At 34.1% G+C, this 288,358-nt stretch overlaps 22 protein-coding genes and 1 non-coding gene across 38 annotated transcripts in view; 18 read left to right on the top strand and 5 right to left on the bottom strand.

The window, feature by feature from the left end:
* Positions 1 to 37,507: 37,507 nt before the first annotated feature.
* LOC115443558 (DNA translocase FtsK) lies at positions 37,508 to 38,718 on the top strand. Its single transcript, XM_030169011.2, has one exon. The coding sequence runs from the start codon at positions 37,571 to 37,573 to the stop codon at positions 38,387 to 38,389; it is 819 nt and encodes a 272-aa protein (XP_030024871.1). The 5' UTR covers positions 37,508 to 37,570; the 3' UTR covers positions 38,390 to 38,718.
* Positions 38,719 to 72,580: 33,862 nt separating this feature from the next.
* On the top strand, positions 72,581 to 75,299 carry LOC119189017 (brachyurin-like). Its single transcript, XM_037437605.1, has 5 exons — positions 72,581 to 72,815; positions 73,262 to 73,529; positions 73,639 to 73,737; positions 73,951 to 74,144; positions 75,141 to 75,299. The coding sequence occupies exons 1-5, from the start codon at positions 72,600 to 72,602 to the stop codon at positions 75,240 to 75,242; spliced, it is 879 nt and encodes a 292-aa protein (XP_037293502.1). The 5' UTR covers positions 72,581 to 72,599; the 3' UTR covers positions 75,243 to 75,299.
* Positions 75,300 to 78,972: 3,673 nt separating this feature from the next.
* On the top strand, positions 78,973 to 83,847 carry LOC115443544 (collagenase). The gene is made up of 5 exons (XM_030168997.2): positions 78,973 to 79,217; positions 81,316 to 81,583; positions 81,822 to 81,920; positions 82,565 to 82,761; positions 83,625 to 83,847. The coding sequence occupies exons 1-5, from the start codon at positions 79,005 to 79,007 to the stop codon at positions 83,724 to 83,726; spliced, it is 879 nt and encodes a 292-aa protein (XP_030024857.2). The 5' UTR covers positions 78,973 to 79,004; the 3' UTR covers positions 83,727 to 83,847.
* Positions 83,848 to 87,827: 3,980 nt separating this feature from the next.
* LOC115443539 (brachyurin) lies at positions 87,828 to 91,280 on the top strand. Its single transcript, XM_030168987.2, has 5 exons — positions 87,828 to 88,561; positions 88,928 to 89,195; positions 89,744 to 89,842; positions 90,253 to 90,446; positions 91,111 to 91,280. The coding sequence occupies exons 1-5, from the start codon at positions 88,349 to 88,351 to the stop codon at positions 91,210 to 91,212; spliced, it is 876 nt and encodes a 291-aa protein (XP_030024847.2). The 5' UTR covers positions 87,828 to 88,348; the 3' UTR covers positions 91,213 to 91,280.
* A 2,288-nt stretch (positions 91,281 to 93,568) lies between these two features.
* LOC115443538 (UDP-glycosyltransferase UGT5) lies at positions 93,569 to 99,268 on the top strand. Its single transcript, XM_030168985.2, has 4 exons — positions 93,569 to 95,007; positions 96,651 to 96,873; positions 97,344 to 97,560; positions 98,577 to 99,268. The coding sequence occupies exons 1-4, from the start codon at positions 94,186 to 94,188 to the stop codon at positions 98,893 to 98,895; spliced, it is 1,581 nt and encodes a 526-aa protein (XP_030024845.2). The 5' UTR covers positions 93,569 to 94,185; the 3' UTR covers positions 98,896 to 99,268.
* Positions 99,269 to 104,537: 5,269 nt separating this feature from the next.
* Positions 104,538 to 108,716, top strand: LOC119189016 (UDP-glucosyltransferase 2-like). Its single transcript, XM_037437604.1, has 4 exons — positions 104,538 to 105,450; positions 106,018 to 106,240; positions 107,463 to 107,679; positions 108,380 to 108,716. Exons 1-4 carry the CDS (start codon positions 104,629 to 104,631, stop codon positions 108,666 to 108,668), a joined length of 1,551 nt encoding a protein of 516 aa, XP_037293501.1. The 5' UTR covers positions 104,538 to 104,628; the 3' UTR covers positions 108,669 to 108,716.
* Positions 108,717 to 111,282: 2,566 nt separating this feature from the next.
* On the top strand, positions 111,283 to 117,137 carry LOC115442088 (UDP-glycosyltransferase UGT5). Its single transcript, XM_030167061.2, has 4 exons — positions 111,283 to 112,135; positions 112,732 to 112,954; positions 114,527 to 114,743; positions 115,839 to 117,137. The coding sequence occupies exons 1-4, from the start codon at positions 111,323 to 111,325 to the stop codon at positions 116,110 to 116,112; spliced, it is 1,527 nt and encodes a 508-aa protein (XP_030022921.2). The 5' UTR covers positions 111,283 to 111,322; the 3' UTR covers positions 116,113 to 117,137.
* A 624-nt stretch (positions 117,138 to 117,761) lies between these two features.
* LOC115442511 (UDP-glucosyltransferase 2) lies at positions 117,762 to 123,503 on the top strand. Its single transcript, XM_030167558.2, has 4 exons — positions 117,762 to 118,652; positions 118,732 to 118,954; positions 120,766 to 120,982; positions 122,956 to 123,503. The coding sequence occupies exons 1-4, from the start codon at positions 117,840 to 117,842 to the stop codon at positions 123,236 to 123,238; spliced, it is 1,536 nt and encodes a 511-aa protein (XP_030023418.2). The 5' UTR covers positions 117,762 to 117,839; the 3' UTR covers positions 123,239 to 123,503.
* Positions 123,504 to 124,098: 595 nt separating this feature from the next.
* Positions 124,099 to 125,384, top strand: LOC115441840. The gene is made up of 4 exons (XM_030166757.2): positions 124,099 to 124,307; positions 124,373 to 124,412; positions 124,485 to 124,624; positions 124,713 to 125,384. The coding sequence occupies exons 2-4, from the start codon at positions 124,385 to 124,387 to the stop codon at positions 125,229 to 125,231; spliced, it is 687 nt and encodes a 228-aa protein (XP_030022617.1). The 5' UTR covers positions 124,099 to 124,307; positions 124,373 to 124,384; the 3' UTR covers positions 125,232 to 125,384.
* Positions 125,385 to 128,593: 3,209 nt separating this feature from the next.
* On the bottom strand, positions 128,594 to 130,622 carry LOC115441851 (mitochondrial import inner membrane translocase subunit Tim9). Its single transcript, XM_030166768.2, has 3 exons — positions 130,383 to 130,622; positions 129,187 to 129,282; positions 128,594 to 128,823 (listed from the first exon to the last, which is right to left on the bottom strand). The coding sequence occupies exons 1-3, from the start codon at positions 130,425 to 130,427 to the stop codon at positions 128,689 to 128,691; spliced, it is 276 nt and encodes a 91-aa protein (XP_030022628.1). The 5' UTR covers positions 130,428 to 130,622; the 3' UTR covers positions 128,594 to 128,688.
* A 503-nt stretch (positions 130,623 to 131,125) lies between these two features.
* Positions 131,126 to 134,493, top strand: LOC115441830 (26S proteasome regulatory subunit 6B-like). Its single transcript, XM_030166745.2, has 10 exons — positions 131,126 to 131,263; positions 131,339 to 131,431; positions 131,885 to 132,056; positions 132,153 to 132,314; positions 132,523 to 132,726; positions 133,131 to 133,278; positions 133,391 to 133,487; positions 133,564 to 133,658; positions 133,940 to 134,098; positions 134,341 to 134,493. Exons 1-10 carry the CDS (start codon positions 131,231 to 131,233, stop codon positions 134,423 to 134,425), a joined length of 1,248 nt encoding a protein of 415 aa, XP_030022605.1. The 5' UTR covers positions 131,126 to 131,230; the 3' UTR covers positions 134,426 to 134,493.
* An 804-nt stretch (positions 134,494 to 135,297) lies between these two features.
* On the bottom strand, positions 135,298 to 145,364 carry LOC115441819 (serine/threonine-protein kinase PAK mbt). 2 transcript variants are annotated; one of them, XR_005112191.1, is made up of 10 exons: positions 144,875 to 145,364; positions 144,617 to 144,763; positions 143,729 to 144,305; positions 141,173 to 141,276; positions 140,699 to 140,890; positions 140,242 to 140,418; positions 139,839 to 139,961; positions 139,284 to 139,448; positions 138,644 to 139,070; positions 135,298 to 138,209 (listed from the first exon to the last, which is right to left on the bottom strand). XR_005112191.1 is itself a non-coding variant. In XM_030166737.2 (9 exons), the coding sequence occupies exons 2-9, from the start codon at positions 144,755 to 144,757 to the stop codon at positions 138,807 to 138,809; spliced, it is 1,743 nt and encodes a 580-aa protein (XP_030022597.1). In that variant the 5' UTR covers positions 144,758 to 144,763; positions 144,875 to 145,364; the 3' UTR covers positions 135,298 to 138,806. The 2 variants fall into 2 exon arrangements, 1 of the variants encoding a protein (XP_030022597.1); XM_030166737.2 differs by having other exon boundaries at positions 135,298 to 139,070.
* Positions 145,365 to 147,422: 2,058 nt separating this feature from the next.
* Positions 147,423 to 152,645, top strand: LOC115442149 (CWF19-like protein 2 homolog). The gene is made up of 6 exons (XM_030167136.2): positions 147,423 to 148,113; positions 148,547 to 149,107; positions 150,017 to 150,382; positions 150,458 to 150,841; positions 152,061 to 152,399; positions 152,469 to 152,645. Exons 1-6 carry the CDS (start codon positions 148,030 to 148,032, stop codon positions 152,604 to 152,606), a joined length of 1,872 nt encoding a protein of 623 aa, XP_030022996.2. The 5' UTR covers positions 147,423 to 148,029; the 3' UTR covers positions 152,607 to 152,645.
* Positions 152,623 to 154,343, bottom strand: LOC115442157 (dnaJ homolog subfamily C member 17). The gene is made up of 3 exons (XM_030167145.2): positions 153,938 to 154,343; positions 153,007 to 153,613; positions 152,623 to 152,838 (listed from the first exon to the last, which is right to left on the bottom strand). Exons 1-3 carry the CDS (start codon positions 154,010 to 154,012, stop codon positions 152,663 to 152,665), a joined length of 858 nt encoding a protein of 285 aa, XP_030023005.1. The 5' UTR covers positions 154,013 to 154,343; the 3' UTR covers positions 152,623 to 152,662.
* A 186-nt stretch (positions 154,344 to 154,529) lies between these two features.
* Positions 154,530 to 157,266, top strand: LOC115442126 (28S ribosomal protein S2, mitochondrial). The gene is made up of 3 exons (XM_030167106.2): positions 154,530 to 154,744; positions 154,865 to 154,951; positions 156,584 to 157,266. Exons 1-3 carry the CDS (start codon positions 154,726 to 154,728, stop codon positions 157,228 to 157,230), a joined length of 753 nt encoding a protein of 250 aa, XP_030022966.2. The 5' UTR covers positions 154,530 to 154,725; the 3' UTR covers positions 157,231 to 157,266.
* On the bottom strand, positions 157,259 to 162,675 carry LOC115442118 (leucine-rich repeat-containing protein 58). The gene is made up of 4 exons (XM_030167094.2): positions 162,008 to 162,675; positions 158,758 to 158,974; positions 157,977 to 158,166; positions 157,259 to 157,673 (listed from the first exon to the last, which is right to left on the bottom strand). Exons 1-4 carry the CDS (start codon positions 162,496 to 162,498, stop codon positions 157,498 to 157,500), a joined length of 1,074 nt encoding a protein of 357 aa, XP_030022954.2. The 5' UTR covers positions 162,499 to 162,675; the 3' UTR covers positions 157,259 to 157,497.
* A 4,638-nt stretch (positions 162,676 to 167,313) lies between these two features.
* On the top strand, positions 167,314 to 197,976 carry LOC115442364 (glycogen synthase kinase-3 beta). Of its 8 annotated transcripts, XM_030167438.2 has the most exons (10): positions 182,501 to 182,720; positions 182,903 to 182,965; positions 188,304 to 188,494; positions 189,033 to 189,116; positions 190,142 to 190,201; positions 191,456 to 191,566; positions 192,361 to 192,598; positions 193,270 to 193,367; positions 193,671 to 193,766; positions 195,541 to 197,976. In XM_030167438.2, exons 3-10 carry the CDS (start codon positions 188,387 to 188,389, stop codon positions 195,910 to 195,912), a joined length of 1,167 nt encoding a protein of 388 aa, XP_030023298.2. In that variant the 5' UTR covers positions 182,501 to 182,720; positions 182,903 to 182,965; positions 188,304 to 188,386; the 3' UTR covers positions 195,913 to 197,976. The 8 variants fall into 8 exon arrangements, with proteins under 8 accessions (XP_030023268.2, XP_037293282.1, XP_030023284.2 ...); XM_030167408.2 differs by lacking the exons at positions 182,501 to 182,720; positions 182,903 to 182,965 and adding an exon at positions 167,314 to 167,731; XM_030167415.2 differs by lacking the exons at positions 182,501 to 182,720; positions 182,903 to 182,965 and adding an exon at positions 175,513 to 176,006.
* A 2,595-nt stretch (positions 197,977 to 200,571) lies between these two features.
* LOC115442350 (vam6/Vps39-like protein) lies at positions 200,572 to 214,146 on the top strand. The gene is made up of 13 exons (XM_030167364.2): positions 200,572 to 201,039; positions 201,831 to 201,980; positions 202,983 to 203,110; positions 203,680 to 203,880; positions 204,738 to 204,924; positions 205,309 to 205,426; positions 206,015 to 206,141; positions 209,418 to 209,804; positions 210,026 to 210,248; positions 210,999 to 211,451; positions 212,127 to 212,356; positions 212,928 to 213,062; positions 213,511 to 214,146. Exons 1-13 carry the CDS (start codon positions 200,970 to 200,972, stop codon positions 213,664 to 213,666), a joined length of 2,565 nt encoding a protein of 854 aa, XP_030023224.2. The 5' UTR covers positions 200,572 to 200,969; the 3' UTR covers positions 213,667 to 214,146.
* Positions 214,147 to 216,954: 2,808 nt separating this feature from the next.
* Trnar-ccu lies at positions 216,955 to 217,027 on the top strand. The gene has a single exon. It is a non-coding gene; the product is annotated as a tRNA-Arg (tRNA).
* A 991-nt stretch (positions 217,028 to 218,018) lies between these two features.
* LOC115442339 (homeobox protein vnd) lies at positions 218,019 to 233,070 on the top strand. 2 transcript variants are annotated; one of them, XM_030167352.2, is made up of 3 exons: positions 218,019 to 218,170; positions 227,406 to 227,629; positions 231,668 to 233,070. In XM_030167352.2, exons 1-3 carry the CDS (start codon positions 218,019 to 218,021, stop codon positions 232,267 to 232,269), a joined length of 978 nt encoding a protein of 325 aa, XP_030023212.1. In that variant the 3' UTR covers positions 232,270 to 233,070. The 2 variants fall into 2 exon arrangements, with proteins under 2 accessions (XP_030023212.1, XP_037293509.1); XM_037437612.1 differs by lacking the exon at positions 218,019 to 218,170 and adding an exon at positions 225,448 to 225,690.
* Positions 233,071 to 272,164: 39,094 nt separating this feature from the next.
* On the top strand, positions 272,165 to 281,964 carry LOC115441862. 7 transcript variants are annotated; one of them, XM_030166778.2, is made up of 8 exons: positions 272,165 to 272,321; positions 274,726 to 274,843; positions 275,017 to 275,253; positions 277,131 to 277,373; positions 278,477 to 278,641; positions 279,446 to 279,676; positions 279,840 to 279,928; positions 281,643 to 281,964. In XM_030166778.2, exons 2-7 carry the CDS (start codon positions 274,753 to 274,755, stop codon positions 279,908 to 279,910), a joined length of 1,038 nt encoding a protein of 345 aa, XP_030022638.1. In that variant the 5' UTR covers positions 272,165 to 272,321; positions 274,726 to 274,752; the 3' UTR covers positions 279,911 to 279,928; positions 281,643 to 281,964. The 7 variants fall into 7 exon arrangements, with proteins under 7 accessions (XP_030022638.1, XP_030022645.1, XP_037293376.1 ...); XM_030166785.2 differs by having other exon boundaries at positions 279,840 to 279,935; XM_037437478.1 differs by lacking the exon at positions 272,165 to 272,321 and adding an exon at positions 272,401 to 272,545 and having other exon boundaries at positions 279,840 to 279,935.
* Positions 281,965 to 284,098: 2,134 nt separating this feature from the next.
* Positions 284,099 to 286,310, top strand: LOC115442108. The gene is made up of 3 exons (XM_030167082.2): positions 284,099 to 284,486; positions 284,939 to 285,148; positions 285,759 to 286,310. The coding sequence occupies exons 1-3, from the start codon at positions 284,365 to 284,367 to the stop codon at positions 286,084 to 286,086; spliced, it is 660 nt and encodes a 219-aa protein (XP_030022942.2). The 5' UTR covers positions 284,099 to 284,364; the 3' UTR covers positions 286,087 to 286,310.
* A 195-nt stretch (positions 286,311 to 286,505) lies between these two features.
* Positions 286,506 to 288,358, bottom strand: part of LOC115442098 (serine/threonine-protein phosphatase PP1-beta catalytic subunit) — a 7,949-nt gene continuing 6,096 nt past the window's right edge. The window contains exons 5-7 of the mRNA XM_030167072.2: positions 288,294 to 288,358; positions 287,915 to 288,049; positions 286,506 to 287,711 (exon numbers count right to left, since the gene is read on the bottom strand). The exon at positions 288,294 to 288,358 is cut by the window's right edge and continues 87 nt beyond it. Of these exons, the coding sequence (XP_030022932.1) occupies positions 287,613 to 287,711; positions 287,915 to 288,049; positions 288,294 to 288,358 (299 nt within the window). The 3' untranslated portion in view covers positions 286,506 to 287,612. The remainder of the gene's footprint in view (positions 287,712 to 287,914; positions 288,050 to 288,293) is intronic.

Raw genomic sequence — 288,358 nt, 5'->3', positions numbered from 1 at the left:
TAGGTCACGCTATAATTGGAGCAATTAAACAGCGATATAATATGCTCATGAATCTTGGTTGTATAGTAATACAAACTGAAACATAGCGGAACAAATTCACTCGTTCCATATATCCTGTTCAATTTTACACGTCTGTATTTATTTGCTGAACTTTACCGATTGTAGATTTACTGACCTACATTTTGAGCGTTTTCAATACATTTTCAATGAATGAAGTTTGTTTTGTTATGTTGGCAAGCGCGGATATGTGGAACGGTGAATTATTTGTGTATTAATTTGTAGATGACGCGCATTCGCGATACAAATGTGATTGTTTCATTTAAGTGACATATTGTACGATTCAAATTTTGAATCAAATGGAAATATCAACGTAAACAGAATGTGTCAGTAATGTGATTATACAGAATTCGAATTTGGAATCAAATGTAATTATTTATTAACAGCATGTCTCGTTTTTGATCACGGATTAGACAAAGCGTCTTTATTATTGGTATTGAAGATCGTGAAGTGTAAATTAACGCATCAGTTGATACAGAATCGAATCATAAGCAAGAATATAAATGGATCTCGTTATTGTTATCTACACGGCCTGCAAGATATGCAAAAGAATGGAATACTGCTTCTATTTATTGCATTTTCTATTTCTTCCGTCTCAAGTCACATGCATGTCGCATCAGTTTCAATGGCTTTTATACTTCCATCCTAAGACTTTTTATGTTATCTTGATGAGTTTGACGTTCTTTTAAGTGCCATATTTTAAAAATGTTACTAATGAAACAAACTTAATTTACCAAAAAAATACAAAAAAATCCTTGTATACAAATTTTAGAATGTTATTCATGTATAAAAATGTATGTAATTAAGCAATCGCTTATTTATAAAATGTTGTGAAATCCCATAGACCAAAAAATATAATTAATTGAAACATATATCTTTAAAAGTAGGTACGCCATCAGTAATTTTTTCGTACCTATAAAGCACTTATCAAGCATTAAAATGATCCTTCTTCATCAATATTCCCAGTTATGCACTCATCTTATCATAGGATGGAAATTAGTTGCGGTAAAAAATCGGCAGTGTACTAATGCCACTGTTTGTTGTCTCAATAATCTACTCTTTTAAGAGATAAATAAATGAAAACCCTATCATATACCTAGCAGTACTTTTCATAATTTGTTATACATATATTAATATATTTATCTGCGATCTAAATAATTTTATAATACAATTTCCCTACATATGTATTTTCATTTTCAATTATTACATTTTCGTCAGTCGATTAACCTAGTTCAGTATGCATTTCAAAAACAATATCCTTTGTTTAACGAGGACAGCAGTCAGTGAGTTTACTTGCGTGTTGCTAATTGCCGGCCGGCGCTGCCCGACTCCCAACTGAAAATAGATTGGCCTTTTGCACAATGTCCTAGCAAGTATGTAAACGTGCCATATCAATTAACGCATGAGAAAATACTTTACATTTTAGTGATATTGATATTTGTTTTTGTTTCATTTCAATGAACAAAGGCTTGTTTGTTGCAGGTAAATGTGTGTTAATCAGTATAATTGGATGCATAGACGAGATGGCAAGTTATGATTATCTTAATTATGATAATGTAGAACTTTATTTTAACTAACTTTAGCTGTTCAAAATATAGTTCTTCAGAAGCAATAAAAATCCAAGTAATGTCCGCAGCGTCGTATTAAATATGTTCTTTCTGTTCAACGTGTTACTCAATGTTACAGAACCTAACTTAAATTATACTAAAGTCCTTTTCAGATGTGTTCGTTTAACTTCTTTTAAATACAGCGGAAATCATGTTAGTATCATTTTACTTTATCGTTTCCTACATTCAAGAGCTTAAGCACTGTGTTCCAATTTAAAGGATATTATGAACGTCTAATTTCTGGTCATTATGGAATCAAATGTTCGATATCTTAAACAGCTGAATGTTATAAATGCTGAGTAACTTCTATATGAACCGGCTTAGCAAGTAGACGAGGGCACTGCTCGTCGCGTTATTCAATTGCATACAGAAACGGCGACATTGATAGTCCTTTCTGAGACTGAAACAGTGACTCGTGTGGTCTAGTATACACGTATATCTGTCATGGCAATTATACTTGAATTTAAAAGGACTTTGCTGAACCACAGTTTATCAATTAAGTTTTTGACAAAGCATCTTATGATACAATACTCAAAAAAAATCATATCCCCAGCCTGGCCCCAATATATTTGCGGTTGTTATATCATTTTCTTCCCTTCATACCGATTAATCGTCAACTCATCATCCACTCCCCTTTCTTTCATATCTTCCTTCATACAATTTGCACTCTTTTTTTTTGCTTTTCCTCTTCCCTTCCGACAGTCATATTCAATACCCTTTTTAATATTATCTATCCGTACAAAACCTTACCCAGTCGAATTTCTTAATTTTTTATGGTTTCATCAAATTCAAATTCTCAATTTATCCATTCTCACACAACAAAAGATTCAAATACCTTACCAGTACACAAACCAGCACCATTTTAATTTAAATACCCATTTGCGTCAAGTGCTTTGGCGCATACGTCTTCCAGTTAAAGTAAACGAGTGCCTGAAGCTGTAATACATGGAGCAGCTACGTCTTAACTCCTATTAGATCTAATCTTGTTCTAGCCCACTAAAGCATGGCCATTAATGAACGAATAAACTAGGTGTAACCACGCTACTTGGGCTCAAATGTAACAGACTCATACTTTGCGCGCGAAAATCGCTCTTGACGGATCGTGATTTTAGTGATTTGAGGATTATAATTGTAAATCGATGTATTCACAAGTCTAGTTACAAAAATTTAATCAAATATTTACCCATCTTTTACGGCGTGTGAATTTTGCCTTCTTATCATCTATAACTCCTAGCGAAGTGCTCTAACTTCGCACAAGTAGCATTAATTATCCATAGACTTCTGGTTGTCCGATTACTACCAAGCTTCATAGGAACCTAAATCATTAAAATATATATAAATATACATACACATGTTTATTTTATATACATAGATAGATTATAAAATATACAATTACATAGTTTACGGGATCACAATTGCAATAGAAGGAAGTAGATAAATATTTGTTTGCATTTCGGAAACGTTTGTCAACTGTTTATTAATTAGGCGATATCTTGTGGAAGATGTTTATACTTTTATGCATTGCGTTAAGTCAGGCGTTTAGCTAAAACAGACTGAGTTTTCCATATATACCGTTAGACAAATTTCCCGGTAATCAAGCCGAAAGATTCTGGAAATTTGTTTTATTATACGGATTCCCGAGAAATCCGAAACCGTTTCGTTCATTAAACAATGTTGTCGCCAAAATTTAATGAAATAAAATACGTGCGTTATTTAAACAATATAATAATCTAGGTTATCAGTATGTTGAATCGGAAAATTATAAAAACATTTGGATTCAATCATATCGATGGTTAAAATATTTTTCTCGTACTTGATGTGATTCAAATTAATTATACTACTTACATTCGATGCATAAACATTACAATAAAAATAAAAGTGCTTTTCCGATAATATGATTATGATCTTTATTATATGTGATATACATATATTGTTTAATGTGTATTTATAATTCAAATTTCTTGATATGGCGCGTTCTCGAATACCTTGAAATATGTTTTAATTACCTTGAATTCTGCAATATGAAATTTTGATTTAAAGTTAAACTAAAATGTTTATATTTGGAAACCTAGTTTCAAATTAAAGCCGATTCATCGAGAGTAATGGTAAAATAACTTTGCTCTAATTTTCTGTTTGACAGCCCATATGCGCTATAGATACATTGGACCGAATATTCGATACACTAGTGAAAGTGAATTCAATCAAATCTATATTTCATTAAGGGCCTCGTGACTGACAGTAATAGTCAAAGTTGCCGTTACTTTTGTCAAAATAACGCTTGTTTGTGACACATTTCTGACTTCTACTTTAGCTGTTACTTGTACTTTTACAGTTTATAAAAATTGACATATTATGGCTTGTACTTCTAATGGTAATAAATATTCGTATACATCACCTATGATTTATATTACATAAACATGTAATCGTATTTTTTAAATAAAAAGTAACCTCTTAGTCGTCCTTTGTACACGCCAATGCAGTTCAAACATAAAACTTATCCGAGCCGCAACGGAGGTCTTTATACTAAAGAACACACTTGGAGAATTTATTTCCACCGACTTTCTCGGAAGATAAAAGTAAGAAAACGTGAAATAAATGCTCCACTATTGGAAGCTTATACCGATTTTTTGCGTTGTTTTATATGAAACAAATTGGTAAGAAATAGCAAGCATTCATGGAAATCCAAAATTACAGAATTGTTCCTATAAGAGACGAAACACGGGTTGAAAGGACATACTGGTGGTAGGTCTCTCATATGTGAGAGGCGGCTTAAGTATATTTACCGCAAACCGAAATAGATATATTTCTGGCGGCAAACAGCAGTGTGTAGTCACTGTTGTGTTCCGGTTTGAAGAACATTGTAGCCAGTTTAACCACTGGACAAATAAGACCTATCATCTTATGTCTCAGGATAACAACCACATTGAAATACCAAACAACACTTTGTAATTTAAGGTGTTGGATGGTATTTCTACTGTTTATAGGCGGTCGTAGGGCTTAGTCTCCGGCGAACGGCAAGCTCGTCTCGTCATTCAAAGCAATAAAAAAATTCAAGATATAGACGTCTGAATTACCAGAGCAGCTAAACTAGCATTATTTTAATGTCGACTTATATAATCTGTAAACATTTTTTTGTGCTTAAGCCAGTAAGCAAGTTGGTTATCTGGCGTTAAATATATTAAAGAAGGTAATATTTCCCCAAGAATGAGATGCGGTACCCATTAAGAAAATATAAAAATAATAAATAATCTAAATATGCCATGATTCTTGAAAAATATGCTTTCTGGTAGAATTATAATCGGAAAAACTAGGTAACCTTGACACGCTTTTAATGTACCGACAAACGAATTAAAATTAAAAATGTAAACAGTTATAATATGACGATTACACAAAAATAAATTTTTAATCAAGTTAATCTTCCTCAGTAGAAGTGTGAGTGCTTTAAGTGGGTCGGCCCGGAAGGGGTTTGCATAGAAATATTTATAAGGCTTAAATACAAAAAGTGGTCTTTGCTTACACGAAGTAAGTAAAATTACATTCTGTCTCTACCTTCACAGATGCAAAAGAAAGGGACAGACACATCTTTGTCATGTAAATATGAGTAATTAAAAGGGATAAACCTCGTTTACCGGAAAGTTTTAAAGCCTTCGCCTCTGAATGAAGTTTTAATCCTTATTGAGTTGGTAATGTGTGCGTAGAGCGAATCCTTTTTGAATTTATCTTGCGGTAGAGACACGATGGCCTACATCCCGGGACGGGCGTGTTTTCATTTCGGATTTACTTCAAGTTGGCGCCAAATCCGACCAGCTGCGCTATTCCAACAGGATATTTTCTTTTCCTCCATCGACATACGATCTTGACGGCTGGCTTTTGTGATTTAAAAAGATTTGCACGCGTAAAACCGCTTATAGTTACGTCAAAGTGCGCCCTACGGTATGCGAACGATAACTTACAACTTACATTAGGTCGTATTTACTATTCAGGAAACATGTATTAGTTGTATATTACAGATATTATTGTACACGTTGTTGTGGGGGATTTAAAATATCACCTGTAATGCAAAATAGAGTTTTTGTAGACGTGTACACAATGTAAAGATGCAATTTAAATGGCCACTGATTGAAATCATATATAACAGTAAAAAACATTTTCTTCCAATTCATACATAATAAAAAATATATCAAACAAAAAGATAACGATGTCAATTCTGACAAAGCTGTAAAATTGGCATCATTATTTTTAAATTCCAAAACGGAGTTGCCGACGATATTTCTGGGTCTTTGAAATGCTCACTTACATTGTCAGCAGTGACTGTTTTAATTGACTTTTCTAAAAAGAGACAATCGTCGTGTTATGGCACTTATTTAAATAATAATAATAATATTCATTTCTTACTTTGTATAAAATAAAAAATGACGGTAGCTGAAAATAAATTATAAATTTATTGTATTAAGACTGTAGAATATAATAAAAAATATAAAATGACAATAATACGCATCATCGCACATGGGAAGAACACAAATGTAAATAGAAATCTGGAAAGACATCGGTTTAAGTATTTCTAAATTCCCATAAAAAATTGGCAAGTGTTTATGTGTGAAACTATCTAAAAATTGCTACACCGAATAATATAAACGAATAAAATCATATTGTCATCTAGTAAACATTACATTCAATTTAAAATTGCGGGCATACGTTGCAGGAACATGATAAAAATGAAGCTTGTTAGGTTAAATGCACCACAGAGCACTTATATGCAATAGAGGAAGTTCGTGTGTTGCAGGTCTACATAAAAATTGTTTTTCTTTAACAACTGTACACATAATTATAAACAAAAATATAAGGTAACATAAAAGGGTTACAACAGGTTTTTCTAAAAATATAATAAGGTTACCTTTAAAAACACAGACCCCCATGATGACCAATGATGAATCCACGTTACAACACTATATAATCACAATTACACATCGCGAAACACCGTAATGTTTACTTATAAACCGATGTATTTACTGCACGCGATATTCCGCGACACGTCACTAATGTCGCGCGCGATTTCACACGTCACTGAACGAGAGGAGTGCAAAATATGTTGATGTGTCGTATTGTTGCGGTTTTAATGAAGCCAGGTGGGATGTGGCAAGCGGAGAGATGTGACGCGGTGCGGCATCGGCGGCGCGGCAACGACTGACCGGGGCGGGGGTGCCTCAAGCCGCCCGTAGACTGCGCGCCGCCCGCCTAGTACGCGGAGTACCGACCACCGATACAAAATTAATACTTGTTTTGCTAAAAGCGATTTCGATTTGTCGACCCCCGAATTGGTAAAGTTAGACGGATCTTGTTAGCGATAAAGGGTTCGCTAATCAACAGAAACGGGCGACATTTGTTATTTAATGTAAATGTTTTTAAATTATAATCGGAAACATATTGCCTTTTGAACTTGTAAATAATATTATTTGCTGCAATTTATAATTCTACCTGAAAAGAGAAAAAACGTAATGCTATTTGCAACTATACAGATGCAAATCATAAATTGTCCAACTATCAAACAAACTAATTTGAATAAGACATTATTTTTTAAATACTCAATACTCGTACTAACCATTGCAAAACAGTATTACTATTGAAACCTCTATATAGAGAAACAAATATTTAGACACGATTATAGCTTATATACGTGAAAACTGTTCTAATGTAACTTTACCAGGGCCTAGACCGCAGAAATACAATAACAGTACACATTGCTACAATTAAAATGTTGCCCTCGACAACACTACACGAAATTTAAACATTTTCAAAGGTAAAAGGGGATTACAGCGGGTAAGGGTTCGGTCGAACTGTTCGCTAACGAAATCCTCAGCGTGGACTCCATGAAAGACAAATATTGTGACAAAAGCCTAGAGACGGACAAGTTTTGGAAGCGTACAGCGAACTACTAACATGCGGAGAGCGGACTCATTCTCTTTACCTTGGTATTGGTTCACAATTAATTGTATGTTACAAGTAACGATATTACCATTAAACTTTTTGTAATTTAAAACTTAATTACTAATGGTGAAATTATATATAACATTAAATGATGGCAGTTAAAGACAGAAAATATAATAGAATTAAGTTTTAATACATTCCACAGTTTCTAGATTAACCCCAACAAACATAAAAACCGTAAGTATCTTTTTATTATAATGTGGATACATAAGCTATTCATAGGTATAACGGCAATCAAAACATTTTAAGTATAAACTGTCAAATGCTGGGTTTATTCTCCCGATCAATCGGCTCGACGGCAATTTATTATCCCAAGAGAGACTAAACAAGTCAAATTCTTCGATTTTCATTATCCCTTTAAAGTTATGGAATACATCTGTAACATTTTAAGTTACATCCTCATACCTTTTTGACAGTTCTGCCTGAACTTGATGAAGTCTTTCTTTAACAATAAATTTGATTTTATCATCGTGTTCTGAGAAATTCTCACACAAATATTTAAATGGACAAATTCAAATTTCGCACACAACTGTACATCCAGTATTTAATGCCTGGCTGAACCTTATTATGTACTTATCTAACTGTATAACATTAGTTTTGGCTTTAATTCTCTTTGGTGTATAACAATGTATACCTAAATATCTTGATAATTACTCTACAAACACATTTAATTTAATTGGAACTTTAGCCGTTCCAGTCTAAAATTTGCTTTAGTACAAAATTGTTTTACCTTTAGTATGTGTGAGTCTACTTATTAATATGACCATCGCGTTAAAATTACCTCGTTAGTTTTGTTTAAAACAATTTGTAGTGTATGTAGTCTGTTTTATGGTTAATTATTTTACTGGTGTCTCATACGTGAGAATCCGCGTGGGTAGGTACCACCGCAATGTCTATTTCTGCCAAGGAGCAGTGTGTAATCATTGTTGTGTTCCAGTTTGAAGAACATTGTAGCCAGTGTAACTACTGGAAATAATAAGACTTAACATCTCATGTCATACCAAACAATAGCTTATAATTCAAGGTGTTGGATGGTGTTTCTATTATTTATGGGCAGTCGTATCTCTTACCATCAGGCGAACGACAAGCTCGTCTCGCCGTTCAATGAAATAAAAACATATATATTTTGGTGAAAATCACGTTCTTGTGAAAGGGCGTTCAAGTTTATTTTATTATTCTTCGATACTTATACTTTCTTACTTTCATAGTCGCACTGTCTATATTGTCGTCACGCACCATTGTGCATTTTTGTGTTTCAGTGTATAGAATTGTACTGAAGACTACAATACATTATAGAATGTTTCTGTGAAGAAACAGAATAGTAAGTATGACAAGCGCTATTCAATCTCAAGCAGAGCTTTTGAAATTCCAAGTTTAGGATACTGCCAAAAGCTAAGTCACATGTAAAAAGCTCATTCTCTATGGATATTAACTAGGTATTCTATGAATTTTCTATGAAAATGTTTTTAATTGCCAACACGCGTTTTGTACTCAACGAATTTGGACAACTGAAGCTTAACGCGCTTTGAAGATCTTGCTATCTCGTGAACTGGACGGTTGATAACCGAGAACCAACCAATGTTTTCCGACCCAACGTAAACAGTTCGAATTCATTTACATGGCAGATAATCAGTCAAATTTTAAATATTATACCATGTATTTATCATACAAAGTATTTTTGTATCGTGTAAATATGTATTAATTTCAACAAGACCAATTTATTTACAGTTTTATGTTACACAACACGTCGAACATAAATAGACATAAACACCACAACGAATATAATTAGCCCAATTTCAATCGGCTTAAATTAAATCTTCATATTAGTGGATAAAGGGCTTCGAAATTTTGATATTAAATAGCCAAAATACGCCATCGCTAACATGCTTCTAATAATATTATTTCAATAACAATACGACATGAACAAAGCGCTAAATTTGCCGTTGTAAATGAGTAGAGCGTAGGCATTTCATCAAACATCCAGTTGACCCTATTTCGCACAGGCCGTCCGGCCAATACGACCGCGGTCCGATATAATGCGGTCACAGCTGGGACCCGATCTCGCAGCCCGCATGCAATTGGATTTTTAACCGACCAGCCTGTCGGACTGTGTGAAATTGCCTTTTTTGACTTAACTATATGAAATGCAATTAAGTAAATACAATCAGCGCAGGCGGATAACGGATAAGTTCTTTATTTCCTCATAGCCGATTGTTTGCCGGATGCGGTATGGATTATTCATTTTGGATTCCAAGCTTTGGATTTAATGGTAAATATCATTAATCTTTACAAATGCGTTCTAAGGAAAATAACATCAACAATAACGGCTTACCTATTGGAAATAAACAAGTTTAAACAAGGAGTATTTTTAATAATACTACTACTGATATTCCTTAAGTGTACAGTAAATTCAACCTGAAACTATCGATTTAAAGTGATTTGACTTTTTCGGCCACATCCGAATCTTCACAAGAATAGAAAACAGTACATTGAATTAACACCAAGGCCTGAAGACTTAAACTTCAAGTGCAAGATTAAATATTTTCTTCGTATTTCATATTTTTTTTTATTTCGAAACACCATTAGGTAATACATAATACAAGTATCTTTAATAAAGTATTGGGGTATAGATGACAGTGTGTTTACCTCTTGAAGGTATTTACAGCTTACTGCTTTTATTATGAATTTTATTAGGTTTTCTAATACCTAATTGGATTATTTGTTGTATCGCAGCCAGTATTTCTATCTTCTGATATCACATTATCGTATTCGTATATAAGTGAAGGGATAGGCGCGCAGGAGGGCGATACAGAGTTTATCGACCCCTTATCTTAGTTACAGGGAAGAATAAGGGCCCGACTCACCCTACTAGAATAGATAGAAAACTGTCCTTAAGTTAAGCCACTCATATATACCGATGAAGTATTTTCGTCTAGTGAAAACTCATTGAATTGCACAAGTCAGGGATCCTGTTCTACGTTTAATTAAATTACAACGCAAAAGACTGGCTGCCTGACTTCAAGACACTGAGCTCATTCTGCGAAGATCGGACCGTCAACACCTAAAAAAAAGTAACTAGATATTGTAACTTTGACTTTTCGTACCACAGTCCCCCCGTGACCATGAAGGCATCAGTCTTCGAAACATCAGGAGAAAAATATAATATAAAAACCGTGATAAAATCTGAAAAATAGTTTTATTTGAATGTTCTAACATTCGCGTAAACTCTTTACAATTTAATCTAGTCACTTGTAGAATAATATGTACTAGCTAAATATAGTACAGCACCTGTCCAAATAGGTCCTAGGCCTGTATACTAATCCAGCATCTTATTTATATATATCCCAAAATTCAACCATATTCGTTAATACCAAATACGTATTCTCTTAAAATTTGGACGTAGCCTCGTACGTATGTATATATTTAGTTTAATTACAAACAAAACGACAATGATATAATATATAAGTCGTTCCATATGCGGAGGATTGTCGCATCAACGCAATATGACAATAATGCGGTCGAGCGACACGATTAAATTTCTAACATAACCTCACGAACTATAAAGAATCTACAAGGTCTCAGGGACTTTTTCTAAACGCCGATCTTCCTATATCGTGGTCACATACGCACGTGACAATATTTAGATTTTGATGGACTCCAGGAATTTTAATATTTCGTACGTGTGGTAGTATGCATGTATTTTTATCAATACCTGCATACATCCTTTACGTGAACGTTCGTACATCGGAACCATATAATAAATGTTTTTGTTGGTGCCTATTCAATATATTAGGGGTATTTTTTTAATTAAAAATCAATTTGCACGTACCACCACCACACCGCATCGAAGTAAAATTTCATTTCGAAAGAATGGATGTGTCGAACTAGGCCTTCCAAGTCAGATGTCATTACCAATTTTATGCCGTCATACCGACTAAAACCAACGGTGGCCTGCGTCTGCGCACGTGTGACTTATCCAATGCAAGTGACATATTATCATTGAATTGTACATAAAATCTTTCGTAACTATTAAAGCACTGAGAAGTTTAAGAACGCTACATTTTTATATACAAGTTCTCGTTTTTACATTCGCGCTATTTATATGCCACCATTTACACTGGAATTTCAGTAAAGTCCCCTCATTAAACTTATCACATTAAAAATCGAGCTATAACTTTACTTTATACGACAAAAATCTGATTAGAATACGGCGAGAATTTTTAGTACTTGAATAACTTTAGATTCCACTGATATGGATTAAATAGCCAACAATGGAATAAAAATAAAATAAATATATTTTATTATTGAATTTCTTCAATGATCCAAATATTTTTACAGTTCGCTATTTAAAACTGCTATCACCATAATGTTGTTAAAAAACGACAATATTAGAATATTAAAACAAACACTATCCTAAACGAAGGTAGACAGCGTATAAATTTTAAATTATAACGACACTTAAACAACTCTGATGTATCATAAATAAATAGTTACACAATAAATACTAGTTATTTTCAATGCCGATACTAAATAATATTATTTAAGCAATATTTTAAGAGTTGTTTGACAGTTGAAACGCGGATGTGGCCTGCAGAAGCATGATATTACCTTTTATGGTCGTTACATTTGTAACAAAAGTGAATTTCATCACGCAACGTCTGTCACAGCCGTGTTTATTGCTAAATGTTTGTTTTACTCCATATTTAACAAGGTTGGAGCACGAAATTGTAAAGTCTTTTATGATGTCATTAAATGAATAGTAGTTCTATTTTAAATTTAAATTTGGAATTTTGTCTCGCAATAGACTGTTGCGAGTGTGTGACAAAAGGAGTTATGTCAATATTCAAAAGGATTCCTATGTTGGAATCTTTTATAAGTCCACATGGACTTATAAGATCTGCTGTTACTAATGTATTTTGAGATTCATAACATAGCAAGGAATTGTCTTTCATAAAAGATTTTAAACGACTTAAAAAGGTTCCGTACTCGACCGATGTCTGTAAATCCCCGATTTTCTCAATGAAAAGTGATCCGTTTTGAATGAGGTGTTCTTTATTTAAATGTATATTTTTCAGGAAAGGTTTTACTGTACTCCAAATAAAAATATACATATTAAAAGTTAAATTACTTTATGGTTTTTGGTGGTTTTTGAAGTCGATTTCTTATTATAAAGTTTTACTTGATATTCTTCCATTTGTATAATACTTAATTTCAATTATTACACAACATAGAAAAACATGAATACAAAATAATGCGTAGATATTATAAAATATTCCATAGGCTTAAGAAGAAATTAGTTTCGAATTAATCAAGATGGTCTTAAATTACTATTCAGTGAATAATTATTAATCAGTAAATATGTAATGAGAATTCACAGAACTACGAATAATAAAGACGCGTGCACACCAGACGGAGATTTGTGATAGAAGCATCACTTAGATATAATATGATGAGATCAGAACCACACTCAGACGCGGCACAATTGGTAGTGTATTAGCATAACGAACGACGTCCCGGGCCGTCTCTAATGAATGGTCTTGCAATTGAAACAATAGTGGATTAGCGCCGACTCCCTTACCTGCTTATGTAAATGGGACCCGTTGCGGTCGATTCGTTTACATTCGACATGCTACTTCCAATACCAACCCGTAGTTACTAGCCGTTCGTTTTAATTATAACAAAAGTGTTTTTTGGTCCGTTTGTCAATCTAGACTATTCCCCGATGCAGCTAATTTACTGTTTCTGGCTGTATCGTATAGCTAGTATCCGTAAGCTTTGAAACGGTGTCATTAAAACATAGGAGCGTCTTTCTCGTTTGTTTATGGTAATCGAGTGGGCAAGTTGCGTCGCTTTGATTTTGCCCGGGCTGACCCAAGCCGACCCCGCCTCCAGTTTACTTTGGCACATTAACGATGCGACCTTTCGCAAAATTCAACAGTTCCTTAGTTTTAACTAACTCCAGTTTTGCCTTTTAACGTTAAAGTACACACGGTAAGCTTCAATTTTGTAGGAAAATTGCATGCATCGCACGTCAAAGCTGCTTATGCACGCGGCAGGGGCAAATATCACGTTACGTCAACCGTCTGATTATCCTCGAATTTTCTAATGTCTTACTTTGCTGTGCAGATGAGAAACTCTTTTAAATATGGGTTAATTTTGTGCGACACATTGCTTTAGAGAAATTCTCAAACCAAAGACGCTATCGAATATAGATATAACTGCGCTGCTGTCTATAGCGAACAAATAGGGATAACATTTTGCTATAACGCTAACAATGATTAAAATCGCGCAGACCCCGCGCCGGGCTTGAATCTTCTCCAAGTTTTAAACGAATTTCATTGCGCGAAATAAAAGCACACGGCACGGCGGGTATGCTATATTTCTGATGTCACGAGACCCGATAATGCGGGCCGTATTTTATGCCGGCAACATTTTTCTGTTTGGAACGTTCACACTGGAATTTATGACAGTTGCCAAATTTTTAGGAAGTAATCCATTAGCTTTTTAGTCGTGAACAACATGTGGCTGTCAGTTTTGCGGAAAGCCGTTGTTTGCCGAGAGCACTCCCGCACCGCTGATAGGCAAAGTATGAAGTTTTCCAATCTATAGGCGCGCGAAACTTTCCGTAGGTCAATCCCCGATGGATACTTAGAGGAAACATTATTCGCCAGGTAATATACATCTTATCAAAGGGAGGCTCGGCCGGAATGCCCGTGAGCGTAAATCTTGCCTTTACGGCCTCACCTGTCGATGGAATAATTTACTGCCGGCTTAAAACTTCCTCCCAAAAGGAAATCCCAAACACTTCTCAAGAAATAACTGAATAAGAAATTCTCAATTGTACGCAGGACGACTACTCCCCACTTGACAGCGGGGAATTTCAAACTTAAACCTTTTCTATCACAATAAATAAAATTCCGTTACCTTACCAGTTACCGTTAGATAAGACTTTAAGTATTGAATAAGATTTATGTGCGGGAATATTTTTGGTGCATTTTTATTTCATTTTAATTATATGTGAATGTAAATCTCTGAGCTAGACTTGATGATTTCTAGATTAAAAAAATGTGGGATTCGTATTATATATTATTCGTTGTATTGACGTAAAAAAATACATGAAGAAGTCACCATGACAAGGTGTTTCACATGAAAACTATATGTATATTGATCGCTGTTCAGATGATAATAATAAATAATAATATCAGCCCTGTATTATATACTGTATAGGCACGAGCCTCCTCTACTACTGAGAGGGTTTAGACCTTAGTCCACCACGCTGGCCCAGTGCGGATTGGTAGAGTTCACACATCCTCAAAATTCCTATAGAGAACTTTTAAGGTTTGCAGGTTTCCTCACGATATTTACATTCACCGAATACACATAATTTTTAGAAAAGTCAACAGTATGTGCCTTTTGGTTCTGAATCTTCGAACATTCGTCTCGGCAGTCCGCTCAACAACCAACTAGGCTATCGCCGCTTTTTTATATGAACATGAAGTATATTTAATGCCACAAAGGAACAAAAAATAGTTATATAACGATAATTGCACACACTCATGCCTTTTATCCCAAAGGGATAGGCTGAAGCGCAACTAGTTCACCATCTTTTCACAATGCCTTCTATCCCATGATATATGGGCGTGACTGTTGCCATAGGGCACAAATTCCAAACTCACACTTTACTCGACCCGAGATTCGAACCCAAGATAGCGGTAGTCGTACTCCACACGTAATACAACCACGCCACTAAGGTAGTTTAGTAATAGTAGGTTTAGATGCGAGAATGGTAATTACATTATCAAATTGTTATGCTTAAAGATACAATTTACTTCTCTCTTATTGTTCTCAATCAGTAAATAGGAATCCAGTTCAAAGGTTACTTGTCACTATGTAATAGTAGATGTAGGTCATATCACCAAACGGCTTCGGCGCCCGATTGATGGTAGTGTAACGTTCGGAGCAAGAAATTCCAGTGCGTTGCACATGACACGAACTGACGACCTTTGCAGAAAATGCACTTCCATTTGCTTCATAATGATTGATGAGTGCTGCATCTATTTAATCTCTTAACGAACTGTTGCATACTACCGACCCAGTAACGGGGACCAGTTAGTGTCGCCTTGTGTTGTGGAAGGAAAAGTTTAATATCGATCATAGTTAATCAATATTTGAAATTTTTCTCATTGACGCTGTTTGTATTCGGCTGGTCGGACTTTTTGAATAGTAAATCCATTTTATTTATAGGATATATTATTATCCGGTTCCAAAATAAATTAGTTACACTGGTGGTAGGTCTCTCATACGTGAGAGTCCGCCTGGGTTACCACCGCAATGTCTATTTCTGCCGCCAAGCAGCAGTGTGTAGTCACTGTTGTGTTCCAGTTTGAAGGACATTGTAGCCAGTGTAATTACTGAACATAATAAGACTTAACATCCCATGTCTCAGTGTGGCAAGCGCAGTGGAATACCAAACAATACTTTGTAATTCAAGGTGTTGGATGGGGTTTCCACTGTTTCTGGGCGGTCGTATCGCTTACCATCAGGCGAATGGCAAGCTCGTCTCGTCAATAAAAATAATAAAAAAAAAATACGAAAATTATAATACATTTTTTACTTGAACACAAAAAGGAAATCCACAATTACTCTCACGCTATGACTTTCAACAGATCGGTAAAACAAAGCGACTCGAACGAAATACCTTTTATCACAATACATCGCCAATAAAACTCCAATAGAGCACGTCAGGAGATACTTATATCACACATCTTCGGAATAAATATCACATAATATCTAACTGTCGCGTTGTGTAGTATTTATTGTCCGTAGCGGTGAGGAGCGCCGGCATGCCGATATCGATGGATATAAGCAATTTGCAAGTAAAATGCGAATGTCGGATGCACGGGCGTCGACGGCGCATCTATTTTTTATTATTTTCATAGAATTTCATACGTGAATATTGTACGTACGAGCTGGCTATTGTGATTCGCAAACTAAACGAGACACAACTTTTGCACTTCGCTATTGCAGTGATTTGGTTCTAATGTGTTGTTGGACAAATATTGAACACGGCAACCGATAATTCTTTTATTTGGCACAGCCTAATTTAATTTTGCAATGCTATCATAATATTTTAATTACAAATTATATATTTATTCATTACTAATTCCCGTGTTTAACTAAACGAGACTTTAGAAACCATAACACACGGTTTAAATTAAATAATTAGTAATCCCACTAAACTAATGTTAGGTTGAAAGTTGTAAGTTTAGATGCAACATTAATGTTTTTTTTATGGATACTATTCGTCAATTGTTCTAGTCAGATTGTGAAATTATTCAAATATTCTGATAGATTTTAATTAAATAGTATAGATCACGAAGTTACATTAATTTCTTTAAAACAAACAATAAAAACCAATTTCAGCTCAGTAAAAATTCAATGTATGAAAATAAATTTTAAATCTAAACAATTTTCAGTTAGTTCGAATTTACTGTCATTTTTTATAATATAACGCGAACTTCACAACAAGTATCAATAACAACCCCAAATTAATAAAATAACTAGGCACAACATCTGAGATCGTCTGGTTTAGAAGTTTATAACTTTTTATAAGTCTGAACAATCATCCACAATCATACGATACTAAACATTGATTTAATTTAACTAGTGTCTAAGGTCTGGCATGGTTTATTAGTTTATGACTGTACAAACCCGAAAAACCATACAAAATTATACAATACTAAATGTTGATTCAATTTAACTAGTGTCAATAACAAGCCAAATTGATAATATAAAGAGGCGCAACATCTAAGGTCTGGCATGGTTTATTAGTTTATGACTGTACAAACCCGAAAAACCATACAAAATTATACAATACTAAATGTTGATTCAATTTAACTAGTGTCAATAACAAGCCAAATTGATAATATAAAGAGGCGCAACATCTAAGGTCTGGCATGGTTTATTAGTTTATGACTGTACAAACCCGAAAAACCATACAAAAATTATACAATACTAAATGTTGATTCAATTTAACTAGTGTCAATAACAAGCCAAATTGATAATATAAAGAGGCGCAACATCTAAGGTCTGGCATGGTTTATTAGTTTATGACTGTACAAACCCGAAAAATCATACAAAATTATACAATACTAAATGTTGATTCAATTTAACTAGTGTCAATAACAAGCCAAATTGATAATATAAAGAGGCGCAACATCTAAGGTCTGGCATGGTTTATTAGTTTATGACTGTACAAACCCGAAAAACCATACAAAATTATACAATACTAAATATTGATTCAATTTAACTAGTGTCAATAACAAGCCAAATTGATAATATAAAGAGGCGCAACATCTAAGGTCTGGCATGGTTTATTAGTTTATGACTGTACAAACCCGAAAAACCATACAAAATTATACAATACTAAATGTTGATTCAATTTAACTAGTGTCAATAACAAGCCAAATTGATAATATAACGAGGCGCAACATCTAAGATCTGGCCTGGTTCGGTAGATTATCTACACCGCACAGGCACCTTTCCAACTGGCACTCTCCACACTGAGCTGGCGAACAATCCATTAGTATGTTGGATTTTCCACCGCGGAGATTTATATTCTTACACTAAAAACTTATCTAAGGACCTTTCTATCCGGACTGAATGAGGCGGAATTGGGTTTTCTTTAGTAGTTGCTTATTTTAAAAATGAAGTTAGATTTTATTTAATACTTCGGTTATTTGCACTTAGATCAAAATTATTTTAATACGATAGATTAAAGACAATTGAAAGCATATTCCTTAATATTTAATTTGGCGAAAAAACATAAAATATAGACTTCATGAATACTAATTCAGTTTATAATAAGCGTGAGGCATATACTATTAACTATTAACTAACTTAATTATCAAATTTTAATCTTTTGTAGAATGATTTAAGGCAGGTAGTTTAGTTGAACTTAATCATAACATTTGATTTAGTTTTTAATTTTTACATGTGATAACTATACAGTAATCATGATTTGGGCGCAAGTATAAGTGCAATACAGATTATAATTACGAACTTAACTATTGTTATATTATGTTGCTTGTATTTGTCTTAAATAAACAACAAAATGAAATAAACTGATGTCGACTATTCCGTTCATAGGAACGTACGTACGTGCGTTTTACGTACCACCAAGATAGCTTGTTGGTGGTACGTACTTTGAAATAATATAGATACTTTTTTTTATTGCTTTGAATGACTAGACGAGCTTGCCATTCGCCTAATGGTAAGCGATACGACCGCACATAAACAGTAGAAACATCATCCAACACTTTGAATTACATAGTATCGTTTGGTATTCCACTGCGCTCACCATCCTGAGACATGAGATGTTTAGTCTTATTATGTCCACTAATAGTACGTAATACAAGTATAGAGAAAATTATTTGGTGTGAAAACTGGTGTATAAGAAATCTCAATTTTAGATTGGCAGTGTTCGGCAATCATTATATTAGTCCTAACGTAGCCTCTTGATCTACATTGTGTGGTTACTGGATTAATCTTACCTCCTGGTATGAGGTTGTTCTATAAACCCTCATATATATTGCTGTAGGCAAAGGTTAATAAATTATGAATCAAAGAGGTTCATTCGTGCATTTTATAAAATAATAGTCCACCCACATATCCTCGTTCTTCGCCCAACACATTTTAATTTATAAAAATTGCAAAACATATTAGATTATACAGGTCATGTAAACTGAAATTCTTCGGTATTTTAATCGTTATTCAACAACATACAACAAAAATAATTATATTTATTTTCCGAAAGATTAATCTCACCTGCTACGTATGTGAATCATTTAACAGGAGCATTTTTCAATATCGCCATAAAAATGTAAATGCTTCAACGCTGAGTTATTGGAGAAAGAAATTCATAACAATATTCAGGGAAGCCTCGCTCCCAGCTGCATTTGGTACGCAAGCCTTGAATGTGTAAACACGTTTCTACTTAATACGAAGTAACCAAGGGCTTTCATTTGGATAATTTGCTTTCGATAGAAATTAATAAATTACTGAATGTCGGTGACGTGAGTCGTAAGTCTTTGCTCGTTTCGTTTCATAGTTTTTGTTTTAATAAAGATTTTAATGATCATAGGATAAGAAATCGTTTGTATATTTTTTAAAAGGAGTTTGTTTGCTTCAAATCAATTCGATAGGCTTTCATAAATACCGCGAAAGACACGACATACCAGTTTCGATTAAAATTGCAAATATCATGTAAATTGTAACAAGTCAAATTTATGCAAATATCCAATCACAAACAAATATAATACTTGCATGTTTTTCTTTAATTCTATTTATTTATTAACAGAATATTATATTAAAATATAAATTTATTCATCTAATCTTTCAACAATTTCTTATTTCAATTTAACAAAAGCTTATCACGAAAATTCTGTTCCACGCGGGAGCTTTGACGCCTAATTAACTTGGTGAAACGGATTTAGATTACATGCATTGCGTTAAACACACGATTAGATACCCCCTGGCAATTCTATATTTTTTATTTATTAATAAACACTAGCGTGTAAACTTCGATGTTAAAAAGTAATTACGAAACAAAAATAATACATTTTCTATGACTATATTATATTTGTACACTAAGTCTACGCGTGATAGTCCAATATACACAACGATAAAACACTTGATTTACATACCTGTTAATTTATGCTCATAGGTAAAATATATTAAATCGCACGAACATTTTAAATAATTAATAAGAAAACATTTTAATTATAATCAAAGCCGTCCACAAATGAATAGCAGAATTTAATAAGTCGCAAACGTAAGCAATTGAGGGCTCATGAATAGCACAACAATGCACAACACGAAATGACATCAATTAAAATAAATCAACTAATATAAATAAATGGGAAATACGGCGGAATCTGCGGAAGACATCTGGCACACTTTAATTTGTTTGGTGCCATTGTTATGGCAAATTAATATTCCAATTTATTCCATTTGTGTATCGAGGGCCGTGGAGGCGTAGATCAATATTTGGTGGCATCTCTTTCGCGTCAAAATCTCGTCTTGGGCGTCGGGTGTTAGTCGCAAGCTCGGCAGATGTCTGATTTTACCGAACGAATATTGCACGCATAATGTACTGAATTAATATTATATCTATTTACTTTACTGAATTCTGAATTCTAACGTTTTACTGTTTATTTATGTTTAGGTATATAACTAGGTACGAAGAATAAAATAATTTCACGACAAAATGTTATAACATTATTACATAGAAGAATGTACATAGTCATGAATCCACAACAGCAATTACACTCTAATAAAAATCTGCCAAAACACACATAGATGCATGAAGTTATGAAACTACAAACACTGCCACACGCTATAGACAAAAACTGTTAATCACGTTAATACACAAGCGCCGCCATATTTACAATAAAAACACACGTATCACGTAACACCATTTTTAACTAGAACAAATTGTAACACGTAACCGCTCGTTCGCGTGCGGCGCGCGATTTACACGAACTTTATCAAAATATGAGAATTTTAATGTACATCGCTATGTTTTTTATCGATAAGTCAACATTATCGATCGTTTCATAATACTGAATTTTACTACAAGGTTTTTTCTCATTTTAATCCAACATGGTTAATTCCGAGTAGTTTAAGGAAAAGTCAATGTACCAGCATGAGGACGTCATAATTCTGGCGACCGTAGAGACAATGAATGTTTCGTTGATTGACATTATGGATTGCAACAATATGTATTGACAAAATAGTGATTGGATTTTTTTATTAAAATCGCCGGTCAGAGACCGTGAATCAGGTACACCATGTAGATTTTGGTACAAATTAGACATTTTATAATATCTTCAATAATGAGGCAAGCTTTTCCTCTTCAAATATGGGACATTCAAATTAGTATACCATATATACTAAGGATACACGGTATTTACCATGAAAAATAAAAATTAAGCATCACGAGTTTTATTCATTGATGCAAATGAAGTTTCTCAACTTTTGAAAAACATTACAATCTATAATTTCGTTTTAAATCTGTTCATGTATGGGTAGGAAACATCTCCGTTGTAAGAGTGAACACATACCTATTACACTGGGCAGCGTCAGAGCTTTTAAAAACTGTCTTTTTAACTCAATGATTTTATACATCGCAAATACCCAAAATACTTTAGAACTGTTTCTAATACGAGCCAGTACTTTCAATACAGTGACATACGACTTGAATTTAGACGAATTTTACACTAGCATTGCCGAACTTAAAAGGAAAATGAGCAACACTTTTTTAATCCATAATGTATGAAGCAAGTGAGTAGCTCAAGATATCTGATTTTGTGCCCTTACTTTCCGCTGTTATACTATTTGTATCAATACTTGTATATGCAAAGTTGTCATTAGACATCAGTGGTGACGGGTACTTATAACCCGACTCCTGCTGGCGTCCCTTTATGTAGAATTAATCTAGAATCTAATTATCATCAAAACAAATTGCAGGCCGCATTTATGGGTACTAGTACCTATATGTTGTGTCGCGCTCTCTTTCGGAAAATTTCACCTTTACCTTTAGACATATATAATTAACTTCTTACATCTATAAGTATTATTTTAGCTGTAAGTTTTTCTTAATAATAAATAAATAATAGCAATGAAACATTACTGATTATATACTTGTCGACCTATGCGTGGGTGAAAAGATTGCGAATAAATAATTGTAATTATTAAGGTCTTATGTTAGTTGTTCATCGATGTGTTCTATGCATACCTATCATAGTAAGTAGGTTTTCATCAAATTATATAATTGTCCCTTACTATAGTTGTGTTCGAATACTATACGTCAAACACAAAGTAGCACCAAATTATTCGTCAACCGTATGTATTTCAAATTCAAAAGCAAGCATTTTCATTATAACGATGGGTTATCGTGTTACAAGTGGTGCGCCTGAATCCTAGCTGTCACGTTATACTCACGCACCCGCCCGCCGAGTACTTTAATGTCATCGAAAATTTACGTACAAACAAAAATTTACAAGTATTTTGTTAGCGGTGATCGTATTTTTAATTGAAATTACATATTTTATATATAGTAAATGTAATTCATTGGTTTTTTAAAACACACGAACCAGTTATGACAGAATGTAAGTGCGTTAGTAAAGTTACTTTAAAAATGTACCGTGAATCAAAACTTACCTCATTCCCTCTCTGACACTTCGAAAATACGGCAACCAAAGCCCAAAGTAGCTCCGTTTAATTTTGCTACAGATAAAATCTACACATTACTTATTCCAATAACTTCTTTTAAGTCTAAAAACCTAAAGAGAACGGATAGAAATGTATCTGTTCAAACAAGCTATACAGGTAGATAATAAAGTAAGCTTTGACCTTTCCCAACGACATTCTCGAGTAAGATAGTTAATTAAATAAATGGTCCGAGAGGATGGTGGTCATCAGTCTTGCCCGCGCCCCACATACGCTGGCCTGGTCATTACACCCACTTCTATTTTTATTTTACTTCGCAAAGTAAGACGACTTAAAACTGCACTCCCTTTACGACTTTCACACTTTCTGTTTGCAGCTTCCTTGTAAGATGAAGGTAGTTATTAAGCTATACAATATGAGATATGCGTTGATGTTGTTTTAGCTCAATATATAGTATATATATATTATGTGTGTATATAGTTTTTATATAATATGAATATCCCATTGTTGGGTAAGAAACGCTCGTTTTATTATTGAAGACATTCTAAAATGTCTAGTTCGTACCAAAATAAAACCTACACGGTGTCCACGCTTGATAGGCTCTTACCAATGTTTTTAGTTAACGAACTCAATCACTTAATTTGAAGCTTTACATGCTTACAAATGACTTATGTTGATTGATTTATTCTTGAAATCGGATCAAAGATAGAATTGGGATTATTTACTGAAAACGACCGTAAAACCTATTATGTAATTCCGTAACAACCTTTAAAAACCTAAATTATCCAACCATTATAATGTTAAAGCTAAATCAACTCACAAAATAGTATCACAATCGAACTATAATCTACATACAGCCTCAGGAAGTACAATTAATTACATTTAATCACAGATAAAACTATAAGTCGAAAATATTTGTCTAACTTCATCCCTCGCAGCGAAACCGACATAAAGCTAATTAAGCTGACAAAAAATAAAAGTTATAATTAATTTAAATAATCCAGATGAAGAAAACTCCCTAATAGATATTAATTGAGATCTTAAAGCAACACCACACTGAATAGATAGGCAATTAAGCAGCATTAATCTTGAGGTTCCACGCAATAAGAAAAAGTAATTCTCAGAAATGTGATGATGCCTTGCGGACAGCTGTAGAAATATGAGGCCGAATTAGGCATCACAAAGGCAATTATTTCTTTTATCTTCATTGCTATTGTGAGAAAGAATAGCGTTAGTTAAGATCATATTTAAAGTAAGCGTTTTCAATCAATGAAGCGAGGTAAAAGATAAAATAACTGAGAGGTTAACAAGATTAATTAGGTTGTCAATTTCATTAAAGAACGTAATTGCCTATTACCACAATTAATTATACTAAACAGGACTAACGGGCGGTAATGGACATAACTGACAAATTAATCGGTGACGTTGAAAATACATTATTAGATATATTTTTCACAAAATCGAAATGTTTTTTTTTTAAATTGACAATGAATGCGTTAGGCAACTTTAGGCGCAATAAAAAGATTGGTCGAGTGATTATTATATTAAATCGTATTGCATATTACTAATGCATAACTAGACATGTTTAGTTGAGAGATTATAGAAGTTTTAAACATTAGGTACAATGAAAGCAAATTATAATTAATAGTTTTATTAATATTATTTTAATCAGCTTGCCTGTATTCATAGCAAAATCATTTGCACGCATCTGTAAATAACCATTACTCCTATAACAATAAACGATTCATTAATGAACGTTAACAAAAGTTTGAATCAATGGCAATAGCGACGACTATTGCTTATACGCAAGAAGCCCGACGTCCACGGACGTTAAAAGAAATCATAATTAATCGTGCTATTCCCGCCCGCCCGCCTTAATAGAGAGCTTTTCACCGCTTTCCATGTTTTCTCAGCGACGTAATAAATTAATCTCCATTCGCTTTCTCTGAAAGAAAGAAGGCAAAGGAAGAAACAAAGGTTCATTGCTACCTATAATAGTGTCTTGTTGACTTGGGTTAAGTGCTTGGAAAAAAATATTTACCCTTGAAATAAATTCTATGATAAGTCGCAAAATGTCATTGTATGAAACTGTGTTTAAAAACAGTATAGACTAATATACGTGGCAAGTGGGAGGAATTATACTGAAGTCGTTTCCCAGTATTTCAATAGCCAATTCAGTTCTGAGTGGACCTCCACAAATATTCGTGGAATTCACATAAATTTTGTGATTTCTCCATCATTTTATTGCCCCGATAAAATATATAAGAAATATTTTCGTACAATATACCACTATACAAAAAAGAATCGTATGTTAAGTAAAGTGTTCCTATAATCATTAGAAATATACAAGGCCAGACGTAAAACAAGCGAGTTTGAAATAACAACAGTACTAGGTTTATTTCTGACACGAAAATAAATGGAGTGGTCGTGAAGTGGCCTCACACGAAACCTCTATTTTTACTTACGTAAGTACAACATATATGTTTTAGTATATGTCTAAGGAATTCCTGAATGTAGTCACGACATATGGTACCGATCGTGAACTCGTACCGCTGAGATTTTATAATAATAATTTAAATAATAACAAAGATTTCTCTTTAAATTCCTAACTACTAATGGTTTAAGTCTTGAACCTTCTATCGCTGATATTTTTAAGATATATATAAAATATGTAACAAATATTCTTTCAAAATATAGAGAACTGTAAACTAAAATTATTGCTAGACACGACACGCATTGAGAGGAGATTCCTCGCTGTGAATCCCTAACCACCGGTGGCTTAGGTCAGCTGGCTTAAATAATGTTGGGGCAACACTAATGGCTAATAGTATTAATTATCGCATTAATGGCCTCAAAGCCTAGGTAACCTCGACTTATAATTATTGGATAACGCCCTCAGATCTTTGGCATTTAACATTTGATTTAAAATTAATTGATTTTGATTTAACAGTTAATAAATCAAAATCAAATAATATTAGTAAATTATAATATATACTGGTACGGTTATAAATAAAATGTTTTTTGTATGTTTGTCATCCATGCAGTCCTAGAAACTATTCATCTGCTTACTATAATTAAGCTTTCATTGGTGTTCTGTATACGCTCATGATGGTTTCTAGTCCAAAAAAGATTATTTCGTTGTATGTTCGTCCGTTTAATATTCCTAAACAATAAATTCTGTAATGAAACTTCGATGAGGTTCTACAACTCCTTTATTTTTGTACTTTAAGGCGAACGATGTCACGGGTAACAACTAGTATAAATCTAAGTTATTTTCATTGAAACGATAACGATTTTGACATCGTCGCCCCAAGCGTAATTAATCAAAGAAACTACTGCAGTCGTCGAGCACCACATCGCCTGTTACAACCAAACGTAGAACTGTTACAAAGAGTCCTTTCTCACTTTGAGTCATTTTTCCTACACTATCTAATTGGATGTTTTCTACTGAACCGGTTTAAGATTTGACGAATCATTTAACCTAGATTTTAAATACTTAGCTGTTTTTAATGACGTTCAGCAGCGTATAGTGGCTTTGCAGTAGCGAAGGATGAAGTTTTTCTAAAGGTAACCCAGCAACATCTATATTTAGTCGGGTTGCTAAGATATATGTAGTATAATGTAATATGTCGGGTACTAATATGTATATATGTGGTCTGTAAATCGTTCTAACGATAAATAGATTTTACATAAAGTATGAAAGGAATGATGATAGGAATCAGTTGATACGTACCCTTTGCCACCAAAATGCTTTGTGATTTAAAACATAATTTATATAAAAAAAAGAAATTAAAATATACTCTCATATTATAGTTGGTTGATAACATCACTATAACCACGATCACATGTTATTCTGTTTAGTGACAACCCTAAATAATATAATATTGTAATCATAACGTACAATTAAATTTTAATGCTGTGGTTTGAATGTAATTGTGGCAAAAATTAATATCCGTTTCGGGGCGTTACAGAATTACAGTCGGTATTAACCGAGTGTCATGTCATGTCAGGAATCCCACGAGTGGCTTAAAAATTCTGGCACTAGACCGGCCACTAATCTAATTTCGTCCAACAAGCCATATAGCGCTTGCATTACGCCCAATTAAGACTAGCTATTGTTACCTGCTTCGCCTGTGAGAAAGTTATTTACGTGAATTTAAATTTTCTCTTCAATACTTGTTTATTTACCCAGATTAAGGATGAAGCAAAATGTATGGAAAATGGAGGTTGAGTTTTGACCTTAATTAGTTTCATAGTTTTTATACTATGAGGCTGTGGTTGTGTGATACTAAACTTTATAAAACGTTGTCTTTCCGTATATATTATAATTCGCTAGGTAAAAATGTGGCCTGGAATGATCGCTACTACGCCATCTATCTACCAACAACACTCGTTAAAGACGGTTCAGTAGTATCTAATTGAAGTTACTCAAAGAAACAGGACCAAGTGGTTAATTTTCGATAAAGTTCGACCAGTTTACGAAAAATTTCAATTTCAAAACACACATTTTATTTATTTATATGTAGAATATCATTACTATATTCTATTATAGTTATGTCCATCGCATATATAGCATGAGAAAACAAACTAAATATTACACTAAGTATTTACGAAACAAGAACTAAAAGCCTGAAAGCCCGAAATTGGGCGAGTAATTTCCTTACAGAATATAGGCATGCGCTAAGAAAGATTTTACGAAAATTCTTCCCTAGAAAGGTAAAATGGGGCGCTCACATTATTATCCAGTCGGTACATTCCCACGGGCAGAGCTGTGGGTAAAAACTAGTCATTTAGTTAGACATTCACTTGTAATCATGTTTTTAGAACGAATCTTAGTTAATACTCAAATGAACCTACATTATACAATATAGTGTCAGTGGACTGTGACATTAAGGGCTAAGCAGGAGTCGAACAGTAGATCGTTTGAAATATATTAGTAATACTTAAAGATCGGATTATATGTTTTATCAAAATCCACTAAAAAGGATGAAATTTTTACAGTCAAAATATTATTTATTATTATATTTTACGTTATTTTAAAATTAAATAATTGTTATTCTTAAGACAATGTATAATTAAACATTTTAGAGAACAAATATGAAATTTGTCACTTGATATTAATTGTGAGAAATTGACCTCACTACATGAACTGACTGGACAGGTCTTAATTTTTAGTGCCACTTCTACAAAAACTCAGACCGAGTTTGATAGAGAACTTAACTCTTTCTAATATTATATTATATATATTTTTAACAATACGTATAACTACTAACATTTAACTACTGAAATATGCTCTATCAATGAAAAACACTGAACTATCCAATAACGTTTTAAAAATAGAGTATATTTGCATATGGAAATGCATATAATCCGATGTCTAGTAGCAATACGACACACAGGGATGATTTATATATTCTGTTCTATTGATTATAACTAATGTACACAAAAATGTACGATAAAAATTATCGGACTTCAAAAATGAGGTTTAACTCTTTGTATTTTCTTGTCAAGCCAAGCTAATTTTGCTTCTGCTCGACGGCATCTGTACCAAGACAGAACAACAAGATTGAAACTTTACGTACATTTTTAATCCTCATTCCTGTCTCTTAAGATCCAAAAATCTTCCACCTAATTTGATTGAAAGATCAGAAATGACTAATGGCCATTAAAATCTAGAGGAAGACTACCTCATTAACTGGCATTTCCAATTGTTTTTACCAAGTTCATTGATATTTTCTTATTCTTTTGCAGTAAGGTTAGGGATTCAGGCCGCTTTCGACAGGTCCGTGTGGCAATCTTTAATTATGCAGGGATGGCCTATGTTCAACAATGGACTTTATGTGGCTGATGATAATGATGACAAAGGTTAGGGTTATATGGTCTGTTCTTGTATGTTCAATAACAGTAAAGGACTGGGATTACCACAAGCGGAAACGATTATAAAACTTTACTCAAACTTGAATATGGCGAGGAAATAGTTTTCTCCAAATACAGAGCAGAAAGATAATCTTCAATTCGACTCGTCAATTTTATACCAACTTTCGCATTGGTGTAATTGTTTCATTTTTATAAGTACAAAACTGGAACTAAATAATTGAATACTTACTTAAAAATATGCTGGAAAAATAGTTTAGAGCTGTAATAACAAACATATTATGTAGAAACAAAACGTAGATATTTTCGGTACAGTTGTCGACGTTATGATATCAAAGATATACATTATTCACGAAATTATCTTCATTCAACTTGTATTTTTTCAGAATATAACGAACGAATAACACACAAATAAAGAAGCCCAAAAATAATAAACTATGCTTACAATGAAAACCGGGTCAATGTCTTCAAAATACTCAATCGATTGAGAACATATAACGGGAAGTAAAATGTTCGGAAAAGCCGGTGCGAGCAGGAAACTAGAGATGTATACAATAAGGAAGTTATATCAGCTCATGATGTATTGAGGGTAATGGTTTATGACGTCATGATATAAAAAGTTAATTATCCAACTGATTTATATGCCAAGACAAGTTTCATATAAATTCATTTTGTCGATCAATCTTAAAAACAACGACTAATTTAACTGCTATATTTAATATACCTGCCTTGGTGGCGATGTTTTAGGTGCGGTAGTCGTACAGGGTACGAGTACGACTACCGCACTGAGGTCCTGGGTTCCAATCCCGGGTTAGGCCAAAATAATTATGACTGGATTTTTCCAACAACAATTACTCAGTCGCAGCTCGAAGTCAAATTGGCAGTTTGATACCCCCGGGCTTTGGAAAGCACGTAAAGCTGTTACTCATGCATCTGATCTCTATCCAGTCATGTCGGATTGCCGTCTCATTGGACTATGGAAGTAAAAGAATACAGAGTGAACCTGTGTATTGCGCGTACATTTATGCACTATAATATCTCCTGCATACGTGGCTGATCTCCATTGACATTCACCGCCGTGGTCGGAATTCAGTTAGGAAAGAATCAATATTTAATTTAGCCAACATCACTACAGTAAATTCAATTGATTAGAGATGGGTGTTATTAACTTCATGGTAAAAGATAAGAAACAATCCAAGTTTATCTACTAAAACACTATCCAATAAGATAGATTGAGTCTCGGTTTGCATGATTTTGGGTTGATATATACAAATAGCTAATCCAATCACCAGGGTTTAACCTCACATGAGGGACTATTAACTTGTCTAGACTGTGCACATTTAGTTGATAAGACTTGTATTAACATAGATTGGATATATCTTAAGTCAGGATTAACAGTTTTCAATTCAATCAGTTTAATTTATGATTCACTGCATACTAATCAAATACTGTGGAGGAGTAAATTCTGTTGATTTAATTTTAAAAATCGTGCACAAATTGTTTTAAACGCATATATAAAATTACAAAATGTATTTCTGAATAAATTCGAACTGAACAGTCTTATAAAATGTATTATTTAAAAAACGTATTGATATATACTTAAAGTAATGTTAGTCGTATAGGCGAATTTTAGCGCAATTCTGTAAAATTTTCTAAGCTAGAAAATTAATATACCTGCCTCGATATACCAAAAGACAAACATAAATAATTTATTCCTTATAATAATTCATTTCAATCTAAAAATATCCCATTGTTTTACCTACGGATAAATTACGATCAGTATTATATATTAATAAATAAGTTACTTTTAAGTCCGCCTTCTTTCTTGTAGCACGTAAACTCTGTAGTTCCCCAAACTAATAAATGCGTCAGAAATTAATCATTTTTACTAACGCTTAAGGTTCAGATGTTGTCCATTTATTGTAGAGAAACACAGTACTATGAAACTGTCAGTCTTATCAGTTTTAATACTATCAGTTTCGGCAAATTCAGTAACCGGCAATTTCATAATAGTGTGATGTTTGTCAGGAACAATTTAATGACGTCTGCGCGGCGCCATATTTGAGTAATCTTAATTCCCGTATCTATAATTTAAGTCAGTTTACGTATTACGTTAATTGTACAACAACTTGAATATCGACTTTGTCAGAATATGTACTCAGTTGAATTCGGTAGGGAGACCTTGACGCCGGGCGACCAGTGACCTTTCGTGGAATACTTTAAATAAATGTAGGTAATTTATCTGTCACTTACTGAGAATTTTATTAATTAGAGCACCGTTTATTAGTCCCTCGAGTTACTTTTTGATAAAATACGTTGCCAGACAACGGAAACAATATCTTAGAAAGATTTTTACTTAAGATATATTGCTGTACACAGAATTAGCTTTATGTATTTAGTCAGACGTCGCAGTTTTACGTGGAATTTGCCCTTTTTTAAAGTTTTTATATACATCACCGATTCATATTGCCGTTGGGGCGAACAATCTATTCTCATAATTAGCTTTTAAATTAATTCAGCTGCGCCAATAATGTAAGGACAAAAACAATTCATTTGTTATAGACGCTTGATAAAAACTATTTTCTGATATGTCAATGCTTTCCAAGAACTTCTTAGTTAACTACATCAAACTCATTATTTCGAAATGAAATAACTTTAGTATAAGCGGCTATGGGTAGTGTCACATCTATACATCGCGGGCTCATTATTGCAAGGTCTTATGTTAATTTATGTTGGTAAAATTAAATTTATAATTTTCATATCGGTAAAAATTAGACATAACAATTTATGGTTACCCATTTATTCATCTTTCGGTATTGGGTATTTTTACTGAAGAACTCAGAATCATATTATACATAATATAACTTAATTTGTGCAAATAACATAGAACATTATAAAAATAAGCCGACGATAGGTTTTTTTACTGCTTTGAATGACGAGACGAGCTTGCCGTTCGCCTGTTGGTAAGCGATACGACCGCTCATAAACATTATACACACCATACAACACCATCCAACACCTCTAAATACAAAGTATTGTTTGGTATTCCACTTCGCTCGCCATCCTGAGACACGAGATTTAAAGTCTTACCATGCCCAGCAGTTACACTGGCTACAATGTTCTTCAACCGGAACACACGCAGAAATAGATATTGCGGTGGTACCTACCCAGGCGGACACATATGAGAGACCTACAATCAGTATATGTAAACTATTTCAAATAGTGCTTCGGAAGTGACCAAGAAAAGAACCAAACAGCCGTAGGTTTAAAACCTAGCAGTAATAGTCAATAAATATCCTTACCCTTTTTTATATTCGTGAAGAAAGTCCAATTACTGCTAGTTTTAAGAGTAAACGAACGGTTATGTTAGGAACTTGAGGTTTAGATACTCTGGCAACAATCGTAGAATGCTAGCAAAGCACCTCAGTGCCTGCCTTGGTAGTGTAGGCATACTGCTATATGACTGACATCTTGGATATCGGGTTTGAAGGTAGAGTCCGGTAAAATCGAGTTTTTCTACATAGTATCAGTAGTGGTTTCGGTAAATGTCAATAGCGTCATCCCTAGTGCATCAGTTCCTACATGATAAAATTTGGATGTGATGATATCTCTACCTACCCCTCGAAAGGGAAAAACGCGTGATGTTACGTATAAATTACAAGCGAGGACAGATTCGTCATGTCTAGGGATAAGTCAAACGCAGTTGCTTTATAGACTGGAACGGCGGGTTGAGTTACGACAGCTAATACAGCATGTTTAATCACTTTTAAATCGTTCTATCTGCGAATCTATTTCTTATAATGCATAATTATTTTGTACATAAGCACGGGATTAGCATAACGAGTGTAATTTCGAAACTTACATGCTCTCTGTACGTGATAAATACTGCGTCAAAAATAGCTTTATTTTACCTTTAGCCAACTACAAATGAAGTTTTGGAAGTCGTAAAACCGGTTTTACCAAGTTTAGGGTTAAGATGTTTGCGTTAAGTTATTACCGAGTGCAGAAACCATTGCGCTAGTTACATAAGAAAACAGTCAACCGTAAAACGCTATGCACTAACAACCGGAGCAAGGTCAAATGCGATGTTTATTATACAATCATGTCGGTGCTTGAGACAAGATTGGTACCAGGGTTTGATTATCAGATAGTAAGTTTTTTGGGATGGTAGTCAGGAATGTATTTTTTTCTGTATAGCAGTCGATTGAGTTTTCATGTAAATATGAAAGTAACTAGTCGACATTTTATTTAACAGCATGTTCTTGAAAGTAAAAAATAACATTGAGTAATCCAGATAAGTAAAATTTAATAATTCGAAATATTTAAATATTTTTAAATGTGCTTTAATTTAATAAGGCATGGGTCCGGCCTCGAATGGAATACTGGCCTTTAACAGCCAGTACCAGAACCTTCCACTAAACCCTATCCAACGAAAGGCGACTCACATTATAGATACTTGTACTTTGTCAAAGCAGCTAGTCTTCTAATACTGCTCTCACCTCTGAGCAGAAGTATCTCAATATCGGACTACTAGCTTTAACTCTTCCCAGAAAAGACGTTTCAAATTGTCGATGTGCAGAGATGTTGTACCTCCTCTCTACGGCATGTTTCAACGAAAATCTTCGATGATTGGATTAATACCACACATTATTTGACATCATTCGACCATTACTATGATTAGTTTTTAGTTTTTTAGTTTTTAGTTTTTGCTTTATTTTTAATTCTTTTTCAATTGTTTATAATAACATACATATAGCAAGACCAAAAAAGCTTAATTGCGTGTTGTGTTCACTATTTTTAGAAATTACACCAAAATGTTTGTTTGTATTTTAATTGTTTTTAAGAGTAAGATAATATTATGTGTATATTTCAAGTTGTGAACCAAATAAATAAAAAATATATATATTACCGTGCAATACGTTATAAAATAGGTTCACCACCATCTGGATGGTTGTCATCCTAAGATTCGCTTTACAAGCAATTTTTTTCAACGAGAAATGATCGACATTGATTGGATTAACACCATCGTTGTTCGACTTTTATCGCACAACCATTATATTGCAATTCGTTATAAGATAGGTACGCCTCTATCTGGATGGTTGTTCTTCAAAAATATGCTTTACAAACAATCTTCTTCCTCGTCCAACTTATGAAATTATCTTTAATTTGCTATATTTTTTTACCACTATAATAGAGAAGCTTCAAGGGGTATACATATTAATCTCTAAAGCCGGCAATGCATCCATGATTCTATGGTGTTATAGATATTTTTGCGCCGCGACAATCGCATAACATCAGATGACCCACTTGTTCAAATAATAAATTCGAGCTTGGAATTGAAATAATATTATTTACTTCGTTCATTCACTCTCATTGTCCAGTGAGACGGCAATCCGACATGACTGGAAAAAAATCAGGAACGATAGATAATTTTACACTATTAATATTTTTAATGTTATACTTAATACGTTGCGCATTTTTTTCAGCTTAGGAACTGTCTGAATACTTGCAATGTAGTCGATTGCAGGGCTTAATTTTATCCGATTTTAGAGCTCTCATTATTATTCCTTTTTTGAATGCCAAGTTCTCACGATTCAAAATGAACCATAAACAAACCGCCGTAGTACATACATTTTAAGATTAATACGAATAGACTCGCCCACTCAGTGCGACTACGCACGAACTACTAATACTCTCATTAGCTACATTTAATAATAAAGGCAGGATAATCCAAAGGAGACAAACAACTATTGTTCCAGTAACCAACATACAAACAATACGCCATAAAGAAATTCTCGTCAATGTGACGCTACGAATTTCTCACGTACTCGTAAAATTCTATGAGAACTTGTTAGGAATTAGGTTTCTCTGGTGAAATCTTTAATGTAGAAGTGGAAGTTTCAATGTCTGTTTGTTTCTCTAAGTTAGATTTCCTACATTTTGATGTCATGGATTTGTCGAAATTCTTCGAATTATGCAATGAATGCATCAAATTATACTGAAGGTTGGACTGAGGTACATATCAATTACAATGACGTGGGAGGCAAGGTAAGTAAGATTATGCGAAAGGGCAGATGGGAGACTCGGTGACTTGAAGTACGCGTGACAGCACACCGATTCTCACTTCTCTTCCATTAATTTCGACCATTCCTACTACTTTTTTCTGGGTTGATTATAATTTACTTATAACAAAAACAATATTCCTATCCAAACATATTAAAATAGCGACAGTGGAACCGCGAGTAAACACTAGCTATCTAATTTACCTAACAAAAGAATTCACAGTATACGTTTTGATGTTTGATATAAAAATGACCCGGGCACTCAATTACGTAACCATCATTGCATAAAAGTTATCGGCGTAACATTTGATTGTAATGCACAACCAGCACCTTCCCAGTTTATCAGTGACGGTTTGTGCCTGTAATTACACTTTCATAACTCATATTCTCACGGTTATATAATTTGTATGTAAAATTTTAAACAACCGTCCCTAAAGGTTTTGTATTGCGTTGTCAACGCACATCATTGCGTGCAAATACATTGCGCGCACGTCAAACGTCGCGAAATAATTTGCACAACAAATTAATTGGAAAGTTCTTGACATAAACTGACAGGGCTGAGATGCAACGAGTGCGCGTTCTGTTATTTCTCACCCGGATATATCTATATATATAAAAATGAATCCCTATTTCCCTTGGTCACACCATCACGCGTGAACGGCTGGACCGATTTCACTAATTTTTTTTTGTTGTGTTTGTTATTGTCAGTACTAGGTTCTTATGAAAGAAAAATTCCAAAAATTGCGCGGAAAATTATAAAATTTAAGAAAACTTAACGACAGTATTAATTTTACATAACGGTCACTGGTTTGAAATAACTGTCAGCGATCGACAGAATGCGCGCGTGCATACATAGTTAAGACGGGACAACGTCTGTCGGGTCAGCTAGTATATATCTAGCCTATGACAGTTCATATATTATATATCCAACTGGATTCCTAATGAACTTGTAATCCTATAACACCATTACCGTTCTTAACCCATACAGGCTTTCCAAACATCACATAACAGCATATCACATAGGTACGCTCCTTAAATCAACACATTATTGTTTCTATTTAATTCTTCGCTATAAATAAAAGACCATTAAAATTCAACAGAATGGACATCAAATTATTCGTCTCCCAATCAAATCAAGATCTGGTTGCAACTCATCTAGATAATTTTATTTTTAATGTAAAAGAAACCCTATAAATATTTTATAAACGCTAGTTATCTATTCTGGTTTAAGCATGTTTGGAATATTAAAACTTAATTCAGCGACTAAAGAATGCGGTAGTATTTTTACCGATTCAAAGGCACGACCTTAAGTGAGTTCATAGTACTGCAAAATGAAAGTATAATCTATTGAAATGAAATCATATTTTTAACCTCTGACATTTAATAATTCTTTGAACCAGGTAATACATACAATATTTTTTTCCCATTGTTACTCAACAAAATATGTAGGTTTATCATTGGTATTAAACAATTGGTTTCAACTATGAATTTACCACTCAATATAATTTTATTAATCTTAACTTTACTTCGTAATGTGTTGGTAACTCTTTTATGTAAATCATTTTTAGTGAATCATTTTAAAGATTCTTGTATACCATTCCAGTGTTGGAATGGTATACAAGAAAAATTTTATCATTCAAAATATTATGATTGTCTCGGTGGCGCAGATGTATAACAGTACGACTGAAGTACTGAGGTATCAAGTTCGAACCCTGGACCGGCCAGTTATATTGCGTTTTTCTACTCACTATCAGGCCGAAGTCCGGAATTTATGCGTAATATAGCCATAGACTTACTCTTATGCGGACAGAACACGCATGCCAAAAAGCGGGTGGACCAGTTGCGCCTCTGCCTACCCGTGTGAGTGTGTGTATTCCATATTATAACAATAATTACAAACTAAGAACGCTACGTCAATGTTGTACGTGACGCATCCCCAGAGTTATCCATGTCTTACTGAATTTACATCGGCTTACACGGAGCGCGACTCCAATCAAACCAACATGCCAGATTTATGTTACTATAACCACTGTGTAAACTATCTAGGCGGGTACATATATATTATTAATTATTACTTAATCCCTAGGTTATGATATGTATCTTCTATCCTATGCGTATTAGAATTTAACGCAAAATACAAAGTTATAATTTACGTCATATCAAAATTTCATCGCAGATTGTATAATTAATTAAAATTTAGTTAGCAATCGCTATGTAGTAGATTATATAAAAAGAACACATTGCTTAATAATGAACATGTGACTTAGTTTTTACTTGGCAACTTTGAGAACCTAGTTACGCGCAAGTAACGTAATAACACTTATTATTACAAGTCTGTCAAGCGGCTAGACATAAATACGTTCCATACAATCAAAGCCACAAATCACTCTAATACTTTTGCTTGACACAAAAATTGCCTACATTCAATACAACACTAAAGCAATAACGGAAACCAGTCCGTTGAAAATTTATCAAAGTCAGTCGAATCCGATCAGCCGCTCGTTGACATTTACGCAGGGCCGACGATCTCGTTCCATCGGACGACACACAATCTTCACCTTATTGCCACTTCCCTGATGCGTGTTTTGCATCCGATCGGGCGGGAGCCTGTTCAGGTATAATTTTCGCGGTCGAACCCGCGGGCCCTTCCAATACGCGTCAAGGCCTTCACTAGCCGTATATAATAAGTTCACCCGCCCGCAACGACACACTTTGTTACTTTCACGCGAGCAGTGCACATTTTGATCGTTCAAAATGTACAGGCTCTTTGTTTTAGCGTTAGTGATCGCGGCCGTGACGTGCCAGCAGCATGAGGGAGCGAGACGCGTGCCCAAGTACGCGGGTGATCCCAAGACAGCCGCCATTGTGCAGGAGGCGCGCTATCTCAGCGGCAATGGAGCCTTCGGTGCCGCTTACCAGCAGGAGGACGGCATCAACTTCAAGGAGGAGACTGACGCAGACGGCAACAGGAGAGGCAGCTACTCTTACATCGATCCCAGTGGGCAGAGGAAAACAGTGAACTATGTAGCAGGCAAGAACGGATTCCAGGCTGTTGGTGACCACATCCCGACGGCGCCGCAAGCCGCCGCACCCACTCCTGGATACCAGCCCGACCCACGTTACAACCCACCAGACTACAAGGCGCCCCAGTACAGCGCTCCTCAACAGTACACCGCGCCCGCACCTTCCCGCAACTACGGTGGTAAACCCAGTGTAGATGACGGCCAATACCACCCAGAGCTGTACGAGGAGAACTATGTAGCACCCCAGCAACAATACCAGCCTGCACCTCAACCACAGTACCAACCTCAACCTCAACCGCAGTACCAGCCTCAACCTCAGTACCAACCCCAGCCTCAGAAGCAATATCAACCCAACAACGTTTATACCGGAGTACAGCAAGCGCAGTACAGCGGCCTGCAAACCCAGGACAACTACTACTCGGCACCTGACAACAACCAACAATACTACGAGCCCACGACTCCACCCCCGGCGCGCTTCTTCCCGCCCGGCAAATTCAGCCTGAACAGAGCGCCCGATGGCTACTCTTATTCTTTCCACAAAGTCAAGTAAAAACCTAATTTATTATAATGGCGCCGGCGATTTGTAAAGCTAGAAACACGTAAAAAGCACACCTCAATTAGCAACTCGCCGAGTCATCGAGGGGACGAGCGGAACGGGAGCACACCCGGCCTCTTCGGAAGCATTTCTTTATTGTTGTTTGCTGTGATATTGTGAGTTAATGGACAGGTATACATATGTTGGTGGTTTTTGTTAGTTGCCGAGGAGGGTTATGAGGACTGAAAGCGTAACAGAAACTAAACTATTGTAAATAAATTTAGAATTACATGTCAAATATCTGATTTTCACTGCCCCTAAATATACAAGCTTTTCACTGTGTACATGTTATTTATTGAAATTATATTATACTAATAAAAAGGATACCGAGATCATTTATAAAAAATAAAAAGTTGTCACCATCAACTTCCTCATACGTAAGTGGTTCAGGCAGGGTGTGGGCCGCGTCCGCATTCTGTAGCACTTGCAAACTTCAAGTGGCAACCAACTAGATCACCTTACGGCTAACACAAGGATATATAACGGCAAACCGGTCCGACCCTACCACGCCTTGCTTTCCATTTGCCAGTGTTATTATTGGGTCAGACACCATTGCAATGAAATTACAAAACACAATTATCAATGCGTGTGATCGGAACTTTATTTGCGGCTCTAACGCCGAGTGGAAATGTTTTTGTTACATTTTTACGCTAAATTTACTTCGGTTTAAATAATGGTGTTTATAGCACCTTATTCACGGTTTATTCGCTCAAACAGTTCTTCAATGGTAATGTTTATCAACAAGCTGTAAATAGACCGAATAGCCCTGGTATTGATTTAGTAGATCAAAGTTATTCAAAGAAGCCACTGATTCATAGCTTTATTGGTCCATGAACACCCATTATTAAAACACAATTAACTTAATTTTGTGGCATTATCTTGTAGGCAATGGAACAATAGTTTGCACTGCAATAATGATAATTCGATTGTTTTTCATCGAACACAACCATGAAGGTAATGTTGCAATCGCGTCGTTGGAAACAATTTCATTGGTATTTTATCGACTAACACACAGCTCGATCGATTTGTAAAATTGACCACATCGGATACGCTCACATTGTCTCGAATCACGACATTGTTGGATGTAAGGTAATGTGCTTACAATTGCCTTCCATTTGCTAGACACGCAAGATTAACGAGTTTGCACGTTGGTATGTGACCTTCAAACTTCACATTTTTTAATATTAGTGAAACGTATTGGTTGTTAATTTGTTGAAACATTGCATACGATAAAAACATAGGAATAATTACCACAATTTAGTAGTGCTATTGCAAATTCTATATTTTCGCTAGAATTATTAATTTTCAATCCACAGATAACAAGACTCTAAATAATACTTACGTCTCGTATTGAGAATTTCTTTCTCCTTTTCGAAGTCGATTAATGAAATGCTTCTTTAAGATGTCAAAATATGAGATACTAAAAGTAAAATTAGCTTTTGTCTTCATTCCTATTATGGAATATGTAAGTATTAAATATATTATGCGTTTTTACTATTAACAAAATCATTAAAATGAGTCAAAACAAATTCACAAATAGGTGCCTTCTGATATTATGACACAAAGTTCTTAAATTCAAAGAAATTAATAAATACTCAATATTTTTAAATAGTATGGATAATTTCTTTAAACCGAAAATTAAATTACGCTGTTGTGGTAAAAATATGCTGAATGCAATCTGAATTATATAAATCACATCATGATAGCAAACAACCATCACTTAATTAACGAAATTATTCAGCGTTAATGAGCTTATAAATATTTACACATACAGAACAAACATTTTGCAGCAGATGTGTGAATCTTTTTAACATCTCACATGGCTTTCATTAGCGATATTAGATTTCGATATTATTATCGATTAATATCGATTGCCGTGATCGATTGCTTTCATTTGAGATCGTTCACCTTACGCTATAATTGACGATCTATCGTGATTACATACATGTCCACTCAATACTTTAGGTAACATTCTCGCTGACCTATTCGATATATAGATTTCGTTACCCGTGTTCAATCTAATGTTAAGATTTTAAAGTTTATGAACTTAAGAAACTAAATTCCGCGCCATAATCACAGAACTATTGGCATAACGGATTATACATCCCGCCTTTATCTCCAAAGGGGTAGTCAGAGATGCAACCAGGGCACCTACTTTTCGCCATACATTTTCCATCCCATCATGTGATAGGGAGTGAGCCTATCGCTATATCGGGCACACATTCCGGACTCAAAAGTGATATTGAGCAGGAACACAAAATATAATTTTGCGTAACCTGGGATTTGAACCTGAGGCATTAGAGCGGTGTCGTCCCTCGCACGCAATGCGCCACCGAGGCAGGCTCTTCACGAATCTTACATCTTAGTAATAATATAAAAAGAGTTTAGTTAAGTCTTAAATAATCCTGATACATAAATATTTATAATGATTTCTTGCTAAACCTATCACCATTCCAGTCACTCCTTTTTATTCACATTATCAAGCCGTTCTAAAATTTTAAAGGGCGCTGGACTGTTGCTGGCCGACAATCGACACGATTAAGGTTCGCTAACTAACTAAAGGTCTACATCCATCATTAACGACCACATGCTGTTATGTTCGCTTTAATAATTATAGTTTTAGAACCGAAAATATAAGAAACTCTACTAATAATATATTTTTGGTATTTAAAAGCCCTTTTACACTGTATAATCTGTGGTATATTTAATGCATATTTATTTCTACCGAACAGACATTTGGCTCGTTCGCCTCTTAGACTTTAGGTAATTCCTGCATCTCTAGTTTTAAGAAAGTCTCGTTTATTTGATGCTGGCGTTAAAATGTATTTACAAGCATATCTGAACCACCTAGCGGTTATACTGTCTCAGGTTTAACAGCTGACTTTAGTAATTTCTCAAGAAGCGTTTTATTGCAACTTTTGTCTTTTATTGCTTTCATAATATTTCCCTCAACATTTACTCTTTTCTCGACATCTCTTGGGAACAACTCAGATAAAGTTCCTTGTACATTTACGGTCGGTTTTATCTCTATAAAATACAAATAAATGTAAAGCAAACTAAAATAGACATTCTGCATCTTACGCGTACACAAGATTCTCAGATCAGATGAGTGATCTTGTTTTTCTTTCATAACTATTTATTTTGATGTTTTTGATTAATAGAAGTAATTTTTTATAAGTGACTTTGTCTTGTATTACAGTACACGAAAAGTGTCAGATTTAGGCAATCAATATTTCTTACAACCACTTTAGGTTTGGTAGTCGTTCAAAAAAACACTTTCTAAATCACGTTAAATTTACAATTAAATTATTTTTATTTCAAAGGTATAAAGTAATACACAGGTATATAAAATATTTGAATATATTATTAACACTAACATATAAAAAGCATACTCCAATGAAACTCACTATTTTTCTAGTAAAACCTTGTTTAAAATTTGTATTCGCATTCAATAAGATTTTCTCTCTCGAATGTTTGTTATCATTTGCCAAAAATGTGCCTGATACTCATTTTATGGTTTGTAGTTCATTAAATATAACAAGCAAGTAAACAAAAAGTAAATGTGGCTAATCAAAAACATAATTAAAGCAGTCTAAAGGTTTAAGTTGTTGGATATAATCTTATTTAATCCTGATTTAATTTTACCGGCTCAAGAAAAATATAGTAACGGAAGCTCGGAGATTGTGCAGCCAAGCTTAGTGCTCTCGGCAACTTCAACAAACTTCTCTATTTAATTACAATGGGAAATGGAAATCTAAATGGACCTGGTAAGGAATAAAATCCAATACGAATCTAAAGTAAAGATGGAAAAAACCGTCAAAGTGGGCCAATTTATAAACTAATTTATATCATCCGTAAATGGCATAAACGGAATATCAAATGCAGATGCTCTTCAATCGGAGACAACGTTGCGAAATATGAAAATAATTTGTTTGCCAACGGTAAATCGTGCGATTCATACCGTGTGCCTGAATATTTTAGAATACTTTCTTGGCTGTAAACAAGATGTATTCTTGGAACGTTCACGTTTTTGCATAAGTAATATCGATATGTATTTTACTATTGCTAGGAATTTTATCATCTGTAAACAACTTACGATTTGCGCGTGTCTTCAATATCACTGTGCATTTTATAGAAATAACTTTTATATTCAAAACAAAAGAAGTAAAAAATTTGTTATCAACATAAAGAAACCCACAATTTCATAAGATATAAAAGTACAAATTCGGTCAAAATACTTGACCGGAGGAAGTTTCCATTTAAGCTAAAATGAACTATGCATTTTTACTCGGAACTTAGCAAAAACATTTTAATTGAAACTAGTTTTATCCGTGCTAAGTGAACCGTCGAAGAAAAGTTTAATCTTAGAGCGCCGTAGTTATCCGGGTCGAGTTATCCTTACTTTACCGACGATCCAAATTATACATCTTAAATCTGTACAAGGCGAAACACGAAAAAATGCAAATACACGTTAAAAATAGAGTGCAACGCAAATGGAATTGAATCACGTTTACGTTTATTCAAATGTTCGAATGAATCAGTCTTTGTCACATCCGTTCTGTTGGCGTAACAATCTGAAGGCAGGATATACCGGAGGAAGGAAAAATCACGGGTGAGTGGATCTGCAGTTCACTTTGTATGCATTGTGCATCTCTTTCGATGCATTGGAGTGCGGATCACGGCGGCCGAGCGCACATACTCTGCTTCAATACGACAAACACTCGCCAATTGGCAACTCTCGACTCCTGATTTTGTTTTACCCCTTTCGTATTGAATTTAGAACTGAAATAAAGGCAAAAACACCAACGCTCATTGGAACCACGTTCGTTGCTACAGCATCTGAGCATTTCTCGATACTACAGCTAATTGCTAGTTAACTTTTATTTTCTATCAGGCTAATTGGTATCTCATTAGTAGATGCTTCGTTATTTTTTATGTTTTTAATTAATTGTAAATAGATATTGAGCAGCAAGTAAAATACTTTTATGTTGCAACAATTATTTAAGCAAAATGTATTTATTCATCGTTGCCAAACGAGATGAATTTGTCTAATAACCGAGATAATTTTTATCTGATCCCTATCATTAGTTTCGAATACGACTATCAAACGAAATTGAAAATCCTCTTCAAGTTCCACTTTTCTTTTGACAGAATAATTAAAGAATTATATAGATGAATAATTTAATTATCTGTAAGTAACTTAAAATTCTGGGTCCATAAGAAATCAAAAGAGATACACTTTTTTGTTTCTAGAAATAACCTGCAACTAATATAGAAACTAATAAAAGTTATATATCGTTTACGTGTAACTTAACGTGTATATTTTATACTGTACTTTCCTTTCTTAGATGTAAATGTCTCATATCTCATTCTTCACCCAATAAAAATCTATATGTAAAATATAGTCTTGGTAGCATAATCGTATTGTTTGCAGTCCGACCACCACTCGGAGATCTCGGATTTGAATCCCAAGTCGGGTAAAGTAATTCTGATTTTCTGCTAAATATCAGCCCTGACTAAAAATAGTGCCAAATATCGCGATAGAAGTGTTTGCCCTGCAAGCACCTCTACCTACCCCTTTGAGGATAAAGGTGTGATGTATGTGTCTATATTTAAGATACATTTTACTATAAACATCATGCTTGACTAAGAAGGTTAACAAAAGCTTTCCCAATAAAAATACGTTAACGGTGTACGACGATAAGTTAGTATCGCGTATCCACATCCAGGGCCCAGAGTCCGACACCGGCTCCCAAGGGGCTGCATGCAACGACCGGTTTTCTACGAGAATAACCGAACAGCCATTTATGACCTCTTGTTGGAGTAACTATATAGAAATAAACACAACAATAACTATAACTGGTAATTCCAGTAAGTTCTACAATTACATAAGAGATACAGTTAGATTATAAGAGAAACCTACCACCTACAGGTAGTAGATACTGGGTATAAACCTCAGTATTACTTTACTCGACCCGGGGATTGAAACCGACACTTCAGCACTGCAGTCGTACCGTAATACAACTACGCCACCGAGGCATATTTTTATAGTAAGACTAGATGACCCGGTGAACTTCGTATCACCTACATACATTTATTATTATTATTTATTGTGAAAAACAATTTTGCCATACAATACGTATGTTATCATTATCTGTCTCTCGCTAGTCGAGAGTACGGTTTACGCGTGCGGTAGCTTGTCGCACATTTGATTAACTTCGACGATCTAAGTCATCTTCTCCGTGGCATTTTGCGACAATAACAATAAATAAAGTTCTTACGCACTGACAAATTGATGATAGATTTTAATAATAGTCTTGAAATTTATTTATTTATTTTCTATTTTTAAGAACCCACTGACACTTTTACACTTTATTTATTTCTGAAATGTTTTGTATTTGAACAAAATAAACCAAAGAAATCGGACCTCATATTACAACTATGAAACAGACTTATTTCTGAATACATCTATATATATGTTACAGTTCTTTATTTCTAAAAGAGAAAAGACATGAAATGTTTGACAGGTAGGAACATTTTGTATTGAAAACTTATATTGTCATTTTTAGTATTTTCCGTTATTTATTATTTATGTTCGTCACCGTTTAATCCATCCCTGGACTTCCACAAATAATTCAAAACCAAAATTAGCCAAATCGGTTCAGTCGTTCTCGAGTTTTAGCGAGACTAACGAACAGCAATTGATTTTTATATATATAGATTTGTAACAATTATTTATTATTAGCTTTATCTTTGTGCACAAAACTAAGACTTAGACTGAAGTAAATAAAGACCAACATAAAACCTTATGTTTATCCCTATAAGAACAATTTAAATGAGTGTTAAATTTTGGCTATATGTACATTGTTTTCTATATATAAGCATGTTTTGAAATGTTTCGTGTCAAAATAAGGCAACTCACAGTTTACTAGCTATAATAGCATTAAAATTAAATGTTAGATCACTATCTATTTAGTTTCACGGTTCATTGCCGCTAGGAATTATTTAAAAAAAAAAACCGAGTTTGACGTTCGTACTGAATTTGATAATAGCAAATAAAAATTGCAAATTTTATTGTTATGTCAAAGGAATTATACCGCAGTACATTTTTTCTGTTATGTAGCCATACAATTAGTTAATTATATGGCTACTGACTAATACACGACAGAATACCGTATGAAACACTACCAAGTAATCAAAACAACAAGCTACACGACTTAATTTTACCGCTGAAATTATAAAAGAATAATTTCCAAAAACCCATTAAAAAAAAAATGCAACCCCATATTATGATTACAGATAACCTAACAACACCAAGAAGGTATAAACTAGAAACAAAAACGATCCAAAAGTTATATGTAAATTAATTTAAAAGTTTGCACAATATTGTGAATACATTTCCGAGTGTAAGAATTGAGTGGGTTTGGTATCGTTTAGCAACCGTTAAGTGGGAGTCAAGTTTAGTGGCCGTAAACGCGTCGGCCATAAAAGGGAGCGTTCCTTTAGGGCATAACTGTCTAACTTCATTACAAACGGACTACACCGTGCCACGAGATATATTTTCCCCTCGTTTAAATTGTTCGGAAGATATGTGGAAGCTATTCATCTTGCTACACATTGCTTCCTCGGACTCTTTAGAGATAATAGTGGTATAATTTCAAGAGCTGCTTTGGCGTTTAATAGACATAAATTTCGACGTGTATATTTTATAGAATTGTGATGATAATAAAATCAACCTTATTCCTAGCTGATTATAGTTCTACATACAAAAGGCCTAATTCAACGCATTAATATAAGAAACACGTCCGAAATTTATCTAATATTATATTCTAATATAATATAAGGTAATTTTGGGTATTTGTAAGTATTAGGTACTGTTAACAGTTTTATAATTAACTAGCTTTTGCTGGCGGCTCCACACGCGTAAGAAAGTTTTTCTGATATAAATATTTTCCCAGGCTATAGCACTCAAGAGTAATGTGGATTCCTATTACTGTAAAAAATCCAAAATCAGTTTAGTAGTTCCTCAAATTAGCGCGTTCTAATAAATAAACTCTTCAGCTTTATATATTACATCGTATATATTCAATCGATATTACAATTTACAATATTATTAAAACAAATACTGATCCAAATTTTGAATTTGTACCTTATTTGATTTCATTTTCATTAGTTTGTGATTAATTTCTGTAAAATCACGGAACCCTCATTTCTCTATCTTCAATACACAATTATTTTATTACAACAAAATCAAACCGTAACTCATATCAACATCGATAAACGCAATTTTATGTTAATGAGCGCCCAAATACCCCATAAAATGTTCCTAAAATCAGCATTCGTACAGATTGTCGCTTTAAAGTTCCACGTAACGGTCAACGGGTCGTTTTTATTGCAGGCCCTGTACACGAGCTAAACATAAATCCGGATGGTGCGTGCCTTACCGCGAAAAATTAACTTCTGGCTATGTGTCGTTTTTATGGCAAGGCAATAATGCCGTTTAGTGATCATTTCTTTTGAACGTGCGGACGCTTGGCGAGTGCTGACGTGACCCAAAACCCTTACTTTCTTGAAGAAATCACCGTTTGTGGTATGCGACCCGGTGATTATGGTTTATATCCGTTTTTTTTTGCATGGTCGGCTCTATAACGTTTTTTTGTGTTAAGTTTTTGTCGCACTGTCTTACATATTTGAATAAATTACTTTTTGTTAATAAATACAAACTGAACCATTTATAATTAATGCACTAAGCTAATAAAACATACATATTCGCAATATCCACAACACATGCTAGAGAAATAGAGCGCAATTTTTCCTCCGCAGTTTTTATCTAGCACCATCTGATATTAAAAATAAAATAAGCGTTTATTTACGGCGACTTACACAATACATTTTTATTGTAGCATGAATGTAGCCTGTAGCCTGCAGGTAGGGATGTGGTCACGATCCCGGGCATATATCCGGCGCCCGCTCGTAATTCCGGATAACAGGGAAATTAGCACGCCCGCCCGACTTACGTGCACCACCCGTACCTCATGTTATTGCTTGCTTAATTTATCTATGGGTTTGTAAGATTTGGGAAATGTTCGAATAATACTTAATGAAGACTAAATTATTTTTGTGGTTGAGCCTGTACCTCACAATGTACAGGATAAAGACTATTTTGGTGTATTGTGCCAAGTTTTGTGAGATTAGCTGTTGAAATATTTTATTATATGGGCCCTGCTAAGTGATTCCACTACACCTGATAGTAAGTAGAGTACGGTCCAATAGAATGTCGACTTACGACAGATGATTACCCTTCGACAGTCGACACAATTGTGATATACACAGGCTGATCTTGAAACGCGGCATACTTACGTGGGCCACTATGGCTTGTTTTAACATTTTATGTACGGCGGTCGCTATGCAGTCGGATATAAAATATATCCTACCACTTGAAAAATAAAATGATTATGATACCCCTATGTCTACCTCTGAAAAATAAAATAAGCGTAATGCTATGTCATAATGTGTTATGATAATAAAATACATATAAACATTGACGACATAAAACTAAATAGTGTAAGATTCGAGATCGCAAATTAAAATGAATTTAATTGTGGAAATGAGTATAAAGCCGCTTCTTAAAGATTAATTTAAAAACGGCTGTGTACGAAGCTCGCTGCAAATGCAGTCAGGGTACGTAAACATCGGTTCAAATAAAGTGCAATGCTTGTTTACTTTAAGAGATTATTTCCTTGAACAAACACTATCGCGTTACACCCCGCTGTGTGTATAGTTCGAAAACCCTGCGGAATTACCCCGACTTGTTCCGTTTACATTTACTTTCTTATGGGTAGTTATGACACACGGTCACCTAGACTGTCAAACTTAGCAGTATTTGCATTGAGACAAACATGACAGTAGATATTTTATAGACCCTTTAAAATGGAACACTTGAAGACCGATAAATTGTGTTATTAATTTAGCAGGTATAAATAAATACTTAATGAAAAATAAATGACGCATTTTTTATATTTAATATATAATTTTCATATAGGACTAGCTTTTGCACGTATCTGCGCCTGCGTCTGTCAAGTTTTATCCAAATCTATTCAATGGTTAAGGTGTTATTCACAGATACACCTTCAGAACCTTCATTTTTAATATTTTTACGAGTATTTAAAATATTTTAATTCCTATATGAAAATAAAACTAACATTATTAATCCGCTAGGTCACAACTATCAGCCCTTTCAACCCCTCAGCATTACCGCTAACCGATTGCCTATGTCCCCATAAGCCTATTAGCATGCTTGCTAACCAATCACACAGTATGTGTTATCATTTAGAGTGTGAGCAAGCGCGGTTGGTTTCCCACACTATTTTGTTTGTTCCAGAGGGCGCCACCGCGAGCGTCTCACAGCACCTGCTGTTTACTACTTTAATTGCTTTAGCCATTAATCCCCGTCGTTTGGGGCCAGACTCAGGCTTGGGATTGCTAATATTGGATGCTCGTGAGTCGTCACAACACGCGTGGGTACAATAAATTCGGTGTAAGAAGTTTACAGATAAGTTGGGACATGTTTTAAAAATATATATTAAAATTAAAAAAGGAATTATAAACTCGCAACTTTTATTTAATAAAGTATTAAAGAAAAAGTTTTTATGTGTGAAAAGGCAATTTAAAACCACAATAACAAATTATACATACTTATAAGTTACCTACTCATTTACAGCCAATATTGAACCTAATAATTCCCTCAGAAAGTCATTTCAAAAGTCATCTATAAATTAAGATCGAGAAATACCATTTCTAGATAGAATTAGTTAAAGGATTTGCGGGCCCATTATTTCATAGCCAATTTGGCAATTTCAATACCCCAATTACACAAACAAAAACGTTATTGAAATAACAAAGTAAGGGCAACTATTAACGACCTATTTGTGCTATTCATTTGGTAGTCTAGATTTGATTTATTACTTCACTAGTTTTGCTTACGACTCCACCTACGTCAAAATATTGTCTAGGAATATTGGATTGTGCAATTATCCGTGAATAATTTAGCTTTTTAATATGTTTATATATCTGTGCTTATTTCAAACAATAATATTAATAGAACATAGCATTTTACTTTATACTTTGTATGTATTATTTAAAGAAGTGTATGGTCACGACATCGCTTAAGTAATACGTTTACTATAATTATAAAGAAATGAACTACGTGTTAAAAATTAATGCAAATTTATAATTTAGATTTATATATTTTTATACTCTAATTCATCGGTTTATTGATTAACAAAACTCCTTACATCACAAAGTTATACATTTATGTTGGTAGAATAAGTAATTTATCGCATTAGTTACTGTGGATGACTTATATAACGTCATAAATAATATATTGAATAAAACGTAAACATGAAAATTCAGAGCAACAATAAAATATGAAACGAAAATAGAGATTTCATATTGGTGCCCACTATCTTAAAATATTAACGAAAGTAATTAAAAAAGTATTTACATTTTCATCATGCTATAAATCGCCTAAGTACGCCCTACTGGTCAGCTTGTAGGGTCAGCTGTTTCATTCACAGGCTGTTTTTGCACCTCGGACACGGCCCCCGCGTCCCTGCGTCGCTAAATTGTTTTCTTGTGGCATTTCGGTATTGCTCCATTTGCGCCCGCTAACGACCGATGCGCTCAAATCTAAATATCCTAGTACATGTAAAGAACACCCTGTGTTTGGCTGCATAGAGTCGATTTTAATTTGAAAACTGTTTTTTTCTGCTTTATCAATTACTACCAGATAATTATAGATTATATATTAAACAAATTCGAAACAAGTAATTAAAGAAAATTAAATAAATTTTGAAGCGGCGATAGCTCAGATGGGAGAGGGGCGGACTGTGGAGACGAATCTCTTGCTTTGACGTTAAGAAAAACGTCGTGAGGAAACCTGCATACCTGAAAAATTGTATGTTATAATATTAAAGGTATGTAAGTTATTATAATCTATACTAGGCCAGCGTGATGACTAAGGCTTAATCCCTCTCAGTAATGGAGGAGGCCTGTGCCCAGCTGTGAGAATATATAATACAGAGCTGATATTATATATAATGTTTATATAAGTAAATTGTTGTCTCCATTTGATAAAAATATGTAGTAGTGTACTCATATTGTGTTCAATTTCGGTAAACCACAACATCCATCATAATCAATCGTCTTATTTTCCTTATTATTCTTTATTCTCCGTGGTTACCAAATGATAAACTTTTTCGATTAGCCATCCATTTAATAATTTCAAATAAGCCTGACAGTAACTACACCATTCTTATCTAAAATGGTATGTATTTAAGTAAAATATTTCCTTATTTAATCTCATGCTACGGTATTTGTAGGCATTATGTGATAACTTTTATACTAGATTTCCAGCATTTCAGCATAAAGATGCGAGCAGATATAGAACCAGTACACACACCATTCGCAAAGCTTATTTCCGTCCCATAATGAGGTAGGATGCGAACTAGCCGCCATATCGGACACAAATTCCATCCCTGGCTAATTAAGTAACCACTTGGAACGATGCGAAGTGATGAACATTTAGTCGGATTTATATCGACGAACTACTCTTCGAATTTATAAAAAAAAAATGTAATTTTTTTTTGATACAACTTATATGAAAACCCGATTCTATTAAGTAATTACAGAACTCAACAACACATTACTATGGCTTTATATTATAGTTATACTACACTGAAATATCAGCATCCTCTTTTACAAACATAAATAATTAAACACAATAATAAATAAACGCGAAAATTAAATTAAAAATATCATCGTGGTAAAACAAGCCCAATTATATTTTGAAAGCCACTTATTAATTCTCATCATACGCAGAGGACACGTTGCATCAAGCTCTGGTAAAATTAAACTTTTTGCGTTTGTACCGTGTGCCGCTCGCAAATTATGAGACAATCGTGACTGCGAACCGCAACGTTTTACTGCTATATCTTACTGACTTACCAAAACTTTTAATTACACTTAACTGCAATTAAATTTGTCATAAGGGCGTTTGAACTGTTACAAGAATTTAGCTGAATGTGGAAAAGTTGGGGCACTTTCTGACGTTAATTATATGTGCTGTAGGAGTATTACGGCCACTACGATAATAAAAGTATATAGAACACACATTTATATTTCCAGGGGTAGGCAAAGATGTAGTTATAACACCCACTTAAAATAATATAAATACATACAATCATTGAAAGAAAACTGGATGAATAAAAAGAACTATAAACGAAGTAATTCCCCAGTTTAAAATGAAAATACTGAATGGATAAACGGATCTTTTTAGTTAATACCTATAGGAATAGAATCTATCCATCCTCAAACGTAAGTTGGCTGATACATTATTCAATTGTTTTTACATGTTTTTTAAATAATAATAATAATAATAATATAATATTAGCCTTGTAATATATACTGTCCCATTGCTGGGCACGAGCCTCCTCTACTACTGAGAGGGATTAGGCCTTAGCCCGTCACGCTAGCCTAGTGCGGCTTGGTAGACTAATAAACCCTTAAAATTATAACACACCACATAATTTTAGAAAAGTCAGAGGCATGTGAGTTTCGAACCTGTCCTTGAGTTTTGAACCTGCGGACATTCGTCTCAAAAGTCCATTCCACACCCAACTTGGCTAACGCCGCGTCTTCTTATTTACTTATTAACTATGATGTAACCTGATTATTTAATGTTTATTTTTACTAAAAGTTTATTTGTTATAATATTGGACAGATGACCTCATAAAAGTCACAGGAAGTCGCTAGATGTGGGCCGCTTCCGATAGGGCGATCTAGAAATCCTTGGGGGAGGCCCGTGTTCAGCAGTCGACATCCTGCGGCTGTTGATGATGATGATGATGATGATGATGATGATGATATAATATTTATTATTCATACAACCTTGAAAAACAAATATTAAATTACTCCAACCAGAAATAATTGGGGATTGTAGTGACAAATAATACGACCTCTGAGAAATAAATCAGCATTAACGAGTACAATGAAGTGATCTCTCAATAAATACCCCACCCCTTAGATAGTTATAATGCAAACTTTTAATGTTAATTTTAAAAACTGAGTGAAGCGAAGAATATAGAAATAATTTAAGTATTTCAACAATAGCCCCCAAAAGTTTCTGAAAAGCAACATTTTCAAATTATACGCTCCACTTAAATACATCTTACAGAGTAAAACTTTATACCTTAAAACGATTTTTATGTCCATAATCCCAGACACTTTTCTAGGTATTTTATGGCGCTAATAAACGTCAATTTATATACTGTTTGGCACTCAAGTCGACTCAAGACTCGAAAGTTAAAATAGGATTTATCGGGAAAGTCAAAGCGCAGACATCTGGCCATTCGTCCCGTTTTTTGGCAAACATTTAAGTCAAGACGTTAAAAAAATTCTCATAAGTGTCTAGCTAATTAGTGTCGGCACAAATCTTCAAACTGGAAACTTTTAATGACGCCGAATGAAAGTTTACACGCTCCTTAAGTTCTAGTACCCGACGCGCACGAATTTTCTTGGCCTCATTAAGAACTTGCCGTTCAATTTTAAGCGAAGTTGTTGCCATTATTGATAACGATATGTTTTATGTTCGTTAAAAATTATATCTGCCTATTACCGGATGATTTACGAAAATTTATTACCGAAATTGGTTACGTGTATGGTTTCCGGAAAACATGTCTTAAAGCAAAGGTACTGGTTAATTCTTTCCGGAAAAAAATTAAACGTAAATACTTTTATGTAAAAACAATGTAGAAATTAAGTGTTTGCACAGATACTTTCATCAAATTAGAATAGTGAGTAACTTGTATTTATTAGTTTTTTACGTATTACAAATTAAATGCACTGGAGTTATACTTTACAAAGTGGTTAATCGCTGTATTAAAATCAGTGATCTATTACATCTGACCATAACTGAACGTGAAAATTACCAGATTTCCATGAAATATATCCAGCGGATAAATTTTTTCATTAATACATTAAGCTTAACCGCATCCCAACTTAATTACCAAATAATATTATAAAATATATGGGGACAACATAATATATCAGCGAAGCCAGGGGGCCTAACCCCCTGGCTTACCCCCCTGGTTAACCTGGTTAACCCCCTCCCCAAATAAAGTTTGTTGAACTAACATTTCATTGCGTTTATGCTTTTTAAGCCTGACAATCTTCTGTTATTTCTTAAATTAATATAAATGTCATTTAATGCACATTTTTGCTATTTTTTTTTTACCAACTCCGGCTCTTCCCGGGCCCGAAAATTGTCAATGCCTGTGCCTGTATACATATTAATTTATCTGACAGCTTGCTGTTTGTTCAGCTTTGTTTATCTGACAGTCAACTAGATTAAAGTTGTATCTCAATATTAGCCAATCACAACGTCTATGTCTTAGCACTGCAAAGGTTGCCATGCCGTCAACACTGAGAAACAGACTTGTTATCACAGCCATTTTCCGTCTTTATTATTCCGTTATCTTAGATAAATAACATCTATGAATAAGGGTGTAAGACTATTTTATTGAGATAATCCCATAATAATAATTTAAAGGGCTACTGCCACTCTTAGCTCCTTAATTAAACACCAAATTACAGTCCTAATATATTTCCTTTATTTTTTATAGCTCAACTAATTTTCATATGAAATATTCGCGATGACAACGCCATACGTAAGCGATAAAAAATGAATAAAGTTTTTCACGTTTTGCGTCACAAGTCGTAAAGTGACGACAATGTGTTTACGGCCCATAAATTTTCTAATAAACCGTAAAATTTTCATTGTTTCTCGCAGACACTGTTATTTCCCAAATATGAGGTCTTTTAATCAATTTTACCCGATATGTCCTGTTTTTGTTTCGTAATAAGATTCCCGCGTTTTTATGTAAACCAGTTATAGTGTACTTTTAAAAAATATCTAAATTTAATATAAGAATTTCATATCAATTACTAACTAATTGAACTAAATTTTTTATCAATACACGAATGAGCTTAATAATTTTAATGCATTGAAAAATCAAAAATTCTAAATTGCTCTGATATACCAATAACGTACACAATAATGACTAATACAAGTTAAAATATAAACGCTAATGTCTGAACACGGTCGCCGAGACGACGCAATAAGATCGTAAATGACACGCAAATTCAACGTTAAAGTTTCTGCGGTGCGGCAATAGAAAACGTCGGGCAACTCGTAGAAAGGCTATTAATTATGAGAAAGGAAATTGAAACCCCAGTGGAAATGGAAAAGTAATAAAATGCAACAGCGATTGCAAGATGAGTACCGGTGCCGAGCCCATTTCGAACTGGGGCAAGCTCGATGCCCCGTCTATACATTTTGTAAATACATATTTATTTTGTTTCGTGAACTAGATTCATCTTGTACATTTTAATATTTTTGGCAACGTTCCTCCTTCGATAAACATTACCAATCAGACCAATCAGACTGTAGTATATGTATTTAAATACAAAATTTATTACGGCATATACCGAATAGAGTCAGCACTTCTAATAATGATCGTCTAGATTGTAATGACAGATCATATTTTTTCAGAAGACACTGATATGACATTTTACTATGATAACATCTGTAATGCATAGCACGTAGATATTTACGCATGAGCAACTCTAAGATTTCAGTGTAATTTTTGTAATAAGGGTTCCAAATAGACACAGCATACTCTAATTGGGGCCTGACAATGGATTTATATAAATGTAAATATGTGATTGGAGGGCGAAATTCACTGGATGCTCTCATTACAAAACCAAACATTTGATGCGGTTTATTGAGAATGTTATCAATGTGGGTATTCAGGTGGAGAGTCGAGTCCAGCTCTACACCTAGATCACGAACACTTGCTACGTTGCTAATTGTTGTATTTCCTAAACAGTAACGTCATGAATTTAATTTTTTTAATTTTAATAAGTTAAATTAAATACAAATTAGTTATTATTAAAAATAAAAATACATTTTTTTCTGCGTATAAAGTGTTATATAGAAACATTAGTTTTCTAATAATACATAATTTATACGTCTATAGCCATAAATGTATTTACAGGCAAATCCCAAGAGTATATATTTCACAATTTTAGAAACTTCTCCTACACAATTAACACAAATACTTAAGTTAAATAACATGATTAATACAAGTTAAAAGCCATATAAAATAACATCACGTTTTATATCAAATAACAAAGATACAAAGAGAGGAATCGCGTTGTAAGCGACAAGGGCTTGCTCCCAGCGGATAAACGCAGAATACTTTCTGGGTCAACATTGCATTACGTTATTTGCTTATTTTCTTAAAATCTTTGCGGAGCTGGCAATAATTCACGATTCTCGTAACCTTATATAAATTAAGTACCTAATTTGCTATCCTTGATGTATTTTGTACGAAGGACATCAAAGATTACTGCGAAAGTTATTTTTGTAGTGTTTTGGGTAATGGATTTAGGTGAGTCTAGCTACTCTGGATTGGGTGCTAGTCGAGTAATACGTTTGGAATCGAAATATGTTTGTTCAACGTCCCCAAACTATCCAGCAATGTATTAAAATAAAACTTACATATCGGTGAGAAAGACATTTATTTCCTTGAATTTGATAACTTATGTATATTGGTAAGCGAATCTTGACATCGCCATTCAATTATTTATAGTTTTTATACAACACCATCTATTGGCATATCTATGACAATACAAATTTATAATTTAAATTAATACATCATTGAACAATGTTTAACCCAACATGGTAATGGGCCCAGCCTCTTTGATATGAAATATCATTTAATTAAATAGGGACCCGTGACCCACTGCTAGACTTCAAGACACTGTGAGCTCATTGCATAGATTGAACGACATCAGCAAAATCTAAAATTGTATTAGATACTTTCGCTTACCATGCTCAGTCTTAACTCAAGTTATATATATATATATATATATATATATATATATAAAACCCCGATAAAATCCAATAACTGATTTTGTTTTATTGTCTAACATTCGCGTACACATAAGAAATCAAGATTCGTTTCATTTAAAATGTGAAGGTACTTAATGTACTTTTGCATTCGTCGTGGCAAGATAATGCCGATTGCTGACCAAGCACTAAGGCCTTTGGTCTACAACTGGCGTAAAACGTAATTCGCTTTCAGAATTTTATGTCGACGAAATTGTGTCATAATAAAAATAATTATGTATGTCATTGCCTAATAAGATTACCCTTAGATACATCATAAAATTCGCATGGTTCAAATAGTCTCTCTAATTAGATTCAATTGCAACAATAATTATTGCATAAAATAATGCAGCTCTATAAAATATCACCGCACTGCGCCGTGCAACTTTAAAAGATCTCTGACGTCGAGATCTCAACAAATTTATAAGAAAAACCTAGACAAAATTAGCTTAAGATTAAAATGAATGGTCTCAAACTGAGGAGGCTTATACTCTATAGTGAATGAAATAAGCTTTTATGAATGAACTGTATTCAAAACTAATCTTAGTTCATACTTTTATATACCATTCATTCATTTAACATTTTGCGCTTTTGATCATGTTCCTTTGTGAATTCTGCTCTTAAACACCTAACTTCGTACAAATACTGACAACTTGTAGCTGAAGAACACTATAGTTCTATGTAACTGTAATTTTCGTAGAACATGCCAGCAAATTTTAATATCAAGACATTTTTTGTCAAATATTAGACTTAACTCCGAGGCCATTCGTGAGGTAGCAGGGCAACTGTCTACTTAGGGAGCCAATGACGATACCTCCATTATCATCCCCACAAATTTAGCTAATCTAATTATAATTCTAGTAAATCATCTAAATTATAATTGTATATCCACTAAACCCATAAATATAGGTAGATAACAGTGAAAAAACACTTAACAGCAAATAAAAATGCAAGCTTAAATATGATGCCGACCAAAAACTACGAGGGAATTTGGATGAAGAAAACATTAAAGGATACCCAAGTTTCCCGGCCCTTTGGCCAATGCACTACATTTGCTGGCCTATGTAAATACCTCATCACACAAATGGCCAATTAGTTGACAGCTGCTCCATACCTATTTACGACTCAGATGAATCAACTAATCTAGGTACATGTTAACCGTCGTTTTGGACATAACATTAATGTTCAATTAAATGGTGATTTTAATATAAATTAGATGTCGTTTAACTAAAACATTCAAACTAAATCAGGTGGGCCGTTAGCCCGTCTGCCTTTAACAGCAATGAGGTGGAAAATAAAAATATTTTCCTATTCTTGAAGTCCCAATTTCAATATTTGTTTGACTATTGATGTTTAAAAGAAACGGTTAGCGCTTGATAATGTAGGAACTGAGACGACTAGTACACTGTATCAGAAAACAAAAAATGTGATTTTATGTTTAATATTTTTGTGTCTAAACCAAATTTAACGAGCTTTTGGATGGTTTCCCTTTTGTTAAACAGCGTCCAATTGTTCCTCTAAATTGAATATTTTTTGACAATAAACTCGTTTCTATTTGATAGATAAAAATTGTATCGATGTTTTGTGCATCACAGTCGTCGCTATATGTTTTGAAATTTATTCCGACACCCCGTATGAAGGTTCAATTAGAGCACAGAAGCGTTTAATCCGGATTTGCTTACCAGCCAAAACGACATTTTGGTTTTTTTCGGATTTACGACGCTTCAGTATTACATTTTATTTTTGTACGAAACAGGATACGATGCTTTTGTTAAAAATTAAACGAAAACATAGACATGTAAAACTGTCATCTATCCTTATTTGCACATGTCTAGCATTTACTGTTCTAACAATTAGTAGACTCAATATTTATATTCTTAAAATTAAATTCATAACATGTATATTATAAAATTTGTTCTAAATCATATAACACAAAACGGTGCAAATCTTTACAAAACAAAACCTTCGTTTATTTAAAATGGATTTTATAGAAGCCTCCAGCATAAGATAGATTTAGCTGATAAATATGTGTTCAAACTAAAACCCAATTTTATCTACTGCATACAGATGCCACAATTTGTGATGGAACAGGCGTATGTAAGCATGTTGAACTGAAATGCGTGCCATTCATAAATGGTGCCTAAATATCTCTTTATCTTTCTTTATCCAAATAAAGAATCTAACACGCGTCCCTCGTTAGAACAATTATAATTACAGACCAACAAGTATCGTAAATTCAAAGCTTTCACATATTACATAATGAAATTATGTAAGCAACCAGCTTGTGCCCAGTCGTAAATTTATCCAAAATACGGCAACTTAATTGACTAGCAACGTATTACTTTGATTTACAACCCTTTAAATAAGTTTTACCCCGGGAGGGGCTCTCGCCACAGCCTAATTTAAAACTTAACTTTTGGTTAAACTTTGCCATATCTTCGCGACTTGAGATTTAGATTATGAGATAATTGGAGTTGCTTACGCAAGCATGTTCGCTGTGTATAATACGTAGCTTAATATATTCGACGTAGCATATACTGATGTTCATTATCATGTTAAACACCAATAATTGGCACATTTTCCATAGTTTTAACATAACCAGATAGTTATATAAATGCCTCAAATTACAATTTTATAGCAAAATACGATCTTCTGTTCATTGCAGCGTGACCGCTGAAGCTGTTGATGTATGTCACTATTCAAGCAGTCAAAAGCTCACTGATAGTTCATCTGCACGGAGTTGACAAAATGCCTCAAGTATGATACTGTCTAGTCAGTTGCTTATTTAGTACTATGAACTCACGCCATTTGGACAAAAGTAGGTCTTCAAAATTGCAATATCGATAACCATTCACGCAATATCGATCATCAAGCAATAAAATTCCTTCTAAAGTTTAATAACTTGAGACATTTAGCGCACGAGGTACATTAATTTAGTCTAAAATATTTCAAACAAAGGATGGATTAGAATAGCTTTAAATAGACTCCGATTAGTTGTATCAAATTTTGCTCGTGTGGGGCTAGCCTAGACCTTGTGTAATATGACAATCTACCTCAACTTTAACAAAGTTATTATTTCTTAGACCAACCGACGGTTATAAACCTTAAGTAGCCTATGATTAAAATACAACAGGATCGAGAAATGTAGCCCTAACGACCAAAGACCATGTCAAATATAATTTTACTTTATGATTAGATTTTTATCATGTTTTCATTATCATTTATTTTATTTTTATTTTAACATAAAGAACTTTTTTACTATTCAAAGTTTACTTTTAACAGATTTATTCTATTCTTACGTATATTTTTTCCGTTTCTTTTGTCCGGTAACTTCTATACGTTATTTTCGTTTGCATTTATACCCGTCTGTTATTTTTGTTTTGTTTACATTGATCGGCCGCCCTATTTACTCCACTGTGAATTTCTTCCAAAGTAAATAGTACCTATGAGTAATAATGAGCTTAGTGTCCTCGATATATCAGCCTTAAAACTATCACTTCACATTTGACAATAATTAATATATTAATAAAGAGTAGGATTTACACTCATGAAGCTAATAAGCCAATCGGAATGATAACAATATAGCGTATCAATTTATCGTCATCGGTATTAAATATGCCAAAGATAACGAGCCATTGTAATCTCAAATCTCACAACCAATCATTATCCCTATTGGGAAAACCAGTTTTATGTTATTAATAAATAACAATCCTAAATCCGACAAAGATGAATGTTATTTAATGGTTTACGTCTTTAATTGAAATACTTTCAAATAAAACAATTCGATTTCCATTACAACTGTTGACAATGGAAATCTGAACGAATATAACTTCAAATTAAAGAGTCGCTAGGTTCTCTTCAGCGCGTTCGAGTGAACGTTTAATACCAACTTCAAATCTTTTGCTTCAATTATTTTTGCTTCGTTTTTAACGTTATATACAATCGTTTTATAACATTTTATGTATTTTGATGTTAAAATAAAATTAAAATGCGTGTTAATATTATAATTCGATACAATGTTGAGAAGCGACCGAACATTTTAGTTTCTCAAAATTTTATATAAAAGTCTATATTATAGTAGTAGGATAATAAATAAATACAGGAATAAAATCACAACAAGCCAAAATGTCTATATAACGTCAGTAAACACAGCCATGTGGATCAACATAACAATTGTATAATTACTAATAATTCCAAAAGAAAAGTGTACTGCAAATCTAAACAAAACTCCAAACAAAGACAATAAGGAGCTAGGTAAAGGCAACATCAAAACTGACAAACTTCCAAACTATAAAAATCAGTAATATTGAGAGATATAAACGCTACATCTTGCAAGCACTTATCTGATGAGAGCTCTTCGGTCCAAACCTGACCCAAATAAAACACGTCGCTATCTGGCGTCAGCGACGCGGATTTGTTGGCGGAGTAAAGAATTTAGTGGTGAACCCTGTCGGCCGCGACCCCACGTGTACCACTGCCTTTATTTTCCTATTTATTAAATGCACACTAGTATTGTGTTTCATTCCTGTTGATGTTCCTTTGTATTTAATGTACAGTATGCTATTGATCTTGCTACGTATTTGACTATGAATCGTGAGAGTGGTGTGCGATTCCCTGTTCAGACGACTTAGTTTTAGGTATGTATCGATTCCAAAAAGCACGATTACATGGAACTGTAATTTGTGTCTAACATAGCGGGTAATCGATCCTCGTTAGATTTCATACTTACTCGAATTACTTAAAGTTATGAAGGTGGACAGCAAATTTAGATCTTGCACTGTCTCTGATGTAGCTTTATCTGCGTTACCCTACCCTCTTAAACTAACTCAGAATAGTAACATCAAACAGTTAAAACCTCCACAATTTTTTAAATAATTTGAATATGGAATATGCGTAACAGAATAATCACAATTGACAATCAAATAAAACAACAACTACAGATAACGAAATTTATTTTCGGCAACAATATACAATTCATAATGGGTTTTATAGTCGACTTATCATGCAAATGGAGTTTGGGCAACATGTGACCGCGAGTTTGCCGTCACGTCGTGTTTACAACGTCCGAGTGCGAACATTTAACAGCGTCGTTTGCCCGCACAACGCGACAACCAACTTTTGTTTGCCCTGTTGGAGCACACCTGAAAAACGCGAAAAAAATAACGTAGAGTGTCTATACATAGCCAAGGGAGATACAGAAGGGTTAAACTGCGTGCGTTGGAGCATTTGACATTTGGTTTAGACCGCGGCGTATCAAACTACCTGTAAAAGTATTAAATAGATTATATATAATAGGTATAATCAATGATAACAAATTTTATAATTGCCGTCGATGCATATTCTTGGTACGCGCGCTCTCGGTGCTTTTAAAGCGAATACTTGTAGGTAAAAATTCTATAATTTCTGTCTACATAGAGTTTACTACGCTATATACCTGCGTTTGAAACGCTTTCAACGCTCGATTAAAAAACGTGTACAGAAGGTCTAACAACATATTTTAATCAGTAAAGTTTCAATGATAAGAACCTGCGAAATACGATTGTATTATGTTAAACTCGTGTTATGTTACATCGCCTTAATAGGCAAACAAAGCCCACACAGCAACCTAAAAAACCCGAAACCACAGACTAGCCGAAACAAAGACTATAGAGCTCTTTACTTCTGTAGGCACAACACAAAATAGAAGGCAGAAACGTGCGAAACGTAACCCTACTGTAAGTTTTATTTTGTCGGTGGGCGGTAATTCACTGGCGCCGTGACATGCTAGCCCCTGCGAGCTGAGTAATCACATTTCATGTCATCCTATTGTTGACTGTTGGTTAGGCTGGACACAAAAACATCGAGATTTAGCGGCCGTCGCACTCAATATACGACTTTCGGTTATTGTAAACTGTACCGAGTTCGTGTCAAGATTGTGTTCCCATGAAATAGGTGTCTGTTTTATTAGATTTATTATTATAAGTAAGGTCAGTTTATTATTATAAGTAAGCGGCGATAACCTAGTTGGGTGTGGAACGGACTGCCGAGACAAATGTCTGCAGGTTCAAATCCCAAGGGCACACACCTCTGACTTTTCTAAAAAATCCTGTGTGTATTCTTTGTGAATTTATCGTTCGCTTTAACGGTGAAGAAAAACATCGTGAGGAAACCTGCACATCCGAGAAGTTCTCTATAGGAATTTCGAAGGTGTGTGAAGTCTACCAACCCGCACTAGGCCAGCGTGGTGGACTAAGGCCTAATCCCTCTCAGTAGTAGAGGAGGCCCGTGCTCAGCAGTGGGCAAGTATATAATACAGGGCTGATATTATTAAGGTCAGTAGGCCATACTCTGTCTACGGGTGAATCCGTTTTTTTGCAATTACGGGCGTTCTAATATAAGAACAGGTTTGATAAACGTATAGGGGATTGTATAGGTATATTTTTTAAATCTTTTCGTTAGTAACCAAGTTTTATATAACATCTACAAATTGAGTGCGATACATAACGATTTCTCACACGTGGTATCAGAGCGAGTACTCGTGCAACATTCCTAATAGGACACAAACTCTTGGATTATCGCCAGGGGGCTGACGTAGATTTGTTACACAAGTAGAAAATTCACTGGAACCCGTCTTTAGCACGACCTTACTTAATTACTTAGGTAACAGTTAAATGTATCAAATTACGGACTTATAATTACGTAGTTAAAGTTACTTATAAGTACCTAGTTGTGCTACGTACTCTCTATGCAAACAATAAATAATATATAACATATTTCTTCACCATTTTATATTTTATTTTCTTATTTATTGTAAATTATTTTTCTAACATTTTTTCATGAACGTGTATAACTTTAATAAACGAAGTTATATCTAACTATTTAGCAATTTTGAAAATTGGATAAGTATAACGGTCTTTAAAAGCACGTATAATAATATAAATACAACAAAATATGATTTATCATTATGACACATGCGTATCAACATATTATATCCAAGTTATAGATTCATATCTTACATGACGCAATTTTTTTACTTTATTTGTAGATAGGAAAAAAAATCTACTATGGCTTCGAGGAATGTTCAACAGAGTTCCACAAAATGAAATTTATTACTACTTCACAATAAAAAGTTGATAGAATGCAAACGTTACACTTAAAATAAGTTTATATTATTTTATTCCTTTTTTAAATGTCTACGCCTTCCATCCACAATCACTTGATATTTATTCCATAAAATAAAAAGGCTTTGTTGTTTTTTTAATCCTCGTATAACCTCAGCTATGTCGTATGTTAAGGTAATGTCGCTGCATACGTCCGCTCTCTTGAATGTTGCCTTAAAAGTTAAAAACCTTTGAACTAGTCCATACATTTCTCAGTGAACATTTGACATAAAGGCACGCCTACACCGGCCGCTAGATTACGCTCGCCCCCACACTGAGAAAAAAACTTTTAACCGTTGCCGTTTGTGTGTTGCAACTTACATTCAAAATGACATGTTTGAGATATAGACTGACTGATTTTTGGACATATAGGGATATAAAAATTGGATAAAAACCTTTGAACAGAGCCAGTCGTTGTTATGGTGTGTTTTTGTTGGAAATTATAAATAGTATATTTTTTTTTAAATAGAAATGTATTTTTTGGCTGTAGGAATAATTTTCATAATCCCATTAGAGCACGTTAGGCATAATAATTATATAACACGCCTGATCAACCATTTTGTAATCAACAAACTGATAAATGTTTTACAAAGCACACCCTCGTCGAAACAAAAAATAAAAAAATCTTCTCCGACACAAACACTCCACCGCCTCGACAAGTGCAACACTATCCTGAACATCTAACGTCGGTTGGTAACAAAAATGACACGTTATTTTAGATAATCAAAAAAATTAAAACCTTAAAATCTCAAAGGTACTTTTCTGCTTGACGTGAATGCAAAAGAACGTAATTTCTGCCGTAAAAGGGGTAAAAAGACTTTATAATACATGGGAAGGGTCATTACACGCCTTTTGAATTCACAGCACACGTGCAAAAACAACCTCTAAATGAAAGTATAAAGCGTTCGTACTGAGCTTAGACTCATATGGATACGAGCAACACTTAACACTAGGGCTGTTACATATATTCTTAGAGTGGTTAATTAGCAACTCATATTTTGCAAGTGAAGATAAAAGCAAAGTTTCATCATGCCGTTCGCTAATACATTTATTCGGACTTAGAAACTGGATCAATAAAGAGCCGAGTTCCTAATTAAAAGTAAATAAAACTTATAATTGGACTAAATCCAACATTTCAGTTTAAAGCAATATTTTATGTAACAACCCTAGAAATGTATATTATGTCTAACAACTGTACTGCATACTTTTGTTACGACACTTTTGCAAACTGTACAACAAAAAAGTGGAAACATTAAAACACTCGTACATATTACGTGAGTTTATCTAGGTTATAAACTGTCTCGATTTCTAACTTCGCCTCATTAACATAACAATTGCAAAAGTTACGTTTTATCACATTAAACTCGTATTAATCGTGCGAAAAGAATTAGATGACGAAATGGTAACACAGTTTATTAATATAAACTACCTAGTGGGTAAACTTGTAATTAGTATTTGTGATGTACACAAATTTTCAAAACTAAATAGATGTAGCCGAGGGTTTCTTAGGACCATATTAGTAGAACTCAATTTCGTTTTGAAATACGATATTAGCATAGACGCTGTCAAATTAAAGTCACCATCTTAAGTCGCTTATCAATGAACAAATATCAACCACATCTCAAATGATAACTTAAGTCACATCATATGACGAACTTTGACTAATGACTTTTGTTTGTTCTAGAAGGCCGAATCAGCCAAGAACAAATCCTTAAATTAAAACTTAAGTTTTGATTATTAAATAATTCAATACATCTAATGGCTACTCGAGATCCTTCTCAAAGATGAGTTTAATCTACAAATACGGCCCTTAGATCTCGTTCATAAAAATATTTTATGACTGTCATAGAACTTTATAACAACTGTTATACCATCTGTGAACTACACTTGTACGAAATAAAGTCAAGATCCTTCAACAATTATTAAACTTTACATTAATAATACATTAATCTGGCCCCAATGCCTACAATTATTTTATTAGCAACAATATCCACAGCCACAGAATTTACTTTTAATCATATATTTTACCGCACAAACTGAATCCTTGAAAGTTTAATAAAATATTGAAGTACTCAGCTCAATCCGTCTACACCGCTTCTGGTTGTGATGGGAACTAATAGCATAATTAAAGTAGTCAACAGCGGGTATGCCCTGTGAACTAGGGTTGCGGGTAACATCAGTATTTGCGAAACATCAGCACTATAAGTACATCAACATCCGACTAAAATTCTGTTGTGATGATAGCTTGTATTAGTACATTCCTTCTCTTTTTTGTTGTAATCATCTAGACTCTAGTCCTTTTGTTTACACATCCATAACTTTTATGATATTGTGGGTGTTTGAAGGTAGCGTAATTCATTATTAAAATACGTATATTCACCATTTCAAGGGTAGGCAGAAGTGACATTACACCCACATTTATATTGATTATGACAAAAAAGAGGGTCACATAACGAACAACCCTACAGCAAACATAACTTGAAAATAAATAGTTTTCATCAGTAATTAGATTCTGTACTTTACACGGGAAAACATTACAAGTATTTTTATGAATATTTATTTTATCGGTAACAAAACCTTTGCTAATTAATGGGTATCATAAAAATATCCTCAATATTTTTTCTACATTAATATTATCATTTTATAGCAATTAACACTGTGCAATTAATACTGTGATTAATAATTAGTAACAAATAATTTTGAAAAATAAATTCTAGCTATAAATACATATACTATAACTATAAATACGAGATTGCATCCACGGTTTGTAGTGTAATTTTACTGCGTGCGCGCTACGACAACGCTTAGAGATCTAGGGTTCAAATCTTGGGTCGGTCAGTGATATTGGATTTATTTATGTACAGTTCCAACCTAGAGTTTAAAATTTGTGCCTAAAATGGCGATATTGACCCTATCATATTATGGGACGAAACACAATCAACAATAAATAAAAGCCCCGATTACACCTCTGTTAACTCCTTCGGAATAAAGGCGTAATATGTGAGTATACATATATAAATACATAAACGTAAAGGAAAAGTCATGGCGTAGCGAGCTCGAACAGCTCTCAAGTCTACATGCAACTTAAACCTCGCCTTGAGTATGATTTTAAAAAAGGTGAACACTGACGCCTTTCTGGCGAGAATAAAAAATATCCTTTATAAATAATGTTACTTTTACACAATTTATTGTACAATTGTTTTTTTTATCCCAAATGAATAAAATTAAATGCGATGTACACATAGTTAGAAGTAAACGCAGATACTGCTCAACGGGTTTTAATATTTGGAACCCATGTTAGCTATATTATTATGTGGATTAATATAGACTACATTTAATCCCACCAAATTACACGGTGGTTATTCCGAAGCAGGACTTTCGCGGACCCGCCAATACTGCCTAGGGCTGTAGTCATGATACCTTTCTACAATCATTAACGATAATACAAAAGATATAAATTACGTTCAAAGATTAATTTGATGAATAACAATAACTAATTAATTATTTGTCATAACTCTTTATCAATATCGGAGTTGTTTTAATCCCTTATAATCTATACGAATATTATACATGCCAAAGTTTGGATGTCTGTTACTTACGTCAAAACGACTAAACGGATCTGGGTGAAATTTGGCACAGATATGGACAGAAAGCATGATTGATTCCTTCCTAACCTAATTTCGGCTACAGGGGCCTATCTCAACGGAGATTAGCCAAGTGCGCAGGAGATATTATAGTGCCCAAGTGTGTGCGCAAACCTTTCACTCATATATTCCGGTGAGATGGCGATCCGACAAGACCGGAGAGAGATCAGGCGCAGGACCAACTGCTTCACGATAGAAATCGGTCCAAATAGAAAGAATAAGTACGTAGCGGGACTTTTATGCCTGAAAAACTCTTTTCAGCAGACGAAGCTGCGAGCAAAATTTAGTATGTATTAAATTGTAATAATCTATATCACGTAGAGTGGCTATCAACTGCTGTATAACGGATATCTTTCTTTATGAATTACTAGATTATACCTTTAATACTAATAATTATATCAACCCTATATTATATACTGTCCCACAGCTGGGCACGGGCCACCTCTACTACTGAGTGGGATTAGGCCTTAGTCCACCACGCTGGTCTAATGCGGATTGGTAGACTTCACACTCCCTCAAAATTCCAATAAAGAATTTTTCAGGTATGCAGGTCTCCTCAACATGTTTGCCTTCAACGTTAAAGCAAGCGATAATTCACAAAGAACAAACACATAATTTTAGAAAAGTCAGAGGTGTATGCCCTTAGGATTTTAACCCGCGAACATTCGTCTCGGCACTCCATTCCACACCCAACTAGGCTATCGCCACTTTCTATGCCTTTAGCTCTGTCCTAAAATTCTGTCGTAGAATATACGTGACCTCACTGACTTGGGCGTTCACAATTCGGCCCTTTACGATACTAATCGGTTTCTAAAGTACATAGTGTAATGGCAAACTATGATCTTCCGCAATAAATAGGTTATAAAATGTTTTTTTTTATTTCTGGTAGTTCTAGAGAGGATATCCAAATAAACAAATTTGGCAAATTTATAATATTAGTGTCAATACTCTATTAAAACGTTGATACCATGTCACAATTGCGTTGTGAAAAACTAAATTCATCTTGTCATTTCTTTTCGAGTTTTATATTCCTTATATGGCACAACGCAACTAAACTGTGTAAAAAATATTACCCTAATACAGTGGGTTTAAAAAAAAGACTTTTCAACAAAAGTAAATTTTTATAGTTACAAGAAACCAAATCGAACTTGACCGACGGTCACAAAACCGGTATGATCTACCAAAGTACTAAATTGTAAACAGTTTCAATCGCTGCACGTACAAAGTAACTAGATCCGTAGCTGATCCTGAACGTAACATGCGTAAACGAGCCAATACGTCCAGTCACAGTTTAGTTTTATAGACAGACATAGAACTATAGTACGATGAAATCACTTTTAACGATAAGACCGGTTATTGTTACGTAGGTATTTCATTCGTAAGTTTTATCTAAGTAAGCTATTTATGAAAATCGTATTAAAATAAACTACTTCGCAAGCTGGCTATAATGATATACGTATTTATTTTTTTCGACTTCGACAGTTTACGTACAAACTCGCGTATTTATTTTTTTCGACTTAAGTTACCTACAACTTGCCTAAGTAAGGGTCTATTCACACATCGCAGCGACTTATTGTGACTGTGATATATTCAAAATCGCACACAACACTGAATTCGACGTCAAAATATGGTCCGCTTGAATGGATTTATCATGTTCATACGAATTTTATATCAAGAAATGAAGATTGGTAACAACTATTGTTCTGATGCATTTGGTGATAAAGGGTAACTAATGCATGATTATAAACAAATTATGTAACCAAAACCATTAAATCATATGTAAGAAGTTTGTAAACATTCCACTAAACTTTAATGATTCCCTTACAATAACAAAACGCGAATTTATCTTGGACCACAATACCCATTGAAGTCACACTAGTAAATAAGGCTGGTTGAGATTAGCGTCCAGAATTTATTAAGCAATTATATCGCGTCTAACTAACGCGAGAGAACGCGCCATGCTCTAAACAAACGCTCGGCAATTGTTCAAAAATTATGCTTTTAAGGTAAACTAGGTGTTGCTCGCGGATTCGTCTGCTTTTCCGCTAAAACACTGCAGCGGTTCATAGCATCATCTGAATGTCACCAGCGCCATCTATTTAGAAAATGAAATAAAAACGTCCATTATTTCCCATGGGAGCAAATTACCGGGATAAAAAGAAGCCTATGTGTTAATTCAGGACATGGTCTACCCGTGGACCAAATTTCATCCAAATGCGAAGAAGTTAAAAGTAAACGTCTAACAAACGTCCAATGATTTTCACAAACTTTCGCACTTATGATATTAGTTAGATATTATAAGAAGAAAGTTAGTATGATAAGATAAAACTCCGGAGAGCTCACAGTACCGCCCGTACGAACATCGTTTCCCGCTATAGAAAGTTCAAATATTACGCTATCAAAAGAAGAATATAAATTTATCCCGGATTTGATATCATCTCATCATCATCATCTCAGCCACAGGAAGTCCACTGCTAAACATAGGCCTCCCCAAGGAACTCCACGTCGACCTGTTGGAAGCGGCCTGCATCCAGCGACTTCCTGCGACCTTAGCCAGGTCGTCCGTCACCTTGTAGGCGGGCGTCCGACATTCCTGTTGCCTGTACGTGGCCTCCACTCTAGAACCATTCAACCCTAACGTTCGTTGGGGTCGAAAGGATTTGATATAAAAGGATTATATGACATGCATGGCAAAGTAACCCCACTGTACCTGATAGTAGAATGGGGTCCAATAGAATGTCGACTGACGAAAGATCATTACCCCTCGGCAGTTGACACAATTATGTCGGCCTGTCGGAACCGGATATAAACAGGCTAATCCTGGAGACACATTTACGTGGACCGGGTTCTAACACCTTGTGTCCGGTGGTCGCTATCCGAGCGGATATAAAATATATCCTACCACCAGCAAAACATGTTTACAATCTTTTGCATTTCTAATATCAAGTGGCATTGTGGGACGATGATCTAAGTCATTCATATCGCCTTCTTTTCCTATACGGATGAAGTATAAATAATAGTCAATATTTGAGATCAATTTTTATCAACCCACTCAAAATTACATTCGATTTCCATCAAAAACAAAATTAATAGGTCATTTAGAAATGTCAATAAATTACTCAATTTAGTAAAGCAGTTGCGTGGGACGGCCGCAGGGTCCAGATTCATTTTGATTACGGACAGGATTAGGGAATAAGATCCGTGGGACACGGCCCGATGACGCAGGGTCCTTACTTAATCCGCGATTAAACAGCTCGCCTCCATGAGTAACTACTTAAGTATTTTTAATTATAAGCCCTAATAGTTTTGAGTGTAGGTTTTGTTTTGTATATTTTATTTGGAAATATTTAAAAGCGCTGTATTTATGCGATACTAAAAAGAAAAGATTGTTTTTGACTAGCCTTTAATGATGATATGGGTGTAAAGTCTGAGTTCCAGAAATTAGTTCATCCCAAGACATTCAGATTAACACAGAAAACTTTTATTTAAATGGTATCATGAGATGTCTTTTTTATCCATATAAAATAGGCAATAGAGGCACGATGAAACCTGATACTGAATATTTTCTCTTCTACCTTTGTGTCTGTTGTCGAAAAACGTTTCTCGAGAAATCACACTTTAATGTAATCAAGTCAAATAGGTTCTCAGAGTGACATAAGGCATCAAAACACTTTCAAAATTAATCACCTAACAATAAATAAAACACACTCACGTCACTTCTTTATCCCCGACGGGGTAGGCAGAGGGTACAACCAGGGCACCCCACTTTTCGCCAATTATGTACCGTCTATTAATGTAAAAAGTGGCAAGTCTATATCGGTCACAACTTCCAAATTTAGGGCTGACACTGAACAAAAAAAATAATTTCACTTTCCCGACACGGAATTCGAACTAAGGACCTCAGAGTGGTGGATGTACTACTGCGCTCACAATATAACTACGCTACAACATTTAACATTATACATGTTTTATTATTGATTAACATAATTCATGATTCGTTTAATTTTACAAAACAGTAATTAATTAAAAATCTTCTTAATAAAAATATTAACAGCCTACTATTTCATGATACGTGAATTGGCTTTATAGCAAAGGCATGAAGGCTGGCTAGCAGGTGTCGGTACATACGACCGCATGCTCGTTGCCACTAAACAAGATGCGAACATAAACCCCGTAACTACATAAGAGGTTTGGCTTCAGTCTGTGACCACGCTATGTACGCAGGAAACAAACACCATTTAAAAGCCTTCGTACACGTATAAAACTTACCAGACTAATTGCGTTGGAGGACTTAAATATATTTCTTTAAAATATTTTAATGCCTTGTTACAAAATAAATGGTTCATTCATTTTTAATTGATTCTTCACCTAATCGTTGTTTCATCTCAACCCTGAATTAATTTACGTTGAAAAGTAACTTTAGAACATCAATTTAGATATATATTAACCAATAAGGGTTATAGTTATGAATTACAGGTTTCTACCAGCAAACAACATCATATTAGACGTTGCAGTCTTGGTGATAGCTGGTGAAATACTTATAATTATAACAATATACATTGTATTTATTTGTTTAACATGTGGTCATTGTAAGAAGTAAAACTTTAGTGCAATTACAAAATAAATACTTGTGCCGATAAAAATAATTCGGTCTAGTTATTGAGACACTTTGTTTTATAGGGATAATATCAATCAATCTGTATTTCATACAACAGACGAGTACGTACCTACAGTATAATTTCAAGTAATCTCAATCATAAATTGTGTTATTAGTATTTATTTTGAAGCCAGAATTAATAATATTTATTCTAAACACAGATACTCAAAAGAATAAAAATTAAAAGTCCAAAATTCTCCTCAAACAGTCCAAGCAATAAGATCGCAAAATCCACGTTTAAATCGCGCTTTTAAACCACATTGAGATTTGAGAGAGCTTAGATGAAATTCCCGTTTTGTCGCTATTATTCTTCGAACAAAGGGACGCTCCGCTTTTATAAGAATACTCACAATAGTGACCCGGTATTTCACCGTAAATTTGTCGTCGGAGTCGAAATTTAGTGCGACCCCTTTTAAACTTGACCTCCTGTTTGAAACAAAAGTAATGCTCGCGTATAAATCTATACTTTTAACCTGCACTAATAGTTTGAATAAAAATACCGTTACACAGCTAAGACTACAATATCACTAAGAATAATACGATGACGAATGAACTTAAATCATAGATATGTTACGCTATGACTTTACATTCAATCATTACTCTAATCTGCCTATATCAATTAATTTGAAGATTTAATTTTAACCTTATAGATTAGATTGTAAAAATTGTATATATTGCGAATGATGGGCTTGGTAGGTTACATTATTTCCAAAAAATGAAGTTATTGATTACCGTAGTCGCTCTGGCCGCTGTGGCCTCATGCGCCGAAATTGCTTCTCCTGAGGAGAGCCCGGTGTACGACTACCACAGGAGATTTGGTATTGCTAAAGCTTCAAGGATTAGACTTTTAGAGGAAGAGGCAGCCAAAGATGTCAGCAATTCAAGAATCGTTGGAGGTTCCGTGTCTGACATTTCTCAAACTCCTTACCAGGTTTGTGACAAATTAGAGACTTTGTTTTTGAGTGCAGTCTGTGTTTATGTATTAATCTAGTTATACTAATTGAAACAAAATCGATAGACGCCGTGACCTTTCAAACACTTACTCAGCTAAAACATTACAACGTCGACATGCTTGAAGTAATACCGTACTTACTACCTCACAGTATAAGTGGTTTGAAATAAAGAATATGTCTAGGTTTCATACTCTAAAATAAACGGAAATAGCTTTCAGAACCTATTGTAGGTATAAATCTAATAATATTGAAACGCTGCAAGTGCTTTCTACGATAGGGTATCTTCATTGTTAACCACGTCTTAATAAGCTTTCTTTCAACAAACTGTTTCTCACATTGTAATTCAATTAGTATATTAGAGTAATAATCAAATACGGAACTTTTTATTGTATAAAATTAATTAAATCACTGCCATATTTTTCAGGTTGGTCTCGTGATAACAGTTTTGTTTATCTTGCAAACCGTCTGCGGCGGTTCTCTCATTTCCTCCACCCGTGTGGTGACGGCGGCTCACTGCAACCATGACGGAGTTATCACAGCGCAGTCCTTTACCGCGGTCTTCGGCTCCAACTTCATCTTTAGCGGTGGCACTCGCATCCGCACCACCAATGTGGTGATGCACCCGCAATGGAACCCAAGAACTGTTAATAACGACATCGCAATTATTCGAATCAGCCCTGTTACCTTCAGCAGTAAGTTATTTCGAAATATCTTCCTTTTAGCCTGTTTTGCTTCTTTATTTACAAAAAAAGTCTAATTATGTTTTTGTTGGACATAAAATAACTAATATTAATATTTCAGATGTGATCCAACCTATTTCCTTGCCGAGTGGTGGCGAGCTCAACAATAACTTCGTTGGCTGGAACGCGCTCGCGTCTGGCTTTGGCCTCACCAGAGATGGTAAACACTATAACAATTTTTGTAATTACATCAGATATATCCACAAGAAAGAACCGTATAGAAGCTGATAATTTTTTACCTTTAAACAGCAAACAACTTGCTCGTCTTGCCATACAGATCAATAACAAATGAACTGATTTATTTGTTGTTGCAAAAACCAATACTAATTAATTTATTCCTATTGCTAAGGTAATATAAAACATTTGATTCAAGGTGGCAACATTCCGTCAAACCAACGCCTCAGCTCTGTAACCCTGCCTGTGATCAGCAATAGTGATTGTGCCGATGTGTACGGCCCGTTCGTCCGCGACACCAACATCTGCACCAGCGGCGAAGGAGGCAGAGGCACCTGCCAAGGCGACTCTGGCGGTCCCCTGGCTCCACTCAGCGGGGGAAGAAGAATTTTGGTATACATTACTTATGCTATATTTTTATTTACAAATAGGTGTTGCCGTGTGAAACATCTTTCCTGAGAAAAAAGTAGTACTGTGTACTTGGTTAATCATAAGGTTTCCATATTTAGGAGAATCCCCAATCACACTATCTATGATTACCAATAAGATTAAAAACCAACAGTCAGGCTTGGTTGCATCTTTAAAATCCCTGTGTCATCTTCCGATAGTCCTATCTATTCGTAATTAATCACTATCATTCAGACAATATATGATAATACAAACCTCGTATTATGATTTTCGGCGTGCACGTAAGTCGTGGTGAAACGATATGGAAGTCCAGGTTCTGTGCTTGGAGGGCAGACTACACACTGTAACTAAAACCAGCATTGATTCACCCACGCGCCCCTATGTTCTCCATAGCGGCTGTTATAGCTTAAGTGTTAGTGTGATATCAAAACAGAATAGCCACTGTACAAAACGTTCATGGTCTTCAGTTTACTTCACCTACCGTGCTTTAAATTAAAATACATACTAATACATACTAATGAGGTTATTAACTGATAAATAAATGTTGTTAATACGCTTAATATGCCTAATCTAAGCAATTACGAAATAATCGTATAAGTACTTGACTGCACTATCAAAGTACATTCATTTGTCAAATCAGTCATCAATTTATTATAAGAATTAGAAATTAATAAATATCAAGAATGTGAATATTGATTAACCGTTCGCCCTTATGTCACTGTAGGTACTTCAGAAAATTAGTTAAGATTGTAAATTATACTGCACTAGCTTTTGCGCGGCTTTGCTCGCATGAATTTTCCCGGGATAAAATTTAGCCTATAAACTTCCCAGTGTCTTAAATTATCTCCATACCAAATTTCACAGAAATCCGTGCAGTGGATTTTGATAAAATCGATAATATACGGGCAGACAGATAAGAGTTTTTTTTATAATATGTAAATATAGATGGTATTCATTATTCATTGTATTCGTTAATTACAGATCGGTGTAACTTCATATGGAGCGGAGGCTGGTTGCCAAGTCGGTTTACCTGCAGCATACGCCAGAGTCACCTCTTACATCTCCTGGATTCTCTCGATATAAGATTCTAACCAAAGATGTTACTAAATACGCTAAAAAAATAAATTATTCATCTCATAACATGTTTATCTTATTTCAACTTAATCACCAAATTCCGCATAATTTTGTGATGAAAGTTTGCACGGGTACCTGTCGTCCTTTCTAAGACTAAAAGTTCCACTATCCTGTTCTATCTTCATACCAAAAAGGGGCCTTTTATACAATATAAAAATAAATCACAGTTAACCACATAAGTTCAAAACGCTTCAACACATTCACTTAAATCGAAAAACTATTTTTGTGGAAAAAAATGTTGATAAGGCCATAAAATTTTAAAAAAGATTTTTTTTATTTGTTTAGGTACTTTTGTGGTTACTCAGCCACACAGCCGTAGGTACATGTAATTGTTAACACGCTTCATCTGAACGGGCTCTTAAGGTACCTTTCTGCTAGACATATTACTTCTTTTAGCTGCGGATATCTATCAAACTCACAAATGCGATGCCATAGCTTAACTCTCCACAGAGGTATTAAATAATCGCTTCTATTAGTAGTTTTGACTTAGGACATGCGTAATTAGAAACATAGCACATGGCAACAAAAATACGCAGAAACATAGTATTTCCCAAGTTAAAATTGGAATAATGTACAATTGCCATAAAAAAAAACATAATACTTAAATATTATGTCAAAACTCGAAACCAATTACGGATGTTTTATTGCCACTAGGGACGCGCTACGTTATTAAAGTGTCTGACATTGATACTTGACTATTTTTATAACCTGTGTTCAAATGTAATTGACAAACTGTACCACGCAAAATAATTCTATTTTATTTTATCATTCCTAAATTTGATACAAATCGAAAACTTTCAGTCATAACAATCGAATGTCCCTGCCTAAGTCGCGATACATTTTTGAATAGTCCCAACTGTTCAAGTAGGCAGCAGTTGATTTAACAAAATTTATAATTAAACTGATTATTAAGGCTTCGCGCAGACGCTGTCACCTCATTGCAGATAATTACTATTCTTATAACAGCAGGAGTTTATTTCCACACGACGGCAGTATGGCATTAAACAAACATGGAATTCTGTGGACCGCTACACTCGACCACTCCGCTGCAGACAATATTCGGCGTAGAGTCTGATGAACTCTGAGTTCTGACTCGCAATTATACATTAGATTAGTTTAAAAAATTTGTTATTAAGGTTAATAAAAAAAGATTTTTATTTTTAACTTTTCAGTTTTTTAGTCGGTTTTTTTTGTTAAATAGTTATTATAACTTTAATAGTTTGACGTGAGCGCTAACAGTGCTATGGAGCAAGTGAAGGTATGATATACATTGTAGGTACAATATTTAAAAACGCCGAACGGTTACAATTTTGAAGATATTGCTGACATATTATTAATTGCAGTTACATTTAGTAAGGAAACAATGCTATCAGAAATCAGCAATCTTCCAACTCTTTAAGGCGCTTATTATAGCAATATCACACCAAGTACAATTTTCAATACTTTGTATGTACATACTATTTGCTATTATTTTTCTGGCTTGTATGTTTTACTATTCAGTATAAATAATGGTATAACATAATACTTTCATGTGTGTAATTTATAATAAAAAATTTAAATCTCACTAAGCAAATTTTTCATTGAAAATTACACAACGTTACTTACACTCCGTCCAACCATTTATTTTACATTGACAGCTCGAATACTAATTAATTAGTGAAGTAGTTAAAGCTTACCGGTTCGATTTCTTAAAACAATTGATATAATTTATATTATAGACCTTTAATCGATATAAGACATTGATAAATTATATTGTTTTTGCTCTACATTTAGACTGGTTTTATAAACATACTCAGGCATTTATAGCGATATTTTATGTATTAAAATAAACTATTTATATGAAGCACTATGATTAACGTACTTATTTATTATCTATAAGGTCATCATCATCATCATCAGCCCGTTGCAGTCCACTGCTGGACATAGGCCTCTCCCAAGATACGCCACAGAGCCCGGACTGCTGCTTTATGCATCCAGTCGCTGCCGGCCCTCTTGTGCAAGTCGTCCCGCCATCTGGCTAGAAGGCGTCCCACGCTACGTTTTATATATTATTAGGTACCACGTATAAATCATAATGATATATTAATGTATATAAAATTTTAAGATTTATTTACATTGTCCTCTTATTTTTCCAGGAATAAAGAATGAATAATATCCGTTACACAATCTCCGGGCTCAATAAATATCGGTTAATAAACATTATAGCTAAAAAGCGAGTCGTTTCACTACGGGAAAGAAAAAATAGCATCCATGAAATATCCTAATCCTAATAATATCATAAATATGAAAGATGGTGACGATAGATGTATGTATGTTTGTTCCTCTGTCACGAAAAAAACTACTGAACGGATTTGGATGAAACTTTACATTAATAATGATTATATATCAGAATAATACATAAGCTACAATTTATAATGATGTTGTGTAATTTGGTCATAATATATCGATACATATCAAGTAAGTCAGAAAAATAAATGCTAACTTGGCGTACTCTGTGTAAACCGTTAGCGTAAGACAAAGATGATGTACCGTAGGAATGTTTAGTTGACCCTGGGAAGGTTATAGGCTACTTTCTATCCCGGGCAAATATAAAGTGGGACTTTTATCCCGGAAAAAACCTTGACGCTTGAAAGCTAGTTATTTATATTTATAATTTTTTTTATCTATAATTTGCTTGACAATAATTTTGGATTATCATAGGCGTGCTTATGTCAAAAGTAAAATTAATGATTGGACGGATTATAAGCATCAAGAAACGAAATACATAGATATTAAAATTTTACACAAACTTACTTTTAATGATATGATGCATAGACTTTATCAAAATCACAATCATTTCCATAGACGTCATTATCAACGCGTGACTATATCGCAAAACTTAATTGTATTTACCTATACAGTAAAAGAATTGAAACACAACGATTGTAAACCTATACAGATAAACAATATTGAAGTGTCTTTCTGTGATTTCAAATGAAGGTTGTTTCCTTAGCGTCTTTAATATACAGCTACTAAAAAAAGATTATTGTTGTACTAACGATAACTTATGTTTACGCGAATAATAAAACTATTTTGCGGAGTATATCGCGGTTTTAATATTATAATTTTCTCCCAACGTTTCGAAGACTTTATAACCTTCGTGATCACGAGGCCTTGTCATATTATAAACAAGAATTCATACGTACCTATACATTTTTCAAGCTGTAAAGTAAGACGTATTAGAAAACATTTCTAAACGTTAGGAGTTAGGACCAAATGAGGGACGACAAGATTCGACGCCAGCCAAATCTCGATTTTTAAAGAAATACGAAGAGATATTACTATTAACAAGGCAATCAGTCAATCAAATAACAGTGTAATAATTGTATTACACTCTTATTCAGCCACTTCAAATAAGAAACAACGGATTCATAGTAAATAATAGTTGTGCTGGACGATAATGTTATTATTTAAGATTATAAATATTGCGAAAATATAAAGACCAATATGTTTGAAAACTATGTATGACATTATTGATAATAATTAGGTGCATTATAAAATAATTAAAAATAAAAACAAGTACATCTGCAGACCAGTATTATTTAAAATATTAATCATTGCTTTACAATTCGTTTATATCAGATTTTGATTGAATAATTAGCTTCAACTGGTAGATTAGATTATAATGGGGATATAAGTGAAATCTTTATTAAATCACCACCATTTTGAACAATGAAGGCAGCAGTCGTTATTTTGTTTTTAGCTGCCACGGTGTCGGCCAGGGTCTCTGTGTCAGAGATCTCTATCCGCAATTACCATGACAACATTGGCGTCCCCTTAGCGGCGAAGATTAAGGCGTTTGAAGAACAGAATGTAGAAGAAAATGCGAGTGGCCAAAGGATCGTTGGTGGTATTGTCACCGACATTATCAACGTTCCATTCCAAGTAAGTTTCATCCCCACTACCGTGTCAACTAGGGTAACTTTGTGGCAGTTTTTGAGACTTTTTGCAAACAAGTTATTTAAATATTGCTTTTTAAAGTTTAAAATATTTTTCAAGCCAAACTATAATCTGGATATATTTATAATTTATCGATTATAAAACAGATTTTTCTATATATAACAAACTTACAAAGTGTAGAACTAACTGACACCTAGTGTTTGATAACGCTAAGAGGCGTTACGTAATGATCTTTAAAAAAAAATACAAATTCAGGTACTAATAAGGTCTGAAGAAATTATTCTGCGACACCTTAAAATGAAATAAAAAAATTATAGTTTCCAGTTGGACTAGAAAAAAAACTAAAATTTATTTATTTATCTATGTACAATTAATGTAGTATAATAATTAAATATAATATAAGTATAACTTCTTCCCTGAGAAATATAACATACTAAAATCATCTCTGTAATCTTTAAAAACAACTAATTCTTTACCGACAGAACAAAGGTTACGGATTTCACCACTTACAACAAACTTTTCCTTCACGTAAGATTTGTCATAGATAATGTATACCTTTTACTACGAATCAGTAATATTTTTTTACATTCTCACGATTTTATAAAAAACAATCTTTGGCATTTGAAATTAATATAAAAAATAATCCCCATTATCTTGTGAAAAGCAGTGATATCACAAAGTAACCCCAGTTGCATTTTCAGTTTTATTTATAGATTTTTCCACCCTTAATGCATTTTTTTTTCTTAAAGCGCGCATCGGAGTCGCTTTTCCTACAAAAAGTACTTATAAAAAAGAGTGTTTTGGAATTTCGTACCTTAAAAGTACTCAAACCTCTTATGGTCAGCTAGAATCTGTTGGTCCTTATAAGCAATGGGATTGATTAGCATCAAAAAAAGTTTTTGCGTAAATTGCCCATCTTCTGGCTAACTGTATCAATTCTTTTTCAAACTCTGTGAATGTAGATCTTAATGTCTTTAGAAATGATGAATAGCTTCCTTAGGAAGTTTACTTGTAGCTACAGTGGTTAAGGTAGCTGCCCCATCACATAAATCCGCTCTGTATAACCAAAGAAAATCTTATACACAAAAATGAGAGATATTCAACTTATTTTTATTTATAGAGTATTCAATGATTGTTATTATTTTTACAAAATACATTTTTTTAGTTCTTAATAAATGTTATTGTAAATTTCAAAATTCAAACACAGAAAAGTTTTTAAACATTTCTTTTAATAAAAAATAGATTACCTCAGTCGTAATCTTGCTCGTGAATATAGAATAAAAAGTTAATTGTTTAAAGTTAAGGGTACGTCACGTGAGAATCATTTCTGATAATATAAATTTTATTACTTTACATGATTCCGTTGCAGCCCCATTTTAGGTATACATAATTTATAAAATGTACAATTTTACGAAAATAAATAAATTGATTAATGAATATGATACAATCATCTATATCGCTATTTCTGATCTAAGTGATGTTTCATCGAGGTAATTACGTGCTAAATTACAGATAAGGGAAAATACTACGCATATTTTTATTTAAAGCAATCTTGAGTAATGTGTTAACTTCATCTAAATCAAAGAGTTCTAAGATTATAATGTCTTTAATCTAAATAATGAATTAAGCAAAAAATTCAAAAGAAAAAGTATATTATGCAAGATGCGATGGAAGCCCAATGTCAAATAATTCTGAAATTAAAAATAAAAGGTCAGTATATTTTTTATACCTACGCTGATGCATTCAATATAACTTTTTAAAAATCGAACCATCTTTTTCATGTATCACACAATATATCTTTTATTTTTTTAATCAATTTTATCCATCGATTACGTTATCTAGGAAGGGAACAACTAGTTTCAACTGTTTTCAGCTAATAGCAGAATAGCTATTTTGATAGCCATTAATGCCAATAAGGTATCATAAGGCAGAATCGCCTTATGTATAAAATCAAAGACAAGGATGTGTGGTCTAAAGCAAGTTAAAATTCAAACCTAAACAACCTTATTTAATATTCTTCAATTTACTAATTCGAAACCATTTGAAACAGTAAAAGTAATACCTGCTCAACCTGTGTTCCCAGGCTGGTCTGATCATCACCCTCGTGGACGGGCGGCAGTCGGTATGCGGCGGTTCCCTGCTTTCCACCAGTCGTATCCTCACAGCTGCCCACTGTCAATTCGACGGTATCCACGCGGCACATTCCTTCAACGTCGTCCTTGGCTCCAACCAGCTTTTCACCGGAGGAACCAGATTCCACACCAGGGATATTGTGATGCACCCACAGTGGCACCCTTTCACCGCGAATAACGACATAGCTGTCCTTCGTTTCCCTGCCATTCGGTTTACTGGTAAGCAATTAGTATTCACACCTGTATCCCATATGGTTAGGCAGAGATTAAAACAATCCGCGAGACCTTGAAATTATTGTAACATCAATTCAACTCCTATAATTGAGTGAATTGAATGAGGTGATCCTCATGCATTCCTGTTGATATAAGATTATACCGTCAGGTATGTAGCTAGGTTTCGTTTATCAGAGTATTCTACAAAATTGATGTTTTATAATAACGGTTTCTTTTTTTGCAGTCCTTATCCAGCCAATCTCTCTTCCCGAAGGCAGCTACATTAACAACGATCTGGTCGGTCGTATAGCTACAGCCTCTGGATATGGATGGACTCACGATGGTAAGTTTACTTATCTTACTTCTGATCTTATCTTCCTATTATAAATGCAAAACATCGTAAAAAAAATATTGTTTGTTAGAAGTAAATGCAGAACCAGCTCAATAGATTTGGATGAAATTTGCCACACGGGAACACCATGTCCTAAATTAAAACATAGGCTACTTTTACTCTGTCAATTTGCTCTTATGGAAAATAATGGATTTAAATCTAGGTTTTTAAATAGCTTTAGGGATTTTTTGTATAATAAATGACATCGTCGAATATAACTGAAGAGATAATTAACTAGTTAGTCACAAGGACTAATGCAACAAAGGATTTTAAAAACTTGCAATGTAATGTAAGAGATGTAGAATCTAGAGGGCAAGTAACGTGACATCAGACGGCTACAGAGTTTGATGTTAGATGATTAATCGTATTAATTATATTAGATTAAGTATTTATATAAAAAAATAACAATCCTCTGTGGCTTCACTGAACCAGGTGTTGAGTAGAAACAACCAGAAATCAACGAGAGGTTTTACTCCTCGACATTGCCGGACTATGTTATTGAAATCTAAACGCACCTGTTCGAGACGAACCAGTATAGTCAACTACGATTGTCGATATCCTTCATGATTACACAAATTTATTTCATTGGTATCCAGGTGCCGGTATCAGCCAACACCAGCGCCTTAGCTCCGTGAACCTGCCCATCATCGACAACTCAGTCTGTGTTTCCGCTTACGGACCCAATGTCATTCGCAACACCCAGATCTGCACCAGCGGACAGGGTGGACGCAATATCTGCAGAGGTGACTCCGGCGGTCCCCTGTTCATCAACAGTGGAAATAGAAGAATATTGGTAAGAAGTTTGATTTATTTATTTATGATTTACATATATACTAAAAAGAGATTAAGAATTTTAGCTAGGTTGTACCACTAAATATTTAATATCCTGTAAATTTCAGAAAGTTCAAATATTTATTGGTTTATTTCAATCTCATTAGTAATGGAATACATGTTTGTTCACATAATTAAATTATCTGGTATTAAATTATTACCCTTCAACGCCGATCCAAAATGGGCCTATAGTCAGTTAAGAATGAAAGGAATAGAGATTAGACCTGGATTTGTTGGATCTCTTTTAATCTCAGCGCCTATTCAAAATGCGACAGCAGAAGCATTTTACGTCGTTTTTGGATGAGTTACTGATAAAACTTCGAATAAGCCATGTGCTGTACTGAGGATATGCCACTTACAACTTCTACCACAACAAAATCTTTTAGTGAGAAAATGAGATCACTTAAGATATAGTCTGTAAATAGTAAATTCAACTACTGAGTACAAAGTCCGCAATAAATAAGCGTCTTAAGTTTCCGAGACAAAAAAAACAAAATGTTTTGCACTTTATCTAAACTATTCTCATTGTTACTTTAAACATTTCGTTTATATTTTTGTATAAATAAATGTGAGATAATCTTTGTTATTTCATTCCGTCTAGATATCGAGTATACATATTAAATTTATAAATATAGCTGTAGTAGTGCATTTCTCGAGTATAGCGAGGTTTTTACATTCCCAACAAACCTGCGCTCTATCATTACCCATTATTTTCCTATATCAGCACCGCATTTACCATTCCCGTGTCATTTACCATCAAATGAGCCATCATATACTTCGTAAATTACGTTTATCTACATCTATAACAAGGAGAAATCATTACAGGTTGGAGTTACATCGTTCGGTGCCGAAGCTGGCTGCATGATTGGTCTTCCAGCAGCCTTCACGCGCGTCGCCTCTTACATCTCCTGGATTTTGTCTATCTAAACAATAAATTTAAACATTGAAATTACCGTCGAAGTAAACTTTTTTATGTACCTACACATCTATTGGTAATATTTACTCTTTCAAAATGTCTTGTTGTTAAAGAATTGTTAGATCATTTTTACATGCCTATTGTTTTTATTTTATTTTTTAATTTACATTCATATTTATCAATATTTGACATGTATACTAGCCTTTTCCGCGACTTAGCCCGCGCGAGAAATTTTTCCGGCATTGAAAGTGGCCTGTAGTACTCTAAAGCAATGTAGCTTCCTATTAGTAAAAAAAGAACAAAATCAGTATGTGCTCCAAAGACTAACCCCAACAAATCTGCAAACTCAAACTCTACTTTATTATAATATAGTATGGATTACAATACGAATATTGGTAGCACAAACATAAGGTAGAAATTGAATTTCAATAAGCATTATTTTTATTATTATGATACTAAACAAATATATATGCTGCCTAAATATTACTTTTCTATGACGATAAAGATCAATCATAACAAACGTTAACGTCAATAACAACTAAGAAAAAAACACAGCATCTAACATCTAAGACGTATAACAATGATCAAATATGCTAGATCCAAAGTCATACCGTCGAGAAATAACAGCGGGTAGACAAGCGTGACAATTTACGAACACCACACTCCTTTGCGCATATGAATGGAAATGCGGAGGTATGAAGTGCAAGTGTGAAATTGTAACTAGGTCACGAAGGCATCTAAAGCGCGCTCTCTGAAGGGGAGGGTTCCGTGCGACTGACGACGCGAGTAAACCTATTCTGCTGTTATATGTTTAGTAACTAGCAAGCATTTTGTTCCCCGCGTGAGGGGTTTCCACTCTATAGTACATCTGTTACTGAACAGTTTAATGTAGTTTTTCAAATATAATTCTTTTTAATACAGAAGTAGACGTGACTAGTTTATTAATTTTGAGTTTGGAATTAAATAAAATTATCAACTGTAACGTATGTCCGATTGTCACATAGATACAACAATGACTAAATTATTCCGATTTTAAATCGTGTATTCTTAATTTAGGGTTATATTTTCACCATTGCTCCTTATCGTTGAACGCTAAGTACGATATGTTTTACCAAAACATCACACAATTACAGGATATCATAGACCCTTCCACGATACGTATCACAACTTTATCGTTACATAATAACCAAACAATTCAACCCTGATACATTACACCGCGCGTACGTTAGAAGCAACCTCAAGTCTGAGCATACATTATAAATGGCACTAAAAGCGGTTGCACTTAGCAACTGTGTCTACGGCCCATCAACGCGCAATGCTGCCCCAATTAATGTACATAAATAGTTTAGAATATATGAAACATTTTGCTATCGATAGTTAGAACATGTCATTAGTGTAAGTATATTAAGAGCATATAAGTTAACGGGGGCTTATATAACTGTAATAACGCAAATTGCTTTATTTTTGTTACTGTTATTGACCGTATGTCTATTTTTAAATAAGCAAATTATAGTACTTAAAATTCTGTGTGCACTGTGCAGGTATATCTATCGTACGAATGACTCTAATCCTACGCAGTCTAAAGAGCAATGTCCTTTAGGTCTAAAGTGTACCCGGAAAATATATTGTGTTTTTGTTTATTTGTATACATATATACTAAAAACTCAAACTCAAATCCCAAGGGCTCACACCTCTGACTTTTCTAAAAAATCACGTGTGTATTCTTTGTGAATTTATCGTTCGCTTTAACGGTGAAGCAAAACATCATGAGGAAACCTGCATATCCGAAAAGTTCTCTATAGGAATTTCGAAGGTGTGTGAAGTCTACCAATCCGCACTAGGCCAGCGTGGTGGACTAAGGCCTAATCCCTCTCAGTAGTAGAGGAGGCCCGTGCTCAGCAGTGGGCAAGTATTATAATACAGGGCTGATATTATTATACTAAAAACAGTAAAAGGTAATAATTTTTTTTTTATTAGAAGTCTGCCAGACAATTTAATAAAAAAATGCTTCCATAATCTATCTATACTTATAATAAATCTGTAGAGAAGTCAATTCTGTACATGAAATATATTTCCAAAATAACTATCAGGGGGTGATTAGGGATCGATACTGATGCCAAAAATGCAATTAGTAAAATTTTTGTCTGTCTGTCTGTCTGTCTGTCTGTCTGTCTGTCTGTCTGTATAACCGTTATAGAAACAAAAACTACTCGACGGATTTTAACGAAACTTGGTACAATTATTTGTCATACTCCTGTGCTGGTTATAGTATACTTTTCATCACGCTACAATTAATAGGAGCAGAGCAGTGAAGGGAAATGTTGGGAAAACGGGAGAAGTTACTCCATTTTTAAGCTTCCGTCGCGTGTGCAACCTTAATGGTTAAAGCTACACAGAAATCATGTATGACGGAAATGTTCTCCTTAAAATTATGTAAAAAATATCCCACGACAGCATATGTCTATCTTTTATGGTTGACTCACAATAACACGTGTAACTCCCGATAGCTTAGCAGTTCGAAGCTTTCTCATTATATTTGTCTACTCTTACGTTTATAACACTCTCAGTCATCCCCTAATTAAAAAAGTTAACATTATTAAATATTCCATAAAAAGAATCATAGAAATCGGTATAGAAACACCAAAGTTATACATGAAATACGCTAATAATAAGCCATCATGCGTGAATACTGAATCATGCTATAAGGATTATTTTTGTATATATATAAGGTCGCGAACGCACAGGCAGGCGGCTTGCTTGGCACCTAGAGGCTAGCGAATCACCTAGCGAGTAGCTTCGTAAAACGAACATTCTCGAACGTTCGCGACCGGCTCCATTTTTGAAGTCCGAAATCCACGCGGGCGAAGCTGCGAGCGGAAGCTAGTTACTCAATAAAATCACTCAAAAAAACAAACACTTATACTTACTGAGTGCATTATTTGTTTCACCAAAATTGCTATTGTTATTGAATCACGTGATTGTATTGTCATTTATTATTTAGGGTTGGATGTTAAATCAAACAAATTGATTTGGTGATTTTACCACTGTGGAACGGTCAAGGGGGTTCGCATGAAGCCTCCCAATTCAATTTCGGCTGCCGGATCGCCGCCAAAATATTTTTAATACATTTTCAAACCACCCAGTACTTAAGTACCAATATCAAAACTATTTTAATTCATCTTTATTCCAAATCGCACATATCTATATCAATATTTAGATACAACCTATATAAAGTTGTATGGTAAGGTTGTCAATATCATGTTTATATTTTCAGCAAGTTACACTTAATATTTTACGTATTAAATCCTTAACATAAAACCGGCATTATATCATTATAAAGATACCATCCAGATCTCCAGTTTGCTATTGAAGTTTTTCACACTCCTGACGCTAAACAAAACTAAAGAGGAAAAAGGTTGAAAATCTTTGGTCTACGAGGCTGGGCTTTGAACCGCCAAAAATTAGGCAAACATGTGAAAATAGTTCTTATGTCAAAGAGTCACAGGTCTTTGAAAGTGAACCTCTTACGAGACGGGACTCTGTGCTGTATCTATAAAACCTCATCTACTTTTGCTTCCAGGCAAAATTACATGCATATGCATATCTCTGGATCAGACCGGAAGTATAACAAAATAAAGTTTGAACATCACGTGAGTTACATAATTTGATGTGTTTATATTCGCGATCAATCTGCAGATATCGATCGAGATCTTTAATTAATTTCGGCTATTAGTGAAAATTTTTACGATCAGTAATGTAATTTTGGTGCACAAATATCTTTTATCCCGAACCAGTACATCTTATATTCGTAGTTATGAAATGAAGAATAATACTATCGTATATGTTTAAACGAAGTCTGTTTGAAGTGTTTTCTTTATTTTCCAATGTTAAGTAATAATAAAATAAGACGCAAGAGTCTTGTAAAATAACAATTATTATTAATTGTACGTATGATTGCAATGTACACAATCTCATTAATGTGCTATCTAATCAACGTCATTATTAAGATAGGACTAGCTTCAACTGCCCCCACTACGTGAACCTACCAAATATTTACGATATCAATATCTATATGGACACAAATTGTATTAAAAATTTGCAGCTAAGCAAATTTTAGTACCAAATATGTATAAATAAATTCTGCTTCTTTTCATGCTTACTTGGCAAGGTTTTACAATGATAGGTAGTTAAATAATTAACAAGCTAAAAAGCGTTTGCTAGAGGATCCGCCTGTGTAATAAAAAGTAGTCTATATATAATAGAAGAATATTATTTTCTTATTGTATGCAAAATTTTAGATAAATCCATTCATGCCTTTTTCTGCTTGTCGCTGCGTCTTTCTAAATAGTTAGATAATGATCGGGGCATCAATCCTCATGGGGCGTCCATACAACATTATCTATAATGTACACGGAAAATTAACATTCTCCTTTCTTTGATTAGTTCCAAAAAAAACACATTATATGAAATATTACTAGCAACCACCTACCAACTATTCATTATAAGGAATTAAATTAGGATTATGGAAATAACAGCTGATTAATTACATCACGGCTTAATCAATCTACGCCTGGATTTATTTAAAAGAGCTTGCAATTACCATTTGTACAGTTTGCATGAAATAAACGACGTGATGAGGGTTATTTTGTTACCTTTAATTTTCTTTGCTGTCGTTAAGGCAGCTGAAGATGCAACAGTGCCATCCGAATTCAGTAGTTACGACTATCACAATAGGTACGGTATTCCCGAAGCAGACAGAATATGGAAGCTTGAAAACGAAATTACCAAAACTGGGCAGAGGGTCGTTGGGGGATCCACTACCACCATTCTCTCTGTACCCTATCAGGTAAGTCGATACTTATCAAAGTCACTAACATTATTTACTTTACAAAGGATATTTTTTTTATATTATTTCTCATCAGCGGTTCTTGTGGTAAAACATTATGGACGTGACTTAAAATTATAAACCGAAAATGTCTTTTAGGGTTATTTGAGTTTTCGATCATTTTCACCGTTAACAGCTCGTGTATTGATCAAGTGCAAACCACAGCTTACACTATATTAAACTAATAATAAAACTCAGATCTCTCTACAAGTGGTTACATTCGTAAATTGGTAGCGTGTTACTAGACCATTGTTACTTAAAACAGTTTATTGTGAAGATCGATTACTAACGTTATAAGCCAAACCATATCATTGTTTTTATTTTCAGGCAGGACTGATCCTAACAATAAACGTCATTCGCACTTCAGTATGTGGTGGCGTCATCATTGCAGACAACAGGATCTTAACAGCAGCACACTGCAGAAACGATGGCAATAATATTGTGACCTCTATCACTGTGGTCCTAGGGTCTAATCTCCTGTTCTCTGGCGGCACAAGAATCACAACTAACGACGTCTTGATGCACCCAGGATACAATCCGTGGATTGTAGCCAATGATATTGCTGTTATCCGCATTTCAAGAGTTACTTTTACCAGTAAGTATTTTAGAGAATTTAAAATTATTATTGCCATTTTATATAATAATATTTTTTATAAATATTCGTTCCTAATATACATTCCATGTTTAAATACAAATTGGGATTGCACGCATTTACGACTTCTTTCGGTGGAGGTGCTAATAGTGCACGCATTTTTTGCCTGTGTATTCCGCGTCCTATGATGTAATACAGAGCGTGGTTATCGCTATATTCGACAATTATTCATATTATCAATATACGTAATATCATGATTGTTGGTTGAATGGTATAGAAGGTTTAAAAAAAACGCTTAGGCGCTCATTAGCGAAGATTTACAGTATGTTATTGTAATTTATTTATTTGTAATGTAATTCTTTGACGATGATTAAATTAAGATTTTAATGGATCAAAATATTGTCACAAAATTATTTAATTTTTGCAATTATTGAATAATTATGCTGAATTTATTAAATTCGTTCAACATAATTTAAACTAGAGTTTTATCTTTTTGAAATTCATATAAACCTATTGAGTGGTTTATTAAATACAATGTTATTATTTAACAGCATTGATTCAACCCGTCAACCTACCATCGGGAAGCGAAGTAAATATGAACTTCGTCGGAAATACTGGACTTCTCTCTGGATACGGTATCACTCGAGATGGTAAGTTTCGTGATTAAATCCATACCATAAATACTACATTATTAATAAATATAATAATTCTTTAATAGTATACCTGCCTACCTATTCAAAGATACGATTTTCTCAATATATCGTTCATGAAACGTTAAACAATTAATTGGCTATTTAGATCAAGTTATAGTATATCTACACTTGAATCAATATTTTAGCGAATCCAACCGAACTTCTATTCTGAATTCGACCTCTATTGTGATAATTTGTTGTTACAAATGACTAAGTATTTTAACCGACATCGTAATAAGAGGTACTCAATTCAACGTATACCTTTTTTAATACATGATTACTCCAAGATTTATGAGCCGTTTTGCGCGATTCCTTTTACTGTTTACCGATTACTGCGATTTCACTTTTTCTCATTAAATTATTCACAGGCGATAGTGTCGGTCTCCTACAAACACTGACTTCAGTTAACGTGCCGGTAATAAGTAACGCTGACTGCACACGCCAATTGGGCAACTTCATTCAGAACCATCATCTGTGCACGAGCGGGGCTAACAGGCGAGGAGCTTGCGCTGGTGACACTGGAGGTCCACTGGTGGTGACAATCAATAGGAGACGGGTGCTGGTAAGACGCCGCATAAATAGGTTTTTTTTATATATTCCTGGCACGGCAAAGTCGTAGTTACTCGTAGTTAGTCCACCACGCTGGCCTAGTGCGGATTGGTAGACTTCACATACCCTCAAAATCCTTATAGAGAACTCAGATATCTATTCAGGTTTCCATGATGTTTTCCTTCACCTTTAAGCAAGCCATAACTCAAAAAGAATATACATCTGATTTTAGAAAAGTCAAAGGTGTGTGTCCTTGGGTTTTGAACCTGCGGACATTCGTCTCGACAGTCCGTTCCACAACAAACTAGGATATCGCCACTCACATTTTACTTTCACTTAGTAAATACTGCTCTTCGAAACATGCTTAGGATAGAAACAAATATCATATAGTAAACTATACTCGAAAAAAATAGTAGGTATTTTAACTTACTTAATCAAATGAATACTTACTATCTAAATTGACTTGCAGATAACACCGTGGATATTTAAAATAACTCCATACTGTCCATTCTATATAATGTACAAGTCATGCGATGATTAATATTATAGATCCATTTTAACAAGGTCGATTAAAAAAACAATTGTATTCAAAAGCATCATAACTTTCATAATCACTCGTTATATTTTGATTATTATTTATCAATTTTCGTGGTAGTTTATAATCTGTTTGTTTTCAGATTGGTGTCAGTTCATTCTTTTCGACTCGTGGGTGCCAAGCCAGCTTGCCTTCAGGCTTCTCAAGAGTTACGTCTTTCCTATCCTGGATACGCTCCATTTAAATGTTTTATTATATTTGTTAAAATGCCATAATAATAATTATAGTAACATTTTTGATTTCTGAAGTTGATCTGTGATTTTTAAATTACTGCTACAAAACAACACGTTTTATTGTTATATTATATGTCTTTCGATCAGCAGCTACTCGAAATCAAAGCTGGTCCACCAACCGTATCAATTGATATGAAAACAATTAAATTTATGACACCAAAAATAACAAGCAAACCCGAAATGAACAGCAGTGAAAAATCGAAACCGCTTGACAGACAAATCACTGTTCGCAAATCTATGGACCAAAAGGGGGCATGCAGGCTTGAAAAATGAATCAAGTTATCAATGTTGAGAAGGGAATAATTGAGAGGGGGCACAATCGAAATATGATAGATCTCACACCGACGGCCCATCAGATCGCTCTTCAAAGGGTAAATCTATATTTAAGTGGTTTGCGAAGTTCCCACTTGTAATTACATTTTTATGTTGTTGAGGGTCTGGGTACTAATGCCCTTTACAAATGCGAATATAATAGAGATCGCGGTTTGGACTGAGATCTCTTTTAGGGTACGCGCGTTGAATTTTTTATTCATGAGTAGTTGATTTTTTTTTATAAAGGACAAGGTTAAAACATTAGCAGTTGATTATTTAAAAGTTTAATAATTATATACACAATCCAAAAATGTACCATGATGTACCAATGATCTCCAATGGAGTAACTCGATCCAGTGAGCCGGTTACAGTTTACACGTAAATAGCAGGGCGATAGGTTATAATTCCTGTTAATCCACCAGTCTGGCATTTTCCATCAATCTATAGGGCTGGCATATTTTATTATTACCTATCCGAAAGATGCTAGTTACCTCAATATAAATTACCTTAAAATAAATAAGTTGTAATAGATTTCATTAATACTAACAAATGTACTAATTCTTTGAATTCTTCAAATGTAAGTTTTGTGTAGGTAATGTTTGCTAGCTAAATGCCTGGCTAATGCCGTACAATTGCTCGAAGTCGCTCGAATATTTGGCAATTACACGGATGCACCGCGTGCAAGTGCGGTCTAAAATTGTTGCAAGTTCCCTCCCAATGAACATAGATAAAAAACTGGAGCTGTAAATAATACAATGTGTGTATTTCGTAATTAATTGAAATTATACATTTTGTTACAACACAATCTTTTTCTAATTTTGAAAAGTATAAAATGAGAGCTTTTTTCGCAACGAAATTAATAGTATCATTTGTGTTTTCTTTTTAATTTGCTTTTAGCCTTTGTATTTTTTAGTTACAAATAATTTGTACCTTCCAGGTGAAACGACTTGCCTAAGAAATCTATGTACTTACCTAATATATAGCAAATAATATGATTTCCATATAAGACTTATGAAAGAAAAATTATTAATGTGTGCCAACCCTGGTAATAGGAAACCCTACGATGGTGTCTCGTCGTGGCGTCGACAATGCGAAATGTTTCCTACACTCACGCCGTCCCGGTGACGTTTTTATTTCATTTATACAGTGACAGACTTTTTGTTCGCATGTAGAAAACAACGGAGCGCCGTGTGAAAATAACGTACTCAGAGAAACGTCATTAATTAAAGGGCCCTCTCTGTAAATTAAATGTCGCAGTTAGAAAAACATTACTTCAATCGTTCTGTACGGTATATATTATTTAATCCCAATACGTAGTATTATAAGAAATAAGAGTCCATTTTAAACTAAACTCCAAACTTAGTACATACTTCGCTGTCTTATCTATACTTCTACAGTGCCATCTCCAGACACTACGCTTTAGCTAAGTAACCATTTATAATCATCTATGAAATAGAATAATTTTCAATAATACGAATTACATATTTGTTACTCCAGTTGAAAACACATCTTTCAAACTATCTAGTTTGTTTGTTTGTTTGTTCAATGTATCTACATTATCATATGCAGAAGAATTGTTATCAGCACGAATTACATATTAGTTACCCCAGTTAAAAACACATCTTTCGAACTAGATACATTATCAAGCTACAATATACAATGCGACGCGCATTCTGCGTCAATCAGAACCACACATGTATGAACTTTGTGTCCTAGGTCGGGGTTTGTAGTCGGGAACAAGCAATCTTTTATGCGAATGACGAACCACTCGCTCTTTGCTATCAAGTGCCAACTGTGAGCCAACAATAGTTGATGTGTGCCTATCAAGTAGTGTGAACAATGCTGTATATTGTTCTATGACGTAACTTCGTAAGGTCACGCACGGCCGCCCGAGAATGGTTTCCAGTCTGGCGATTCCTAACACAATGGATAAACACACAGATAACTGCGTTGCCACATCTAATGAGCATATCGGTACACTTAACTTGTGCTAACCAAACGCTGTTGTCTCAAACTTTGTAATTTATTCTGTGGTCTTCGGATTGTTATTACAACGTGCGTTGTAAAGGTCAATAATAAATAACAATATATCTATAGGTGCAGCAATGTATTAAGTACTTACTTAATATCTTTGTTTATCAACATTATTTCGTTCTTATCTCAGCTTTGTCGTACATAAATATTTTCCTCTGATTTTAGGCCTTCGTCACATTATTTCGGAAAAAACCTAAATAATGTCACTGTTCTTTAATATACTTTAATGTTTACAAATTATGCGCCGTATCTTCAGTGACATACCAAGACTAGATTGAGTTGTTTTAATGGAATTGTGTTGTTATTTCGCGGAAAATTAATACCAGAAAATATTATGCAAATAAATCTTGCTACAGCAGGGCCTTGAATCTACTAAACGTACATTCTTATAATAAATCAAGGTTAATCTGTAATGCACTTGTAGCCATCGAATATTTTTGTCAATTACGAAACGGCGACGTCGAAGCAAAACGATTACCTCACAACTTCCACCTATTAATAGATAGCTACGTAAGCTGGCCCACATTTACGCCCTAGTAACCATTTAACTGTGAACCAACACGAACGTCCGATCGAAAATGACAAAGCGCGCAGTTTTTCTTTTATATTTCGTCGGGGCCCTGCTCGCCGCGGATTGTTACAAAATACTTGGAATATTCCCGTCGCTGGACCGCAACAACTATTTGACTTACCGCGGCTTGTTCCGCGAGTTAGCGAATAGAAACCACGATGTCACACTGATTAGCTACTTTCAAATGCCGGACGCGCCGGCTTCTTACAAAGACATACTTTTAAGTGATAAACACGTGTACAAAGGATTGTCTTTCGAGTCAGTGATCGCGAGTGAAGTATCCCGAGTGCCGTTCGAGACGTTAGTGGCGACCAAAGCCGGCAACGATGACTGCCGAACACTTATGAACAACCACCAAGTGCTACATTTGATAAGAACGCGACCAAAATACGACGTCATACTAGTGGAGTCGTATAACAGTGATTGCGGTTTGGCTTTGGCTGCGAATTTAAGTGCGCCGTACATAGCCTTTAATCCTCAACCACTACAGCCATGGCAGTATAACAGGCTGGGTATCAATTTCAATTCAGCTTATGTGAGCCAAGCGAATTTGCCTTACGGAAAGGAGCCGTGGTTTTTGGAACGATTGCAAAACTTCATATTATATCACATCTCAAACTGGGTGTATTACGTGGGCTCTCAAGTTACGGACCACGTGTATTTATATAAGTATTTAGGCGATAACCTGCCTTCCCTTGAAAGCATCGCATCGAACGCGAGCTTGGTGTTTGTAAACACGCATCAGTCTGTGTTCGGCGGTGTTGTCAGACCGGATAACTTGATAGACGTAGGTGGCATTCATATTCGCCCACCCAAAATTATTCCTACGGTGAGTAAATTGAGTACATTTTGTTTTCCCACTTATAATTGTCTTTACATTGTACATTTAGTAATAATTGTTGCGTTATTCAAGTCTAAGAGTATAATTAAGTATAGTAATAATAAATGCAAGACCTTAAATGTGGTAGTTACAACAAGCACAAAAAGTAAAACTGGAATATACTTAATATAAAAATAAAACGCGTTTATATGACACAAAGAACTACGATTATTAATAAAACGAAATTGTAGATAAAGAATTAACAAATTTTAAATTTTATATCATAACTAGCTTTTGCTCGCGGCTTCGCCCGCGTGAAGGTGTTTTCCAGGATAAAATTCCACTGTTTGATAAAAGTCTTGCTACATATTGTCCCGGTACTTATAGGTTCAAACTAATTTTATCCCCAATCTATAATTTCAGTTCAATCAGTCGAAAATCTAAGAACATTTATACAAACTTTCATCCCCTATTTTATCCCCTTAAGGGTAGAATTTATCAAAATCCTTTCTTAGGGGATGCCTACGTCATAGTAGCTTTATGCATGTAAAGTCTTAGCCCGATCCGTCCAATGGTTTGGGCTGTTCCTTGATATATCACTGTCAGTCACCTTTGAGTTATATATTATATTAACAACTGAAGTTAGCTAAAATTGAGTTTCTCGAAGCCGACCACTATTTATGTACTATGTATTTTGAGACTATGCAATTTTGTCGCGTTCGCGATTCACTTTCACTTTTGTTGAGTTTCAGAACGCGATATTAGATCCTCCAACGCGCACGCGAATTTGAACTTTATGCAGCGGTAATAAATTACAAATTGACTCTCCATTTTATTTAGAAAACTTTTGTATGGGAAATAGAAAAATGCTGTTTTGAGGATTTTCCCGGTAATTATTCGAATTTTTCTCACCTTTTAAAACTTCCCTAGACCTCCACGAATAATTCAAGACCAAGATAAGATAAATCCGTTCAGCCGTTCTCGAGTTTTAGCGAGACTAACGAACAGCAATTCATTTTTATATATATAGATTGAAATTGATATTAAACTAATTTTCGGATTCTATCGCGGTATTAGTGTTTTATTTTCTCCCGACGTTTCGAAGACTTTGCAGCCTTCATGGTCACTTTATATCATAATATGTAACTACACATACTCCCCTGTATCATGAACCTATAATATCATGGAAAATTCCGCCAAATTCTTATTATTAACTCATTTGAATATTTTGGTTGTCTTTTAGGTATTTACTTCAAATTTTAATACAATTGCTTGTTACGTTTTGGTTTAGTTTTCGTTTTATAAATAAATGCTAAATTAGACCTTTATTTTTATTTTCTCATGTGTATTTTTTTGAATAACCTTGCATATTTAAATGGTCTAATTTTAAGTACTCTTACCTACAATATATTTTTCAATCGTGTAAGTTTTAACAAGACTGGTTGTTTTTTTTTAAATATTGCATAATTCTTGTTTTAAAGCAAAGTAATGTTATGATGTCTAAAAATTGCCGCTCATTTTTTATTATTTGATTTAAATCCGTAAGAATGTGAACGGATAAATTTTACCAGATTATTTTAGACAGAATTTTCTAATATAATGACTGAATTAAAAGCAGTAAAGTGTATCTAAATAAATAATATTGTTTTCAGGAAATTGAAAGGTTCATTAATGAAGCAGAACACGGTGTTATTTACGTAAATTTTGGATCCACACAAAAAGACTCCACGTTACCTGGAGACAAGCTGAGCGCACTTTTAGCCACATTCCGTACTCTCCCGCTGCGAGTGCTTTGGAAATGGGACGGAGAAGAAATAAAGAACTTACCCAGAAATATAATGACCATGAGATGGTTACCACAGTACGATATTTTAAGTAAGTTACTTTATACGTTTATTGGATTAACTAATCTACCCAGATTTCAATATGTTTTTAAGCAATATTGTCGAAATGACATCGCTAATTATTAACCTTTTTGTATTTTTAACAAAATATATATGTCTACTTGATCTAAACAGACAGTTTAATATATACGAGTTTATTTTTCACAGTTTTTACTATATTTTCAATATCTAACAAAATATGCACACTGTAAATTTTAATAAGATAAACTGCTCAAATTTATTTTCTAACAAACATAAACATTATAACAGAAACCCAAAATAACAGCTTAAAGACTATCCTATTTTACTCAATTCATTTCCTATCTATAGGCAGTAGAGATCCATAAGGTAAATATACTACGAAAGATAAATATTTGTGAAAAACAAATGAGGTCGCTAGTAAGCTGCAATAAAAATGCCCACAAATCCCATTAAATAACAAATTGACTTCTATATTTCCAGAACATGACAATGTGAAAGTGTTCATCACACACGCTGGCGTATTAAGCACGATCGAAGCGATAGACGCTGGCATTCCTGTTATAGCTGTACCGTTGTTTGGTGACCAATATGGTAATGCTGCAGCCATAGAGGACACGGGCATCGCTACCGTGTTACCATACCAGGATTTGAAGAAGGAACGTCTTCTGAGTGCAATTAATGAAGTTTTGGACCCTGCGTATGTATTTATTTCATTAATATTAGAGACTTACCCCCTTATTCATAGATGTTATTTATCTAAGGATGGAGCATTTCTGTGATAACAAGTCTGTTTCTCAGCTTTGTTTATCTGACAGCCAACTAAATTTAAGTTGTATCTCAATATTAGCCAATCACAACGGCCTACGCACTGTGAAGGCTGCCATGCCATTAGCACTAAGAAACAGATTTGTCAAAGCAATGCTCCGTCCTTTGATAAATAACATCTATGAATAAGGGGGTTAATTTTAAGCAGTCTTACAAGATATTGGCTTCAATTTACACTCTTGGAATAATAATTAAATTATTGTATGAATGTGCATTAGGATTCGTTTATAAGTTGTTGACAGATAATACTTTAAATACTTACCTTAGACGATTCTAGATGGTCAAGTTAAACAACACAGAAGGTTATGACGTTAACATATTTTACATTGTAAGACTGTTAGTCCATAAATAATTATAAATTATAATGTGAAAATGTAAAAACGTCGTTTCTGAGTTACAAAAGATCGTAAAGCAATGTAATTATACAACTTAACATGTCAATGGACCATTAATGACCATAGAGTATAAAGCTGATCATTAAACAAGCAAAATAAATAAATTATAATATTACAAATATTTTCAATACAAGTTAAATGTATCGATTATTAGAACCATAATATTTGTCGGTTTGTACAGATAACCAACCAATTAGAGTTAGTTTGACCGGCTATTGTCAGTTTAAATTTAAAGTTTGACTTTGTACATCCGGATATCTTCAATAAATACAATGTAACTTGACCGTGAAGTTACTTAGGATGTATAATATATCAGTCATTACTATATTCGTTAGTGTACAAAAATATAATATTTATATTAACACTCCAAAGATGACAAATAAAATGAAAATGCACCTTATCTTCGTTTTTATGCACACAATGAGTTGTAATTAACTTATTTAGTGGACAATAATTAAAATATATTTTTAATTCCTTGTTTTTCTTATTACAGCTGGCAACATCGCGCAAGATTAGTTTCGCGCATATGGCATGATCGTCCCTTGTCACCTCTTGAAACCGCCATCTATTGGACGGAGTACGTAGCGCGATATCAAGGCGCACCCAACTTACAACCAGCGGCAGTTAATACCCCATTTTACCTACATTATCAACTAGATGTCCTCACCTTCGTTGCATTGGTCATTTACGTGATGTTGTATGTAGTTTATAAGTTGTTCTCCGTCCTTTGCTGCTGTTGCTGTCAAAACGAAAACAGATCTCTAGAGACTGCTGTAGATGAAAGGAGAAGCAAAAGAGTCAAATTTGAATAATACTCTAGTAATCTAATTGGAGGGTGCTATCGAGTATGTAGGTTGTACGGAAAAACAGGAAGAACAAATAGGACTCAAGGAATGAAATGTTAGAGACAGTCAATCAACAGTAGGTTATCTAGTTTTTAATGATGTTAATTTAAGGAGAATATTTTTTGAAAGCACTTACTATAAAGTCTGAGTAGGATAATATGATGTACTTATTACCAATTCACAATCACTTGAGTTCTAATTATTCTGTTTCTGTGCATTCTGCATCTATTATACCTGTTTGGTATTTTGTCTTGTTAGAAATTGACGGGTTATAATATATTTGTTGACTAATTTATTGTGATGTAAAAATGTGACGGTTATTATATGTATAAATAAATTATTTCGTTCTTATTATTTACTCTCTAAATTGAAACGATGACCAACTTGACCGGAATGTCTCATAGAATATTGGACCTAAGAGTGGGATTTTCAGAATTCTAGTCATTCTTCCGACTTCAACCTATATTTACGTAGTATATTACTTATTCTATGGATCTGTAGCCATCACACTCGCTTAACCTTTAGTATTGCAAGCGTTCACACACGAAATTGTATCTCATTATCAAAACACTTGCTCCTTTGCTCGCTAAGCATAAAAACAATGCAATTGTATATTTAAATTGTGTCAAATATAATGTACCTGTATAATATGCATAATATACAATACTATGGAGAGGGCTATGCTCGGTATTTCCCTACGAGATCGAATCAGAAATGAGGAGATCCGTAGCAGAACAAAGGTTACCGACATAGCCCATAGGATTAGCAAGTTAAAGTGGCAGTGGGCCGGACACTTAGCTCGAAGAACCGATGACCGTTGGGGTCGAAAGGTTCTAGAGTGGAGGCCACGTACAGGCAAACGAAAGGTCGGACGCCCGCCTACAAGGTGGACGGACGACCTGGCTAAGGTCGCAGGAAGTCGCTGGATGCAGGCCGCTTCCAACAGGTCGACGTGGAGATCCTTGGGGGAGGCCTATGTTCAGCAGTGGACTTCCTGTGGCTGAGATGATGATGATGATGATGAATATACAATCGGACAATGCAATGACTCCGAAAATACTCAGTCTGATCATTATATTGTAATAGCTAAGTTCGATAAAATATCAAGCCAATCACTACTCAACAACTAATAATAATTAGTAAGACCCATCCCCCACCAAAATGGCACGCTAACAGTATTAAAAAAAATTAAACTATATTTCTGCAAATTTATTTCTTTATATATCTACATTTTGTTGTTTTGCTTACGATGTGTATATTGTTTCGTTAATTTCATAATGAAAATACCACTAAAATTGTTGATTCCGGGCAGCTCCTTCTAAAGTGCTCATACTTAATTTTAATTTAGAAGCATCACTATTACGTAGACTATTTATTTACTGGTGGTGGTAGGTCTCTCATATGTAAGAGTCCGCCTGGATTGGTACCACCACAATGTCTCCTTCTGCCATAAAGCAGCAGTTTGTAGTCACTATTGTGTTCCGTGTTAAAGAACATTATAGCCAGTGTAACTACTGGACATAATAAGACTTAACATCTCATGTCTCAGGATGGCGAGTGCAGTGGAAACCAAACAATACTTTGTAATTCAGGGTGTTGGGTGGTGTTTCTCCTCTTTATGGGCGGTCGCTTCACTTACCATCAGGTGAACGGCAAGCACGTCTTGTCATATTAAAGCAATAAAAAAAATAGGGAATATTATGTTTTAGTTAAAAAAAAAATTAAAAACCAAAAATTGATTTTTTAAAGAAATTCCCGTCCGTAACTTGCGCGCCGACAAGTATGGAGCAAATTGCTTAAGGCCGTTTACTCGGGGTGAGGCTTTAGACTACAAAAAACGTCTGAAAGTAAAAAAATCAATGAGTTTATTTATTTTGTCCTTTACCTATATTATAAGTACCTAATAATATTTTACCCAAGCATCCTTTTGTCGCGGGACCTGTAAAATAGTATATTCATAACTCCGGTCCAAAGTTTGGTCCACCAACATGAGCTGATATTTCGGAGCTATGATGCCAAAGACAGATACTCAGATAGTCTGGGGTTAAATTAGATGTTATATATGGAATATTAAAATAAACTACTTAACTAAAAATCAAAATGCCTTTAAAATTCACTGAAAACCAGTAACTAATTTAACATTATAGTTTAACATATTTATTACTAAGAATAATTATAATCTAATAAAGTGTGTGGCGTCTAAACGCACAAAAACACCTGGCAACACGAGTTGTAATGTGGCAACACAAGTCGCAATGTGGCAATACTAGCACTTCACCACTTCACCACCGGCCACCGGCGACAAGCACGTGTACACGTCGCTACTAATTGTTAATTCTAGTTTATTGGTTGCTATTATTATCCATTGTATGAACATGTTAAACCAGTAATATCTTTTTTTTAACCTTAATAACTAATTAAATTATTATGTGGATATGCTCATAAAATATTTTTTATGGCGGTGCCTAATTTAAACTATAAAAATATATTCAATATTATATTATTCATGTATTTACTTCGCTTAGCTAGAGCTAGTAGGCACTGGCTCCCATATTTATTTTATTTGCATATAAACAATACTTATAACGTAAATTAGTCATTAAGATTGATAAAAAAGTTTTTCGTCGGATTAATTTTTTTGTTAACAGATATTATTTTCTATTTTTTGTGGCTATAGGTAATATATTTTAAATTTAAATGGCAAAGACTAAAGAGAACACACAACTCAATATTAGAATCAGTGAGCGGACAATCAAACATCCCCTATATTTCCACCCTTAGAGATGCGTTTTTTCCAAATTTATTAATATCAGACTACAAGGTATGAGAGGTGTACACATAACTCGGTGAAATCAGTGTGTGAATACGCAATAATTCCTTATTTTTTGTCCTTGGGATTGGAATCTATATTCAATATTTTTCGAAATATACCCTTCGTTCCATTAAAAAAATATTGTTTAAAATTTATATACTTTGTACTTACTTCACGCATAACTTTTTACAAAGTATATCAATTTTACACACATACAACACAACGATGTATGTGTGTGTGTCGAATTCAGAACGTCCTCCGTTTTTTTTCGTCGGTTAATAAGTGATTATAATTCGACCGTTAAATCATATATATTTAGTACATAATATATTTTTTATTTTTCTGTGCTCCTTTTCTATATGAACTTAAATTATGCCTATTCTCACACTCATCCGAGCGCGCAATGTGCTAAAAAAATGGTATAAAAAAATTTCTTCAAGTATGCGTTGGTAACAAAGCAGGTTGTATTGTTCGTTTTTTAAAGATTTCTTATTAAATCGTATATATCCTTAAATTACTTTTTGTTTTTTAGTACGGTTTTATTTATTTTATTGGTTTTTGTATTTCATCAGTAAAAAATAAATCTAACGGAAACAATATGAATTAGAGAAAAAATCATGCAATCAAAAATAGCACCTCCTCCATTTTAACCGACTTTTAAAGGGAGTTTGTCAATTTGACGCATATTTCTTTTTATGTTTGTTACATCCAAAGAAAATATAAACACTAGGTTAGAGTTACCTCATAACTCAGCAATTTATTATACGATTTGAAAATACCTTTTTTATTAAAAAATTATACTTCCAGATTGATCCAATCCAGGTCCAGTAATTTGGTTTTTATACCAAAAGAACTAGAATAAATATGTCGCCCAAATAAACGATATAACGAATTTTGCTCTCCTATGATATTTTCAGTTGTGTTTTTGTGTTGGGTTTCATTATATTGGCATGTGTCATATTATAAAGCTAAGCTAAATAAATAAACAAATGTGCGAAAATAAGAGGTCAGAACGTTATAGTTATATCTTACTTTTCACAAAAAGAACCTCTGAACAGTTATATGGATTTAAATTAAATCACAATTTTAATGTTATAGAAGAACCAATACCACCAGCGGTTATGTTACACTTGCAAATGTTGTTATTTTTCTTATGGAAGCGGCAAAAGAAATTTGTAGATCCCTGTTAAACAACGAAAAAGTTCAACAACTATACAAAAATGAAATTAAATTTGATGTTATTGTCACAGAATTATTTAATAATGATTGCCCGTTGGCATTAGCGCATCAGGTGAAAGCGCCGATTGTGGCACTGACCTCCACGATGCCAATGCCGTGGCATTACGTTACTTTAGTATTCGAGATATACTTAACAACGATATTTCCATTGCTGGAAGGAGGTCGTCAGCCTAGTTTGTACCAACGGATAAAAAGAATGGTATGTCATTTCTCTATGACTTTGGCTTGCAATTTTTTCATATACAGAACAGAAGAGAAAATTCTATCAGAATATATCGATCAATTCTCTTTGATCTCGATGGTCCAACATTACAAGACTTAAGGGGCAATATAAAATTCCTATTGCTATACCAATATCTGTTATTAGAAGGCGTAAGCCCTCTCTCCCGCTTAACTTAAAGGAAGTCAGTGGCTACCATGTTGCAGAGCCTGGAGAACTACCACAGGTAAACATCATTTTTATTATTTATACTATATATACTAAAAATACAAAACACGTTAGAATGTAGTTATATAATATCTCACATACACAGCCTTATCCCTAAAGGGGTAGACTGAGGTATAACCAAGGCACCCACATTCCGAAAAGTGTGTTTCGCCCCATTATGTGATGAGGAGCGAGCCTATCGCCATATCTGAACTCCTAGACAAATTCTAGACTCCTAGAAAAATCTGAAATTAACATTCAAATTAAGCAGCGACTGCAAAATAAATAAAATAATATATAATGTACGTATACATCATTTTAAATATTTTTTTGATTTATACTGTTTATTGAAGTCGATTTTATTTTAAACGAGATAAATATACATTTTTAAGTTTAATAAAACATAGCTAAGTTATTGGTTTGGTAAATACTGTTTAATACACTGAAAAAGTGTCCGATTTTACCCCAACGCACCGTACCAGGTAATGAATAAAATTCTGACATAATTTAATAAAACTTACAGTAAATTCAATAATATTCTTTAAGTAATTGCAAATTATAATGGTAATGATTATCGTTACTTATTACATTTATTTTTAAGATAATCAAATATTGCAGATGTCACAAACTATAATAGAAGATAATGTTAAATATTAACTACTAAAAATACGTCAAGAGATGCAAAATATGAAACATCATCGTGAATAATATTGAATCAGTTGTTAACAAGTAATTGAGTGACAAACATGACATCGACGCATCATTTAAAAACACACAAGGAAAAAAGACGTGACTGTATGAGTGTGCGTGTGTGTGTATGTGTATACACACACACGCACATTCATACAGTCACGTCTTTTTTCCTCGAAAAGGTAGACAAAGTACCAACCAGTATACCCAATTTTCCTAGTCAGTATTCCATATATTACCTTACACATATCTATACAGAAGACAAGCATACCTCTAACTAAAGACAGATATTGCAGAGGTATTATCGTTGTTTAAAGCAGCGGAACTCCTTTACCACCGGCCGGTGAAACATAAAACGGCCCGCGCCAGATAAAAAATAGCTATATATATCTAACACTAACACATAGTAACCGTATCAGACGATCAGAATGTCTTGAGAATTTGTTATCATATATGCTTCAGTGTACAGTGTCTACTCCCAAAATACAGACGTTTTGAACATACGCATTATCGGTTACAAGTTGAATGCAAAATGAATACGCGAGTGAATTTTGCACGATATTTATTAATAACATGTGTTATAATGACTGGTGTTCAGACTTTAAATATACTCGGAGTGTTTCCGTATGAAGGAAAAAGTCATTTCTTCGTATTCCATTCTTATTTGCAAGAATTAGCAAGGAGAGGTCACAACGTTACAGTTATATCACACTTTCCTCAAAAAAATCCTTCTCCTAACTACCACGACATTAGTTTAGCAGGAACTTCTAGAGTTTTCGAAGATATGATCCCTTTCGAAAGGTCCTATTTTGTAATTTTAAAAATAGGCTTTTTTATTGTTGATATCGGCACAGAGAATTGTCGAAAGTTATTAGGACATCCAGAAGTGCAGCAGCTGTGGAAAACTAAAGCGAAGTTTGATGTAGTGGTTGTGGAACAGTTTAACAGTGACTGTGGTTTGGGCCTGGCCCACCAACTCGGGGCTCCAGTAGTCGGCATCAATTCCCACGTACTCATGCCATTTCATTATTCGCGATTTGGTATCCCTTACAACCCCTCTTTTGTGCCTTTCCAATTTTTTAATGGTGGAACGAAACCCACTCTATATGAAAGGATAGAGAGCAATATATTTCATGCGTATTTCAACATAATCTTCAAATACTGGAGCCAAAATGTCAACCAGAGGACGCTAGCACAATATTTTGATGATGTTCCACCTTTGGACGAATTAGCAAAGGATATAAAAATTATGTTATTGTATCATAACTTTATCCTGTATGGATCTACAATATTATCCTCAAATGTAAAAGAAGTGGGAGGATATCACGTAGCCGCACCAAAGGAATTACCCGCTGTAAGTTTTTGTCGAAAATAAAACACATTATGTTAAAATTTATTAGACATCAGGGAGAAAAAATAATTGGTATTTTATTTACAAACATTTGCATACGACTAGATCTTAACCATAAATATCTAAATCATATTGTAAGCGTAGTAAAAACTATATCAGTGAGTCGGGTTATAACAATTGAATTCTTCGCATAGCGTAAGAGCAAGGTCAAGAACTCATGACGCAAATATTATGTTATGCAATATTTGACTTTTACGTTATAGAATAAACCTTAACTTCTTCGTGGATCCAAACCTACCACTAGGTCGCTGCCTGGATTAAATTCCTCTTTTCCTCGTCAGGAGTCAGGACGTATAAAACTGTATTCACCATTATAATTTACCGGCATCAAACTAGGCTGTTTACATTTGCACCACAAGCTTAAAAATATTCAACATTATAACCTCTATTTAATGTAGAGCATATTTTCATCGTTACCATTGTGTGTACCTAAATATTACCAACCACATCCCATCACTTAAATTTATATCTACACTTAAACTTTATATCAAAAATAAATATATATTGCAGGACATTAAAAAATTCATTGAAGAATCGGAACATGGTGTTATTTACATTAGTTTTGGCTCCATGCTGAAAGCATCTACAACACCGCGAGACAAAGTAGAAGCTATTATCAGTGCAGTTTCTGAATTGCCACAAAGAGTCATATGGAAATGGGACGAAAAGACACTGCCAGGCATACCAAAGAATATACTTGTATCTAAATGGCTACCACAAAACGATATTCTTGGTAGGTATATGGAGTATTAAGCATTTGTAAACATTATTCCATAGGATGACCTCATCGGTCGGACTCTAGGGATTTATGGCTGCGATATTGTTGTATTCTTGTACCGTAAAATGAGGTGAACTTGTGTACGCTGGTTTAACGGGACAGGTTTTATTTTTTGCAAAAATTATTAACAAAAAGTCCTTTTTTATATAAATGTACATAAACATTGGTAAACTATTTAGTTCTTATAATTTTGTAGAATTATATATGTATCTAATATTGCAGATATAATAAGTACACTCTCTATTCTTCTCAATATAACCGACACAGTTAGTCCAGTCATTTAAGCTTAAATTAGGTAAGAATCTCGGAATTCGAGATACCCAGCTGTAAGTCTGTAAATACTTGTATATTGACACCCTAAAAATTGTCTCAAAACCTACATATGGTAGGGTGTACGTAACTATTAAATTTCAAGGTTTTTTGCGCCTTTTTTGTAAATATCTCATTTCCTATGGGTTTTTTGCTATTTTTATTTATTATCAATATTGAAGAATACAAAATTCTCTACAAATTTTGTTAAAAAATAATTTTATACGGTGAACCGTTTTCGAGATAGAGGGCGGAGAGCGCGCGGTCACAGGATCACTTCAGGTCAACCAGTGCCTCCGGTCAAAAACGCGCCGTATATAGTTGATGAACTATCGATAAATCAATGATTATAAATATTTATCAATTTTTATTAACTATTATATTATATTTTCTCATTTTCTTCATGCATTAAGTCTATATCTATACAATAATACTGATAACCGTTTCCTAAAATTAAAAAAATAATACTACAACAAGAATACCAGTTTGTTCCATTAAAGATTCATATTGTACCACTTAATTACTATAATAAAATAAATATAATTACCTCGGATAAATAACAATGGATATACAATACAACGTTTATCTTAACATCGGTTGAAAAATATAATGTAATATTTACATATAACACCATCTAGTGTTTACAACTTATATACTATTTTATTTACTTCTGCTTACTGTCTTTTTAGAATAATCAAGGAAATATGATATAAAATGTATTGTATCCTATCAAACTATATCTTTATATGTTTGTATCTTCATTTTAAAATACTGATACTACCTGTCATATACGTAGCGTATCATGTTATAAATCACCATGACACGGCACTTTTAATAAACATTTATAGATACGTCCGTAATATTACAGCGCATCCAAAAGTATTGGCGTTCTTCTCGCACTGCGGGTTATTAGGAACAACAGAGGCTATTTACCATGGAGTTCCAGTGGTCGGAATGCCTGTGTTTGGTGATCAGCCCGGTAACGCAGCGGCGATCGAAGAAAGTGGATTAGGCGTAAGAATACTAATCGAAGATCTCACTAAAGAAAATCTTTTGGAAAAAATTAAGACTGTATTGGACCCGAAGTAAGTTTTAGTTTCTGGTATCAGATTTTGAACATGTTGGTTTTTAAAGGGCATTTGTGACATTTACCGAAAGGCTAGGCTTGCTTAACTTCTCTTACATTTGTAAAAAAAAATATATATAATTTTCAAAAAACATAACGTATGTACACAGGTTTTGCAAAGTTGTTTTGAGTAATATAGTTTATACGTATTATAAAACATTATCTTTTATTTATATGTTAAGATATGGCGCACTTGAGACATAACTTGACTTCCGGTGTAAATTGTAGATAACAATATAAGTAGGAAATATTTTGTTATAATAACATCACTAAAACCTGTATGGTAAATATTCCCTTGTTATTTTAAAGACGTACCTACCCACTGTTTCATAATCTCACACACAAAAATACGTTTAAATATAAACTATATCAATATATGTATAAGCAGCAGGAAATCATAAATGTTCTTCAATAACAACTACATTGCGGCGCTAAACTTGTCACCCGATTTTCTTTGGCTGCAATTTTTTTTATGAATGTAAAACTCTGGTTCTCTTTTTGGATTTCATTTTTTCTTTTTGTTAAGTCGATAAAATGATATCCACTAAATGGCCCCTGCCAGAATTAACTGGTTCGCCCCCTGTTTCAGTATTGAGAGTTTTAATAAGGCTCAATCGTATTTAACCTTTAGGTACAATTTATAATATAGTTTTTTTTAGTTTCAGGAATAAAGTTAAACAGTTATCTAAAGCGTGGCACGATCGGCCAATGTCAGCTATGGACAGCGCCATCTATTGGACAGAGTTCGCGGCGAAATACCGAAACCTCACGTTCCGTTCACCATCTGCTGATGTTCCTTTGTACCAATATATGTATATAGATGTAATCCTAGTACTTGGGAGTATCCTTATTACCATGTTCTTTGTAGCACGAACTTTATTAAAATTAATTTTATATCTAACGAGATTACTAAGTAAAGACAATAAAAATAAATTAAAATCCAATTAAATGACTACCCACTAAGCAAATGTTGTAGTAAAATATGTAGAAATGATATTTTTTGTTTTATTTATTAGCGTTATAATATGACAACCTCAAATGCTTAAGTAGGTAGAATTATAACAAATTATGGATATACTAAGCTCGACCTCTTCTCATAATTAATTAATGCGAGAATCGGTGAGTTGTTACTTGTTATTGGTAACAAAGTTTACTTTTTCATTTTGTGATGATTATCTCTAATGAATAGTTTATTTGGCTGCGATTTAGTATGTTGTAACTGGATTTTGAGGTCAAAAAAGGCATTAATTAAAAAGATATTTTTAGAAGCTGTCTGTTCGTAATTTATAATACATACAGAAAAATAATTAACATATTTCTACAATATGTTATCGTTACTTTGGTTGTTTCAAATTCTTTTTAATGTGAATATTGTATTATTAATTTTATAATGCAAATGCTATTAAAATTGTTGAACCCTACATCTTCTCCTAAAGTATCATCATATCATCATCATCATATTAATTTGTCACCAACACCAATAGATAGGCAATTTAATAAGTACATTTTGGTAGTTTAAAATTTTCATAAAAGTTTTAAATTATATTTTAAAGCTATTATTAATTACTTACTTACATATTATAATCTTTGGATACTAGCGCACGTAACACGTGCGCCGCAAATATACGGAATGATGCTCAAGGCCGTTTGCTCAGGGAAGAAGACTCAATTGGTTTGTTTTTTTTCATGACTTATAACAGCATTAATTTCGAGGTTAGACAATGGCGAATTTTCCGAAAATTAAATACTTATATAATTTAAATCTGAATGGCATAAACATGTAAATTGTTGGTTGTCAATTTCAAGTATTATTTATCATACGCGTTAAAAAAATATCTTATGGTAATACTATAAGCGGCGATAGCCTAATTGGTTGTGGAACGAACTGCCGAGACTAATGTTCGCAGGTTCAAATCCCAAGGGCACACACCTCTGACTTTTCTAAAAAAAAAATGTGTTTTCTTTGTGAATTATCGCTTGCTTTAACGGTGAAGGAAAACATCGCGAGGAAACCTGTATGCCTGAGGAGTTCTCTACAGAACTTTCGAGGGTGTGTAAAGTCTACCCATCCGCAGCCAGCGTGGTGGACTAATGCCTAATCCCTCTCAGTAGTAGAGGAGACCCGTGCCCAAAAGGAGGCCGTGGGACAGTATATAATACAGGGCTGATATTATTATATTATATATTATATTAATAACTATAAAAAAACACCGCGGTAACGGAATGTTCTCTTCTTTAATTCACCCTTCATTTTTGTAATTACGTGAATATGTTCCACCTTAGTATTAAGAAAATATGTCGCAGAAATTCTCAAATTGGTTAGGTTAGGTTGGAAGTGTGTATACTACACGCAAGCCGCGGCATCGATAGGCGAGTGCCAGAAATAAATGTTCAATCGTAAAACTCCTCTTCGTACATTTTGAGATAGATTTTTTTTTCCATTTAGATTTGATAAAATAAAGTCTTTCGGCGAAACTTGAAAGTAATGAAATCCTAATCAAAACATTACTTATTGCAACCAATATTAACCTCTAATCCGGTTACAAAATTAAAATTAAGCCCCTTATTTTAAAGCACAAAATCCTTTTTATTTATTTTTTGCATATAAACCTTGAATATAAATGTGTCTCTTTTGTATATGTATTAGATAAACTTTCAAGGAAATGATGAAAGATAACAGAGATTTTACAAACCACACTGAGCTAGTTCTTTATTAATATGTGAATAATTGCCTCGATACCTAATATGTCTGTTGGATAAAAAGTGTTAACGACTTATTATTTGTTTGTTAGTGTGCGCATACCAAAACTTGATTTGAACACTTCCTCATTTAATATCTATGTACATACCTAATATCTATTTCTGTCGTCAAGTATTTTTGTGTAATTGTCCTGTATTTAACAATTATTGTCATAAACAGGCATTACTTTACTTGTTTGCCAACGTTGCCATAAGCCTGTATATTCAATAGTAAATAAGGTACACATTTGCAATTAACTATGTTACTTCTACCTTTCTTTATTATAAGTGCACGACAAAGTGCCCCTCTGCACCTGATGGTAAGTGGCGTGGGGTCCAATAGAATGTTGACTGACAAGAGATGATTACCCCTCGGCAGTTGACACAATTATGTCGGCCTGATGGAACCAGATATACACAAATCTTACCAGTGCAGCGTCCCTGATAATTGTCCACCAGATATACATAGATATTCTGTTCTTCTTAGTCTTTATTTATTGACAATAGTTTGAACAAAACGTCAACAAAAAGCTATTCGTCCTGAGCTTAGGCAGAAGCTTTCATGAACTGCACAGCTTTTGAAAATTTTATCAGCACCCGCGCTGTACGTACCTACGTACATATATCGGCTTGAAATATGCATTATCAAAACCGAATTATAACTAATATTATTTATAAAAGTAGTTTTATTTTACAAAAGTTAATATGCATTAACTGTGCATAATTTTGAAGATAATTTTAATGCGATCAGAACATAGTAACACAACAGTAGACCCAAGTAAGCTCACTCTTATCACTTGCTATATTTAAAGCGCCACCGAAACGTTAAGTCCAAACGTCGCGACGATATTCAAGCGAACACAATGCGCTCATGTGCGAAACTACTTTTGTTATTAACGATCTGTGCTAGTGGAGTGTCTACACTAAATATACTAGGAGTGTTTCCATTCGAAGGAAAGACCCATTTTTTCGTGTTTGAAAGTTATTTGCGAGAACTCGCAAAGAGAGGACACAATGTAACGGTTATATCACATTTTCCACAAAAAAGTCCCTTAGAAAATTACAACGATATCAGCCTGGCGGGAACGACGAGTTTATTAGAAAATGTGTTTCCGATAGAAAGATCTTATGCAACCGTTATTGCAATCGGTTTCTTTTTGGTGAATACCGGTACAGCAAACTGTAGAGTACTATTATCCCACAAGGGAGTGCAAAATTTGTGGAAAACAAAGACAAAATTTGACGTAGTTGTAGCCGAGCAGTTTAATAGTGATTGTTCTCTTGGTCTCGCTTATAAATTAGGTGCCCCTGTGGTTGGTATAAATACTCATCTTCTTCTACCATGGCACTATGAAAGGTTCGGTATACAATACAATCCATCATACGTGTCATTTTTGTTATTAGAGGGAGGAACTAAACCAAATATTTACCAACGTCTGGAAAGAACGATTTTGTATACATACTTTAACACGTTATATAAAGTAATGTGCCAAAGGATTGATCAGAACACACTGGCCGAATATTTCGATGATGTTCCGCCATTGAATGAAATTGCTAGGGAAATTAAGTTTATGCTCACTTACACGCACTTTACATTGTTTGGGTCTAGTTTGCTACCATCAAATGTGATTGAAGTGAACGGGTATCATGTAGCCGAGCCACGAGAACTCCCTGACGTAAGTTTATTACATGCTAAATATATCTAATCATAATACAAGGTTTGCCAGTATCTATAAATCAGTAAGTATCACAAGTCACTCTAATGGCGCTATAGGCCAAATGGTTTATAATATAGAAACTATTCATATCATTAATCATTTTAAAATGATATAATGAAGTTATAAAAATAAATTGTATTATTTTTATTTTATTTATGAGGATTTCCAGCTGACTTAACACTACGATTAAAATAATTTAAATATCATAACTTATAGCTATAACGTAAGCCCATGTTAGGAAAGCTCAACATGTATGTAAGTAAATGTGCAATTTCGAAAAGGGCACATGTCATAAATATAATATCTAGATCTATATCGAGAAATGTATATATAATAACAAAAAATAACAAAATTCTGTAATTTTTTATTGCTAATTGAACCCAAATTCCAAACCATAGATATTTTTTTTTATACACTTCATAATAAATTTTCAATTTCCTGAATATTTTCCATTTTTGGGACATGTGCTTTTTCGAAATTGCATACTCAATTGAATCTAAAAGTACTATAACAAGCATTACTATTAAGCCTAAAACGATAATACATCATTCCAGGATATAAGAAAGTTCATAGAAGAATCACAGCATGGTGTAATTTATATTAGTTTTGGATCGATGTTAAAAGCAGCGTCATTGCCAGCGGATAAACTGAACGCCATCATTGAAGCTGTGGCGGAAATTCCACAAAGAGTTCTTTGGAAATGGGATCAAAAAACATTACCTGGCAATCCAAAAAATATCTTTATCTCAAAGTGGCTACCACAAAATGATATACTTGGTTAGTAAATTGTATTTGTTAAAGGATTTTGTACATCTTGCATCATTGTTTTTATCTTCGCGCCATTAAATAGTTGCGACAATCCTAAGAGCTACCTCAATTGCTGTCTTTCGTCTTTATTTTATGATGTAGGCAAGTTTATTGTGGCATCTGCCAAAATTTCAACCCCAAAAAACTTACAAAATTTTTTGGCCCACCTAAGGAACCAATTCAGTACCTAACAGTTGAAAATCAAAAACGTTCACAAAAGACAGACTAGGTGATAAAATTTTTAGTAAAATCGCTCCATCCGTTAGTCATCCTAAGCTGACACTATCTAATCGACTTTTTACTACGATAGACGTAATATAAAGTCAGCATGTTACGTAAATACATAATATAGCTAAACATGTTGTAATCACGTTCTCTTTATCTATCTGTATTTTTTTTTTTTTTTTTTTTGCTTTCGCGGAGAAAGTCCCTTATTACTACCGCCCAGCCTTCGTGGGGGGCGACTGAGCGGTTATGCTGGGGTAACCGTGCCTTGCGGCCCGGCTTTGAGCCGCCCGGATTTGATGACGACCTTCGGGCGACCACCGGGCCGAGTCCCTAACCCTATATACAACTTAAACCTATGCACGGCCTACCAGCTAAAACTCCGCGGTGGCCCTCTTCGGCGTATTAGGGACGGCTGCGGGCTTCCTCTGACGTTAAAGTGTCTAGTCTGCGACCGCAGCCACCCCTGCGCGGTGCCGCCTTGCGGCCCGTCTCCTATGGGGGGGGCTCAGAAGCCCCCGCGCACCGAAGGACGCCCTCGGCGTCTACGGCAGCGTGAGGCCAACTACACACACTGCCGTCCAACTCGGGGGTTAACCGACAAATGTGCAAAGATGCACAGTAATGCACTAGGGCGGACAGCCCCCTGCTGCCCGCCGACGACCCCCTTCGTGGCCCCTATTAGTCGCCTCTTACGACAGGCAGGGGATACCGTGGTGGAATTCTCCAAACGCCCCCATTCCACAGAGCGGTTATCTATCTGTCTGCTCCAGTGCAAGTCGGTTGCTGACCATATGCTGCTCTTATGTTTTTTTTTTAAGTGCTTAGTTTTTTAGGTAATTCCTAGACATTTCGAGTACCCATAAAAACATGACACGATCTCAGAATGTTCTTTCATATGAAACCCAAATTTAACTTACTATACTAATAATTAATAATTAATTATAAACTTACTTAACATTTTAATCAGCCATATATGTAGGTATATATAGTAAAGGTATCCTTATCATCTGTATGAATGTACGGTTTATATCTACAAACTTTGTAGTACAAAACATTATGAATTTGCCTTTTCTGGGGTTATCTAAGGTGTGACACATGTTCGAAGTTTAAAAATCAATGAACGGATAAAAAAAAGTTTTAATACCTTCGAAATAATCGTCCTCAAAGTTTTATATTTAAGTATTTATTTTTACGAACTGACAGACAAAATATAAATAATTCAATCCCCGAACAAATTCAAACGCCTAAAATGATTTTTATGATAAACAAGTATTAGTAGTTATTAATATTTCATCACATAATAATATGTTACAGCTCATCCGAATGTGTTGGCGTTCTTTTCGCACTGTGGTCTCCTAAGCACGACTGAATCTATTCATCATGGTGTCCCAATGCTAGCCATGCCTGTGTTCGGAGACCAGCCAGGGAACGCCGCGGCTGTTGAGGAAAGTGGTCTCGGTTTACAAATTAGAATCGCGGAGTTGACAAAAGAGATTATTGTCAAGAAACTCAAAACAATTTTAGATCCTAAGTAAGTTATTTTCCTACATTTTTTACCTACCTTAATTAATGACGGTATTAACTGTGCATTGTGACTTTTAAAACAGACTAAGGCGTGTAAATATGTATATTCAACATAATAACTAATAAAGACTCATGTTTTAATAATACTTTGAAGTAAAATAGTAGTCAAAAATACAATTTGTTATACACGACACCCGTACTTACATTTAGCACGAATTTATGCATTATGATTTATGCATGATAGTGTAATTGTTTCGTTTAAGGCGATACCTCAAGGTCCATTTTCATACATTTTGTTTCGGCTTTAATCTGGGTAACTAAACAAGTATTGGCAAGTAAAGAATTTAAATTCACGTCTAGTTAGTGATTAGTTCTCGCAGTTGAAGAAAAACGTAAATAATTATTAATCATCGATCTTTTGGCCTTTAAAATTTAATATGACGAAATTTTAAAGGCAGAAATATCGATGATTATTAATTATTTTTACGTTTTTCTTTCAACTGCGAGAACTAATCACTAACTAGACGTGAATTTAAATTCTTTACTTGCCAATACTTGTTTAGTTACCCAGATTAAAGCCGAAACAAAATGTATGAAAATGGACCTTGAGCTACCACCTTAAAGATATTTTTTTGTGTGGAAATTTGAACATGGTAACGTGAGCTTACTTGAAACTAAAATACGGCATAAACATGGGCGCGTGCATACTTCGAATACCAAATCGTATAACCATGGTAACGGTAAACTTAAAATGTTATATAGAAATAGGCTATACCTACTTACGATTATTTTTTTGACTTAAATTATTATTTAACAACAATGTAGAAATACGTAAACTTTAACTTACACAGTACGAACACTATACTATGACGCGAAAATTCCTGCTAGAAGTAGGTACTGTTCTTAATCATTATTTTTTAGATGCTTTGTACCTCAACTTTTGTCGTCTTACTGTATGCTGTTGTTACATTAGCTGTAAGAAGTGAACATCCGAAAAAAATACCTATTATTAACAATGTATAAATACATTATAAAACCGATTAAAGATTGGTCTTTACAGTATGCACATAACAACTAATACTAGAAATTATTTATTTTTTAGATTCAGAGAACAAGTCAAACATCTCTCTCGTGCATATCGAAACCGGAACGTGTCGCCTATGGATAGCGCCATCTTTTGGACGGAGTACGCAGCACAGCACAAAAACTTTACATACAGATCGCGATCAGCCGACGTTCCGTTTTACCAATATTTGTATTTAGATGTGTTAGTGATTTTACTGAGTTTTGTTTTCGTAGTTTTGATAATTTTGAAAACGGTTCTTTTCGCAGTTATGAAATGTATACAAAAAAGTAACAAAAATAAAAAAGAATGATGCAACGGGATAAAAGAAAATATACTTACCTATATTGGAAAAAAAAACTTTCTTGAATATTATTGTATAATAAGTAATGATCGTCCAGTGGTCGTAACTCGAAATTGCACCGTTGAATTTAATATATTCGTCAGCTTTATTATATATACATCTAATTTTCTACACTCCACTATAGCGAACGTGCACGAATTATAAGTGGCAGCAGAAAACCGACATATGTAAATGCCATAATGTAGGTAAATAGAAATTTTCCGAACCTATTATAGTTTGTTAAATATTTTTGTAATATGACAATCATTATAAAATATGGTTTCTGGCCATCTTCAGGCTGATTATTATGTAAAGGTAGAGCGGCCAGAATATGTTTTATTTTAGATGGGACCCAGTTATTTCAATGTTATTGAAACAAACACGTTATGGAGTTATGTTCACTTATGTACTTACACATTTGTATGTATTGAATATTAAACTACAAAGGTTATTTATTTTTTGCAAATTACATTGTTATTTCAAAATTCTCCTGGAACTCGTGATCATGTATGATTTTTATTAAATTTATAAATTTTTGCCGCTTTTTAAATTGGATGAGGGGATTGTATACATTGCATTTATTGCGTATCTGTTACAGAAATATATCTTTGGAGAATTTGACAGGCGACACTAGATATGTGACTTCCTGTTTTTTATCATACGGAAAATTTACAAAAATGTATTAGTAAAACAAAAAGTCACTATAATTGACGCTTTTATAAATGACAGCTGCAGAAGTGCAAATCAATACGTAAACCTGATGCTAGTTTTGAATGACTTAGCTTTCTCTTGGTGTAGTAATGAAATATTAAAATTGTAATTGCAGTGTTTATTGATTACAAACAAACAAATCTCTTCTCTATAATATAATTGAATGGGTTACGTAAATTTCTATTTAGGTAATACATGTTTTTGTTATTAAATAATTATTTTCGCATTATTTAATGTAAATAAGTTTAATAAATCAATAAAATTAAGTTAAATTTGCATTTTTATTAATGATTTTTTAACACAGTACATCTACACCCTGCTTATAGTCCGAACCATGCGTATGCACTACGCTCTAATTCCCGTCGCGGTCCCTTCCGACGCGACGCCGCGCCGCGCTCGACCGCCAGCATCCGGCGACAAGACTCTACAACGGAGCAGGCGCGCGCGTCAATGTCGTATAGACATTTCATTGTATACAGGCCGTTGTGTTTACTTTAATGATGGTTGTGCTCCGAACCCTGTGTTTTAATGATAACAAAACACACTAACTAGCACCTACAGCCATTACACTTATAATCAAAGTATAAAAACAAAGGCAATCACGCTAAAGTGTTTGTAGCTATGTTATTGCTATTTTTAAGTACTTAATTAAAAAAATAAATACTAAGGAAGACACCTATACTCTATCTGTCGCGCTGTTGGACATTGTTTATCGCAACATTAAACATCTTAGTTCTTAAAACGTTCTTTAAACGGCTAGATTATATTGCATTCGGCAATATATTACAATGGTAGGTAATTCTTGGCCTATTGATTATTTAATACGATTGCACGATCACGTTTATAATATATAACTGTTATCTCAACCAAATCAAGGCCATGCTCGAGTTTAATAACACGTATTACAGACAGTCCATAGCGCCCAGTCGTCTCATCGAACTCTAGTTTAGCGGACGGCTCGCGGTCGTTTCCGCTCGCCTTTTACAATGAATCTGAGTGTTTTACAAGTCTTACTAGGCCTTGTGCTAATAAAACAATGCACTTCTTTAAATATATTGGGTATATATCCGTACCACGGGAAAAGTCACTTTCTTGTGTTTAGAGTATTTCTACACGAATTGGCTAATAGAGGACATAATGTCACGATAATTTCACACTACCCGGAAAAGGACCCACCAGCGAATTATCATGATATCAGCCTCGCCGGCACCATGAAGATCATCGAAGATAACACGCCCGTCGAAAAATCATACATGACCTTATTAGACGTCAGTGTGTTCTTGGGTACCATTGGAACGGAAAACTGCAAAGTGATGTTGGCAAATAAACAAGTGCAAAATCTAATAAAACAAAAACCAAAGTTTGATGTGATTCTTGTGGAACAATTTAATACTGATTGTGGTCTAGGGATCGCGTACAAGTTGGGAGCTCCTGTTGTGAGCATGTCTTCCCACACATTGATGCCCTTCCATTATCAAAGGCTAGGTATCCCTTACAACCCATCATACACTCCTTTTCACTTCCTTGGTGGCGGAAGTAAACCCACACTTTACCAAAGAGTAGAGCGTGTTGTGTTTGACTTTTATTTTAGAACAATGTATTCTTTAATAACACAGCGTAATGACCAACAGATTCTGGCACAGTATTTTGACGATATACCGCCTTTAGAAGAGTTGGCAAGGCAAAGTAAATTACTTCTACTATACCAACATTTTTCTTTAACTGGGTCAACATTGTACCCAGCTAATGTAATTGAAGTCGCTGGATATCATGTGAAGGACGCGAAACCATTAACAGGAGTAAGTATTATAATGATTAAAAAAAGGTTTATTTTTATTAAACAGACCTTTATTTCAATCATTCTTTTTTTTGTGTTAGGATTTGAAGAAATTCGTCGATGAAGCAGAAAATGGCGTTATATATATCAGTTTCGGTTCAGTAGTAAAAGCTGCTACTATGCCGTCAGATAAAGTGAAAGCTATATTGGACACAATTAATGAATTACCTTACAGATTTATATGGAAGTGGGAAGACAAAATGCTCAAATATGACAAAAACAAACTTTACATATCAGATTGGCTACCTCAAGTAGATATTTTAGGTTAGTGTTTTTTTTTATTTATGTGACATATTGTTTTCATATTACCATGACTTTAAGGTATTCCAAGACCCACCGGCCTTTATTTCGGGAAATATCACATCTGTTTTTATTCTTGGCTGGCCTATGTTTACCTAATCATACCTATTTATGACTCATACAAAACAAAATGCCAAATAATGCAATTTACCATCAAGGTAGAAACTTTATAATCTATATCTATACTATTATATAAAGCTGAAGAGTTTGTTTGTTTGTTTGTTTGTTTGTTTGTTTGTTTGTTTGTTTGTTTGTTTGAACGCGCTAATCTCAGGAACTACCGGTCCAAACTGAAAAATTCTTTTTGCGTTGGATAGCCCTATGTTCGTGGAGTGCTATAGGCTATATATCATCACGCTATACCCAATAGGAGCGGAGCAGTAATGTCTAATCTCAGGAACTACCGGTCCAAACTGAAAAATTCTTTTTGCGTTGGATAGCCCTATGTTCGTGGAGTGCTATAGGCTATATATCATCACGCTATACCCAATAGGAGCGGAGCAGTAATGTCTAATCTCAGGAACTACCGGTCCAAACTGAAAAATTCTTTTTGCGTTGGATAGCCCTATGTTCGTGGAGTGCTATAGGCTATATATCATCACGCTATACCCAATAGGAGCGGAGCAGTAATGTCTAATCTCAGGAACTACCGGTCCAAACTGAAAAATTCTTTTTGCGTTGGATAGCCCTTTGTTCGTGGAGTGCTATAGGCTATATATCATCACGCTATACCCAATAGGAGCGGAGCAGTAATGGCTAATCTCAGGAACTACCGCTTCGAACTAAAAAAATCATTTTGTATTGGATAGCCCTTTGTTCGTGAAGTGCTATAGGCTATATATCATCACGCTATGACCAACAGGAGCAGAGCAGTAATGGCTAATCTAGGAAACTAGGAGTTTGAACTGAATAGTTCTTTTGTGTTGGATAGCCCTTTGTTCCTGAAATGCTATAGGCTATATATATCATCACGCTATGCCCAATAGGAGCGGAGCAGTAATCGCTAATCTCAGGAACTACCGGTTCGAACTGAAAAAATATTTTTGTGTTGGATAGCCCTTTGTTCCTGGAGTGCTATAGGTTATATATCGTCACGCTATGACCAATAGGAGCGGAGCAGTAATGAAACATGAAGCAAAAACGGGGACAATTTATTAGTTTTGAGAGCTTCTGTTGCGTGCGCTGCGTAAACGGTTAAAGTTATGCAACAATAATGTATGACGGGATCGTTCCTCTTAAAAAGTTCTACAAAAATATATCATAAAACAAAGTCCCCAGATGCATCGGTCTGCCCGAACGTGTTCAACTCAAAAACTACCCAACGTATTAGGATAAAATTTGGTATGGAGACAGTTTGAGACCCTGGGAAGAACATAGGCTTCCGGGAAAATATATAGCGTGACTTTTATAACGGAAAACTTTAGCCTGAAAAACTTTATAACGCGGGCGGAGCCGCGGGCAAAAGCTAGTGATATTATAAAGGTGCATTTTTCAAATGTGCATGGGAATGTGTGTATCCGAATAGAACGGACAGGAGAAACTTGGCACTTTTCGATAAAAATTAAAACTACATCATGAGATCTGTGAAAAAAATATCTTCCTTAGAACAAAATTATTTAAATATAATTTGTAATTATAACATCATTCGATAGTGCTACCATCAAAAATAAAATTCTGAAAGTTAAAATGTACAGAAAACCTCAGAAAACCCTTATATACGAATTATTAAATACTTTTCGCACACAATTATAATTGCTGACTTCCCGTAATTACAGGACACAAAAAAACTGTAGCATTCTTATCCCACGGAGGCATGGGTGGCACAACTGAAGCTGTACACTTTGGTGTACCAATAGTTGCAATGCCGATAGGAGGAGATCAGCCAGCAAACGCAGCCGCTATAGAAGAGAGTGGTTTTGGACTTGTATTAGAAATAAACGACTTAACCAAAGAAAATCTACTAGCTTCATTCAAGAAAGTGTTGAATCCCAAGTAAGTTGTATAACTTAAATATTTTATTTTGGCAGTAGGCCATTATTGGCACATTATATGTCAAATGATGTAATATATAATCGATTAGAAATCACTAGATCAAGTAATCCAAGTCACTGCCTCTCTTTTAAAACATATGCACCGTTGCATATATTATTTGGTTACAATTAAGCTAAACTTTAAAACTGATCATAATATACATACTCATGTTCGGCACGATATTTAGGTATTTTATAGAATATATCGGAAAATTAGCATGTGGTTTGCCTCTTGTACAGTACTTCTTCTTGTTCTACTGCCCACAATACCAGAAATATCACGTTACGCTGCCAACCTTAAAAGGAATAACTATTAATGAAGGAAGGAAGGTTCGAAGTCTTCGGAAATTTTCCATATCATACGAAAAGCAACCACATTGAAGATTTAGATCGACTAGAATATCTCGCAAACCTAAATTCCGTGATAATGCTCTATTACATACACGATACTTAGCTTGTTATAAATTTGTTCATGGTAATAAATATACAAATAAAGATAAATAGATATCGTATCATAAACCATAATACCAATGTCGGTTATATAATTTCTTACTAGTACACATGAATCTTTTGCAAATTCGCATAATCACGAAGCGAGAGCATGATGTACGTTTCGCTATATGTGTATGTTGTATACACATAAAATGATATAGTAATATACATAACATGGTCAATGAACTCACCAAGTTCGTTATATAATAATTTATTATTCTTTCTGATTAAAGTATCAAAATTATTATGGTGCACTACTAACGCTCTACATATTTTTTAACGTGCATAGCAAAGTGACCTCTCTGCAGCTGATGGTTAGTGGGGTGAGGTGATGATTACCCCTCGGCAGTAGGCCCAATTATGCCGGCTTGTTGGAACCGGATGTACACAGGCTGATCCCGGACACGACACACTTACGGTCACTATGGCTGGTTTTAATACCTTGAAAACGTAGTTTACGTCTATAAATATAAACAGATATATTTTTATGGAAGATCTAATGATTTAATACAAATCACAAGTTTAAGTGTTTCTAAAGCATTTTCCCGTTCCCGAGTTCGAATCCTGGGTCGGGCACAGTAAAATTAGGTATCTGCTCGGCATCAGCCCGGAGGCGGGAATAGCCCGATATGGCAATAGACGCTCCTGCTTTAACATCATGGAATGAAACACGCTAGGCGAAAAGTGGGTGACTTGGTTGCACCTCTGCCTGTGTGTTTATTTTACCGCCGACAGAGCTAGTAGATCACTTAATATTTCAGTTGAGCCTACAGTAATCAGAGTATTTCTAAGAGACAACGAATATAGATTTTTTTTAAATTACCGATATTAAATTTTTCTTTTGTTAAATCATATCTATGATATGCTTTTATTTCTTATGTCGTTCTAATCTCAAAATAATAACTAGAGTAAACCCATTCTAAATATTAATCAATGCAAAGAAAAGAGGAACAATGCACATCGAAGGTTCTATTTAGTTCTATCGACAATAACCTTTGTACCGTACTTGAGTCTCACAATATTAATTATGAGCTGACATGTAATATTAGCTTCTAACAGACTCTGACGTCATTATGACCTTGTAGGTGTTTCAATGTACAATACAAACTACAAAACCGCAGCACTCTTTAAAACGTACATAACGCTCTAATCTATATATATAAAAATGAATCCCTATTTAGTTAACGGCTAGATCGATTGCACTATTTTTTTGTTGTTGTTGTGTTTGTTATTGTCAGGAGAAGGTTCTTATGAAAGAAAAAATTCAAAAAATTGCGCGGAAAATTAGAAAATTTAAGAAAACTTGAAAATATTAATTTTATATAACTGTCAAATGATTGAAATAACTATCAGCGATTGACAGAATTCGCGCTGAAAATTCATAGTTAAGACGGTACAACGTCTGTCGGGTCAACTAGTATAATATAAATATTTATTTTTCAGATTCCGTGAGAGAGTAAAGGAAATATCAAGTGCATGGCACGATCGCCCGATGAGATCTTTAGATACTGCGATTTACTGGACGGAGTACGCCGCGCGACATCCCAATTTCACTTTTAGGACTACTGCAGCCGACACGCCATATTACCAGTTCATACAACTTGACGTGTATGTAATCTTTGCCGCCATATTAGCTATAATATATATTATATTTAAAGCACTCATATACCTTTGTTGCGGATCAAAGACCAAGAAAGCAGTAAATAAAAAGTCGAAACGGCAATAAAGTATAGTTTTAAAAAGGATACAAAATTATTTTGTATTAGATTGTACCTACGGATCTCTGATCACGACTTTTATGATAAAAAACAACATTGTACTTATCAAAAAAGTATGTGTTAAAATTATGTCAATAATGATTAAATGTGGTTATAAAAAGTAATATTGGTAATCAACTGTGAGCTAGATGAGAGTGTAACGAACACAAATTTGTGTGTATGAATTTGTTAAAAACCCGTGATAAATATTTATTTAATATTAAATTATTTTTTATAAAAACTACTTTTCTTTTATTCACTCTTCGCTTTCTTTGAACCTAAAGATTTACAAATCTTTAAAATAAACCACAATGCTATATAAAATAAATAAATAATAGAAGCAATAAATAATACTAGAACAAAATAAACATCTAACAACACATATTCATGATAAATAAATATAATAGTATCAGCATTATATTATCTACTGTCACAGTGCTGGGCACGGGCTTCTTCTACTACCGAAAGGGATTAGGCCTTAATCTACTACGCAGGTCTGGTGCGGATTGATAGACTTCAAACACCCTCACAATTCCTATAAAGAACTTCTCAAGTATCCATCCAGCTTTCCTCACGATGTTTCCTTCACCGTTAAATCAAGCGATAATTCACAAAGAATACACAAATAATTTAAAAAAAGAGGTATGTGCTCTTGGGATTTGAACCTACGGACATTTGTCCCGGCAGTCCGTTACAAACCCAACTAGCTTGTCACCGCTTCGAAATATCATATAGCAAATATTCATAGACGTACATTTATATACATGCGTGGAAAATATTATAAACAGGATGCAACCTTCATTCGATTTTGGCCGTTCATAATTGCGTTCTCTTTGATGCTACCTGAATTAGAAAAAAATAAAACATTCCAAGAATAAAAATATTTCATTCTGTCACCATATACTTCAGTCATGAAATGCAATAAATCTTTATAGTAACACAAAATACCTACACCTTACAATGAAATGACCGTCCCTAATGCGTTAGCAACATGACCTTAATAAAAATGTGTTGTTTTCCGTAATAACATCAATAAAGGTAAGTTTAAGTACAGGGCTTCAAATAATTTGAAAATCATGAACACTAATGATTTATTTTTATAGTTGATATAAAAAATGGCGTGTTGCTGCAAACCCGGAAAATGTAAGTAGTTTATGTATACCTTGCGCGCATCTCTTAAATTTCATACAAAATAACTTCCCCGTTGCTTTTCAGCCAATAAATCAGCATCTAGTTGCTTGGGGCGGTGTGATCTACCAAAGCACAGATGTTTGGTCAAGGAAGACATCAAACCAGGACCCGTGCCCAAACACATGGGATGGTTGTACACCGCCAGAGATGCGCCAGAACATCAAGTAAGAACACACACACAAAACTAGAACGTACACTAAAACACACACATAAGTACCGCATAAGAAACTTATCCACATAATTTGATTTCAGTTAAGGTGTGGATGGCGTCCCGGTCATATTTCATGTCCAGTGCTCAGAAAAATCGAACAACACAACTGCTTCAAAGCCGGTGAATGTGCCCGATGCCCGTCGACGTGCTCGCGTCCGTCTTGCTCCAAGCCGTGCTGCGCGCCACCAAAATGCTTCACCATTTGCCCCTCGTCGACGTCCTGCTGCAAGCCTCCCGTGTGCGGACAACCTCTCATCAGGATCATACGACACGCCGGCCAATACAGTATCTGCACCAAACCTTCAAACATGACTAACGCCCCATCAGGACCATTCCCTTTGAAATACGTTTTAAATACCGATGATGATGATAGCTCGGCGGCTAATGCAAAATTTAGTGTTGAAGCCAAATTCAATGACTACCACTTCGACTACACTAGCTCACAAACATCATTTGTATTAGATTTCTCCCCACCTGAACCAAAATGCTATAAGCCTTGTCCTAAAAAAAGTATATTATGCATGTCTTGTCAAACAGTTAACAATTGGCCGGCTAAATGATGTCAGATCAATTTTAATTTTATACAGATCTGATATGGAATACCCACTTAGCAAATGCAAATATTCTAACACAGTATCATGTAATAAAGTACAATAAATAAAGAGTAAGCAAATGCTATTCCCAATAGTGTAATAAAAAATTATCTAAACATCCTTGGCGTAATCAATGTGTAACCCTAATTTTTTTAAGTTATTAATCTATACTTCTATAATATTATATAAAGCTGAATAGTTTGTTTGTTTGTTTGTTTATTTGTTTGTTTGTTTGAACGCGCTAATCTCAGGAACTACCGGTCCAAACTGAAAAATTATTTTTGCGTTGGATAGCCCTTTGTTCGTGAAGTGCTATAGGCTATATATCATCACGCTATATTCAATAGGAGCGGAGCAGTAATGGCTAATCTCAGGAACTACCGATTCGAACTGAAAAATTCTTTTTGGGTTGAATAGTCCTTTGTTTGTGGAGTGCTCAAAGCTCAGAACAAGAACAAGCATAGAAGGAATCTAAATTACCCTCATATACTTGTCCTTTTTTTCAAATAGGCCAAAACCGTTGAAAAGAACGAGACAAATATTATGTTGCTAAGGTCGGCTTGCGTACACTTTAAAATTATCAAATGGTTACCTTTGGTCCTCTTTATGATGCCGAATTAAAAAGCAAATAAAATGTCAAATGTTCCAACTTGCCAACCTCAAAACAATGTCACAAACGCGCCCACACAATTTAGTTACGTTATACTTCAGCGCGTGCTTTTCAAAAGTGGCTGCATGTTTTGTAATATTTTTGTTGTTAATTCAAATAAATACACAGTGCTGTTTAAGTATAATATAGCCCTACGAACAAGCAATGGCCTGCGTTATTATGGGGTGTAAATCTCATTCTTGTCGTAAAGAAAATGAAACTGAAATCATCAGCTTCCATCGGTGAGTAAACAAAAAACCTAATATATTTGCTTAAACCCTGTACATAAGTGCAAAAGTATTATTAATTAATCTTTATTATGCTGTAGTCATATTATAATCTGCTGTTGGCCATTCGATACAGTAATTATTAAGTATTTTTCATTTTTATCAATTTACGTAGTCGTGTTCAATAGTGTTGTTCTGCATATTCTGTCGATAACATAGATGTTAGTATATTGTAGTTGACTATTTTGCATAAATTGCGTTTTACTTTCAATATACGGTGGTGAAGTGGTAAAAGCCACTTGGAAACCGTGCGCGAAGGCTGGGGGTTGAGGAAACTATCTGATTTTCATAGTGTGTTTCATTGCAGATTCCCCACAGATGTTGCTATGAGGCAAAAATGGATCGTTGCCATAGCTCGTCCCAATTGGCATTGGAAAAACAGCACCGTGTTTGCTCTATGCATTTCGACAAAGTTTTATTAACTTTGAAATAAGTTATCAAACATATGTGACATGAATGATACCGCTGTGTTTTAATTTTATTGTCCCATTTTAGTAGCTTCTGTCAAATCACACCTCTTGGGTATCTTTTAATCCCTAAGAAAGTCAGAAAAGAATAGAAGGCGTACTGGCTTTCTCCTAAACGAAATTCCGGCCGATTTCTTGTTTGTTACTTACAGCGGTTTCCATTCCTTCCGAAATTTCTAAGATTTTCTTAATTTAATAATCTAAATGCTAAACCATTTTTGTGTGAATGACGTTTCGGAAGGCATGGAAACTGCTGTAAATAGCAAATGAAAATTGGATAAAATTTAGCTTGAAGAGAGCCGGTAGTTCTATAGTTTATTGTAATTTAACAGCTTCTTAACGAGTGATTTTATATACCCAGACCTCATTTGGTACTTGAATACCAAATTAGGGTTTTGATATCTTTTTTTTAACCTTTATCTAAAATAGCATTTTGCAACGGTTTGTAGTTGACTGACCGAAAAGTGTTTATTTTAGCAGGTCTGTGAATTTACCATAGCCGATAGACAAAGCATCTATCGATATCGATAAGATGTAAGAAGAGATCGCAACACAATTAAATTTCTTGCTGTCAAAGACAGAGTACACTCAAATGTCATAATGTTACTTCTATGCTTGTCATTGTTCTGAGGCTCAAAGTCATATATCATCACGCTATGACCAATAGGAGCGGAGCAGTAATGGCTAATCTCAGGAACTACCGGTTTCAACTGAAAAATTCGTTTTGTGTTGGATAGCCCTTTATTTGTGGACCGCTATAAGCTATATATCATCACGCTATGACCAATAGGAGCGGAGCAGTAATGGCTAATCTCAGGAACTACCGCCTTTAACTGAAAAAATGTTTTTGTGTTGGATAGCCCTTTGTTCCTGGAGTGCTATAGGCTATATATCATCACGCTATGACCAATAGGAACGGAGCAGTAATGAAACATGTTGCAAAAACGGGGAAACTTATAAGTTTTGAGAGCTTCCGTTGCCTGCGCTGCGTAAACGGTTAAAGTTATGCAACAATGATGTATGACGGGATTGTTCCACTTTAAAAGTTCTAAAAATATATTATAAAAACAAAAGTCCCCCGCTGCATCTGTCTGTCTGAACGTGTTAAACTCAAAACTACCCAACGTATTAAGATGAAATTTGGTATGGAGACAGTTTGAGACCCTGGGAAGAACATAGGCTCCCGGGAAACTACTACATTTATAACGGAAAACTTTAGCCTGAAAAACTTTATAACGCGGGCGGAGCCGCGGGCAAAAGCTAGTGAATCAATAAAAAGCAAAGATTTAAAACTCGTATCGCAGAACTGACAATCCTCATCTTCGAAACATAGGAATTTACTACTCTGCAAATAATGAATCATTGTCTTAAGTACCTGAAGAATTTTATCCGAGACTGCTGTGCGTTATACAGAGATGCGTTGCCCGAATTATTATTCTTGCTAACATACTATAGGAAATCGATAATTATATGGCAACAAAGCAAATTTAGTCTGCGTAACAAAGTGGGCCTTTGTATATAAAATTGTTCCACTACACTGAGTGTTTAATAACTATATTACATAAGTAGTACTGCATAATACAACATTCATTGGGTTAGAGTACTTTCGAAAAGAACATAAAAATAATTTCAGACAATACTGCGTTTGAGACAATTGTGAATCTTACGAGTGCACAGGTTTCATCCCCATACCAGAACAAATAGTAATTCCTAAATTAAACCTGTACCTTTTTTTTTTTTTTTTTTGGTTTCGCGGAGAAAGTGCCTTATTACTACCGCCCAGCCTTCGTGGGGGGCGACTGAGTGGTTATGCTGGGGTAATTATTTATTTATTAAACCTGTACCTGCCTGACCGTATTATGTGAACTTTAAGTTTGTGTTGTCAAGTACAGCTAAAGGAATTAATAAATAAAAAGTTTACAAAAATTTAAGTCATTCAACAAATATTTATTTGCCAACAGTCACGACATTATAATATCTAACTAAACATAATAAATACAACTTTACATTAGTAACTAAACTTAGCTTGGATTCCCAGATTTTTGTGCTAATGCCAACATATTTTCATTTGCAAGCATTTGGAACTCATGGAATCGTTGTGACACTCTCTGGTTCATTCGTAGATACTTCTCCATGCAATTGACTGTGCATTTGTCCTGGAAATACATAAACAGGGAATTTAGTATTTAAACAATTCATGTTATATTAATTCAAAGAAAACTAAAACTTCCATGACATTGAGGCCACCTTAGTTACATAGCTATTTTGTGTATGCAGTACAACACCTCTGTTGTAGGTCCCAAATTCGAATCAGACATCAGGCAGTGATATTGGGTTCTTTTTGCTTATTTTGAGCCTGAAGTCTCGATTTTGTACCTGATATCGCTATAGGCTCTCAACCTATCACATCACGCGGGGAACACACATAGCAAAAATTGGGTACCCTGGCACTTCTTCTAATCTCATCAAAGATAAATTTGTGATGAGTGTATACATACTGTTTATAAATTAAAACTCACCTCTGAAGGTTTTATTGATCTGGATGTAAAATCATGAATGCAATCATTGAAGCACAATTCAGACAGTTTGTTGTACTGTACCAAGAAATCTTTGAACTGGAAAAACAAAATACAAAATAGTCAGTATGAATAATCTTGTATTATTAAAGACCAAACTAACAATTTCAATGGAATCCTAACAAAAGATTTATAAATAATAGTATTTCATTGTTTTAATAGACCAGCTTTGAAGCAATATTGTTATTCCGGAATCCCTTCACACAAATAATGCTGAATTACAAAGTTTTATTAATGCACATGTATAAATAGCTTTTCTGTTCACAATACAATTTATGAAAGAAATCTGACTGGCTAAAGCCAGAAATGCTAAGCACTATGTCTAGATTCATAAAATTTTACATAATACTTATAAGTCAAAGGATGTTAAAGTGTACTAAAAAGGATTTTTTGCAAATTCATACATTAACTTATTGAAATAGTAGATGGGTGGTTAATGAGCAGTCCCAGGTAAAAGCTAGACTTACATAAACAATTTATTTATTATCAGGCAAGCATAAACGAATAAATGCCTGTATTCCTCCAATATACATCTCATTTATTAAATTTATGGTCCTCAAGATATGCTTAAAATAAATAAATTATTGTTTTTTAAATTTACAATTATCTATAGGGTCCGTTCTTGAACATATTGGGTATGCCAAGATTATATTACTTCATCAGATAGCTTGTTCGGACCATGCTCATATTATTAATTCATTTAAAACTCTATTGAAAGTTGCATATAAAGTGTGGCCACACAGAATTGCTCACTTTGGAGTACAGATGAGGGGTGACAGTTATTTTTCTAGAAACTATGAGCAATATGTGGAGAATGGACAATGTCTAGCTCAACATAATACTGGTCATCTTAATCATACCTAGCAGGTTTATTTAAGAGTGTATAAATTTGCATTGTGTTGTATGTGATCAGAGATTTCGCTACGCGTGTAACCTGCAAGCTGCGTCTTTTATCAAGATGTCACTTATTTTTTTGCCTGCTTCATCACATGCCAGACTGTTGTTGATCATATTCGATATTTTTATATTATAAATCGTCAATTTAAATATAACCCAAATTATTGATGGGGTTATTTTATGATTAATTTATGTTAGTAAAACTATGTATTAATACAGAATACATAAAAAAAAATATATACCGTTTTGATTTGATCAGCTTCACTCATTTCAGGAGGAGCAGCCATTTTTATGATCTGTTTCTATTCACTGTTACTCAATTGAAATTAAAACTTTATGGAAATTAAATACACTAAAGAAAATACTCGGAATGGAACTATTTATTCTTGAAAATTTTAGGTTAACTTAAAATAGTACCTAACTTCAAATTTCAATTTCTTTTTTTTAATACTTTGACAGCAGCATATACGTGTTGCCAGTAGAGTTATTTAAAATATAACAATGTTAAAGTGAAAGTTTCTGTTACAGTTTCCGAATAAAAGTAGAAATGAAGGAGGATCTCCACTCAGATCAATCTGAGAATCTCCAGCCATATGAAAAGGCGACATATAGAACGACGTAAGTAGTAGCAAGGAGCACAATGTTATTTAATCAGCATGTCACAACTCAAAAATTCAAAACCTCACAATAATAGCTATAGCGTAGCAAGAAGCTACAACCAAGGAAGTAAATCGGTAAGTACAACATGAGTTTTGTAAACGGAGTGAAGTGTTCTGAGTTGGTCAATATAAATATTCCTCGTGACTAGTGGAATTCGGAAATTAGATTTGATTTACAAGACTTTTTAAAATAATATATTTTTTTTAACTAGTTGAAAACCACATTATATAAATAAAAATAAATACCTAAACGTGTTACCTCTGCTAAAAAATGTAAAAATTAAAACAAAAGCTTAGAATGACTGTGTAACTTTCCTTAGTTTTTTTTTTTTTTCAATATAATACATTTTGTTTGTAACGAAACGTACATACCAAACGTCAAACTTCATTATTTGCAGTTTTCTGTGTATCTACTTATTTTTGTGAAAAAAATGGAAGAAATCGGCATTATTTTACCTGAAAAGGTAAACAAAATTAGAGAAAATACTTTAATGCACTTTTATTTGTAGTTGTCTATCTATATTGTAATATTCTTACAGGATGATCAAGTCACTGATGCCAAAGGTCTTCCATTTGCGGGTCCCCAAACTTTCGATGAGCTGGAATCTGAGGATTTATACACAAAATATAAGGTAAATCTATATTAGGTAATTCATCGTACCGATACACCTTTTTATTAACATATATTTATTAATTTCTACACGTAGTGAAAAATTAGAGGTTGTTTTCCTAATAAACAAAGACCTAAACACTTACAAATATCTTACGATGCATCTAGACTAGAGCATAATTATAGGGTGCCACGGGAGCAAAATGCAACGGGCCCTCGGCCTGAGGGCCTGGTGCACAGGATTGGTATTAAAGCTATTTTACAAATAGCTTTCACTTTTGCAAAGAAGAATAGTCTTATTGTGGCTTAAAAAAAAGTCGCCAGATTTTGTACTGACAATGGTCCCATTATTCCCATTCCCAAGGGCATCACGGGTGTAGTTACACTACTGCATTAAGAAGTAAAACAGCTCAACATTTTAATTAGCAATATAATAAAAAACTCTTGTTAACATGCTTTTTATCTAATATTACAGAAACTCCAACGTATGCTGGAGTTCTTAGAAGTACAGGAAGAGTACATAAAAGATGAGCAAAGGAATCTCAAAAAAGAATACCTACATGCTCAAGAGGAAGTGAAACGCATACAGTCTGTACCACTTGTCATTGGCCAGTTCCTTGAAGCTGTAGACCAAAATACTGGCATAGGTAAGATACTCTTAACACTATACATATGTATAGATAATATTAGTTGTGTACAATAATGTATGTAACTTTTGGTTTCTAAAATGTATAATCTTCTAGTGGGCAGCACAACTGGATCTAACTACTATGTGAGGATTCTGTCAACAATTGACAGAGAGCTACTTAAACCCTCAGCATCTGTGGCACTACACAAACATTCAAATGCTCTAGTGGATGTCCTGCCACCAGAAGCTGATAGCTCTATTTCTATGTTACAAGCTGGTAAGTGAATATTTTTTTTTGAAAATTAAGTTAAATTTATTTTAAGCATCCTTATTTTCACAGATATTGAATATTATAGTACAATTTATGAAATATGCCATGTGCTATTAGTTCCTAACTTCTTGTTAAGTGTATAAATCATTGTCTGAATGAAATGTGTAAAAGAAAATCTCATACAAAATTTGATTATTGAAATTATACCATACAGATGAAAAGCCTGATGTCCAGTATTCGGATATTGGTGGCATGGACACACAGAAACAAGAGATACGAGAGGCTGTAGAGCTGCCTCTCACTCATGTGGAGCTGTACAGGCAGATTGGTATTGAGCCACCACGTGGTGTACTCATGTACGGCCCACCTGGTTGTGGCAAGACCATGTTGGCTAAAGCCGTTGCTCATCACACTACAGGTAGCTATTGAATTTTTTTAAGACATTGACAAGGGTGCACACCACACAGAGAATTTATTGTCATATAATGGCGTGTTCCTGAATACCTATGATACAGATCTTTTCATGGGTTTTTGTGAAACATGTCACAATCTACTCAGGCTGGCCATATCTTGGTATGGTTCTATCATTACCTTAACACTCATCTGTCATAGATCAATGAAGAATAAAAGAAGAAACCTTGGGTTAGCAATTAGCACCATAAGTTTATAGACTGCCGTAAAAAAATTAAATACACTAACTGATCATACTATGTTCTATGTTCAACTGCGAGTTATTTTTATTTATAGCTTATAGGCTTCCGTTTGACCTATCTCACCTGATGGTAAGTTATGAATCAAAATAATTCAATTTTGTTTTTATAGCGGCGTTCATCCGTGTCGTGGGATCGGAATTCGTCCAAAAGTACTTGGGTGAAGGCCCTCGTATGGTTCGAGATGTGTTCCGTCTCGCAAAGGAAAACAGTCCAGCTATTATCTTCATTGATGAAATTGACGCTATCGCTACTAAAAGGTAAACGAAATAGTATAATTATTTATTAGTTTTAAAAAATCACTATGAAAAAAAATTGAAAATATATTATAATCGATAATTATCTTATATGATTTTTTTTTCTTTTTCACAGATTTGATGCCCAAACTGGTGCTGACAGAGAGGTGCAAAGAATCTTATTAGAGTTGCTTAACCAGATGGATGGCTTTGATCAAACAACCAATGTTAAAGTAAGATCATCATATCATTATATTAATTTGAAATATGTATGGAAAGTTTTAAATTAATATTACATTATCATTTCAGGTAATTATGGCCACAAATCGTGCTGATACCTTAGATCCCGCTCTACTTAGACCTGGACGTTTGGATAGGAAAATTGAGTTCCCTCTACCTGACAGGTAAATCTACTTTTTTATACGCTTGTAGATATTGCAGTCACCTCATGTACACTAAAAGATGTTTTCAATATTAGAAGTATTAATTGATTACGCTTTCAGAATAACCGCTTAGCCACGAGCGGCGGCGTGGGTAGCGGGAAATACAATTGTACCGAAACTTGTAACTCCTTTCGTGTGCCTATACAACTTCTTTTTCCTGGCACCTGTGTCCCAGCTCGTGGCCGAGCGGTATGTACTACGTAGGTACTCTGCCATAAAATGACAAATATATTTATTTACAGACGTCAAAAGCGATTGATCTTCTCAACTATAACAGCAAAAATGAATCTGTCTGAAGAAGTAGACTTAGAGGAGTTTGTAGCGCGGCCCGACCGTGTCTCCGGGGCTGATATCAACGCCATCTGCCAAGAGGCCGGCATGCACGCAGTCCGTGAGAATAGGTAAGAAAATCTTTGGTCTATATAGGAGTAACATCCAATGTGTTGTTTAATTAAACTTCTACATGTGGCTTGCTATGTTTTGCCGACGGCTTATGTTTTATTTAATATTGGTTGCAATTATGTTAGTTTATTGTATGTATTCAAATGTGCCATAAGTATATATGTTTAAATGACATCATGTTAATTGTACTTTTTTATCGTAAAAAGTATAAAAAATAATAATAACTTATTCTCTTTTTCAGATATATCGTCTTGCCTAAAGACTTCGAAAAGGGCTACAAAAATAATATCAAGAAGGATGAAAGTGAATATGAATTCTACAAGTAAATTTCTAGTGTATTTAAGATGTTTTAATGTGTATTAATTGGTAATTAAAACTCTTTGTCGTAATCTTATCCTTATTTAATTACCAAATGTATTCTTCGTAATTAAAAAAGAAACACTGAATGATATTACGTACAATATCCAATAAAAACAGTTTTGTACAGAAGGAGGGGTATCTTATGACATGCCATTTATTAGACTGTCTAAGCAAACATTGTGACCCATATCTGAAATAAATTTTGAGACAACTCAGTAAGTGAAGATACCTCTGTAAATGGCGCATTATACCTGGATATATTATTATCTAACTAGCTTTTTCTCGCGGCTTTACCCGCATGGTCTAGTTTTAACGGGATAAAAGTTCATATTATCCTTATCCAAAGTCTTGAAACTAGGTATACCAAATTTCATCGAAATCAGTTTAGGGGATCAGATCATGTGTTTGATACGTTTTTGAAAATTTTAACGTAGTGAATAAAAATACTTTTACTATTACTATATTATTTGAATGTCGTGTTCGAGGACACGAAGCCGAAGATCAAGTATTTAACAACCTGTAGGCAGTCTTTCATATATCACTAATCGAATACGCAATCGTAGAAATAAATTGTCAAGACCGAAACAAAATATGCTGTGTTGGTTGATAATAACAAAATCTCGCGTCTGATTTTTATAATGCATCCTGACCGCTACCTTCGGTTCGATAGTGGACAAATTAAAGTTTATTGAACTGTTTGACATATATATTGGCATCGATTCGTAGAATTGTTAAAATCGGGCGACCGATATTTATATCTTTAGAGAAAGTACCTATTATTATTATTTTTCGTAAACCCAGTCTATACTTCAAGCATTGGAATTAATAAAATACACAATTATTTCAAAAATCTATATTTCATAACATTTGTTAACAATGTGATATCATAATATTACAATATATTTGGCATAATACCTTACACGAAATTAATGTTGATGCAAACAAATAAATTACAATTGGTCTATTCGGTTTCAATAGGGAATAAATGAGTGTTGTGATGAGTGATGTTTAAACTTACATTACAACATAATAGTATAATATCAGGTGCAATGAACTTAAATAATGGCGTATACAGAATAGGCAGAGAAACAGTGTAAAAGTATCTCAATAATAATCTACAATAACAATTTATCTTTAAGGCACTAATATTTCTCACAAATCTAAAATTCAAGAATTATTAATCTCATTGCTAGCTGCCTAAGTCTTACTTTAAGTAAAAATACTAGTAAAGATAGTGAATTTTTAATAAACTTATTTATGCTAGCTGCCTTTGCTTAAGTAAAAGAAGCCCTTACACAGGTAGTTATCTACAGTAGGTACCTAATCAACATCGATTTCAGTGTCCAAATCGATTAATCAATTTGTTATCGATTATACTTTTGAATTAGTGCCATAAGCACCTATACACCATATCCTAGAAAATGCTAAGGGGAGTGATCTGCTTCAGCTGTATATAGAAATTATGTATAAATAACCACAATTTGCACATATTTGAAATATAATAATAAATACAAGGATAATAACAGATTCTCGTAGATTTGTGACCACATAATATCATTATAACACCTACATTTAATACATATTATAATTAACTGCTAACAAAACTTTTAAAAAATATTAATAATTTTTAAATCTGAATTTTAGTACCTGCATAAGAGCGTATTTTGTAAGCTACATTATAATTAATATACTCGAATGAAGAAATCACAGTAAAGTTGCTACCAGACAACTAACTCGGAAACGTGGCTAATGTGTCATCTATGGAGTACAACACAATGCCACAAAAATTAGCACAATTTGATAATAATGCCTTTTAGGAATGCTAAGTGCAAGAGAGAAATAAGTACTAATCACCTTACTTATATCTAAATACCAATAAACAATGTTTCTTTGTAAATAAGTACGTAGGCAAATGTAATACTGATAAAGAATTTATTTTTATAAATTTCTGGCACAGTTCAATAATATTGTTGATTATAAATTTAACCACTACATTTTTTAAATAATTCGATATTTGTAATTGATATTGTAGATATAAATTGATAGTTCGATATTCAGTATGTTCATCACACAATTTACACATAGCCATATTTTTATAGCCACTGTGATACTGCAATTTTTAATTCATTATTTCATAATATAAATAACATTGTACTAAATGGACGGGGAAGAGAAGATAATATCCTACATAATTTATCCGAAGTAATCTACAGTTTAATTACTGTATTATCCTACAACAATGTTCATATTCAACAATTTTATGGCAATAAGAGAAACACCTTTAACAATAAATAGAAAACGTAAAAGATATATAATTTGGAAAAATTAAATAAAGGAATGTGATCAATACTGCGTGTCGAATAGCGAACACAGCAAATAATATCAGTGCTTCGATTATTTCGGTTTAACAAATTTTTAGATTCAACTTAGACAAGTAATATTGGTCAATGTAAAATCGCAGGTTATCAATCATACAGTTTTGAAACTAATGCAGTAGTGCAGAGCGAATGCACGAAGTGGAACATTGCCAGCCCCGTCTTATCAACACACTTACGGCCATTTTCAATACACGATCCTCAACTTAATTTTATATCAAATAAATAAGTCAATGGTAAGAATGTTAAAAAAACTCTGTTCTGATTGGTACATTGTGACGGACTGGGAACGTTTATTAAAAACAGGGGTTAGTAGGTGGGATCAAGAGATAATTCACGTGAGCGTGTTAAAACATACTAGCCGAAACTATCGTGTGCTGATTACCTTAAGATAAATTCCGTGAAGAAAACAAAATTAATCCTAATTCTGTTTGTTATGTTTCTTAAAAATTGATATTAAAATCCTATTGTAACCAGCAATTGCCACATCACCTACCTAGTGGTAAGATTCATAAAAAAGGCGTTTTTTCTGTTTTATGATTAAATACATTTTGCAATGCAGGTACAATACAAATAATTGTACTTTTCATTCTTCATATATATACATTTGAATATGCACTGAATTGTACACGACGCAAATAAAAAAAACCATGCTCCAATCCACTGCATGATTGTTAAACTGTGATAATATTTACAGCCAATTCATAGTATAAAAAGCTAAAATATCAGTTCACTGGACTATGTTAACAGTTATGTTAATATTAGTTTACTTTCTATGAATAAAAAGATATAGTTATAAAGAAGTTGCTTGGATACAACTTTGGTATGTCATGATATTTGTCATTACCACGTAATATCAAGCTGATCATACGCGCCTGGGCATTTCAAGCATTCATCATTTTATCGCAAAAAGTTTCGTCACAAGGTTTTATTAATCAAAAAAATATTTTTAATATCAAGTAGCATACTGATATTCATCGCTTAGGTATTAGATAAAAAAATAAGAATTATTCATTACTTTTCAACAATAAGCGATCTGGCTATGAGTGCGATACTCATGAAATTCTTATAGCGAGTGTTATAAATTATTAGTTAAACATTTGAATATTTCATGGCGAAATCACATTTCAAATTGGAATTACAAAAGTGTCAGTCTATTAAAATGTTTTGCTTAGTGCATATTATTAAGCCGCGTCCTAATTAGGGGAGTAATTTCGCTCACTGAAAATGCTCAGCCTTCTCAGGAATTGCGTATGATCGTTTCCCATAAGAGGTTGCTGGGCATAAGGAAAAGTCTGCCGCACCGTGAGCTTTATTTCCTGTGACAGTGTAAGTTCGTACAAGAGCCATTTTACGTAATCTTCATGAAATTGGAGTGGAATTGTATTCTGTATGCCAATTTCAATTGTCATAATCGCGATGAGGGGCGTTACGGACTTGTTATAAACTGCCAAAATAACATTTGGTATTAATCATGGCCCAGCTCGACATGATGTATCTCGAGACAACGACAATTAATTATAACATGTCGAAATGTTAAACACTAATTATAAGTGAGGCAAATTACAACTGTCTTGAGTAAGCGCGTCTAATTTTATAAAATATTTGCCTTACTCAGTCTTTATCATAAGTAGGCAACAAGAACCTACGGGAACAAATAATTTAAGAATATTCGTCACTTGCGGGTGTAATAATTTTTAACGGGAATAATGAGGTTGCTCACGAAAACGGAAAATTATGTAAAACCTAGTATATACTGGTATTCGATAATTTCGTGGTGTCTTCGCGTGTCCGTGTTTGTCACTCGCATATGATAGATATGTAAGGGCAATGGCGGCCTTAGTAGTTGGTATACTGGGCAAACGTCCGGGCCTCGAGCTTGCAAGGGATATAAAAAGAAAACATTACCCTCTTTGACAATCGGGTAAGAAGGCTTTTCATAGATCTGCCGTCACTAGGTATGTGATAGTGTTTAACGCGGTTGTGGGTGCGGTGGATGCGGCTGCAGTGGGTGGTGCGGCTGCGGCTGTGGCTGCGGCTGCGGCGGCATGAGCGGCACGAGCAGCGCGGGCGGCCCGGCGCGGCGCAGGAAGGCGTGCTGCAGCAGGCGCTGCGCCGAGTGCCGCGCCGCCGGGTCGCGCACCAGCGCACACTCGATGAACGCGGACAGGTCCGCCGGGCAGCGCGCCGCCCCGCGCGGCCGCGGCGGCGGCATGTCGCGGATGCGACGCATCGCCTGCAACAACCGTTTACTCTCACACACATTCACTCCGTATACTGATCATGTTATATGACCTCGACACAACGTCCTTTTTACTAAACAAGCATAGTATTAAATCATAAATAATTGAATTATTACATATACAATTAATATTTTACCATTATTATCACCTTTCTTTGTATATAAATAGTTGCTAATATTATTTAGCACACATATAAATATACGAACCTGCAACGGCGGCTCGTTGAAGAAGGGCGGTTCTCCGTCGACCATCTCGACGATCATAATACCGAGTGACCACACGTCCACCTCAGGCCCGTATGGCAGTCTCGATATCACCTCGGGCGACATCCAGTATGGTGTTCCGACAAGGGACTTTCGCTTCGGCAGTTCCTGATAAAAGTATTCACAACAATTTATATGAAGGTAGAATGTCAATAAAAATTTAGTAACTTTAATCTTAACCCATATAATATAATTCAGTACCTAACGATTATCTTAATTTATTTATACCATTAAACAATTTAGCAATAAGACAAAGAACAATAGGATTTACTAAAAATAAAAAATGATTGATGGAAAAAATAATAATAATTCTTTCTAACCTGAAGAATTTATAAAACAATATTCGCAAACAGTTGTTCCAGTTACAATCTAACTACATTATTTTGATTGTATAAATCTTCTAAGTAAACATGATGTGGAGTGATCACTTATCAAGTAACATTTTATTTATATTACTAACAGTGAATACGCCGAAGCTGATATGTTATTAGTTATTACCTGTGAAACTTGAGCACAGAAACCGAAGTCGGATAATTTGACGCGACCATCCGCCGTCATCAGAATGGAATCTGATTTGATATCTCTGTGAATAACACCTTGACTGTGCAGGAATGCCAGCGCCTGAAAATATTGTACAATCAAATAATGAATTTTTGGACATAAATCATTTAAATATTATAATTATTTAATAAATTGACAAAATGTTTGTTAACCAGTCATATAACTCCAATGAATGGATTTGTATGTCACACAGATTGAAAATTTCCTTAGACTACCAGGATTTTTTTAAATGTTGGATTAAAACATATATCTATTTGATTTTCAATATAAATAAGCTGCTTTCTTGAAGGTCCCTAATAATATTGTGAATATAAAATTTGGTGTGCCAATGTTCTAGTACCTTCAAACACTGTTTGCAAACTGTAGCAATTTGTTCAGCATCCATCCGGGCTCGAGTGACGATATCGGTCAGCGCTCCCCCGGCCATGTACTCCATCACTACCCACAGCTCGTCACCCACTAGATACGACGCGTGCATTTCCACGATGTTCGGATGTGGGTAATCGCGCATGATCACCTGTATGTATAAACAAATATAAGGACAAACTCTTATCCTAATATAAGACCATTTTCTGACCCTCAGACTTTGTTTTTGGGTTGGTTGATCATACTTTAGCGTAGGTGCAATACTTTTATAAAAATATGGTAATAATTATTTTTGTTGTTTCGGAAATATGTAGTACATTTTGTTATTTTCAAAGCATTTTTCGAAGATTTTCAGCAAAATAATTATATGAATTGATATTATTTGTGGTGCATAATGCGCAGTGCAAGAGGTCGTATTAAGTATGACGCACCACTTCGTTGAAGAGCAGCTCGCGGCGCTGCTGCTTGCGCAGGTTCATCATCTTAACGGCGAGGCGGCGGCGCGTGCGCGTGTCGGTGGCGGCGCACACCACGCCGGTGCTGCCCTCGCCGATCTTCGTGAACCCGCTCAGCGTCGCCCGAGGGTCCCCTTCGCTCACCACCAGCCGCAGCGCCGCCCGGAACTACACACACAGACAATATCACTTTATTGCGAACCCTCTACTTGCGAATCAAGGTGAGATATCCGATAAAAAAGATCACATATTTTATTAAATCTGAATTCCACCAACTTTAAGTAAACAACAAAATGTCTGTTAGTCAAATAGGCAGTTAAAATATAAAGCGCAATCCCAAAAAACAAAATGGATAACTTTCATAATTTACCTCCTGTCAATATTTATTGATCAGTTCAGGCAGGCAATAGATTTGGAGCCTCATATACAATTGTACGTTGTGCATCATACCTGTTCGTGCGTCAATCGCAGTTCATGCTTGGATGCGGCAAGAGGCAGGTGCGGTGCCGCGGCCGCAGGCGTAGGATGCTGGTGTCTAACGGGATACCCATCACCTAAGTAATGACATAACATAATAAAAAAAAACGTAATATACAGTATGTAAGGTTACTCAATGGACCTGTTCAGAAGGTATTTCAGTGTTCAATTCTCATCCCAAATACAATACATAAAATATGCCTTATTTTTAGGGTAATTTTAGTAATAATAGTATTTTTGAATTATTAGGAGAAAATAGATCATACATAAAGGTCATATTCAAATATAATGAACTATAACATAGTTCAAAGAAGAAGCTAGCACATGGATACTAAACATTGATAGTCTTTCATACATATTCTCAATAAACCTCACACACATTCATAGTTTTTTTGTAAAGTTATAACAAATTAATAAAGACAGAATTTATGCCTAAAACTGTCCTTAAAATGTAGCAGTAAATAATAATATTGTGCTGGAATTTGTGTTAATTCACTTTGCAGTTTTGATAAATAGCACTTAAAAGAGGTCAACTAAGATAAAATTTGCTGCCACTATTGAGTGGCAATTTTATTTGTATAGATAATGCCTTATGCCATTTTTGGTACTGTTATTTTGTTGGTCTACCGAGCCTAATAAATAAATGTTATGCAAAATATTTATCAGCAGCATCAGAATTTAATCAGTGCTATTTTGTTATATCAAATTAATTAATCACTATCTGATATTAAAAATTGTGTAATTACTGTTAAAAATTTTAAACACAGTATATTTATTTACATGAGTTAACAATGTTATCCATAATTTTGTTGGCATTATGAGATAATGTAAAAGAAATTATTGATGTTTGTATGGGTTATTAACTTATTTTAAACCTAGCTTTAAATAACTGTAATCTATACTATTATATAAAGCTGAAGAGTTTGTTTGTTTGTTTGTTTGTTTGAACGCGCTAATCTCAGGAACTACCGGTCCAAACCGAAAAATTCTTTTTGCGTTGGATAGCCCTTTGTTCGTGGAGTGCTATAGGCTATATATCATCATGCTATACCCAATAGGAGCCAAGCAGTAATGGCTAATCTCAGGAAATACCGGTCCAAACTGAAAAATTCTTTTTGCGTTGGATAGCCCTTTGTTCGTGGAGTGCTATAGGCTATATATCATCACGCTATACCCAATAGGAGCGGAGCAGTAATGGCTAATCTCAGGAACTACCGGTCCAAGCTGAAAAATTCTTTTTGTGTTGGATAGCCCTTTGTTCGTGGAGTGCTATAGGCTATATATCATCACGCTATACCCAATAGGAGCGGAGCAGTAATGGCTAATCTCAGGAACTACCGGTCCAAACTGAAAAATTCTTTTTGCGTTGGATAGCCCTTTGTTCGTGGAGTGCTATAGGCTATATATCATCACGCTATATTCAATAGGAGCGGAGCAGTAATGGCTAATCTCAGGAACTACCGATTCGAACTGAAAAATTATTTTTGGGTTGAATAGTCCTTTGTTTGTGGAGTGCTCAAAGTCATATATCATCACGCTATGACCAATAGGAGCGGAGCAGTAATGGCTAATTTCAGGAACTACCGGTTTGAACTGAAAAAATCTTTTTGTGTTGGATAGCCCTTTGTTCCTGGAGTGCTATAGGCTGTATATCATCACGCTATGACCAATAGGAGCGGAGCAGTAATGAAACATGTTGCAAAAACGGGGAAAATTATAAGTTTTGAGAGCTTCCGTTGCCTGCGCTGCGTAAACGGTTAAAGTTATGCAACAATGATGTATGACGGGATTGTTCCACTTTAAAAGTTCTAAAAATTATATTATAAAACAATGTCCCCCGCTGCATCTGTCTGTCTGAACGTGTTAAACTCAAAAACTACGCAACGTATTAAGATGAAATTTGGTATGGAGACAGTTTGAGACCCTGGGAAGAACATAGGCTCCCGGGAAACTACTACTTTTATAACGGAAAACTTTAGCCTGAAAAATTTTATAACGCGGGCGGAGCCGCGGGCAAAAGCTAGTTATATATATTGCTTCAACACAGTAAATTCAAAATTCCATAATGTCCTTCCAGGGTCTCAAACTATCTCCTTTTTTTTCCAAATTTCATTGAAATTCATTACTCAGTTTTTGAGTTTAACATATTCAGAAAAGCAGGCAGATGCGCAGGGGCTTTGTTTTAAAACATGTTTTTAGAACTTTTTAAGAGGAATTTTTCCATCACATAAGTTTGTTGCGTAATTTTAATTGTTTATGCACCGCAATGGAAGCTCTCAAAAGGATTAAATTTTCCCTGGTTTGAACATTTTTCATTATTCTCTCATATTGGTCATAGCATTATGTTACATGTATACTGTATAGCCTAAAGTCTTCCTTGATAAATGAACTATCCAACAAAATATTTTTTTTTTTCAATTGAAACCAGTATTTCCTGAGCTGAATGCTTCCAAACAAACAAACTCTTTAGCTTTATATAATAGTATAGATAAGGATTAGAAATAAAGATTCTTAGCACAAGAAACTCACCAATATTCATATTGTTTCCATTCAGTCCATGGGGCACTGTATGAGTGACTGCAGGTGGGGGATGATTGTGTTGATATGGTACATTAGCATTTTGAATATTCTGGAAACTCATTGTAGCATGATGGTTATCATTGATTTCTCCAATGGGTCTCACTGTTGCTTCATGACTTTGTTGCGACCAGTCCACTGGGGACTCTGGAATAGGCTTGTTCAAAGCAAAATTACTCTGCTCTCTCCTCAAACTAGGATATTGCTGTGGAGCTGGGGGCACTGGTGGTGACTCCTCTGGCACAGCTGGTGGGACATTTGGCTGGTTACGGAAATCTCTCCTTATCCTGGGTGGGCTTGTACTTCTTAAAGAATTAGATCTAGCAACATTTGATGTTTTTGGTAACACAACCCCATTTTGCACTGGTTGTTGTTGCTGAGGCACACTTGAAGATATTGGACGTGCTATTGAAGAAACGGATGTGGTACGATGTTCCCCTCTTACAATCGTTTTCAAGTCTAGAATTTCGGTGGGTGTGATTTCTGAGGGGTCGACCAGAGGTAGTGGTCTGTTTGTTGACTTTAATATCTGCAATAACCATAATATTACCTAGTACATCACAAATATGTCAAGTATAATGTTATCTTATTTATAGCTCATAATATGCTTTTATACATGTATGAAACAAATATGGGTCACATACACTTTTGGCTATAAAAAAGAATTATCTACTTGACACATCATTTAAATGAAAATAGATATAACATTTAAAACTTATTCACAAATTTTATATCAAATGATAACATACAATAAGAAACTCATGAAATCATGTGTGTAAACATAAATACAGTACTATAATTAATTTAAAAAAAGAACTAATTAACTACCAGTGACTATACCTGGTTATTGCCAACAAGAGATGCCCATTGCAAAGGAAGTCCAACAAACTTTCCCTCTCGTTTATCGAAACCTGTATGTACTCTGTGTTCGAAGTTACTGGGCGGCGAAATTAATGGCTTTTTCTTTTTTTTAGAAAACATTATTCACTGCAACCAAAATAGTTTGACGTAAACAAAACATTTAAATAACATTACCAAATCAAATTAGATCAACAACTCATTATAAATGATTGTAAACTAACAAAAAAGAAAGCTTACCAACACTTTCTTTTACAACACACCGTAAAAACATCAATTGGATGCGTACGCAATTTGTACAAACTGAGAACAATATTAACACACTGCTAACCGAACACTTGAAGTCGTAGTTCTATGTAGGTACACATGAACACAAACTGAATACCAAATCGAGGGCTTATTCCGACATTCCTCGAGTGCCATTAGCCATACATGCTATAGAATACACAAATTAAATTATCGTACGAAACAATTGTACACATAGTTTACGTTTGCTTTACTTTTACACTAATCAATAGTAATTACAGAGGAAATTTCAAGAAAACTCATAAGTTCTTTTTTATTGTTAAACTTCGCAGCTGCACATAAACAAGTTAAATAAAAACCACAGAGAGTGACGGACCAAAGAGTTTTGAGCAGGTACCTATTCAGTAGGTAAAGAATAAATGAGACGACGAGACATCTCACATCAAATACCTAACCGAATTTCTATAAGCACTAGTGATGTGAAAAGATTGTACATAACTAATCGACATCATATATTATAGATACCTATTCCTTTATTAGCACCCAATAATCCACAATGAAAAATCGAAGATAATACGAAGATAAGAAGATATACGTTGTTAATGTTTACGATCGAATGACAGTCTATTCAAACGAGATCTTTTCATCACACTAGGAATCAAATAATACGTAAAAACTACAAATAAATTGCGAGACGGGAAGACTCGTCGTAATACCATCATGCAAATGTTTGGATTACAAAGAATTGGTTAAGATCCATAGCATTTACTTATATATTATGGTTTTAGATGACAATGGTGGTTCCGCCCGGCCCATACGAGAGCTCTCCTGTTATAAAACTTGTACCTTCTACATAATATATACTATTTTGCCCGCGGCTGCGCCCGCGTTATAAAGTTTTTCAGGCTAAAGTTTTCCGTTATAAAAGTAGTAGTTTCCCGGGAGCCTATGTTCTTCCCAGGGTCTCAAACTGTCTCCATACCAAATTTCATCTTAATACGTTGGGTAGTTTTTGAGTTTAACACGTTCAGGCAGACAGATGCAGCGGGGGACTTTGTTTTATAATATATTTTTTAGAACTTTTTAAGAGGAACATTCCCGTCATACATCATTGTTGCATAACTTTAATCGTTTACGCAGCGCACGCAACGGAAGCTCTCAAACCTAATAATTTTTCCCCGTTTTTGCAACATGTTTCATTACTGCTCCTATTGGTCATAGCGTGATTATATATAGCCTATAGCACTCCGGGATCAAAGGGCTATCCAACACAAAAATATTTTTTCAGTTCAAACCGGTAGTTCCTGAGATTAGCCATTACTGCTCCGCTCCTATTGGCCATAGCGTGATGATATATAGCCTATAGTACTCCACGAACAAAGGGCTATCCAACGCAGAAAGAATTTTTCAGTTTGGACCGGTAATTCCTGAGATTAGCCATTACTGCTCCGCTCCTATTGGGTATAGCGTGATGATATATAGCCTATAGCACTCCACGAACAAAGGGCTATCCAACGCAAAAAGAATTTTTCAGTTTGGACCGGTAGTTCCTGAGATTAGCCATTACTGCTCCGCTCCTATTGGGTATAGCGTGATGATATATAGCCTATAGTACTCCACGAACAAAGGGCTATCCAACGCAAAAAGAATTTTTCACTTTGGACCGGTAATTCCTGAGATTAGCCATTACTGCTCCGCTCCTATTGGGTATAGCGTGATGATATATAGCCTATAGCACTCCACGAACAAAGGGCTATCCAACGCAAAAAGAATTTTTCAGTTTGGACCGGTAGTTCCTGAGATTAGCGCGTTCAAACAAACAAACAAACAAACAAACTCTTCAGCTTTATATAATAGTATAGATTCCAGGATAACAGTAGCTTATCCATATGTATTTTAATCCAGGACATTTTGTCTGCGGATAACAAATATCATTACAATCTGTTCGGAAGTGAATTTACTTCCACGAATTATTCCAACATAATACAACATTAAAATGCAAACCTTCAAATTTATTACAAACTTTTGTATTAAGTAGTGGTTAACTTAGCGTTTGCTTGTGAATGTGAAACTACCTACTCTTTTCCAGGGTTCACTTTTTTGGAGTAATAAGTGAAGCTCTAACGAAAGAAGTGAATATTCTTTCTACATAGTATACGTATATTAACAGCCACACAAATTCTTATTTCTATATCTCTTGTACAGAGTAAAATAATATTGAGCGGGACAGATAAGTTTGGCTTATGTTTATGAATAGGATGAATAGGATCTGAAATCTAATATTATGGATGTTAAAATAATTCAGAAAAAAACGCTAGATTGTCTTATACATCATTTATAATTCAATATTCGATTTCATCAAATGGTAATATGAACATGATACATCACTACTGAGTACTAACAAACATAATAATTTATTATATTATTTACCAGTTTATTTACCAGTTGATTCGACTCTGAAACTGGTGGATTAGACCCCCGTTTGGCGGAGAAATATTGGTTATAGTGCATGTTGGTTTTGTTAGTTAAATGGAAGGAAGGCGTAATTCGACAAGCATACACATTTTGTAGCAAAACATAAATAGTGCTATTAGTTAAACTTTAGAATTAAAAGTCACAAACTGATTTTGAATGTATCATTTCCTACTTTGACATAGGCAAAATCATCACTTGACCCAGGGTTCCAACTGAGTAGTTTTGCCACTGGTTATTTAGATTTTATCGTAGCATTAGGATTAAATAATTTTAAAAGTTGATAACCCTGGTTTGACATCTATGAAGCGTATAACCTAAAAATAAAAAATATAAATCGAAAAATTTTTTTTTTACAAAAAAATTGACTACATCAGGAATGGAAATATTCGTGTTATTTACGTTATAGGAATATCATATAATTCAAAATAAATATTGGTTCATTTTGATCCATTTGTAGTAATAAATAAATACGGGTAAAGAAGAGATTCGGGCAATGTAAATAACAATGTTTATGTGATAGACACAGTGCATTCGATTTTCATTAGGAGTGGTGTTTGTTTGTAATAATAACTAAAAATAAGTATATCGTAATACCAACCACATATTTTAGCAGAGTATTCGGAACTACAAAGTGGTTGTTCATTTAATAGAGGAACTGAAGATATTCATCAATTATGAAGGAAAAGAAACACAAAAGAGAAAAATCTCATAAGTCCAAAAAACATAAGTCCAAGAAAGCGGAATATAGACCAAAAAGTGTATGTTTATTTTACTTTTATCTTCTAGCTCATTGTTAAAACTAATTAAGAATTGAGATTATAAAATAGACAAATTTGTTTCAATTATATTTGGAAAGTTAGAAAAAAAACCTTAAATATCACTTAATAATTATCTATTATTTTATTATTTGAGGGTGGTATAATTTATTATTCCCTCACAATCTAGAGTCCAGTTGTAAAAAATTTCACATGTTTCAGTTATTATATTATTATAGCCTGCCCAAGAAATAAAAAAACCTATTTTGGGGGTGCCACTTTTCTTTTTTGTTTTAAAGTTGTCAGTACCACAAATGACTCCCATATTTTACTGCAACATGGTGGAGCTTTTTATTTTCTAGGTCGGGCTATGAACCTTTTCTATATTGTTTCATTTCATCTGTTACTTTACTATATTAATAATAATTAATTTTAGCCTTCCAGTTCAGATAGCTCTGATTCGGATAAATGGGTTGAAAAAGATACATCACAAAAGCAAGATGTTAAACCGAGAGATGAATGGATGGCAATGACTGGCATGTTAAAAACCTATACTAAAGAAGATATAAAGCCCAAACGCACTGAAAAAGACAAAAAACATATTGACTCCTACAATCCGGGGACAAGCAGTAGGGAACTCAATCCTTACTGGAAAGATGGAGGTACAGGACTCCCATTAACATCAGATGCATTTTCTAAAACAAGAGATTTCATTAAACCAGTTGATGAAGATGATTATTATACAAAAACCTCAAGGAGTTATCGAAAAGATGTTGATTACACATCTCAATGTGCCAGCAGTTCTAGTAAATCTGATCAAAGTTGGAAAAGTAGCAGATTTAGAGAAAATAGTTACTCAGACCAAACCAGAAGGTCATCTAACTGGAGGAAAAATGATGAAAAAAATAAAGGGCATACTGAAACAAGCCCAAGAGTTTACAAACAAGAAGAGGAAAAACAAATTTTCAAAAACACTGACACACCAACTACTACAGAGGTGAGCATGTGAAGTGTGACATCTTACTAAAATTATAAATGCAAATGTTTAACAAATCATTTGCATGTTTATTGGAAGTAGTTTGCTACTTTTATTGTGGTAGGCTCTATTAGGAAATATTTGTTTTTTTTTTTTTTTTATAAATGACACTAGCATTGTGCATATGGAACTGTGGATCTCTAGTGATTTAGATTGGTTAGCTTAAAGGTGCTCTTTTATCCTGGGGCCTTATTCTCTATCCCGCACGTTATGTTGACAGTGCGTAACAAGCATGTAACACAACCCATCATGTTTAGTACTATAGAAAATTGGCTTACAGAATACCATTCCACACGCATTTCTCGAAGATAACATGACACGGCCGCGTTACGCGATTTCACTATCATAGAGAATAAGGGCCCTGCAAAATTATACAATTAAAGTTTATATGTATGAAGCTGCATGCAATTTTTTTTATAAATCAATAATCAAAATTGCATGCAGCTATTTGATCTTATAAGAATGTGGGTCCAATGTATTACTAGACATAAAAAAGTACCTAAAAACATTGTGAACATTTTGGAAATATTGAGATTTTTTTTTGCGAAATATCGCATTTTTACTTATTATTTTTTGTAATAGACTTGGGAGAAGTGAGTCTACCATATGTTGTGAAACCATTTTATTGACATTTTCTCCTAATTTTTTATAAGAAAATTAGTTCACGCAACACTGTCGTTAGGAAGTACGCTAATTAGAATACGTGCGTACGTTAATTAGAACGCCCGTAATTACAAAAAGACGGATTTGCCCCCGTAGATGAATAGAGCCCTCTGATTATATGTTTAAGATTAAATTTAATGTGTCATTTTTACAACTGGTAACTTATACTTAAACATTAGTAATTTTTACCTTTCTTTACATTACTAGTTTTATGACAACCCTGAGCCCAAAGAAAAAGAATCAAAATATCTTACTGATGATAAAATGAATAAGTTAGCAGCAAAAATTGTAAAGGCTGAAATTATGGGTAATAAAATACTTGCTGATGAATTAAAATCAAAATTAGAAGCAGCAAGGGAATATAGAAAACAAAATCCTAATATTGATAAAGAGGATGTTGATGATGGTGTAATGCTTATGACAACAAACAGTGTGGGTAACAGCAGACCACTTACAAAAGTCGAAAAAGGAGACCCAAGGAGCAAAGGTGGAAAAAGAAAGGCTGAAACACATGTTTCTGGTGAAAGAGCTAAATATTTTGGTAATGATGACAAATACAACTTGGCACAAATGGTATGTAAAATATCTATTTAAATTTTAAATATTGTGGCGAAATATGTATAATTATCTCATTTAATTGATTTTTAGTTTCAAGAAGAAAAGTATGGAAGTAACTACAATAATGAAGCTGAATTGGCTAAAATCACAAGCAAACATAAAAATCCTAATGATGATCTTGAAGATATCTTTGTGGATGAAATATCTAAGAACAGAAATGATGCAAAAGATAGTGAAATTGAAAGGCAGCGAGCTATTAATCAACATAAGAAAATCGAAAAATCATTGGATGGTTGCGAATATTGCATTGATTCTAAAAATATGTTGAAACACCTCATGGTTAGCTGTGGTGATAAAGTATATTTAGCTGTACCAGCACGACAGTCTCTTACCAAAAATCAATGTATTATATCTACAATACACCATTCTATGTGTGTTACTGCTTTAGATGAAGATGTTTGGGAAGAGATATTGGTAATGTACTGAATAATAATAGTTAATTATCTAATAATTGTGTTCATATTCAATGTTTATAATAACTGGTCATCAGATGTAACTGACCATTTCCTCAATAAAAATATCACTGTATTTATCTGGATTCAAAACAGGCAGGCATAATTGTTATGACACAATCATCTCATCAGCTGACCCTATCTCGCCATAAATCTGCTTGTCATCCAATTTTTTTTTTGTTTTCCTTACCTACTAGACAACCCAGTGAATATTATTTCATCTATAGTTTTTGTTTAATAATAACTTTGATCATTAATGCTACTCAACTTAGCACTCCAATTCATGCAGATCAACAATGCTGCCCCATTGTATTGAATTTTAATTTCGTTAGATTATTCATCTTGCTTCTAAATAACCACAAAGTGTACGTAAATTAATTTTAAGCCAGTCTTAGAGTCCAAATGCTTTTTTTACTGCACGAAATAATTAATTACCAACTGCAAAAAATATTTATCAGTATATCAGTCAATTATCTTAAAATTAGTTGCTGATTTGTAAAGATAACAAAAATTTTATAAAGATATATTGGTAATAACTAATAAATAGATCCCAATATTAGATCTATTTATTAGTAGAAGGCATCATTCACATCTTATTTGATTTTAGGAGTTGTGTTCTATATGTTCGATTTTGAAAGTCAAGCAAAAATATTCTTAATATTGAAACATGTTGAAGATATACTTCATATAATACAAAAATCATCAAAATCCTATTTCATTTTGAGTAGTTCCCCTCTGCATCGTCGGAGTCTAAAATCCTATACCAATAAAATTAAAATGGGACCTTTTCAAAGTTATATTATTGTATATACTATTTAGAGCAAAAATATTAAAAGGGATCCTTTGGTTGAAGTCTGTTAAAAATGAATCCAAAATGATAATGTCCATACAAAATTACCAATTTTTACTAACCACCGCTGCATACTATTAACAAAAAGAAAAATTCAAATCAGTCAATCCAATCTTGAGATATCAAAATAACCATTCTATATAATTAAATATATGAAAAAGTAGCTTTCTTTTTTTATATGGGAAATTTTACTAATGTTTCAATTGCTGTTGAGGGCAGAGACAAATCTAACAATTCAACAATCATAAATATTGGTCTAGCCATTCTTGCGTTTCAAATAGTGCAACTATCACAACTTCATTTTATATATATAGATTTTTGTATATTTCAGATATACCGTAAAGCTCTTACACAATTCTTTAACTCAAATAATATGGATGTGGTATTTTATGAAACAGCTTCAAAATTAAATAGATACCCACATATAGTGATAAATTGTGTACCAATGCCAAGGGATGTTGGTGATATGGCTTCTATATACTTTAAGAAAGCGCTATTAGAATGCGAGTCTGAGTGGTCAATGAACAAAAAAGTTGTAGAATTGAAAGGAAAAAATATAAGAAAAGGAGTACCAAAGGGCTTGCCATATTTCTGGATAGATTTTGGAATGGACCCTGGATTTGCACATGTTATTGAAGATCACAGATTATTTCCAAAATATTTTGCTGAGGTAACACTAGACCAACTTAAAACACTTTTGTTTTTATTTCTTATACTACACATAATATTTTATTTACAGGAAATAATAGCAGGTATATTGGATCTGGATCACAATCTATGGAAAAACCCAAGAAGAGAAAACAGTAAAGAACAAAGACAAAGAGCCTTGGATTTCATTAAAGAATGGAAGCCATTTGATCCTGTAAAGAATAAGTAACACCTTGGTTAAGATATATCAATAAAATGGTTTATTTGTTTTCAGAGTTTTATTAACTATTCTTCCTTCATCATTTCCTCTATAAGTTTCTGTCGCTCTGCTGCTTGCCTCATTTTTGTTAAAACTAAAGATTCATAATCTCTGTCTGATATTAATGATGGTCCACCAATTTTTGTTGTCAATATTGGTTTTTTATTTACCCATTTCATTTCAAGTGGATTGTCTGCTAAACCTGAAACCAAAAAAAAACATTATAAATTATTGACAGTCTTAATTAAAAAGTTCAATACCTTAAAAATAAATAAAATAAGTTTAGAGAGCCTTTTAGACCCAAAGTAGAAATGCAAAATCTCAAATAGATAATTGTTTTATATCCAAGTAATAGTTATTCAATAAATACCTTTTTCAAGTTCAACAGCCATCTCTGCTGCATCCTTAGTGGAAAATTCAACCAAGGCACTGCCTTTCTTTTTAGGAGACATAATTAAGGCTACAACATCACCATATTTCTTCAGAAACTTCCTCAATGTTTGTTCATCATAACCACCATTGGTTGGGTCATTTTTACTGGCATTCCATTTGATTTTAATTCTATTCAGACTGGAATCCCAAACAGGTGTTATGATATCTTCCATGGTTCTTTTTATTTCTTCTTTCATTTTGAGTTGTTCTTCTCGTAGAAGTCTGCTTCCTTCATTCCGTAATCTTTCAATTTCTGCTGCAAGTTTTTGTGCATCTGTTAAATGAGCATCTTTTCCTGCTGCTGCTTCTCTCTCCCTTCGTTCTAAATCCTCCTTTAACTTTTGCCTTTTACTGTCTAATTCTTGATGTCTTAATTTTGCAGCTGCCTTTGCTCTAAGAACTTTGTCATATGCTGCCCTAGCTGCTGTATCTGTGAGTATTTCCAATGCTTGAGAAAGTTGATGAAATGTTTCTGCTGCTTTTGGATCATCTGGATTCTTATCTGGATGGCATTGTAATGCTTTCTTACGATAAGCTTTCTTAATCTGTAAAAACAATCAATTGGTAAAGTAAAAAGTTTCTTAGTATTTTTGCAGTATCCTCATTGATGTGGCATTATAACTGGCAGTAAAACCAATATAGTAATTCCCAGGTTGGGCTATTCATTTGTGATTAGTGACTTACAATTGTTATAACTGCTATGTTGTTATAGCCAGTATCAACTGAACTTTGATTTGAAAAACAGAAAAGTTGTAAGGGATGGGATACTTCCCAAAACAAAACAATTGTTTACATTGTATAGGTATACATCCTAATGTTAATAATTATAATTTGAATTAGAATTTAACATAATTTATAAACCTATTTACCTCTGATTCGGAAGCAGTTATTTGTAGGTCCAGAATGGCATAGAGGTCGAGATCTTCAATATTTTTCTGGGCCATCTTATTGGTTCACACAGGTTCGCACAGTGGAAGGTAGATCCTCGAAATTCTTCTTATTATTTATTAAACACTCTCTTTAAAATTCACTTCGAATATCGATAAACGATGCAAATTATAGAAACAATAGTGTTATTGGTTATTAGTTATATATCTTACTGTTTTTGTCTCCTTATTAAGAATAAATTTTAAGCATTTCACTTATTAATTGATTCACTTATTTGTTTACAAAATTCAACAAAATTTATTATAATTTATAATTCTCTTTGGTTACAAACGTAGATTTAGATCACTAATGATTACTAATTCGAACTGACAATTGTCTAATGTCAAACATCAATTGACATATTCTCACTGCTTGTTTGAGTTGTTTGACAAATATTCACAGAACCTATGAAAAAAAAAATGTTTAGTATTTTCTCGTCTTTTCGTGGGAGACTTTTCTGAATATTGTATTATAATAAAAAATATTTAAAGATTTTCTTTATTGAATCTGGAGGTTTTACAAAGCACACATCTGGCATCTTTGGGTATTGTAACATAAAATATAAAAAAATCTATGTATGCGCCTGAAGGACTTGTATCCACCGACAAGAATAATAAAAAGAAAAAATAACCTAAAATATTTTTCAAAAAAATTCAATAATTGGTTTATTTATTTAAGTTTTTATGAGTTAAAGTGCTTTTAACTGGTAAAAAAAAAACGATTAAATAACATGTTTTCTAATTGTGGAAGTAAGTTTTAAAAATTTCGAATTGTTGATGAAATATTTTCATATTCATATCTTGTTTTCAATAATTGTGGTCATATAATAATTTTATAACTTCTAATGCAATTCATATTTTATTTTGCAGAACCCATAGTAAACTTGAGATATGGATTAAAAATACTACGATATAATTCCACAGCGACACAGGCTGCGGTACAAACCATACCAGAAGGTAAACTATTTTGCCTTTAGCGAATAAGAACTACAATATTGAGTTTTTGATGCTCCCCATGTAACCTAATTTATAATATTTGACAGAGAGGACAATACACATAATAATATTTATGGAGGTACCTGGTATTACACTGAAGTTCTGAATTGCTGATTTAGTTATAGGCTCATAGAATTTGTCTAAAAAATCACACAACAGACTTCGCACTTCATAATGCAATAAGTAGCTGGAAAAATGTATGTTGTTCTCCAGTCCAAGACCAGATCTTATTTTATATAGGCACAGTAGAGTGACCACCGCATCTGATAGTTATCACAGTGGGGTCTAGATGCTAAACTCTCGTTTGAGATGATTATCCCTCATCAGTCATAACAACTATGCTGGCTTATTTGAAACCAGACATACACAGGCTGATCCCAGAGTAAGACATACTTGGTTGCTATCTGGAATGATCTAATTATCCTACTCCTATGCAAAAAACAATTTATCCTACCTTATAGAGGCTGCATGAAAAAAATACATTATGTTATCATACATGTTTAATTTGTAATTACTTATATTTTTAAAGCTATGCATTGTAAATAATCACTATAGAATCTTACTTGAAATATAGTTTAACACCTTAGTAGGTACTAAAACATTGTTCTAATGATAAACAGTATGGTATAACTTTTTATCACAAAGCAAAATATTTTTTGTAGTGTGCAAGTAGAATACTTTTTAATAATATTCAATTCCCAAATAATGGCTTATTATTAAATTTTATATTCATAAATTATGTAAAATTATATAATTAGGCGCAATGCTTTATGCATTCTGTACCAGTCAACTTTTTGATGCAGGTGTATACACCTCTACCAGGGCACTTTGTTTTATAATATCTAAGGATATATCCTTAGATATTATAAAAAAAGTGCCCTGCTGTAGTTGTCGGTCTGAATGTAATAAACTCAAAAACCAACAAACAAATTTTGATGAAATGTGGTCCGGAGATAGTTCCAGAGCCTGGGCTTCCCCATTGAAGTAGCCTAAGTTTACATAGGCTACTTATTATCCTGGGAAAACTCATTCACATGAAACAACATTTTATTACATAACAGTTTCATTCATTCATATCTTTAAATGTAATTGTGGTTTAAACTATTTTTCGTAACCTTTATATTATGCTGTCAAAATCCTCAGCAAATCTTTACATAATCTATCAAACAGAGAAACTAAATTCCTAAGAATTATAATGATTTCTCATGTTTCCTAGGAATTTATAAGAACTTGAGTTTTTGCAGTTATGGTTTTTAAGGACATGAGAGTAAACATTTTAATAATTTAACTTAATAGGGTTTCTTTTGAAGAAATCTTTAGTGTAGAACAAAATATTATGATATTAAATTTTTAAATTGAAATATGCTAATTATTTATGTATCACCACCATAATAAATGAAAGGCACATCTTATCCAATATAGGGCACACAGTGATAACCCCCAAGAAAGATAATGCAATTTTACTACTGTGTTGAATACTGATTTACACATATTAACCTGGAATAAAACACTAGAATGAATCCTAAGAATAAAACCAATACATAGAGTACAATCAATATCACATTGTAAAAGAAATCTGTGATTTTTTTTCAGGAGAAATCCAGGTCAAGAAGAATCCTTTGGAACATCCAGACTTTTTTCAAGTGCACAACTTATTTACAGTAAAGGATTTATTTAATGCTAGAGTACATTATGGACATAAAGAGGGTTCCCTCAATGACTATATGCGGCCCTATATATATGGATCTAGACTTGGGCATTTAATATTTGACTTGGATATCACTGCAGAACACTTACGCAGCGCCCTTAACTTTACCGCACATATAGCTTATAGAGGCGGCATTATTTGTTTCTTCAATAGAAATTCGCTAAATGCTCTTATAGTTGAGAAAACGGCACAAGAATGTGGCGAATACGCTCATACAAGGTTTTGGAGAGGAGGTATTTTCACAAATGCTAACCATCAGTTTGGAGCCATAACAAGATTACCTGATTTATGTATATTCTTAAATACCCAGAATAACATCCTCAACCAACATACAGCTGTTAGAGATAGTGCCAAAATGTTAATTCCAACAGTGGGAATTGTTGACACCAACTGCAACCCAAACTTGATTACATACCCAGTGCCTGGCAATGATGATTCACCAGCAGCCATAGAACTTTATTGCAAACTATTTAAAATGGCTGTACTCAGGGGGAAAGAACAAAGGATGAAGTTTTTACAAGGTAGTCAGTAACAAAAATTGTATAAATTAAAAAAATGTAGGTAACTACAATGCGGTTTTATTTTGGGTAACTTGCTTGTTTAAAATATCACATATTATATTGGTCCCTGTTATAGTATACAATTCCTTAGAAATATGTCAAAAAAACAATGATTACAAATATACTTTTATAAAGTCTACATTGATAACAAAATTCAACAAATATAAAAATATCATTATAATAATTTTATTATAACTGCTTTGGTCCTACTTAGGATTGTTACATTTATTAGAGAAAAATTACCCAAGTAGAACTTTACGCATCATGTGTGGATGAGGGTTTGTTTCGGTCTCGCGACTCTCCCAGCTGCCAGTGATGCATTTGGAACTACATAAGTATTGTAGTAGTGGAATGCGATATTTACCGCAAAAATCGACGAATTTTATATGCTCAACCCGATTATCGAAGAAAACACCTGTAGTCAAAAAATAATTATTATACTTTTGTTATGATTTAATAATATTCATTATTTTATTATATTATTGTGGCATGTCTATCATCAAAATTTTAATTGAATACAAATTACAATCGTAAAAAACTATTATATTATATAATGTAACTTACATATAATATAGCTATTTATTTTATTATTATACTATAAAAAGTTATGGAATAATAAATAATATGTATGAAAATAGTTATCTCTACAAGTAAAAATAATAACGAACACAATTATTCATATATAAAAGTTAACAAGTTGAAACTATTGTCAATTTACCTTTGCATTTCGGATTAACACAACATTGTGCTGCATTAAGATAATTTAGCAGTGTATGGGGCACATCGCCTCTTTGTATTGGAATATCGTGCAGTTTTAGTGTGCGTCCAGCTAGTTCTAATAAAGATGGTGGTTGCAAAGTCATGTCTTTTACGAATCTCACTACCAGCGGGTTGTCCCGAAGACTTAGCTGAAAAACAATGCCATTAAAATCATGAACATAGAACACATGGGCACCGCCAAGATTAGTTTTAGGGGGATGTATCTGCACGTACGCTCTACAATACATAATATCGATTAAGTTTTATTTTTCAAATTCAAATGGTGCGCGTCTTTGAAAATGCTTTATCATAAAAAACCCCTTTAGTCGATAGTCCCATTGTTGCAGATTTATTCAGTGACTTATATGTTTGTGATTTATTTCGCGGCACGGTAGGGTGCACGTACATCTACTTGCACCCCCTCTCGTAGAGCCTAGGATATGACACATGTAGACTCGTTCAAACAAACTCTTTAGCTTATGATTGATAGATTATCGAATAAGGAACCAATCGCGTGAAACGAGACGTCGAACTGACCGATGAAGAACGCGCTTATGACTTGTCCCGTATACAATTTCTGTTTTTCTCATGGGTATGAATGCATGATGATAGTTCATTTTTGTAAACCTATGTCCTACATTTGAAAGGTAGGTAGTAGGTACTGTAACCAAAAATCAGTTTTGGCGGGAGTCCAGGCTGTGATTGGTTTTTCCTCGTACCATGGCAATATAATTACTTACCTCGGTTAAACATTTTAATTTTATTATTTGCGTCGGCAAAGTCTTGAGTCTGTTCTTGTGTATTAATAACGACCGCAGTTGGTTCAAATTCGCAATGCTTGGCGGCAGCTGTTCTATTAAATTGTCACTGAGCACTAACGCTTGAAGTGATGTTAGGTGACCAACGCTCTCCGGTACTTCTAGAATTTGATTGCCTCCTAATGATAGGATTTGTAAGCTGCAAAAGAAGATAATATAAGTAATCAATGATAATGAGAATATCAGTGAGAACTTGATGTGAGGGATAGTAAAAATAATAATGAACGGGTAGGGCCCGTTCATTATTCTGTTATTGTCTGGATAAAAACCAATTATAAATGAAATAGTTATATTTTTTTATAGTATATAAATAAAATAAGTTTATTTACTTAATTTTCAATAAGCATAGCAATTAATATTTTTGCTACGCGTCCAATATTTGCCTAAAATGTATAAAAAATATTTTTTCTTGAATTTATTTCATTTGGAATCAGTTTTTAGTCTTCTATTAAATCGATGTGTTGTAAAGCAGATTTAAGAGCTGTGAAACTTCTCAAAAATCAACAGAAATCAAAATTTTCTTTCACAGTCTGTAAAGCAGTGATAGCTCAATCATTTTTCATAACTAACACAATAGAATTACATTAATATTTACTGGAAAATATTGATGAATGCAAAGTTAATAATTTGAAACAAAATGATCCAAAAATTTCCCGAGGCTAGGGTTGTCATTTTTATTAATGTAATCAGTTTTTGCTCGCGGTTCCTCCAGAATATCCCGATCGTGATAAGTAAAATACCATCTGTGACTTTAATGTCGTACTTGTTGCCTATTCTTTTATTTTTGAGCCTATCTCTATCTCATTCAAGAGATTAGGTAATTGGTACCGAAGAAATAGTGAAAAGTGTTGCTCGATTGTTTTCAATCTAGGATACTCTCAGTCCACAGCCTTTTACACTTCTGCAAGTCCTAGGACGAATAACAATATTGTTTAAAAAAAGTTATTTGTTTAATAATAAAATTATTTTAATATTCTAATTTTGTACTTTATGGCACACCCAGATATTTAAGGAAAACGTGGATATACATATTCTGAACCGGTACAGAAAGAGATTACATAATATTTTTATTTTGCGACAAGTCAAAAAATATAAAATTCGGGAAAAGTTAGGGCTGATTATCTTTTTTTTTTTTTTTTTGTATGACGAGACGAGCTTGCCGTTCGTCTGATGATAAGCGATACGACCGCCCATAAACAGTAGAAACACCACCCAACACCATGAATTGCAAAGTAAGTATTTTTTGGTATTCCACTGCGCTCGCCATCCTAGGACATAAGATGTTAAGTCTTATTATATCCAGTAATTACAAGGCTACAATTTTCTTCAAACCGGAACTCAACGGTGACTATACACTGCTGCTTGGCTGCAGCAATAGACATTGCGATGGTACCTACCCAGGTGGACTCTACCTGCCACCAGTAAAATGGTAGGTTGACGGTAGCTACCTACTTAAAAATTAAAGTAAGTACTTTTACCTAGTAACATCAGGTAAGGTATAAAGTAAGGTAGGATACCACAGATTGAAACTAGACAACAGACGTAATCAACGTATTAAGTAGGTAATATTATACACAAACATAATAGACAAATACTATATTATTATACATTCATATAAAATATAATATCAAACGTTAGGTAATTATGTGTTTCATTATTTCATTTATTTAAAATCGTATATAAGCTTACAGTGAAGGCTTACTCAAAACGCTTATAATATGATAATTAATATTTTACCAACAACTAAGTATTTATTTTAATATAAGTATTATTATTTATTTACAATTATTCACATTACAACACAAAACGGGGGTGATAAACATACAAAAATGTAAGTAATATTTATTATACTCGTCTGTCCGAAGTTTATGTTAGGTAGGTTTTAATAAGATAAGCCCGATGCGAAAACAAATTTAAAGATTGATAGGTCCCCAAAATGTAGACAATTTACTGCGCAACTTGAAAGTATATTTATATTGTATGTATCACACGTCACAGTGATATCGTCTGATAAGTCATTTAGAGACATCGTGCCGTAAAATTTAATACTCTTTATCAAAGCATATAAGGCAGCGACCCATCGTCTACAATCTTATAGATACCTACTTACTTAAAGTAATGATAGTAGTAGTAAGTACCTAAGTAGTATTTTTAGTAAAATAGCTTTATCAGGAAATCCCAATTTAAAATACGGTAGTATATAATGTCGAATGTAAGTGCCTTTAAAGATTTTTTTTATATAGGAACTTATTTATTTCTAATTATACATATTGCACATACACATTTCTGGTAATATCGGTAGGCATATTAATCATAACTTGGGGAAACTGGAGAAAGCTAAATTTCTGGGAATTAATCATTTTTCAAATTCAATAGAGTTAGAGTTACATAAATAATATTTATTGTCCCCCTTCGTTTAACAGTCCATATGACTAATCTTGATAAACGCTTTAATATTTTAATCTGCGTTTAATGGAAGCATAACGACAGTAAGTACATAACTTGACAAAGTTACGTTAAATTATGCAAAAGTCATGACCCGGCCAGTAGACCATTCTATCGCGTCTAGAAGATTCTTATCTTTTTATCTAAGGATTTCGAACTGATGATACACCTCAAGGGCGCAAGGGTATTTGCCCTGGCCTTGACTCAATAATGCCATTTATTTAAAATTAAAATGTTGTTTTAACACTTCTTTAACATAATTTTGCAATAGATAATTTAGCTGCTCGTTAATTGCCAATAAATATTTTTAAATATAATATTATAAATATAGCCTACCTACATTTTGTAATAAAAATTGCCAAAGTTCTATTAACTTGGTTGTAGTAAGCTAGGTAGGTACCTATTGTGCAATACCACTGTGCCTTTATTTTAATGATTTACGTGGAATCTTAAATTCCAATAAAAATAAACATGTTTGATGTATCTATGTATTTTAATACGTATTGTTTCTGCAAACAATAATAGATTGTACAAAAATAATTAGGACACGTGGATCAAGTTTCCCTTATTTCCTCTAATTATCTCCCTGATAATATAATAATACGTAGGTACAAAAACTGATAAATTGAATATATGAAAATTTTAAAATCGACTAATTATACAAGTAAGTTTAAATAATAAAGACTTCAAAAGACAAATATATGTATAATTTAACCAATGATCGTACCTGTTGAGTTTCCATATGTCCTTTGGTATGTTGACTATACTGTTTCCACCTAAGTAAAGATATTTTAAAGCTGTTAGCTCCAGCACCTGTTCTGGAAAGAAATTTAACTGGTTGCCGCTCAGGTTGAGCTCCCTCAGACTATTTTTTATTGATTGAAATGATTTCGGTAGTGATTCATTGGTAAGTTGGTTGTGCTTTGCTATAAGAGACGTAATAGAGCTATTCTTGAAAACATCAGGCAGAGCAGTAAGTCTATTGTTGCTGACGTCTAGTATCTTCAAGTTACTAAACCTGTTTAATGTAACCGGAAGAGTATTTATTCTGTTGTTGTAGAGCAATATTATTTCGTAATTGTCAGCGCAATCTTTCTCATCAACAATGCTCTTTAGTTCGGATGATAGCCGGAGAGTTTCCATTAACTGTCCTGAGAAATCCAGAGTCTTCTGCTCTCTGTTGTCGCTGTCGCAACTATCCGATGAGTAGCACTCCATATCAGCAACGTATGCACGGCGGTCTTTGTATCATTTGGTGTATATTTTTTTCTAATCACATTATCAGTAATGTGAGGAGAGTTATAAAGAGCGTAGTGCCCAACTCACCGCTTCCGCGGTGTACGCGCAACTAACTCGATTATATTATAACTATAAATACGTAGTGGGCTGCCTCGATTGGTCGGAGGACACAGTGATAGCATTGCATAGGTACACACACATGGAGCGTACAACCAGTCTATTCAGTGATCGGGCGTTTGATGTTCGATAAGAATAGTGAGTCTGTGTTTCGTTGTAGTGTTGCGTATAAGATACGTAATGATGTTTTATATCATATTTTACTACAAAAACTATATTGGTATTCATAATTAAATGTATATGCTCATCAACTTTGGATTTGTTGGTTTACTTTGAATATCGCATAGTCCAAGAATGATTATGGGATCCGCTCGCATATTATTAGATTTAAGTTTTTTTTAACAGAATAAATAATTTGTAAAAAATTAATGGTCTTATTCATAATAAAACTATTAGAATTATCTGAAGTTTATCTGGGCGTTATCGGAGGCATGTAAAAAATTGGTATTCATAATGGTTCAATTGCGCTAAAAGTCTCCGATAAAGATGCTTTAATTTATCGAGCCTAACCCCGTCTTTACACCTATGTTAAGCGTTCGATAGCAAAAAATGGTTGACGTCGGTCAGCTGTTTCGTGTTTGACGCTTGTTGCCAAAGTCAGTGTGTACTTAGAAGTATACAACATTTCGATCATTTTCGTTTCAAGAAGTAATTTTATTTAGCTACGTATTAAAAATGCAAGCCAGGCTGCTTTAGGTAAAAAAATGTGTCGTCAGAAATTCGATCGGTTTTCTCTGGATAATGATGAATTCCGTAAACGGTATTATTTTTCCAAACATACGGCTGCATTTATAAGTGACTGATAGTCCGCGAAGAGTTGCAGCTTCACCGTATAGGTTGTGGCAGATCACCAGAATTGCAAGTATTAATTAACTGCATTGACATGTTGCGATCGTCATGAAGTAAGTTAATTCTATTCCATATTATACAGACTTCGGTAAATACGTATACCTAATGATGAGCTACTTTTAGATTAGTTTTTTTAATAGATGTAAGATGTTGGAGACCTCTATGGATTATCTTAAGCCACTACCAGTGGTATATGTAGCAAAAGTGGAGCTTGCGCTTGTACTTATAACATGTTGCAGATTATAACTATGCCCCACTTCTTTTCAGAGGAACCCTTGTTAAGGCTGGAATTTCACCACGTAAAAGACTTCCCATCTATAATTGGTTGTATTTATTACACCCATATACAATAAAAAAATATGGTTTGTGATGCAGCCTAATATTATATAGAAAAGGATATTGTTTCCTCAATGTTGTTGTTCATAAGATTTAAAGGTTTGTTGTAGGTGACTTGTGATGCTAATCTTCAGATCAGAGAGATTGTTAGATGGCAAAGCAGCACTCATAACTCCCGGATATTGCAACAAGAACTTTGGTGTGTGGAAACAGCATTTTCAATGTCTGTAACATGGCATATCTTAAATTTGGCAATGTGAAGACTACTGTTGTGGCTCTTGCAGTGTTGCACAACATTGCAATTGCTCAAAGAGAAATATATGCCACAGAACAATGTTTCCAATATTGAAGAGGTGTCAGAATCAATTATTATCATCATTGAACCAAAATCTAGATTAAAGTTGTTCACACTGAAAGGTAACTAATTATACAACATAATTAAAGTTAATCATTGTCATTTATTTTAATAAAATGTATATTTTTCTTTTATTAATATATATCAATTTTGATTTTTTTATTTCACTGGTGCTCATTGTCCATCTGAATAGCATGTTGCACTTCTACTGTTACAATTTATTCTGCAGATGTGGGACAAACCTGAAATTATGCAATGTATAAGAATTCAACATAATTTGAAATAAAAAAAATGTTTATTCAAATATACAACAGTAGTATCCCACAGGATTATAGTATAAATTATAAATTACTTAATGATGATTTGTTAACTCTTGGTCTCTCGTGGCTCGCCGGCGAGCCAAGACAGCTACATGACATTTGCGTGTGTCACGGGATTATAACCTTATATACTACATAATAAGGTTATTTTTCCGTCACACGCGTAGCTGTTTGACAAGTCATGACGGGTTAATACCTCCCTTATATTTCCAGGTGGAGGTGGATTACGAGTATAGTATACTAATGCATCATATGCATGCCTTAATCTGTGTACTTTACAAATTGTAAATCATATTTGATTATATGATGACTTGTCATAAGAGCCTTTTATATATATGCCTACATGATAAATAAAGGTTTTTATTTATTTTATTTGTTATTTTAACTAATAAAGACCTCAAAAATGTTTTACTTATGACCTACCTAAAACAACAATGTCCTACATGATTATAGCATAAAATGGATACATACATATCTCCTTTATATTTTCTATTGGAAGTGGGTTCTGAGGAGGCACAATGAGCATGATCTAAAAAATAAAATTGATTTATTCCTTTTATATTTAATTGTGCTGTTTTAACTTTATTATTTGTGCTAAATGCCACCAGGGTACATAATCACTATTGTATATTATTCAAATATTTTATTTATATGAATATTTTAAGAGTGGCTATCATAGTGCGTATTGCAAGAGTAGCAATATTTCATTTCAGTTAGCACAGCTCCCCAAATGAATCTACGACATCTATATGAAATTGTAGTTCGTGTCGACATTCACGTTCAAGAATTCATATTCTTTTAGGGAGGGTTTTGTTATCAATTACCTAATCAATTACTTCAACAAAATCTTGTAAAAAAGCAATAGTTAGTAATGCAGGAATGCATAGCGCAAACGTTCAAATACAGAAAAGAGCTGCACCAACCTTGTCTTCCTCCAACTACATTTCACTTCTCTATTTTATCTCTCTCCATTTTATCGCAATTTGCTGCCTGCGTTCTTCCAAGTTTTACAAAGAATTTAGAGAACATCAAATAAATCTTCCTCCTGTATTTATTTTATTTACTTTTTGACAAACGCCATTGTGACAATGACTAGACAATTTTTTTATTGTCTGTTTCCAGAGACAAGACTTGGTAGTAATTGGTAGAACTTATTTAAATTATTTTTTTCTACGAAATGGCAACATTGTGCACATTTAAAGGCCTTTTGTTATCGGAGGTTTACGAAACCATTATGAATAAGAAATTTTATCGAAGGCTCGATAAGCTTAGAGGACGTTTTAACTATTTGCGATTTATACCTTCGATAAGGGTTTTATTATGAATAAGACCATAAAAATATAGAGAAACCTATTACGGATAGGATCTTACTTTAAGAAATTTAGCAAATACCTTCCATGAAATTTGTAAACTAAAACAATATATTATAATAATATTAGCCCTGTATTAAGTATATACTGTCCCACTGCTGAGCACAGGCCTCCTCTACCACTGAATGGGTTTACGCTTTCATCCACCAGCTGACCTAGTGCGGATTGGCAGAGTTCACATACTTACCCCACCCGAGGCAATTCTTATCAGGGCCCTGCAGTCGTTAAGCAGGAAAATTAGAGTATCCCAATCGTAAACTCCCCCCGACGTTGATTCCGGGCCCAATACCCAACAGAAAAAAAGACTTCAGATACCCTGAAAATTCTTAGGGAAATTCTCAGGTATCCAGGTTTCTTCATGATGTTTTCCTTCAGCGTTACTTATAGCACGTAATAATTCACAAATACAGACATAATTAAAAAAAGTCTGAGGTGTGTGCTTTTGGGTTTTAGACCTGCGAATATTCGTCTCGGCACACCCAACTAGGCTATTGCCGTTAAATATATAAAACAATGTCCCGCTATAATCTAAAAAATTTAAATCTGGCTGTATCTATGAGTTTTATCCGGAAATCCACTAAGTTGGCACCACTGCTTTTGTAATCTGTGCAAGGTATGTCTCGTCTTATCAACAGTTTGTTTTCAGCCATACAAATTGTTTAAGATTCACTCATTTTTGCATTACTTCATTCATGTTAATGCTTGATCCGAGCATTATGTTGACGAGTATTCTGAATTCAGACCCGGATTTTTTTTCTGATTCACTGATTTGTAAGGTGTTAATATTATTGTATATGCATTTTATTTTTATAGGATAAAATAAATGTTAACGTAACTTTTATCCAATATTTCACAAGATCCATAATATTTTTAACTAGACATATATTTTATTGTTTTTGTGTAAGTGTCTACTATCATTTCTTTCCTATTTTTTATTTTTTCTTATTTTATTAGTGGATGATCTGCTAAGGAAATGATTATACTATATGGACTTTTAAAATAATTTAGCTTTTTTTGTTCTTCAATTAAGCTTTTCGAGACTGGACTTTCTGGACTGGCTTTCTTTGAAAAGTGCAAAGTATTTGTATTCTCTTTGAAGTGCAATAAATTAGAATTTTTAGGCAAGGGTGAGGCTGTCTGATCTGTTACCTGTATCTGAATACCATTGCAGTTCAGATGACGTTCCGGATGTATAAGCTCGACATATTATTCATAAAACCGAGTCGTACAATATTTCCTTTGAAAGAAAAAATATGTAGGTATTTATTTAAAAAATATTTACAAAGTGAAATTATGCCAATATCTATTATACTTAACGATTTGTAAAGTTATTATTTTGTAGCTGTGGTATCCTGTTTTACCGATTGAGCAAATGAAGTAATGTAAATTGTAGTAGGTGGCAGTAGCGAGCTGTGTGACGTCACCTTCGTTCGTTCAATGATCGAAGACCCGAATGAATTCCGAAACTATCCGAACGACCGAGCGAGTAGAAATCAAGTCTGAAGAAATTAAAATCTCTCGTTCATTTTAGTGATATAAATTTTGAAAAATTATCAAAATGATATTGTAAAACCGTAACAGGACAGTCTTATTTTGATTTAAATCTTGTCTTAGTGATATTGTTTTGACTATTCCGTCATTAACTTAGTATTTCGTCAGCGTAGTGAGTTCAGTGCGAGTGCAAGGGTGGTAACAAGAAATGTGAAATATCTATGAAGTTCAGGATTTTAAGGCCGTTTATTTTATATCTATAATAATGAGCGGACGCCCTAGGACCACGTCATTCGCCGAGGGCAGCAAATCCGTTCGAAAGACATTTGAAAATCAACCACCGAAACCACCTCTTGGAGGCGTAAAAATTAGCAGTAAGTACCTACCACCTAACCATTCTTTTGTCGGCCATCGTGATTTCTTACGCCTGTGACGTATCTCGATACTGACAATTTTAAAAATGGCTGCAAACTGCCACAAATCAACTTCTCAGCATGTAAGTTAGGTGATTTGTGGATAAATCAATATCACCAGCAATTTATGTCAGCCGCGTTTTAAAAATGGCCACAGGCAATGGTTTAGTTCTGCCACATATGCCTCGCGTGTGACAGATAATCTTGTCAAAATTAAAAATTTATAAGGGAAATGCGTCGTATTTTTTAATATCCGATGGATATTTTGTAAAGTTATGTGGTTTTGTAACGCCCTTAGTTACGTGTATTCAACAGAGCGTACCTATATTATATGGTATATCCTGGTGTAGTTATGATATTACTGTTGGGAAATGGGATTAATAAGTACTATTTTTTAGAGGTTACTATCATTATGACGTAATAAATTAAGAGTAAATGATGAGGATACTGTAGCTTAGTAGATGTAACATCAGTACCCATGGCATTATTGCTATTTTCATCTTTCTATAATAAATATGGTACAATAACCAAGGGTATTCTCAGTGACGAAATTTTGTACATAATCTTAGTTTGCAGTCTCCAATGTCTATGACACCAGTTGCAAAATATGTTTTGATAATTATTAAAATGTCATCATAACTCATAAATAAAGAAACTATGTCAAAGGACTTACACCTTGAGATGATTTTGTACTATTAAATCGATTGCTTTTAAAACATATAAGTACATGCTATACCCTTACAAGTCAAATTAAATGAGTGTTGTGCATGCGCACATATACATTCTCCACAGTAAAATATTATATGATGGATTTAATGTATATAAAACAGTATGAACAAAAAAGACAGCTCATAGTTGTCATTTACATGTAATGTATAAAATTGTGTCACTGGAGACTATTTCAAGCTGCCAGATTGCGCACACTATTACCATATCTACCTTGTTTATTATATGGAATATTGCATTGCATGAACAAAGTGATTCTTAATGACAGCACTTATATGACCTACCTTTTTACATAATAATATTTAAACCCTTTAATATTAAAAATGATCTTACCTATAGCTAATAAAGATAATCAGAAAATGTACTTAGTATATATAATTTGTGTGTTGTAGCATGTAAAAGTAATTTTCATACTTATATTTTTCAAGTTACTTTCTTAAGTAATTACAGCATGATACATAACTTCACATCTGTGCGTGTAAACCAATAGACACTGGCAAATCTAATGCATGTTCAGTTAACCAACCTTACATATATCTATAGCATGATGTGACAATGGATTCATTTATCAGTATTGCCCTGCTTGGAAAATTATTATAGGTCAATTACAATTATTTCACAAACAAATTGCACTAACATTAACCCAAATTAGGTAATAAATCTGTATGATCATTAAATATTATTTAAAATTCACTATTTTAACACTAATACTTGCTAACAGAGATGTTACCAATGTTTAAGTCTACATGACTTTTCTGTTGATTTTAGAAAATGAATATTCATAAAATGTTGCTGTTAAAAAATTTAGTTTTTATTTGTATTTAAACAGGTTTTGTTACTGGACTTACCCTTGTTTAATACATTATAATGAGGAACTACTTTTACTGCACTTATTTTTTATGCAAATAATTGACATGATAATTAAACAATATACAAATTATGTAGAAAAAGTATGATTGAGGTATTATATGGGCTGCACTAAATATACAAAGGGGAGTCTAACAGCCAGCCACATTAACTGTAGAATAAGAAAAACGTTCATTGGACATTCTATAATTGTTAAGGATTTTTGACCTGCATTCACAACTTTGGAATAAAGTAATCACCAAAACAGACAATCTATAAGTAAAAAACTTTTTATATGGCATTCCGTTATCTTTCTTATAGGGATGAAAGGATTACAAAATATGGTCTAATCCATCTAGATTTAATTTACCCTCACCTTGAACTGCAAATTGATCTGAACATAAAAATTAAAAATGAAGTATTTCACATATTGAATATTATCATAAAATCCTAACTTCCATGTATTATATAAAATAAAAAAATAAATAACTAATGCCTTATTACCTACTTACATCTAATATTATTAAGTATAGTAACATTGTAGAATAATAATGGCGAAAGTAAGCAGTTCCACTCATGCTGACTGTGTTAGTATTTCTGATCTGCACTGGTTTTTTAGCTTCTACTAACTTCCTGTGTTATGTGGAAGGTTTATAGCAGTAGCCTACCAAGCGACTACAACCAACAACAACAACCTGACTGACCATGTACAGTCACCTATTGTTACAAAGCATCTCTTATCTCGTCATTTATCACACATTAAAAAATTATAACAATTGAAGTAAAAGAATAATTAACTCTAATAGTATATGACAGGTCTAATTAACTTCTTATAATAAAACATGAGAGCCAGAGTAATGTATGTAGGTAATACATTTAGTGGTATGATTTTATCCTGAAGTTTAATTTACCCCAAAGTGCTATCAATCCATGCTCAGAATAAAACAGCCATAGGCTTCTATAGATATGAAAGTTAAACTTTTTATTAAAAAAAAGAAAACTAAATTCCTAAAATTGGAAAAATAGTGTTATAAGACAAATTAGAAATACTTTTATACATTGTCAAAAATACCAGGAATCTAGCATTTCATTTGACATGTTAATTCTTTTTTTTAAATAAAATATTAATAATATGCAGAAAAACTTATGTACTTAATCCTTATCATTTACTGATATATTTTTATGTTGTCCTAAGCCTGTACAAGTGTTATTTATTGTGTTAAAATAAAACATTTATAAAAAGTTATACAATATGTGTTACTCTTGACAATAATTACATTATGTTTAGGTGATAAGATCTCATGATAATTGTATTTTATATAAGGAATTGTGAATGGTATTATTGTCATCAATTCTATCTGTCTTCCATTCACTCGACTACGGCGAAGTGAGGGTGCATGATGATTTTAAAATCATTAACCTCTCTGTACATATATTATGTCTGTTTTATGTTCCACTCTAGCGTCACTCCCAGTGAGCCGATTTTAACAGATGAGGTGGCTATCGATTCGTCTTTATTACGAGATGGTTTTAGTCTATATTGTTATAATATATTATTTTTGTTTCCAATTTGTCGTACAAGCTAAAAGCGCGACGATACTGCCATCTAGCTTAAAATCCTTTGTTATGGATAGATGGCGTTATTGATAAATATAAAGTATGAACCATGTAATGTTAGACAGTATCAACAAAATAAGCAATGAAAGAATACTTACTTATTGTTTTATAAAATGTACGTAAGGTATCATATTAAAAAAAAAACTGAAATTGACTATGGAAAAAATACCTAATTGAGTAGAATGAAATAGGATAAAAATATCCAGGGTACAACTTAACTGTAATCGCATGACACAAAATTAACATCAAATGTTTAAAGATTGTAAGTAAAAGCAAAGTGGGACAATTTTTTACTTATACATTATATATTCGTATTTTTCTTTAGTTAACTATTTTCATCGTTTATTTATTTTTGCTACACCCTATACTTCACAAGAACCAATCCGTGGAAGGCCTAGAGCTGGCGCGTCTTGGACCCACGCGCGCTTTTAATGAGTAGCCTGTTCGTTGTTTATGAGGTGCCCGCGTTTCGCTAATGCCCTTGCGGAATTAGGCACGTCATGAACAACTTGCTGCTCCTTCATTGCCCACTTATTTTTCTAAACAAATCTAAAATTTATATTAAGTACCTCGGACTTAGAGTTCATTTTTCATCAACAGAATTGATAGGCTGGTCTGGTACTAGGGTATTAAAATTGACGCCTGTTTTTTTCACAGCCATCATTCAAATCATTAACAAGCTTGTTATATAACATAATGATATACACCTCTAAACTCATACCTAACAGAGATAACGAGGTTATAAGTTTGATACTTATCATAAGATACAGACAACCATAGCCACATTTTCACTTTTTTAACACAAAGTGGAAGAAATATAAATATTTAAGTTCACGAAAAAATATAATAATAATGTGCTATTAAATTTATTGCCATGAACATTATTTTTATCTAAAAATACATTGAACTATAAGGAAAAGTATTGTCCTAATCTTATTTAATGAAACTTGCATTAACTCGTTCGAAATTTCAATGAAAAATTTTTACACTATTTTTAAATCGTGCTATTGGACGCTGTTTAATGAACTGACATGTTATGACAATTCGTAATGAAGAATTTTAAAAATGTTCGTGAATAAATTAATTATCTAGGTACATAAGATAAAACAGCTGTTATTAAATTGAATCATAAAATGAAAGTGTTTTTTTCGTAATAAAAGTATGGAAACAGTTGACGCGTCACACTCTATTTATAATAAAACTGGCACTATGTTGTATTGATCTTATAGATATCTACATGAATGAATATGATAGGCTTTGTATTACCTGCTGGCATGTTCACCTTGCGTTTTTTTGGCTGTGAATAGTGGACTATGATCACTTACCAACAGGCATCTCACTCACCAAAGGTCGAACAAAAGAAGATTAAACAGAACTCGTTTCTTAATGCTTATTACTATTATTATAAAACCAGCTTTTGCTCGCGTCAAAGTTTACCGGAATAAAATTCCTGCATTTATTTTTTCGAAATAGAAAGTAGCCATGTCCTTCCCAAGGTCTCAAACTATTTCCAAACCAAATGTTGTCTAAATCTATTGGGTAGTTTTTCAAATTCATCGTGTTGAAGTAAAACTTATACGGATTGTAGTGGTCATAGCAACGGAACCCAAAATAACATTTATTATTATTTTTGTCTCTGTTATCTCGCAAAACTACTGCATGGAATTGAATGCAGTTTTCACTGATGTATTGTTAGTGGTCTAACTTAAAATATGAGTAAAGGCTTCATTTTCTGGGAAAATATAAAGCGGAACTTTTACCCCGATTTTTTTACCCGGGTGGAGTCCCGCGTAGTCGCTAGTCTCTAATATTATTGGACAGCTTACTCACACAACACATAACAGTATGGTGGCAAAATTTGTCCAACTATATATAATAGGGGCTTAGGTTCCTTTAATGTCCAATAATTAGCTTTTTTTAACAATGAAGCGGCATTTTGAAATAAATAATTGGAATAAATTTACATTACTGTTGTTCCTGTTATCTTTTAATGTTAGAAACCAACTTCCAAAGCTTGTACCAACTTTAGGGCGGTGTTGGGGTTTCTGGCTTATCGTCATTATCAACGTTATATTTTTTTCTAATTTACAAACGCAATTATCAGAAATATAATTAAAACCTAAAAAAATTTACGACATTTACATTCGTCAGGGCGCCAAAATAGCTAAAGTCGGCCCTATCTCAAGGTACCGTTAGTAAATAATAAGTAAGTAAATTGAGACTGCTCTGCCTCTCTGTAACAATGGGTCGTTATAATTTTGAGGGAAATTAGTAAAAATGGAAATGAAATTACTCTGCTGTAATAAATACGTGTTATGTCACTTACGTGAGAATACGGCTTGGTGGATACCACCTCAAAGTTTATTTCTTGCCGCCAAGCAACATTGTGGTAGCACTAGTGTTCTGGTTTCAAGGACATTGTAGTCATTGTAATTACTGTGTATTATGAGACATAACACCTAATGTCTCAGAGTGACGTGTGCAGTGAAATTCCACGCAGTGCTTTGTAATTAAAAATTTGCTTATACTTTGCCTTACAAATCATAACACTATAAGAATATTGGGAGGTATATACTATATATAGTATAACTTTCCTATTTCGTAGGAACAATCGCAAAACTCTACATGAGTGTAGAGTATGTGGCCCATAGTTGTGTTATGTGCTTACTTACGTAACCAGCACAGCGACGCTGAAAAATTGCTCGAGGAAAATCTCTAACTTTCGGAATGTCGCGTTGCGTCGATGGTTTATGAATTACTTAGTTTTGTTTGCTGCTTCGTCCTGTCATTTATCACTTTAACAAAATAAAAATCCATCGTATACTTTTTTGCGAAAACAACTGCAGAGGAGCCTATATTATTATCTATCGATGTAAAACGTAGGTACTTTTACGAAGTCGGTGTCAGGAACTAGTAATAAGTTAGTATAATTTGAGTCATGTCTAGATATGGAGTTATAGGGGCGAGTTGAATTGCGACTTTAAATATTTATTGCCTCAGCATTTTATGCGCAGTTGTACGTGCCTGCTTATTAGGAATAGGACAGCAGGGCTGCTGCCGGGGGAAAAACATGGAGCGAAGAAAGTGATTATTGTGTTGTGGCCCACGTATCGTCAATGTCCAGCGAATAATAACCCAAGCAAAAAAATATATATATTTGTAAATTGTAGATCAAATTCTATCTAGAAGGTACCTTATTCTTGAGCTTTAGGTTACTCACTCTGGTAACAGAGTTTAAAACACGCACAGAAAATATAATATATTTTATCTTGTGATGTTTCACGTAAATTGGTGGTGTTTAAAGAATACCACCTAGATATCCCCCGCGTATCGTGCGAGATGACGTAATTAATATCTGTGGGTCCGGGATGCGTTGCGGGCGCTCAAACGTGGGCTGTAATAGCGCCTAGCATTTCTTTGTGAAGTTCCTCGCGAAGAATGTGCGGCCCCCGGGGTAGGGTGATTCTTGTTGTCGATGTAATGTTAAGAGTTTTTCGCAGTGGTTACCTCGTTCTTTCCTGTCTCCGAGCATTCAATCTCAGAGGCATAATCGGTGACCCCAACACGATCTCTCAGTCGCCCCTATAGTTCGGCGGTAGTTTTACGACTTTCTGAAACATTGTGTGACTTTCCTAATATAGAAACGATTAACCATTTCACATTTAGACTTATTTTAATGATAATACATATAAATATTTGAATGTACTACCTAAGTAGGGTGATTATGCTCTTCTGTGCTTCTAATTTGTAAATATTATATACGAATAGAATTAACTGTTTGAGTATTTTACTGTCGCAATTACTCCTCAGTTCTAACAAATGCTGCTATCTGTTGTAGCATATTAATCTTTATTAACATACGCATTAATATTACTAGCTGTGCCTACGACGCGTCTTCGTGGACTTAGATCTATCTCAGCACGTTATACTTATCCTGTTACACCTCCCCATAATACAGAAGATGTGCGACGCGTATGGCCTGTTTTCTCCGTGTGATCATCTGTCCTCAACTTACTCTATATGTTACATAAAATAAATCTAAATATTTTGTTAGATATAGATTTTAAATCTAATTATTGGTTTCGGCGTGATACACCAGCGAACATTTTAGAAGACAGACAAAAATGCCAAAATTGTTGTATTGCATTCTGTAACCTTGTCTCGGATGCTTTTAAGTATTTTTTCCAGCTTTTAATTTCCAAAGATATTTAATGTACAAACTCGGAAAATTAACGATTTTACTATATGTATTGATAGACATAATTATATTCTATCTATTTTATGAGTAATAACGCACTAATTCAACAATATTGAATAAAACGTAACTGTTTCTTTTAGAATAAAATGGATGCTGGTCGTATTTGTTGCCTAATGAGAAATCGATCGTATGTATTATAAGTACATTTGCTATATGTGTTGTATGTTTTGTGTTAGCAGATTACATACTTATATGCGTGTATTAGTGAGCTGTCCGTTATCGCGTGTGTTATCAGCGACTGTCGTCGATCTTGCTATCTCGCGGTCGGCGTGACCGCGCACCATCCTGCCATTCGCGGAAGAACCGTGCCAACGCACTCTCGGTTTTCAATTCGCCTTTCGCCGTGCGGCCCGGTCACAGTCGACCAACGTGGTCGCCGGAGTCGGTGCATGTTGCAAAATTACCAATTGGTTCGTTAACCCACTTCCTCAGTTGTTCGCCGCCCGCTGCGGCCGCCATCCGGTGCGCGAGTAATGTGAAAACAATCTGTGCTTTCCTAATATTGTTTGTGACGATCAGTAATAATTATAGCCGATGCAAGAACTTTTCGCGCGTAATTAGCAAGTTTTCTTTCTACAAGAATGTGAATGTTTCAGTGAAAAAAAAAACACCTAGCATGCCAATATTTTGTGCAGTGAAGTATATTCGTAATTTCCTAATGAATTTAAGGAGACAGGTTTACAAAAATGCTACGACGTCGAGGTACTTACACAGTTAATGCCGATCCAGATAATCGGCACAGCAAAACAAAATACGTAGATCCTGCTAAGTTTGTTGTGAAAAAGACAGGTAGGAACTTTTTTTTATTCAGGATATCGTTACAAACGGTCTAATACACCATATATATATATATTTATTGAAAGAATAAAATTGCATTCGTCACTTATATCGCGGCACGTGATGTTGCTCTTAAAAAGATCATGCCATTGATAGTCTTATATCTTAAGTGTGTAACATATTTAGATACTACGAGTGCTTTTTGATATTTTTTGCCAGTCTTTTTCGAAATATCGGTTACAGTTGAGATGCGTGGTACATAACCAATTCCACGGTGTAATTTAACTTGTAACGTTTCAAATAATAATATATTACTAATTGGAGTAAGAAAATTAACGTCCGGTACAAAGTTCTACGTACCATTATTATAATATGATACAAATCACTGATTTAGAGGATATGTTTTACTGCATAACTATATAATATACGTATCTTACTTGGTGTTACGTTTAGTATTTTATGATTTTATTTACCTACGTGGACGTTTTCGATAGCCGTCGAAGGTAATTTTTTATGACAATTATAAACTTCACGTCAAATTTATTCGTATTGTTATGGTCTGATAAGATATTTTGTCACCAGCACGGTTCGGTCAGTTGGCAAAATTCAACAAATTTTGTGATTCATGTATTTATTACCAGAATCGTGGATACGTTTGAAAATTATCATAGAAGTTATTTTTACCGTATTAACTTTGTCCATTTGCTATATTGAATAACCTGTAGATTTATACCATCATATTGATTAATTTTCTAGATATTTGAGTTATATTAGCTTATTTAAAATGTACCTACAGAAAATAATAACATTTGTGTTGAAAGTCACTCGCCCGTGTTTTCCTCAGTAAGGAAAGAGCCCTGAAGATTCTGAACTCAAAGTGTATTGTAGGAATACGTAATATGTAAAATTACCAACACTAGTTTTATCATACTTATATCTTTTTGTAAACAATAATAGATTTTTGTTACTGCTATTATATGGACTGCTTTTGTGATGAATGATAAATATAATATATAGTTAAGTACGCTTAAGCTTCTCTAGCTAGCTGGTTTCTAGGGCCTAGAAACCAATAAGGGTTTTTAATTATTTAAACGGGTTTTATTGTTAGTGTCATTATTTGTTTCCATCACTGAACATAAGACCTTGTCATTATTTATGATCGTAAAGTTAAGGGATTTTGAGTTCTCATGTTACTACCGCTATTACAGTATATTTGAAAAAATCTGGGCCCTTATTCTGTATGATAGTGTAAACGCGCAACGCAGCCGTGTCATGTTATGTTCGAGAAATGTGCGTGGAATTGTATTCTGTAAGCCAAATTTCTATAGTCCTAAACATGATGCGTTGTGTTACGTGCTTGTTATGCACTGTTAAAATAACGTGCGGGATAGAGAATAAGGCCCCTGTATTGTTATTGATCCATATCAAGTAAAGAAAGCGACTGAGTTCCTCACTGGCGTAATGACTTTGGATCAATGCACAGCCGAAACCGCTGGGACTAGAAACAGCAAATTTTGCACAAAGGTTACTTAAATGACGTTAGTGAGTAATAAGGGATTTTTGAGAATTGATCCCCTGATGGTTAGATTTTTTATAGACCCGTAAAACCTCAGATAACTAAGTGGAACTATATTTAAATTTTTTAGGAAAAAGTCTTAAACCTTCGTATTTTACTTTACATAGTAAAATACAAAGGTAACTAAATTAAATAGGAAAAATTAATTTTAAATGAATGTTACTAAATCATCATGGCAAAGCAAAGGGAGTTATCTGCATAATAGCTAGTTTATAGGAGAGCGCATAGAGAGTATAAATGTTTTTTATTTTTTTTTAATTTTATCTGTCGAATTTTCTCTCATATGAGCTTATTTATATTCCAAATTAAGATAATAAAATTGCACTTGGAGAGTGGCAAGTTGCGAATACCTTACATTTTAAGTAATTTTATCATACTACGAGAGTTTTAGTATTTCGCATATCTATATATTAACAATACATGAAGGAAAAACTTTGTATCCTCTTTGAGGTGTGAGATTTGGCGTAAATTTCGAATAGAGAAGTGTAAACATATAAAATTTATTTATATGTTACAAGCGTATTAAATTTGACGCTCGACGACTGTTAATTTGTTTTTATTGCAAAAAGATTAAAAGCAAAATATAAGTGATAAATTGTTTATTTAATATTATTATTAATTCTAGTGATTCCAAATATTTCTACAAACTATACAACGGTTATTTAGGTGTGAATAGGAGGCCTAAAGATTAGCATCGTAGCTAACTGTCATTCTGTCACATACTATCAGATAAAAAAAATTATGATTTAATAGAAATATAATTTAACTGCGTGAACTCAAGAAAAGTTATTTCATTTTGAAATCACAAATGTACATAAGTATACATGATTTTTCCTCTGTATTATATGTATATTTTAATGGCGCAATCACAAATACACAAAGCTTCGCTTTAAAAGTGTCAGTGAGTCCCGTAATAATTGTAAGAAGTATTCTTTTATTTATTTACTGTTGTTTAATTTATAGAAAATGCTATATCAATAAGTTGTGTGACATAAATTATCAACCCAAATATTACATCACTAAGTGTTGCTAGCGGTTTCGCCTGCGTAAAAAGCCTTTACCGTAACAAAATCCCAACGTTGCTGTAGCGATCAATAACGTTATCTATAAAACGTCAACGTCATCTACTTAAATAAAAATATATTAATATACATTTTTTCCCCACGGTAGCAACTAACCAATACAAAAAATATACCAATATATTAATCTAGGACGTGGTCTATTCGTGTGCCAAATTTCATGCAAATCCTTCCATAGGTTCCTGCATTTACTTGTAACAAACATACAAACATTCGAGTTTATAACATTGCTCAGAAAGTAATAATAGGAAAAAAGATAAGAATGTAATAAATACATGTAAGATTAATCGATAAAAAAGGTATGCTCCCAACTCGAGACATGTTACTTATGCAGCTATAACCCAAACTATCGTTTAGAAAGTAATATAAACTTCTACATCTCTCTTTTACATTGTTGGATATGTATATGAATTAGTTTAAAAATTAAGATAAAATGGTAACTGCATAAGCAATTAATTTTTAATTTAAATTATATTACACATAGATCTCTACCCTGCATAATCTAAGGTGAACGATGCGTCATGGAGCTAGCGAGACCGGTTACCCTATTATCTGCGGTTAGCCTCTTGCGACAATAGGGTCTTGGTCGAATTCAAAGGCGGCAAGCGTGCGCGTCGGCCGTATAGAACCGCAAATACGGTGTCGCTTTCATCGTACAATAGTAATGTGCACCGGATTGTAAACGCAAAACACTCGCGAGAAAAAGCATCTCTATTACTATGTGCCTATAGAAAAAAAACATACAGATCACGTTTTTGTAACAATATGGTCTTGGAATTGATAACGTATTTTTCTCTTTGAATGATCCTTAGGTTTATATTTACAATATGTTGTTTGACTATGTTAGAAGTTCTTGTGGGAGAATACCTGATGTATTGTGATGCTTTAAAAGCATAAAATACTTAAATAACCGCAAGGCCATCATAGCTCTCCGATAAATTCTAAAACCTAATAAATAAGGGATATCATGCTGAATTCAATAAAATATTGGGCCTAGGTATATCATTGTAGCTCACTATGTACGATATAATATGCGTAATGTACAATTGTTTATTATTCTATGTCACTACATATTATAGAACAGTCCCCTCTGTCTGTCGAGGAAATAAAAAACTACTGTACGAAATTTCATACGGTTTTCACCAATGGACGGAGTGATGGAAGAAGAAGGTTTATGTCTAATTCATTAATGTTTTGTGTATATCTGTTGAGATAATTTAAGATGTCGGATAAAGTCAAGCCGCCTAGGAACTTTATTTTAATTCGCCATTGACATATTACATTAAAACAATGTAGTAGTAGTGGAATTGTTCCTCTTTTATTGATCTAGAGAAAATTCCACGATGGCATGTGTATCTTTTAAAGATAAGCTTATTATAGCCACTTTTATAATGTTTTAAAATTGATGATATTTTATGTGGTAATTGGAAGTCTATAATATAGACGGATACGATATTACTACTTATCAAATTAAATACGTTACTTACCTTAGCCATTTTATGCATATTATATAGCCCTTTACAGCATAAATTTTAAATTAATTTTAGAGTTATCATAAAATTAAAACAATCGCGCGATAACTAAAATCAAGCCGTGTCACACTGCTGCAACGTGCGTAATGCAAACATCGAACAGATTTTGATGAAGTCTGGCAGGGAGTAAGATGTACACGACCTTTAATCCAAAAAAAATAATCAATAGGCTAGTTTTTTTTATATTTGTCGAAAACAGAATTCAATGCGGGCGAAGCCGCAAGTAAAGTCTTATATAAATATAAATAGGTTTTGTTGGAATACACATGCTGAAATCGGTAATTAGTGTACAAAAAAACGGAATTTTCATGAAATCTTTGTTTCCTTCTATTTTTGATAACTTACGCATTTATATCCTTAGAATTCCACAATCCACCTAATTTATAATATCGCATAACTTTGTTCTAAAGGTGCGATATATTAAATAATCACAATATTCAAATGGCAATAAAAAATTAACTAAATTAAATTGCAAGCTCTTGTTTAAAACATATATTTTTCTATTGACATTTATAAAATACATGTATATACGTCTTTTTATAAACTTTTGAATTAGAGTTATACAACATTTTATCTACATACTTAATGTGTATTACGGCTATGGAGATATGTCATTAATGTACACATATTTTTTTATCTGTTGTACACACGATACAGTAATTCTCCATATTTACACCTATTTATGTAATGTTCACGTTTATTATTGGTACAATAAACGAACACGACATACATCACAGAGCAAAAACAAAATAAAGATTTGACGTGGGACTTTGTGCTTGCCCATACCTTGTCCACTGGGCCTGCTAGCTCGAACCGGTTGTTGCCGCTAGAAGAGCGTACGTGTCGAGCCGCGAGTGGACACTTGTATAGACGCATCTTCTTCTATCTGCTATGTTCTTACTCCAATATAGAATAGACGCAAGATACTATTCATGTATTATGTTGCTGAAAACATTTGGCTTTGAATCCAAAATTGTATCAAACCCAAAAACTCCCATTTTGCAGCCGCTAGGATAGGAAGACGACTTGCACACTTGTCGTTTGGACCGTATGGAAGTTCCTTGTCTCTTTATTGTTATTTTTTTTCTACAATAAATTGTTTTTATATAAGTAATGTTAATAATAAATAAATATGAAGTTTCTGTTAAAAATAACTTATTTTTTTGTTCATTAGTTGAACAATATAATAAGTTGACTGGCAATTTCTTTATCTTCCATTTTGTCCCACCGGAGATTTGTCAACCACCCAGTGTTAAGGATTTATAAGCCACAATTACTTTATTAATATTCCCTTATTATTATAAAAATAACTGCTGCTATTTGTTTACCATTTAATATTTTATGATTAAAGCAAGATACCCCGAGGCCGTCCCGTATGCGCCGATGAAGGCCACCACGGGATTTGGTTGGTGCTTGGTATGCTGGTGTAGAATAAAAAAAGGCCTGTGACCTCAAATAAGATATTTTTAGACCGAAAATTTAGTGTAAACATACGTATTTTGTAATGTTTACGTAGGGAAGTTTCGTGGATTGCACCAGTTTGTCGTTGTTGTATGTGTACACAAACGTTTAGAGTTGTCAAATTATTTAGAGTTCGCCATTTGTGTGACGTCACTCTAAATTATCACCGGTTGTATAAAGTGGCAGACACGCGCGCATGTGCCATGATACTGATCGAGTATATTACCCGAATGGTAGATCGACCACGGGATAGGGCATTCCATTTCCGATTGACATCTTCAAAATTGCTATCGTGAAAAGAAGTTCATGATTCCCTTGCGATGGAAATTGAATAAAAACATTAATATTTCGAAATTAAAGTGTTACCTATAAATATTAGCTCTCATTTGGATAGAAAGTTTCTCTAGTAGAAACACAATATATAAAGTTGTTTGACAGATACAGACAGTACAAATCATTTCAACACATCAAGTTTATGCTTATAATAAATAATGGGCACCTATGTTACAAATATTTTTGGTTATTTATATAATTGATATAATGTATTTCTAAGGTATTGATTGACTATTATATTTATTGTGGAATCTATAAGTTATTTTACGTTTCTGAAATTTTATAAAATATTAAATATGTATTTGGTGCACAGTAAGCCATAAGCTTCATAATAAATAGCATCGGCTTTACGTGTAGCACATTGAAAAGTTGTATTATATGGTTGGTAAGTTTTAATTAGCATCACATGCTCCAGTGTATTAAGGGCGATTTCGGGGTGGGGTGACGGGGCGGAATCGGAACATCGCGACGTACGCCGCGTTCGCCACCCGCGTCGGCCGGCAGTCTACAACACCGCGCGCTCGCGTGCAATCCTCTGCCAAGCTGGAGTGTTCCGCAGGGCCAGTATGCTTCGACAATGTAGGAGTAACGGACGGCGCTGCCACGGCTTTGCGACCTGTCGGAGAAGTCGCTGCACGTTCAGAACCCTCGCTACTCCGCCTACTTGACACGGAGAAAAGTGGTCAATTGAGTCGCGCCCGCGATCGTATCTCTTCCTTCTGTAAAAAACTACGGCGAACCATCAGTGAGTTACTGTATATACGTACGACAACAATGATAAATGGCTCATATCTTTATACGTTGTGTTAAAATACGTCATGCCCGATGTCACACAATGATGTGGATTATTGTGCTTATATCATAATCATGTTCCGTTCACACCGTCAATGTTCTAATACTGCTTTTGTGTTTTACTGTGACACGCAGGCGACGTGGATACACCTAAAAAGACCGAGCTGGCTCCGGAAAAGAAAGCTGCCTCCTCGCATCGTAAGTGCTAGATGTGGCGCACGACATTAGTTCATCTGTATCACTATTTTCGTTTCTCTGTTTACTCTTTTGAAAAGCGATCATCCTCTACACATTAATCTTCCAATTTTTTTGTGAAATATATTGCGTTTACTTTATGTATGTTAATGGGAAGACGACAGACACTGAGGATATTCGCTCAAATGTTATCATTTTCATTTATTTTTTTTAAAAGTATTGTGTGTGTTTATTTTCTGATGGGTGTTGTAGTGTGAAAATATAATTTCTATGAAGTTATTTGATTTCGTCTTACAAATTTGGTAGATTTACGTTGACCACTTTGTGTGTAATATTTTATATAAAAAGTAAGTAAGTTCCAACTTTACTTGAAATCTTTTTAAGTAATGTTTTAATTATTATTAAGTCCTATATTTAAGGTTTCTTATCATCTTGTTTTACGCTCTACCAAAACCAGTAAAATAAAAAAAAACGAATGTTTACATTTTTTAAAGTGCAGTCCATGAAAAAAAAAATATGTTTACTGTCTAGTAGACTATCGCCCTCACGTCACTGAACATTTCTTAACGTTATTTTAACATTTCTACTTAACGTTATTACGCATTAAAATTATGATAAGAAAAACCAATCTATCTATCTGTTTTCACTGTCCAAAACAAGATTATTGTAAACTTTATTTTTTCACGAAGGCCAGTGGTTATTGAGATACGGTCTACGGAACAAACCGAGGAAAAAACACTTCTTCCGCATAACTTCCAGGCACGTGAATAGTGACGGGCAGTTGGAAGTTTATTGAACGCCAGTTTCAGCTTTAACTTATCTCGCAAATCAACTGATGCATGTTGGTGTTATTTTATGAAATTTACTTTCATATCCGTTCCAACTTCCAATATAGAGACGGTTTGGCCGTAACGATATATTTTGATAACGGTGAATTTTTTTTTATTATATTAAAGTATGGCCAATAAATGTCGATAAAACAAACGTGACAAAGACATTCGCATTAGAGTTTAATAATAAAATGTTTTCATATTATTATTGTTAATGCAATACACAAAGTGGTTGATATACTGATAAACAAGGGTGGAGTGCGCTTGGGCTTGCGTCAATAGGGGTTTGTTTGGGTGTGGCGAGTAATATACTACTTGGCAACATTCTCTTTTAAGAATTTTGTGTTTACATGAAACGTATGGTAAAATTTCGCCTTGCTTCTCCTCACCGAATAACTCATTTTTATAATATGCAAATTACAGTAAACTATTTAAAATAATTATGCATAGGATTTAAGGATTCTCTAACAATAGTTAAGTAGAAAGATATGAGAGGATAACAACAATTATGTTTATTATCAAGTAAAATTAAGATCATTTTACTTTCAGGTAAATATTTTATTGTAAATAAAGATTTTATCGGGTAGTTTGCGGTAACATTTAATTCTGATGCATTTCAGTTCGCTTGTGAAACTGAAATGTATTGATTGATCTAATTGGCTAGCGCTGGTAACCTAAGTTATTTAAGGCGCTTAGTGTTTGCTTGTGTCAGCTCAGAGCTAACTGGAATGTTCGCTGTCGCTTAAATAATTATGATCCACACAATAAAATTTAGGTCACTTAAAAATGTTAGTTACGATAAAAGTATATTTTTGGTTACGAGATTTATAAATACATACTTTGTAAGGTTTTATTTTAGGCCGCTTGCGTATTTTATTTTACTCGTAGAGTTTTATAGTAAGCTTTTTTGTGGATTGTGAAGACGGATTCTATTAGTGAAAGTGACGGTTTTTCTTATAAAAGTAACACGTTTTTAATATTATATCAACATGTATTTAGGAGAGTATTATTTTAATCATATCTTAATTTTAGTATTGGTGTATATCTGAGGCTCCAAAATCGTTCAGATAGTGGATTCTATCTACCAAGTGCTTTATACATTTCCCGAGCTATCGTTAACAACCAAATTGCCACTTCATGTGTTGGGTTTCAGTGGGATGATTATAACAAGCTATAGAACAGCACTACGACATTAATTCAACTTTTACCGTATTTTTTTCAATAAGATTAATAACCTTTTGATCTGAAAAACTGTAAATAAAATATTACATTTTTGTTATAAAAATTTTTAGTTAACTTTTGTTCCTAATTGAAATCATTCTAATATGTCGACATTACGTACGTAAGCCCTGAAAACACAATAGACATTGGACAGGCTTCAATAAAGTTACCAAATCCGCCGTCAGGTCAAGGTCTGTCTATGCATCGAATGTGTAGGCTAGGTAGGGCGTGTATGGAATTGACACGTATCGATGTTCATACATTACATTATTGTGGCTTGCTCTGGCGATCTACCTATAAGTAAATATAAATAAACTGTGTGTGCGGTTTCTTTTCAATGGTTTAACCGACTTTAAAAAGGGAGGAGGTTCTTTTGTTTTTGTGTCACGTAAAATACTATTGTTTGTAATAAAGATGTTTAATTTAAAATACCAAGAAAGTCTGCTGTTGATATTCTATTTATTTATATTTCTAGCGTGCCATAATACTATACCATAAATTGACAGTAAACCTTATGGATGGAAAATATGTACACGAGTTCATTTGTAAAGTTTGGGAGAATATTATGTCGCAGTGCCGTATGTGATGGTTGTTTTTTCTGATAAACGGCTTGAGGTATCGGGCAGAATTTATTGAATACTCAGTTTCGTAGGTTCATGGCATTATTATTGCTATAAAAATATAACTATCAAGTGTAATGTAATGATAATAATTTCAGCTGATCATCAAAAACAATATTTATTATCAGGTGCAGAGGGGTCACATTGCCATGCCCGTACAAACAAAACCCTTGATAGATATAAATCGCACGAAAGGGATTTTATATAGTATACGACAATTAGAATACTTCGCAATAATATCGATAGGCTACCATCCATCGAATCTATGCAACGGAAAATCTAGTTAAAACATGCTCATACTTTTTTTTATCGATGAATGATTTGCAACACGACGTTCCTGCTATGATAATTGTTATGGCACAGACACTTGCAAGAGAATTAGGGGATAATAACACTGCAGTGTAGGTATTCGTTGTTCTGAGACTTTCGATGTTAAGCCCCTAATGCCCAGTAATTTTACTGGCTTCCGTGTCCTTCAAACGGTGAGTGTGTTCACACAGCTACATAGTGATACAAAATAATTGCCAGAAAATCTCTAGAGGAATACAATCGTGATTCATATTTTTTTTTTTTTGTAGAACTTACCTTTATGTTTTTATTCATAATGTTGTATAATTACAAAAGTCTAGTAACTTAAATGTCTCTTTCAGATGGGCTATAAATGACGAAGTTTCAAAGAGTATTAAATAATTTTGGTTTAATAGGTTTAAAAAGGAAATTAACATGACTTCTGTATTTCTAGTACGGCCAGTACTTGTTCTATACAATGGCTTTGTAACTATATGAACAGTTTTACTCTTTAGAAGTGATGCGGCGAACCGTACATAAGTTAGGTGGCATGCGTAGAAAACTCACAGCCACCGCGTCTGGGTTAAACCGAAGCTTTTCATTTTATATTTTTTAATCTTTAATATAGTAAATAAATACTATTACATATGCGTAAAAGAGTTAAATAATTCCTGCTCGATCTCGATGGCTACGATGTCAGTATGTAACCAATGAATTTTATTGATACGATACTTTTTGGAAAATTTGTTGTATAATATAATTTGTTTGAATAATTATTAACAATTAAAGCTAAAGCTTATATTTTGGTTCATTCAAATTGAACTATAACAGTAAGATATTTTTATAACTTATTAATAATATTGTACAGTAAGTGAAATGTGCACATTCTATTGTATATCATGTAGGATTACTGTTGAGGATGATGTGTGATTAATTTAATTAGGATAATTACAATGGACAGGGTTTTTCTGTACGATCGTTCGCTTACGTTTGCTCATGCCACGTATTAGCTGCTATGAATTGGATTCATTTACGTCATTACTCAATTGCATTAGAGAGAGGCCTTTCAAAATGCCGTTTGAACATGTTTTTTACTTTCACGGTACCATTAAACTGCTAGTAACTGAACAAGTGAGTTTATCTTCAATAACGCAGTTTTAAAATAAAGAAAGATTTGCATTCATAAAATATTTATCTTGGTTGTATATGAAATATGAATTATATTTACGTCCTGGTTATTAGATTAATGATATCTAATAGGATTGTAATGTTTAAATGTTAGTGTTCTATTTCGAGAAGAAAACATCGATTGACGCACGTATTAGTAGGTACTTCTACTACGTACTACTACTAGGTACGTATGTACCTGCCTAGTAACTAGTAAGGTAGAGACTACAGAGTGTGATCGATTCGAATTCTTGAAACCAATAGAATCAAACGCAGAAAGGGAACATGCTTGATAATCTTGATCATTAATTATTAATTTAATTAATATGAGCATATTTTCTTTTTCGAATAATATACTTATTGCTTCTGTTCAGTTGCAATTTGTCTCGAAATAGGTTCTTATAGTATGAATTAAAAACTATAATATTTTACTGGGACGGGGATGCGCAATTATAAAAATAATTAAAAATGGCAGGTTTTAAATATTTTAATTTGCCCGGTGTGTTGCTTGTGTAATAATGTAGCCAATTAATTCGTATTAAACTAGTTAATTTAAACTTATCAATAATTATCGCAGCGGCGTAACAAGAGTTTTACGCGCCCACGCCGATTTGAAACTTCACTTTGATAATCGTTTAACAAAAATTACATTGTATGCATGTTATTACCTACCATGGGATATGCAAAACACGGCTCAGAGCTGGTTATCCCCCGCACCCCATCTCTCGCCAGGGTCTGAGCCTTATGCTTCGTCATCTATGGCAGTGTCCTACTTGCGGCACAGAATAATCAGTATTCTTCAACGTTAAATAATTAACTGGTCACTGCTATGTCACGTTAAATATTATTTGAGAAACAATGACCACATAGGTGCTGAATAGGGTCAATGATAGAATTAAAATATTTATCGATTATTATTGCGGGATGCAGACCGAAAACTAAGCTAAGTTACTGAATTTATTGATACTTGTCTGCAGAGCGTATACTATATGATGAACAAAGCTATCTCCTATGTGTAATTTTCATAAATACGCAAGTTAAGCTAAACTAACTTAGTTTCGTTCTTCTCTTGCAATCAGCTTTAGGACTAATTATACTTTTTTTACTAATATGTATAAAATGTTTACCATAAAACGTGAAACGGGCAAATACATTTAGGTCTTTTGCTTTTGATTTAATTTGATAAATCTTAACAACTCAATGATATCATTACAGGCAAGGACGGCTCAAAGGTGACGACTGTAGTGGCGACGCCGGGGCAGGGCCCCGACCGGCCGCAGGAGGTGAGCTATGCCGACATGAAACTCATCGGTAACGGCAGCTTCGGCGTCGTCTACCAGGCCAAATTATGCGACACCGGCGAGCTCATTGCCATCAAAAAGGTGCTCCAGGACAAAAGGTTTAAGGTGAGTTGTCTATTGTACGTAAAAATATGATTTTTTTTTCTGTAAATTTTTCATGTTGACAATTGTTTTAAGACATTGTATTTTTAAGAATTAATATTAGTCTTAATCGTAGCGTATTTTATTGCATATTTTATACAGTTTCACTAGCCACTATGGTTTCAGAGTGATAAGTAGTAAGTCAAATTATGCTAAAGCATAGGATATATTAGGAACGGTGAACAGTTCGATCATGTTAGAGCAATTTCATAGATTTATTATATTTCAATCTTTTAAATTTAAATGAAATTAGAAATAACGTGCATATTATTTTTCTTAGCGGACGTCCGCATTTTGTTGTGTAATTGTTTCTTGCATGCCATTTTAATTTTTGTTTAAATGGCGTTAGGCATATTAGACTGCTATGTTCTATTTCCAGTAAATAGTAAAATAGACGTGTGGTCTATCATGTCTGCATGAACTTTCAGTGTAATGTTGAGTAATACTAGCTGTAAAAATTTGCAAGTCGAGGTTATAATAATAATAATTATTTTAATTCCAGAACCGAGAGCTTCAAATCATGCGACGACTGGAGCATTGTAATATTGTCAAATTGAAATACTTCTTTTACTCCAGTGGAGAAAAGGTAAATCTAAATAACGATTTTAAACATTTCAGTTAAATTTATTAGCCGCTTCCTTATTTAAGCCATTGTCATAGTTTAAATATCATTGTCATAATTATTGACATGATTTATACTAATGGCACCCACACCGTAGTTATTTTTGTCAAGTAACGATTTGCAGGACGATAACACAATGTCAGTTGGCCATCGCTTCCGCACCGCGAGTAACATAAATCGACAAAACAAAACGTTTGATAACAAGTGTTATTGAGTGACATATTTCCTATCGTAGAGTACCATAGTAACAAGTGAAGGCCGTCAGGTTTTTCGCGTCATATTCATTATTCCCCTCAGCGCCATCCTCAGTATTGGATAATAATAATTTCATATATCAATATATTGACTTCGTTGCTATATAGTATTATTTTTATTTATATCCAACGTGAAAATAAAATTGGTCTTTGTTATGCGCCTTTTTATTAAAATTGAAGTAAAGACTTTCAATTCAACTAAACCATAATAGTAAGTATGGAAGCGTTGCCAACTGATGTGTTAATGGAAATGTTGCTTTAAAAAGTAACTGCGGTGTCGAGACAGATTAGCAAAATGATGTTTGAACTAGAATGGAGATATCTCTTTCCTTGCATGTATTGGAAACGTCTTTGTCCATTGAAATATATGTATTTTCGTTTCTAGCTTTTTATAAATAGTAGCTTTTTTTGGAAATTCAATGGCCATTACGCATTTATTTAAATACGATTATACTTAATCTGTATTATGTATCAGTAACCCGATATCTAAAATCGCCTGCTTGCTTTATTGTGATTACCCTCCTAGGTATACATACAATGACTATAATGTATAAAGTGTAAGAACGTATCTAGTACACTGATTAGGAAAACTAAACTTGTCGTCGTAGTATGAGATATCTCCAGTTTGGCATATTTACCTTGTGTTTATTTTATATAATGCATTTGAAGTTGTTTTTTGTATGCAATACGTTATATTAAGGGTTATATTATTTTGTGTGTTTTATTTGGGGGAAGGCGGCAGTGCCCGCAGCAGTGAGCTCTCTGTTAAACGCAATGCAGTCACTTGATGTCGCAGTATGTTTATAAACCAATCAGATTCTTGCGCTAGTGTGCTAACGCACATTTAGGTCTGCCAAATTTGACTGCAGTTACCGAACAATATTTTTACTTCGAAATAACTAGAGGTCAAATTCATACATTCGTACATGGTTTTAGGATGTCCTTTGTCTCTAACCAAGCTTCTTGTTTAGCTCATTATTACAATTCCACAATAAATCATGTGTGTTTCTATAAAACTTGGTGTTCGGTGTTTCTTATGTGATCACGCCATTTCATATTGAATCATATTCATGATGCCTAACTGAATGTGCTTGCCAAACTTGAGCATTACAATGAGACATAAAATATTGGTCGGTAACAAAAACTGGCATTCAAACCGTGTGCATATTTAATCGAGTCCAGGTGTTAAGCATATTATCATGAGCTGTGAATCTATCGGCCATGAGCTTATAATTTTTAAAACAAAGCTCACAATGTACTTGATTTTTTTCGTATTTTCATCATCAAAAATCCAATGTGTTTCTCGAACCATCTAAGTTGTGTGTATTAGTTTCTAACTGCCGCTCGCTTGTCATGTTTTTGTTTTAGACACAATACTGCTTAGCGTTTCACTGCCAAATTTGTATATAATTTATTTGCACTCATAACGTGCTTTTGGAATTCTTTATTTGTTAGTCCATATATTTATATCGAAACTTTTCTTCTCAAAGGGAATTTCGTTTTGAGAATTGAACTTGAACACGATACAAGTGCTTAATACGTAAATTTAATATCCTCCAATCATTTTAAGAATATAAAGTATTTAAAAAATATACGTTTATAGTAATTTAGGTTTGGGTTCATATTTTGATTTGTTTTATAATGTGTGCGGGAATTCTCAATACTTGTGTTCCTATTAAATGTACGATGAATCAACATTACTATGAATGCTTATTTGAATTTTGTTACTTGAAAGCAATATTTTAAAATTTCATTGCACCATTTTGTTTTCATATTCTTTTGTTATAAAAATATGTTAGTCTATTTTCGTATCAGTTATCAATATAGGGCAAATAAGATATCATTTTAACTTCAATAATAGTAACAATACACTTTAAAGTTTAGGCGTATATTCAATATCGACAGCACAATTACATTTCAACCTGTAGAATGTTTTATATGACTTATTGTATATTTGAATTTCTCTTACTTTATACAAACATTATTTGTAACAATCACCAAGGAGTTTTACGTTTTTATAACTCTTAATAGTACAATTTCTACTTCCAGAAAGACGAAGTGTACCTGAATCTGGTGCTGGAGTACATACCTGAGACCGTGTACAAAGTTGCGCGTCACTACTCCAAAGATGAACAAACCATACCCATTAGTTTTATAAAGGTATTTTTTTTGTGTTATAGCTTGCAAAATATAAGCCGCTACATTCCATAGACGCGGCAAATGTTGGAATTATGTTATTTATTATTGGTATTGCTCTCCGCAACGTCCGTGTGAAAATCGTTTCCCAGTATAAAAGTCCATTAAACCATTGTGCACGATAGATGGAGCAAAGATTGAACACATCTGCTCAATTTATTTAATAAATCAGGATAAAAAATTCCTTTAATTCCCATGAGAGCAAATCATCGACATAAAAAGTAGCCTATGTTGATCCAGGACATGGTTTGTCCGTGTGTCAAATTCCATCGAAATCTTCTCAATTGTTTATTTCTAACAAACGTAAGAGTCAATTTGCTGTGGAGCATACATAAGCTGTGAAATGTGAACCAACGATGTCCTAGGTGTGATCTCCTTCCTGGGGACATGTTATTTTTGTGAGAGTGTTTCGATGTCGGAAAACTCGCATGACATGATTTATAATTTAAACTATGATTTGTCGCTGTTATGGTTAGTTTTCATTACTGTATAGGACCGTGATAGTTTCTATGAGACATTATGTGTTCTAGTACCACTTCCAACTACTCGTTACGAATATCATAAGGAAAGTTTAATTTATGTCAAATCAATCTAAATTATAGTAAAATGAAATCTAGAATCTATGTTTGTTACATTTATTACGTATAGTAGTGATAAATTAAATATATGCGGTTTTATATGTGCAGCATACCTACCATGAAATGTGATCTTTAATCAGTCAGTATGAACAGTTGTTTCACATGCACATTTGTTTTCAGCTATACATGTATCAGTTGTTCAGAAGCCTCGCGTATATCCATTCGCTGGGTATATGCCACCGGGACATCAAGCCGCAGAACTTGCTGCTGGACCCGAAGACTGGAGTACTGAAGTTGTGTGATTTTGGTTCCGCGAAACACCTCGTCCGCGGCGAGCCCAACGTCTCGTATATTTGCTCGCGGTACTATCGCGCTCCGGAGCTCATTTTCGGCGCCATTGACTACACCACAAAGATCGGTAAATAATTATTTTCTCGATTTAGTCGTCATCTCGTCCCAGGTGGTGTGGTAGTTACCTGATAGCAGGATTGGCTCGTCCAGAGTATGATGATGGGTTAACGACTGGACGTATAAGCTAAATTAATTTGACCTGCAACATGCGTAATAAAATATGTAGCGCCGACCTCACCTTGGACTGGAATAGGCGAAGGGAAATGATGATGAAGATATTATATTTAGTACACTAATAATAGTGCCAAGAGAACACTTCTTAGAATAATAACTATTCATAGCAAAGATTCACTGTTCCCTGTATTTCAGAATACATTTTGAACTAAACAAAACACCATTTATTCCTTAAGTGACCTAGGCTGGACGTTCTTAGCAACGCATACGGACTCTTTCCTTCTACATCCATTAATTGAATCTTATGTGCATAGAGGTCTTAAACTATTTCAATAGTGGATTCACTGTTGAACACTAAAATATATTGTTTTTGTACTGAGGTCAATTGGTGCTATATAGTCCTTTGAAGCATTAGTTACCTTTCGCTTTCAGACTATTAAGGCCACAAGGATGTTACACGAAATTCTTGCTAAAAAGACATTTAAGTGCAATCAAGTTTAGATTCAATTGTTAATCCTATATGAACTAGATTGCAGTGTAAATAGCGAGTAAATACTTTCGCAGATGTTTGGAGTGCTGGTTGCGTCGTTGCCGAATTGTTATTGGGGCAACCCATATTCCCTGGAGACTCCGGGGTCGACCAGCTCGTTGAAATCATCAAGGTAACTTTTACATATAAGTTTAGTTCATATGCTTGTAACTATGTTTCGCCCATAGTTCTGTTAAATTATAGATGGATAGGGCATTTGAAATGTGAAAACATTTTCAAGTAGTCTGGGCACTGACTATCTGCTTCCTGAAATTGACAAATCAACTAACATATTAAAGTTATGATTTTCATAGAGCTGATTGATCGCCATAGCTAGTAATAACGAATAAAAATATTAATTTGTTTTAATGATGCACTAAAAAAACAACAGCTAAAATGATATTGTGGTTTATATTAAAATATATTTATTTCTCAGGTATTAGGCACACCGACACGAGAACAAATACGAGAGATGAATCCAAACTACACTGAATTTAAATTCCCTCAAATCAAGAGCCACCCCTGGGCGAAGGTAAAGTGTCAATATTTTTTATATACGCACAATTGAATCATTACTTGCGCAGTTTTCAGTCGAATATTAACTTAGATATATTCTTTCATTTGTGCTGACGCTTCAAATCACGCAGCCATATGTCCTACAAGGACATTGAGAGCTCATTATTTATATTATTTTTATTTTGTTTGGCGCTTATAAAAGTAAAATTTGGTTAGAGGGTGATATTGCAAATTATTTTTGTCTTTGAGTCACTTAGTTTTCGGTTAAAATATCATATAATTATTTTAAAATATTATCCTAATATTATGTAGATAAAGTGAGTAATGTCACACGACACGCCCATGTGTTTGTTGACATCGAGACATCATTAGTATAAAGTTATCTCAAAGCATCGGCCATACAGCGTATAGACGTAGCGTAACAAGCGATCAGTTTTCGGAAACACCTCTGAATTAGTCACCGTTCAATATTTCAAGACAGAACAGCGTCAACAACTGTGTGAACCGTAAATACTTCGACATTAGTGATTTAATAAATATTATTATTTAACATTGAGAAGTGACTAATAAAAATAGTGTTTCTACTTCTATGATTACGTTAATCGTAATGATGATAAAAGAACCAATCATAATGCAGTTCCCTGGTTTCTCATCGCACAGGTAGTTGACATATTTAAATCAAACATTATTATTTTACTGGTGGTAGGTCTTTGTCTTGCGTTTGCAAGTGGCCATTAGGACAGATACCACCGCAAAGTCTATTTCTACCGCCACTCAACGCATTGTAGTGTGTATTGTCAAGTCTCAGATGACTAGCGCAGTGGAGTGCCGCGTAGTACTTTATAATTTAAAGTCCTATATGTTGTTGTTACTTTATATAAACGATTGTATCGCTTACCATCAGGGTAGTGGTATTCTCGTCACGTCATCAAAATGCAATAATAAAGACTATATATCAGGTCTATACGATGGACGGTCGATGTCTGAGATGGTAGTTCAGGACAGAAAATTTATTTGAAAAAGGTGGAAGGTTTAGTAACTAGCAGTCATTTATGCTTGGTGTTTAAATGGCGCGCGTCATTGCAGTACATGTTGGAGCGTATGACCATGCCCAAGACTGCCACTGACCACCAGCGCATCCGAGTAAGACAACACCGTATTAAAAATTAAATGCCTTCATTGGCTTTTTCAATAAACATGTACAGTTTTATTGAAAATATACAAATTAAAATGGAAATAAGTACAATCGAGAGTCGCGATCAAGATATTTTTATATGAACACAATAGTTGTTGTAATTTTATGGGATAAAAATATTAGTTCATTAATTTTATGGGTATTATAAACAATAAATGAGGGCATTTAATAGTTCGCAATTGAGAGTTTATGAAATTGCCTTTGGCATGAATTTATGACTAGAAAGTCGAAACACAACTAATCGGTTGACGCTGTTTCTTACCGCAAAATGATTGTTTGTTGGTGTTCAGTGTGCATTCGTTCTCGTGCCACTTTCGTGCGGTTTGTTTTCCTTTATTCGTTATTCTTTATAGATTATTTAGATTTCACACTTCATAAAATTATTGCTACAACACGTCACTCTTAGCTTTGGAAAACAAGCCGGTCGTGTGGCGTCATACGCAATCTCAATCACGCGGTGTCACTCATCGTCATGTCGCATCACGAACTGTAACGTCCGTTTGTTAACCATTAACAATGTAAATAGTTAGTTGACGTGTGGTGTGAGGTGTGTGAGGCGTGCGAGGTGTGTACGTGTACGGTTGTGTCGCGGCAGGTGTTCCGCGCGTGCACGCCGCCGGACGCGATCTCGCTGGTGTCGCGGCTGCTGGAGTACACGCCGGGCGCGCGCCTGTCGCCGCTGCAGGCGTGCGCGCACAGCTTCTTCGACGAGCTGCGCGAGCCCACCGCGCGCCTGCCCAACGGACGCCCGCTGCCGCCGCTCTTCAACTTCACCGACTACGAGCTCAGCATCCAGCCCTCGCTCAACGAGTTCCTCAAGCCGCGCGGCGCCGCCGGGCCCGCCGACGCGCCGCCCGCCGCCGCCGCGCCGCCCGACCTGGCGCACGACGCGGCCGGCGCCGCCGGGGCCGCGGCCGGCGCCGGCCCGGGCGCCGCGCCCGAGCCGTCCGGCGCGCGCGCGCACTGACCGCGTCACTCCGCAGCCGGGGCCGACGGGGAGGAGGGGCAGGCGGGGGATGCAGAGGGCTTGAGCCGCCATAGTCGGCGGGAGGGTAGATCCGCCGTAGATTCCGACCCGCCGTGTGATCACTTTGTACTTTTGTAAGCTCAAATTGTCTCCTTGTGTACATACCTTGAACGCGAGTTTCGGTACGTTCGTTCGGTAAACGACAGATTATCGTCTGGATAAATTGTTTTGTTTGATTTCCACGTCGCGATGTCGTCCGCTGTCGCTTCGACTCTGCGAGGTGGGCGCTGCGCCTGGCCGGAGTCGCCCTGAGGTAGCCGCGTGATACTTTAGTGAGAAGTACGACGCAACCTTTGCTTGGGCCGTGTAATAAGTAGGGAAGACATATTCAGTAGTGCATTAGTGTATTTATTGTTGGAGTCGTATCACTAACTCGAGAAACTTGTACGAAACGTATGCCTAGTGTTATTTCAACGATAAAACTCCTTAGCAGATGGATTGTTTTTTTGCATACATAGAAAACATACTTGTAAATTTTTATAACTAGTATAAACTGATCTCTCAGATAATTTATAATGATAATATCTCAGAATATAATGTATTTGTATAAACATATTTCAGAGAATATAAATTTTTAGATTTACTGCATATAGATATTTGATTTTTTGGCTACTTCTGTCTTAGAATTTTTCCTTTTTGCAGTTTACTTTGTCTTATCCAGTGCTGGATATGTGTATTGTACCTACGTAATAGTACTGTCAGTGTCCTAAGATAACGAAATAGTTTTTCGATAATATTGTATTCTATATTCAATAAATGATATTTCTATTATATAAAATTTGTCATTGAAAACACTACGGTTATTAGTAGTCATTTATGGAAATGATGATAAAGTAATGCTATATTTCATTGTCATAGTTTTAAGTATTCAAATAATTTCATTTTGCACTTCGATTTGGCATACAAATTAGGTGTAGACTAACAAATGTTTTACTCATGATATAGAAGTAGCCTGTTGGTGTTGGTCGGTGTGATGTTATTACCCAATGCACCACTCTTACACGCAAGGGAGGCAGCCGTGAATACATACAAGTTGCAAATGATGAACATTATGTATAATCTCATTTGGACCAAGGCGCAGATTTGCAAATAATCTATTGCACAACATGTAGTGTTAGCTTGTGTTTTAAATGTTTTTTCTGGATCGGTAGAGTATACATTTAACGTTTGCAACTTAACACACTGTGCTGTCCTGACATGTCGCGGATATTTTTACATTCATCGATGATTGTAAATGTTTTATTCCGAAGTGTTGACGTAAAGTTACATACCGGTCTCGATCATGGGATGATAAACTTACATACATCTGTATTGCATATTATGTACCATTGTACTTGCTAATTACTTATAAATTATTGTATCGTTAAGAGAAGCGCTCGGCGCATCGATTTCAAATCACACATAGTGGAGCTTAGTTGTCGTCGTTAAGGCTATTGGTTTGCTGATACACTTTATGATTCGTGTAAATATATTATAATTATGTTTACGGTATGACTCTGGAGCGTCGCGGAGGCCGGGGGCGGGGGGCTCGGCGCGGAGCCTCAGCGCGGCCGCTGCGACCTCAGTAAGAGAGACACGGTAGTTTAGATACGCATATTTTTATTAAGTCTATCTATGAATATGAATTTTGTAATCGACGTTGCTTCTAAAGACCCTTTGTGTAAAAAGTTATAAGACAAACTAGTGACCTGAATGTTCGAAGCGATGTTTGAACGTCTTTTATCCCACTGAATTCTCACTTTCACGATTTGCTAGCACACTTGCTACATGAGAATTTCGCGTAAAAACATAGATCGAAATGGAGTTATGACTTATATAAATTATTTAAAGTAAAGTTTTCATATTACTATAACTGTAAAATTAAATTTAATAGTGAGTGAAATTTGTATTTTGTTTTAATATTTGTTTTACTGAATTTGAATACGTCGTAACACCCATATCGTTGTTAGTTATGAATGAAAAATAACATAATTATAAAAGTAAATATTAAATGAATAGCAATTATGGCTTTTTAATTCAACATTCACCATGACCTATCCTATAGTTTTATAAGTAAATTTCAAAATATTATGCAGTGTAGAGAAGCATAATAAATGGGAAAAAACTATTTGGAAGTTTATTTTTTACCTGATAACCTAAGTACAATAGCTCTTAATGGTCCTTCCAGATCAATTTATAACAATACAAGTCAGATTTATCTATAATTTTTACTATTATATAAAGCTCAAATTTGATGCTTTATTTGAACGCGCTTATCTTAGGAACTACTGTTTCGAATTGAACAATTATTTCAGTGTTGGATAGCCCATTTATCGAGGAAGACATAGGATATATTGTAACATCACGCTATGACCTAAAGGAGCGGAGCATTAAAGAAAAATGTTGCAAAAGCGAGACAGAAATTATTCTTTTTAAGAGCTTCCGTTACATGCGCTGAGTAAATGGTTAAAGTTATGCAACAAATATTATGTACGACGGAATTGTTCCCCTGATGAAAAAGTTCTGAATAATCTTATATATATTATAAAACAAAGTCCCCTATTTTGTCTGTCTGTATGGTATCGATTTTTATGGAATTTGATATGGACATAATTTTAAGACCCTGGGAAAGTTATAGGCTACTTTCCATCCCGAGAGAATGTGTAACTGTACTTTCATCTCGGAAAATTTCTTTTGCGCGCGCGGAGCCGTGAGCAGAAGCTAGCGAGTATATAGCTACATGGTAATATTGCTCCCAATCCTCTTATTTATTTTAACCATGTAGCTGCAACAGACGAAAAGACATTTAACGTAATAAAATACGATTCAGAATGAAGTTTGCTTTCTTGTTCATGCTATTATGAATGCAAAGTTATGTTTGGATAATTGCTAGAAGTAAACGCCGTAATACTGGTGAGGTACATTTGGATGGATAGGAAATGTGGGTATGGTAACACTTTTGCCTATATCTGGAAGGGAAAAATGTGATACTGGGTATTAGTGATGTAACGAATATTCGCATTCGCATTCGCGAATATTCGCATATTTTTGGATATTCGCATTCGCAAAATTTCTGCGAATATTTTGCGAATGTCAATATCAGAAAATTTTTTTTTGAAGATAATTAAATAGTAGACTGCCTCGGTGGCATAGTTCTACTGCATGTGCGGTACGGCAGCGCTCTAAGGTCCTGGGTTCGAATTCCGGATCGGGCAAAATGATATTTGGGTTTTTCTGCTCAGTTGACACTGAGCAGAAAAACCCAAATATCACTTTGCCCGGAGTGTGAAATTGGTGCCCGACATGGCGATAGGCTCGCCCTTGTCACACTATTAGACGGAACACATTTGGCGAAAAGTGGGTGCCCTGGTTGCGCCTCTGCATACCCTTTCCGAGATAATATTCGTAATACTGTGTGTGTGTGTAATAGTAGGTTAATAAAATCAAAATCTAAACTAAAACAATATTCTTCTACAATAAACTATAAATATAGTCTAAACAAACAAACAAAAAAATAGACTCTCAAAGAAAAATACCTCTCTTTCTTAAAACATACCAATTAATTAACTATTTTTACCATGTTTTTAAGTTAGTAATTAAACTTGAGTAGAGGAATATTAAACTTTAAAAATAAACAAAATGATTTCGTTTACTTTAATAAAGCTTAAAAATGTAATTCTCATTAGAACTTGTAACACATTAGCAACTAAGAAATTAAAAGCAATTGAAAGAAACAAAAACAAATTCTTCTATAATTTTTTTATCAGTCTTTGCATAACTTTCTAATGTTTCGATAATTATCATCTTAGATAATAATAAAATTTAGATAATCATCATAGAAAATTGGCGCCAAATTTGAACAAAAACTAAACATTCGCATTCGCGAATGTCGGTAGCAGATATTCGCATTCGCATTCGCGAATGTTCAAAAAATGACATTCGTTACATCACTACTGGGTATACACAGACCATTGATGTATACATTCCATCGTGAGTCATTTCATGGAGTCTTGTAAGTGTATCTGAACCCTCTACACTCGTGGGTGCCCGTCTTGCTAGGCCCTCGTTTAGTTGTAACAAGCCGTCGCTGCAGGAGAATTAGCCATCCACATTCTCAATTTGCATAATTAACTGAACCGATTACTGTTTGACTACGGCATAGCTTATACACGGACTCGGAATGATGCCTCACGTCGTGTTCCGGGGAGTTAAAGGCGTGGTACAACAAGAAGAGACGTGGGTACCATCCACTCACGTTTTGCACCCTAGGGTATGCAGCACGCACCTCTGACTTTTCTGAAGTTATGTGTGTATTCTTTATGAATTATCGCTTGTCTAAATGGTGAAGGAAAATATCGTGAGAAAAACTACAGATCTGAGAAGTTCTATAAGCATTTCGTAAGCAAAATTCGGCCAACCCGTGCTAAGGCTTAAACCCTCTCAGTAGTAGAAGAGGCCCGTGCGCAGCAGCGTAGAGAATTAATACAGGGCAGGTATAATTATTTTAAAATTACAAAAGTTGAAGATTTGGTATCCAATATTTTTTTATGGTTTTCTAGATTTTAGAACTACATCTGGCAACACCGCATACTTGTCAATTTTGAATTTGATTGTCATTTTGATTTGACACTTGACATAACAGATTCATTTATAATTTCACCTGATTTTGGTAAAGTGTTAATTATTATCAAAAAGCTACTTGATTGTTAACGTGAATTGATCATTAAGATCAGTGTTTATTCGTGTAATATTTATGTCAAATGTGTTCTGACTACTCCGTGGTTTACAAAATTTATCTGAAATTAGACTACATGTTTGAATTTGAGAATAAAAATAAATTTGTTTGTTCATGTAATAAGAATTAGAAATATTTATAATGTTAGATATACGTGCAATATAAAAAAAAAGTAATTATTTCTTACGCTAATATACGATCGCCTTTATAATGATTGTATGAAGGTTATGGGAGTTGTTGTTTTGAAACGTTTATACTCCATCTCAGTGATTCATTATCAACAATGCACGAAGCCTACGAAGTATCCCACCTTCTCAATGCGACCGTGCAGATCGAGGCTATTGCTGCCTATGGTGAGATATTTCAATTATTACTTAAACTAAAGAATCACAATTGCCTATATTATAAAGGATAATCGCATTTTGTACTTGTGGCGTATTATGGCAGGTTTAAGGTTTTGTGGCCTTTTAACAAATTAGAAAACCTATCTTTGCAAGAAGTATGAAGAAATCAATTTATTTTGACATTGCCTGTATGTATGTATACCTACCCACAGTGGATTATCTTTGCGGATGTGTATTTCGCCTTCCACATAGAAGATAAAATGGTAATGGATTATGCAATAAACTGGCTTAAAACATATAGTACTTGGTTATAAACATTACACAATGAGCTAAATTATGGAGTGTTGTCAGTCGTCACTGGCCTTAAAAAGCTTGCTGCATACTTACTACTTTGTTTATATTTGTTGTTTGTATGAATTCTAACAGTTAGATACAGACACACTGAACACTATCTGAATAATATTGCTGAGAACATAATCATCGTGTAGAGGTAGTTGTACCTCCTGACATCCTACCTATCCTATCCTTCCATCCTATTTATTTTCATACTTGCTTTTTCAATAATTTTAAGTCCTTTCAATTAGACTAGACAATGGAAGTAATTGAAAAGTGGGTATACATCTGTCTGTATTTAATTTTTCTCTTCTCTGAATGGTATTGATAACTATATAGTAGCTCTGGTGCAGATAGATAGAGCAGCTAATTTTTTTATAAACAAATTTGTATATAAAGTCTAAAATAGTGTAGTAATGTATGTTATTTATTATTATGGTAAAAAACGCCTACACATTTATTTTCAGATAATAACTTGTTGTTGGGCACGAGACAGGGGCATTTGTTGATGTACTCATTGTCTGTCAACAATGGAAACCAAAAGTATGAAGTGCAGCTGTTAAGATATAGGAAGAATTTTAGTAAGAAGCCCATACAGCAGATTGAAGTCATCCCAGGTAACAGCCTTTTTTTGTAAATTATTATGTTAGCTTATATTGTTGGCTCACTATTACAATGTCCTATGTTAATTTTTACTTATATTGCAAAGATGAGATTAAAAATTTTCATGTTGGCCAAAGATGAGAAAAAACAATTATCCATGTATCCACTTTTATTTATATTTTGCAGTTATCAGATAATTTCACTGAAAAAGACTAAGAAGCATGTATAATAATATAATATCAGCCCTGTATTATATACTTGCCCACTGCTGAGCATGGGCCTCCTCTACTACTGAGAGGGATTAGGCCTTAGTCCACCACGCTGGTCTAGTGCGGATTGGTAGACTTCACACACCTTCGAAATTCCTATAGAGAACTTCTTAGATGTTCAGGTTTCCTCACAATGTTTTCCTTCACCGTTAAAGCGAATGATAAATTAACAAAGAATACAAATATGATTTTAGAAAAGTCAGAGGTGTGTGCCCTTGGCATTTGAACCTGCGGACATTCGTCTTGGCAGTCCATTCCACACCCACCTAGGCTATCGCCGCAAGAAGCATGTGATACATAGAATTCGCAAATCAAATATAACATAGACCGTTGTAATAGTGAGTCAGCAATATACCTTAAATACACCCAAAATAATAAAAATTATAAATGTGTTCTCCCATAATTACTTTTGCCTTGTTATAAACAATTAATTATTGAATAATAATTTATCCCAATATGTTCTAATGCTAATTAATATTTGTAATTTTTTAATTTTATGAAGACCTCTAACATACCTATACTCTTATCAACAGTCTTACTATATCTTGAAGGTAAGAAAATTTTAAAATTTTCTATTGAGGGATATTGTTATTAATGTAAATACTTAGCATTATCAAACTTGGCATTTATGAATCAGGTTGATGAGTTTAGATGATGTTACTCTTTTTGGGCAGTTGTGTCCATCTTTTTGCTTGTTATTTAATTGTAGGGAAAAACTATATTATATTTTATATTGTTACATTGCAGATGAGAACCTGTTGATATGCTTAACAGATTCTATTGTGGCCACATACAGCACTAATGGAGTCAATTTTCCATTGGTCAAAACATTTGATCAAACCAAGGGTGCATCATTATTTGCATTAGATAATAAGGTACTTATACTTTTGTGTAAATTACAAATACTTTTGGCTAATTAAAATGTCAAGTAGTTACTAACATATTTTTAATTGTATTTTTTTTATTTTATAATTACAATCTTACTTCTTATCTTACTAATATTATGAATGTGAAAATGTTATAAAACAGTTTTGGTGTTTCTTAGAAGTAATCTCAGAAATCTAAAAGATTTGGAAAAAAATTGGCACAAGAGGTGTAGAATTCCAGAAAACATGGAAATAATATTCTGAGTTTGTACTTCGGAATCCATTTATTTACAAACTGACATTTCTTTGAAACAAAACATTATATTAAGAAAAACGTACCAGCCAGTACACTACAAAAGGTATATTTGCTTCCATGGGAAATAAAGAATGGTTTTAATCAGAAGTTTATTAGATAGGCTGGGGTCTTGCAACTGGCGCTATGAACCCCTACAGGGATTTAGGGACTTTTGTAGGGCAAAGCTTATCACATGGGTGAACTCATGAGCAACACCTAATCTTAATTAAATTAGCAAGAATTGTATCAAAGATTTTATTTTTATTTACTATTATTTTTTTAGTTGATCACATCAGCTAGTGGAGAGACAACTTCCGATGTTCGCTTGTGTGTTGCTGTGCGAAGAAAACTTCAAATATTCAATGGTAAAAATGGAGAATTTAGGCACATGTTGGATTTTAGTGTCCCTGATGTGCCAAAGGTCATGGCTTGGGGACAACAGTATTTGTGTGTAGCATTCAAATCAGAGTACATGTTGTATAATGTAAGTTTTAATAAGCTTTTATTTTTGTTTTGTTTATAGTTTAAAGGCGTTAAATTAGGAGTCAAACTATAATTAAAGAATTATGTAAATGTGTCATGCATCATAACTACAGACCGGATTATTTAAAATAAAAAAAACCTTGAATATGCAGTACGTCAAAATATGTAACTTTATTCATGAAAGGAAACAATTTTTTTAGTTTATTTAATTGAAATCAGCATGCAATTTGTATGTAGTGACAAATTATAACATAATATTCATATTAAACAAATCAACAAATTATTTTTATTCATGTTCGTAACCTTGCTATATTGCTTGGGTAGTTTTATGTATTGCATACATGGTAAGACTGTCAAGCTGATATCTAGGGGTTCAATTTCCAGGTTCAGGAAGTAAATTGGGCTTATCTCTTTTTTTTACAAATTTGGATGCTGAGCTACCACTTTTGTTTGTGGTAAAAGTTCATTTGCCACAAATCCTGCGTTATTTTTCAGCTTATTTGCTTTAATAACTCTTAACGGCAACAATTAATCATTATATTTCTAATTTTAAGTTAGCTTAACGAAAAGAAGTAATCAATTAGCGCCAAGTAAACCAAAAATATGCACTATTCTATGATTTTTGGCATTATATGCAAAAACATGGCAAAAATATGCAAATGCATATAATACGGTCTTTAATCATTACTTACTTATAGGTTACTTGTATATTTTCAAAGCTGTTATTAATAATAAAGTACTGTACAAAATATGATTTGTAGATTTATATGGTTGCACAGATCTATTAAAGCAAAATAGATATACAATAATATTGTTGGAAATAAATTAGGAAACATATTTATATTATTATTGTTTTAGGCCTCTGATGGAAAACCAAAGGAATTATTCCCAACAAGCAGTTCCAAATCCTTGGAACCGACTATAGCTAAGTATTCTGAACCGTCATTCCTTCTGGGGCGCGACCAAACATCTGTCCTTGTGGAAGAATCAGAGAATATTGTTATAAAAAAGACCATTAAATGGACTGAAGCACCTATTGCTGTTGGTAAGTAAGACACAAAACTACTCCATTAATATAAGTTGTAATTGCTAGAAGTTAGTTATGCTGACACTCTTCTTCTTGGCTGTTATGGCTGCTACCGTTTATTTATCGGTGATTTTGCCAATGTCGAGTTATAATACCAGATACAAAACAAAAAGTGACTATAAAATCAGATCGCCATTTTCAAAAAGTCTATTACCATGCTACATTTGAACTATGCAAAACTTGACTAACTGACCTTGTTATTTTTATTTATAAAAATATAATTATTTTATCCCAATTTTTCGAACTATAATTTTATGATGTAGGTCGCAATTCCAACTTATTCCGGAGATATATAATATTTAATTATGTTCTCCCACTAATGAGATATGTTTTTTTTTTCAGTGTGGGACCAACCATTCGTGTTAGGTCTCCTGCAAGATCAAATAGTTGTACAGACTGTGGAACCAGCACTCTTCATACAGACATTAGTGGATTTGAATAAAGCAAGACTGATGTATAGGTAAGTTTAAGATGTGAATGGTTTATTATACAAATGCAACAACAGGATGGCCCCAGCAGATTGGGAGGTCCAAGTAAAAAAAAAAATATCACTTCTGTTTCCAAACATCTTATTTTGCAAAAGTTATTTTATAGCGAGGTTAATTTACCGCCTATTTCAATAAACCATCCTAATCGCTCTTTTTCTATCGACTGTGAAAAGGGACCAATCAGATTAAAGGTTTTTGTGAAATGCTTATAAATGACTTATTTTGATTGAATCTTGGGATTGAAACAGAAATTATGATTCGGATGATTTATTAAAAGCGGCTCATAGTGCTATTTAAGCACAGTAAAAGCATCGACTCAGAGCTGTGGCGCCCTCCGAGGACTTTCAGCGTTCTCCCAAGGATCTGGCGCCCGGGTGAACACCTGACCCGCACCACTCTAAAGCCGATATGCGCAACATCAAATCGTTACCTTCGTTAATGTACGTACTACCCAGGCAGAGACGACCTATTGCTGTATACAAGGATGTCAACAGTGCCATTATACCACGTCATTATTATCCAAACGTACTTCATAAATTTTTACTTTTGTTTTATTTCAGATGTAAGCGAGGCTTGATATTTGTTGCCTCTGTTGGCCAGGTGTGGTGTTTGAGCTCCGTCGACGTCACCAAACAAAGGCAGCAGTTATTAAAAGACAAACAGTTCCAAATAGCCATAGATTTAACGGTAAGTCTTTAAAAAATAGCTATAAGTGTTTATTGGCGGTTGCTGCAATTACTGCGTGATCCCTGCGTATGAGATATTTGTGAGAAAACAGAGGAGAATAAGGGAAAAGGAAGAAAAATTTAGCAAGTCTCTTTACGGACCGCTATGATAACAAGAACTATACAAATATACTTATTGTTAGTCATAGTGGATATCACCAGAAAACGTTAACGTTATTCCATTCTGATATATGCGCGATGAATTTTTTTTTGAGGGAACCTCAGCAGGTTTTACTGACGCTACCCTGCGAACAGGATACAGGCGACCCCCGGTAACCGTAGCGGCCCTGAAGAATAGGGAATGATGGGAACTGCTAGGATGGGCAGAGGGGAATATGTAGAGAAATGTTCGTGGGCCCTTTTCGGCCTCAATGTGTTATGCCAAAAAGAGGTAAACATACTGCACTGCGTGCCTTGGCCCACGACTAATGTCTCCCCATGCTTGGGTGTTGTTTTTGAAGACCGAGCGTAGAATTGTTTCGGAAGGGCTTGTATAGTTGCGCCAACCCTACTTTGGAGCAGGTTATGATTTACTGGGAAGTGCAAAAAGATTAGTATTTTTCAAAATTAACTTTAAGACAAGCATCTTAAAATTATGTTAATTTTTATCCGACTTCAAAAAAAAAGAGGTTATCAATTCGGCGTGATTTTTTTTCAATTATAGTGTATCACAAAACGTGGTTTTACACAAGCCAATAATTAAATTTGGCTTAATTTGGCTTATTGTATATTGTTTGCTAAACTATAATTTTTCAATACAACACAGTTTTTATTAAACAAGGATTCAGAGTACAAGATAATAAAACGGTTTTATAAAATTATTTGTATTTCACAGATGGTCATTGCCATTTTCCTCTTTAATGTTTGTGTTATAAATACAGTTAAGGATAAATAAAAGTTATAAATAATGTAGCGCAAAACATCTATGAGTATTGAGAAGTGTGCTAATGTCATGGTTATTCAGTTTTGTATTTTGTGGAAGCTAGACATTGCGGCACTGTTCGTTGGGAGGTTTGCTAGGATTATTTAAAGATAAATAATTCCAGAAGTTCGTGAGTAATTAAAATTAATGACAAAACAAATAGTGAATACTCTTATCCTGTAATTTGATTTCTCGTTATATTATCTACGTATATATTGAGTTATTAGTACGGTATACGTAAATTATGTGTTTTTGAGAAGATGTCAGTGTTTTTAAATGTTATCTTTCAACATTTTAGGATAAACGGCGTCTATAAGTGGTGTTTGCATTTTTTGAAAATTGAAATTACCGTTTATAATTTTCTCTGATTTTGTTATGCCACAGACATTGGGTCATAATTATGACATAATAAACAGACATTTTAGCTTCGCCAGCCTAGATTACGCTTATAAAGAGTCGTACAAATATCTCGCTGTGTTTAACTTGCTTTTTTGCATTTGAATGACGATGGTAAGCCATACGGCGGTCATACGCCCATAAACAGTAATAACACCAGACAGAATTTTGAATTACAAAGCACTGCGTTGTACTCCACTACACCCGTCACTGTGAGCTAGATGTTAAGTAATAATAATGCTCTACCGTTTGAAATCTATAACAGTATGATAAGTAACATCGTTTAATATAATAGTGCAATTTATCTATAACAAGACTTGCCACTAATACCGAGTTATAAAAACAGATTTTTTAAAGTGTGCTGGATTATTTTTATAGACGAACTAGCAGACCCGACCGACGTTGTCCCGTCTTAACTATGTATTTGCAGCGCGCATGCTGTCAATCGCTGACAGTTATTTCAAACAATTGATAGTTATATAAAACTAGCTTTTGCCCGCGGCTCCGCCCGCGTTATAAAGTTTTTCAGGCTAAAGGTTTCCGTTATAAAAGTAGTAGTTTCCCGGGAGCCTATGTTCTTCCCAGGGTCTCAAACTGTCTCCATACCAAATTTCATCTTAATACGTTGGGTAGTTTTTGAGTTTAACACGTTCAGGCAGACAGATGCAGCGGGGGACTTTGTTTTATAATATATTTTTTAGAACTTTTTAAGAGGAATAATCCCGTCATACATCATTGTTGCATAACTTTAACCATTTATGCAGCGCACGCAACGGAAGCTCTCAAAACTAATAAATTGTCCCCATTTTTCCAACATGTATCATTACTGCTCCGCTCCTATTGGTCATAGCGTGATGATATATAACTTAGAGCACTCCACGAACAAAGGGCTATGCAACATACAAAGATTTTTTCAGTTCGAATCGGTAGTTCCTGAGATTAGAATGTTTTGAATTTTTTCTTTCATAAGAACCTTCTTCTGACAATAACAAACAACAAAAAAAAATATAGTGAAATCGGTCCAGCCGTTCACGCGTGATGGCGTGACCAAGGAAAATAGGGATTCATTTTTATATATATAGATGAGCAATATTTATATAGAGGAGAAATTAATATGCAATATTAAAACGTTAGAAAACATAGCATTGCCGAGTATTGACTCTACTATTCCCCTTCATTATCATATTTATAGTATTTCGAAACACCATAAATAACAGGAAAATCACGACAATAATTCATTACCGTTCAGTCAACCAACTTGTGTCCACTTTCATCTTTCACTAAAATGTTTAAAGTAAAATTAAATAGTCGCAAATCTGCCATTGTCAAACTTATAAATGTGAGTATAATGTATTTCATTTTCTAGCTTCCACGTAAATACAAAACGGTAAGATTGTGCCAACATGCTACGGCATATACGTGCAATAAAAAATCGTAAAGCCACTATAGCCTTGTTGGCAGATGTAAGTTATAATTTACAGCGTTTTTTTATTAATATTTACTTGTAATCAATTATCTCTGTGTTATTTATTATGTCTCTGTTATTATAATGCTTATATACTTAGTTATCTAAATACAAATTCGTTATCAACAGGTTATTCGTTGATAGGGTGCAGCATATTTTATGAATTAGCCTAGTGCCAGTTTTGGAGACCCATAACTATAATTAAAGTATTAATTATAATTTAATTAAAACTGTTGGGCATGAAAGTCTACTATTTTTATTAAGTTTTGTTTGTTTCATGTTTTTATTTTTAATAGTCTTCAATATGATGACAATATTCTGTTAAAATATGGGTTCACTAGATATGCACAACACAGAATCTATTCATCGATCGCCTGTGCATTATTATTCGCTAAAGTATAATATTTACTCCGCATGAATACAGATATTAATCATTCGTTATATACTATTCGCAGAGTTTAGCAGATTGTACACCCGAAGAAAAAAAACAGAAGATTCATTCGATACAAGTGTTATACGCTCTAGAACTATTTGACAACAAATCTTACTCTCAGGCGATGAAAGAGTTTATAAAATTGAACACGGACCCCGCAGACGTGATCAAACTGTTCCCGGAACTGGATAACAAAGCTGACAGCGATACTAAAAAGAACAAATTGAAAGGCAAAGATCTAGAAAACGCTTTGAATGCTCTAATAGAATATTTAGTGGAGTTGCGGTCTAGAATTGGCAAGGGAACGAATTCCGAAGCGAGCGGCAGTCAAGAAGGAGCAGCCAGTCAAAGGAACGTCACGCAGCAGTTAGAGTTGATCGATACCACGTTATTGAAGTGTTATTTACAGGTCATTATTTTTTACAAGGCATTTAAGTAGGGTTTTAATACTGATATTTGAAGTTCGTGCAAATAGATGCGTTCTTTTAAGCATAAAGATATTCATAGGTATACATACTTAAGATAATTGATAATTTCCAATTTACATGTCACATGTTCGCTTAAATAAATTACAGGCTTTAATTTACATTACACCCAGATTTACACGAGTTAATTTTTAACCTTCTGCAGACAAACGATGCGCTAGTTGCACCTTTATTGCGTTTAAACAACTGTCGTTTAGAAGAAACGGAAAAGACATTGCTTCAACATGGGAAACATAGCGAACTTATTATTCTTTACCAAACAAAAGGACAACATACCAAAGCACTGCAGTTACTGCGAGACCAGGCCAAACAACCCGATTCGAGTCTGGAAGGTTATCGAGAAACGAAAAAATATTTGCAGCATTTGGGTAAATATTACAAATCGACGATTGGAAGGCAATCATATCTAAGCGACAAATATACCGAAAATGAGTTACATAAATATTTTGAATCGCACTAATTTTCTACGTCATTTGATCTAGTTTTTGTAGGTCTAGGACAATTATAATAACATCACACATAGTATAAAACAAAGTCGGTTTCTCTGTCCCTATGTCCCTTTGTATGCTTAAATCTTTAAAACTACGCAACGGATTTTGATGCGGTTTTTTTAATAGATAGAGTGATTCAAGAGCAAGGTTTATATTTATAATAATAACACCCACAAAATAGTGGAGAAATACTGTTATTTTGTTATGTTATACCCGTGCGAAGCCAGAGCGGGCCGCTATGTCTTTATATACAATATACAACGTTCACAGTTTTTCTGTAGTGTATTTAGTATCAGCATTGCACCCGTGCGAAGCCGGGGCGGGTCGCTAGTTAGACTATATATGTTAAAATAAAAAGTTGAATTGTTATGAATTTTCATATTAAATCAAAACTCTACTCAAGAAAATTACTGATTGTCGCTTAGATATGTTTGCCTTGCAAGCGTCGTAATACTGATTTTCAAAACTATCTAGTTCATAGTATTAATATAAATGCGAAAGTTTGTAGCTCTATTGGTCAAGTCATCTTCCAAGTTGCGTTTAGAAGTTACGATGGCACAAACATAATACGTCGAACTTATATAGCGAATTAACAAATAAAATTTAATCAGATTTTATTATTTTCAGGTGCTGAGCATATAAATCTGATATTCAAATTCTCCGATTGGATTTTGAAAGAAAATCCAGAGGAAGGTTTGAAGATTTTCACCGAGGACATAGAAGTGGAAAACTTCCCGCGTCCCAAAATATTAGACTTTTTGCTAAGAGAACACGAGGCATTGGCGATACCTTATCTAGAACATATGATATACACATGGAACGATACCAACCCTTTCTTTCACGACGCGTTGATCAATATGTATAGAGATAAAATTATAAACAAAAAGGCTAATATAACCGAAGAGGAGTTGCAACACACCAAGTCTAAACTCTTAGCCTTTCTAGAAAAGTCCACGCACTACACGCCTGAGAGGGTTTTGTTGCACTTCCCGACGGATAGCCTGTTTGAAGAGAGAGCTATAATATTTGGGAAACTTGGCAGGCACGAACACGCGTTAGCCATATATGTGTTGATATTAGGTAATATTTTTTATATAATTTATTTTTACTTAAGGCGATACCTCAAGGTCCATTTTCATACATTTTGTTTCACCTTTAATCTGGGTAACTAAACAAGTATTGGCAAGTAAAGAATTTAAATTCACGTCTAGTTAGTGATTAGTTCTCGCAGTTGAAGAAAAACGTAAAAATAATTAATAATCATGGATATTTCGGCCTTTAAAATTTAATATGACGAAATTTTAAAGGCAGAAATATCCATGATTATTAATTATTTTTACGTTTTTCTTCAACTGCGAGAACTAATCACTAACTAGACGTGAATTTAAATTCTTTACTTGCCAATACTTGTTTAGTTACCCAGATTAAAGGTGAAACAAAATATATGAAAATGGACCTTGAGGTATCGCCTTAAGATATTATTTAATTTGCCAGTATGTTGAAACGAGATGGTGCGGGTTTGAGACGGTGTTATAAATGGTATGACAAATGTTGAAATAAACAAGTCAATCCTCCATTGAAATGGAATCCATGATCAATTTAAAATATGTATTAAAGAACAACTTAGATCTATGAAAATAACAAGAATTGCCGCTACCGTTGTCATTGCCTTTGATTTTTTTTTATCACAAAACCACATGAGACCAAATCCGAATATTTCCTAATATTTTTGGCTAATACAGTTCCAGTTTTCAGGTGAAGTCGAAAGAGCAATACAATACTGCGAGAACGTAAGCAAAGTTCCCGACGAGCAGAATCAAGACATTTATGTGATATTGATGAGGATACTCATGAATCCGGAGCGAAGTGGCGTGCTGACCGGTCCTCTAGCCAACGCGCCGAGACACCCCAAGACCTCCGTGCCCGACCTCGAGACAGCTCTGAACATACTGGAGAAACATGCCAACAATATATCGCCTTTGAAGGTATCGCGTGTTCAGGGCTTCCATCCTTACGTAATTTCTTAGCGATTTTACGTATGAAATAAATGAAATGCATCATGGCGAAAGTGTTCCGGTTGTAAGTCGTGAATTCGCAAGATCTATCGAGCGATTAAAGGATCTATAACTGAACTTAATAACATTATAATATATTTCATTATTTCTTAATCTAAATAACTCTTATTTAGTTTAATAATAATTGTTACTGCTACCACTTCTAATGCATGTCGTGATAACCTTCAAAAGCAGTGCACTTAATCCCTTTGATTTTATGTTGCGTACGGACCTTAATATAAGCAATAGTGTTTACTCCTACGGGTTGTTCATAAATAAATAAAAATAAAAATCCGCGAACATTGTTTGGGAGTTTGAGTATATTACAAATGTCTAACTTTTGCTCGCTGGTGCGACCGCGTTGAATTACAGTCGTGACATAAATAAAAATAATGTATGCGTCTTCCTTACGATTTAAGCTTCAGTTAGAGGTATAACCCAGAATTCGTGAAAGAGAGAGTTAATTTTGCATTTATAATATGTGTATGTATGTTTGTTGCAGGCTCTAGAAGTGCTGCCGAACTCTGTGCCGCTCAGTCGCCTCAAACACTTCCTAGAGAGCGCCCTGGACGGACAACTCACACAGAAGCGACGCATGCAAATACTCAAGGGGTTGCTTTACGCAGAACATATACAGGTATTATATGAATTGTTCATATGAGTTAATTAAGTATAGATGTATTATATAGTTAATTGGTTGAAACCTTTTGGTATATCTAGTTGATTATGCGTCGATTGTATAGAAAATACTATATTGTATTGTATAAACAATTTGAAAAAGGAACATTTTGTTTTTCGTAAAATTTAACCATCGATGTTCATTGTAAAAATTATCTTATTATTTCATTGCTTTGAATGCGATACGAGCTTGCCGTTCGCCTGATGGTAAGCGATACGACCGCACATAAACAGAAATACTATCCAAAATCTGAATTAATTAATCTGAGTATTGTATGGCATTCCACTGCGCTCGCCATTCTGAGACATGAGATGTTAAGTCTTATATCCAGTAGCATTATTGCAGTAATTCTTTGCTTTAGTATTTGTTAATATTAAAGGTAGTTTAATTTAAATTTTATTTTCAGCTCCAAGATCTGAAACAGTACCACGAATCGAAGAGTGTAGTGATAAACGACTGTGATGTGTGCCTAGAGTGTAAGAAACGCTTCAGCAACCAAAGCGCCTTTGTCCGATACCCCAACGGTGACATAGTGCATTATTCTTGTAGAATAGACAAGTAAACGTATCTCTGTGTAGCCGCTATTATAAAAGCTAAAGAAATTCCGTCGCGTTATTCAAAATGTATGCTTTACGTATGCTTCTCACAATTTGAAAATAACTGTTTACATAAAACAAAAATATGGCGTTCCTTTATATTGCAATCACATGGACACAGGTTATGTAAAATAAGCTCCCGTATTTTGCCGTCGCAATTCTATTAAATTACAATTTTAATAAAAACCTTTATTTCGTTTTTAAAATTTTGTCAGTCAGCTGCCATTATTTTTGCGTATTACTTCCTATATACTGCCGCAGAGTATGCTACCCTCTATATAAGAATCCCTGGTCTAAGCGGAAATTTAGTTACTATACAATATTCACTAATTATTCGAGTGTTGCTAAAATACATAATATTCGAACAATAGTCTCTAGTTTAAAATGAGGTACCGTGAAACTGAATGATTGGTGCTGAAGGGGTTATAAGAAATGAAAATAAAATATAACCGTAATCTGTAATCTACATAAAAGTGAATTCTTTTCAGCTCTAGAGCTCTATTCACTTTGTTTTATCGGTATTATAATTCAAAAATTAGTTATTATAAAATAAACAATTTGTAGCACATATTTGCATGTTTTAGTAGTTTATTTATTTAAACGATAAATAATATGTATATTAAAACATTGTAAACATAATAATATAATAAAGACAATTTCTATCCCACTTGTGTGTTTTATTATGATTCTGTGGGTGTATCTCTACCGTAACATTTTTTTTTTGTTAAACTCTATATATTTCCATATACCTACACATTTCATGAAATAGGTTATGATAGGGGTCTTACAGAATTATATACATATCTAATGTAATGATTCTTAGGTATGTAGTTAGACTAATTAGAGTTATTACAATAAAGACGCCAATATATCTATATATTTATTACCAGTTAAAAAGAATATTCGCAGTACAAAAGGAAGAGAGCGTACGTCGGACTACCTTATTGTATAAAAAGCCAGTCGGTTAGTTGTTACGAATCATCTATAAGATCTTTAGAATTCGACAAATTCGGTTGCTATTTTAAGAAAATATGGATGACTCGTTTAGATATTTCTCAAAACCGATCATTTTTTTTTCGGGGATATCGCGTTAAGAATCTGCATAGGCTCTGGGAATCGATCCATTCGACCGCCCTAAAATGATTCGCCTGCTATCAGTAATTTTAAACGATCTAGGTGGCGAATTCACTAGCAATTAAGGGTAAAAACGAGTTCTTAAAACTCCTACACTGCACGAAACCATAGTCCAGTACTCGCCCGTCGGGACCTCGCCCCTCATCTTCCCTATCTTCTAATAGTTCCGGCCTGCAAGCCGACAAATATGGTAATGAATGGGTAGTTCTCAGTATCTTCGCTTTATTGCTGATGTATATTCTAGCCGAGGTTCGAAATCCGTTAGTGGGTTGCCATTAGCTTGTTCAATTCAATTCAAAAACTTACAAGCCTCGAAAGCGCTTACCCAAAATTTCTTTTTTGTCCCGCGAGCTGCCCCCTCTACAGAAATCCGTAGCTACGCCAACGCGGTACAATGATATCGCGAAGCTATGTCACAGATTGCTACCGAACCTATGCCTTTGGGTATTGTAAACCCAAGCAATTCGCCGTAGGAGGTTATATGTGGTCACAAACTCAAAGAACGACTTATACGTCCTCGACAGCTGTGAGATTTATTACCCGAGCCATCATCTATCTTCTCAGATTCAAAAAACAAATTTTCTGATTTTCACTAATTGTATTATGTCATTTAAAACATTTAAAACCACATTTATTATTTAATTATGTATTATAAGAGATAAAATGTTAACTTGAGATGTAAGTCAGGATCTTTGATTTTTTTTCTATTTCACGATGTTTTTTCTTTTCTTCACCACCGTGTATCCGTTGACTTTGGGTACGATTTCCGAGCAAAAGGTGCTTGAATTGCCCACTCGGTTTTATGACAATATAAGTTAAGTGAAACATATTTGCTGAGTTCTTAATGTAGCTAGTTTGTCCGGTAGCTGTTTTTTACAAATTCACTACAAAGTAACGTGATAGATTGGCGATGTGTTGGAGATAAAATTAGGCAGGTTGCTGCTTCGAAAATGTATTTTCGTTAGTGATACACGTGAACGTTATTATTGCTAAAGACTGGATCACAGTGACACATTTTTCACTGAATATATAAATATCTATTATGTTTATATAATATTTACAGAAAACACATACTTTACTCTTAAACACTTTTCCATATTGGATGTTGTATTAGATAGTAAAGGCATAATTTATGAACCCAATTCTTAGTTTCGTGTTATCGGCCCATTTTTTTGCCTTTATTTTCTAGAATGCAAGCAAGAACTGCTTGCTTGTTAGTGTTTTCATCTTTATGTCTCTGGATTATTGTGAAACGCATGATCATACGTTTAACATAAAATTCGTATTATTTTAGAAGCTTTGAACTACAATGAAATTGTTTATTATACTCATGCCTCGGTAGTAATGGAAGGTCTGTTATTATTCATATTTAAAGTTGATATTTAGTCATGTAATAATTCAATTGAGCTGAGATAGCACTGGAATGGCACCCCTGTAGTAGGGCCGCTTCGGGATTCACAGCACCAGTCGCTACTGCTGAGTTTATTTTTTAACCTTCAAGTAGTCGCAACCGCGGTTTTATGTTTGGCCCCACTCCTTTTCTATAGCCATGCTAGACTCAGACCCTCAGCAAATTAAGCAAGTCCTAGATTCAAGGGCGGATTCACGGAGAGGGAATTATTGGGATTAAGCCGCCCCTCCCCGTACTGGGTTTAGGTGACTACTGACAATGATCTAATGTTTCTCATTGATATATTTTACAATCAATATTTTGATAGGAAAGACACGCGAATAACACGCAAAATACTACAACATGCTGTTATTTCATCTATGTTCAGAAAAAAACATCTCTTGACTAAACCTCGACTATATGACCTCCTGACTCGAAAGGTGGATCTGTTTTGTATTGTAGCCCTACGAGCGCTGTACTTTGCGATATATCCTAAATTTGTGAGACGATTGGCACAGCCGTTGCAGCGTATATGGCGTATCTTGTGTTTGAATTGTATTAGGGATTCCCAGGGTAGAATGGCATTGTTCTTTTACCTTACGGTATAATGAGGACAAAACAAATTAAATTCGAATGTGTGTGGACGCAGCCGCTGTCTAGTGACGGGACATGACGCAACAGCGTCCGCTCACGCTGAACGGGTGCCGCCACAAGCACCGCTTCATCATTCGCCTCTGTGGCCCAATGGATAAGGCATCGGCCTCCTAAGCCGAGGATTGTGGGTTCGAGTCCCACCAGAGGTACACATGCAGCTTTTTGTAAGAAAATTGTAACGTATAACGTTCGATTTGTAGGCGTATTTTCTTCTATGATGAGCACAATTGTAATTTTTCTGATAAGTTATTGAAATACTTACGTGTATGTTAATGTTGAAATAAGTATAGAAAATGACAAAAATTTATTAAGTACCTATTGAATAAAACAATAATATGACATTGATGATGAATTAAATTGATATGGATATTGTATTGTTATTATAAATATTACTTACAAATTTTTTGAATTAATAATTTGGCGATTGATGGCTATGCAGCGTACTTCGGATATGAAACCACTGAGATAATGGGTTCGATCCCGTGGATAATTTTTTGCGAATCTTTAGATTCATGAAATATGTTATGTTCTTGTAATTAAATTTGTGATTTATATTATCTATTAACAATAATCTTTTATCCCATCATGGAATAAAAGAGCTTTTGCATTATTAATGCACTCAGTGTTTTTGTAGGCAATATTTTAAGGTATGCTCCCTGTTTTTACAAAATTAATTAGCTTTATGTGGTGCGATACTGACGATGATAGATATGATAAGGTAACTTTATTATCTTTTTTTTCTTGATTTCGTAATATGCCATGGTTGACAATGCCATGTCTCTATCCATACACACATAACATCTGACACAGATAAAAATAGATGGTATAGATACAAGAGCGGCATCGATGTGTTGCCAACTGACATACGTATTATAAAAGTCCCGTATCATGGGGGAAAGCTGTTAGATATGATAACGAGACAATTTTATTGATAAGGGCCGATGAGGCATCGATCAGTCGATACGATCGGGCGCAGTCCCTTCGCGGCTGTACACGCTCGCGCAAACTTTATCACACAAATAATTAAGCCTGTTGTGATAGTGAAGATTTAAGGCAATAAACATATTAAATCTGTATTATCCGATTGTAAAATCTAGCCTTGGTCGAGTGTCAGTGTGAAAACGCAGTTTAACGTGTAGGATGAGAATGATGGGAGAAGGGGATATGGGTTACGGAGATTACTATAATTACGAGAACGGCTGGGCCATCATACCGCCGGACTACGGCGCCGACCTCAGCTACCAAGTGCGGCAGCCGCAAGTCGATGATGACTACAGATATAACTCCTACGCGTAAGTTGTATTTTTTATTGTATGTTTTTTATCGTACTTACTATTACTATATACTTTTGAATTGATTTTGAAAAGAGTTCTCAAGAGTAAAACTAGAGATTTTTGTCTGTTTTTTTCTGGTGGATATGCTTTCTGATGGTTTTTTTGATGATTTTTTTCTGATGGTTTTCAATTGATGATAGAGTAAAATTTTGCTAAATCTTAATATTGTTTAACATTTTATGGATTCGAAAAAGTTATTTAATTAAATTTAAGTATTTTTCTACATTAATTTTAAGATACTCGGAAATAAATGTAAACATAAATCTTACAATTATTTTGCTCTTTAAAATATATTTCTTAAATTGTTTATCTAGATACTTAAAAATTATTAAGTACCTACGTGCATTATATAGCCCCAGAATGCAGAATACATGTAGAGAATCAAATAAACTAAATGGCACAAATTTGAAACAGTTTTTCAAAAAAATTACTTTACATATTATTTTTTTATTATGTTTACATTATGTAATGAAAACAATTTAATACTAACAATTAAAAACATAAATATTTTTGTTATACGGAAGGAATGTGTGATATTGTTGAAATAATTTCCCTATTATAGAAAAAAGGAATTTTGTCTATCATTGTTGTTTTAATATTTCTTGTAAGATAAACTACTACTAGGTAAAAATTTCAAAACATTAAGTAATTGATTTTGTTTACATATTTATCATAAATACATTAAACTTTCGCAATCATTTAAAATATTAGCAGCTACTACAGAATACCTTATATTATGTTCGGGATTATAAATAAATTCATATTTATTTAATAATTATAAATATTTAACATTCGAAACCTAAAAAAATACATATATATTACGTGATTACCTATTAGTCAGTGCAATTCTAATAAATTGTTTTGCAACTATCAATTACTTACGTACAAATAGATACTACATAGTATATTCGATTGGCTATCTTTGTAACCAATAACCATACACAGGACAGTATATTGTATGTATTTTGTTCGAAGTGATCAGCGTTCAACGCGCGTTCAAAATACATACAAAATACGTGTTCTCTAAGCGCCGCGTTTACCAACGCGCGTCTAACGCTTGTCATCTGTATCGGGTTAAACAATTTAGTCAAAACATTTACTCAAACTGCTTAGAATAAAATCACCGCATATTTTCGGCGTAGACCAATTCATGTGCAAACTGGAAACCTAAGTTCCCTCTCTATAGATTATGTAGGCTCACAAGTGCATTTTCAGTCTGCACGCGATCCTAACCAACTTTGCCAATAAATATTTTCAGGCAAAGTTAAGGGCCACTAAATCCAGTGACTAGCTATTCTCATATATTTTCATACATTTATTATGATTTATATGTATGGATATGAAGTGTTAGTGACTCGCACTATCTTAGAAACTACAAAGCTGATACATTTGAAACTTGACAGATTTATTCGTCAAATAGCCACACTGTCACTGTAGTAAATGTTTTTTTAAACGGTTACGGCACATTGACCCCGCTGCACCTGACGGTGAGTGGAATCGAATCCAATAGAATGTCGACTGACGAGAGATGATTACCTATCGGCAGTCGACACAATTATGCCGGACTGTTGGAACCGGATCTGATCACGGAACGCGACACACTTGGGACACTTTGGCGGGTTTCAATATCTTGTGTACAGTGGTCGCTATCCACATAGTATGAATGAGTTAGCTTAGTAGTCGTAATTTGTAGTAGTAATCATTATTTAGTCATTGCCTTATGAAAAAACAGCTAAAATCCACTATCAATTTCTTTGAAAGTCAGTATTCGAATCCGGGACCTCAGAGAACGTAAACTAAAGTGGTCGCACCGCGCTCGCAATACAACTAGGTAGGCTATAGAGGCAGTCCATCTTATATAAACATGGATTTATGTTTTTTCAATGGAGAAGTAGGGCTATTTTCCTACCCGATTGTCATCCGTGCGACCAACTTAACGATGATTACTTCTCGTCTTACTGTTACTTATTGTTATTAAATAGTAAACGAATAATAATAATCAAAACAATACTAAATTATAATTCTACATTCAATTACTCGGAACTTGTTACGCCTTTTCAAGCTAGGCTTTGCTACCGGTCGAACTTGAAGATAGCGCTAGTAGAAAATATGTGAATCACCATCATGTGAAATCAATTCACGTGTACCTGTTTTACAACAGTATTTATTCATATCGGTATAGTCAGGGTGGGGTTTGAGTACGCATCCATAACACGTCACAGTCGAATGGGTGGTTTGGCTCGCGTGACCCACACTTATAGTTCCGTCGGCGATGAATCGGCGCACTGAGTACCATCGAGTTCGTGATGCCAGCTGTGCGATCTCCCATGGCTTCGTGGAGCCTTAATTGGTTTGGAAGCCCTCTTCGTAGGTTGGCGTGCCGCCACCCATTTAGGCTTAGTGGGTCTAACCAGATTGCCATAACGAAATATTCGTGAAACCTCATCGACATCGACTCTTTCCGCTTGCAAACCCATAGAAACTTGTATAAAGTAGTTCTGCCTGTAATAAATTTTGCTTAAGTATCATAGGTGCCGACTGACGGTTATATGGCTCTATTGTTGAGGAGGTCGTATCTCAGGCGACGGCAGGCAACATCCACAACTGTTAAGAAATAAATATTTAATTACTGATTAAGAAGTTTTAAAAAGTAGTTCAAAAAATTTTAAAATGGTCGGTATTCAATGATGTTTGTGTAGGGTGACAAACTTATCGCCTCAGGCCTCTAATACTATTTCGGCATCGCCAATCAACAAAGAGTAGTTTTACAATATGAAATTAAACAGGGCCCGTAGGCATCTTGTCTATCTACAATCTTTAACGCTAAAAGAAAACTTTATAGCCAGTATATGTATCTCTTATATTTTTTGTTTTCCATTAATGTTAACGTTAGTAGAAGCACGGCTTGTCTATTACCCCTCATAACAAACAATAGCTCTTATATGCGATTTATTCTGGGTATAAAGTTGGTGATACTAAATTAAAATCTCGTAGAAAACAAATCAGTTGGTATAGCAATTCCACGTCAACTTTCTAGAACTGAGATAAAGTCGTCGTAGTAAAATTTCTAGCATGATGGCGATGCACCCTGACTTTTGCTCTATAAAACAATTAACAATGATTATTAACAATTAACAAGGATTTTGGCCTCTGTGGTAAAATGTCCGTGTTGTGTTAAAGTTAATTTCATGCCGAAAACATGAAATGGATGCCAGTATTATTAAATAAATCTAATGGGGTAAATAGAACTCCTTGCCATGATAGGTATTCACCCGGGCTACAAATCATAACATAATAATGTTGCTTCCTTACCAGCCAATGTGGGTCATGACAAATTTGTTACCGAGTTGAAGCTAAAATACCCTTGAAATGGTAGCACAAAATTCATTTATGTTTGTCAGCTAATAAATCCAGCGCTTATGCAAAAAGTTCTGTCGTAATTTGTTGACAATGCTCGGTATTGCGCGGCAGGTAATGGCTCGAAGCTTGGTCACAGGGTAGTTTTTTCTCGCAGTGTCAGCGGCGCGTGGTACGAACGGCGCGGGTTCATCAATACAATATTCTACTTTTACACAAATTACGTTTCTATCGTGTCTACTATCAGCCCCTATTATTTTATCATTAACCGACGCAAATACGAAACGCGAGTCTTTTTAAATTCCGCGCGTAATCGTTTACTCGGAACGATACGATCAATTAGAGCTTTGATGCGATCGTGTTACCATTGGTTTTTATGATTGTATTTAGTAATCGAATCGATGAACTCTAACAATAACTCATTTAATTTTTTACCCTTCGAGATCATCCCTTTCTTGTATGAACACCTGGCTGAATGGATAGAAGGTTCATGTATTATTTTTGTTTAAAAAATAAATATTAAGTAGGTTCCTGTGCTGTTTTTTAAGATGCCCATTTTTAATTAAATTATTGAACTATCTTTGGATTATGCAGACGGATTAAAATCAGTTTTATAAAATTATGAAATACTGCTATGCAATAATTGTGTGGGAGGTTACAGTTTGTGCCAGTAATGAGTAAATGGACCGTGTAACGGAGGGCGCCCGCACCTGCCGGTAGCCCCTCAAATCTGGCCCTCACTCTTATAGTATACTGTAAAATTGTGCATACAATGTCATCTGAACATAATAAGATACATTTTATTATTGTTATTTTAATTTCCTTTTATTAAAAACGCCTTAGTAGCTAGGCTAATGACTTGACTGACACTTTAAATTTTTTATCAACTTAATAGTTACTTAATTTTAAGCTCAGTTATATTACATGATTAAGATATAATGTGATACAGATAAAATGTATAAAGTGTCGGTCTACTATAAGAAACTTAATCATCGTCAAAATCCTACTACCTTTTTGATAATCTATTATTTTTGATTGCACAGCTTCATTATTTCATCTTCTTAATTTGCCCATACTTTTCTTACGATGAAAGGTCTTAGATGACAAACACGTCGAACTAAATATTATTCGGGAGACGTTAATTTGAATTAAAGCGCTTCTTTAATTTCGTGATATACTAGGTCCGCCGCCGGTAATGCAACAAAGTGATGAGCACGCAGGCTGTTGTTACGATAGATATTTTTAAAACTCATTCTCAATAAGTCAATTAAACATTTCGTGAACGTTGCACGCCACTTAGGGGTATATTTCCAATATAAGTAATTGCCCTTTGTTATCGTAGCCCTTTGAATAACACTGATGCGTGCACATTTGAGTTTATCGCTTAGCCTATACGTATAACACATTATTGTGTTCATATGAAATCAAGGTAAAGAATATGTGATTTAACCTTATGACTTAGTTTATTTTTTTCAAATTGTAAAGCAAGGAAATATAGCAATATAAATGTAGATATAATTTCTTAAAAGTAAATTATATTTTTTTCACAAACTCAAACCTCTAATGTTATAAGAGAAAATATACATTTGTTTTATTTTATTCAAAAAGATTTACCAACATTTGTTTCCATTTATACAAACTAAACTATCATACACATACAATAAGTGATAATACATACCATAAATTAGGAGCAAATAAAAATTAAAAATATTCCATTATATTAAATTCGATAGCTTATTACATGAACAAAAATTGGAGCGCAAAGTAAAACCAGTCATCCATTTATTTATAATAAAATACTTAATCGCATTTAGTCATTAATGTTATTTTTCGCTAGTGATGGTTAATCCATTAATTAGCTGTTGCACACCTGCAAGTCATAAAATAAACAGCTATTGTACTAAGCACAAGAAGATTATGGTATTTGACACCGCCGGTTGGGAATTTAAGCTAACTCTATCCGTACCATCTGGAAATTTTATTTGTTCGGTTAATCAAAAATGGTTTAATTATGTTTAAAGTAGGTGCAAGCATGTTACTAGCTAATAGATTCGAGCTTTCGGTTTGATTAAAACGGTCAAATATTTAATCATAGATATAAAATGGAATAAATATTGAGCTGAGTTTTTAGACAAATGTAAGCAATTATATGAACTATTATATTATAATTTATACGATGTGGCGTCAATTAAATATATGGTACATCATGGACAGTATGTATACACATAAACACACACATATATGCAACGTACTTGAGTTTACAAACCCACAAGAAGTGAAACTTGAGCGCACTTATCGCGTTCGGTGTTATGTTAAATTAATGACTACCATAGTAATTTAACACTTAGGGACTTACTAATAAACGTGTATATATAACTAATAAAAGTAAATAGCTGACCAATGTTTTGTCTAGCTTCCACTTATGTTAAATGAGCCAAAACTACAGACATTTGTAACTACACAATGTAAGGTAAAGTGGTAGATGCGTAAATACGTACCTTATACATGTATAATGAGTGTAAATACGTTCCGTAATACTTTAGAAATTCTTCTTTGAGAAGCATATAAATAATGGATAATTCAGATAGAGAATGTTAATCGCAAAATCTTAGTTTCGATTCCCCGAAAACCTTCGAAATTTTACGGCAGTATAGGCGTAATGTACCATAATAATGTATATGATTATTAACCAGCAACTCACAGACGATTAGAATAGCAGATTGATGTATTATACAATATAGGTATATACTTACATTAACATCATTTTTATAAAATAAATAATCTTAAAAAAGGAATTCAATTACAAACAAGTCCTAACCAGTAAAGGAAAATCCCGTTGACGTAAATCCGAAACACCTGCTCTACAAACTCTACAATCGTCAATGCACTTATACATAATTCTATTTATAGTTAATTGTGGACAATTACATTAATGAGCCGGGTCTTGGCGCCCTTTTCAACAACAATGGCCTCTTTCAATGAATATAAAGAAACAATACTTCACTGCACACGTGCAAGTCATAAACTGATAACAGAACTTTTTGTACCTGTTCGAGGAATTATTTAAAAATAATTTGAGAATTGTTTCAATACAGTCTTCTTGAACATGTGCAAAGGATTTAAAAATAATGGCTCCGTGGCGATCCGTCTTACGATGATTCCTGAAAAATGCACCGATTTTGTTAGAAATGACAAAAATACATTTATGATACAACGTGCCCAATATGTTAATAGTTTCCTCATATACCTACTACCATCGCATTATGGGACAGATATAAGTTTGGCTAACTATGTTGCATTGATTGCATCTCGACCTTGTTGTAGGATTAAAAGAGGAGCTTATATTTATATTTCGTAAGATAAGTATATTATAAAAACTGAAACGGTAATGCATAAAAATAAATCAATAAATTGGTAATGTTACAAAAAATATCTAACAATAAGTACATGTGATCCCTTCACGTAACTATTGTTAAGTGTGTCAAAAACATTTCAAATATTCTGCAAACATGGACTTACACGGACTTAATAAAACACTCTAAATGAAAATCGTTATCCGGCTATTTGGAGCGGCGTCCATAACGAACCCGGCTTCAACAATGGACTTAATGCTCCTACTCATTACAAAAAGCGACATAACGTAACGCGCTACGTCGAAAGCTTCTCTATTCAAAGTGTATACTCCAGTTTTTTTGTTGAGAAGGTTGTAGCCACGGCGCCATTGGTCGTCGGGGATCCCGCCCAGTCGATGGCGTGTTTCTATTGGCGCAGCTCGGTGGAGCACCCTCGAGGCTAGTCCAGAGCTGAGTAGGCTGTCGAGGCACGAGGGCGGCGCGGGGTGTGCTTCACCCCGAGGACCACTCGAGGGTTGTTTAGTGTAGACGCAGCGTCGCGAGGCGCAGCACGTGTTGACGCGAGTGACCCATAGCCGCCAAGATTATTCCGAAAGCAAGTTCTCCCGGTCGGGAGATGAAGTGTGAGGAGGGCGAGAGCGCGCGCTCGCCGCCGCCTCTACTGCCGCCGGCTTCGCTGCTGGCCTGGAGTCCGATTTTATTGCCACCATGGGGTCCAGCATTCCTACCAGCTTTGTACCCGGCGGCTTTTCGATCCGCATTCCCCGGGTGAGGGTTCTTTCTGTGATATTGCATGGTGTTTCATACGAGTGATTAAATCATAATTATGTAATTACTTTAGGATGTATAAGTGTAAAAGTGAATAAGAACGAAGTGGGTATTTTATGTTTTTATTGAGTATTATAACGTGACGAATGATCAAGGAGATTAAGGGCTATTTCACCTGGTTAATTATCTTAAATCACCATCTTGAGATTCATATCAGCCGTACTTATGACGCAATGTCATGAATATGTGTTAAGTAGGTACAGGCATTCAGAAAAAAACCTAAAATCCGTTAAAACTCAAGTTGCACTTATATTGTGTGTAGTTTTCATTAGCGCGATAAAGGGAATAGTCAAATCTATGTAATCAATATTTGAACGGCACTCGTATCAATTCCTTAGATATATTTGTTAGCGTTTAGCACTGATCCGGCATCCGAAGAATCGTGACATCCTCTGTGACAGTTTTTGCACCTTTTAGTGAGAGCTCGTTAATAGTCATGTTTACAACCTGTTAAGGCCGCTGTGAGTGCCGCCCTTTCATAGTGTCACGTACGGGCCCGCGGGAACAGTTCACGGGTACATGTAATGCGTTTGTTGTATTGATAGACAGGCGGAGGCGGCCTCAGGGTCACTATTTAGACATGTTCCTTTATACGGATCACGTTTTCTCAAGAGCTCCTCTTTAAAATGTTTGAATCGTTGGAATTTGAAATGTTTTCTTTCAATTATACGCTATGGATACGTGCTTATTACTTGTTAAATTGTGAAGCTTTTGAGTTTGTTTAAAGTGTGAGGATACGAGTGGCTTTTGAGATCGGAAGGCTCAGACGGTGGGAATCTTGTCAATGTTCTATGACTTTTCAAAAGTGTTTGTACATAGATTACGTATTTGTTTAAGTTGTCTTAGCAATTACATATGAGATTTGTAGGTATACGTTATTTTCGTTTTGATGTCTTTATTTATGCCAATTTAAAAGTACATATTATTTAATTTTGAACGCGATTTATTCAATTGTAAACTTGATTACTGTATTATATAACTTAATACTTAGTACTACAACGGTTTGAGTTTGTATTGTAGGTTTAATATTTTCTTGTTATGGCAAATTATATTACTGTGCTACGGCCTGATCGTTACAATGTATCGCAGAGTTAGGTACTTGTACTTGCAAACGTCTACATTTATATTTTATTAGTTATGTATAAATAGTAGCTAATATAAACTTTTATCTATCTATTTTCTTCTTTTATTTTTATAATAGACGTTTTGATTTAAATGCTCTTCTTTGGTAGGTAATTAATAATTATCTGCGCAAAAGTGACATTACTCAGTGTGAAAATAATTCTTGTTAGGCACACGTCTGGAATAAGTCGAGATTTACACATCTTCATAATAAATAACTATTGAACCTATCTCTTTAAATTAATAAGTTCTCATTTTTTTGGTTATATTTTCATTTAGCTAGATAGATAAATATATGTTTTTCAATTGAGATAACCATAAACATGTTTTTAATCTCTGTTAAAACAAATTGGGAGACCCTGCTCAAATACGAATCTCACACCGAAAAACTCTTTAATTAGGTTTTCAACATGATTATCTCAGCTTTCAAACGGGAAGTCTTGAGAACTAAGTCAAATGTTTCCCGTTTGTGTAGTATGAAAGCGTTTAGATCATACAGAGCAAGTATATAAAGAATCGTGTTTATTGTACAGGCTCCTGGATAGTATGAAGATGCCGGGCCAGAGGCCTGGGTTCCAGATCTCGGACATTCTGGGTTTGAACGAGGGCAAGGGTTTGGAAGCCGCGCCTGCTCAGGGCGGCGTTGGAGGCTGTTCGTTGGAGCTACCTCCGTATGCGCCGCCGCATCATCCGTACTCTCATGAGCTGCTGCGGCATCACCAGCCTTGGCTGTCAATGGACCACCATGAAGGGAATGGTAAGTCACTATTTTGTCATATTTTGATTTGTTCGACTATGTATTAGACCATCGAAGTGAGGTAGAAAGTAAATACAAGATCATCCTATTTTAAACTCAAAGTGATTAATAACTCATACTCTCTGTACGAAACTAGGATTATAATTATATATTATAGTCATTGTAATACGAATTTAAAATTGGAAAATGGGATCTCTTAATTGCTATAGATAAGTTTGAATGCTATTTTAATAGCGTATAATTAGTTTTGACGATGATCTATTTTACCTGCAAATTCCTTTTTATCTTTATATAATTGAGTCTCACTAAATATACACAATACTCTACTATCTTAGTTTGTTTTGGGGTTCTTGACTATGCAAAACAGTTAGTATATAAAACGTACTAGTGGTGTGTCATAATATAAAAAATAGAGTAGGTATTTATTTTTATAAATATTTTTTTTACCGATATAACTTGAGTCGTATCATAGATAGATTTGCTGATATGGAAATATAATACAATGTTGATTATTTATTTAAATATTTCCGCATTGTATAATTTTCATTAAAGTTCATTAGTGCTATGGTTGTCGAAAAGAGATTTCTCCATTATAACATCGTCTATTGTTCCCTAATAATAGCTTTTCCCTCTCTCTCAGTTACTTATTTTATCTCAGTTACTGTTTTTTTATTTAATACAATATTTTATGATTAAGTACGTATACTAAGATTTTAAAAGACCCCGATGTTTTAAACGAACTGATAATTCGTTTAAAATAAAATCGCTTCAATGGAAACTTTCAAGGCATCTGTCACGTGAACTGCAGTACTTATATTTACTATAACTGAGTTAAAATGTTGCATAATCATTGGTACCAATATGCTCTTATCGTTTCTCCACGCCGATCATCCGTTTGGGTTGTACTCGTCGGCAAATGACATTTTTATCCCAAGATAAATGATAAATGTGACAATTGTATAGATACTGTTTGGAATATGCTCAATGCTCATGGTTGCCGCCAATTTTTTTGTTGTCATTAATGGTGTTTAGTTACGATTTGGTGGTAATGTTTTAATGAGTACGTTAAATCTTGAAAATATAATACTAACTACCCGAATAGGTAATATTTACAGATAGTAACGTATACTTTATGTCTTTTCTAAATACTTACTAAATGATCTTATATGTAACAGTCCCCTTGAATATCCATACATAAAAATGAAAACTGTGTAAAATCTGGGTCCTAAACTTTAGGCGTTTAATTATTTGTCATTAAATAGTAATATTATTTATCCTGTCACCCATATGTCTTGTCAATTTATACATTAAGTAACACACATCCCAGTAGGCGTATAGATATTAGTATAGAAAGCATGTATTTTGTAGAGTCATGAATGTGTTTTAAAAAACATAACACATACTATTATGTAATAAATATTATTTATCTTTTGTTAATATAAAAAATAACACTTTAATTTCTGCTCACAATCACATTGAATTTTTATGTCTGTATGTATGTAATGCAGTTCTCAGATTTGTGCGTGAGTGTCTTTTCGTTTCTATGCGGACACGGCAGTGATCCAATGCACCAGATAGTAAGTGGAGTAGGGTAGCTAGAGTGTCGACTGAAGTGAGATGATTACTCCTCACCAGTTGATAAAATTATGCTGAACTCTTGGAAACTGGATATACACAGAGTGATCCCCGAACGCAACATTTACGTTAGGCCACTATGTCGGGTGGTCACTATCCGGGCCGATACAAATAAGCTACCACCAGCATTCGTTTAAGATCTATCAAACAATCAACATTACAACCAATTAATTTCTTATCTATTTTAATGTTTTCATTCTGTAAAATTACCTATTTAGTCAGTTTTTAACGATTCTGATAACGTTTCAAACATTTCATTTTTGTAACATGTTATGTAAAAGGTAACACACCTATCATAATAAATGCAATTTATATAATGATTTCAGCAATAAATTGGTTTCAGTTCTTATTTATAGGTATCTAAAATGTATCATTTGTGAAGACCAAGATAATTTTTTGTCACTGGTTATATTATTATGTTTAATATTTTTTTTCTGATCGATAAAAAAATAGATTTCGGATTATATCGCGGTTTTTTATATTGTAAAATGAAGGTAGATATTGCAATTTTGATTTTCGGACGACCAACACCTCTCTCCGTCTCATGACAGTGAAGGCTGCAGTCTCCGAAACGTCGGGAGAAAATTAAAATATTAAAAACCGCGATAGAAACCGTATGCTAGTCTTATTTCACTGTCTAAAGTTTGCGTAAACCTAAGAAATCATCAAATAAAGATTTTAGGTTCTATTAAAACATCCGGAAGAATGTTATCGGTAGATGTCGAAAAACTATACACAAAAAGTATGTGTATATTAAAAATTGTATCTAAAACTAAATCCTTAAATAATGATGTTTCAATGTTAGAACTAAATCGAGTTTATCGCAAAAGTCATTGTCAAAAAAGCTTGTTAAATTATCATATTACAAATAAGTTGACCCACTCGAAAGTAATGTGTATTTGGTAGTCGTGTTCGAGAGGCTGAGATTATTTTTTGAAATGCTCCTCCAGTGGAGTGCCTTCAACTGCTAATCTGTTGTTGTCATTAATTATTTTTATCGCTTATCACTGTAACACTTTCGGCACTCGGCACTCGCGCTTTCGATTGCTTGTACTACACCTCTTATATCTATCGATGATCGATTTCGGATTTTTGACAGGTGGAAGAAATATTACGGAAATAAGGCGTCTACATCGGTATTGCGGTTACGTTTCTCACGCATTAAAACATTAATAATATCGTGTTCATTATCATATTTTTATTTAGTTTTACTTAACGACCAGTAATTACAAATGAATAGACGCAAAAATAATGTACTTGGGGTTGTCATTACAAAATGAAATCTCACGCGTCTTTAAAAGGCATTAGGGCTTGTTCACGCCCCAAAGGGGCAATTTGGGGTCGCTACCAAACTGAATAATACGTGGGGTGCTGCCGGAACGAATTTGTCACCAATAGACATAGGTGATGCTTCGTGAACGGCGAGGCAGCTGCGGCCTGCCAGCTATCAATTACACACTGTTCGCGGCTGTTAGGGATGCAATTTGTTCATTATTCGACGACAGTTATAGCCTCTAATGTCATGCCTTTTGTTTGCTATACGATGTCTTTTAGTTTATAATATCTATTTTTTCATCAAACACAATTTCGCTTAGTTCGTATTTCTAAATTGTGCTTATTGGATATACGTAGAAACACATGTATATAACGGCTTCAGCTTAATTTGCCAGAGTCACTTATTAAGTCTATTTTGTTAGTTTTATGCTTCTAAACATCCTTTATAAATGTTATTGATTAAGTTAAGATTTAACAAAGCCGAACGCTGCTTTTCAGCTTTTCGAACGGTGAGATATACTTTTCCTACAAAGCGGGGTTATTATTAAATTTCCTGGCTCGTAAGGTAAGCGATGGTTGAACAATGCTGCCAGCTGCCAGGGGGTGGGTGTGGCGCGCTCCCGTGCGACAGTCGCCCCCCTCCCCCGAAGCCCCCTCGCGCAGTGTCGCGCCCCGCGCACCCCCTCACATCTCCACCACGCCCAGACGAACTCCCGCCCGCTTATATTACTGTCGCGTTCATGTGAAACTAAATGTTCGAGGGGTGAATAAGAAACAATGTTGTATTTGGTGTAATTTTTTCACGTCCCATTATTTATTTAACGGTTTGGCATCTAGTTGTAACTAAATAGAGCGACCCTAACCGAGATTAAGTGGAGATTTGAATGTGTCTGATGTAGTCAAAGTTTTGTTTAGCGGTTTTGAGAAGTTTTTGTGTCGGGGTTTATAATCGAACATTTAATATTTTTACTGGTTCCTATTGACAACTAGATAAAATCTCGTGGAATTCATTTATTACGATATTTGTTTTATTACAATTAAAAAAACACACATATTTTTAAATATATATAAATTATATAGTGTAGAGGTTGAATAGTTTGTTATAAATAAAAATTTTCTTTGTCGTAGGTGCTTTGGGTCAGCAAGCTAGTCCGGACAGCACATCCCGCGCTTCCGAGCTCTCTTACGTGGGCCCGTCGGCCGCGTCCCCGCCCGTCAACGACCCGCGCCACGAGCACGAGCACGAGCACGAACACGACGACCACGACATCGAGCATGAAGACGACCCCGAGCACGACCAGCCACCCAGCACCGTCACCGATCCCTCCCTTGCCCATAAAAAGCGCAAGCGACGCGTGCTCTTCTCTAAAGCACAAACTTACGAACTAGAGAGGCGCTTTCGTCAACAAAGATATCTCTCCGCCCCTGAAAGGGAACACCTCGCCAGTCTGATTCGATTGACACCTACTCAAGTCAAGATATGGTTCCAGAACCACAGGTACAAGACCAAGCGTGCTGTCCAGGAGAAAGGAGCTCATGATTTGAATGTCGGTGGCTTGAACTCTCCAAGGCGGGTGGCTGTTCCTGTGTTGGTAAAAGATGGCAGACCTTGTGTTGGAAAGCCTGATGGGCTACCACCGCTAGGCATGGCCTTACCACCATATCATCAGGCCATGCACCACCAGCCCCCAGTATCGAGTCACGGACCACAACCTAATGGTTGGTGGTAGGAACGTTTACCTGTTCCTGAACTGTACTAGTCCATATATCGCGGTTTATTCACAAAATTCTTACCAATTGAGATTTTGTAAACTAACTGCGGTTTTTAAATTAAGCAGAGCAAGTAATTTGGTACTAGTAGTGTAGATGTATAGGTTTGAAATTATTGCGCGTTGTTGTAATGAGAAAACAACACGAATACTTGTGTGGTATCCAAATTGCTTACTCTATCGGGAGTTCCTATTGATGAATTGGCGAGAAAAGTAAATTATTTTGGTGTCTATGTAAGTAGTGTTTTAGCTACGTTAAAGCATTGATTGATTTTATTAATGTCCAGTGATGAAAAATGCATTCCATCTGTATTCACGTTTTGTATATTTCTGTATAAAGTATCTGAAATTTTAAATTAGCTAAGTAACATTTATGAGAAATGACCAGATTTTATCAGAATGCAATATCTAGTTGTTAAGATTCAGTATTATCATATTCGAATATGCTTAGTGAATAGTTATTTATGTATATTCAAGATGACTTTTATATTAATATACGTACCTATTGCGTAGTGTAGCGATAAATGTATATTGTGTACATAATTGATTTGTGTGGTTAGTTACCTACCATGGGAAGTATTATCAGTAAAATATTATTTGTATACTTGTTTACATAAATTTATGTCTAAAATAAATAGTTTGAAACACACATTCCGTAAAATAAACAGTAGACACAATAGACAGTACTTAAGAAAAAACATTTTATACATAATTAATATAGATATCTACCAGTGTAAGATTGTAAAAACTTATAAATTATTATCAGATTATTAAATTGATTGAATGAATTTATTTTTATTATTTCCTTTTACCTGCAATTTCCAATTTGGGAAAATCCCCAGTCATAAAAGTATTAGAGAAGGGAACTCCCTTGTCTAAGATGTTGAGGATTATGTGGTATTAGCGATGTATAGAATTAAAATAAATCATAAAAAGGTCATATAGCCGTTATAATAATAGGGGAAAAACGACTACTGTTATTTATCAAAAAAACATGTATGCTCTACAATGTGGTTGAGCCAAGGTTAGTTAATTTTACTCACAGATTATTCCCTTTTACTCCCTTAATTTGTTAATATTATGCAATAATTGTCTCAGATTAATAATCGATAGTAAATAATTATTGGTGGGTTGCTGTTGTTTGTATCGTGCGTCTGGTGTAACAAGTTGACAGTGTACGCGATATCGAAAAATGTGATCCTGCTTGATTTTTTTATCCCAATATGATAAGTGATTTTGCTTACACCGGTTTTTAAAGTTTCTTTACATTAAATCCAATTAATATCATTACGAGTTCTTCGAATGTAACAAGAATGATGAGACCTGTAACCCTTCTCATAGGGTACGTCAGCTAACGACGTTTTCCCATAATCAGCCGCTATAGAAGATTTTTAATTTCCTTTATGTACATAATAGTCACTATCCAGTCGTATACAAAATATATTTGATCTCATTTCTGCAGATATATAAAATTAAATAATAATTGCAATTAAAAATACACATCAATGTGTAATAAGGCGTTTAGCTGGTAAAATCTACCGTCGGAAAACGTATCTACGATGGTTACAAGAATGGCAGTCACGCTGGGGCTTTCCAAACTAAATGCATGATCCGAACGCTATAGATCAGTTAGATAAAGAATTTTCCCGTTCGTAATACGTAGGAACAGTATATCGCAACATTGTTTCTGAACTGTGAATGCTTATTTGCACCGACTCGGACATTTTTAGAAGTCCTATGTTAACAATTTTATAAGAAAGTTCCAACACTGAATCCCTTTAACGTATAAAATTAGGTTTAAAATGCGTGGAATAATGTTCGTATCGAAAATAAACAACAGCGTGGATCAATTTTTATTGTGGTGAGGCATCACAGCGCCATGAGTCGATGCTCGGTACCTAGATGTGACCAAGCATTGTTTACTAGTTAAATATTTACTAGTCCCGAGCGTTTATCTAATCGCTAGCTGCCAACTGCGATAGCTTGCGACCCGATTACTGAAATACCTGTGCCTTCAGTGTTTTCTTTAACCTGTTCTATTTATTGCACGCATTATAGATATAATGTCACGTATCTGGAACTTTCCGCCCTTTCTGTGAAAAGTGTTGTCATTGCAAACTACATAGATAATGTGTGCGTGTTGTTTAACCCAGTAACATTGTTGGATTTAATTTGATATCGCGGCCCGCGGGCTTCTAACCATGGGGGCGTATAAACAAAATTGCATTTTTTATTATGGTCGGTTCCACTAATAAGGTGAGACAGCAGTGGCGATGAAATTTCTCGAAAGGGAGCCCGACGCAACTTATAAGTTCTAAAAATATGCTTAAATGCGGTCAGAAAACAGTTCTAATGATAATTAGATTTTACATAAATTACGAAAGGGAAGCCGGCAGGAATCGAGTTGTATGGATCCTTCGCCACTGTGAGACAGATCTTAAATGTTGTATTTTATTATGTATGCAATATTTACGAGCAACAAATTAAGATAGACATGTAAATAAAAGTTAAGTTTAGGGTTTTGCCTCCTGAAAAGTAATGGTCGTGCGCATACACCTCCAAGTCCATAAATCAAGATCGGCACAACAGAAGTATTTTAGATTTTGAATTATACTGTTACAACTAACATTTTTTAACCTAAGATTTGTTTGTATACATCAATGTTACATAGTATTTTGCTAAAAGTTGTAAACTCGTACGCGTAAATCCTTTTCTTAATCTAGTGTGAATGGGCCTATTGATGGGCGCGTTGTATTTCATAAAGAGCGGAATCAAACGCCTCCGGTGAGCATTGATTGAAAATATTCAACAAAGAAGTGTCGTTTATTAAATAAATAACACTCACACACAATAGGACCGGAGTCGTCGGTAGCTTCACAATAGCCAAACAAACTGGGAATTAATTTCTATAAATTCTCGAAACGCCTTCGTTTCTGTCGCTGAAAGGCCAATGGAAGCGATTGAATGTAGCTAAGCCGATTAGCGATACACAACAAATACAACGTTTCATTTGGCGAGTTGGTGACATGCGAGATTGGCTGTTTGTTATTTTAAATGTTCGTTGATGAAATGCTATCGAAAAGGCAAAATCGCGGCTATATCAACGTGCGAATGAAGTCATTAAAGCGGTTTGAAAATCTATTTCTATTTGTATAAACATTAAATCGTTCCCTATCCAGCATACCAGCAAATGAGCACTTATTTTGTAAACTAGCTTTAGTAATATCACAGTGTATATAAAATATATGAAACCCCATGAAATATGTCGTCCTTGGCGAACCAGCTATACTGAATACCTAATTGGCTGTGGCCCGATTCTACCACGCACAAGTAATAAATTCATTATCCATTTAAACATTTCAGTAAGTGTTTTCATAATTTCCTTCTTCTATCTTTACCGTATAACTTCTATACACATTGTTATAAAGTATAAATTCCAACAATACCAGTACCGCATTGTATAAGCCTCAGTTAGAGTTGCGACTGTGGGAGGTATTGATTTTATGTCGTTCGATGTTGTAGCATTTTGAACCCTATCACATTGGGTTAAAACTTGTTATAAACAGGATAGGCAGTAGGAAGCAAGAATATGAAACACAATATTGTCGATGTAAGCGTAATATCGTTATGATGGACGAGCGCGGGGCGACGCGCGGCGGTCAGCGTGCAGTCGACTCGAAACGATGATAACGTGGCAAGCATTAGTGCACCTTGCAACCGGCAATGAAAACGACACTTTACACCCCTGTTATCCATAAAGAAGACACTGGGCTAGCGTTTAGTGGCCTAATATAGCGATTAGTTTAATAACCGAAAGTTCTAACTGAGTATTGACCGCGTTATACCCGAGTTGCAGTAGTTATAAGTAGTAGAACTACATGAGTATTTTATTATTAATTACATTTGTAATTGCAATCTTTTTCCCAAATGAATTAAATAACGGCGCCTGTCAATGTAGGCTAGTCTTAAAAGCAAAGGAAATGGTATATTACTGCAGTTATAACTTGTTATTGTGTAAGATTGTGCAAAAGACAATGGGCATTACTTATCTGTATGCACACGATAAAGCAATATATCAGATAAAACCGATACAATTAAAGCTAGTTGGACAAGTGCGGATTTATTCCGTTTACTAGCTTGAAATTTCTCGCACTTATAGCTAGCTTATAAAACATTGAATAAATGAAAAAATAAATTCTGAGATTGCCGAATTTATAAAGCTGTTGAGAAATTATACCACACGTTGTGGTGTTATTAAAACGTGCATTTACTAATTTAAATTGAAAAATATTTTATCAAGAACATTTATCCGACCCCCTTGCGTGGTACAAATCCCATAAGTAAATCAAAGTCGTCAAATATTGTAGCAGGATCTGAAGAACATCGTTAGAGCTTTGTCGGCACGCGCGCGAGCCATTTTGCGGCTAACCGTGCGCCGCGGCCGCCCTCGCTCTGCGGCACCAGCGCTGGATTTATTACTGTTACTCTAATAAACACGTTGTGTTGTGGATCTAACGAATATTAATAACTCACTTCCTGGAGCGCCCGATGATTTTCATATTTATTGCCCGTTGTCGTCACGTTGCAAGGCTTTGCTGGGATTAGGTCAAGATTGTATTCCATGTAGGGTTAACGCTTTATTAATAACTATATACCCGTATAATGTGCAGTGGATATTTAAAATGACAGAAAAATGTGTTATTTATATTTACCTATGCAGTGAAGTAACATAGTTTATTTACTGTTTAATTCAGACATAATGTATTCTATATTTTTTCAGGTCTTCTTGCTAAAAGTATTAGATCACATATTTGCTAAACCAACAACAATATGTCATAAGATCAGTTTGCCTCAACGGCTCGTCGGCGATCACAAAATTTATGACGCAAATTTTATGTTATTTTGTATCGAAAAATTTCTAGCAGTATCCAACATTCGCTAAAATGTAGTTTCGGTATGTGTATCGCGCGGGCCATTTTTCACGTGCCAGCTACAACGCACAGACATAAAGGTTTACGACAGGCCGTCATATTTATGGCGTTGGTATTGTGATATATTTTTTGTTGTGCGCATTAGGTTTTATCTGACTTTCCGCTAAATCAAGTAGCTACTGGCCGGTGTCAGGAAATACCCTCGCATATATCATCGCCGGCGGATGCGACCGTTTTGGGGTTATGCATCGATTCCGCGGGGCGAACATCTTTTCGAATCGTTTGTCTTAGCCACTGAGCTAACTGGCAATTCTTTTTGTTTAGCGCATTCATGATTTGATTACATTATGTTATTTCAATATTTGTTACATTTATAAAACATTCTTCGATTATTACACATCGAATTTGATTTATGAACGTACATATTTAAATAATTAATAAACGATCAATGTATTTTGTACCTAATAAAGTTAAATTGAGAACATTCCTTGAAAAATTATCACTTTAAAATCAATCAAATCACATAGTAATATGTAATATTCGTAGTTTTGTCTCACACAAAAGCCCTTTTTTACTTTGCTATCATACACTATTTATTTTTAATAAGTATTTTAGTTCCAAACTCGTGCGTTGCATAATTATGAGTGAATAATTATGGTTCTAAAACATACTACATATTTTTATTGTACCACGATGAATATGTGTGTGTAAATCGGCGTGTGTTTTGAAGTCCACCCTCACACAGTTCGATTAAGACGCATCGCGCCCTTTTTTCTGTAAAAAAGGGAAAATGAATAGTGCTGGGCGGAAATATTACGCAGTAACGGCATTTCCGCACAATAAATCGGAGTCCAATCAAAGGAAACTGTGCACTTTGCCCTCGTATATCTTTATTAATGCTACTTTATTTTATTGAAGCTTTTTTATCGTTTTTATTGTTACAACTGTTTTAATTCACGAGACTCTTATTAATAGAACAAATATTTAAATATTCGAATACTCTATGTAGTATTATGTCCCTAAATGATATGAATTTTTAACAATTGGTAAGTCTATAAATGGAGCACTCCAACATTTTAATAACATAATATGCTACAAGATATAGCATTGGGTGAGTTGGCCTTACCTGGCGCTGTTATCTGTTGGGGGAGGCTAAATCAGAAAATCGATATGTGGACAGTACACGATGCGTTTATTACGCGTCGCCGTCTGTCCGTCCCGTCCAATTGCAAACTTTCCAATTCTAATGTTGACCAACTTTAACAGTTTCCATTCCAACTTAAAACAGTTTAAGATTACTTTGCAAACTGTTTCTTTGTTTTAGTCAGCTATGGGTGACGGTAAGTTGGGTTTGCAACCATAATGTTATCTTTATTCGGTTGTAAGGATGCTATTGATAACAACATAATCTCCGCTTATGATAAAGAAAGTATAAAGATTTGTCTTTTTTAAATAGTTTTAAAACATTTTTAATACACATATTTCAATATTTTGTTAATAGTTTGTTATAAAATATCCACGAATTATAAATTAAAACTATTATAAGATGAGTATTGTACACAAGCAGAATACACGAAATTTTATAATATTATATGTTAAATTAATTCTTCGTGTTTGCCAAATAATTGCTAGAAATATCACATTATCTAGCTAGCCGTGCCTACTAGCACACCAGTAATGGCAGGAAGCGCAGAATTGAGTCGTCAATATTGACGTACTTCCGGCAGCGGCCACAATATGGCGCCCTGCCGATTGTTGTGAAAGAGCTGTCAGCCGTCTTCGATTAATGAGCCACGGATATCGCTATACATCTTCGACCACCAACACTGAACACAATTTATGACCATAAACAAAATACTAATAACAATTAGAAGAAGCAACTTGAACGCACGAGTCTGTTCAAAAAATGGCAGCTGGAGATCCAAATAATGACTCAATTTGGTCTTCATAGTGGTATACTATTATTAAATTATAAGTACACATTGAAGGTATGTTTATGTATGTAAACGATTTTGTATGTTGGCCACCTTAACGTTAAAAAGGCCACCCACAAATCTAGCCGGATATACTCAAGTTACCATCCTAAGCTTGACACGAATTAATCACATACTAATTGTAATAATTTCGACGTCCTTGAAATACTATTTCATGACTACAAAATATTTTAATACGATACTTTGTAACGTGGCTATGAGTAAACTGTATTTAACAAGCAGTCCATTGAATCGAAGCGTTTATGTCGACCACCGGCACTGAGTCGTGGTCGTGGTGAGTCAGCAGTTATGGCTAATGGTCACTCGGGGCCACGCCTGGGCCATGATTAATTATTCTTATCAGAGCGGCCGAGCCTGATGCCACTGATGGCTCAATGATGAGAGGTTATGTGAGAAAACCAAACGTCTATTAGTGCCACGTTAGTGATGAATAATGTCTATGCTTTTAAGGGTGATAAACGCACACTTAGGTGAGCTGTACGTGTAACGAAGCGTAATTTGTATTGTGCATACAGCCGGGTAGTGTGCTCGGCTTAATAGCCTTGTTGTGAATGTTTTCATCACCTTAGGTGGTCATTATCTCGTATTAAAACAAGTTTCATGTAATAAAATTTATTATTTTTGTGGCATTGGTGTTTATTCATAATGTACCTAGTCTTGCCATAAATATTGTAATAAAGAAAAAAGAAAATTGTTAACTGCAAATAACATTTATTACTTTTACAGTGTGTCAGTTTAATACATAAATATAAAACAATTAAAAATATAAAAAGCTTATTCGAAGTGGTCTCCATTGGCTGCAATACAGTCCTTTAAACGATGAGGCCAGTTATCAATAGAAGCACGCACTCTTTCCATGGGAAAATTCTTCACTGCCAATCGTATAGATTGTTTTAGGGACTCAAATTATCATGGCGTTTAGAGCAAGCTGTACTCTCTAAAACTGACCACAAATCATAATCCAGCGGATTAAGATCGGGACTAGACGACGGCCAGTCTTCAGCTCTGATGAAGTCCGAAACGTTCGATTCCAACCAAGACTGCGTGGACCGAGCTTTATGACCCGGCGCCGAGTCTTGCTGGAAGGACCATACTTGGTTATTGAACATGGTGATGTTAAGGGGCTTAACTACCTTCTCAAGAATGGTATCTTGATACACTTGTGCCGATGTTTTGATACCTTTTTCACAAAAAATATGGCTCAGTCACTCCTTCATAGCTAACACCCCACCAAACCATCACTGAAGTCGGATAATGTCCACGTTGCACTCTGTCGACTAATTGGGAAGCTTCCTTAGAGCTTTGAGCATAAATACGGTCATTTTGTTTGTTAAAATGTTGCTCAATTGTAAAAATTTTCTCATCCGTAAACAAAATTTTTCTGTGACCTCCCTTTGCGTACCGCTTCAGTAGTTGTTTCGATTTTACCACCCTATTCTTCTTTAAATTATCAGTTAAGAAATGGCCAGTGCGTCTCTTATAGGCTGCAAGTCCTAAGTCATCTTTTAAAATACGCGACATGGTTCTAGGTGCTATCTTCATTTCCCGAGATAAAATCTTTTGCTTTCGGACAGGATTTCTTCGAATTCTTTCCCTTACTGCTTTGACCACCTTTTTCGTACGAACACTACGTGGACGGCCAGATCTTTTCTGTCACAAACAGAGGAGGTCTCATTGTACCTATTAATAGCCCGGTACACAAACATTTTACTAATACCAAGTGTATGGAGAGTTTTAAAAATTGCATTTGGCTCCATACCTACTTTGTGTAATGCTATCACAGCGATTCGGTTCTCTTTATCACCCCACACCATTTTAATATCGCAAAATATTTTACAATGTATTGGCGCCAAAATGAGAAAACACAATGAACAATCGTATAAAAATGACAGATTCGAAATTCAAATGTAATATTTTTTTATAATTAAGTGTAACAGTATTTATGGCCAGACTAAGTATAAATACCATTATACGTAATTAAATTACTTAAAAATTATTCAAAGCGAACATATTATTTTATTCAATACAAAACATTGCTCTTGGTTGCGCCCGCGTTAAAGTCTTTATCAGGAATCAAAGTTTCATTGTAACTTATGCCGCAATAAAATGTAGACTAAGAGGGGTAATTTAGGACTTGGTCTATCTTTGTGACAAATGCTATTCTAATTAATTCAGTTATTTATGCGAGATGTAATGAAATATTAAAACTTCTAATCATATTCTCAAACTTTAATGAATTCACACGATTAGAAATTACGTTATGAAAATATTAACATTTTGCTAATCTCATACAACAAAGTTATCATTGTAGAGTTTCGGAAGTTACAATATAAGTTTTTTGAACCGAGCGTCCAGTAAAAGAGTAAATTGGATTACCGCAGGGGGCATCCAATCTTCTGTCCTCCGACAATGGCACCCGCTCAACTCAACAACAGTGATTATAATAAAAAGTTTCCCTAGAATAATTGTTTTGTTTGTTACCCGAGCTAAGTAAAAATAAATCATATGAAATATCTTAGGATACATTTATATCTTTTCGTGTTTCTAAACGTTAACGGTCACTCAGTCTTTTTATAATTTTCAATTCGACTTTTATCTCAATAAATAAAATGAATATAGCTAATCCTTCATCCTTTTCATTTCTTTGAAGTTCGGAAGCTGTTGTGTCGGTTTTTTGAGAGGACATCAGCACGGACCTAGTTAATTCTTATAATTGGCCTCTTTTATGCGAGTTGCGACCGGAAAGGAGACCCTCGTCAAAGTATCGCGCCTCTAAAAGGATTTCTCGTGGCAAAAATGAAGTGGGAATATTTGTATGTCTTTCAAAATATGGGCGGCCATGCGACTCATTCATACCGGCAGACAGTTTGTCGCCGACGGTCGTGGTCTAGTTCTATATAAATATTTTTAATTAATATTTTAATTATTAAAAGATAAAAGTTTATTAATTCTTATTAAAAAAAATCCGAGAATTACCTACGAAAGAAATTAAGTCAATTGAGGTAGAAAAGTTCAGAGCTATATTGAATTTTGATTGTAGAGAATACCTGCACATGTACTTTTATGAAATCTTCCTAAGTATTATGTAGATATTGTTTTGATAAGACGTACTGATTTTATCTTTTCTGTGAAGTATCTACTTCTATACCACATTTCAAAGATAATAGACAATATCGATAACAATAATTTACTGTATAATCTATTTGTATTGTTTGATAATGTTTATCGCAATATTTGTAATTGGCAATAGGTACAATTCTGATTACGTACTTTCATTGCTACCTACTAACATGGTAAGTACCCAGTACTGACATAGATATAATAACTATGAGTACGACTAATAAAAACATTTTTATGTAGTGTCATAAAGTGTACATCAGCTGTATTGAAAGAAATTCAACTAGAATTAAATACAAACATTACATGCCATCGATTTCCGCAACAATGGAATTGTATACGTGTATAAACTCAAATGAGGTTTATTCGTTCGAATAGTGGCACATTGGACCACTATTTTGGGTACAGATTATTCTTCGGAGGCGTTCATTCATGCAAATCTTTATTTTCCACAAATCGCAACGCAAAATTTCAGTTTTGCTATTGGTTTTTGTGACCCATGTTTGGGTTAGAATTTAGTTTTATGCAACGGCTCAGAAGCGTGAAATTGATTCAGGCATGCAGTATTTTTAAAAAGAGGAAGGCACCGTGTATAGATCCCTAATTGCTTCCATTCATAAATGGTGGTCATTCATAAAAATATACAACTTCGCGTACTACAAGGGACTCCCCGAGTGCAGGTAGACTGAAAGTGAATAACTTTTTGTCTTCTAATTCTATTATATAAAAAAAATGCTCAATATTATTTAACCTAAATAAAAACTATGGTATAAGTAGGGTTTTTTGATAGCCCTAGTGCAAATGTGGGAGATTGCGGGTACAATAAAAATACTAAGGTGTATCTTCAATCATAATATTGCAATACCGAAACCCTTGTTAGTTGTTGATATGACAGAAACTAGTAAATTAGCATCACTTTAGATATATGCGTGTAACTCCAAGAGGTCTTACTCAGCAACTTTAAATAATTAAGTAGTAAAAGTATCCTCACTGCTCTAAATCATTATAGGCAGAAACTAAATTATAATTGTTTTTGAAACAAAACATCCTCCCGTTTTTTGTCACTCTTACACTTTAGGTTTGTTGATGGCTAATTTCATGAAGATGGACTCTATTCTCTCAAATGAATGCCGATACTCCAGGCAGAGGACAATTCAATGAACAGCCATTTACTACGAGTGTTTTAGTACATGCAAAAAATCATTGTCAGGTACAATCCGGATGCGAATGCTTCGGACTCTCGGTTCCCACGAGTTAGAACAGTTACTTATTATCTATGAATAGTTACTGAAGTGACAAATCCGGCACCTTTTCGTATATTTCGTTTGTAAGACTAGAACAATACGCCACGTGTTTAAGTTTGCGGAGACGAGGTAATTGTTTTCAACAGATGTTGTTTGGTTTGTTTAGGATTCATTACTTAATGCATAATAAAAACATTTTAAAGGAACGGCTCTTAATGTCTCCTTTTTAAGACGTTAAGTATATAGAATATAGAGTGAAGATATATTAACTTTATAATTTCTAGTTGTTCAATTTCTCTCAAATTAAATTATTGATACATTTATAAAGGAAAGTAGCATTTATTTTTTCGTATAAATACAATGGTATGCGAAACATCCGCACGGAAGTGTCCGGCAAGGAAGCATCAGTGTTTTTCGGTGTACTGATTACACAGATCTGTGCCACAACCGATGAATGAATCAAATGTAGCTGACCACCCATTGAGAACGATTGCGAGGATCACTCGATGTTTGGCATAGCTAGAAGAAAGTACAGAATTACCTATTAACTGTAAAAGTTCAGTATTAATTTAATATGTTAATAAAACTTTGGCACGAGTAAATCGTTCGCAGTATTTGATGTATTAATTGATCGGTTCAATGTCAGAAACTGTTTGTACAAGTTGCGTGTCTGTGCTCTCAATGACGGCGGTGATGCGTGCCAACATTTCTTCGGCCTTTGCTTTATAACATTGTTCCAGATTTTTGACGGTCAAATTATTTTTAATTTATTTGTTCGTTTAACTGGATCGAAACTGTATCCATGCACGTTTTTGCGCGAAACTCATTTATCTTACATAATGGATATAACTTTCGTATTCCTAAAAAATGTAAAAGAGAGATAGCTTTATAAGATTAATGCGTGTTATTTTATTTATTACCATATATTTAGTCATATGTTATACGTGACGAAGAGTGCTATAAAAACATTTAGGTTCTTAAATTATCTTGCAATTCACCTAATTATAACAATAATAATGACGATATTTTATAATATACTTAGTAGTTAATTATTTTGTAGCTGGCCGACACTTCGTTGTAGCCATACCAAAAGATTTGACTCGTCTGTGTCCATTTATCACGGCACCTTTAATTCCTGCCCACATTTGGCTATTGTGGACAGGCGTTATTCTGTAAACGGTTCTCATTATAAAACCACACTTTGTATAAAAATATGTGCTCGAGTATAAAGGTAAACATTGATTTTTTTTGCCGTCCTGAGAGAATAGATGTTTGGGCGGCCACTGACGCGCGGACAAAAGGACAATGAGGGATGATCTTGAATGGCGACCGCACACTCGGCGTACGTAAACTTGCTGAATACTCCAAGTGTACTGACAAATCATGGCTATTACTATGCTCTAGAAAAATATTATTCATTTCTTACTTATAATAAGTAAATCGTCGAAACAAAATTAGTTTTCGGATTTAATTGCGTATTTTCCCGGCTATCTGTATAGTCTAAAATCTGTATTTTGTATAATTGTAAAATGTAGGTAGATATTGTAACATTGACTTTTCAGACGACTTATACCTCAATCCGCCCCATGACCACGAAGGCTGCAATGCCTCAACGTGGCGTCGGGAGAAAACTAGAATATAAAAAATCGCCATAATATTCGAAAATTAGTTTTATTTCTAGGTATAATATTCGCGTAAACATAATAGATCATTCATAAGTAACCTAGCTGAAGGTCGTGTGTTAGCAGGAGTCGACCTTATTACCTAAGTATACATAGGTAACATTTTTGCATTGTTATTAATTGTGAAGATCGATTTAATTATCTATACACTGACTTAAATCAATCACTAAGCACAAAGTATCGAATTTCAAAATACATTTTCGAATCAGAATTTGTACGATTTAAATCTTATTTTTCTATTGTAATAAGCATCATAGCCTGATTGCATATAAAAATTAAACAATTGATATAATTCATTCATGAAAACATATTTTTTAATTTGTTGTACTATTTTCTATAAATATATTCAACTCATAATATAAATCTGATTCATGGTGAATAATGAATTCTTCTGATTTTAAAAGAAGTTAAATGTTTATAATTTACCTGAATCTATCAAATCTTTAATTTTTGTAATATTATTGGATTCACAGTTTTTCAAAACTCGATTGATTTTAGTTCACCTATATGAAGACTAGCACGTGCGTGACACACGTCCGAAGAAGCCGTTGATATCTACTCCGGGCACATGAAGAGTATTTTTTTCTAGCACTCGATTTTGTATGGCACGTGATTTATCAAAGTTTATTTATGTGGCAAATATAAAGACGATCACACCCACATCGGTCGATGACTTGGCTGTCTCATAGAAGCTGTGCAATAATTTTCGCGAAAACGAAGCGGCAGCTGGGCTTGTATTGTTAAATATCATACGTAATTAAAATTGATATTTTATTCTGGGGCCACACTAATATCTAATTACATTCAGTAAGGAATTATTTAAGCCCAGATTTAGCCAATAGGCGATTAATTCATTAACATATTTCATTAAGATTATTAATTATTAGGTGTTTGATGTTCGGAATTTGATTTTGTTAAGCGATGTAAATTATATTACTTCTATGGTAAAAACGAAGTGTGCTTACTACACATTTATTACGATAATAATAGGTGTTCCAACCTCCATATGGTCCCCGTATATAATGACGAGCGCTGCGGTGCCTTTCATGACATCAACCATTTTATTTCTGAGTCGTAGGTGTAGCTTATAAAATTATTTTTGAAAGTGTTTGTCTATTATTTTATTTGGAGGTGAAATGGAATATGTATTTTCTTAGCAGAACGTTTCAGCAAATGGGTATGCAAGGTGAAACACAAGAACAGAATAATAACGGTGCTATTGATTAGAACAATCTGAGATTATGCCACGTAGCATGGAGGTAAAGAGGCCACCACTTTCAAACACTGCGATTGGATAAAATAAGAATGAGATAATAACTAAGAACGAGACAGGAGCTAATTTAAAATTATTAACATAGGTAAAGTATAATTACTATATATATAGTTGGTAAGAGATAACCTTAACCAATCTGGAATGGTGCTACGCAGCTAGAAACTATCTAGAGCGCCTGAATTTTATGAAACAATCTTATCACATATGTAGTTCTTAATAAAATGTTACTGTTTTTATTCAAATATATGAGTAAATCAGCATAAAGCTCAACTAAGCATACGTCGCTAATGCGCTTAGTTACTTTAATTCTATTATAGAGTGTTACGTTTTGTTTGACTATGCCAGACATTACCGACAAAAGATATTAAGCCTCATATTACTATACGTATAATATATCTGGCTATATAACATTTATCAAACGGATAAAATAAAGCTTGTACATCTGTTTAATAACAGAAATACATATAAAGCGGTTAGGCGTTTAAAAACATCTTAACTTGTATTTTTTAACTTTATAATGAAGTATGCTTTTTTACTTGGATGAAAAGTACTAAGAACTAAAATACAGCAAAAAGGCTACTATATCGAGGCCCTTACTTTACCTTTAACAAGAAGAAAGAGTGTCGTGTCTATTAGCTACAGAACGTAATACGGAGGGCGAAGTGGCTACATGCAAACTAAACAGAGTTTTAATTCAATGCAAAATCTACGTAATCTTCTACATCGATCGAATTTGTGATAAAAATAAGTTAATCTGTCTTCTAGATGCATAGATATAAAATGTCTTTATAGTTTTTTGCAATCTGTTGTATCATCTACATGAAGTAGTATTTTTTTGACATTATGAAGACAAAATCTGTAAATAGTATTCTATAGCCTTTATATAATTATTAAAAACTACCACATATTGGACACATAATAAACATAAATATCATTTGGTACGAATTTTGATATACTTCTACGACAGTTAATTTACAATACCTTTTGCATGTGATAGAACACGATTCCGAACAATTTATCTTATTCTTTTGCCTATACTACAGCGAGTGATGTTATAAAGCCTTGAAAATCCGACTCGAGTAAATTGAAATTGAAGGGAGACGGCACTGTAAGGCTGTGGCGGATTTCAGCTAGGTTAGAAAAGGACAAAGACACAAGGAGTGAGAGTCAATAACGAGGCAGCCAAGGGTTGGCTGTTTCTCTTACAGGCCAGGATACTAGAGCGGGGCAATATGTGAAGATTTATGTAGGTACCTCCTACGCGGGGGCTACTTAGGTGGATGTCTTACGGCGCAACTTATTTCTATTCTCGCTAACATAATGGCCGCACTCACATTGTTTCAATATATTAAAAATGTTTGAGATTGGTTACGTTCTGTGAGTTGTGACGTGATATATGCTTCTGCGTAAGTAATATTAGTAAACTGTCGTGAACAGTCGGGACGGATTTTGTCTTCGTTTTTATCAAGATATTGGCGAAAAGTCATGATATACTGGTTTATTATAAAAACTCAAGTTAATACTTTAGATATAAGAAATTTTATTTCGGTGGCCCAGTTGCTATGATTATTATTCCATCTGCTATAAATATATTACATTTTTATAATATATGGTCTTATTTATTGAATTTGTTTGATTTTATACTACGAGATTAAATTTCGTTCAGTGTTAAGGCGAGACAGAACATAGTTTCACTAATGAAAATTAATAGTCCTGTATATTGCAGGCCGATAATCCAATTCGATTCCTCTCCTTGCCTTGTGCTTGTTTAAAAAAAGTGTAAATACCTTCTCTAACTTATAGTTTACTAGATTTTGTCTTCGTATAAACGTACTGATTACATAATATATTTTATTGAAATTAGGTAGGCATTATTATAAGTATATAAATGGGAATAAAGGTTTCTTAGATCTATATTACTCATGCAAGGTAGACAGTGAAACAGTGAATTTATATTAGTAATTATTATATTATCTAAAATGAGAATGCTCGTGAAAATTATTTTATTTTTTGCCTTTATTAACTATTTTTGACGGGCCATTTACTTCGTCACTATTTTCTGAACCTGAACCACGTAAACAATCTCCAAGCACCAGCGTACTCCATAACGACATTTTATATTCATTTTTTTTTTATAATATACGAGTGGAAAAAATCGTAAATAAACAAACATTCAAATAATTTATTCAAAATATCAATACATTTATCTACGCAGATTTACAAACAAGCCAGTCTGTCCCTCCCACTTAATACCAAAGTATCGCTAACAAATTTAATATTTACTCTCGCCGACTTATCCTTATAAATCGTCGACAATATTAAAACCGCCAGTACATTTGATTGTCGTGTTGCAGCCACCCCTGCCTGCTCAGATTTTAGATCCAATGTAGAAGTTGTGAGCGTTTTATTGCTCTTATTGCATGAGACACTGTAAATGACAAAACGGGAAGTAAATTTGAGAAATAATATCTAATAAAATAATTTAAAAAGTGATTTTTTTAAAAATATGTCCCAGGCTTTTAAAATATTTGCGCTAATACTAATTGCCACGACTGCCCATACAATCGCGAAATTTTAAATTTTATAGCAATGGCTGACAATACGTGATGATCAGACGCTAAATCTTATTTCATTAATATAATTCTATTATTTACAGCCACATTAATTCATAATAAAAACAAATAGTGGTATAGGTTTGTTTGAGTTGTAAAAAAATAAAATAAAAAAAAGTACGAAAGTGAATGAAAATGTTTGGATGTTTGTAAGAATTAAAAGCAGAAACAGCTGAACAACACATCTGTGATTTGAATTAACACATAGGCTCCTTTTTATCCTAGTAAATTGTTTCCATAGGAAATAACAGAATATTTTAATCTAATTTATAAACAGATGTCGCTAGCGTCATGGTGTTTTAGCAACTTTTGTAGGTGGAAAGTCTTTTCACGCGGGCGCAGCAGCGACCAACACCTAGTTCGAGACATAAACCGCTTCGACTCATAACTTACTGTATAGGCAGTGATCGTAGCGCCCTCATTGTATGCGAGTCCATGCATGGATTTACGCTAATCCAGACCTATGTCTATTGCCCCCTGATAGTTTATACTGACGTTAACTTTATTACGATGTCACGCGTGTTGATAAGCCATGGCGCAGTAATATACTAATATTCCTCGTTCTTCTCACTACTGATTCACGTACCCATAGACATTTTAGTAGAGTCAACGATTAATTAATCCATCATTTTAATAAATCCACATTTTTTATGAAGCCTATGATATTCTTCTCTAGAGTTATTGTCACTTATTTTTTTTTAAATCGTTCTTACTCAAACTTTAGTTGCCTTGGAGTTAAATTTAACTGATTAAGATCTGAACTAAATAAAAAAAATATTCGTACATGGCGCCATTGTTATGTACAAGATTCCTGTCTTCTAAGACCGCCTCATCAGCTTTCGCACATTGTATTAAAAACTCTATTACCCTCGTGTTAAACATTAATTTGGCTTATCGTGAGAAGGTGTTGGAGTGAAAGCAAGGATTTAATCAACTTTTCCCTTGTAATTAAAGGGACATTATGGCGCACGATGTCGTCTTACGTTAACGACTTGAGCTCGTGAACGCGTTTACCAACACTAATGTTTTTAATTGACTAAGATTTTATGGAATAAATAAATTAATTTTGTTTTGAAGCGTCTAGCAAAAAGATTGATTTACAATGTAGCCAGTGTAACAACTGGACATAGTGAGACTTAACATTTCATGTCTCAGGATGGCAAGCGCAGTGGACTGCAGGACAATACTTTGTAATTCAAGGTGTTGGATGGTGTATCTGCTGTTTATGGGCGGTCGTGTCGCTTACCATCAGGCGAACGGCAAGCTAGGTTCGTCATCCAGGGCAATAAAAATAAAAATGAAGATAGTGGACCTAAATCTTTTTTCCTTTCTGATTTACTATCTGGTATACCAGGTTCACATATGCTCAACTCAGTTAGGGTTCTTTCATATCTAGTCAGGGAGCAGTAATTTCATTATTTAGTTTTTTATCATCTCCCTATCGGAATATAGATATCCTCTGAAACAAAGAATCGTTAATATTTTAAATAGACTAACATATAAACCTTAAGATACTTAAATAAATTCGTTTAAAATAAAAACAAATAATTATTTTGCTTGTTAGGACCGAACAAGTTAACCGTAATCCTATTTAAAATATAACAGATGTGTTAAAACAAAGTTTATAGCAACAGTAGGTATCAGTCAACTCTCAGGGTGACGACAATGACTGTGTAATTAAGCGAATAAAGGGTGACACCGCAAAGCTTCTGTGATGGATCCCTTTAATATCGCGCTCTGATTCGCATAGGCCAGATTACAGTGTCCACGGGCCACGCAATGTTCATTTAAATTTTGATGTATTTAAATATAGTCTGATAGAAAAGTTTTTTATAGAATATCTTAGGATAATCCGGTAAGATGTAATCAAAATATTTCAAAAATGTTTCATAGATTCGAAATATAATGCAGTTATTTTGTTATGTTATATTTAATTTAATTTTTAAACCTAAATATTTTTCTCTGCTATGTCATGATAGCATTCATGTTACAATAAAGTTATTTCTTTTTTAAAAATTAATCTAAACGTGATTAGTTGTAATGAAGCTATTGTTATATACTATCAATAAAATTATGATAATTAGGCCAAATGTAAGCACAAACTGATAGAAAAATACAACGATACAGTTCAGGTAATTAGACATATCTGGCTAATTAAACAGATTTACTGCATTTGCAGTTAATAATACTAATACAATAGAAAGAACAGATCTTAACTTGACTACAATAAACAAATTTGAATTACAAGTCCTAGTCAAAAGAAACTGAGAACTTACTTTATCTGATTATGTCGAACACCAAAAGCCAATATTGTATTCGTCGAAAATCAGATGTCCGATCAAAATAGCTCGGGCGCATTAAGTAAGATGTAACAGCAGGGGTCGGAGGGCGCGCCGGAGGGACCCGCAGGATATTGCCTAATCATTCCCGCCTTCACACCCTACTAACTGCCAGTTGTTTTAGTATTCATCGCGTTTTATATCGCACCCCGCCACGTCGAGATTGATTCCCCATTGTAAAGCACAAAATTAATGTTTCGCTAAAAAGGTATTAAAACACGGAATTATTTGAGTATTATTAAACTAAAGGCGATGTTCATTTTTTTCTAGGTATTCTAAATACCATTGCTTTTTTTTGGTGGAAAATTGTACCGTAAATGAAAGAACTAGCGTTATTTTAATTTACGCTGGCAATTATGCTGTCAAATTATACATGTTTTACATTTTTTTTCCTTGCTGTATAAATATTTTATCTTTATTATAATCTACGTAATTGAATTGTCAGGTTAATAATGCGTAAAACAATCCCGGAATCAGAAAAGTTGCAACAGAATAGGTACCGCGATGCCCCGGCCGCGTTCACGGGTTATTAATTCTGATATAGTACCGCTGGAGGTTGTTGAAAGGGTTACTGACAACGAACCACTAAAATGTTGTGACGCATTACTATAATGGGGTTTTTGTTTAGGATACATAAATGTAACATATTTGCGTTCCCATAAAATTAGTTGACAAAAAAAAATATTATCAATTAAACGTTCAAACCCATCAATAAGTCAGACGGATCTTAATGTTCAGTAAATATCGTAGTATTGTGCAATAACATTACGAAGGCAAATACGAACGGAAGGAACAGCTCGCAACAGAACCATACCGAGATCATACATCATTCGCTCAATGAGGCTACAACAATTGAACAACAAGCCATTGAATGTAACTCTCATTGTGTGACGTAATTTTATCAAAAATATCGGACACGACAATAGGAGACGCCGACAAAAGTCGGAAGAGCGGATGCAATTCGCGTCGTCTGACCGACAAACGTAACGATTTTTTTACGCAATTCATAGCAACAAAGGAGTCTCGTTTGTCGCGAGGGGATGTTTCCACCCACAAGTCATCGGCACTGGCTCATCGGTCATTACGGACAATCGGAAATGACTTCACGAACTTCGGAACCTTTGAGCCACTTGTAACGTATGGATTCACAAAGAGGTTGCTTGTTCCGCGGCGTGTACACACAGGTGTGTGGATCCTTTTCTATTCCATTCCTTTTTCATTATTAACGATTCTGTAACTATTGTACAAATCATACGTTATCTATCATTTATGATTCTTGTTGCTTCTATGGGTGAAACATCATACCGCTAGCATGAAAATTGCTATATATATGTATTTGTTTATACTCAAATTACACATAAGACCTATCAATTTGTTGATTTCTGGACATTACCCGAAATGTACAGTGATTTATGTAACTAAACAAAGTTAACGAAAACCCTTTTAGCAATCTAAATTGACAGCTATAAAAGTAAAATAAAATTGATAGCAACGAGATCCATCCTACACTGAACCATTAACACAGAATGACATTGTTTACACAGTATGTGCGGCTAGTACCATTAAAGTACATTTTACTGTTATCGCAAATAGAAACGACATATCCATTTGACAATGGGGAATCAGCTTATTACTGGAACAATTAATTGGCCCGTGCAGTATGAGGCAATTCTGTTGGACATTTACCATTAATCGTACTGAAAATCATATATTATAAAAATAGGGACGTAGTGATGGGAGCTCTTCTAACAATTTTCTAGTTCTCAGCTGTAGTGGATTGTATGATGTAACTGGATATAAAAGCGTCGCTGTAGAGGTGATATGAATTTATACAATGGAAATGTAAAATCGCAATTGATTTTCTATTTGTGTTTATATCAATTTTATGCGTGGGTATGCATTCTCGATGGATACTGGTTATTTTTGAAAACACGCGCAAATTATTATTGGTTGTCGACTACCATTTCACGGATAGGTAATGTAACGAGAATATTAACTATTTATTATAACCAAAATTTCTTGCCGCCGAATTTAGCAAGTTTTCAGTAAAATGTTAAATTAAAGTTAAATTGTTAACCTCCTAATTTACTAAGTTTTAAATGAAATGTATATGTATATGTTCTATTCCACTTTTCCTGTAATATATTGATGATTGGTGAAAAAACTAAAACATTTTAAACATCTTAAGCATAAAAAGAAATTCCAGTGGTATTGCATAAAGTAAATTCTGTTGATGCAAAAATTTTGTCGGCATCGCGGTTCCTTACAGGAGCGACGTTCGCCCCCTTCCATTGACCAATGCGCACAATAGACATTCTTCTATTCTAATGGCTATAGGAAGGAAACGAATCATATTTATTCAATTAGTTACACAAAACGACGGTATAAGATTCACTGACAAAGTGGAGTCCGACGTTGCTTAACAATTAAAATAACTGCTGATCAGTCGCCTAATGTGATGGTATGGCATTTCATTTAGAATCAAAATATCTTTGGAATATACTAGCTACACAGTCACATTGATATTGCTTTCTATAAATTTTAACTAAAACTCGAACATTCTTCTTGTTCACGTGGTAACACAAGCTAAGCACAGATCTCTACCAGCAAGCTGATTTCGTGCTAACTACGAATTTGATAGAATTGAAAAGGGATTGAAAGCGACTTTGATATTGGTGGGGAAGTATTAATTTTTTTTGTCTCCAACTGGGTAGTGAATACTTTACATATAGAGAAAAACCCACATTTCTACTTCATTACGAGGGGTTGCGTTGTTTGAGACGAATTTTCCGTCACCCCGTACAAATGCATTAAGACCGTAATAATTCTAACAAACTTTAAGCAAAGCAACATCTCTTATTGATCGACATTCTTGACTTTTACCCTAGGATAAAAAAGAACATAGGAGGTACATATTATGTTAACATATTTTTAGGTCGTTGCTCCGCGATTAAATCGAATGAACTGCAACAATTATAGTCTGGTTTCAAATAATTAGTCTCACTTCAAACGTCAACGATGATATTTGTCTGGTCACGATCGAGCGAGAGAGTGACGCAGACCACGGCACGATCAGCTGCCAGCTAATATCAAAGGTATTCCGATTTCCTTGGAATCAATCTGAATTAGTTGAACAAAGTGTGACTGGAAATAACACCCAGCTTTTCTTTAAATAAATTGAGTTTCTGGTTCCGATGTGTTCCTGTGGGTTAATATTTCAGCAGAATTTATAAGGGACGTGACTTCTGACGTTTTTATTTCCTTTTATTTCAACATAAAATAAGTCTTATTGAAATGCGGACCGGTATTTTGTATGTGCGCTATGTATTTTGTGGTTATAACGGTCATATGGTCATAATGGTCATAACATAGCACATTATATTTTCACACTTTCCTCTCGCTTCCTGTGCGCCTGATTCTAGTTTCTGTGTTACGTAGAGTACATAACTGACGGAATACTTTATGCTGATTATAGGAGGTGTTCTGCAATTTTAAAAAAAATATTATTTATGAAGGAAAAGTATCCTAAGAACGTTTTATAGATGAGAAGAGATTATTTTGGATCAACAAATTATACTTAATATTCGTATTTTAATCTTATTAATTCATTTTATTGATTGGTTTATAAAGGAATTGTGTGTCTGGAGAAATGTGGATGTGATAATATCTCTGCTTACCCCTGAAAAAAGAACAAGATGTGATGTTATTTATCTATGTAATATTAGATCGTTAATTACTATATTTCCCCGTATGCAAACCGTTCATAAAAAAGAAAAGCTGATATTTATAACACACAATGGGTCAATTAAGCTATCAGAATGTTATCAGATCGACCGCGCTGCGACGTTAATTGTTCGTGAATAACGCGATAAAGACTCCAGCGCCGCCTACAGTAAACTAATAGTTTACCCTGAAAGGTAATTACGTCTTCAATGATGTCTTCGTCGATGGATCTACTATAAATACCGTTAAGAGAAAAGATAGATTGAGCTTCGTCACTTTGCCGTAAATCAGCTGGTGATTGCAGTATTTTTCTTTAGAAAGGATTTTATGTAGGAGAAAAACTTAGGAGAGAACAGCAATATTACTAAATTAATGTAGAGACGAGTTGCATATTTTTTTTATTGGTACGCCTTGATTTACTTTTCAAATGTCTCACTTATAAAACTATTTATAATATTACTGATTTTTTTTACGAATACATCATTATATCAGTAGCAATGTTCTATGCAATATAAAATGATTCTGTAACTTTTAATAAAGTACCTAAATAATATAGGCTCATATTTGTATGGTATAGAAACAGGTAATAATATATTTCAAACATCCTATACGTTCTCAAGTAACAAAAGCAAACAAAAAATAATAATGTACAATTTTGTACTTATTAGACAAAGCCCGTTTTTATCAAACCTATAAAAAGTCAACTAGGGTTATCGTAAAAAGTGTCACCACTTTTAACTATTGTAATAAAATCCTGCTTCTTATAATACAATGATAATTTGTCATCACGGATGACTTACCACCTGGCACACACGCGACCCCAGCTACGCCAATCTTTAGTGCAATTCGCAACGCACCTCCTTTTGTAAATATAATTGTATAATACATATTATGTGATCTTCGAAATGATATTTAATGTTTAAACATACGCAGATGGGTCGGTAGGCGGGCTTTACTAGCAGATGTTCCATTTTTATGCGGTTTATGTATTTTGATGTTGGTTTCTATAGTTTGTAAAAGATAGCGGTCATGTGACGCATCTGAAATGAAATATTTCCCTTTGCGTCAGAAAACGGAGCCGTTAAAATCTTGATTCTTAATTCTATATAAACTTTCTTTTTAGAAGTCTGTACGAAAACGAAATATTTAATTTACTGGGAGTGGTACGACATTTAGGTATTAAAAACATAGATGATGATGGAGGATGTGTCCATTGCGCAATTTCAGATAAAGTATGCAAATATCAACATACCTGTATGCACATTGCACATACCGACATATTGGTTTTAGATATCCTTTTGACAGTTTCGCTAAAATTAAAATATTTGATAAATAATGCAAATGGAATAAAGAAATAAGGGTACGAATAACCCGGTTAGTCGATGTGCTACACTGGCGCCGAGAACATTCGCGGTCTGCGAATCAACTTCCTGCGCAGTTTCCCGCCAAAATGGATCGCTTCCGGCGCACATTTGTCATCTCCAAATGCGATGCCGTCAGAGTCCAGAGATTATCATGAAAAAAAAACGTTTTTCATGATAAAATTTAAAATCAAAAATATTTTTTTTAGATGTAACCTTTTCGAACGGTAGTTTCAAGAAGAAATCGGTTTAAGGTGGTAGCTCAAGGTCCATTTTCATACATTTTGTTTCGGCTTTAATCTGGGTAACTAAACAAGTATTGGCAAGTAAAGAATTTAAATTCACGTCTAGTTAGTGATTAGTTCCGCAGTTGAAGAAAAATGTAAAAATAATTAATAATCATGGATATTTCGGCCTTTAAAATTTAATATGACGAAATTTTAAAGGCAGAAATATCCATGATTATTAATTATTTTTACATTTTTCTTTCAACTGCGAGAACTAATCACTAACTAACTAGACGTGAATTTAAATTCTTTACTTGCCAATACTTGTTTAGTTACCCAGATTAAAGCCGAAACAAAATGTATGAAAATGGACCTTGAGCTACCACCTTAACGCATTCAAATAATAAAATAGCTGAATGTAATGTTAAAGTTGACACGAATATTACACATTGTTAAAAATAATATGTATATCATTTGCAACTAATTAAAATTGCATTTTCAAATAATTCGTAGAACATAATATATGTATAAATAGATTAGTCAGCACTCTAGACTCTACATACTCTATGTACTAGTTCAGAATTCAGATAGATAACCTAGGTCATCAGACTCAAAATTATAAATATTGAATATTTTACTACACGAGTCATAATGTTATGGCCAATAGTTTTCTCTCTTCTCCGTGGTGTCGAAGTCGATAATCCGTTTAGTGTAGACAAACAAGTCAAGGCAGTATATCTTCGCGGCAGTTAACTTTAATCTAAGGGCCGCGCCCTTGCTTCATCGTCGAAGGAAAAAAATCTCTTAACTATTTTAATGAGCTTTGTGCACAGATTTAATATTGAACAGCTGAATTTATACGGCTAATTAGATATTGTGGAAAATTATTGAATAAAACTTCCATTCACATACAGTGACAAAAACCATCACAGTTGACAATGTTGAGCAATCATTATAATTATCAATTTTATGTTTTTTTTGTAAATTATTGAAAGTTAATAGGGTGTAAAACAGAAACACAAAAAGATTTCCCAGTAACTCTACGTAAGAGAAAGTGCACACGACTGATGACAGGCGCAAGTATACAGCGATATGATTTTTACGTAACTTGCAATTATCACGCTCAATGAGGGTGAGGACTGAGGTGTGGGTGTCACGGATAATTGTGAGAACTGATTGCGTAATTAGCGCGACGAGTCAGAGAGGGCGCGGGAACGTCACCCCCGACAGTCGACTACTACACCCGTGGGATTTTTTAATTACTGTTTATTTTATGTTTTGGGTGTTTGGTTACCAGCCAGGGATAATTGATAAAACAATAAAGCTATTATTTTATTTATGGTAAAGTGCGAGAAATTGGTCGGTTTTTTTTTTCTAACGCATAGTCCGGCAAACATGCAAAAACTTATACAATCCTGAGTAAATATGGATGTGCTGCCGGCCTTAAGGTAAAGGTGCCGAAAAACTGGAATTAGAATTTAAAATCACTTTACGAAACGCTAGCTATCATTTCGTGATGGATGTATTACATGGTGGTCATACCCCGTTTGATTCTGGCTGTAGACATGTCTGTCTTTACAACCAGACTATAGCACTTTCTGAATTAGCGGAAAATCATTTGATTACACTGAATCGCCTACACTAAAATGAGTTAAAAAGCTTTTAGAAAATGGTTAATTTAAAAAATTTGGTAAGGCACTTAAAATATTATCTTCGACGATGATTCCTGTAAGTCATTGTAAAGTTGAACAATGTGAGTGCATCAATTTATTTCAATTTACACGACGGTATTGTTTTGGCGGGCGCGCGGGCGAGGGCAGCGTTCCCGCGCTTCCGGACCTTGCTTCCGACACGAGCGAGACACGTGCCGCGCCATCTTTGAATTGCACCCTACAACTATTGACAGTTCTTTTTTCAAACACAAAATGACGTTTAAAACCATAGCAGAACAACAATTATGAACCTAATCGCCATGACGTTACGACTATTGTAGTAAACGCTGTTTTGGGGTGTAAACACATTTTGCAATCGTTATATTCATTGTGATTGTTTTATCTGTTGCGTTAATGTTGTTTAATAATAATCTGGGACATAGGTTCGTGCAGTGAAAGCATTATTGAACGACGATCACTTTGCGGATGACAACAATTTGATACAGTCAGGGTGGTACAAAGAATCAAAAAGTGACGACACGTAAAGGTGTAATAAGTGTACTTGTGTTCATTGATGTTTGTTTTTTATTTAGCACTTTGATACTTATTTATGTAAATTATTTTGATGTAAATAATTAGTTTATTTTTGAGTTTCACCGACGAAGAAATCATTTTTTATAATGAGATTCCCGCTGGAATCTCGAAGCTTTTAGGTAAAAGGATTTACGTGAATAATATCGTTTCTTTATATTACGTAGTTCAAGAACTACGTAATGTAGATCCGTATGTTACTTTAACAAGTTAAAGTAACATACGGATCCGAACTTTGTTGCTAGTTACGTTAAGAAAGGACAAGCCTACGAAAATCCTATCGCAATTTCTAATTAACCTACTTGATGGTTTGGTGATAAATTATTTGTCAACAATGTTCACATACATAGCTAAGCCAATGTAGGTATTCTTTTCTGAACTATAATATAAATGCTCAGTTACTAGCAAATGTTATTAAAACTAGTCACACGCGTCAAACAATATTGACCTGAGGGAAGCAATTAAATGATCCATTACGGTAACAAATAAGGCAAACATGTGAGAACACACTAGCGGTCGGCCAACACGCGTGACGCGTCCCTACAAACGATTCCGCCACACCTTGTTTGCTTTCTCCGTACTACTGTTTGCGCTTACACACGGGTTATATTTGTAGATAATTATGCAGTTATAACTATATATATATAGTATGAATTCGGTATTCTTTCTTAATTTAAACTTTTCGTATTAACACGGAAAGATATCACCTCAATAACCTATTGTTTTTATGAATATAAGGTTAGTTTATTTAACGGTCTAAACTCTAACGGATAGATGATTTTTATTTAAGTCAAATGAAATTTTAAAAAATCAAAACAGGCGGTTTATATACATTGCTAATTAAAATTTTTAAGTAGAACTACTTAATTAAAAAAATAATATAAAAGTGAGTAGAAATTAGAATGCGAATAGTATTAAAGTTTCAGTGCTAAAATTGGTGCTATCAACAAAAGAACTATCTAGATATTGTTTCTTTAATGTAGAACATTCTATTGCTAATGTTGACTACTTTTACTATCCACACAAGACATTTGAAATATTTTATAGGTTGTCAGTTTGCCAACGATGATGTTCTTAAAGTTTTGTGGCGTAATCAGAGCAATTCCAATTAATATAGATAATTCATTAGACTTTTTCTTATTTTACTATAGTTTATTATCATTATTATATTAAGTAAATTGCATAGAACTTATGGCTTAAACTATGCCATAGGCACCGTATGCGTGAAATGTTTTTAAAATATTTACCACTTTCCATCAAATTTATAATCCTGCCCTTTTGTGTTACAGGATGGTGAGATCTTTATCAAAATCCGTTCAGCAACTTTGATTTTCGAACATTGGACTGTATTTTATTAAGATATACAAGAACTTTAATGCAACAAACCGATTGTGGTTGCAATGTCAAGCAAATGGTGTTAAAAAACGTACAAAGTATGTCTGTCGTGGGGATTTAATCCAGGGCCTAGCTCATATACTACTATAATGAAAGCAACATAACATATACTAATATATACTTACATTATCAAAATGAAAACTAGCAAACTAACTATTGGTCACAAAGCAACATTCCTGTTTATCGAACAACTTGTGAAAGAGGAAGCATCTGAATAATTACAACGTGAAGTACGCACGCAGTAGAGGGCATTACGCTAGAAAAGTTTTGTGTAACAAAGTGTAATGTTGCCATTTCTATGCGCAAATCTCCCGGCCGGAAGTGGCGGAGCGCCCGCGTCTCTTGCGAGGAAACGCGCAACTTTCCTATTGTGGCGCCATCTACAACTGTCCGATCCACTGACGTGTTTCCGGTTGCTTCTTCAAAAAGTCTCGAGCTGTCAACTTGTAAGGGGACGTCTGGAATTTCCTTAAGGGGCTTTTTATTCATTCACTAAGAGAGATTTATTTGTTATTGGCAATCGATGTCCGCTGATTCGATGAGATTGCAACTATTTATTGTTGTAGGTGATATGCATTCTATGTGTGTCGTAAATAAAAGTGTGTTGTTAGTATAAGATCTTACTAGAAACCTTTAATATAAGAGTTAGAAATGTCGTTTTGCTATTTAAACATTGTATCTAATGAGAAACTGTGAAGCGACGAAGCGACGAATTTATGTCAGGATACCTACCTATAAATCTTGTGGTTGTAAAATTGAATTGTATACAGTGAAGTCGACGCGGGATAGCGACTGAGACATCTTACGTGTGTGCACATAGAACAGGGGCCGTAGCCAAGATGCATTTCTACAATCGTTTACGCTAACTTTATATATGCGAATTACCTAGCGATCGCCTTATAGATAAGATATGCCAACACCATCATTTTTTTGTTCTCTATTAGCGTTAATGTTTATAGAAAAGGATTTTGGATACGGCCCCGGTACGTACATGATAACAGCACTTAGATAATATTTGACTCTCTTTTGTTGTCTGTCATTGTGCTTGCGCCTGAACTCTTAGATTTTTTAGTAGAGTCACTTTTATGCCTTTTAGAAAGAATAAACGGCATTTCTACAAAGCCAGTCTATCGAATATGTAAAGTACTTTGATTTTTTCGAATAAAATATCAATAGACACAACAAAAATATTGCGCTCCTTAGACAGTCGGAAAAGCCATCTACATTCCTTCGTCTCTAAAGATTGTAAGGTATGATATACATAAATATAGAACATAAATTCAGTAATTATATCATTACGAATATTAGGAACTAATAGTAACATTAGTTGATACTTAATAATCATAGGTACACTGTCACTAAACAAAGATGAATATTAGACAGAACCGTAATGGTCCAGTATAGCCTTTTTCCTTCTACAAAATGTTTGAATTCACTTAAAATTTCGACATACAACCAATTACCAAACCAGAATAAACAAAATGCACTGTAGTAAAAGCTTTTCACAGTATAAATATGCAATATGAAATGGCGCATAAATCTTTACAAGCGATTTTGCAGTAATGAACGTCGAACAGATAGCGTCCTCGGTAGCAAAACACTTCAGATCGTTCAGGCCATGGTCAACAGCGGCTAAACGCGTTTCGACCTAATTTACCCGCCGCTGTGTATGATTCATTTAATTGCATTTACAAAATTATTCGTCAATGAGATTTACGTAATTACAATATTGTCAAAGGGATCGTTAATTAAAACTTAGAGTCACAGTAATAGGAACATAAAATATAACAAGTATTTGTAAACTACAGTTTATTTTAAGTGTTATACATACCAAAAAGTTATTTTTACAGATTGAATGATGGTCGTTTTATAAACTTTATGCTATGTATCGTTATAATTTTGTAAATATACAATTAGGTTATACATACTTTTTCAAGAATAAAATAACCAATATCCACTGCAGGATATAAGCAAGAAACCGATGTTTCTTAATGCACAAACAGCATTGAATTAAGAATAATTTAAATATTTAATTTGTACTTGATTCAATAATATTCGTATATTACCCACGTTTTCACGTCATTTTCGTTCTTTGGAATTGTAGATGTTCATGGATACGCCGTAGCGCATACCATCAGACGCAGTGCAGTTACTTTGTCACGCCTGAATTTAAAAAAAACTGGTGTTAATTGTCACAAATTCATCTGACGGGTATTCTTTGTCTGAAGAGTTAGGTTATACTGAGAACTGATGGCAACCTTTTTAGAACACCTACGATAATGTAGAAATATATACATGATGCCATACATTTAATGGTATTCAACGTAATTATTAATTACATCATAAAATACTATTAAGATCTGACGAGCGATGGCTTTGTCAGAGCCAAGAAACGACTGGACAGCAGTAAAAGATAATTTATTACTTGATTCATCATTATTAATATAGTCACTATGTGTAGCACCATATTAGTACTATTTGTAAGCAAAATACTGCACACAATCATGTGTATAAGAATAAACTTGTGTATTTACATATATTTTGCTTTAGAAATTCATATACTCAAAAATAAAATTTGATTGTATTAATCCATATAATGCAACTATATTAATTTACTCATAAATATCTAACAGGGCAATACATTTTTGTACACTTATTTGGATACATTTTCTCCTTGCCAATCGATCAGCACTATCGAGAGATTCCTTTAGAGAAACACGCAAGATTTTTATTTTTATTTCACTGTCAGTTATCTTTTAGACTAAACTAATTACTAAGATGTTTCGCACGGTTCACGGATATTTCCGACAACATAACAAATTATACAGAATATGCTCTACTCTCCAAATGAACAGAATAAACAAAATAATAAAAATAGTAGTATCATAAAGTATGCTTACTGCCTTGAAAGTTTAAGGTTTGTTAGGTGTAAAACTATTAAATTTTAATGTCAACTTCTCTATTAATAATATTAAGAACATTTCATAGATAAAGGAATAGTGGTTTCTTATAAATATGTCGTTTATGGATCATCAATTAAATTATTAACCAGTAAATTACAAATATTAAAATATAGTAGAGCATACAGCATAGCCGGCGCATCATAGTTTAAACGTAGGCGGGCACTATTCGTAGCAAGGTCAGGCCATATTATATTACAAACACATCCACTTTTAGGAGACCCTTATTATGTCTTTCCGTGCCCCCGAGCTAGTCTGTTTTATAAGGCATGATAAGAAACAGGGCGGGTCAGGTTAGAGTGGCGTTATGAGGTGCTCTCCACCCGTGTGTACAGCGGCCCACGCATATCGACACTCGCGTCACTCGGCGGATAAACAGACGCGCCGTTGTTAGCTTTATTTTGTAATAAAATATGAAATTATTCAATTTCGCTACGAAAACATCCATAAATAAATTTCTTTCAGGAAAATCGAAGCTAAATATAGTAAAATAAGCGGTCTGAAGAGATTCAACGTATTGCCAAAGGAAGCTCGCCAAAAGGGATGCATTCGATGTTCTTAAAAGCACTTAGCATGAGTATTATTTTTCAAAACATGTCCATTTTGGCATCATCGTAAATTGTAATAGTGCTTTTCGTGCTATTTGTGGTATACTAAAAATGAGTTGTTAGTTCTTACTAATAAAATACCGGTGGAAGGAGGTTCTTAAGCTTAATAAAATTTTGTATAAGAATACTTTGCTATACGATCTCGACTTGTCAATACTGTAAATATGCGGACACGACCGGGGTGGTACCACTGTCTTACAGAAATGTACAGTAAGCAAGTACGTGGATTACGTGCTAACAATACAAGTTAATACATGTATGATAATTGATAGGCGATAGACTACTTATTTTAGCTCGCCCTTCAATATAGGATAATAGGATGAAAATCGTCTTGAAAAGTGCTTATTGAATACAATTATATTCGGATCATTTAAGATACATTTATTGGTTTGAGTTATTTTAAGTACTTTGTTATTACATTTCAAAGCGTTACTGAATATACCAAAGCCCTAACAGACTTCAATCATTTTAGGATTAATAGTTGTTCATCGATTATCACTTATCATGACGTCACATACCTTTTAGTTTGATTCCTAATTTGTTTATTAAAATGGCCTAAATCATAAATGTGACAAAATTTGTATATAATGTTATTTTTCCATTCTCATGGAGATTACAGACTGATTATCCAAAAATATGACGTGAGTATAATATTTTCTAACAATATACATAGATAGTACTGATAGTGTTCATTTGTAAACAAGGATTAGTTTTGGAACCGCAATCTCAATCACCTCCGACTGTCATGTCAGTTTCAGAAGCATTTATTGCTAGGAACTGTTCTGAGTTCTCGGGTGTAAAAGATCTTTTAAAATCACTACTTTTCATGTAAACTCATTCAGCGGCTTTTGCCTTTCTTTAAACAAATTCATTCTGCGTTTTTCGCGTAACTTTGAATAAACATCGTCATAAACTTTCACACTTGATATTAGTAAGGAGATGAGAAGACTATGATGCAAACGCTTAATGTATTGCAAGTGCTTTCAACATAAATACCGCTTCGCACCAAAAACGTTAATTCGGTTTCCTCGGGCAATATTTTATGGGACTTGGCTATGAAACTCCTATTATTCAAATGACAAATAACTACGATGTTCGCACTTTGTTCAGTATACGTAAAGAGTTGGCTTTACCCTTAACTACCTCGTAAATTGTGATGTCGTGAATCTACTTTGAGCTATAGGTCGTCACCGCTATTCTGATTTGCATCAGCGTCAAGTATTTTGGCAACATGTACATTGTGGTTATCAACATAACAAACATCGCTTTCATTGATCTTGAACAACTTCTTAGTTGTTTGTTGCATAAAGATACTACTTTGGTAGAGTCGTTTAAGAGTGACGAAATAATAATATTATTATAAATTCCATTCTAGAATATCTCAAATTGTTCTGTTCCAAAAATGTAATAGTTGTTGAGTTTCATGAAATATTAAATAAGGATTTTCTATTTTATTAGACGCAGCCAGAGACACCTGAATTTTATCATGAGAGGCATCACGATGTAGTGGATATATTAATACTTTATACCCTTATTAGTCTGTAGTCGCCTCTATTTTGAACAATAGTAACACTGACACAAATGAAATCATAGATGCCATCGGTCTTTGGTCCAACCACTTTACTTCATGCGATATTTGTAGAGCTTACTTTTTTCGCCTTCTATGCCAACTAACATGGAGAATAAATTTAGATGCATGTATCATTATGTGAAACAATGTCAGATGAACCACTTTTATTTGCGTCAATGACTGTATCAAGTGGTTGTGGAGATCTGACGCGCTCTGGAGAATAACATAATAATATTTGTCTAAATTTAGTTCATTCATTTACACAATAAACTGTTTGATGTGTGAAATAAATGATTATAATTAGAGCAGCTATTTCATTTTGAATACCGAAATATATTTCATAGTAAATGTATTTTTTTACATGCATTATGAGTACAATATTATTGTCATTTGTCTCTTTTGTGATTTCATCTTTGCTACTAATGTGTAACAGCTTTGTTATGTCCAATTTTCCGGATCTTCATACCTACACATGTTACTTTGTCTTAAAGATCATAATATAATCTGGGTTACTACGTTGCGTTGTGTATATTCGTGTTTATAAACTTTACACAACTTTACAACTGTACACAAAATTTAATTATATAGATGTTGTAATATTAACATGTGAAACAAATTGGAAAACGTAGATTATACGAAATACCTAATAGTTGTAAAAAAGTTAAAAGTTAGTTTATAATAACTTTGTGGATAAAGAACAGATAACTGACAGGCTAGCTGCGTGTGTAGATACTGCGTTATTATACCTACTGCGTGCTTGTTTTCTCTTATAATAAAATCACGCCTCATTTGCCTGGTAATGTTTAAAGTACCTTTCTGATAAAGTTGCAAGTATATACAGGTTTACGCATTTACTAACTTCCTGATTCATGGCTATATTATAACTAGCGAATATTGCAAGATTGAATTGATAATGAGTCTATCGTATTCTACTGCTGAATGTAAGCGTCCCCAAGTGGGTGCCAACCAGCAGGTTGAGCGTCATTGCATCCATTCGCTACCCGTTTTTAAGTCGGGTCATCAGTCCATCGTGGAGCAGCCTATACTACATCCACCTAAACGCGGTCTCCACTCCATCACCTTATTTCACTTCAATGTGTGTGAATTTACGAGATATAAATGGCACAAAGTAATCTGCTATTTAATTTTAATTGCTATCATTTCTACGGCACTATAAAGCAAGCTCAGCTAACACCTATATCGAAAAGCATGACAGACCAGTCGATAAATATTAACCGCACCAGAGATACATAAAAAATTCGCTGTACTGCGTCATTTATCGAGCAAATAGTTAATATTTCTATTAGCTACCCAATTAGTTGAATCAGCAATATGTAAATATAACTATTACAAACTATATTACAATGTTATCTTGGAATTTGCACTGATACGCGGTTCCGCATAACGTCGGAGATTTATTTGGTAAGACGTTTATTGATCGTAAAGCGCACATTTGTCGTATAAACATTGAAGAGATGTATGTTTTTAGATACATTTTTAATCACGAGAGTAAATATTATACATACATTTATTATAGCCAGGAGTTGTTATGGAAAATTATTTGATGAAAATATATTTATTGCAACAAAATATTCGTATGTGTAGTGTTACATTGTTTTATATGAAGGTAAAGTATATTAATTTATCCCAATGAAATCTTAATTTTTCTTAAATTCTAAAACAGCTAACTAAGTATATTACGACTAACCGCTCGCGACTTCGCCTGGGTTTAAATTAAAGCCTTTCCTGCTACAAAAGTGACTTAAACAAGGTACGGCACCAGCGCCATCTATTAAAAAAATCCATAATTTCCCATCGGAGCAAATTACCGGTATAATAAAAAGGCTACGTGTAAATCCAGGACATGGCCTGCCCATGTGTCAAATTTCATCAAATTCCGTTCAGTTGTGTATGTGTCTACTTTTGATAAACATCTAAACATTTACACAAACTTTATTTATATACAAGCGAAATGATCAAAAAACAAACACATTGGTAGTTATACTCATAAATTGTATGATTCATTATTTTAGAATTTAGTATTTTGTTCCATGACTCAAAAAGAAATTTAAGGAACACTATTTACAGATTTAGCTAATTTTATTCCTTCATATAGTATGAGAGAGTGCCTGAAATTTGGACACAAATATATTTTTCTACATATTGTTATATGGAAGGTAAACTTTCAGCAATAACGTATTAGAAAAAGAAATCATGATCATCTGTTATGAAAATATAAAAAAAATATGTTATTATGAATGCATTTTTTTAAATCTTCAGTAAATTAATGCATGAAATATTGTAAGTATATTATTATCTTATTGCTGAAAAAACTTGCAATCAGTCTGTGAATTTATTACTACATCGAAAAAGGGTCTAACTTTAATAATATCATCAAATCACGATATGATTTAAAACGATATGAAATTATTTGTAACAAAAAGGGATAATAAAATAAACTTTATTACAAATGAATCAACTGAAGTTTTAGTGCTTCCGTCACCATAGTAAATGATGCAAGTAATTAAGGTATATTTAAATATGAATATTTTATTACTGTTCTGGGAAACACTACATTTCGGTGCCAACGTGGTTTTGTTTAACGTTTTACATTCCATTAAAATATGTTAGTTTTAGTTTATATTATTTGTACAGCTCTATTACATACATACATTTTATACAAAAATATGTATATATTATTTATTATGAAGTAATGAATACATTTTTTGCGCCAATGTAATAAACTCTAAACATCTTAAAATTTTCTGGAAGGATATCTAAGTTTTATTCCTCACCTATAAGCAATTTACATTGTACACTACAGACATTTATCGTTTATTGTTTATAATTTATAAGCCCTATTTAAACACAAGAAAATAGTATCATATCTTATGTAATAATTGTCGCACTACTTTATTAATGAAGGGATTTAATGGTCAAAGTACAATGAATAATGAGCTGCTAATGGCAACTGAGTGTAATGTACAGTTTTGGCTTCTAACCCACCTGTTTTCATTCTAATAATAAACACAATTAATAATAAACTATGTCACTGTCATTATTTGTTTCTCGTCTATTCAATAACATCTGTCTACACGCACGTGTTTCTGCTAATGCATTTCCAGAGTCATGTTAGAAGTTTCTCAATATATAATAATTTTATCTGAATTAAGTAAGTATTTTTTTTTGCATAGATGTTTCTCGGCTGGTTTGGGGGTAATTTTTTTACCATATTTGTAATATTATATATTTTAATCGTCTTAGTTTCCAGAGTGAAGCACAAGTAGGTTAATATCCATATATTCTAGAAAAAGTAGAGCAGAGATAAAGAGCGAGATAATAACATTATATATTCGCGTTAAACTCTATATTTTTTATAAAAGCTCGTATAACTACATCCTAATGAATACAGTGTATTTTTTTAAGCTAATAATGCCATATAACAACTTTTAATTAATTATTTTTTATATAAGTAACAAAGCAATAAAGTCGAACGTAAGTAAAACTAAACATAAATATAATTGAAATAATAATAAGATATTACAAATGAGGGTAGACAACAAAAGAGTCGTAACATCGGAAGTCATTTTAGTCGATGTTCTTCAACTGTTTATAGCTAAGATATTTATAGAGCGTTTGAATGCGAGCCAAAATTCGATAAAACGTGATTTTCAGGGTAAGCACGTGGGCTGCGTGACGTTATTCGGTCAGACAGCACTAATACCTAAATAAGTAGAGTTATACAACGTAAACATGTAAATATGACCACGAAACGATTATAAATGGTGAATGTTCGACCAACATCTAACGCGCAACTACGAATGAATGGAAACTGAACAACTTGGAAATTCCATCTCCAGTAAATGTGCGCGTATGTATTCATGTTAGTAAACAAACAACAAATCTACGGAGGATTACTTTGCGTCGTTTGTTTAGGTTTTTCAAAAAGAGCGTAAACTACTCTTAAAGAAGTAATATGTAGTGACCAGGCGTTATTACTTGTATCCAATTGTCTTTTAGGATTCTTCAGCTTTGGAATTGCTGTTTAGTGCCCTAAAGCCTAGTAAACAATCGTTGAATAATAATAAAATGGGAAGTTTTAAACGCACCAAATATTTTTTTTTATATTATCTCTCCTATTGTATAATTTATTATTACTTACTTTCTTTACGAAATTGATTTACAGGTTTTAACTTACACACCGGCTGTTGAATGACATTATTTGATTTTTTGTATAAAAGTTAACTACAGTACGGAGCTTTCACAAGCGTAGCGCGGCGCGGTGCTACGCCGCGCCGCCATGATGAAATCAAAATGTCTGAAAAAGCCTTCCCTAGAATAGCTCTTATGGCAAATAACAGTATAGCTAATATCATATAAATAAGGTAACTATCTTTATAAAGGTAAAATTATAATTTTTTTTTTATGTCAACTACATTGGGCAGATATTTAGAAGTCGAAGTATATGACATAACCATAACCATATAACCACAAGCAATAAGAAGTTGTTTTGTCAGTGTACGAATTTTATAAATTACATAAATATTACGGTTTGAGCAGTTAACATCTATTTCATATGAGGATGATTAACAACTCTGACAATATTCACTTTATTTTAAACTATACTCGATTTACACGATGTTACGAAGCGTATGTAGGTCGAATTAAATTTAAAACTGGATATATTTTATAAATGATCGAGAAAGCTGAAAAATGTTTCTGAAATAACTAATGCCGAGGTCATCATCTGTGGCGCCGACCTTGTGGTCTTTTTTCCGCATACAAACATAAGTGTATATTATGTATAATGCCAATCCACAAAATCAGTATTGTAACTAATCTTATTTTGAATGAGTATAAAATGTGCAATTAATTGGAACTTCATGTAAGAGAAATATAGCAAGAGTTTAGCCCAAATATCTTAGAATAAATAACATCCATTCTGTTGTCTACTGTGGTCCTTGAAAAAATTAATACCGCTTCAGAATTTTAAGAAATAATGCAATATTTATTTTCATAGTTTTATGACAACATACCTTTTCTTGTAACTTTATATTTACATGTTTTGTCACCTTTTACATTAACGCTTTATATGACATGAAGCTAATAATAAAATTAGTGCAACAAACTTTGTAACGGTGACTTCAAATGATATATTATTAGAATGTCACTTTCAAAATTTATTTGCAGTGTAACAAGGTTGTAGGATGCATATATTTTCACATGTCATTGAGTTTCCAGCATCAAAGGGTAGGTAGAGTTCTTTCTGCAAATAAATAAACACCTACAATGTGTTGTTCAGTTTCTATAAAAAGAAATTCTAAAAACAGCGAACGACTATTCGTTTTATTCGAAAAGACGTACATGGAAAACTCTGAGAGAGAAATAATAAGAAAAGTTGGAAGAAAATTATGAATTTATCATGATACAGTATAACAACTGTATTAATTGAACATCCGATAAATCATCTGTTTATATTTTGTCTATATTGGGTTGCATGCACTATTTACCTTGGTATAGTTAACTTAAACCTATGAGACATAGAAAAACTCCGATTAGACTTGCTATGCTTATATTTTTTTGGAATGAATTAACTAAGGATTATTTCTTTACTAAATGTCTCTCGAGGTTTCTCTCACGTGAAAAGACAGTTCTGCAACAAAAGTCCCTAAATCAACCATGTACCAATCCATGCACTATTTGCACGAACCCAACGCCATCTACTTAAATCTCCCGAGGCCACCTATTAGACCGGGGACCTAGCGCAATTTCCAACTGAGATTTGTTTTAGATCACCACCCTTCTAACCAGCGCATTTTAAGCATCTTACATATGAATTTGTTAAAATTGAGGACCTTTTCTTTCACTGTTGTATCTGCTTAGTAATGTTTTTTTAAGGATGTTTAATTTTCTTCTGATTGTAAAGTTAGACCTAAATTTCTAAATTCTAAAATTACTACCTATATAATTATAGTATGACTATTATAAGTATATTTATATGTAAACAAATGCCAGTCACCGGCGCGGAATCTAGCGACCGCGGTGGCATCGGCTGAATCACCCGCGAACTTGGATGATCTCAGGTGAAGGCGCGCTACCGCGATACCGCGCTATTTCAGTGCACTGCTAGTTCAGCGATTTATAAGCTAATTCTAACATTTACCTCGAAAACTCTATTCGCAGGCTTTATATCACTCAACCGACAGCTCATACAATGATAATGCTCTTTCAGTTCCAACTACTAGTGATCTTTATGGCCATACCTGAGGTTACTGAAATGCACTATAATTTAAAGGGGCCTTGAAATCCAATGAAACATATGACTCGAGGAGAGCGAAAACATTTCACAAAAATAGTTAAGGTATCGAATCGCACAAAAATTAATATCCATACTAATTATATCGTATTTATTGATGTGTTTATTGCCGTAGTAAAGTTCGATTGGCGTGTTCAATCACTGCAGCCTACGTAACGAATATGCGAAGCTCAAGTCCGGTTTGGGTAACGACGTAAAATAGTAAAACATTAGCAAAATAAAAAGTTGATTGAATAGTTTGGGCGGGCGGCGGGTGGTGTTTGGCGGTGCGGGGCGGTGGGGGACGGTGGAGGGCGGTGGAAGGCGCCCGGAGCGCGGCCGCCCGCGGGCAGTGCGCGCCCGCCCCGGTCCGACACTCGACGTCGGCTCGTCAACGAAACCACACAACCCTATATATTTAACGACCAATATTTAATCGGTAAGAAACTGCCCAGTGCTCTAACGCTAAGTTTGTAAGGGCTGTGCCAACAGTGTGCCCGTCCGAGGTTGTTTGCCCTTCGCGCGTTAACCACCGGCCACAAGTGCTTGTCGTCTCGCTCTAAAGTTGCGCAATTGTATGTCGCTCCCGTTCGCCACAAGTTCAGCTTGCACTCCCGTCGCTCATTAGTTGAGATTAGTGGGTAACATTGGTTCAGCAGACACGTAAGTTTTTCACTCTTATTGACAGAGAAGCGAAAAATCAACGAAGAAATTATCTAACAATTAAAACAAAATTATAATTTTAAAGCAATGTGATTATAATTTGAAGTTTATTATTGATTAATAATAACATCGTTTATTAGTGATACGATTTACAGTTACTATATTATTTTTTATTTTTTTATTTTTTTTCAACAGTTCGTGATTTTTTTTGATTACAGCTGATACGTTCCCATTTAATTTTTACCTTTACTTTGTTATTTTTTTGGCTTTTGTCAATTAAACTAAATAATATGATGTGTATTTGAATGAGGAACATACATTTAATGCATATTCATAATATTATGCATATAAGACGTACATTATACCTGTACCAGTACTGTTCCTAATTATTGACAAGTGTGGTTAACATAGTTGAATGTATGGGCCGGCGATTCGTGTTACATGGAGTTATTACGCGGTGCGGCCCACCTGTCGTCGGCTGACCAGTGCTTGGATCCGGGAATGCTGTGAATTCGATCCGCCGCCCGCGCGCCTATTTTCGGCCGCACTCGACGCGCGCCAAATTTGCAATCCCGCTAAATCGACGCGCCTTCGTATATTTTTGTATCCATTTCACAACTATTTTGTTTTTTTTACTCGTGAATTCTGCTTTCTTCGAGTATTCGACCTTCGATTCTTGAAATAGCGTCTGCGTGCGGTGTGATTATAATTTCAGAATATGGATCAAATTTGACATTGACCTTGAATATTGACCCGATTTGCAAACTTGGTTGGACATCAATTAGTATTTTCATAGTTACACGTTTAAGTATTTGGTATCTGATTTTAAGTAATGAAAATTTTATTATTAATAGTTGAATAAACAATACTCCATTTATATCAGGCACTTTTTCCAAATTTTCGCCAATATTAATGAATTATTAGGAATCTTAAAACAATGAAGAATTTAAAACAACACAAATCATGATAAAACGTAAGAAAATTAGCCATTGAACAAAAATATAATTCAACTCATTACATTTTATTATTATAAAAATTTAATCTAATGCCTCTTGTCTTTAGTGTAATAAACACAATATTAGGTAATTGAATAGTTTACCACTAATCCGCAGCGTTTTGAAGCAGACAGACATTTTAATTGAACCGCATCCTTAAAATCCCGTCCCTCATTGTAAAATATTTGGCACAGCTACAAACGTTCTTTGTATTTCTAACCAATAGCCTATAATTTAGTTAAATAGTGTCTACGATAGGCCAGTTACGGCATCTTTCGGCTCTTATACAAACAAGAAATCAGGTATTTATCTAAACTCAAGATGGACTGAATGTATCGTTCAGCCCATTCCAAATAGCTTTATCTACACAGACGCTGGTTTACGTTGGAAGTTTACTGAATGGTTTTCTGTTCCTAAATATAACAGTGACGCAAATCAAAGGGTAAACTGAAATTCAGTTTGAATATTGATCGCATATTACATCATACCTAGAATAAAAGTAGAAAGTTTACGGAATGTTAATTATTTAGCTATACCTAGCGAGAAAATAGTTCATAGCTTGGATAAAGCGAAGAATATAAAGGCGGTTCAGCATTTAACAAGCATAATAAATCATTTAGCAAATAATAAATTATAACAGGAAAATAGTGGAACGTATATTTGTAATTTAATGGCAAAAAGGAATTTTGAAAACCCTACAGAATTAAATGAATATCCTTGAAAATGTAAATAAATTTCGTTGTTAATTGTTAAGCAGCGGTCGTACAATTTTAAATACCGAGACGAAAATTATATAATAACATTGCGGCAGGCCGCTGACATATCGATTGTAACAAGGTCAGCAGAAACTCGAAAATAACTAAGGAGCGAGCAGACATTAGTAAAAACGGCCGTTTTCAAATTTCTCCCCGATACTAGTGGGATTGGCTAGAGTCCAAGTCCTCGGCCATTCGACACGGCAGCCAACGCCGTGACGGCTATTTGCGGCCGTGCTGCTAACTCTGCATACGTCATTGCTCTATTTACGAGGAACGAGCACGCTATTGTACTCAATTATGTCACCTGGACATAGCTTGAGGATATATGTATCGACAACTTCAAGGTTAATGCGTTGGTAAAGCATCGTGCTAACATTGTTAGGCGCTCTCATACGGCGTTGTAAATGTGTTATTACTTTTGTTACAGAATACGAGCACGACATAAGCCGCCAAAATGTTTAAAACTCATTTAGAAATGATTGGCAGAAATGAGACGCCATCAAAGAAAGCCAGATTTTGGCAATCCTTTGTGCGTTCTCTAAAAGGTGAGATACAGCCGATAGCACTTAGTTTATATTCAACTTATAAGTCATTTATATTGTTTACATACTTCAATATGAAAATTCAGTTCCACTTGTTTGTTGTAAAGTCTATTATAATTATTTGTAAAACTTTACATTTCTCCTACAATAAATTAAACATAATGTCATTACCTCAGGATCGGAAGACATCAGAGCAGAGGAGAGGTACAGGCCCACACGCCGCAGCGTGTTCCCCGAACTCCTGTCCACCTACCCCTACTCCAAGTCTATCTACGACGATCCCATCGCCGCCGCCGAGAGGATCACCGTCCCCGGCTACCGTTACCTGCCAGTCCACCGCGAGATCTACGGATACTCCCCACGCCCCATCTATGCCCACAACTACCCTCGCTCTCTCGATTGGTACAGGCCAAGTAAGTAAACAAACAGAACGCTACGATGCCTACACTAATCGCCTTGCCAATCACACACTGAAACGAATACTTAGATCTAACAAATAATAAATTATAGTCTTGAGAGGGTTATTAGCGTCTATACGCTATTGGACGTTGAACAGAAAGAATCAGTAATTGATTGGCACGAGCATCACATCACTCATTGGAACACAAATTTTAATTTGGCAATCGCTATACAATAACCTTTGACTGTTTGAAATTAGCACATTAAATTATGAACTTGGGTTATGTGCTTTGTATTATATTCAATCCTATCATAAACCAAGATCAAAGTTAAACCAAATCATCTTGTAAATATATCTACTTACACAATTCTATAATATTTGTAGATATTAAACCGATTTTACGGTATTGTAAAATATAACAGCTCCGTGCGTTGTTACTAAACGTTGTAAACAATCAAGTTTTGTTTAATGTGTAGATATTGAATTCAAGATGCACCTCTTCGTTTTGTAAAAAATCGCTTGTTTCAGCGCAAAAGGCTTAAAGGACTCCATGGGTGTAAATCATTTATGTATACTTAAAACATCTTTTCTTAAACTATTTCAGCCAACGCTGGATATCGTAAATTACTTATATTTTATTCATCACATAATAAGTATGAGCTATGGCGTCGAAATAATTATGTTATCGTTGTTCCATAGTTTATTATAGACGAGAAATAAGGCAGCTAGCTATACAGTTTCAATAATTTTCTATTAACTACCAAAGCTAATAATGTTATGTAATATTATTATGTTAAATTTGTATTAAAGTTTTATAAAGTATAAATAAATGTTTAAAAAACATTTAATGGGACATAACCTGTCACAAGCTCGAAGATTGGCTGATATTCATGACAGCTGCATTATTCAAAATTTTGACGGGTCGATTTAACATAACATGGAATCACACACATACAGACTAAACGTTAATAAAATAATTTGTGTACACGTGAAATAAAGTTTTTGTATGTAAATGTGTGTCAAATGTTTTCCATGTACTCATTAGGCACATAGGCATTCAGATCTTGTTAAGTTAATCATAGTTGTGTTATATGAGAAAGACATCGTACAAACAAATATTATGTACTTATGTTTAATTTTTATGCTACATTTTCGTTAACTTTAGTCACGTAGTTTTGCACTACATGTTGCTTGTGCGGTTTACCATTTATGCTAATAATAATCGCATGCGCCATTAGTAGAAATCACCTCTTATACATATCATCACTTCACACTTGTAAATCCATGGATGTTACATCGACGTCACTGTTTATATTCCGTTCTCCGATCTTCTAGCATTTGTCAGGTAATGCATATTTATTATTTCTCAACCCCTGGTGATTCACATTGTATATGAGTTAATCGGTTTTCAATAATCTTGTATTTCACCAAGTCTGCCCAGGGATGTGATGAAGAGGTGAGTTCTATGATCAGCTTTCTTTAAATCTCATTACACATTATCTCTTTGTACAAATGACTATTCTGTAAAGCTTTATTTCTGAAAACTAATAGCGCATCTACTAACCCAATGTTACTATTCTGTCTGCAAATTTGATTATAAATGGCCTTCGATTTACATTCATTACATAAATTGTGAAGTCTTTGAGATTGGTTTTCTTGGCATAAAATCCTATTGAAAGGATAAATGATATAAAAAAATCTTTTATTATTGCCGTTCTTTTTGTGTCACGCAAGGTTCCATTATCGAATCAAATGCGTGAAACATAATTATATCAAGCATAATTAAATAACTGTAAGGTGTAGGGATCTTCAGTAAAATGAAATCTGTGTGAGTTGTTATGTATGATTTTACAAGTTCCAATATATTTATTGAATGTCGTTTGATGACAGTTTACCACGTACCGAGACGCGTGCGACGAGGCGTCGACCCCTTCGATGCCCACAAGGCGTGGCAAGACCATCTCGACAGGCTGGCCGCCATTGACCGTCTGTACCCCTCTCGTTACGGTCTCTACCTGAAGGACCGGGCATACCCCATCACCGACCTTAGCGCTCCCATCATCGACCCTCTGCAGCCCAAGAGTCTTAAAGGCATCGAATATGAGCCTGACAACAAGCCCCACTGGGGAACAGGTAAATTCTAAGTCTCTATGCACGATTACATTTAGGCTAAGTTAGGATAAGCTGGGTTTGTAAGGTCGTTTTTTGCTTGAACACATTTATGTAGTCTGCGCTTGTGTCTCACAAAGACTGATCGTTTGGGCAACTACGAGCTGACAGACCTTTTGTTTTCTGATCCATGTTATCAGCTAAGTGTGGGATATTCTTTTGTGTAATTATGCTGTTATTGTATCTAAATGTCGAATATACCAAGCATAGCAAATGACGTGGATTCAGGTAATATATTAGGACTACTTGCACCTCTTAAATTCAATTAATTGAATTTAATTTGCGTGTCAAGATTTTGTCCCTAAAAATAAATAAGTAAATATTTTTAGCGATAGTAAATATCAAAATAATTTGTGTCATATCAGTTACCAGTTTATCTTATAAGTTCTACGTTGTTTTCACATACCCATCAAAATTGTTTTACTTTACAAAATTCTAAATTATTGTATTACAAATATAAATATTTTGGTAGACAATTTGATAATTAAATTTTAAATACTTTGTTGTAAATTATTCAACAAGACATATCTGCGAATAAACGTTAAAGTTTATATTTGTTACATATTGTGTAGTAATAGGCAATATATTGCTATAAATTTGTTGAATAGTACAAAGTTTTAAACTTTAACTAACACTTTACCTACGACAATATATTTTTATTAAAACATAAAAAGATCAATTCGTGTTTTGATTTAGTAGTTTTAGTACCTGTCTGTTTCTATAAACGATATCTATACCTGCACTGCTTTGAAAAAGATTCGTATTGATAATATTTTTCCGAATATTAAAAACATTGTCACTGCGAGCTTTTTGTATACTTCGTGCAAGTATACGTATTAGGAACCTTTCACGTGCATGGTCCGCATTGTAAATATGAGCAAACCGACTTTCATTTCGGAATGTTCGCTGATGTAAATGTATCATAAGAACACTACACTCTTGAAGCCGATGATGGTTCGCGGGTCGCCGTAACCGTGTCCAGTAGTAATTCGGTAATCATCCGCGGCAAATATAACAAGACCTCGACACACATAAGATTGATATTGATTGTGAGACTTGCCATGAAGGATCGTGGCCGGCGAGAGTATCGGACGTGTTCAAAAAGGATCCATTTTTTGCGGAGGCCGAAAAATGGGCAGGTTTTGACCGCTCGCTCCGAGGGAAGTCCCCGACGCCTGTGAAGCCGAGAATAAGCCCGCCGCGTGATTGCGAGGTCGCATTCGATGCCGACGGTAAGGGCTGCAGACCCCTACACCCACTGTCTTCGTCACGTCCCTCTATCTCAACTGAAACTTGAACAAACTTTAAACAGACCCGCCTAAAAGATCCACCTCTGTACGTTTGAGTGAATAAAATATCCTTAGTTAGCGTAACCTATCCCTTTATGTTTTTCAGTAATCCTTTTCAAGTGAATAAGAAATCGGGACGTCTCTATTCACGAAATCATTCCTGTTCTAGGTATTTGTAAATAACAGTGTATAGTAAATACAACACCAAATGAGTGTATGTGTTCTTTTCATAATACCATTTTAATGAAATGCATGTCACATTAACATACCTCATTAACTAGTTATAATTAAAGTTATAAGTAAATATAATTATAATTATTTTTTGCAATAAATAATAATTGCATTAATAAAATCAAGAAATATACTACTTATTAATATAATTGATTAAGTAATTTCTAATAAATTCCCATTAGATGTTAAGAGCCCAATGGAGTTTATTTAAACTACAATAATATTTTTACCACGTATTCTAAAACTAAAATAAGATTAGTACCCAAATAAAATTAACATACCCATAAACAATGATAGGTCAAAGTCTGAAATGGCGTTTAACCTGTCCCGTTATAGGATTTAGTTGAAGACTCTGTAGGGCTCTTAGATCAGATAATATTAATTGTGGTAAACATAACCTGTCAAACGAGTGGCTAAACACAGTAAGCTTGGTTTTGTTATTGTGTGGACGTTGACGAAGTACAAACGGGAGAGTGAGTCTGTTGTCCCGACACTAAACGAACAGTTGTGGCGTAGGTGCACCGCTGTACAACCTGGGCGGTCTGCGGCGCAGGCCATGGGCTGACATTTTCAACCCGAGCCCCTCTCTACCTATCTCGGCGATCACTCGGGACCCCTTCTGGTACGACTGGCCGGAGCTGAAGCCCCTCGCTCGATGGGACCGCAGCCCCTCCTACATCCGTGACTCGTACCTGTCGCCCGTCAAACGCACCTACCTCTGGGATAAGCACCCGATCAGGCCGTTAGGTTAGTGCAACGCTGTACATATTGCCATACAGCTTTATTGGTGTCAGCTGTACAAAATGGCCTTTGAACCGCTCTATCATCGTCATGGACTTACCGAACATCTTTTTGAAATGATGAAGCATTTTAATACATTTTCTATAGCTGTGATTTCTGGTTACGGCAGATTTAATGGTGGCAGACGCGCTCACCGTCGGCGATATAAGCAAGACTTTACCGTTCATTCGTAGTCTTTAAATATGCAAACGTCAGCAGGTATCTGGTGAATACAGTTCCCCGTTTCATTTAGATAGAACTCCTTGTTCTTGAACGTTTATCCTTATATGTGTACGTTGTGGATCATATTCATGTTTAGATAGCATTCATATCACCGAGTTGATATAGCGTTTTGTGAAACTTGCACAAAATTTAGTAGTATTTATCTATTTTAAATTGTTACTGGGATACCACAATGCGTTTCTTACGTACCGATTTAAATCTTCACCAATAAAAAATTCGAAAATGTTTATGTTGGCTACTTCCAGTTCACTAATTTTCAACAATGCTTTCTTTCTTCAAGCAGTGCACTGTTTCCATACGCGCAAGTTTTACACCCATCATCGGCAAATGCACATGTTTTTGAAATCACAAAGTATTAAACATTTTCTATTCTTTCTACATTAAACCTTCTTTCCTTATAATTCTGAACTTTTGGCATTTATGTCATGATATTATTAAACATGTTTTAACGTTTTTCTATTAAATACACGTACTTGGAAATAACCCTTTCATTTTTATTTAATACGCACAAGTTACGGGAGTTGCGCAAAATTGGTAATCAGGGCCCTTATTCTGTATGATAGTGTAAACGCGTAACGCGGCCGTGTCATGTTATCTTCGAGAAATGTGCGTGGAATGGTATTCTGTAAGCCAAATTTCTATAGTCCTAAACATGATGCGTTGTGTTACGTGCTTGTTACGCACTGTCATAATAACGTGTGAGATAGAGAATAATGGCCCAGCAACTGTTGATAATGATTGGTATTGTTTCCACAGACTTTTACCCGGCAACTTTTAGTTACCAGCACATTTTTAGGCAACTAAAAGTTTCTTCTTTAAGCGTCTGTATATAAAGCGTCGCCACAAAAATTACCATTTTTGCGCAACTCACTCCCAAATAATTTTAATGACCATTTCTATCTCCTAATTTTAATTCGCACAAAAAATGAATGACACCAAATTGCACTATGCCTTGTGGAATTTTAATACTTTTGTACTTATAACTATAAGGTACTTAATTATGTTATAAGTTTAGACACAACACTACAAGAAGAAACTACTTATACTGTGTTAGCAAGCCATACTATTATATTTATAAAATATTATCACTGGCCGATATTTAGACCTCAAGCTACAATTTGACCACTTTTTATTTTATGAACAAATATTCATCTGGTTACTCTTGTCATAACTTATACATGAGGTTTTTTTTACTCAGATTGTCAAGCAACTACTAAGCAATAAAAAAATATAGTATATACAAAATTATGAGTATATTCTAATTACCTGGCAAATAGCAAGAAAAAATGGTTTAAACATTGTATTATATGAAAAAGATTATTTACAAAATTAAACATTTGGACTTTTAATATTTCAGAATACTTGCTATCACTTATTACTCGCCACTACGCTACATTATACCTATATATTAACAGTAGATAAAGTACCCTACAAAGTAAAATTATATTTAATAATTCGATGTAGTCGAATTATTAATTTTACTTCAATAATATTGACATTTAATGCTCACGGAAATTTCGTTTCATTTGGTACACGAAATGAAAACTATCGCACTATTAACTATGGGGTAAAATGCATGGTTCTTTTACCTGCACAGCGAAATTAAAAAATATATATCTTACCTGACTAGAAGGTACGCCTTACCTATATCAAAATTTTTATTTTACCATTACTTCGTTTTCTTTTACAGCTGCTGCCTTCTAAAGGGCCGGACATCAAACCCAGATTATTTTAAGTTATTTACAACATTTAATTAAACACTATGTTTTATAAACTTTTCTGTTATAACTTTGACTATGTTAATCAAATAACTCAAAAAATAAATCGACTTGTTTATAATATTTTAAAATTAAAAACAATAAAAGGATTTTCACGTAAGATCTCAAAGACTGCTATAACATAGTCACTGCCACGGAAATGAACTTGTTACAAAAGTTTTGTTTTTATTACCTTTAAATATTTTTTATTTATTCCAAAAAGTAAAAAAATCAATAAAACCTAAAAAAACCTAATACTCGTTTTATTATTCATCTAATCATCACAAGATACTTATCTCGACATGTAATAGATACCTTCATTATATTAGAATAAAGTGAACAATAATCCTTGCACATAAAAATAAATGAGAAATTATATGTATAATTTTATATATATTTTTTATAACAAAAAAGCAAATACGCCTGAACGCCATAGCTTATTTCCATTTAGACAAGATGATCATAGCATTAGTGGGTGTGGTAAACATTTCACAAACACCACGTCGCTTGCAATAGAATTTATATAGCGTAAATACTAATTACGTCCAAAAGCAATACCTACTATCTTCAGAAAGCACTATTGTATGAAGTCATCAAATCATTTTAAAAAAAGTTTTTTTTTTAAAGATCGCGTTATAATACCTAAAACTAAGTAAGTATATTTTTTGTGTATAAGTATGTAGTGCAGGATCGGTTATGGAACCCAACTGCTGCTTGGAAGATACTTAATTTTTAATTTTTTTGTCCTGAAAATTACCTCAATGACGTTTTCGTTAGTAACTAGTTTAGACCTGATGGTGAATGTGTACAAAGAAAATAGTTAATTCAAATTTAATGCCAAACCACGAGAGACAGTGGTACCATCAACGATCACTTACATTATTCCGCTCTGTTTTACTGTACACATGTTCGGAAACGAGTTACTTTCTAAGGTTTTGACTAAATATATACGGTGGTAGAGACCACTATCCAATAAGGTACAAATGTCTTCTGCCATCACCGTGGCGAGAGGCTAGCAGCTCACTGCTGCTCAATATATGTAAGTAAGTACAAATTAGATTTAAAAAGAACACAAATACAAACATATTAACTAGGTACGTAGGTATAGTTTATGTTTATCCGTATATTGGATAATAAATAAATACTTAGTTACCCTCAAACACATATTCAGTACTTGATGGTGTTGCCGCTTTTTATGAGCGATCGTATAGTTTCCATCAGTCAGCGGCATGATCGTCTTATTATTCAATTAAAATAAAAAATAATCCTATACACACATTCCATAAAATAATAAGAATATTATCTTTCATCGGATATCTACAATCCCCGTTTACGGACACGAGTATCCGGTACATCACTAATTGCTTCCCATGACGTACTTAGTAGGAGCGAATATAGGTGGTAAGTAATACTGGGCAGAAAATTCTAATCGGTTGTTACCTAAAGGCTGTTGTTCTGAAGAGTTCTTTTCCAGACCTGGGAGTCAAACTCGCGACCTCAGCATCGCAGTAGCCAGTAGTAGAGTAGGCGTATTGCGATATTACTATATCGCAATACCCCTACTCCACGAAGACAGTGGATAAATATGAATATTAGAGATTTTGGAAAAACTTTACTAGATTACCAACTATTTTGATGCTTAAATTAAGGCCCAGTTTGGTAGCTAGGAGACGATTAAGATCCTGGAATCTACACAGTTAATATGAATTACTATACGTTAATATTTATTATAACAGGCTATGTTAAACTCTATAACTAAATGATTTGCCATTATAGTTCGTACTTACCTACATCTATAGTTTCTATTATACATCTATGTAACTATCTAAATAGTTTTCAATATAACCGCAGCTGTTTATTATTTCAATTAAAGAGAAAAAAAGAGAAAAATATTATTTTTCAACTAACATTGTATCACCGCCCAGATACAAAATTAGAATTACTATACGTAGTGACATCTGTCGGATTCGAATGGGATAATTTTCAAATGTTATAAATGTTGCCTGGTAAGAGTAATAGATGGCGCGATGTAATTATTTATTCAAAAAGAATATAAAGTAAGAATAGAAATTAAACAAATAGTTATTACGTTTTTTTTAAATCCATGCAATAAAAATTTGAAGATTGACTAAACATGTTTTGACGCAAAATCAATTCCTATCTAGATAACAATGTTGATCATTGTGCAATGTACATCCCTATTGACTATAGACACTTTTTTATTCTTCAACAAAAATGGCTACGGTCAAATACTATGCTATGCATAAGCAACTCATATGAGTTTACCTAATAACTCGCTGCACAACATTTTTTATATGTTTTGTACTCAGGTTTTATACCTAACAATATTTTTAAATGTCAAATGATTGTCAGAGTTTTTTTCGTTTATTCTGAGTTTTCTCATTTTACTATTTTCACGAAGGATGTCGAAACCTAGTATCAAAAAATATTTTTTTTATGGTGATTGGTAATTACAACAATGGCAAATTGATACATTGTCTATGGCATAGTTGATAGTATAGAGAATGTAGAGGAAAATAAACGATCCATTCATTTGAATTTTGAATTGTTATTGTTGTCGTTTATATTTCATGCACTGTACCTAAATTGATTAAAATAAAAAAGGTATACTTACATACTTAATAAATAAGCGACATGGGTGAAAATGTTGAAGATTGTGGTACTGGTGATGATGTCAACAGAACAAGCTCAGAAAATATGGCTTTCGATAACTTTGTGATTCTAAAAGAATTCGGGAATATAGTAAACCTAGTAAAGTAAGTAAACTTAAATTAGTAATTTAATTTCATTTGTTTTGTTTGACTTTAAGGTGGTAGCTCAAGGTCCATTTTCATACATTTTGTTTCGGCTTTAATCTGGGTAACTAAACAAGTATTGGCAAGTAAAGAATTTAAATTCACGTCTAGTTAGTGATTAGTTCTCGCAGTTGAAAGAAAAACGTAAAAATAATTAATAATCATGGATATTTCGGCCTTTAAAATTTAATATGACGAAATTTTAAAGGCAGAAATATCCATGATAATTAATTATTTTTACATTTTTCTTTCAACTGCGAGAACTAATCACTAACTAGACGTGAATTTAAATTCTTTACTTGCCAATACTTGTTTAGTTACCCAGATTAAAGCCGAAACAAAATGTATGAAAATGGACCTTGAGCTACCACCTTAAGTATTTCTACAAATAAATTTGCATATCAACTTTTCAGAGATGAAGACTTTCTCGAAACAGTTCCAAAAGCCAAACTGAGGCGAGTAAAATGGGTTCCCATGTTCAGTTGTCTAAAACAGGGTATTTTTGATGAAATGGTACAGGAATTGAGTTCCCTGTGGGAATACGAAAATATGCCTGAGAAATTTGAAGTACTGGAAAAACAAAAAGAGAAATATACAGAAATTGATGAAAACGCAACTCTATGGTATGAATTTAATTACCTAACTTTAGAAGAACCGAAATTATATACATTATATTATCTTTGAGAAAGGAGTTAATCATGCTAGTTCAGTAAAGATAACCATCAGGCTTGTGCCTAGAATTTTACCGGCTGCAAACTTTTCTGGGAAATTCCTAATGTTAAAGGTGCAAGCAAACAATCTTCTCTGTTACTATATATTTAAGTTTAAACTGCAACCTATTTGTGTATAATTATTACATTGGCTATTCCATGGTTCTCTTCTCATAGTGCATATTGATACTAGCAATTAACACTATCCCGACTCCATATTGTCAACCTCGCAATATACATTTTAAAAGAAAAAAACTTATACTAGAACTGTTGATGATGATGGTTTTGAGGAATTGCACACGGATTTATTTAGGAAAGAAAATATTATTCTTTACATTAAAATGGAAATTGGCTAAAAATTAACACTATGTTAATTGCTAGTATCCAAATAATGGTTAAATTTTCAATTGCATCAGTTTGTAAAAACTTTTTATTAGCACTTTTTTTTGTCAGTGCCTATAAAAACTATTGCAACCTTTATTTTATTGGTTTTTATAACTCTAATCATTTTTTGGCTTTTTAGGAGACCACAACTTGGAAATGTAAAATCTCAGTTGAAAGCTAGTGATGCCGCCAATTTGCGGAAACAAAAGATTTTGTTGGAATCTCTAGCTAAAGAATATGAGACAAGAGTTAATAAGTTAAAGAAAGTCCTATCTGCAAGGCGGGGTTATCTTAAAGCCTTACAAATGGACATTCAAAAATACCAGAAGAAAAATGAAGATTTTATAATAAAAATTAATGAAAAATATGAAAATCATGAGAACTTACTTAAAACAATAGGTATTGAAAAGTGTGATGAAGATGTTTGCTGGACAGACAAAGATTTGGAAAATAATGAAATAAATTGATGAAATTATTATTTGAATAAAATTTATATTTCAGAAAAAATTGTACACACCTGAGAAAAAAACAATACAACAAATTTTTCTTAATGTAATTGTTTCGAAATACTTTTTCCTAATAGTAGAAGAAAATAGAGCATAAATTTTGAAAGTGTCAAGTGATACTGATAATATAATTATTCTAAATCTTGCTATTGTATTAGCTAAATATTATACAGTTTACAAAATAAGAACATAGATTTTTATTTAATAAAACACATTCTCTATCAACAATTAATTCAATAAGTATGCGATAAGTATGATGAACAAATGTCATGTAAATAATATAATTAGCTTATTATCTTAGTAGATACATAAAAAGTTGTAAGGAAATTACAATTATTGTAAATGCAAACCTATGTGAAAATGAAACAAAAATAAACCTCTTAGTTTAAATAGTAATATTTATTAATGAAAAATCATTTGACATTGTTAACATAGCTAAAAAATAAAATTGTACAATGCAAAATCTGCATATAATTTTATAATATAATAATATAGCAATTGCACTATTGTTGCGAGGACTACACTGTTTCTACCACACTTCCAAAATTATATAAATTCTTTTTAAGGCTCAGCAGACCATAGCAAGCCGCAAGGTTAAGCCTCAGCAGGGAGATCACATTCATTTGTTGCCAAATTTTGAAAACTACTTAATTCGTAAGAATAATACTGAGTGCAAAATAACATTAATTTCACCAAGTATAATTATATCACTCCCTAAACACGTCAAAACATTGCAATGGAGTCCTAGAACTGATAAGGAACACTTATTGCTATGACCAAGTGAAGGTTAATATCATGTCTTAGGCCAGTTCCATGTTGGGACCATAAAATAAATACCATTAACTAGAAATAAACTACATATAAAGGGGAAAGTTGTGGACGATGGTGCATGTCGAATAATTCCGCCTAATTCAAACTAGAATTTTTCAAATTAATCAATTATCGTCGCTTACGAGACCTATATATAATTTACATTTATAGGCACAATAGTTACAGAATAAACAAAGCGAATGTGCTTCCGATCCACTACAACTTATAAATAGATATCGTGAAGATGTAACGACGCTTTCGTGTCCAATGCCCGCATCTTTAAGATCGCTTGCCACATCAAACTCTTTACAATCAACGAAACAATTTACTACAACATCAACAGGTTACGATAACACAACAAGGTATGATACCGGTAATAAGGCTGCCATAGATCAGGGATCGAAAAAGCAATAGTCACCGAGGCATCGCCGAATACGTCATGTCTGTTCAACCCACAAAGACGGCAGAACTAAATTTATAAATTAATATCACTCACATCAATAATAAAAATTAAAAATAAGAAGGCACAAGCAAATCGATAAATTATTTTAACATTACACAACATACTATTCGGCTCTGTCCAATGACCACACTAACGTAATAATTATAATACATGATATAATTAATTATTTGTAGCATTCCTCTCACTGAGCAGCACACTGGATACCAAACGTCAGTTATTTCTTCTTAGGTGGCGACCGCTGAGGCGTGGCTGGCCTCCCGCTGTTGATTCCGTTGTACTGGTATTTCGCCTTTTTCTCAGATGGTTTTAGTATCTGCGAAATCGTGTAGTTGACTGAGAACCTCTATCAAATTGATATTTCTTTTTTGAAATTGACCTTGCGCACAAATTCCAATCCCCACTACCACCTCAAATTTAGACCCCTGATAGAATTCTGAACCTCAAGATTTACAAACCAAGTACATTGCAACTAGTCTATAGAGGCGATCAATATAGCTTAAAAGAGATTTTACTTACCTGGAAAGAACACATAAGTGTTTCATCGACGGACATCATACCACCAGCATTATCAAATTCACCGCAGTAATTGGGCGCAGAAAACAATGTCACCAGTTGTCGCTTTGCGAAGAACTCGTAACCATCTTCTACCACCTGCGAATACATTCAGATTAAGCGGGGATAACATAATTACTTTTCAATGTTTTAAAAGATATAAAACTATGATCCATGGTTACATTATCCAGATATGTTAAATCGTTTAGCTTTTATCATAAAATCCATAAAAGGAAATTGCTACATCTCTCGTTAACTTTATCTTTAGTATTAAAATCAAATCAGGCTCCAATATGTAAAAAAAATGGACTATATATCCGTCTAAATACCGATGAACACTAACCTGATGAGCTCGACAAATCAAATCCAAGTCGTGTCTGTTGAGGAATTTACTGACGACATCTGGCC

The sequence above is a fragment of the Manduca sexta genome, chromosome 11 (genome assembly GCF_014839805.1).
Source record: "Manduca sexta isolate Smith_Timp_Sample1 chromosome 11, JHU_Msex_v1.0, whole genome shotgun sequence".
Lineage (NCBI taxonomy): Eukaryota > Metazoa > Arthropoda > Insecta > Lepidoptera > Sphingidae > Manduca > Manduca sexta.
Note: the sequence above shows the minus strand (reverse complement) of the source record. Positions and strands in the feature narration are given on the sequence as shown.

What these genes read in the sequence shown, in the direction of transcription:
- LOC115443544 (XM_030168997.2), top strand. Translation starts at nt 79,005, where the DNA reads ATGAAGGCAGCAGTCGTTATTTTGTTTTTAGCTGCCACGGTGTCGGCC. An exon ending in TTATCAACGTTCCATTCCAA is followed by an intron (nt 79,218 to 81,315) that starts GTAAGTTTCATC and finishes CTGTGTTCCCAG; the next exon opens with GCTGGTCTGATCATCACCCT. An exon ending in ATATGGATGGACTCACGATG is followed by an intron (nt 81,921 to 82,564) that starts GTAAGTTTACTT and finishes ATTGGTATCCAG; the next exon opens with GTGCCGGTATCAGCCAACAC.
- LOC115441840 (XM_030166757.2), top strand. Translation starts at nt 124,385, where the DNA reads ATGGCGTGTTGCTGCAAACCCGGAAAAT. An exon ending in TTGCTGCAAACCCGGAAAAT is followed by an intron (nt 124,413 to 124,484) that starts GTAAGTAGTTTA and finishes GTTGCTTTTCAG; the next exon opens with CCAATAAATCAGCATCTAGT. An exon ending in GAGATGCGCCAGAACATCAA is followed by an intron (nt 124,625 to 124,712) that starts GTAAGAACACAC and finishes ATTTGATTTCAG; the next exon opens with TTAAGGTGTGGATGGCGTCC.
- LOC115442088 (XM_030167061.2), top strand. Translation starts at nt 111,323, where the DNA reads ATGCGCTCATGTGCGAAACTACTTTTGTTATTAACGATCTGTGCTAGT. An exon ending in ACCACAAAATGATATACTTG is followed by an intron (nt 112,955 to 114,526) that starts GTTAGTAAATTG and finishes AATATGTTACAG; the next exon opens with CTCATCCGAATGTGTTGGCG. An exon ending in AAAACAATTTTAGATCCTAA is followed by an intron (nt 114,744 to 115,838) that starts GTAAGTTATTTT and finishes TTTATTTTTTAG; the next exon opens with ATTCAGAGAACAAGTCAAAC.
- LOC115442364 (XM_030167408.2), top strand. Translation starts at nt 167,623, where the DNA reads ATGAGCGGACGCCCTAGGACCACGTCATTCGCCGAGGGCAGCAAATCC. An exon ending in TGACTACACCACAAAGATCG is followed by an intron (nt 192,599 to 193,269) that starts GTAAATAATTAT and finishes ATACTTTCGCAG; the next exon opens with ATGTTTGGAGTGCTGGTTGC. An exon ending in AGCTCGTTGAAATCATCAAG is followed by an intron (nt 193,368 to 193,670) that starts GTAACTTTTACA and finishes TTTATTTCTCAG; the next exon opens with GTATTAGGCACACCGACACG.
- LOC115442511 (XM_030167558.2), top strand. Translation starts at nt 117,840, where the DNA reads ATGAATCTGAGTGTTTTACAAGTCTTACTAGGCCTTGTGCTAATAAAA. An exon ending in ACGCGAAACCATTAACAGGA is followed by an intron (nt 118,653 to 118,731) that starts GTAAGTATTATA and finishes TTTTTGTGTTAG; the next exon opens with GATTTGAAGAAATTCGTCGA. An exon ending in ACCTCAAGTAGATATTTTAG is followed by an intron (nt 118,955 to 120,765) that starts GTTAGTGTTTTT and finishes CCGTAATTACAG; the next exon opens with GACACAAAAAAACTGTAGCA.
- LOC115442108 (XM_030167082.2), top strand. Translation starts at nt 284,365, where the DNA reads ATGGGTGAAAATGTTGAAGATTGTGGTACTGGTGATGATGTCAACAGA. An exon ending in AATATAGTAAACCTAGTAAA is followed by an intron (nt 284,487 to 284,938) that starts GTAAGTAAACTT and finishes TCAACTTTTCAG; the next exon opens with AGATGAAGACTTTCTCGAAA. An exon ending in GATGAAAACGCAACTCTATG is followed by an intron (nt 285,149 to 285,758) that starts GTATGAATTTAA and finishes TTGGCTTTTTAG; the next exon opens with GAGACCACAACTTGGAAATG.
- LOC115441862 (XM_030166778.2), top strand. Translation starts at nt 274,753, where the DNA reads ATGTTTAAAACTCATTTAGAAATGATTGGCAGAAATGAGACGCCATCA. An exon ending in CTTTGTGCGTTCTCTAAAAG is followed by an intron (nt 274,844 to 275,016) that starts GTGAGATACAGC and finishes TCATTACCTCAG; the next exon opens with GATCGGAAGACATCAGAGCA. An exon ending in CAAGCCCCACTGGGGAACAG is followed by an intron (nt 277,374 to 278,476) that starts GTAAATTCTAAG and finishes CTTGCCATGAAG; the next exon opens with GATCGTGGCCGGCGAGAGTA.
- LOC115441851 (XM_030166768.2), bottom strand. Translation starts at nt 130,427, where the DNA reads ATGGCTGCTCCTCCTGAAATGAGTGAAGCTGATCAAATCAAAACG. An exon ending in AAGCTGATCAAATCAAAACG is followed by an intron (nt 129,283 to 130,382) that starts GTATATATTTTT and finishes TTGTTTTTCCAG; the next exon opens with TTCAAAGATTTCTTGGTACA. An exon ending in GATCAATAAAACCTTCAGAG is followed by an intron (nt 128,824 to 129,186) that starts GTGAGTTTTAAT and finishes ATGTATTTCCAG; the next exon opens with GACAAATGCACAGTCAATTG.
- LOC115442339 (XM_030167352.2), top strand. Translation starts at nt 218,019, where the DNA reads ATGAGAATGATGGGAGAAGGGGATATGGGTTACGGAGATTACTATAAT. An exon ending in TACAGATATAACTCCTACGC is followed by an intron (nt 218,171 to 227,405) that starts GTAAGTTGTATT and finishes TTTATTGTACAG; the next exon opens with GCTCCTGGATAGTATGAAGA. An exon ending in GGACCACCATGAAGGGAATG is followed by an intron (nt 227,630 to 231,667) that starts GTAAGTCACTAT and finishes TCTTTGTCGTAG; the next exon opens with GTGCTTTGGGTCAGCAAGCT.
- LOC119189016 (XM_037437604.1), top strand. Translation starts at nt 104,629, where the DNA reads ATGAATACGCGAGTGAATTTTGCACGATATTTATTAATAACATGTGTT. An exon ending in ACCACAAAACGATATTCTTG is followed by an intron (nt 106,241 to 107,462) that starts GTAGGTATATGG and finishes GTAATATTACAG; the next exon opens with CGCATCCAAAAGTATTGGCG. An exon ending in AAGACTGTATTGGACCCGAA is followed by an intron (nt 107,680 to 108,379) that starts GTAAGTTTTAGT and finishes AGTTTTTTTTAG; the next exon opens with TTTCAGGAATAAAGTTAAAC.
- LOC115443539 (XM_030168987.2), top strand. Translation starts at nt 88,349, where the DNA reads ATGAGGGTTATTTTGTTACCTTTAATTTTCTTTGCTGTCGTTAAGGCA. An exon ending in ATACGGTATCACTCGAGATG is followed by an intron (nt 89,843 to 90,252) that starts GTAAGTTTCGTG and finishes AATTATTCACAG; the next exon opens with GCGATAGTGTCGGTCTCCTA. An exon ending in TCAATAGGAGACGGGTGCTG is followed by an intron (nt 90,447 to 91,110) that starts GTAAGACGCCGC and finishes GTTTGTTTTCAG; the next exon opens with ATTGGTGTCAGTTCATTCTT.
- LOC115442149 (XM_030167136.2), top strand. Translation starts at nt 148,030, where the DNA reads ATGAAGGAAAAGAAACACAAAAGAGAAAAATCTCATAAGTCCAAAAAA. An exon ending in CGGAATATAGACCAAAAAGT is followed by an intron (nt 148,114 to 148,546) that starts GTATGTTTATTT and finishes AATTAATTTTAG; the next exon opens with CCTTCCAGTTCAGATAGCTC. An exon ending in AATACAACTTGGCACAAATG is followed by an intron (nt 150,383 to 150,457) that starts GTATGTAAAATA and finishes ATTGATTTTTAG; the next exon opens with TTTCAAGAAGAAAAGTATGG.
- LOC115442126 (XM_030167106.2), top strand. An exon ending in GGTACAAACCATACCAGAAG is followed by an intron (nt 154,952 to 156,583) that starts GTAAACTATTTT and finishes ATTTTTTTTCAG; the next exon opens with GAGAAATCCAGGTCAAGAAG.
- LOC115441819 (XM_030166737.2), bottom strand. Translation starts at nt 144,757, where the DNA reads ATGTTTTCTAAAAAAAAGAAAAAGCCATTAATTTCGCCGCCCAGTAAC. An exon ending in TGGAAACAATATGAATATTG is followed by an intron (nt 141,277 to 143,728) that starts GTGAGTTTCTTG and finishes GTCATTACTTAG; the next exon opens with GTGATGGGTATCCCGTTAGA. An exon ending in TCTGTGCTCAAGTTTCACAG is followed by an intron (nt 139,449 to 139,838) that starts GTAATAACTAAT and finishes TACTTTTATCAG; the next exon opens with GAACTGCCGAAGCGAAAGTC.
- LOC115441830 (XM_030166745.2), top strand. Translation starts at nt 131,231, where the DNA reads ATGGAAGAAATCGGCATTATTTTACCTGAAAAG. An exon ending in GAGTTCCCTCTACCTGACAG is followed by an intron (nt 133,659 to 133,939) that starts GTAAATCTACTT and finishes ATTTATTTACAG; the next exon opens with ACGTCAAAAGCGATTGATCT. An exon ending in CACGCAGTCCGTGAGAATAG is followed by an intron (nt 134,099 to 134,340) that starts GTAAGAAAATCT and finishes TCTCTTTTTCAG; the next exon opens with ATATATCGTCTTGCCTAAAG.
- LOC115443558 (XM_030169011.2), top strand. Translation starts at nt 37,571, where the DNA reads ATGTACAGGCTCTTTGTTTTAGCGTTAGTGATCGCGGCCGTGACGTGC.
- LOC115442350 (XM_030167364.2), top strand. Translation starts at nt 200,970, where the DNA reads ATGCACGAAGCCTACGAAGTATCCCACCTTCTCAATGCGACCGTGCAG. An exon ending in TATTGAAGTGTTATTTACAG is followed by an intron (nt 209,805 to 210,025) that starts GTCATTATTTTT and finishes AACCTTCTGCAG; the next exon opens with ACAAACGATGCGCTAGTTGC. An exon ending in CATATATGTGTTGATATTAG is followed by an intron (nt 211,452 to 212,126) that starts GTAATATTTTTT and finishes TCCAGTTTTCAG; the next exon opens with GTGAAGTCGAAAGAGCAATA.
- LOC115442118 (XM_030167094.2), bottom strand. Translation starts at nt 162,498, where the DNA reads ATGGAGTGCTACTCATCGGATAGTTGCGACAGCGACAACAGAGAGCAG. An exon ending in GACATATGGAAACTCAACAG is followed by an intron (nt 158,975 to 162,007) that starts GTACGATCATTG and finishes CTTCTTTTGCAG; the next exon opens with CTTACAAATCCTATCATTAG. An exon ending in AATTAAAATGTTTAACCGAG is followed by an intron (nt 158,167 to 158,757) that starts GTAAGTAATTAT and finishes ATTGTTTTTCAG; the next exon opens with CTAAGTCTTCGGGACAACCC.
- LOC115442157 (XM_030167145.2), bottom strand. Translation starts at nt 154,012, where the DNA reads ATGGCCCAGAAAAATATTGAAGATCTCGACCTCTATGCCATTCTGGAC. An exon ending in TAACTGCTTCCGAATCAGAG is followed by an intron (nt 153,614 to 153,937) that starts GTAAATAGGTTT and finishes TTGTTTTTACAG; the next exon opens with ATTAAGAAAGCTTATCGTAA. An exon ending in GGCTGTTGAACTTGAAAAAG is followed by an intron (nt 152,839 to 153,006) that starts GTATTTATTGAA and finishes TTTTGGTTTCAG; the next exon opens with GTTTAGCAGACAATCCACTT.
- LOC115443538 (XM_030168985.2), top strand. Translation starts at nt 94,186, where the DNA reads ATGACAAAGCGCGCAGTTTTTCTTTTATATTTCGTCGGGGCCCTGCTC. An exon ending in CACCCAAAATTATTCCTACG is followed by an intron (nt 95,008 to 96,650) that starts GTGAGTAAATTG and finishes TATTGTTTTCAG; the next exon opens with GAAATTGAAAGGTTCATTAA. An exon ending in AATGAAGTTTTGGACCCTGC is followed by an intron (nt 97,561 to 98,576) that starts GTATGTATTTAT and finishes TTCTTATTACAG; the next exon opens with CTGGCAACATCGCGCAAGAT.
- LOC119189017 (XM_037437605.1), top strand. Translation starts at nt 72,600, where the DNA reads ATGAAGTTATTGATTACCGTAGTCGCTCTGGCCGCTGTGGCCTCATGC. An exon ending in CTTTGGCCTCACCAGAGATG is followed by an intron (nt 73,738 to 73,950) that starts GTAAACACTATA and finishes ATTTGATTCAAG; the next exon opens with GTGGCAACATTCCGTCAAAC. An exon ending in GCGGGGGAAGAAGAATTTTG is followed by an intron (nt 74,145 to 75,140) that starts GTATACATTACT and finishes CGTTAATTACAG; the next exon opens with ATCGGTGTAACTTCATATGG.